This window comes from Diabrotica virgifera, chromosome 7 (assembly GCF_917563875.1).
Source record: "Diabrotica virgifera virgifera chromosome 7, PGI_DIABVI_V3a".
Lineage (NCBI taxonomy): Eukaryota > Metazoa > Arthropoda > Insecta > Coleoptera > Chrysomelidae > Diabrotica > Diabrotica virgifera.
In genome coordinates, this window is record NC_065449.1 from 144,112,641 (window position 1) to 144,400,998 (window position 288,358).

The 288,358-nt window shown below is 32.9% G+C and overlaps 5 protein-coding genes across 9 annotated transcripts in view; 2 read left to right on the forward strand and 3 right to left on the reverse strand.

Moving 5' to 3' along the window:
• Positions 1 to 26,845: 26,845 nt before the first annotated feature.
• Positions 26,846 to 213,075, forward strand: LOC114328565 (serine/arginine repetitive matrix protein 2). 4 transcript variants are annotated; one of them, XM_028277446.2, is made up of 13 exons: positions 26,846 to 27,021; positions 52,841 to 53,086; positions 57,120 to 57,224; positions 131,905 to 132,225; positions 140,448 to 140,504; positions 154,874 to 155,015; positions 163,384 to 163,439; positions 168,009 to 168,892; positions 169,693 to 169,816; positions 180,648 to 181,059; positions 192,379 to 192,833; positions 207,359 to 207,556; positions 212,961 to 213,075. In XM_028277446.2, the coding sequence occupies exons 2-13, from the start codon at positions 52,848 to 52,850 to the stop codon at positions 212,968 to 212,970; spliced, it is 3,003 nt and encodes a 1,000-aa protein (XP_028133247.2). In that variant the 5' UTR covers positions 26,846 to 27,021; positions 52,841 to 52,847; the 3' UTR covers positions 212,971 to 213,075. The 4 variants fall into 4 exon arrangements, with proteins under 4 accessions (XP_028133247.2, XP_028133248.2, XP_050511547.1 ...); XM_028277447.2 differs by lacking the exon at positions 140,448 to 140,504; XM_050655590.1 differs by lacking the exons at positions 26,846 to 27,021; positions 52,841 to 53,086; positions 57,120 to 57,224 and adding an exon at positions 102,862 to 103,289.
• On the reverse strand, positions 27,886 to 29,468 carry LOC126887783 (uncharacterized). The gene is made up of 2 exons (XM_050655593.1): positions 29,392 to 29,468; positions 27,886 to 29,293 (listed from the first exon to the last, which is right to left on the reverse strand). The coding sequence occupies exon 2, from the start codon at positions 29,279 to 29,281 to the stop codon at positions 28,169 to 28,171; it is 1,113 nt and encodes a 370-aa protein (XP_050511550.1). The 5' UTR covers positions 29,282 to 29,293; positions 29,392 to 29,468; the 3' UTR covers positions 27,886 to 28,168.
• LOC114328566 (cathepsin L-like proteinase) lies at positions 41,562 to 44,892 on the reverse strand. The gene is made up of 2 exons (XM_028277448.2): positions 44,704 to 44,892; positions 41,562 to 41,902 (listed from the first exon to the last, which is right to left on the reverse strand). Exons 1-2 carry the CDS (start codon positions 44,794 to 44,796, stop codon positions 41,690 to 41,692), a joined length of 306 nt encoding a protein of 101 aa, XP_028133249.1. The 5' UTR covers positions 44,797 to 44,892; the 3' UTR covers positions 41,562 to 41,689.
• Positions 213,076 to 255,106: 42,031 nt separating the features above from the next.
• On the forward strand, positions 255,107 to 258,226 carry LOC126888632 (uncharacterized). Its single transcript, XM_050656988.1, has 2 exons — positions 255,107 to 256,189; positions 256,262 to 258,226. The coding sequence occupies exons 1-2, from the start codon at positions 255,107 to 255,109 to the stop codon at positions 258,224 to 258,226; spliced, it is 3,048 nt and encodes a 1,015-aa protein (XP_050512945.1).
• Positions 258,227 to 281,621: 23,395 nt separating this feature from the next.
• Positions 281,622 to 288,358, reverse strand: part of LOC114328567 (zinc finger protein 664-like) — a 17,266-nt gene continuing 10,529 nt past the window's right edge. For both annotated transcript variants that reach the window (XM_050655595.1, XM_050655594.1), the window contains exon 3: positions 281,622 to 283,570. In XM_050655595.1, coding sequence (XP_050511552.1) covers positions 282,522 to 283,570 — 1,049 coding nt within the window. In that variant the 3' untranslated portion in view covers positions 281,622 to 282,521. The remainder of the gene's footprint in view (positions 283,571 to 288,358) is intronic.

A 288,358-nucleotide genomic window follows, 5' to 3' on the forward strand; every position in this document is an offset into this window, starting at 1 on the left:
GAGCTTCGAAGGAGACGACCCTTAGCGACCTGAAATAGCTGTTCCCCAGTTCCGTACAAGATCGACGATCGAATTCGATGTGTGGAGAAAAGAAAATATAAAGGCACCGACATTAGAAGTAGAAGCCTTCGAGAACCTTTGAGCACCAGAGAACCTGAGTAGCAGTCCTTAAGTCTACGGTTCCAGCGGTTTGGAGGTGAAAAATCTAGCGGCATCCAGAGATCCAGCTAACCAGTTCCAGTTGCAGTTCTAAGAAAGAGGCAGCGCTGCAGATTCCAGGCCCACCCGGTGACATACAAGTGAACATCGGAATAAAACTGTAAGTTTTTGAATATTTATTATCATTTAGGGCAGTGCATTTTTTTATATAAAGTAAAAAGTTTATTAAAGAAACTTAAGCATCGAATTTTACTAATTTTTATTGAAATATTTATTCTGTATATCTATTTACTTAAAATATTTACTGGTAATATTTTGTCTAATTCAAATCTAACAGTTGATTATTTGGATATTAAGTATATTTGGTAATTTTGATTCTTATAATTTGAAATTCTTAAAACATTTGATTTTCTAAACATATATATAAAATCCTGACATACTGACACATTTAATAAATCAAGTAATTTTTATACTACAATCTTGCGTTTATTCAACTCCACATATTTATGTCGCATATTATGCATTTTATTATATAAAGATTTTTATTTCTCTGGTTTAAAAGTGGAATTACTTCATTGTACAAATCAGCGTTTTTTGAGGTCATTGGTTTATTATTGAGAAAGGTTTTTTTTTGCTGAGACATTATTTTGAATATAGGTCAAGTTTATATTTAAAACATGAAGACATTATACGCAGAACAAGAATAACTTGGACAGGAAATTGCAAAAATCTTGACTAATATTAAAAAACTGAACAAAGAAAAGCGTACTACAGAATATTTAAACATAAGGCGGCAGACAGTTGAAGAATTGTGGAATGACTTTGCGGAACAACATAATGAAATTGTAGAAAAAGGTTCAAAAGATGATAAATATTTTACATCTAACTATTACGAACAAGTACAGAAAAAATATGAAGAAACGAAAAAGGCTTTAGAGGAGTTTATTAAAAATTCATACAAGTCTTCGATAAAAATTAGAGAAGTAAAAAATTAGAGTGGGAAAACTTCATAATTTATTGGAAGACGACGAAAACAATGAAGATATACAAGGGGATTTAAAAGAAGAGGTACAAAAAATAGATGCTTTAATAATGGAAATAACTGTGGAAAATGAACAGGATGCACTAGAAGCTGAAATAGAAAGATTTTATACGATGAAAAGAAGGGTGCGGTCGATTATAAAAGTAAATAAGAGATTGGAGGCGGAAGGATGCAAGAAAGAAAAAATAATACTACCTCAAGCGAAGTTGCCCTCTTTTGAAGGAAGATACGAGGCTTGGGGAACATTCTTTGATATTTTTAAACATGTGATACATGAGAATAATCAACTATCAAATGTGGAAAAAATGCAGTATCTGAAGACAAGCCTCCGAGGAGAAGCAAGTAGAATAATACAACATTTAAACACAACAGAAGCAAACTACAGTGCTGCGTGGAAAATGTTGCAAGATCGGTACGATAATCCGAGGATGAATCTATTTATATTAATAGACAAGATACTTCAGGCTGCGGAGATAAAAAAAGCGTCAGCAAAGGCACTTAAAAAATTACATGATACTATCCACGAATGCTTAGAAGCGATTAGTGGACTAGGTATAATGACAGAGTCTTGGAGTACTCTTATAGCAAGGATAAGCATGTTGAAGTGGGACACAGAAACCAGGAGATTATATGAAACGTCAATTCAAGACAGTAGGGAGATTCCTACATATAAGTCAACACAGGAATTCCTACAAAGAAGATTCCAGACATTGGAGATGTTGGAAAAAGAAAGGAAAAGAACAGATCACAAACAACAGGCAAAGAAGAAGATAACCTGTGTGGTATGTCATGAAGAACATAAACTGTACAAATGTCCAAAGTTTCTAAGTCTACAAGTACGTGAAAGAAACAAAATCGTAAAGGAAAAACAATGGTGCAGTAGATGCCTACTACATAAAAAGGAAGTACAGTGGAACCTCGATAACTCGGATTAATCGGGACCGCGACCGATCCGGGTTATCGAAAATCCGAAATAGCCGGAGAATATGGTAAAAATTAATGAAATACGGTATACTTACAGATAAACAAATAACATGAAATATATTTATAAATATGCACAGTACCTACTCATTAAAATTACTAAAAAAAACACCAAACCCAAACGTAAGCAAATGGAAGCGAACAATACAAGACACACAATACTAAAGACCATTGTTTATAAAAGAATTTTTTAAATAGTCTTTCCTAAACAATGCTGACAGTTTGAAATAAAAAGGAATAGATACTACAGACAGGTGGCTGTTGTTTCTGCGGCGTGTGCTATGAGTCATTTTTAATATCGTATAGTTCAAATTACACACATAAGTACACATTATCTCTCAAATATTATATTACATACATTTTTATTGTTGAAAGGTTTGTCTGATAATTAACTATTTTGATTGGAAATAAGCCACAATTAAATTGAAAATTACAAAATATTGAAAATCAAAATGTTTATCTGATGAAAATCGGTCCGGGTTAGCCGGACTTCCGGGTTATCGGGGGCCGACTTATCGGGGTTCCACTGTACCATGTTATTCCACTTATAGATGTGCAGAATGTAATGGACAGCATAGCTCATTATTACACATGTCAGAAGGTCATTATGACAACAGAAGGAATTCTGAAACCAGAAGGCCAAAAAATAGACCCAATTCTAGTGGGACCAGAGATGACAACAGTTACGACGGATCGTCAAGGAGACAAGAAAATACTGTGAGCTGTTTAAGTCATCAGAATGAAGAAGTGCTACTAGCAACGGCATTAGTACGAGTAAGAGACTCAAAAGGAAGCTCACAATTGATGAGAGCATTGATTGACCAAGGCTCGCAGTCATCATTCATTACGGAGCAGGCCGCTACAAGTCTCGGAATAAAAAGAAAGGCTGTCCACGCTCAGATATCTGGAATTGGCAATAAAGAACAAAGGACGTCGAAATGGAGCGTGACAGTAAACTTACAGGCGCATTTCAAAAATGAATTTGAGATGAAGACCGAAGCACTTGTGCTACAAAAAATAACAAAGAATCTACCGGAAAAGGAGATACAAATAAAAGAAAGGAACCCTAGGAACTTAGTCCTGGCTGATCCAAATTTTAATAAAACAGGCCCGATAGATATATTATTAGGAGCCAAAGCATATAGTTTGATATTACTGGATGGAGTAGATCGAACGAAGAATGGTTTGCTCGCCCAAAATACTAAATTGGGTTGGATAATGTCAGGGGTAGCACAGCAAGAGCACACCCCGCACATACAAGTACTCAGTATGTTCTGTAGGCGACATATGCCTAGATATTCGAAAGTACCTAAAACTAAAGCCATAGAGCAAACTATAGATATTAAAAAAGAGTTGAAATTGGTTGAAATAAATACCAATGAAATAAAATCAGCTAATAGCAAAATAGAAGCTTCTGCAGTCGAGCTTGATTTCAAGGAATTAAAGCCAACCCAAACTGCAGAAGAAACTAATTTCGATTCGGGAAGAAAGACACCCGAGGGAAAGGATTCTAAATCGTTTATACTTGAGGAAGAAAATCCCAAGACAATAAATGAAAGGGTTGATGATTTAATGACTCAATCCCATAAAGATGTTCAAAAAATTTCTGATATCGAGGGTACAGACCAAAATAAAACTAGAATGGTTGTACAAGAGACAGAAAGTATTAAAATGGACTCAAAAGAAATAGAACAGCTTAATAAAAGTATAGAAAATACAGAATGTGCGAGAGCTGTTGAAAATAAAGATGCCAAGAATCATGTAATACAGTTAGAACAAGTTAATAATAATATAGAAGATGGAAAAATTTATATAACCAGTACCGAAGAAATTGATTTGAAAGAGACAGAAGTAAATGTCTACATGTCCAGTGATGGCATGGAGAAAAATTTAAATTTTGAAAAATTAAATACAGTTTTTAGTGCACAGCAAAAGGTCTTACACACTGAGACTTTTCAGAGAAAAACTATTGTAACAGTTAAGGATACGGAATTTACCGAGAAACATAAAACTAACAAGGCTAAATTGGCAGAACAACAAATAAATACAATAATTTCAAATGCATTTTTTAATAAATGCGAATATGCTGTTAACTTACATGAACCAGGAAGGTTTCAAATAAAATTAGTTGAACAGTTAGCAGAATCTAAAAATAAAATTATAAAAATTAAGCTAGTAATGTTAAACTTGCTGAGGAAGGAATATTTTCAAAGGCTTTAAATGTAATAGAATCGTTTAGCGGAGTCATAAAAACACTTCAAAATATAAACGGAAAAATAAGAAATAGTCTGATATACAATTTAAAACAAATAGTCAGAGAGCCCAATGCACGAAAGGCAAAGAGAGGATTTAGAATGTGGGAAAAAATTATTCGTTATAAGTATAATATATTTAGTAACATTTTAAAACGGTCAAATGCAGACCTGAAAAGGAGGAAAAAGTCAGCACGTATGCATATAGTGAGAAAATTAGTCAATTTTGCCACAGCTCTTCCATTGTCGGTAAAAGATGGCGTTGGTGTCTTGTTGTTGGTCCCAAGGAATCTACTTGCAGTAGATTTTTAAAAGCCGATCAACATACCCGATCATAATGTAGCTATTCGGGGAGATTAGTTCCTCGATGAGAGTTCGAAAAAACACAGCATCACAACCAAATTTAATTAACACTTTAAAACAGTTTCATCTAGAACAGTTTCACTTAAATAGATTAGATTTGAATTAAACAGATTAGCTGAATCATAAATTCTAAATATTCACGTTATAGGTAGCACTGCTCGGGTGAGATAATAATTCAAAAACCGAGTGAATAAGTGTTAGGATTATTGTTATATTCTTATTATTTTATATTATAATGTGTTTAAACATTTTCTATTGGTCGTCTCTTTCTTTTAAGTGGCCAATATGTTCAATCTCAAATTAATCCCTTAATTTGTAATCTCACATTTTTTCTTAACTTGCTAAACTTTTATAGTTTCACCGTGTATGATTGAAACATTGGGAAACATCGAGTAATATTTTAATAATTAGAGTCCATTCAACCTGCAAACTTAATAAAATGCCAAATAATATATTTTTCAATTGAACTTTACAAGTTTTGCAATAGCTTCCTTTAAACTGTAGTTGCAATCTTTCAACATGCAAAGTCCGTAGTTCGGTTGTCAAGCAACTTATTGATGAATTGTATATTTTGACGAGATTATAAATTAACCAAAGGGATTATTTTGGGTTGCAGTCATGCCCCGCTAACTCTAATAAAAAACATGTAATCGTATTTACTTTCCTTCCGTTTAGTCAGAGGCGCTGATGTCGGCAGTGTGATTGGTGGAACATGACTTTTGACAAATCCTGCGCTATCTGTGAATCTGTAATCTGTGTTCGTGTTCGTTCGTTCGTTGTCGTTCACTTATTTTATATGGTCGGTTATGTCATGTGTTTGGTGTTTGTGTTTAGTTTGTGTCACCATAAAAAGCTGATATTCAGTCGTGTTTTTTGATATTTTTGTTATTTCATAATCGAGTACCTTTTTAAAGGTAAGTTTTTCTGATTGTAGGTACTGTTTATCCAACAGTTTTAAAATACACATTTTATTTCGCGTTTTGTTGTTGGGTCTAATGGCCGATCAGCTGTTGTGTGCAGCCGATAAATTCAACAAGTAAACATATATTTAATCGAAATTAAATACTCATATTTCTATGTAAAATGTCACATTATTGTATAAATAAATAATTAAGAAACAAAAGTTGTTTGTGTTTTACCTTTATTGTCCACTTGAATAAAATAATATTAAATATTGGAAGTACCGTATGGAGGCTATGGTATACCTAGCGTGGAGGCTAGATAACGCTACCCTTCCTATCCAATCAACAGCAAGAACGTTTAAAATTTCACACCTATCATGTCGAAGCTACAGACCACTTATGTGGAGGCCAGATTTGTAGTATCCTTCCAATTTTCCAGGTGCTGAAATACGTGACATATTTTTTGAAGGGTAAGATCGCATTCTACCAAATCACACAACACTTTTTTCTATGGTTGCAGTCTAATTGAAATAGTTACCTCGTTAACAAGTGCGTAAGTCGTTGTTAGAAGTTACGCTGAGTGTAATTATGATCAGTAGCTGTCATTAAAGGCAGTCTATCATAGAAAGTTACCTGAACATCATCTATAGTGTAATTACGTAGATGTCAATAAAACCATATTTTTTCTCCACACTCAAACATTTATTTACCATCGTCGATCGAGAAGAAGCGGACAAAGGGGCATTACAAAACAATTCGATCCTGAGATCTACGTCGAATTGTCCAACTACTATTCTCGAGTTACAGCCTTCTGAAGTTATTGGATTCGAGTGCTCGGTTTACGTTAAGTGCACTAATTTACGGTCAAGTGAACGAAAATATTTATTATTAGAAGAAGAGAAACTCATGTTCTTCATACATACTTGCGTGTTGTATATGAATTCGTGGTCAAAAATAGTTGGATCGTATTTTAGTCTTCAGAAAACTAAAGAAGTGCGGTATAAAATGTGCTGCTAGATCGATATAAGCATTATCATGTTTTCATGAATGCTTCTCAGTTATAGAATACCAGCAAAACTGCAGTTCCGCCTTATCTTTAGAAAAATACTGAACAGTGGCGGATCTAGGGGGGATGGGGGTAATTTCACTCGTAACATGTTCCAGAATAATTAAAGAAAAAATTGTTGAAACATAAAAAAATACATTAGTTGACATGAAACTTGTCCCGCATATCAGATATAAGACAGGTAGGGAACATGGACTTGATTTCAATACAAAATAAAACAAAGTACCTGGTAGTTTGTAAATGCTAAATATTAATTACAATTGTCTATGGAAAAATCGGGTTTACATCATCTTCGACTATTCGTACATTAACATTTTGCTGATTTCGGTTAGATGCATCATACGTCGTGTTAACTAACGACCTGTCAGGATACTTAATATTGGGTTGATGTCTTGCAAAGCCTAAAAACCATAACACACTGGTGACATGAGCACAAGTACCTACAGTTCTCGCACCAGATTGACAGGTACAGTTTAATCGGTTCTTCTACAGGCTCATCTTCATCATTACCTTTATCAACCGTATAGGAAATGAATACTTGGTGTTTTGTAGCTTGCCGAAACCTAGAAAATATTCGAACTCTTATGAATCCCGGTTTATCCATATTCTCATCAATTTGAAACTCTTCGTCATTTTCTCTTATTATTTTATCTTGTATGTAAGATGGTGCCAGTTTAATTTGATATATCCCAATCGTAAGGTCTTTTAGGTAGTCTAAGTCGAAAACAGGAAAGTTAGCAAAATCATGATTATGAAGCCTTCTCCATTGACCATTTCTTCTAATCAGATTATCAGTCTCAACTCTAGCTTGTACAACATTGGGAATTAGTTACCTCTGTAATAACTGTTCAGCTGCTTCAGCTGTAGCACCTTGCATGTGGATCGGTGGGTGATACTTATTTAATAGTGCACCAGCAATACGGTAAAAATCATTTTTGCATGGTGCATGTTTATAGGATTGGCAAAGAATTTAAAGACAGAGCGTAAATGACCATTTCTTCCTTCTACAATCCATCGATTTTTCGTAATAATGCGTGAGTTATTAGCATCTTCAGTTGAAAGTTGCTTTTGTCCACGTGACAAAAGGGCTGGCATCGTTCGATACCTAGTAATTGTAAAAATGGTATACAATCTCGATGTCCTCTGTCTACCAGGAGTATGTCTCCATTTTGGAACCAATCTCTTAAATAATTTCCATCTCTGTTAAATTCATGTTGAAGAATGTTGGCATCATTATTGTACGAATCAGAAAAGTATGGTCCAAAAATCGATAAAATATAGCCATTAGGTGCTACAACTAATGTTGGTTTTAAAACATGTCTACTTTTGTGCATTGAATAAGATTGTCGAAGTACTTGAAAACAGTTGCTTTTATGTAAGTAGGCATATGTTGTATCTACTAATGCAATCACCTTTTGTTCATTCGGATTCGGATTGTACAAAATATTAGAGTAAGCCGTTACATGTTGCTGAATGAATTGATTCCTTGGTATTCATTGGGGCCCAATATTTTGCACAACAAACCTTTGAATTAGTGATCTTCTAACACGTTCTACTGTTATACTAACATATTGTCTAGTATTATAACCAAACAAAACCTTGAGAAAACTGTCACTCAAACCTTGTCTCAACTTAGATGGAAACATCAGTAAATCTCTTTTATTAATATATCTGTCTTTACCGTTTTCGAAAACAGGATCACAATAAGTAAATAGTTCCTCGAATTGTTCTTTAGTTACTGCAGCCAAACATTGAAAATCTTCATTATCTCAATGATCAATATTTAGACCTTTTATTTCTTTAGCAGGACTCTAATAAAATATCAGGAACTAGGCCCTTTTCATTTAAATGCCTTACACAGAGTCTGACGTCGTAAGGTACGAAAATATTGCTTTTGATAAAAATGTTCACTCTATAAGACATTGACATTCGCTGAATATCATTAGTAGCATTACAAAATAAACATATAGCATTAGCTCTTTGTGTTAACACATTAAGTTTAAGGCAAGTTGGATCCTCTTCCAGCAACGATATTTCATTTCTAATGGAATTATTACAGTTAATGCACAGTTTTGAAGCTGCATTCAGTTCCAAGGGTGGAAGATTCAGTGATTCACGACTTGCGGCGGCTATTTCACGTTTAATATTATTTTCATCTCCGTTTATGTGAGCTAATTGTCGGGGATTAAAAATTGTCTATCGCATGCAAAACATCGCAACCTAGGCTGTCTGTGAGCCATAGTATTGTTTCCAGTCAAATATGATCTATAAATATTTATTAAAGTTTATACTAACAACTAATGAATATGAACACTACTGAACTAACTGAACTGAACTAAACTAACACTATGAACTTTATATAGATACTGATAAATACTAATAACTGAAAAAACCGCTAACAAATGGTATAGTTTAGAAATATTTTGAAATAAACTTGTGTAATATGTGTTTGATACTTGACAACTCATAGTATCAACAAACCTTTAAACTAGTTCAGAGAAATAAGGAAAAAATAGCCTGTTGGTGACACAACCCCCTCCAGGCCGAAACCAAATTTTTTGAGTAGTGTGGACATCTATAATAATAACGTATATGTTTCCTGCAGCCGATTTTGATGATATACATAGTTATAAACAAATGAAGATCAAAAAACGGTAAATTTTCGCTTTTTTCGTCTATTGCCAAAAGGCTAAGCACTTTAAAGAAATTTGGAAGTAAGAAGCTCATAAACCATATAAAAAACTTCAATATGGCGTCAGCTGAATATGTCTATTCTTATTGGTTGCTTAGAAAACTGCAAAATAATTCATAAATTTTGAGTTTTTATAAATATTCATAACTTATGTAAAAATGAACTTAGAATCTTCTTATTACACGGAATGCTGGGACTTCTGGTGCTAAAATTATACACTAAATTTTATAACAATTGGTCAAATAGTTTAAAAGTTATTTAATTTGTTTATCCCAAAATAATTTTTTTTGCAACACTATAAGTCAGAAAATGATGAAGTTAAAGTAATACTTTGGATAGTTTATGAAAGAAGAAGATTAATACTAATAACATAATTAAAAAAAATGACAAAAAATAATTCTAAGTATCGCAAAATTATTTTGCAAGAACATGTCGATTTTTTGCTTATAAACAATTAGAATAACTTTTTAACCATTGCCCGTAGAAAAATTATTTTTTCACATTTAGAAAGATTGAATTTTTATACAAATTTAAAAAAAGAAAAAATTGTCCTAGGATAATTAGGGACGAAGTTGCCGCCCCCCTTTTTTAATTCACAGTAGCTTTCTTTATAACAATTACGAAATCAAATCAGTCACATTGGAAAGAACATACTTCAGAGTTTTAATGTACCAAATATAAAAAATATATACTTTCAAACACATCGTCCACAAAGCTTCAAAATGTGACCCTTAAAATCGGCCGGCCTCGAAACTTGGGAGATCGATGAGAAGGGGGAAGGAACTGTTAGCTGTATCTCTTGGTCTAGCCTATGAATTTCGACGTTACTTTTTTTAATTTGTATGTACTTTTTGCGTACAGTACGAGTATGCATTATTTAAATAAATTAATTGTTATATACACCATCAAATTTGTTTAAACAATTTTTTTTTCAATTTTTTTTAATAATATTTGAAGTAATTTTAATCACAAAACATACATATTTATGAATAATATAATAATGCATAGTTTTTTATTAAACTTAGTAATAATCTAAAGTATGAAAAAACAAATTATCCCATTCAATTATTTCTAAAAATAGTATTGGTCTATGGAAATCAGAAAATCTCAAATAAACTAGGTTTTATTTTTTTAGTAAACCTGCTATTAGATGAATGAAAAACTGAAGTTACAGAACCACCAAACAAGAGATAAACGTAATTGATTGGTGTTGGAAATTAAGCTAAGAACCGTTAGTGCTGATCCGATCAACAGATCTTTATATCAGATATTTTATTAAAATAAACTATCTGCTCTTGCAAAACTGGTTGCACCGAGTACTTGTTAGTACAGAGATATAAATAGTTTATGGACTTCGATTATCAAAACCTCAATCTTTCTCTATTATCTATTTTGGAGTTTCTTTTTTTAATATGTATGTACTCTTTGCGTACGTTACGGATATGTTTTTTGTTAATAAAGTGGTTATTTAATTAACTATGTAAATTGTGTAAACAATTTTTGGAAATTCTTTTACGATATTTTTAGGATGACTTTGTTGGCAATCATAGGAGTGGATCATATGCACTTGACTATACAAAAACTTATAATAAATGGGTAACTGATAATTGTTACGTTTTTCATAAAAATACAAGTATTCCTAGATAAACCCTTTAATTTTATTTTAATAGTCTTGCTATCATACCAAAATGTATGAAATATCTTAATTTTTGTTTTTTTTTGCAATCTTAAAATTATAACTTTCAATGTTTGTAAGATACAATTATTACAATATTGTAGAAAATTTCTGAAAATAATTTTGTTCTTTTTATCCTCTCTCTAATTTTGTTACATTTCATTTTTCGTTTATCTAGTACCATGTATATCATGAAATAAAACCTAGTTTATTTGAGATTTTTTATTTTCAATTTAAGGTGATACAGTAACGATCAACAGGTAGCCAAAACGCGTTCCAAGATTGCGGCTGTAATTTTGAATATTTTTTCGAAATATTTGGCACACGTATTCGTAATATAATAAAGAATGGCGGTACAGAGCCCAATTTGAAAAATATATTAATATGTGGAAATTACTCTGTAATTAAATACAATATTAAAAAAAGAGCCTGTACCGCCATTAAGAAGAACAAAAAAATACACTTTCTTCAAATAAAATATTTTATCCGATGCCTAGATTTTGTGTCATTTTGGAACTACTAATGAAATAAAAAATTTTAGTAGTTCCAAAATGACACAAAATCTAGGCATCGGATAAAAAAGTTTATTTGAAGAAAGTGTATTTTTTTTTGTTTTTCTTAATGGCGGTACAGGCTCGTTTTTTTAATATTGTATTTAATTACAGAGTAATTTCCACATATTAATATATTTTTCAAATTGGGCTCTGTTCCGGCATTCTTTATTATATTACGAGTACGTGTGCCAAATATCTCGAAAAAATATTCAAAATTACTGCCGCAATCTTGGAACGCGTTTTCGCTACCTGTTGATCGCTACTGTTTCCTCTTAATATTATAAGCCAACTTTAGATTTAGGAATAATTGAATAGGATTAGTAATATAATAATTACAGGGTGTAACAAAAATACAGGTCATAAATTTAATCGCATATTCTGGGACCAAAAATAGTTCGATTGAACCTAACTTACCTTGGTATAAATATGCACATAAAAAAATTACAGCCCTTTGAAGTTACAAAATGAAAATCGATTTTGTCCAATATATAGAAGAGATTTTTTATTGAAAATAAACATGTGGTATTTTTATGGCAGGAGCATCTTACAAAAAAATTATAGTAAAATTTTGACACCCCATAAAAATTTTATGGAGGTTTTGTTCCTTTAAACCCCCCCAAACTTTTGTGTTCGTTCCAATTAAATTATTATTGTGGTACTATTAGTTAAACACAACGTTTTTAAAACTTTTTCGCCTCCTAGTACTTTTTCGAAAAGTCAGTTTTTATTGAGATATTTTAAATATTAGTCAAATCCACCACATATTTGTATAATATGGTTAAGTACGATTATGAAGACTTGGTAATCGTATGAAAATTTATTATTTATAATTTACATTTTTAGGCATATTTTGAACCATATTAAAAAAGAAGCCACATCTTGATAAAAGGTGCCTTATCGAAGAAATACTAAGAGACAAAAAAGTTTTAAAAACATTGTGTTTAACTAATGGTACCGCAGTAATAGTTTAATTGGAACGTACACAAACATTTGGGGGGTCTAAAGGAACAAACCCCCATAAAATTTTTATGTAAACATATTAAAAAGGAAGCCGCAACTCGATAAAAACTGCCTTATCCAAAAAATACTAAGAGGCAAAAAAGTTTTAAAAACAGTGAGTTTAACTAATGGTACCACAATAATAATTTAATTGGGTTGTATACAAAAGTTTGGGGGGTTTAAGGGAACAAAACCCCTATAAAATTTTTATGGGATGCAAAAATTTCACTATAATTTTTCTTTAAGATGTTCCTGTCATAAGAATGATACATGTCCATTTTCAATAAAAAATCTCTAATAGTTTTCGATATATTGGAAAAATTCGATTTTCATTTTGTAACTTCAAAGGGCTATAACTTTTTTTATGTGCACATTTGTATTAAGGTAAGTTAGGTCCAATCGATCTATTTTTGGTCCCATAATATGTGATTTAATTTATGACCTGTATTTTTGTTACGCCCTGTATAACTAATATGTACGTTTTACAATAAAAGTTACATCAAATATTATTTAAAAAATTGAAAAAAAAATTGTTTAAACAAATTTGATGGTGTATATAACAATTAGTTTATTTAAATAACGCATATTCGTAATGTACGTAAAAAGTACATACAAATTAAAAAAAGAAACAACGAAATAAATAATCGAGAACCAGAGATACAGTTAACAGCTCCTTCCCCCCTCTCATCGCTCTCCCAAGTTTCAACGCCGGCCGATTTTAAGGGCCACATTTTTAAGCTTTGTGGACGATTTCCTTGAAGGGAAATCTTTTGTATATTTGGTACGTTAAAACTTTGAAGTATGTTCTTTCAAATACGGCTAATTTTATTTCTTAATTGTTATAAACAAAGCTGCTGTGAATTAAAAAAAGAAGGGGGCTAACTTTGTCCCTAATTGTCGTAGGACAATTGTTTTTTTCTGAATGTGTATAAAAATTTAGTCTTTCTAAATATGGAAAAATAATTTTTCTACGGGTAACGGTTAAAAAGTTATTCTAATTGTTTATAAGCAAAAAATCGACATGGTTTTGCAAAATAATTTTACACTATTTATAATTATTTTTTGTCATTTTTTTTTAAATTAAGTTAATAGCATAAATCTTCTTCTTTCACAAACCGTCCGAAGTATTACTGTAACCTCACCGTTTTCTGACTTATAGTGTTGCAAAAAAAATTAATTTGGGATAAACAAATTAAATAACTTTTAAACAATTTGACCAATTGCTTTGAAATTTGGAATATAATTTAAGCACCAGAAGTCTCATCATTTTGTGGAATAAGAAAGTTCTAACTTAATTTTTACATAAGTTATGAACATTTATAAAATCTCAAAATTTATGACTTATTTTGCAATTTTCTAAGCAACAAATAAGGATAGACATATGCAGCGAACGCCATATTGAAGTTTTTTATATGATTTATCAGTTTCTTACTCTCAAATTTGTTTAAAGTGCTTCACTTTTTAGTAATAGACGAAAAAGGCGAAAATTTAGCGTTTTTTGATCTTCACTTGTTTATAACTATGTATATCATCAAAATCGGCTGCAGGAAACATATAGGTTATTAATATAGATGTCCATACTACTCAAAAAATTTGGTTTCGGCCTGGAGGGGGATGTGTCACGAGAAAATCTTATTTCTCTGGACTAAACTGTCATTGAGACAACTCAAGTGCTGAAAGCAAATATTATGGACTATCTGAAAGTTATGTGCCATCTAGTGACAAATCTGCGTAGTAGCTTTTGAATATGTGACTCTTTGCCGTACTTGGAAGGGTGTGCAAGTACTTGGAAGGGATACGTTAAACGATCGTGCGCGAATAGCGGAGAAATATTGCAACTTTATATAATAATTCATATTGTCAATTGAAATTGTCAAATTGACGTACATTTCATATCTACTGTCATTGAAAAAGAAAAATTATATGTTGCTCCACAATATTGATATGACATGCAATTATTATATAAAGGTAAATTTAATCAATTTTATTTTGCTTGCAGTACCTACTGCATTTTAATAACTAATTTTATTTACTACATACAATTGTTCACGTTTTAATAACATAACCTGAATCTTATTTTTTCTGCTTATTATTTTTTTGGGCTATGGCCTTGACAATTATCCAGTAACCAGGACTAATATAATTGGCCAATATAATTAAAAGTGCGAATAAAGTTGCAGAGCGTAGAAATAGGTGTCGCTTTGCCGACCTTGCACGGTCCCAATTGCAAATGCGTATAATATAAGTATCAGGATTATATCTAACCATTTAAGTAAAGAGACGAAATGACAAATCATATTTCATTTTTGTTTGCTTAAAAAATACAGAGAGAGAAAAGTTTATTATGATTATACCTAAGTATGAATATTATAGTTGTTATAAAAGTAACCCTACAACATTATTCTCCATAATATTTTGTATTAAAAAGCTCATCATCATTGGCTGTAGAACCCCGATGGACCTCGGCCTGTTCGAGAATCAGCTTCCATTCCTTTCTATCCTCCGCCTTGTTTTTCCAATTTCGTACTCTTAACACCCGTAACTCATCTTCTCTGGTCCTTAAATCGTACTCTGGTCCATGGGCGCTCATACCCATGGGCAGGGGGGCCGTGCCCCCCCTGCCTTTTCGGGTGCTTTGAATTATATATGGTTATTCAAAGTATACAAAATATAATGTGCAACATCTTCACGTTTGCCCCCCTCCCCCTAAAATTTTGTATATGGGCGCCCGTGCTCTGGGCTTACGTCTTTTCGTCACACTATCCGCTCTTTGGTTATAAATGTGTTTTGATGGCTGCATGTCGTTCATTTTCGTTAAATAAAGTTATTTCATTAATTCTGGACCATGTTACCGGTGGAATTACCCCTATCCCCCCTAGATCCGCCACTGTTCAGTAGTTTTCTAAAGATAAAGCCGAACTGCAGTTTTGTTGGTATTGCATAACTGAGAAGCATTCATAAAAACCTGATAATGCTTATATCGATCTAGCAACACATTTTATACCGCACTTCTTTAGTTTTCTGAAGACTTTTCGGAGGTTTTCTGAAGACTAAAATACGATCCAACTATTTTTGACCACGAATTCATATACAACACGCAAGTATGTATGAAGAACATGAGTTTCTCTTCTTCTAATAATAAATATTTTCGTTCACTTGACCGTAAATTAGTGCACTTAAAGTAAACCGTGTACTCGAATCCAATAACTTCAGAAGGCTGTAACTTAAGAATAGTAGTTATTCAGACCCAGGTGCCATGGACTTTTTTAATCTAGACTCTAGACATCAAGAAGTATCATTGACCAAACTTTCATCAAATTTGACCGGGACCACTTTTTCATAAGGAGTGTTGCCTGGTCCTTTTTTACGACCGCAATGGTAAGTACCAACCTACATCAAATGGAACGACATTGCAAGTAACTTTCTTTAATTTTGGATCATTGCTGTATTCTTATTTTGATTTATTAATGGCGCCCAATATTATCTTTTAAATATTAATGTTATTTTAAAACCCATCCCTTAAATCTCTGAAGAATGTAGCTTACCGGAGCGTCCCGAAAAGTAGCAGAATAGAACATCACGCCTATGACCTACATAATTACACTGTTGGAATATATTTTTTTTATTTTATTTAACGCTACTTAATGTTTTGCACGAATGGCGTTATGTCAAATATTTTTTTGTTTATTTCATTTAACCGTCTAGGCTTTTGTTTTCATTTACGCTACACAAATGCCGCCCACCGTTTAGGTAGGCTACACTACATGCACTAATGTTGTGCCAACTAGGTCTCTCACCTTGACGCATCCAATCCAATACTCTCTTTATTACATGGATCATCTTCTTGGGCGTCTTGTAACTGTTGGGGCTGCCATTGCTCATTAACGACGGTGGTTCATCTCACAGGACAAAGCTGTTCCTCTACTTTAAGCCGGTGATTACGACTTTCACCGCATGGCCGTATCGAGGAAGCATCTGTATTTGAACGAACTCTTCCAGCCCTCGTCACGCGTCTCTTCGGTATCGTGGTGGTATAGCAAGTGCTTCATCTAAAACTTTCGGTCTTGCTAGTGGTAAAGCTTTCTGTAGTTCACTCTCATTCAAAACATTGACAAAGGTATCTACCACAATTTCTTCTAAAACGCTGTCTGGCACCTCCGGATAAGCCAACCTCACCACACAAGCAACATCTGCTTCAAATTCTTGCAGATTCTCACTTGCTCGTTGACTTCTACTTCGCAGTTGTGCTTTGTATACTTGTTATTTGCGGTCGGTAATTCGTCACAATATTGTCAGTCAGACAGTGACAATCAGTGACAATTTTAAATATATGACATGGCATGGGGAATATTTTAAGTTGTTGATTAAATAATATCGATAGTGTATTTGATAAATAATTGATTTAAGGTGAAACAGTAGCGATCAACAGGTAGCGAAAACGCGTTCCAATATTGCGGCTGTAATTTTGAATATTTTTTCGAGAAATTACTCTGTAATTAAATACAATATTAAAAAAACGAGCCTGTACCGCCATTCAGAAGAACAAAAAAATACACTTTCTTCAAATAAACTTTTTTATCCGATGCCTAGATTTTGTGTCATTTTGGAACTACTAATGAAATAAAAAATTTTAGTAGTTCCAAAATGACACAAAATCTAGGCATCGGATAAAAAAGTTTATTTGAAGAAAGTGTATTTTTTTGTTTTTCTTAATGGCGGTACAGGCTCGTTTTTTTAATATTGTATTTAATTACAGAGTAATTTCCACGTATTAATATATTTTTCAAATTGGGCTCTGTATCGCCATTCCTTATTACATTACGAATGCGTGTGTCAAATATCTCGAAAAAATATTCAAAATTACAGCCACAATCTTGGAACGCGTTTTTGCTACCTGTTGATCGCTACTGTTTCCTCTTAAGACGTGAACTTAATAAAATGTTATTTATTGTTTATTATTTATTGAAGATCTAAAGCAGAGAATACACCAGGATATATTCAGTGATCCAAGTATTTTGTTGTTAAAGATGTTCAAAATTGTAAGCGTTTCATAGTAACAATATATTATTAAAAAGTCACTTTATCACTTTTCCTCTTTTCTCGATGGATTATTAGTTTTTTTGTACAGTAGATAAATTATTACAATCGCTGAATACATAGTTAGTGAAAAAATTATCATATTAATTAACTGAAATAATAATTAAGGCACTAATGCCTGGTTGCACCAACAGATCTTAAGCCCCAGCTTAGCTAAGCTCTACTTATAAATAGAGCCTCCTTGAGTATCACTTATGTTGCACCATAATTTTAGATTCTTGCCTTATTATCAATTATATCTATTATTATATTATGGTATTCTTATTGTAATATATTATAATTATATTATATTAATTCTTATGATATTCTCGACTTAAGCATGTAAAGACTGGATTATATGCAAAATGCATATGCATATATATGCTGCATATTTCTCATGTTTTTCATAAATGCATATGCCTTGCATATTTGGAGATTTAAGAGCATATAAATGCATATTTTGATGGGAATTTACTCTACCCCATTTAAAAATAAGGTATATATTAGTAACATCAACATCCATTAAAATAAAATGTGAAAGTAAATATTTTGCTGTTAAGCTCCTTTGTTGTTGTACCCATAAACATAATGGGCGTTATTTATAGCTGCAGGTATCATTATCCGGATATTTAAGATTTATAGACTTCTCAGAATTTACAAATTACCTAAGTAAATACCGATTATATTTTGAATAACATTACAAATATTACCTGTACTTTCTGCTGGTGTCGGCCAACTATGAATTATTCTGGGAAAACCAACCAAAACGAAATTTTAAGGCAGCGTTGCCAATTTAGCTTATTTTATGCTAGATTTGGCATATTTTTGTGTTGTTTAGCTTATTTATTTCTTGTTTAGCATATAGCATATTTTCTAGCATATTAAATAATATAAAAATTATTTAGTAAAAATCGAAAATCTTCTAATTCAGAACAAATTTTTATGTTGGCCTTACAATTACTAAAACAACTTAGGAACTCTCTCACAGGAACTTGAAACTGATATCAGTGAGTCAAATCTGATTCCTAACAAAAAATGTTTAACCATTCACACATACACACCTACATCAGCAAATCCCTTCGCCTTCAATAATGTTTATATTAGTACTTATGTCTGTGGACCATGAGATTACTATTAACTACAGGATCATGTTTCAGCATTTTTTAAAACAAATAATTTATCTGTACTGGGTTATGCTTGCTATAGGGATTTTTTATTAGTTGATAATGGAATACCTACTGTTGAACTGATCATTCCATCATTCTTGTGAGGTTTGGCAAATACTATATTGGTCGAGTTGGCAACACTGTTTTAAGGGTAGGATAGATTATTTTATTTTATGAATGGTTAGTCTTAAATCAATCGCCGATTATTCAACTTTTGTGATTGCAAGTTATTGACTATACTGTGTAAAAAAATCATTTTATTATTATTGTGAAAATGCCTAAAGTAGCAAGGGAAAAATCAAGTCTTCTCAGAAGTTGGATTGGAAGTAACAATCATCTAAAAGTTATCGACAGTGAAAGTATGTTTTGCACCATTTGTGATAAAAAGGTTTAGTTTTATTTGTCACAAAACCTGAAGTTAAAAAAATATATTAAGAAATAATAATACAATTTGGTTTAAATTCAAACCTATTTATTTATTTTTATTATTTTTTATTTATTTATGTATTTAACGTAAACCATAAAATTATTCATATAAAAATAAGTGCATATATAAATGCATATTTGCATGTTAATTGTGCATATTCAGCTTGTTTTAAAATGCATATTGCATGCATATTTTAGACATTTTTTAGTGCATATTTTCCAGTCTCTAAGCATAAGATATGTTGGTGCAACCGGGCATTAATTATACAAGTAATAGTTATCCAAGAACATTCAAAAGCCATCTTTAAAGTTAATGATGACATTGTCAAGTAAAAGTTTACATGTCCATACCAGTGAGAATTTTACTACACATAATTTGCCTTGTAAAGACAGAAAAAGTAGGGATAGCCGTAAAGTATTTGCGAATTATGTACCGATGGCCTTAATTGAGTTAATAAGTAAAGCAATTAATTATACAAGTAACAGTTATCCAAGAATATTCAAAAGCCATCTTTAAAGTTAATGATATAAATACTTACTTTCCGTGTCCGGAACACCAACAACTTTAAATTATGTATTTCCAATGGTTGGCCCATAGATGGCCCTGTCATTTGCTATAATTAAGTCTTCTTCTGTGCAGGTCTCTCTCATCTCTGTGCATGATAGTAGATGCCGGCTGGTCTGAACCGCGCCACAGCCGCAGGTATCGTCCTCCTGGTATCCCCATTTTTTCAGGTTACTAGCACAACGTGAAATGTTGGTTCTGTTTAGCGCTTTATAAGTCGGATACGGTAAATTGTGTCCAGCAGCCATTTCCTCTGAGGGAGGAAAATGTGTCGCGGTAGCTGACGCTTGCTATGGGTGTATTCGGCGCGTCTCTGGCGCTTCGGGGATGGATCTTGATGTTTTCAGGAAGCTTTTCCGAGATCTTAGTCAGCTTAGCTGAGTTTGGTGGCTGGTTTTCGGTCCGTCTCCTGCTTTTTTCGTTCTACCTCTGACGTGTCCTTCCTCCTGATATGTGGTGGAGCAATTCCAGCTATGGGGTATACCTCTTCGATATGTGTCGGTTTCAGGCAACCCGATATTATACGAACCGTTTCATTTAGAGCAACGTCGACGTTCTTTGCATGAACAGAGTTTGCCCATACTGGTGCTTCAAACTCCGCGGCCGAAAAACATAATGCCAAGGCAGAAGTGCGAAGAGTGTGTGGTTGTGCTCCCCATTTTGTTTTAGTTAGCTTATTGCGGATGATGTTTCTGGCACTTACTTTCTTCTTGACATCTTGAGAGTGGTATCGGTAAGACAGAGTTCTATCCAGACGGAGGCCAAGGTAGTTTGGCGTCTCGTTGTGTTCCAGCATCTGACCAGGCCATTCTACCTCCATTGGCCTTCGGGCATGCTTGTTTCTCACGTGGAAAGCACATACCCCGGTTTTTGTGGGATTGGGTTTCAGATGGTTTTTATCGTAGTATAGAGCTAAGTCTCCCAGGGTATCTGTCAGTTTCACTTCGACTTCATTGAATGTTCTTCCCTGAGATGCCACAGCTGTATCATCAGCGTAAATAAATTGCCTTGTTTGTTGGTGTATGGGTTGGTCGTTGGTGTATATGTTGTATAGAATCGGCGCGAGGACACTTCTTTGTGGTAGCCCATTTTTTGGTCCCTCCACCGACTGTTCTTGGACTGGAGCGTTAAGGCCGCGTCTCACCATCGAATAATTTGATTAAACAATTTGAGCAAACTCCGGAAGTACGTCAAAGTGACGTCACAATTGCAGTTTTTTTGAAATTCTAAAAATCTGTGCTCTCACTATCAGTCTAGTTTGATCAAATTTTTTGTACTGAGTTGTCTAACTTGTTTGTACTTTATTTAAAATTAAAATTTTTCATTATTATCCACAATGAACACTCAGGATGTGACGTCACTAACTGTCACTTTCAGTTTGCTCAGACCAGTTTGATCAAATTATTTGATGGTGGGACGCGGCCTTTAGTAGAAGCGTCTATTCTGGAGGAGACACTAACCTTGTTAGTCGGAAATCGTTTGTAGTTTCGTAGAGTTTTGCGAGTAGCTATAATATTTGTGTGCTTACTTACTTTTGTTTCGATTAATTGGGTAATTATAGGATGAAATAAAATTAATAAAACACATGGTTCAAATTGACATCTGAGAGGGGTGCTCCCTCCTCTTCTCTTTTTTTCACTTTATTGAATAGGCAATTTCTAGCGAATGCCAGCCATCTAAATGATGTCATCATGACATCTCCCTTCCTAAGATAATAATTCAACATTCGCTGGAAAAGAACATGTCAAGAACTTAGAAGCTATTACAATAATAAACATGTAGACCCATACACATATATACACACATATACAGATAAACAGCTTATACACTATGATTAAAGTTTAGCAGAAAGTTAATTACCAAATTATAAAATCATAAAATACATTGCTTACACATTATAAATTAGGTCGAACAGGAGGTCTAACAATTCGCCCAGATCTTGTTCTACAAGATGTATGCTCAGAGATTACAGTTGAATTATTTATTGCATGATCTGATAAATCTGTATCACATCTGGAAGAGTGATTAGAACTTACACTTGAATTTAATGAATTTTCAACAGTGTCGCGTATGTGTGTGCTATTTGCAGAAGGTGCATTATCATATTGAAACTGATTGTAACTACATGAAGCTTCACCTGAATTTACATTTTTCAACTCTACTTTTATTAGGTGAGCTCTATTTCTTACTACAACATTATTAGTTCCACATAATCTTATTTTATATGATCTCGGATTAGACAGTTTTTCAACTACTATACCATCTAGCCATTTTTCTTTGTTAGATTCATTAAAATTTTTTACTTTAACTTGATCATTAATTTTTAATACAGGCAATTCTTTAGTATTTTTATCATAGTACTTTTTATATTGATTTTGCCTTTGTGTTAATTCCTTCCGTACATTGTTTTTTACCACTTGTGGTCTCAAATTTGATTTTAATACAGGAAAAGTTGTTCTAACTTTGCGACTATATAGCAATTCAGCAGGACTTGGAACTTTATCTGATATTGGTGTATTCATTAAATCTAATATACACAAATAAGGATCTTTATTAGATTTGAATGCCTTTTTTAACATTGACTTTGCAGTTTGTACAAATCTTTCTACCTGACCATTGGATTGAGGAAAATGGGGACTAGATGTTTTATGAGAAAACCCCCATTCTGCAGCAAAACGACTGAACTCCATAGAAGAAAAGCAAGGCCCGTTATCAGAAAACACAACTGTAGGGATTCCATGTCTGCAAAAAATTTGTTTTAAGAACTGTATTACTCTATTACTAGTTTGTGACGTTAAAGCAGACATTTCCACGAATTTTGAATAATAGTCAACCACTAAAATATAATTTTGTGAATTAAAAACAAATAAATCAATTCCGACTTTATCCCAAGGGAGGTCAGGAATGGTGTGAGGCAGTAAAGGTTCTCTCTGATTACATTTTCTCTCTGATAGGCAAATATTGCAACATTTCACAACATTTTCTATATCTCTTGACATTCCTGGCCAAAAAAAATATTGCCTAGCTAATAATTTTGTTTTCTGTATTCCTTGGTGTGACATATGTAATTTATCCAGGGTTTCTTCCCTTAGATGTTTAGGTACAAGCAATTTATTATTTTTTACAATTATACCTTGAACTACACTTAGTTCATCTTTAAATGGCAAATATTTTTGAAATTCTTGATTTATGTATTTACTATCAGGGAATCCTTCTGTAATTAATTTCATGAGTTGTATTAAATGAGGGTCTTCTGCAGTTTGTTTTTGAAACTCTCTAATTTTACAATTTGAAATTGGGAAACTCTCTGTAATGCTTAGAAGCTGTGATTCAATTTCACTGAATTTATTTTCAAATGTTTCATCATATGATTTTGGAAAAGCCCTACTTAAGGCATCAGCAAAAAACATATCCTTACCTTTCTTATAAACAATAGTAAAACTATATGGTTGTAACATGACAAGCATTCTTTGAAGTCTAGCTGGAGCATCCACTAGAGGTTTGTTAAAAACTCCAACAAGAGGCTTGTGATCCGTCTCGATTGTCACATCAACACGACCAAAAATATACTGGTGAAACTTCAAACAAGCATTAACAATAGACAACATCTCTTTTTCAATTACTGCATAATTTTTCTGAGTTGGTGTAAAAGCCTTCGAGGCATATGCCACAGGTTTATTATTTTGTAGTAAAACAGAACCACATCCAAACTGACTGGCATCTGTTGAAATCACTACAGGACATTTTACTGAATAAAACTGTAGGATAGGTGCTTCAACTAACAGCTTTTTTAATTTCTGAAAAGCAGTTTCCTGTTGGTTTTCCCAATGAAAAGAAATATTTTTTCTTGTCAGAAGTCTTAATGGCTCTGTAAGCTCAGAAAAGTTAGGTATGAAACGACATAAATAATTTACAACACCTAAGAATCGTTGTACATCTTTTGCAGATCTTGGTCTTTGCATCTTAGTAACAGCTTCAATTTTTTTCTCATCTGGTTCCAGACCCTTTTTAGAAATATTATATCCCATATAATTTACAGAAGCTAACCCGAACTTGCATTTATCTCTATTAAATTTTATATTATTTTTTCTAGCAATATCTAAAACCTGTTTTAATTTTTTATTGTGACCCTCAAGAGTATCAGAATATATTAATAAATCATCAAAATATAACCCTATTTCTACATTTTCAAATAATTGCTGCATTTTCTTTTGAAAAACCTCAGGAGCTGAAGCTATGCCATTTGGCATTCTTAAAAAACGATATCGACCAAATGGGGTATTAAATGTACATAGTTTACTGCTGTTATCATCTAACTGGATATGCCAAAATCCGTTGCTAAGATCCAAGACAGAAAAATGACAAGAACCTTTTAGTCGACTAGAAATATCATCAAGTGTAGGGATATAAAAATGCTCACGCTTAATAGCATTGTTAAGATCTTTAGGATCCATACAAATTCTTATATCATTATTAGCTTTTTTATTAACTATTACAAGAGAATTTACCCAATCCGTTGGTTCTGTCACTTTTCTAATTATCTCAAGTCTTTCCAGCTCCTTCAGTTTCTCCATCAGTTTGTCATGCATTGCAAATGGTACCTTTCTAGGTGGATGGACTCTGGGGGCTACTTTCTCATCAATTTTTATGGTATGTTTACCTTTCAAACATCCTACACCCCTAAAAGCATCATCATATTCATGAATGATTTGACTAATACTCTCAATATCATTGTGTAAATTATCATTTATTACATTAATATTATTTTTCTGAATTAAATTTAACATTATACAGGCATCAAGGCCAAGTATTGCATCATTATGTGTTTTAACAATATAAAATTTCAATTTAGCTATATTTTCTTTATTTTTGCATTGCCTGACTTTTAAATATACACTTCCTACTGTATTTATTATTTTTCCATTATAATCAGTAATTTTATTGGTGCTACTAGTAAGTTCAGAAGTTTGAATATTTAATTTTTTAAAATAAGTGTATGGCAAAACACAACAGTCTGCTCCTGAGTCTAATCTAAAAGATACAATTATTTTATTATTTATAAAACAGTCTTCATACCACTTTTCTGAAGACTTTTCATTTATATTATTTAGAAAAAACTGATCTGGCGAAAAATCAGAATCTGAATCGGTATCACTTTGATGGACATTTACATTATGGACTCTGTTTCTATAACTATTAGCATTACAAACTTTTGCAAAATGGTTAAACTTATTACAAATTTTACACCGTAATCCATAAGCCGGACACTTGTTTAAACTATGATTAGAACCACACTTATAACAGTTTTTTATAAAATTGTTACTTATCTTTTGATTTCCTGACGTCTGGGGATGATTTCGGTAAGACTGACCAGGATCAGCTGTATACTGAGGAGCAGATTTCGGCTGCTGGTTTCTATTTGATTGATGTTTTTTCTGTTTTTGTATTTCTAGAACTTCTAATGATTGACTACTATTGGCCCCACTAATAACGCTCAACTGTCTTGCTGCCACCTCAGCAGCTCTGCATATTTCTAATCCTCGGCTCAGTGTTAAACCTTGTTCTCGTAACAATCTATCCTTTAACGAAACATCTGAGATTCCAAGGATTAGACGATCACGTATTAAACTGTCAGTTAGAGTGTCGAATTCACAGGTACTTGCAAGCTGTCTCAGTTCTGTTACATATGAGTCATATGTCTCTAACCCTATCTTGTCTCGAGTAAAAAATAAGTATCGCTCATATGTGACATTTTTTGAGGGTGTAAAGTACTCTTTAAACTTTTTTAGAATAGCTTTACAAGACGTTTTCTTTTCATCTGAAGACTACTCGAAATTGTTATAAATACGAAGAGCCCGATCTCCAACTCGATTCAACAGTACGCTGCCTTGCAAACTATCGGTCTCTTCATTAAGCTTGCTGGCTTCCAAAAATATATTAAATTTTTGTTCGAAAAAACTCCAATTATCTCCCATATTACCATCAAAACACAGTTCTGTTACTGGAACAATGTGGTCGTTCATTTTGGAGGTTAAGTCAAATTTACAAAGTATTATTATTTATCAATTCTCCTTAGGGTGCGAAGACAACGAAATATGACTGCGCCATATAATATTTGTGTGCTTACTTACTTTTGTTTCGATTAATTGGGTAATTATAGGATGAAATAAAATTAATAAAACACATGGTTCAAATTGACATCTGAGAGGGGTGCTCCCTCCTCTTCTCTTTTTTTCACTTTATTGAATAGGCAATTTCTAGCGAATGCCAGCCATCTAAATGATGTCATCATGACAGTAGCCGTTGATGGTTAACGTTGATAAGTTAATGATGACATATAATGAAAAATTTTAATTTTAAATAAAGTACAAACAAGTTCAATACAAAAAATTTGATCAAACTAGACTGATAGTGAGAGCACAGATTTTTAGAATTTCAAAAAAACTGCAATTGTGACGTCACTTTGATTTACTTCCGGAGTTTGCTCAAACTGTTTGATCAAATTATTTGATGGTGAGACGCGGCCTTAATAAGGGTATGTCAAATAGTTTTAAAGTACTTAGGTACTGGGCAAAAATATTTTATCCCAGCCCATTTTATCTAAGTGATTGGACACTCAATGAATCATCCTGTAAATTATAGATTTATTCGCGCAGCACATACCGAACGTCAGGGCTAAACATTTGAAAGGCAGTCCTCGATATTTTTTGCGGAATTTTAAGTTATATAAAATAACTGAGCTTTTTATTACTAAGCTCCAATTGTATACTTATAATGTTTAATTACCATAGTATTTATTACGAGTTTGGCAAATTTAAGATTTAAGTTGTTTTAAAAGGATTTAAAAGAGAAAGTGTCTCCAACTTAAACTTGTTACCCTTTGAAAACCCTAAATTCAAATGTCATATGTCATATGTCATATGTCATATGTCATTAATCATTCGTATTTTATGTACGTCTTAAAAATTGTGTTAGTAAGTAGAGGGGTTGATCTTTTTTTTTTGCAAAAACGAAAGTGTAATAAGTTTCAGTTTTATATTAAATGAATTAAATGAAGTATTTATAAAATCCAGAAGTTTCATTAAGAAACCAAGTAAAGAAACGTATGTATTACATTCAATATTATTCACCCACTTTAAAATCAATAACCCAATATGACATTTTTAACTAGAGAGCAAAACAAGTACTTTAATATTATTTTATACTCATTTAGGTCTTTTAAAATATATTAAATAATATCTTGTGAGATAGCCCGGTCTAAAGAGCAGTTGCTGTTTAAAGCATGCCTCTTAATTTTAGAATTACCTAACTGGAATCATTGAGAAAATTAATTCTATTTAAAATTTACCACAGCCTTTCTTTTGTTGATATTTTTTAGAAAGTTTTGCACAATTTACATTCAAAAGTCTAGATTTTGTCTTAAATTCGGCTTCAATAGGGAGCTTGCATTAAATTTTAAATATCAAAATAATCTTAAAAAACATAAGGTAACATGATCTTAAAACGCTTGCATGCGAAAAAAACAAATATTTTTAACCCGTACGCTAATTACGACGTTTTGAAAATGCTATAAAATTCAAATATCTTAGGAGGCTCTTGAACATTCTTCTATTCGTCTGACGTCAGAGGCCACGGTCAACGGGCTAGCTAGCAGTCAGAAACAACGCGATTAGGTATTACGGGTATATTACATTTTAATCGTATTTAAATGGAAAATACCAGCAGTTTATTTACTTTAAAGTGGAATTTATATATCTTTAGAAATTACTAATGTGTTTATAACGTATACTCACGAGGGGTTTTCAAAAGAAAGCGATTAAGTACAATAGTACATTTTAATCGTCTTTAATTGAAAATTCCTAGTATTTCGATCGCATTTTCCTTGCATTTCGATCACAAAATCATTGAGTAGATATACAAAAAAATCAATTTAAAATTACTTTCCCGATATTACTCCTGACTAAATTTATGAGTGCACAAACAATTTTTGTTATATTATCTGTATGTGATATCAATTTGCTATCAATACAGGCATGGGGGCTAAGCAAGCAAATTCTCTTAATCTACGTATAACTCATTCAATGTGAATTCTTAAACTAGCTACTCTTTTTGTTTCAAATACTTCACTTTGTTTTGTACTTGAATATACACTTGGTGGTCTAATTAATTGGCAATCTCTGCTAACTAACAAATGCTCTATGTGTTTAAAACCCCTGTCAGCCATTACCGCCACTTTCGGTGGAAGAACATTTAAAAAACCACTATGTTCAAGAATAACTGCATCCTACGTTCTTCCACCGAAAGCAGTAGATATAAAATTAATAATCCCATCAGGAGTGCAAGCATTAAATATTTTAGAGTATTGCACTTTTTGTATTCAGACCATGTTAAGGACTGTTTAACAGAATCTGATGGTTTTTCAATTTCAATTTCTAAGCAATAGATAATACAAAATTCTTTACTATAACGAGCTCGAAATGCTAAGGGTAAGTTTAATTTAACTGAACTCACTTGGGGATTAAAAATACAAGATCTTAAATATTTACTAAGTAATGGAACAGATTTTGCAAATATTCTCGATGCATTGCTTTCGCTTATGCCGAAATCATCTCCAAGAGACATAAATGTTTGTCCTGTTCTTATCTTTTTAAGAGTTAAAAATAGATGCATTGTTTGAGTCTTACAATATTTTTCCATTAATTGAAACGTGTAAAATGCATATTCTGGTAGCCCCATATACAGTCTAGGTCTGTATTGTAACTTCATCACTGTACACTTCAAAGACAAACTTTTAAATTGTTTTGCTTCCTCTTCTTTCGTATCTTCATCACAAGATAAAGAATCACTTTCATTGTACCAACAGTCGTCACTACCACTATATTCACTATACTCTTCAAATACAGAACTTCCTGATTCACTTTTTGTATCTTCAAATATTTGCAAGTCTTTTATAGGTGAAGTTCCTGCATCCTTATTATGTATTTTCAATGGCGACAACCCGACTGTAACACTCCTTTGAAATTTGAACTGAATACCTTTACTTCTTATTTTGATGTGAGTCTGTGTTGATGCATTATTCAGTTTTTGAGGTAAAGCTGATTGGTTTAATTCAGGTCCTGATTGTACTAAGTTTGTGAAACTAGGATCACATTGTCTCTTATCATCATTGTTCTCTAAAACAGACTTAGATGTAGAAGCGGCATCTTCAAGAAACTGTCGTTTAACCCTTTTAAGGGCTGCTTCCCTCACAGGCTGAGAAAAAGCTCGTTTTCTGTCTGGTTGACAATCAAATATGTGCGGGACAACACCTGACTTAATAATTTTGGGACCACCCATAATCTTGAATTTTATATAGTTATCCATATCTTGTTCCAACTGCAACAAATAAAGAAGTATAAGTAGGCACTTTTCATGAAACGATAACTAATATTTTTTTAAGTAGAAAATAGGTACCTAATTAGATAAATACTTACATCAAAATGATCCTCACAGACATAAAGACCTATGCTTTTTTGTGAAATATCCTTTTTATCTCGCCTGCATGCCTTTAGTCATTTTAATCGACATTTTGGTTCTTTTGGTAGAGTAAAAAAATGTTTGTTGGATGTTCTGACAGTTGTGATTTTGCATCCCGGCACTATACAGTACTTATATTGCGCAGATTTGTTTTCCATTTTGATAAAGTATATTACACAATAAATACACTAAACTACACTAAATAAAATAAATAACATAAATACCGAGCAAATGTCACAGTTATTCGACACACACAACTGGCAATGGCAAACTGCATTCAAATCAATAGCCCACCGAACGGCATAAACGATAAGAGTGGCCTGTGACGTCAGACCCAAGCTCGCGCTTTTGAAGTTGTTTGAAACGGAAATTTTAGGCGCAGAACTTTGATCAGATGTTGTACGTACACTATTCATTGTTAAGATGTAATATTTTGAATATAACATTTTTAAACATAAATTAACAATTTTATGCAAAAAAATTTTTTAGTGTAAGTTCCCTATTATTTCTAACCTTGTTCTTAATTGGAGGGATAGATTAAAGTGTAAAAACCAAATTCTTATGGAGTTTAATGGGAGACGTGCACTGTTAAGTGCAAGTGTATTAACCTTAAGCCTAAGCTAAGCGATAATGCCTACAGTTATACTTCAATTCTATAGTCTTTAACAAAATTCTCCAAGTTCCCTAATGCTTCTAAATCTTAATCTTAATGCATTTCTATTAATTAATGCATTTTGGCACTTTCTATTACACATATTGACAGTTTGTGTTTGTTACAAAAATATGCATTTTCAGTGATTCTTGCTAATATAAAATTTTACCAAAGCTCTTATAGGTATAGTTGTTCCATTATATCTTTGCACAAACATCATGATTCATTTGGAAACAAGTTAAATTATAGGTATATATTATTATGTATAAGTGTTTAATTAACGCTTGAGGTATATATGTTGACCGAAAGCGTCATTATCTATAATACCTGTGGTGCCTTCAACATTTAATGTCCGACTAAATTCTTCTTTATATGCAAAAAATTTGAATGAATTTTGACGTAATTAGTTTTTAAATAAGTACATTTAGCAGCAATAGTCGTAAGGTAATTGTGGTAACCATAGTTTTACTTAGGTTTTTATTTGTCAACTTAACAGTATTTAACTAGTTATTTAAATTTAACATCCAAGGGCGTTATTTTTCAAAATAACACCCTAGGGCATTATATCATATTTAACAGACTTCGAAATCATGTCATTATTTGTCAAATAATATACCAGTCGAACATTAAAACATTAACTGAAATGTATGTCGATATGTAACATCATTGATATGTACTGTCAATGTAATAATTAGGAAATGACTATTATTGGTGTACATATTTTGTAAAGTTCTATGGTACATTTATATTTAACTATCTTATAATATATTTGACACAATATAACTTTATAAAATAAACACAATATAAGTGATAAATTCCAATAAACACAACAAATGCGGATTATGTCACTGTCACTGAAAATGATAAACATCAAAATGAATAGGTATCAAAGATGCTGTATTGTTTATCCTTGATTAACCCTTTCAGTTCCCCTTTAATATTTCCAACCTACTGTGTCAGCAGAAATAATTTCCTTTAACTATTTACATGCCATGGAAGCACTTAACTTACGTGTCCACAGCACTAATCTATAGTCACTGAAAGGGTTAACTTATTGTGCGTTCTATGGACAATCAGTTTAATTTTACCTATTATAAAAAGTAATTTGTGAATAATTTCATGCTTGTGCAAAGATATAATAGAAGAACTGTAAGTCTTATTTTTAGTGTAGTTTATTAAAGAATGACTATAGTCTAGCCACTGAAAAGATGGAATGATCACGTGAACAGCAAGCACTCTTAAAACGATCCTCTTTTGATGTCACCAATTTTCCCACGTTTACACTGCTCAACAACAACGAATTTTAAGCACTGCCTAACAAAATTCAGCAGTGGAAGTGCAAAACACAAATTATGATGGTGTAAACAGTTCTTAGAAGGTCTGGCTTCGAACGACCGGTCGATGCTGGCATCGAATGATCACGCAACCTTGAATTCCACCTTTTGAATGGCTCGAGTATAATATTCTTCATAAAGACAACTAGCTTTCCTGGAAGCCTTGGACTTGTGGCCTTGAGCCATAGAAAGTCATTTCTCACATTATTAGGGAGTTTTTGTAACTGCCTAACGTAACATATCTCGCTGTATATAAAGCGTAAAGAGCTAACGTATTGTAGATGGATGAATTTAAACTTGAGAGTTAAAGTTCTGCACATAATGTAACAATGGTGTTGGCAGTGTTGCACTCATCGAAAGTTATAAACTAATAAGTTGTCAGTCCTGTCACTTAACCTTTATAAAATTTAAAAATAATTTTTTAAATCATTTTTAAATTCCGTTCATAATAGGGAACTGGCACATTTTTTTATTACATAATAATGTTCAGTTTTGTTTAATAATGAAATTTCCAAAATTTCATGCTTCAAAAACTCATAATAACTTAGAAATTCAAATTTAAAATCTTCTGTGATTTAAAATAGTTCATACCTGTGATGTCACATAGTTTTACTAGCTTGTTATGTTTATGGTTATATGTATTTAGGTATATTGTTCTTCTCCTTCTTTAGTTTATTAGACTCCATCTACTTGGGTATTTGGCCAGCTCATTGTCGCGGTATAAGGGTCGATGAATGTGATCGTATGTCATTGTAATACTATATACCAGTTTGTTGAGATTGAAGTTTGATACAGTTTTTGAAGGAAAGGAAAGAAGGTTTACTAAGGAAAATAAAATCATTTTGTAAAAGTATAAGTTTTCTATGAATAGTTCAAACGATCAAAAACACCTGTGACGTCACATAACTGTATTTTCTACTGACGTTGATAATGTCAAATTTAAAATTATATACAATTTTGTTTAATTCGTTGGTGCAGAATGTAAACATTAACCATATGACGTCACAACACGTTTTGGGCTAGCTGCTTTAATTTGCATTTAGAATTGTCTTTAGGGGCCAAACGGAACACAAAAACAACTTTTTTATTTTTGATACATGTTTTAAATGACGTTCTGTTGTGATTTATAACATTTTTTTCAAATTTAAAATTTTATGCAAGTTCTCTATTGTAGAGTCCTTTTCATGAGCATTTTTCAGTGCGTCACAAATGATAGAAAAAAAGGTAAGTCCTTGATAATACACATTTATGACATTTATTCTAACATGACATTTTAGTTGAATCTGACAGTTGTCACATTTTATTTGCAATTTGGCATAATAACAAATCAATTGTGTTTATTGCATTTATAAAATGGTATTTTCTTTTATTTGCATAGTCTTATAAATTGTACAGATTATATATATATATATATATATATATATATATATATATATATATATATATATATATATATATATATATATAATCATATCCCTTCTACCATACAATGGTGTAGGGTTACAGATTATATTCGTAGATATATTATGTAATTCGTAAATAATTTTTTCTTCGATTATAGCGCCATCTATTAACAACTAAAATAACTGGAATACATGTTATAAATGTCTGTTATCAGTTATCACAGACGTGCCTTTTTTTCGGTCACATACGATTTATATATAAATATAATGTTCTTGAACTCCTAAGTGGAGCATAGAGCTTCAGTGAAAACGCGCCATCGGGTTCTATTTTGCGCTAGGGCCTTCACCTCATTCCAAGACTTTCCTTGACTTCTTATCTCGTCCATGATAGATCTTCTCCAAGTTTGTGCTGGGCGACATACGATTTAATGTGAAAGAAATCGAAAAACTGTGACGCACTGAAAAATGCTCATGAAAAGGACTTTAGGACATACTGCAAGAGATCATCTATTTCTGTAATTTCCTCTTCAACTCCTGATCTATAAAAAAAAACAAGGAGAACCTCTGTGCTTGTGTTTAATTTTGTTTATTAAGGGGGTAGGCGCAAAACTTTGTCCAATGCTATTTAAATGTATTCATTTTTTCGAATCCTGAGAAAACTAATAAGTATTCTTGCAAAATTTAAATGCAGAATGAAAAGTTACATTACTACTAAGGGCCGAAAATACCTGAAAACTTCTATGTTTTTAATAAGTTACAGAGGTGAAAAAAAAAGAGAAAATTTAGTTTGATTTTTAATATCAAATATTTAATTCAAAAGAAACTTTTTGTTTATTCTAAGGAACTTTGGGCCCTAGATAATAATGTAATCTTTCATGCTGCATTTAAATTTTTCAAAAATATTTATTAGTTTTCTCAGGATTAAAAAAATGAATGCATTTAAATAGCGTTGGACCAAGATTTTGCGCTTACCCATTTAATAATTAACTTAAACTAAATGTTGAATGGCAACTGAGTTCAGTTGTTCAGGTTCAGTTGCCATCCAAAATTCTTAATGTAAGAGCAGTACATACTTTAACAATTTTATCCATCGTTTGGAAGTTTAATTAACAATTAATTAATAAAGCATTGATTTCTGCAAAAAAAATTGTTGCATTCATCAGCATCTCAAGCAACAGTTAACTTTGTCTTTTTTAGGTCCTACTTATTACTATGGTTTCATGAAGCTTTAGAAATATCAGCATTTAGGATATAGTTGAAGTTAACTAGTTGGTCATGGTCACTTGTTTATTTCAAGTTGGTATCTGTTACAAAATGCATTCTGCTCTGTCTTAGACAGGCCGCAAATCAAAGAAACATGAAACGTAAATCACGTTTCATGGAAATAAAACACTGCTAAACAAATAGACGTCCGGCCATTTATGAAACTTTCCGAAAATAAAAATGTGTTATGAGCATGAATCACACTCGTTTCATTGGTAGGCGGACTTCAAGATTTGTTTAGCCGTGTTTAATTTTCATGAAACGTGTTTTACGTTTCATGTTTCATGTTTTTCGTTTCATGTTTCGTTGGTGTGCGGCTTGCCTTAGACCTACAGTCAGAATCTGGGTATTAGACAACATTCCCCAAACCCTCCCACATCTCCGTCGTCTCGATATTTCAAAAACTTGAAATTTAGAGTTACATTTTTTCCTCTAGTATCATTATCTAAAGTCTAAAAAGTCACATCTTTGTAGTACCTTTGAATTATCTCAATGATTAGTGTTATTTTTCAAAAATTTGCTTTTATAGATTCAGTTTCTGTTATCTTCTTATGACTGACAGACTCTAATTAAAAACATTTATAATAACATCATATTTATTATATTCTTGTTTTATCAATACACTAGTGATTTTGCCCATCGCTATGCGGCGGGGAATACAATCAATAACTGCCTTCTACAGTTGTTGCACTCAATTGTTTGTGACATCCACCTATTTTATCGTATCTCCTTCCAATTTTTTCTAACACCCTCCAATTTTATCTGATAACCTCCATTTTTTCTGACTCTTATTTTTTTATATCTCGAGATTTTTATATCTTTTATTTTATAACTCGAGAAGGACTGGATTGCTTTGGCTACTTTTGATTTTGAAATATTTATAGAAGGCTAAGGAAGAAGATCTTTACAATATCCCATCAGATCTCAAATTGAATTACTTGTATACGAAGTGTGTAAAAAATGTGCTCCTTCCTCAAGAATATCTCTATTTTTTACAATATCGAAAATTAATATACAGAAAATGTGTATAATTAAAAATAATTTTAAAATATTGTTTACTTACAATAATAAAAACTATTTTTCAACATTTTCTTTGCGATCAAGTTGAAAATTCAAGTTTGTGCATTAATGCAATACATTATAATAATTATAAATTTAATGAAACATTTCTAAACACCATATTTAGATCAAACAAAGTGCCAAAAGCATTGATTTCACGAGAAACGTAAAAAAGTAAATAGACCCGAAGTTGCCCCGGTTTTGTGACGTAAATCTAAAGGAGTATAATATAATTGTGTGTATATGACAAGAACATTTTTTTTTAGTATTCTCTTTACATCACATTTTCTCACCTTTTAAACCTTTCTTGGACTTCTACAAATGTTTTAAAATCGAAATTAGTTAATTCAATTCAGTCATTCTGAAGAGAAAATGAGAATGAAGAGAAAAATGTAATATGGAATGGTTGATTCAGCATAAATGTTCAGCAATTTTTGTTCCCTGGTCTACTCTTATGTTATATTACCATCCTATCTGTTACCATTTTGTACTTTAGTAAAGTGTGAAAGGCACCATAACATGAAAAGTGTCCCTGTCAAATTTCTTATTTGTAAATCCAGTAAGTTGGTTAGGATCCTGAATGAAGTGTATACCCTCTGCTCACTTTAATGTTTTTTTAAGATTTCTATACTTTATATTGTAACAGTACAATCTGATAATTTTTTGGATGGATAAAATCCAATCCAAAGCAATTAAAAAAATTATAAAAATTTGGGTCCTTGAGACCTATTTGGGACAGAAACAGAATCTCTGACCAGAGTCACCTCTATTCTCTGTCCCACTACATTTTTATTTATGGGATCATGAGTTACTTATTTCTGTCTTATGTCCATTTTATTCCCACTAGTCTGTACAAGCTGTCTGGTACAGCAGTGCTCCTATACAACCTTCTTTTTTTGTGTGACGTGCTTGTTTTCAAGTATTGGCTATCGTATTAACAAGCTGATAAAATAGTTTCTGGGTCTGCAGCTATAAGAAACAATTCCTAAACTGTTCGACCTGTCCATTGTCTAATGTTACGCAGCCAGGACAGTTGTTTTTTTCTTCCAACCCAGCGTTTCCTTCGATTTTGTCAGACCGTAGTTCTTGAATTAATAATCATTAATTAATTGATATTGGGACCGTGCAAGTTCGGCAAAGCGACCTCTATTTCTACGCTCTGTACTTTTATTCGCACTTTTAATTATATTGGCCAATTATATTAGTCCTGGTTGCTGAATAATTGTCAAGGCCTTAGTCCAAAAAAATAATAAGAAGAAAAAATAAGATGCAGGTTATGTTATGCAAACGTAAACAACTGTGTGTATTAAATAAAATTAGTTATTAAAATGCAGTATTGCAAGCAAAATACAATTAATTAAATTTACCTTTATATAATAATTGCATATCATATCAATATTGTGGAGCAATATATAATTTTTCTGCTTCATTGACAGAAGGTATGAAATATACGTCAATTTGACAATTTCAATTGACAATATGAATTATTTAAGATAGTTGCAATATTTCTCCGCGACTCGCGCACGGTCGTTTCTCGTTTCCCTTTCAAGTACTTGCACACCGCGAATAGGTCGAATTTTAAAATTAAATCATTTTGGTCTGCAATACTCCATAATTTGTAGCCTCTTTTGATGGCTTTTTCGGATTATATTGTTTCAAACTACTTCGTCCTTTAAAAACAATCCACACTAAGTTTTCTTGTACCCTGATAATATGTTTAACTATTATTATGGGAAATAAGCCACAATTAAATTGAAAAAATAATTTTATTAACGTTTCGACGCTCAAATCGGGTGTCGTTGTCAAAATACAAAATACTACTAAAATAAACAAAAATGTTGTTGCTAAGTAAAATATTCTTCTAATAATTTATTTAATCATTTATTTGCATTTATATTGACTTTATATTGGCAATTCAGACATACATATATTATACATTTTAAAGTAGAAGACTTTAAAATGATATTGCCAATATTTATGAGTTGCGTTCCTGGGACGATTTTACTGAAAGATAGTTCATTCGATTACATGAAATCAACCCCAACTCAAGAATATCCGTCACAAAAAATCATAGCATGTGATCTGTCTTTAAAAAGACAACCAAGTGTAACGATGACAGTAAAATTCTCGCGTTAGAGATTCCATAGTAAATCACGAGGGAAAACTAGAAAAAAAACCTCGTGATACTATCCCGTCATCGTAAGTATTTGGTCTTACATTTAATTTACTCTCAAGAAACTAATACCAAATTCTGACTTTAATATGTTTAAATTATAAATAATATTAATAATACATATACAGCGTGTCTACTTAAGTTGGAAACATATGGGAAACTTTTTTATTATTAATTTTACGAAAAAAAGTTATTCTTTATAAAAAGTTCTGCATGCCCCAAAACCTAAGATTCAATCATCAGATATCAAATTTTCTCAATATTATACGAGGTATGTCAAAAAATATGAATTTCTGTCAAGGGTAAAGTACCTTTATTTCTCTCAATATCGAAAATTCTTATGATAAAAAGTTGTTTGGAATTAAAAACTAAGATCAAATATGCAATTACATGCTTCTAAGTGAAAAAAATTTTTTTTCTCAAATTTATGGATACCCAACATCGTTTTTAATTATTACAAATATGATAACTCGTTTATTATTCATTTTACGAAAAAAAGTTATTCTTCATAAAAAGCTTTGCATGGTCTAAAACCTAAGACACAACCATGATATATCAACTTTTATTAATTTTATACGAGGTGTGTCAAAAAATATGAAATTTGCTCAAGATTATAGTACCTTTATATTTCACAATATTTCAATTAGAAGGATGTAATTGCATATTGAAACAAAGTTTTTAATTCTAAACAACTTTTTTAATAACCGTTTTCAATATTGTGAAAAATAAAGGTACTTTACTCTTGAGTGAAATTCATATTTTTTGACATACGTCGTATAAAATTAATAAAATGTGATATCTGATGGTTGCATCTTTGGTCTTAGGACATATAGAGCTTTTTATAAAGAATACCTTTTTTCCGTAAAAGTAATAATAAAAGAGTTATCGTATGTGTAATAAATAAAAACGAAGTTAGTATCAATAAATTTGAGAACAATTTGGAAAATATCCTTTTTCAATTAGAAGCATGTAATTGCATATTTGATCTTAGTTTTTATTTCCAAACAATTTTTCATAATAAGAATTTTCGATATTGAGAGAAATAAAGGTACTTTACTCTTGAACGAAGTTCATATTTTTTGACATACCTCGTATAATATTGACAAAATTTGATACCTGATGATTGAATCTTAGGTTTTAGAGCATGCAGAACTTTTTATAAAGAATAACTTTTTTTCGTAAAATGAATAACAAAAAAGTTTCCCATATGTTTCCAACTTAAGTAGACACGCTGTATATACAATAAGTAATACTAAAATATAAAATATGAACTCGATATGTTATTGACTTACTAATCGTGGTATTTTCTTTCTATTGTCTACCTCTTTCAGTATGGGTAACCACATCCTACTGCATTCTACCGAGGAATTTGCGACACAATTGGTTTCATTTACATAATTAGAGCCGCTTCTTTGATTTTATTCTTGAGTTGGGGTTGATTTAATGTAATCGAATGAACTATCTTTCAGTAAAGTCGTCCCAGAAACGCAACTCATAAATATTGGCAATATCATTTTAAAGTATTCTACTTTAAAATGTATAATATATGTATGTCTGAATTGCCAATATAAATGAGTCAGATTAAATAAATTATTAGAAGAATATTTTACTTAGCAACAACATTTTTGTTTATTTTAGTAGTATTTTGTATTTTGACAACGACACCCGATTTGGGCGTCGAAACGTTAACAAAATTATTTTTTTCAATTTAATTGTGGCTTATTTCCCATAAAAATAGTTAATCATAAAAATGCCACAAGGAAATAGCTTCAGAACAACACTGATAATATGTAGTACATTGCTTGTTTAGTGTACCTATCATCAGTCGAATTTTAAGTGACGTATCTTTATTGTCTGTGGTAATTTGATGGCTATCATTTATACACCAGGGAAATAAGGCAAAAATATACCATGTTCGGGACACTTGAGAAGCCAGGTTGCAAATGAGTTTTTTGGGTACTATATACCTAATACATTATAAATACAGAAATGCCCGTCACAGTTTGGACGAGAAATTTAGTTATTAACAAAACAAGTATCAAAAATGGGAGTTTTTTCGTTTAAATCGCTACAGGTAAAAATTGGGTAATTAAATATCTTATTTATAATATTTTTCTTTTAGTAGATGAGCCAAGGTTTAAACTAGAGCTTTTTGAATTTTGGTCCGATCATTTGTTGCTTAGGATATTGCAACATAAAAGTAAAATTTTGAAAATAAAAAATTTGCTATAACTTTTGCGAAAATGAATTTAAGACTTTTATATTGCATGAAAAGTTGAGTCAAACAGTCCACACAATGCACAAAAATTTTTAAGACGATTCCTCAATTAGTTTAAATTTTATTCAATTTGTTTATCGCAAAGAACTTTTTTTTCGCAATGTTATTGTTCAGAAAATAATAATGATATAGCAATTCTGTGAAAAGAATATGAAAGAAGAATAATCATATTTTCAATGCATTTAAAAAAATCATTAAAAGGTCATTTTTATCACTCAGAAAATATTTTACTAAAATAGAGTCATTTTTGGCTTATAAACAATTTGAATAACTTTGTTAATATTAAATGTTCATTTTTATCACTCAGAAAATATTTTACTAAAATAGAGTCATTTTTGGCTTATAAATAATTTGAATAACTTTGTTAATATTAAATGTAGGCTAAAACTACAGTGAGATTTGAAAAACTGGTATTTTTATACGAATTTTCAAAGAAAAACTTTTCGCCTAGGTTAATTACGGTCAAAGTTAGCCACTTTTTTTATTTAATTGACGGCTACTTTGTTTATAACAATTAAGCAACCTAACTTGAGCCATTTTGAAGTTGAAGATATATAGTTTATGTGTAAAAGATTGAGTAAACTTTGAACCTCAACAGAGTGGTTAATTAAGTTTTAAAAATGGCGTCCGAACGAAATTAATTCGTGGTCGGTGGAGGGGAATTAATAAAATCCGTGCACTCAAAAAATGACACTGATTCTGCAAACATATGCTGCGATTAATATTGCCGGAGCTTGTTGATGGATTTTGATCATAATTTTTTTAATTTGTATGTACTTGTAGTCTTATAGAGTACGTTATGTACACACATCCCCACCTAACACTACAAAATGTTAGGGGGAACTCCCCTTATCACTCAGGGATATGAAAAATAGATTACGATCGATTCTAAGACCTACCGAATATACATATATAATTTCATAAAAATCGGTCAAGCGGTCTCGGAGGAGTATGGAAACTAACACTTTGGCAGGGGAATTTTATAGATGTAAATATATAGATGGCTATTAACAAATAGGGGTTGGTGATAAAAGAGTGAAAATTAAGAGTTGTATGTATTTTTTCATTCTACATCATATAAAATTAAGATAGATAATTTTGTCCAAAAAAATAAAAAAAAATGTCAGGGGGGCAGCCCCCTTATAACTTATGGGTATAAAAAATTGATTAAAACCTCTTCTCCGTCCTATAGGATATACGTGTAAAATTTCATAAAAATCGGAAAAGCCGTTTCGGAGTAGTGTGGTAACTAACACTGTTACAGGAGAATTTGATGTATATAGAAGTAACTGCGAATTAAATAATAAAAGTGGCTAACTTTGAGCCTAATTAACCTAGGCAAAAAGTTTTTTCTGAAAATTCGTGTAAAAATACCAGCTTTTGAAATTCTAAAGTAGATTTACTCGATAGTCAAATTGTTATTAAGCCAAAAATGACTCTATTTTACTAAACTTTTTTCGGAGTGATAAAAACGACTTTGTAATGATTTTTTCAAAACTGCGTTGTGCATCCTGCGAACTCTGGACTCGCTGTTCCTTTTTCTAAGTTGTAATCTTTAAGAACTTCGACATTCTTACGACAACATCTTTCTTATGCCGTTTTCGGTCAGCTTCAAGAGGGTAAATTTTTTCATTTAGTTCGTCTTCAACCACACTGTCTTCTACGTCTGATTCTTCCATCTCATCTACATCATTTTCAGCTACTTCGCTTTCTCGATAATATACAGATGGACCAACAATTTTTATTTCATTATTGTCAGATTCGCTGTCTTAATTTTCATTAAGTTTGACATCATCTGATAGGTCCAGAATTTATATTGCTAATTCTTCTAGACGATAAAAAATCACAACGATTTAAAGATTTGGGACTTCAGTGTCCCCTCGAAAAAAAAAACCATTAATAAAACTTCTATGGTTTTTGTGTTTATTTTGTGAGCCAAAATATTTTTAAAATAATACACATACAATATGTATACTATTTTATTAAAAGTATTTGGAGTACATCAATAATAAAATTGGTTTTTGGTTTAAAGTAGGAACAGAAGATTTCATTTCAAATAAGAGAATTTTTTTCATTTTTAATAACATTTTGTATTATTGATGATTTGGTCTTGGCCTATATCCATGGTTTCTATTAGCCCATTCTTCAGGAGACAAATCAGAAAATTGATTTACACCCATGGTATATGTAGTTTCACCCTTTTCATATTTTTTATTGTGCTCTTCTATTTTTCGCAAATTGTCTTGGAATATCTTAAACCTATTGTTTTCCTCGTCTGAAGATTCGTAAGCTTTCTGGAACTTTTGCTAAAAACCCATATGAATTATTAAAAAAAAATGACAGAATAGTGAAAAATGTAAGACATAGTTTCCAGCGAAAGTTGCATTAGTAATCCGCTAGTTAGCGACATCAGTGAAGCTCAGAGCGAATAGTGATCGTGTGATTTCTATTGTGAGTTTTAAGCTCCTAAGTGCGAATTAATACACACACATACAGAGTGGGTCTGTAATTTGGAATCAATTCAATAGCTCAAATACTAATTGTTTTTTTGAAAAATGCTCAGATTTGTCGATTAGGGTATTTCAAATTGAAATTTTTTACATACAATAATAATGTATACAGGGTGTCCCAATTTAGAGATATGACGTCACAGTTGATTTTCTTAAATGGCAACACTGTCATTTTGATGGCTGTTTTGATAGGGTGTGTAAAGTTAAACATAACTGCAAAATACAAATTTTTATTCCCTACCATTTACAAGATAATAAAAAATAACATTACATCTCTAAATTGGGACACCCTGTACACATTATTATTGTATGTAAAAAATTTCAATTTGAAATACTAATGGACAGGTCTGATCATTTTTCAAAAAAACAATTAGTATTTGAAATATTGAATTTATTCCAAATTACAGACATAACTTTGTTATTTTTTATTATCTTGTAAATGGTAAAGAATAAAAATTTGATATTTTACAGTTAACTTTACACGCCCTATCTAAATAGCTATCAAAATACCAGTGTTGCCATTTAAGAAAATTAACGGTGACGTCATATCGCTAAATTGGGACACCCTGTATACATTATATGTAAAAAATTTAGATTTAAAATACTAATCGACAGGTCTGAGCATTTTTCGAAAAAACAATTAGTATTTGAACTATTAAATTTATTCCAAATTACAGACTCACCCTGTATAATAAATCCGTTTTAACTTTTAGCGATAAATATTTTTCTTTACTATAAAGCGTTTCACGTTCAGGGGACAGGCGCAAAATTTCGGCTCCAATGCTATTTAAATACATTCATTTTTTCGAATCCTGAGAAAACTAATAAGTATTTTTGATAAATTTAAACGCAAAATGAGAGATTACGTTATTACCGAGGGTAGAAAGTCCCTGAAAACTTCTGTTTTTATTTTAAAAGTTACAGAGGTGAAAAAGAAGAGAAAAAGTAGTGTGATTTTTAATTTTCAATATCTCATTCAAAAGAAACTTTTTGTTTATTCTAAGGGACTTTCTTCTTCTTCTTAGGGTGCCTGTCCATTCCGAACGTTGGCGATCATTCTGGCTATGATGACTTATACGGTTGGTTGATATACGGAATAGTTGTGTTGAGGTCTTTCTATACCATGCTCTCAGGTTAGCAAGCCAGGATATTCTTCTTTGTCCTGGGGCCCTTTTTTATTCAATTTTACCTTGTAAAATGCATTGGAATAGCTCGTATCTGCCTTGATTTCTCATTATATGTCCCAAGCACTGCAGTTTATGGCCCTTCACGATGTTGACTAAATCTGCGGTTGTGTTCATCCTCCGTAGTACTTCTTCATTGGTGACTTTGCCTGTCCATGGTATCTTCAGGATCCTTATGTACAACCATAGCTCAAAAGCCTGAAGTTTCGATAGAGTTTCTGCCTTCAATGTCCACGTTTATACTCCGTATAGAAGCACTGAGTACACGTAACATTTAAAGAGCCTTATTTTTGTTTTTAGGGTGAGGTCATGGCTCTTGAACACAGAGCTCGTAGTCAACAATGCACTTTTTGCCTTACCGATGCGACATTAAATCTCTTGAGTATTGTCCCACGACTCATTGATTATAGTTCCCACTTTCTACCCTCGGTAATAATGAAGTCTTTCATTCTGCGTTTAAATTTTTCAAAAATATTTAATAGTTTTTTCAGGATTCCAAAAAAATGAACACTGTCCGTGGGGATATTTTCCAAATCGAACATTCGCTATCTTTGTCATACAATGCACTCAGTCGAACAGAATGTGGTGACAAGACAGTGACAAACAAGGTTACTAAATATTTGACATGGCTTCAGGAATATTTTGAGTTGTTTAGTAAATAATATTGATAGTGTATTTAATAAATAATTGATTTAAGACGTGAAATTAATAAAAAGTTATTTATTGTTTATTTTTTATGGAAGATCTAAGCAGAGAATACACCAGGATATATTCTGCGATCCGAGTATTTTGTTGTTAAAGATGTCAAAATTTATCCAAGGGTTACATAGTAACAATATATTATTAAAAAAATAACTTTTTCTCTTTTCTCGAGTATTAGTTTTTATTTTATAAATTATTGTAATCACTGAATACATAGTTAGTGAAAAAAATGTAACGGTTATCCAAGAACATTCAAAAGCCATCTCTAAGTTAATGATGACAATGTCATTGTCAACTAATCTCCATACTAAATTTTACTACTCGTAATTTGCCGTGGAAAGAAAGAAAAATAGGGATAGCCGTAAAATATTTACGCCTACGCTCTTGGAAACGGAACGTTGGGTAGATAGGGCTAGGGCTACATATTTCTTATGGACAATAGACGCGCGCCGTTGCCACGCCGTCTGATTAACTAATCTACTAGCAACATGTGCCTGAGAGTTTTGGCAACACTGATCTGCATAAGCCACTCAGGAAATCAAAATGTCAAATCTTTTTAGATAAACATCTAATTGTCATTACAAACTTCAACTATGGCTTCCATATAAACAAACACAATATTTAAATGAGTCAGTTTTTCACATTTACATTGCGTTATCATTTTTTTAAAAATTGTTATCGATAAATGAATACGGAATCAAAACTACTTACTTTAAACTCAGCAAACTGTTCTTGATCATTTAAAGCAATTGCGTTCGCCATTACGTAAACTGCAAAGAAAACAAGAAAATATTTATAAATCATTTTAAATTCAGCTTGAGATACACGAATAAAGTTGATAACTAAATCGGTGAAGTGTATATTTTATACCTACTGTAGCGATAAGATATTGGAACACATGAAATATCTGGCAATATCCTTTTTATCAATTTTTTTAGCGATTTTATCAGTTTTTTATTGAAATGACCTTGGGAATGTACGGGGTGCATATTTTTCAATTTATTATTCCTGAAGAGACATTATGATTGCTGAATAGGAAAAGCAATCATTCATTTTCATCCTTTATATTTGTACGCTGTGTCTAGGTACACGCTAACTTGTACTCAAATCAAAAAGTTAGATACACGCGAACGAAACGTCATCAAGCCAGTGACGTCATTATTTAGCGTACGCTGTGATATAGCCCGTCCCAAACCCTTTTTTCAGTGCGTCACAAATTATCCAATTCTCTCTAACGAATTATAGTTGAAAGTGACAGAAAAAAATACCTCTGTGATTATTATACATACATTGAACTTAGAAAATTATGTATAGGGCTTTTCATTCACAGTCATTTGTTTCGAGCTTCTGTCATGTGTCACATAATATTATATCTACGTCATACGTTATTGGTATATACCACGACACAAACCAAAGACGTATGACGTAGATATATTAATATTATGTGACATATGACAGACGCTCGAAACAAATGACAATCCATGAAAAGCCCTATTCCTTGACAGGTAATAACCAATCAATGAGGCGAGTAAAGACAATTTGACACAAATATAATCGATTATATGGTAAAATGACAATTGTAATTTCTAGGTTCGAAATTTGTCAACGACGTAAATATAAATATTTTATGTCATTGGTATATTCGGATATTGTATAGTACTCCGGTCAACTTACGCATCCGAGGCTACAAAAATGACCATCAAGCTGAAAATTGGCAGGATTGTTAAAAATACCATCATAAATGAAATCTAAAAAGTCCTCATAAATCCGACCCCTGCTAAAAGTTTTACGCGGGGTCAAAGGTCACCAAATATGGTTTTTAGCAATTTTCAGCGAAACGGTAAGTTTTATGGTAAAATTAGTGCTAACAAAAAATGTAGATTAGATAATTATCTATAAAAAATGTTTTATTACTTTTTTTCCTGGGAGCCACCGTTTTTGAGAAATAACGATTCAAAAAGTGGTAATCGTCATAATATGCGCACACGTTTCCACACCACCTTTGAGGTAGTGTACTTAGCGCGTTTTTTTAAAATGGTTTCCCCAGTAGGCCTATTCCACGGATCTGTTATGATTCTGTTTAATTTAAAGCCATTTAATAATTGATATTGACAAGGGTTAAAAATGATTAAACTTTATATAAAGCGGTATAAATTAAAAAAAGGGAAATTTATCAAACTGGTTCATAATTTTCTAATACTTCTGCTTCCCTTGTTCTTCTTCTCATTTCTCATTGTTCTTCTTCCTCTTCTTCATCTTCTAGTTCTTCTTCTTCTTCTTCTTCTTCTTTTTGTTCTTCTTCTTCTTGTTCATCCTGGGTGCAAGTAAATTGTCCCAATAATGACACATCGCATGGCTCCTCGATAGAATCAAATGAATCCTCAATTGTTGGTGATTCAACATTGGAGCACGACCGGTTTTGACAATTAGTGCATGCTACCGAACAAAACAGTCCAACTTTTTTGCAACCACATTTAGCGCTACATCCCTTTTTACAGTTGCAAAAAATTGTGTTCAGGAGTTTTTCCGGCGCAGGGGGGAGTAAAGTTTGAATTGGTTCTAATCAACTGTCGACTAATTTCCATCCACAGTCTTTTGGATCTAGCTGATAACCAAGCCACACTTGAACTTGGTAATATAACCGAAAAAGACGTTGGTGAGCAGCCGCTGAGGTTGGAGGAAGACAAGATAACTGCACTTGTTTTTTGTTTCGAGTACTTTTAAAAAAACATGCATATCGAAACTTATCTAAGCACGTAGTTTTCTTAGGCGCTCCATACATATAGAGAGAAGAGATGGCCACTTTTTTCACGCTCTTCATTACATTCCTGGCCGCAAAATAAGCATTGTTTTTTAAAACAAAAAGCTGGTTCACTTACACGTGCTCTAGTAAGAGGAGGATTTTGGTCGATGTGGCTTCTTGTTTTTCATATTGTCTTTTAATAGCTGCAGCAATAAAACACTTTCGAATATAACTTTTACGACACTCCACATGTATGGTCACAGATTTCTGCTGTTTAAGAAATTCTAAAAATCCATCAGCTCTTTCAGTACTTGCATTGATTAATGTTTTTATACCACGTTCAACGGTAACAATTTCACCTTCAGTTAAAATTTTAGCGCAAATAAAACAATGTTCTGACATTTTTGTTATAACAATGAAAATAACACGATACACGAAATACACGATAAAAAAATATAGGTTTAACACGTATTTTCACTCCGGAGTAGTACTCAAGACTAATTAATACCTCGAGGATGTCATCTACCTGAAGGATTTCGCCACCCAGGAAAATTACGATGTAATTTGCATAAGTATTTATTAGTACTTAGCAATAAACATTTTGCCTAGAAAGTTGTCTTTCATTATTATGTTCAAACCCTTCTGAGAAGAGAATAGGTAGGGTGATTAGATTAGCTGACGAACGTGTTTATTCCGACAAAACCCATCTTTGCAAATTGAACTAAGGCGCATAAATAAAAAGAATTATTATAAGTTAATACTTTGTCATTTGTTGTGTATTTTTGTTGGGATTAAGCCGTAAAATTCAAATAATTCTTATTATTTTCGCGTTACATTCACTTTGTAAAGATTTTTTTGTTGGCACTGTAATATAATACAGCTTATGGATTGCATCCCTCGGTAGACCGCAAGCTGTATAGTAGAAACATTATCATATTTATAATCTTATATTATTATGTGTAATATAAGTTAAGTTGGCCGTAGAATATTATGTTTACTTGTATTACAGCTTCAGTGATGTATATACCTGGTGTACTAATACATATATTATGACGATTAGAAGTCTTTCAATTCTTTGAATCGTTGTATCTCAAAAACAGTGCCTCTTAGGAAAAAAATTTATTAGATATCTATTAGATATTTTTTATAGATAATTATCTAATCTACATTTTTTGTTAGAGCTAATTTTACGATAAAACTTCGTTTCGCTGAAAATCGCTAAAAACCATATTTGGTGACCTTTGACCCCGCGTAAATTTTTTAGCAGGGGTCGGATTTATGAGGACTTTTTAGATTTCATTTATGATGGTATTTTGAACAATCCTGCCAATTTTCAGCTTGACGGTAATTATTGCAGCCTCACTCCTATTTTTGAGTCTAACTAGACCGGTCTATAGTGAAATTTGATACTATATTTACAATTCAATTTTACATAAAACTATTTTAAATATTAATATTTTGGCAAATATTTGTATAAATATTGATGGTTATATAAATATAAATATTCTGAAAACTGTGAGATTCAAGTAAAATGTCATTTAATGATTTGCGACATTCTTAAAATCCTATATGACGTCAAAATTAATGACGCACAAAAAAAGGGTTTAGGATACTATACACGCTAATTTTCAGATTTTTTGGTGCATTTAGTGTTTGTTTGATACACAAATATATTTGTGATTAAGGAAGCAGTGCTGTCGCCAGGGTGGCGGGGGGTACAACGTCCTCCTTTATTTAGATGGACTTACCCAAGTTTTCTTTATGTATTTTGACCCGTAGAACACGAATTTTTTGGCTAACAGTTGATTCGGATGTCGATAAGATTGTTATAAACAAATAACTTGCAGAATTATATAACAGCGATTTTTCGCAAAACAAAACATTTTTTTGTATTTTTACATCCATATTATCTAGATTTTCATCGATATACAACCCATCCCCATGATTCTACATATGACTATTCTCACTCCATCTATTCAATCTGCCATTACCAACATATAACACTCATCTATATTACAACCAAATCAAAAAGTCTTATTTTCTTACTGGGTCCCGTTCATGTTCCATTCTCATTAATTTTCTCATAGACATCTCATACCCATCCTCTCTTCCCCTACTGTCAACTTCATCTTATGACAGGTTTGGTTTTAAACCCTTAGGGATCCGGGCAGCTTGCAGGGTCCTTAGGAATTAGTCGCCTTAGTCTGAGTTTGTGTTTTTTAATGATGTATACCCCTAGATTATTTAAGACATTTGTATACTCCACACCCCCACTGTGACCTCTTTTTAAACTTACACAAATTCCAACAGCTACCAATAAGTTAAATAATTCGATAACTTCAAATCAACACAAAATTGCTTTTCTAAATCCTGGGTCTATTGACAATAGGATTTGATTACTGATTTCAGTTTTCGAATAAAAATAATGTATGTAATGTGGTTTGACTACCAACTTTATTGACAATATACGTGAATACACATTTTTAAAACTACAACATCTAGTTTATTTTAATTTTAATTGATTATTTTTCACAGTGGAAGTGAGTGTTGTTACATTTCTTAATTTAACAAGCTGTACACCATAGTCTTCAAATATGATAGGTCAAATTTTCAACTTCCTGTCGAACTGTCACTTCTGTCCTGTCATCGTTCAGAACATGCAGAAGTCCCCATTCATTTCATCGTCACTTGCCACCATACTGTCAATATGTGAACAAGTCGAATCAGAGCTCAGATGGTACCTAGAGCGTATTACATGGAATATTTTAAACATCCATGCTTAAGTTCGTATATTTCTTCAATGTTTTCTTGACGGATTACTTTTAATCTTTTAAAGGGTTTTTACCCACATAGTTTTGTAATATTATATTTTGGTGGTTAGCATGTTAGATCACGTGAGTATAACCTACAACTTTTCTTAACCGTAGTCAAAATTTTAAAACCTTTGCATCATTTTATCAGGTTATATTCATTTTAGGTAAGCACTGATGATGATTGGTCAACCAACCGAAAACTAGTTCTGTGATGTAGCCCTTTTTAGGGATTCTAAATATATACCTTTTTCTAAAGGATTTTATTCGTTTTTTTTTGTATTATAATGGTATACAGCCAACTACAGGAAAACGTTTTCCTTGTGGATTAATAAAAAAGTATTTTTATTAAAAAATTTTTATTAGAAATAATTTGCAGCAATACAAGTAATCAAAACCGGTATAATTCGACTTGATTTTTTAAATGCGGCAAGCAGAATTGCTATTTTATTTGTTGATCAAAAGTTATTCGAGTTCAAAAATTGCAATTTTTCGATTTTTTGAAAATTTAACCGCGTGTATCTCGAAAACTGTGCATCCTACGAAAAACTTATAACAACATTTTTTGCTTAGAATGACCCAAAATCGGTGTTATGTAATTCTGCAAGTTCTTTGTTTATAACAATCTTCTGGACATCTGGATCATGGTGACAAATGTAATAGACCAAGAGGCAGCGCTGAAAAATCTCTTTGAATTTACTAAAGCTAGATTTTTCACAGTTGATTACTGTGAGTGTGTAGAGAAACATACTGCGGTCGGTCAAGCGAAACGTAGAACAGGGGTTACTGAGAGGGTATCAAAGTTGCTTTCCTACAAAGGTAATTAAATCCATTTACTAAGGCTGAAAATCAGTACACACATGCTAAATTAAATATAAATAAAAGTTATTATAGTCGGTCAGCTGTATAACGGGACAGAGCCGGTCGGTCGGCTACAATAGTCGATTGAGGAAATGAAGCTTTTGGCTCGCAATTTTTTCGTCCAGCATGGATTTACTTGAAATTTTCACAGATGGTAGGGAATAGTCCAAGGATCATTTTATATATCATGCCGCTATCATACGCTAAAACCTTGGGGGTGGTTGCCACCCCATATCGGGGGTGGGAATTTTTTATTACATTTTAACCATGTAATTCGATGGAAAATGTGATTCTAAGAAAAAAATGTTTTTTACATTTTCTTCGTAAAACTAATATTTTTCGAGTTATTCGCGCTTGAAAATAACAGTTTTTCGACGAAAAAATCGACTAGAGGGTTTTTTGAGAATACCTCAAAAAATATGCATTTAATCAAAAAAACTGTAGATTACAAAATTGTATCTTTTAGTAACACAAACCAAATTCTTTTCCAATAATATCTTTAAGACCAATACAAACCGAGATACGGCATGTTAAAGGTTAGCTTTTTTCATCAAATGCATAATTTGAAATATTCAAAGCCAAATAATGGAAAAAATTTGCATTTTTCGAGGAAAACTTAAATAATATTTTTTCAAGTATACAATTATGCCTTTCAAAAAAATAATAAAAAGTTTCTGGAATGAAAATTAAGCGACTTTTAATCAAAAAAATGTCGGTACCTGCTTTTCTCTACGAAAAAATCAGTGAAAACAACCCCCTAACTACCTTCCTAATTCAAAATTGGTCTTCATCTTTCTGTAGTTCCTTTTATATTTATATTATCAATACACTTGAGGAGTTTGACCTATTTAAAATGCCTAATTTTGGAAAAATCGGAGTTTAACGAAAAGTTGATTTTTTGCAATTTGGTATTTTTCACCTTTTACTTCAAAATATCTCCGAAAATACTGAATATACGAAAAAAATTATAAACTACTAAATTGTAGCTTTTTAATGACTAAAATTACCCTGTGCATAGATTTTCATTACAGTGAATAGTTAGCCAGATATAGCTGTTTAGAACCTCTATTTACCAGCAAACACCCCCTTATTCTAGCCGTTTAAACCCTCCCCAATTAAAAACTAAGGGATCTTACGGAATTTAATTTACACAGTCTTGTAGCTCTTTAAAAATCCTACAAAATCATTTTTGAAGAAACTTTTTATAGCCAAAAATATATAGAATATTTTTCGAGGTTTTCTCAAAAAACCCTCTAAAAAAGTCGATTTTTTCGTCGAAAAACTGATATTTTCAAGCGCGAATAACTCGAAAAATATTAGTTTTACGAAGAAAATGTAAAAAACATTTTTTTCTTAGAATCACTTTTTCCATCGAATTGCATGGTTAAAATGTAATAAAAAATTCCCACCCCCGAGATGGGGTGGCAACCACCCCCAAGGTTTTAGCGTATGATAGCGGCATGATATAGAAAATGATCCTTGGACTATTCCCTACCGTCTGTGAAACTTTCAAGTAAATCCATGCTGGACGAAAAAATTGCGAGCCAAAATACTTCATTTCCTCAATCGACTATTGGGGCCGACCGACCGGCTCTGTTCCGTTATACAGCTGACCGACTATAATAACTTTTATTTATATTTAATTTAGAATGTGTGTACTGATTTTCAGCCTTAGTAAATGGTTTTATTTACATTCGTAGGAAAGCAACTTTGATACCCTCTCAGTAACTCCTGTTCTACGTTTCGCTTGACCGACCGCAGTATGTTTCTCTACACACTCACAGTAATCAACTGTGAAAAATCTAGCTTTAGTAAATTCAAAGAGATTTTTCAGCGCTGCCTCTCCGTCTATAACTGCCGTCTGCAGGCGGCAGTTAGAGTTGTCGCCATGACGAGGTCATTACTTTACACTATTAATTTGTATATTTCTTAGCAACTGACGTTCTACCGGACAGCAGTTGCTAATAAATATACAAATTAATAGTGCAAAGTAATGACGTCGTTATGGTCTATTACTCAAAGTAATAATTCACTTTGCACTATGTATTAATTTGTACGTATATGTCATGGTAACAACTGTATGTAACAATACGTATGTCATGGTAATAACTGTAACTGCCGTTTGCAGTTGCCGCCTGCCGTCGATGTCGGAATCGTGCCTTTATGGTTCCCAAATGTAATAATGTGCTACAACAAATTGTGCGATCGCGGGAGGAAGGTTGAACAAAATCTGTTTTAGATTTATTGGAAGCCAGTTTCAGACTGGCCGTCTCGTGAGCAAATCGCCGTGTTTTTAAGCTACCGAGATCACAGCACAGTTGCTAGCTCAATCAGTTTCAAACCGTAGTTTTAAAACAGTTGCGCCGGGGGTGCTGGACTTGTCTCTTTTTTTTGGTGAGTGATATGTCTATTAGTTTAATTTTTTTTTTTTAAGATAAAGAATGTATAATGGGATTGGCTTACCAACTCCGAGAGGCTCTGGAACAAATGGTCATGTGCAACGCAATTGGGCATTGGTCAGGCCTCAAGCTAAGGATAAGACATACAAATCAGAACAGGAACTAGCAGCCTTTGATGCAGCTTCAAATAAACAACCCAATAAAGATATCTTGGATCATGAGAGGAAGAGAAAAATTGAGCTGAAATGTGCAGAGTTTGCTGATCTTTTAGAAGATCAAGGGTAAGCATTTATAAAAACTAACTATTTTAGTAAACATATTTCCTTTGTTCCCATAATTCGCTTTTTGGTACTCTAACCATAATTAGCTTCTATTTAGCCTAGAGTTTTTATTTCACCCTCGATTATTCATAATAGACCCTACATGACATAGTTCGTTAAGATCAGTTTGGTTAACAGGTTTTAAAAATATAAAAATATACAGGGTGTTCCATTAAAAATAAAGGTTATGAATGTACATTTAAAGTCATGTTTAAAAAGCGCACATTTATACAGAGTCTGTAATTTGGAATAAAATCAATATCTCAAATACTAATTGTTTTTTTGAAAAATGCTCAGACCCGTCGATTAGTATTTCAAATTGTCCTTTTTGACATACAATAGTAATGTATACAGGGTGTTCCAATTTAGAGATATGACGTCATCGTTGATTTTCTTAAATGGCAACACTGTCATTTTGATAGCTATTTTGATAGGGTGTGTAAAGTTATAAATAACTGCAAAATACCAAATTTTTATTGTCTAACATTTACAAGATAATAGAAAATAACAAAGTTATGTCTGTAATTTGAAATAAATTCAATAATTAAAATACTAATTTTTTTTTTGAAAAATGCTCAGACCCGTCGATTAGTATTTCAAATTGTCATTTTTGGCATACAATAATAATGTATACAGGGTGTCCCAATTTAGAGATATGACGTCATCGTTGATTTTCTTAAATGGCAACACTGTCATTTTTATAGTTATTTTGATAGGGTGTGTAAGTTATACACAACTGCAAAATTTCAAATTTTTGTTCCCTATCATTTACAAGATAATAAAAAATAACAAAGTCATGAAAAACAAGTAATTAAATAATAATTGAATTTAATTATTTCAAATAAACAAATGCTGATAACGTTGCCCTTTGACAATGTGACAATAATTGAGGGCAACATTATGAGTATTTGCTTAATTGAAATAATTAAATTCAATTATTATTTGATTACTTGTTTTTCATAACTTTGTTATTTTTTATTATCTTGTAAATGGTAGGGAACAAAATTTGAAATTTTGCAGTTGTGTAAAACTTTACACACCCTATCAAAATAACTATCAAAATGACAGTATTGACATTTAAGAAAATCAACGACGACGTCATATCTCTAAATCGGGACACCCTGTATACGTTATTATTGTATGTCAAAAATGACAGTTTGAAATACTAATCGACGGGTCTTAGCATTTTTCAAAAAAACAATGATTATTTTAATTATTGAATTTATTCCAAATTACAGATATAACTTTGTTATTTTCTATTAACTAGTAAATGGTAGAGAATAAAAATTTGATATTTTGCAGTTGTGTATAATTTTACACACCCTATCAAAATAGCTATCAAAATGACAGTGTTGCCATTTAAGAAAATCAACGATGACGTCATATCTCTAAATTGGGACACCCTGTATACATTATAATTGTATGTCAAAAAGGACAATTTGAAATACTAATCGACGGGTCTGAGCATTTTTCAAAAAAACAATTAGTATTTGAGATATTGAATTTATTCCAAATTACAGACTCTCTCTGTATATAAAAATTGACGGTTCCCAGCGTTTTTATTAAACGCTTTTCTTTACTTCAATAGTTTGCATCAAATCTTTAGACGTTAATTTGACTGACTTTTCTTCAATGCAAATAAATGCAAATTTGCAGACATATGCATTCGCGGGAACAATACACAAATAGTCAATAATTTTTTTTATGTTTATTAATTGCTTAAATAAAAAAACGTTTTTAATGGAAAATGCTTCAATTCTCTTGTTTTTTACAATGTAGAAACTTGAAACTTTTACGGATTGTAGCTAATGATATGAACTATACATAATTTCACTTTTTACGTTAATTGTTTACGTTATGCTTCATAAATAAACAATAAAGTTTCAAATTTTGAACGCTTATATATTTGTTTATATGTATATAAATCGGCGTTCATTCGTGTCAAATTTCAATACGATACGAAACAAAACTTCAACCAAAACTCGAATTCAAAAAATTCGTGTTTTTATCGTAGTCTTAGAAAAACCACCGGTAGAGACGTTTTGTGCTACAATTAACATTAGAATTCGTTTTGTCGTAATAATTAATTAAACGCTTTTCTTTAATTCAATCGTTTGGGTCAAATCTTTGGACGTTAATTTGACAGCCTTTTCTTCAATGCAAATGAATAAAAATTTGCAGACATATGCATTTGCGGGAACAATACACGAATAGTCAATAAAAAAATTTTTATTTATTAATTGTTTAAATAAAAAACGATTGTAACGGGAAATGCTTAAATTCTCTTGTTTTTTACAATGAAGAAACTTGAAACTTTTACAGATTGTAGCTAATTATATGAACTATACATAATTTCACTTTTTACGTTAATTGTTTACGTTATGCTTCATAAATAAACAATAAAGTTTCAATTTTTTGCCGATTCCGACTACTTTTCATGTTTGTACATCATATGTTTTATACATATTTTAATAAACATGACGATATATTTTAATGTTTGAAAAGTGTAAGACTAAAAAGTATTAAAAAGAATAAAAAAAATATAAAAAAATATTTTTAAGAAACGCTTTTCTTTAGTTACGAGTGACTAATATTAAACATATTATAAAAAAATCAACTAAAAAGCAAAAAATAAAAAAATTGAAAAATCTAACACATTCGTTAAAGAAAATCGTGGTGCGAAAACCGTTTATTCGAATTATTAGATTTTTTCAAATTTTTTATTTTTTTGCTTTTTAGTTGATTTTTTTATAATATGTTTAATTTTAGTCACTTTAGTAACTAAAGAAAAGCGTTTCTTAAAAATATTTTTTTATTATAATTTTATAAAACGAGGACAGAAATAATAATTTTAAAAGTGGTTTCCATTCTACATTATCATCTGATACTTGAACTGCTAAATTATGACTCAATATTTGAGTACTAAGTTCTAATAATAAGTGCTAATATTATCAGGTATTATACTTATCTGCATTTAAAGTGGATTTAAAGCTTATCATAATCTTACGTCGACACGAAACAAGCAGAAATCACACGGAACACTTTAAAAAAGGGAAAGAAAAAATTAAAAAATAAAACTGCTATTGATTTTCAAGAACAAATTATGATGAGACATGAAATAAACATGGAATAAATGTTTTAAAAAGATTAATAAAAATAATAAAATTTTTGGGACTACAAACTTTGGAGGACAAACCCCTGAAGATGCCCTTAGAGCGAAAGTACCTGGGCAAAATGTAATAAAACTCAGTGCTCGATATCTGCTTTTTATTTGTAAAATTCATATACATATTGGAGCATTCAACCAGATAATAATTAGAAGAATTTTTTGTATTACTAAGTAACAAAACCAAAATTTGTTTAATTTAATTTACTGACGACAGTTACAGTGACATTATACTATCAAAAACAATAATTATTATACTCATAGGCGCGCTAAATGTTGCCAAGCCAGTCAAGTTCGATTTCTTGTTATAGATAATCGATTTTTCCAATGTGACACAAAATCTAGGCATGGGATAAAAAAGTGTATTATTGAAGAAAGTGTATTTTTTGTTCTTGTTAAAACTGCAAAGGTCGTTTTTGCAATATTTTATTTAATTACAGAGTAATTTCCTCATACTACTATATTTCTCAAACTGGGCTCTGTACCGCCATTCTTTACTATATTACGATAATTACGATTATGTGTGCCAAATATCTCGACAAAATATTAAAAATTAAAGCTGCCATCTTGGAACGCGTTGGCGCTTAACGCGCGTTAAGCGCTTCTCATGTGAACGGGCCCTTAATGAAATTAATAGAAATTATTACTTGCATAATTTTTTTATAAATAATCATGCGTTTGCGTACAGAAATAGTTAACTACTTGGTTTAAGTTATTAATTATCAACATCTTATGTGTTTATACCCTGTAACATGATTTTACATCTGTATAATTTTTTCCCAATGAGGTTTTTCTTTTAATTAATACATAAATTTGAATTTATTTCAGTTTTACTGAAGAAACGGTGAATATTAAAGTAAGCAACTACCGAAATATGCTGTTGGGACATGGCGAAAAAATAGAAAGACCCGTTGATGAATGGGGAAGACCAAGGTAAGCTTTTAAGTTGTGTATACAATTTCAAATTCCACATTTGACAAGTGATTTGAGGTACTCAGAGCAACAGTGAATTATCAACATTGAATATCAATAAAAGCAGCAACTTTAGAACTTGGGATTAACAGTGGTCCACACAACTTACCTCTATATTTGGCTAGATGGCGCTACATAATTTCTGGTTGTGTTAATCAAATATACTGGAAACACGAATGCAAAGATTGCATTTATCTCAAAACTTCGTTTTTGGGCTTAGACCACTGTTGCTTTGATAGCCTCATTTATAAATTATATAAAGAAGTTCGTATGTCTAATTTTCTATAAACATAGTACTAGAATCGGCTGCAAGATTAATTCCTCTATGATATGGGCCACAAACTAAAAGGAGAAAAGTAAATTTATGGGTCATAATAATTTTTTATTTAATACAATAAGATATTTTAGCTCGATCAAAGAACAATCTGACCCCAAATAAAAAATAAAGGAAGGATGAAAATTTGGGAATAGGTAGTTGAAATTGTCTATTATTATATAAGAAAAAGTTTACAATTCTACATCCCCTCCATTTTACAAAAACGGAGGGGAATACCCCCCTCTCGAATGTGAAAAATATACATTCAAAATAAGTCCGAAATTGGATAACATGACTAATTCTAAGCTATTTTTGTTCTATAGAGTTTTTTTCCCTATCAATACTTTTCGAGTTATTTGCAAGTGAATATGTTCATTTTTAACAGAAAAACATGCTTTTGGACGGTTTTTCGGAGATAACTCAAAAAGTATTTGAGCGAAAAAATGTTCTTAGCAAAAATATAGCTTATAAAAAACTGAAAAAAATTGTGTATGCTTGAGGTCTGTAGACCCAGTAAAAGCAGAGTTGTAGCTAATGAAAAGTAGGTTCTTCTTCATCAAATTCCAAATCGAATATTTCAATGTGAAATAATCAGGGCACAAAATATCCATGATATTTACATAAATATCAAAATATCGGATATATATGATATATATCCAGAATGTGATATTTATGATATTTTGGAAAACATTTCAATAGAAAAACTAAATTGACCAAAATAAGACTCTAAATGTAGAATGTAACAGTATAAAAGATATATTTTTACTTAAATAAAAAATACAAAAATATAAACGTACGCATGGTAGTATGTTATATAAACAGAAAACAAAATGATATGGGTATCCAAGTAACAACTAAGTAAAAATACTGAAAACATTAATTTAAACATATAGGTATTTCTATTTTTCCAAAATAGCTTAAAATTCTGAACATTTAAAAAATAAAATCAAAATTTAGAAAATTAATTAAGATGATGGTTTAACATCGGAAGTGTCTGAATCAAAACCAGTAAAGCACCCAAGACTTAATTCTGCCTCTTCATTTTCCCTTCTTTCAGTTTCTTGTTCAGGCCAAATCCATTCCAAATTGTCATGTTTTTGGTATGAAGAACTGTTTAAATATTTAAACTGAATACAAGTTTAGCAGTCTTTTCGGTTGCTAAATTATTTCGTAATTTAAAATGCACAAGTCCAAAGCTTGAATAGCACCTTTCAATGCCTGCCGTTAAGGCTACTGCTGTAAGTAATTGGTTAATTCGTTCGATAAATATGTTTTTATCAGGCCAAGCAGATTCAGCGATTGGAACAGACTTCCGCCATAATAATGGAGATGTTTTTTTTTGAAATTTGGACCATACATGAAAGACGGAAAAGGTTTAGACTTCGAAGTTAGGGCCATTACAAACGGAACAAAATCTGTGTTGGTTGAATTAAAATATTCATAAGATTGTTCTTTTTGTTCGGTAGTAATGTCTTTCTCTCAAAAAGCGACGGTCCAGTACGTTTGCCAAAAAATGAGGCAAACTTAGAGCCATATTCCTCCTTTTGTAATAAAAGTTCTTAATTTGAATTGGTTGATCACTCAGATCTTTTTCCAGTTGAATCCTAATTTCTAGGGCGACAGCAATTATTGTCGTTGGTTTTAACCTTCTTATGTAAAAATTAGTAAAAAAGATAAAGTACTGATATATATATATATATATATATATATATATATATATATATATATATATATATATATATATATCACGATATATATAATATAAATATCATGATATATATCACGATATATATCCTCGCGCTCTGGAAATAACCAAAAAACAGAGCACTTTTCGGGGAAAATTCATTTCAACTTGTTTTAAGTGTTTAAGAAAAGGTTTATTTTTGTTTTTTAAAAAAACTTGTAACATTAAAAGTAAGTGACTTACGCTTAAAATATTGTTGGTCCTTTTTATTTTTTGGTAAAAAAATCGCGAATATCACCCCTAATTAGCATCACAAATAAATTTTATCATTACCACTTCACAAGTTACTTTGCTTATGTATTATTTATATGATCTGTAAGTTTCATCGGTTCAAAGTGTTTATTTTTGAAAGAGCTGTAGTTAAAATGGCTTGAACGAGTAACTAATCACGAGTTTAGGCAAATTTTGAACAGGCATAGCATAACCAATTTTTGTCTAACAAGAAAACAAAAAAGCAAAAATATTCAGAAAAGCAAAAGGTACATTTTGTTACTCTTTAAGATTTTTGGTATTACATACTAATAATTTTTAAGTTAATTCCGTGAACAATTCCATTTTTTTTCAAAATTAAAAAAATGTTTTATTTTAAACCCAATTTTTTTCAAAAATAAGCACTTTGAACCAATGAAACTTAAAAATAATATAAACAATACATAAGTGAAGTAACTTGTGATGCGGTAACGATTAATTTTATTTGGGAAGCTAATTAGGGGTGATTTTCGCGATTTTTGTACCAAAAAATAAAAGGGACCAACAATATTTTGAGCGTAACTCACTTATTTTTAATGTAAGAAGTTTTTTTTAAACGAAAATATACCTTTTTTTAAACACTTTAAAAAGTTGTATTAAATTTTCACCGAAAAGTGCTCTGTTTTTTGGTTATTTCACATTGAAATATTCGATTTGGAATTTGACGAAGAAGAACCTACTTTTCATTAGCTACAACTCTGCTTCTACTGGGTCTGCAGACCTCACGCGTACACCATTTTTTTCAATTTTTTATAAGCTATATTTTTACTAGGAATATTTTTTTCGCTAGAATACTTACTTTTTGAGTTATCTGCGAAAAACCGTCCAAAAACATGTTTTTTTGTCAAAAATGAACATATTCACTCGCAAATAACTCAAAAAGTATTGACCTAGTGAAAAAACTCTAGAACAAAAGTTGCTTAGATATAGAATTAGTCATTTTATCCAATGCCGGGCCTAGCTTGAACGTATATTTTTTCACTGCCGAGAAAATATTTTTCACCCCGTATTTCCCAATTTTTGTAAAATGGAGGGAATGTAGAATTGTAAACTTCTTCTTATATAATAATAGACAATTTCAACTACTTATTTCCAAATTTTCATCCTTCCTTTATTTTTTTGGAGGTTTTCGTAAAATTTTGTGTTCCCTGATCGGGCTATTTGTATAATATCAAAATTAGATCCATGTGATGTATGAAGCTGTAGTCCAGGGCGCATCTGTTTTGAGATGGAAGTTGAGAGGTGACTCAAATTTTTTTGCAGAAATTGCTTGAAAATAAATCAAATAATAATATTTGAGTTATCCTCCCTCTCAAAAAGGTCCGGAACATTGTTTAAATAATCAAAATGTCAAAAAATGAAGGAAAAATTCGATTTTTTTCTTGGTTTTTTGATTATAACTTTAAAAGTATTCATTTCCGAGAAAAGTTTTACTGACATAAAAGTTGCGTAATTAAATATCCTACAATATAGAATTGGTAAAAAATTTAAAAAATAGTCACCCTTGTTGCAAAATAGCAATAATTGCGAAAAAACCATGCAAAAACAAGTATTCGCATTTTACGTTTTTCAACCATTTATGCTATACTTAGGACATTCATATTTCACCCAGAAAAACTTTATGATACAGTAAAACAATACTGTAAATTTCATTAAGATCGGTTCAATAGATTTTGCAAAATAAATTTTGCAATCCAACTTTCGCAAAAAAACTCATTTTTTCAAAATGTTACAGGACTGAAAATAAAGCAGATACCAAGTTGAAATTTTTTTTGCTTATAAAAGTGTACTGTGCCTTTCATTTGCAATTTGCAAAATTTAAATCGATTAATTACCACGGCGTCAAGAAATTTTTTAAATAAACATTAATTTTTGGTGCTACGCGCAGGACAGCGGTGTTCTATTCACACAAGTTGATTTCCACCAAAATTTCTTCCAATCTTTATCTAATATATTATTTTCTTACTCTATATTTTGTTATATTTTAATATTTTAATTCCACAAAAATCAAACTAATTTTATTATTGTTTGTGAAATATTGTTTAAACAATTGCATATGTTTAAAAATAATAAACTTTTATTCTCTAAGTTAAAATATATGAACAATAAAGTTTTTGCTAATAAGAGTGTTATTTCAAAGGATAGAGTATGTGTTTTTATTTTGCAATAAACAAATTTATTTATTTATATCGAAATGTAATAAAAATTAAAATGTATCAATCATTATCAAAGGTCATTGGAATGCCCAATAAGAGCAAACTATCCGCTGTCCTGCGAGTAGCACCAATAATTAATGTTTATTTAAAAAAATTCCTGACGCCGTGGTAGTTAATTGATTTTAATTTTTCAAAATTGCAAATGAAAGGTACAGTAAACTTCTATATGCAAAAAAATTTCAACGTGATATCTGCTTTATTTTCCGTCCTGTAAAATTTTGAAAAAATGAATTTTTTTTGCGAAAGCTGGATTGCAAAATTTATTTTGCAAAATCTATTGAACTGATCTCAATGAAATTTACAATATTGTTTTACTGTATCATAAAGTTTTTCTGAGTGAAATATGAAGGTCCTAAGTGTAACATAAATGGTTGAAAAACGTAAAATGCGAATACTTGTTTTTGTATGTTTTTTTCGCAATTATTGCTATTTTGCAACAAGGGTGACTATTTTTTAAATTCTTAACCAATTCTATATTATAGGAAATTTAATTTCGCAACTTTTATGTCAGTACAACTTTTCTCGGAAATTAATACTTTTAAAGTTATAAACAAAAAACGAAGAAAAACATTTAATTTTTCCTTCATTTTTTGACATTTTGATTATTTAAACAATGTTCCGGACCTTTTTGAGAGGGAGGATAACTTAAATATTATTATTTGAGTTATTTTCAAGAAATTTCTGCAAAATAATTTGAGTCACCTCTCAACGTCCAAATGTACTAATATTTTTACAGATGCGCCCTGGTCTACTGAGAGAGTTTTGATAATAATTTGTCATTACTTGACATATTTTGTAGAACTCTGATTTTGGAAAATTTAGAAATAATTGTTTGACTACTTCAGGTTTGGTTTCTTTTCTTATTTTTAAAATTCATAATTCGCCATAAAGTTTTCTGAAATTGTTCTTTCCGTACTTCTATACTCTATGCAGCGTGGAAGAGTTTATGCTGGTTGTCGAATGCAAACGGATCCTTCCCGCTCTTCTCATTACCGTGCAAATGTTAGGTATGCGGTATGCTGCATCAGTTCTTTATGTCTCTCAATTACTATGAACGTTGCTTGCGACCAGATCGCCTCTAGAACTTTCAGTTTTGCCTATTAAAATGAAACCTTTCGCTGATACAAAGTGTCGAATACTTATAAAAACAGTACTTGTAATTACTCGATACTTGAAAAGTAATCATTGCACAACATTAGGTCATAGACATGAAACAGACAAAAAAATTGCAACATACCACAAAAAACGTACCCGAGTACCGGGCCAATAAATTTGAAAATCGAAACACGAAAAAGTAAAGTAAACTTCTCTGACATAATTGATTACAACATTCAGATAATTAGGAATATATTATTTAAAGCAAATAATATGTTTCAACAAATAGGTTCTACGTGACAAAAAAAGCATCAACAAATAGTTAAATTATTATGATTCAATGTTTCGGTTAATAAATGTTCCAAGAATATAACGTACCGCTTGATCTTTTCAACAATTTTAATTTCATTTGTTTTATAATCGTTTTCATTATACTAAATATCAGGTACTTACGTGTAGTTATTTTTTTTTCATAAATTTGATTTATGAAAATGGTATGAGTAGCGTGAGAGATAAACAAATTTGGTTATTTATAGTGACTTTAGTAGAAATTTTATGTTGGAGGTTGAATAATGTTTAAAAATAATGTGACGGATTTTTTAAATTTGGGGAAAGGTCAAGAATTGGAAAACTTGTTATGGTAGGGGAGCAAAGTATGCTAAATGTGCAGTCACTCGAGCGTTATGGGGACCTATTGGGTTGTGAAGAGTAGGTCCTAAAACCAAAAAAATTTAAGTAAAATTTTCCATTTTAGTGGGCGCTTGCCATTTTTTAATTTAATTTTCCATTTCCAATAATCGTTTTTTCCGATTATAACGCCATCTATCCATAATTCGAAAAAATGTTTCGAATAAAAGTTACTTATTTTTACGTAAGGAATCCAAATCTGCAATAAAAAATGGGGGCTTCTATTTACGATTTTAAGGTAACCCCCCACCACATCTCCTTGGGGAGTCGTGTTTGGTGCCATTCGATAGATTTTTTAAAAGTATCGAATAAGTGTATTTTACTGTTTTTCGATCTGATGTTCATTTCGCGAAATATCGCGGGATTCGTATTTAAAATATTAAATTTACCCCCCACCCCTCTCCGTGGGAAGTCGTGTTTGGTATCATTCGATAGATTTTTAAAATATATTGAGCACATATTTTTTAGTTTTTCGATCTGTCATTTATTTCGCGACATATTCGCTTATTTCTTGTGAAACTTTGGGACTCACCCATTTCCTTACCCCCTGCTCAAATCGTCAGATTTTTGAAATATACACTCTTTTGCATGTACTTAACTTACCTTATCTTAATCTGACAATTTCGAGTATTTTTAAGGATAGATTTTTTTTTTCGGGCCCCCCTTAACGAACTCCCCTGTGTTAAGAGCCAATATATGGTAGAGGTTCATCTGCAGGGTACTAGGTTTCTCCCATATGCTAATCTGACGCGCTCGAGTAACTGCAAAAATCCCCGCTTGGGCTCCCCTACCATTACTTAAATGGTGCTTGAATAAAAAGAATCAAATAGTAATTCTAGGAAGGCCGGTATAAGGTCGGATTTGAACTTAAATTTACTGGCATAAAGTCAATTGGTATATTGCCAGCTCCTGCTACTTTACCATTCGTTAGATGTCTTATGCCTGATTTCATCATACGTTAAGAATTGCCTAAACCGCTTAAGCATTACCTTATCGTGTAGGATACGTTTGCGATCTCCCCTAAACTTTTTAGGTATTACCTACTAGTTGAAAGTGACGTTATATTTTTACAATTTTGACCGATGTAATTGTGACGTTTGTCAATAATCTGCTTCTTGCCTTAATTTTTGTGTTGTTATTCTATAATATTATATTAGTTATAATTTTGTATTCTTTTATTTTAATAAGTTCTGTTTTGGTACTATTCATAATATGGAAGCACTACAATTTATCTAAAATCTGGATCGGTTCTAGTCATCTGATTCTGAAGAAGACACAGAAAGAAGATCTCGAGTTATGAAGGATCGACCAAAATATTTTGAAACTGGACGATGTGGATTTTTTTTCGAAGGTTTCGAATATCCAAACTAACAATTATACAGAGAGAGTCTGTAATTTGGAATAAATTCAATATCTCAAATACCAATTGTTTTTTTGAAAAATGCTCAGACCCGTCGATTAGTATTTCAAATTGTCCTTTTTAACGTAAAAAAATAATGTATACAGGGTGTTTCAATTTAGAGATATGACGTCATCGTTGATTTTCTTAAATGACAACACTGTCATTTTGATAGCTATTTTGATAGGGTGTGTAAAGTTAAACTGCAAAATATCAAATTTTTATTCTCTACCATTTACAAGATAATAGAGAATAACCAAGTTATGTCTGTAATTTGGAATAAATTCAATAATTAAAATACTAATTGTTTTTTGAAAAATGCTCAGACCCGTCGATTAGTACCTATATCAAATTGTCATTTTTGACATACAATAATAATGTATACAGGGTGTCCCAATTTAGAGATATGACGTCATCGTTGATTTTCTTAAATGGCAACACTGTCATTTTGATATCTATTTTGATAGGGTGTGTAAAGTTATACACAACTGCAAAATTTTAAGTTTTTATGTTTTTATTCCCTAATATTTACAAGATAATAAAAAATAACAAAGTTGTGAAAAACAAGTAATCAAACAATAATTGAATTTAATTATTTCAATTAAGCAAATGCTCATAACGTTGCCCATTGGCAATTTGACAATAATTGAGGGCAAGATTATGAATGAGTATTTGCTTAATTGAAATAATTAAATTCAATTGATTACTTGTTTTTCATAACTTTGTTATTTTTTATTAACTTGTAAATGGTAGGAAACAAAAATTTGAAATTTTGCAGTTGTGTGTAACTTTACACACCCTATCAAAATAGCTATCAAAATTACGGTGTTGCTATTTAAGAAAATCAACGATGACGTCATATCTCTAAATTGGGACACCCTGTATACGTTATTATTATATGTCAAAAATGACAATTTGAAATACTAATCGACGGGTCTGAGCATTTTTCAAAAAAACAATTAGTATTTTAATTATTGAATTTATTCCAAATTACAGAAATAACTTTGTTATTTTCTAGTATCTTGTAAATAGTAGAGAGAAAAATTTGATATTTTGCAGTTGTGTATAACTTTACACACACTATCAAAATAGCTATCAGAATGACAGTGTTGCCATTTAAGAAAATCAACGATGACGTCATATCACTAAATTGGAACACCCTGTATACATTATTATTGTATGTTAAAAAGGACAATCTGAAATACTAATCGACGGGTCTGAGCATTTTTCAAAAAAACCATCAGTATTTGAGATATTGAATTTATTCCAAATTACAGACTCTCTCTGTATATGTGTCGGAACAAATAGAAAATTATTTTGATTTACTTATTACAGATCTTTTGACAAAATTATGTAGTCTACCTAACAAACTAGTGTTGTCTTTCAAAAACCAATTCATGATACCACTAAAAGTGTGTTATTAAAAATTAATAATAAAAGAAGCAATTTTCAAGATATTATTTATTTTAAAATTCTTTAGCTAATGACAATTCAACTAACTTTAATTTTTCGTCATATATGTAAAATTTACAGCTCTTTTCTTTTCCTCCATTTCACTATATATTATACAAATAACTAACTACTAAAGAAAATATTTATAACAGTACAAAACTGAATAAAATTAACTTGGCAAAAAAACAATAATGACAAATAATAGAAAAAGTAAGGTAATGTCATCTTATTCTTCTTTTTATTTATTAAAAATAGTTCAAATGTACCCAAATTAATACCTAGGAAAGAATTTCCTAGATAAGCAGTTATTTTAGTTGTGAAACGCTATTGTTCCTAAGTATCGACTTACGAAGTTCCTTTCGATAAGAATTACTTTAAGAAGGCAACTGTTTAGGTATCGTTGGTGAAATCGTAGTCTAGGGCGCATCTGTTTTGAGATGGACGTTGAGAGGTGACTCAAATTTTTTTGCAGAAATTGCTTGAAAATAACTCAAATAATAATATTTGAGTTATCCTCCCACTCAAAATGGTCCGGAACATTGTTTAAATAATCAAAATGTCAAAATATGAAGGAAAAATTCGATTTTTGAAGTTATACTTCTTTACCGGCGATAGAGGGTAAATTTTTATATGGGAAAACCTAGCGACCGGGCGCATGCGCATTATAACTTTGTTCTGATTGGATGTTCAAATGACATGTCAAAAATTATTCAATATGGCGGCTGTGGCACAGCTGTAGTTAGATTATTTATGGTTGTTGCGTTTTAAAATTTGTGTGAAAAGAAACAACAAACAAAAGTTAGTTAATAGTTATACTGCTTTTTTAAATAGTTTTCATATACCTATATTTTTGGACTTTTGGACTATTTTGGACAAGGAAAACTCATTCTAATTTGGTAAGTAGTTTTTATTATAATCATATTGTAATTATACATTTGGATTAGGTTGAAATACATACATTTATTTTCTCAAGAATGCGGATTTTAGAGAGAAATCCCAAATTAGGTTCGATTTTTATTTTTAAATTATGATTTTTGGCGTAGATTTATTTATCTAGTAGGTATGTAATGCTTTGATTTACATACTTAATTTGATTACCAAAAAAGTTCTACCAATCTTCATATAATATATTGTTTTCTTACTGTTTTGTTATATTTTTATATTTTCTTCCACAAAATTTAAACTACATAATTTAATTTTCAAAACAACTGTCAAACAGTAAAACGTTCAGTTATCGTATTTTTCCACATGATAAATAATGTGGGATTGGACGAGTGAGTCTACGCTTCGATTACGAGTCAAAGCGGCACGAAATTCACGGGTTCAATTCCCAATGCAAGTTTTATTTTTTTATTTTTTTATGCATGTTATGATTGTAAGTATATTTGTTATATAATTTTTTTTTTTTCAGAAAATGCGTATTTAAAATTTTTGCCAACAATTATTATCGTTCAGAAATCATTTTTTCTTTGTGGCATTTTTCAATGTGTTTGTGTGCGTTTTATTCTTTTATTTTTTTAAATTTTTGGTATTGTCTTAAAAAATCACATAATATGTAGTAGAAGTATAACTTCTTACGTGCGTACAAAGTACACACACATTCTTTTTTTTATTGGTTTTTTGATTATAACTTTAAAACTATTCATTTCTGAGAAAAGTTGTACTGACATAAAAGTTGCGCAATTAAATTTCCTATAATATAGAATTGGCTAAAAATTTTAAAAATAGTCACCCTTGTTGCAAAATAGCAATAATTGCGAAAAAAAACCATACAAAAACAAGTATTTGCATTTTACGTTTTTCAACCATTTATGCTACACTTGGGACCTTCATATTTTACCAAGAAAAACTTTATGATATATTTAAACAACACTGTAAATTTCATTAAGATCGTTTTAATAGATTTTGCAAAATAAATTTTGCAATACAGCTTTCGCAAAAAAAAATTCATTTTTTTTAAATGTTGCAGGACTGAAAATAAAGCAGATAGCAAGTTGAAATTTTTTTTGCATATAGAAGTGTACTGTACCTATCATTTGCAATTTGTAAAATTAAAATCGATTAACTACCACGGCGTCATGAATTTTTCTAAATAAACATTAATTATTGGTGCTACGCGCAGGACAGCGGTGTTCGAATCACACAAGTTGATTTCCACCAAAATTTCTTCCAATCTTTATCTAATATATTATTTTCTTACTCTATATTTTTGGTCCCAGTTCTGATTACTCTCTAATACTACTCACAATCAGTGAGCATATAATACTAAGAGAAAATAATCCAACATTAACCAATAAGAGAACGGACTGGTCTAGCTTTAGACAGGAGTTAAGTGACAGAATTGAGCTTAATGTACCAATCAAAACTAATGAACAACTTGATGAAGAAACAGAGACACTAACCATAAATATACAACAAGCAGCTTGGAATAATACCAAACAAATTATAAGAAAAACCAAAGGACAAAATTATCCCAAAGAAATTCGAGAACTGGTGCAAAGAAAAAGAAAAGCCAGGAAGACATGGCAAAAAAGCAGAACTGCAGAAAATAAAAATATATTAAACAACCTCACCCAACAGTTAAGAAGGGAAATAGATTTAATTAAAAATGAATCAGTAAACCAATACCTAAATGATCTGACAGATGACCAAACCACTGACTACTCGTTGTGGAAATGTACAAAAAGAATAAATAGACCAACGCAACAGATTCCGCCGATTAGAAAAGAAAATGGAACATGGGCAAGAGATGGAAAACAAAAAGCAAATCTTTTCGCTTTATACTTGGAAAATGTATTCCAAAATAACGAAATGGGAAATAATCATCAAGCCGAAAACGAAGATGATCAAAGCACTGAAATTGATTTGAACAATACTGATCAAGACATAATAAAGCCTACTACTCCTAAAGAGGTTACCAACGTAATCAAAAACAATATCAATCCCAAAAAGGCTCCAGGATTTGACTTAATAACAGGAGAAATACTACAACAATTACCTAGAAAGGCCATCGTAAAAGTCACAAACCTTATAAATGCAGTATTCAGGTTGCAATATGTACCAATAACGTGGAAAACATCTGAATTAATCATGATTCCCAAACCAGGGAAACCAACCAACAAGGTAGAATCATACAGACCAATATCTCTGCTACCAATTTTATCCAAACTATTTGAGAGGATATTGCTAGCACGAATGCAACCTATACTCGACCACAGGGAAATTGTTCCTTCCCACCAATTTGGATTTCGCAATAAACATTCAACAATAGACCAAATTCATCGAATAACAGATATTATAGAGAGATCTCTGGAGGAGAATAAAATATGCTCAGCTATTTTTCTAGACATAGCAAAAGCATTTGACAAAGTGTGGCACAAAGGCTTGTTACTAAAATTAAAAAGATATCTTCCCATCCAATTTGTACATCTAAAGGGTCGTTTAAACACAGCGATAAATCAAACAACTTATCAAGGTCAATCGAGTTGTTGCAACTTATCATTGTGTGTAAACGGCGCATCGCACAACTTATCAAAGTTGGGGTTGGGTTGAAGGTGGTATCGCATTGAATCGCAGCGTCTAAACAGCGTTTCAACTTGTCATCACAACTAGTTGCTGTGACTTATCGTTGTGTTTAAACGACGCTTAATACAATCATATTTGGAAGATAGAACTTTTAGAGTTAAACAGGAAGGCGAATATTCAGAATTACGGCCAATTAAAGCAGGAATCCCACAGGGCAGTGTTCTGGGACCCATACTATATTTATTATATACTTGTGACATACCTGTTACAGAAAATATTAAACTGGCAACATTTGCAGACGACACTGCAATACTAGCAGTCGGTGAAACATTCGAAGAAACAACTAGACACCTGCAAAATGCAGAAAACAAAATAAACACCTGGAATAATAAATGGCGCATAAAAATCAATGAAGGGAAATCTGCCCATATCGATTTCACCTACAAAAGAATAAATAGTCACCCAGTTAGAATAAACAATAAAATCGTTCCGTACAAGAAAACAGTTAAATATCTAGGGCTACATTTGGATAGCAAATTAAAGTGGCAGGAACATATCAGAAAGAAAACCGAAGAACTAAAACTGAAGTACAAGAAGTTATATTGGTTATTAGGTAGAAGCTCACAACTTACAATCAAAAACAAAGTATTAGTTTACAAACAAATGCTCCAACCAGTATGGTCCTATGGTCTACAGTTATGGGGCTGTACTAGTGAGAGTAACTATGCTTGCCTTCAAAGAGTCCAAAACCGAATACTAAGAAACATAGTCAACGCTCCATGGTATATCCGCAACAAAGACCTACATCGGGAACTTCGTATAGCAACAATCAAAGAAGAAATAAAGAAGATTGCCAAGGGTCACGAAAAACGACTCCACAACCATACAAACAGGGAAGTGTTAGAACTTTTAGATAATCAAAACCTAGTCCGCAGGCTCAAACGCACCAAACCTTTTGAACTTGTGTGATAGTGATAAATCTATAAAAATGTCAGTGTCAGTTTAAATTCGGACAGTGAACCTAGCCACAACAGTGATGTGTGCAACAATAATTATTAATTTCTAAGGTGAACCGTTGGGAATACCTAGGACAGTACAGTAGTAGATTAAGTTAAATGTAAAATGCTGGTTAGTCTTAAGATTAGGTGCATTGTTAATTTAATAAATAATAAAAAAAAAACTATATTTTGTTGTATTTTAATATTTTAATTCCACAAATATCAAACTAATTTTATTATTGTTTGTGAAATATTGTTTAAACAATTGCATATGTTTAAAAATAATAAACTTTTATTCTCTAAGTTAAAATATATGAACAAAGAAAGTTTTTGCTAACAAAAAGTGTTATTTCAAAGGATAGAGTATGTGTTTTTATTTTGCAATAAACAAATTTATTTATTTATATCGAAATGTAATAAAAATTAGAATGTATCAATCATTATCAAAGGTTATTGGAATGCCCAATCAGACCAAACTATCCTCTGTCCTGCGCGTAGCACCAATAATTATTGTTTATTTAAAAAAATTACTGACGCCGTGGTAGTTAATTGATTTTAATTTTGCAAATTGCACATGAAAGGTACAGTACACTTCTATACGCAAAAAAAATTTCAACTTGCTATCTGCTTTATTTTCAGTCCTGTAACATTTTGAAAAAATGAATTTTTTTTGCGAAAGCTGGATTGCAAAATTTATTTTGCAAAATCTATTAAACCGATCTTAATGAAATTTACAGTATTGTTTTACTGTATCATACAGTTTTTCTTGGTTAAATATGAAGGTCCTAAGTCTAGCATAAATGGTTGAGAAACGTAAAAGGCGAATAATTGTTTTTGTATGATTTTTTCGCAATTATTGCTATTTTGCAACAAGGGTGGCCATTTTTTTAATTTTTAGCCAATTCTGTATTATAGGAAATTTAATTGTTCAACTTTTATGTCAGTACAACTTTTCTCGAAAATGAATACTTTTAAAGTTATAATAAAAAAACCAAGAAAAAAATCGAATTTTTCCTTAATTTTTTGACATTTTGATTATTTAAACAATGTTCCGGACCTTTTTGAGAGGGAGGATGACTCAAATATTGATATTTGAATTATTTTCAAGCAATTTCTGCAAAAAAATTTGAGTCACCTCTCAACGTCCAAATGTACTAATATTTTTACAGATGCGCCCTGGTCTATCGGGTATTAGTGTATTTTCAATGTATTTCCTTGTAATTCCCCCATGTTCACCTTTAATATCATTAATTCTTTTTTCTGACACTTCCGTTCTTTCATGTTTTGTAATGTTGTTTTTCAAAGTTTGGATTGTCTTTTATTCATATTATATTTAATTTTTTACTTTTCTTGCTCTGTTTTTACGTCAGTCAATGGGAGCAAGAATAGGATATTACCTCCGAATTCTATCCTACCGCATGGATTTTAATTAAATTTTGGAAATAGCCTCTACTTATCTTCTCTTATTCAAAGTCTACCATATGCCGACGTGTGCTTTTATCTTGGGGGTGGTTCCCACCCCTTCTCGGGGGTGGAAAATTTTTTCGGTTAAAATAACCACGGAAATGGCTATAGAACCTAATTCTAAGCAAAAACTGTTCTATATATTTTTTTGAAAACTCAATACTTTTTGAGTTATTCGTGGTTGAAAATTTGCCATTTTCATTAAAAAATGACACCTTTTCGAACGGTTTTTTGCGAATACCTTAAAAACTGTGCATCTCACTAAAAAAACTATATAAAACATTTTTGTAGCTTATAAGAAGACAAAGAGATTCGTTTCGTCATAAGTCTTCTAGTTATAATACAAAAAGAGATATGGTAGGTGAGAAGAGTTTGTTTTTTTTTTTGGTGCATGCTCAAATCGGTGTATTCAACTTGAAATAACAGAGAAACGGTCGAGCGTAGGTGTATAATGCTACCGATATCTTTTGTAGTGCTTAAAAAGACCTTTAAAATGAACAATATTAAATGTCAATTACGTTCAAACTAAGCGAGATATGCTGCAAAAAAATTTATGACTAATGTATTTTAAGAAAAAATGAGAAGTATATTTAACCCCTCATCCACCAGAATTTAAATGCATCGTTTTCCTTCTACTATATCTCTTATTATAGTGTTATTTCTATGTTCAAAATGTTGAACGGGTTTAAAATGAATGGTTTTTGAAAAAAAAATAAGATCAAATTATAGAGTGCATTTTTAAATTTTCATAAAAAGCTTCCTTTTTCTCCCTGTAACTTGAAAACAATAAGAGATAAAGTAATGAAAAAGAAAAATAAAATTTTTATCTAAAAAAACCCTACATTTTTGTTTGGTATAATAAAGAATATTGTAGAAGGAAAACGATGTATTTAAATTCTGATGGATTAGGAGTTAAAATATACTTCCCATTTTTTCTTAAAATACATTAGTCATCAATATTTTGCAGCATATCTAGCTTATGTTGAATGTAATTGACATTTAATATTGCTCATTTTAAAGTTCTTTTCAAGCACTCTAACAGGTATTGGTAGTATTATACACCTTAAATCGACCGTTTCTCTGTTATTTCAAGTAGAATACACCGATTTGAGCATGCACCAAAAAAACAAACTCTTCTCACCTACCATATCTCTTTTTGTATTACAACTATAACATTTATGAAGGAACGAGTCTCTCTTTTTTTTATAAACTACAAAAATATTTTCAATAGTTTTTTTTGTTACATGCATAGTTTTTAAGGTATTCGCAGAAAACCATCCGAAAAGGTGTCATTTTTCAATGAAAATCGCCAATTTTCAACCACGAATAACTCAAAAAGTATTAAGTTTTCAAAAAGAAAATTAAAGAACAGTTTTTGCTTAGAATTAGGTTCTCTAGCCACTTCCGTGGTTATTTTAACCAAACAACGGGAAAATTTCCACCCCCGGGAAGGGGTGGGAACCACCCCCAAGATAAAAGCGCACATCGGCATGGGGTTGACTTTGTTTACTCCGTACTTACTCTGAAAATATCAAGTAAATCGATGCAGTAGGATGTAATTCGTAGCCAAATATCCTCAATGACTGCCCTATTTGGGTTATTATGTATTTATTAACAAAGTTCTGAAACTTCTTTCTAGTGGCATGTCTAATTTAAGTATTAGGTTTATATGGCATTGAGCCACAATTATTATTATTGGTGTAATGAAAATTACATTTTTAATTAACTAAAGTTTGATGTTTCGATTTCCATTCTGGAAATCGTTGTCAAAAAACTTCTAGGAGATTGTATCAACTAGTTTTATTAGGTTATGTGTCTTTTTCAAAAATTGGCATTCTTGGTCTAGATCTTATAGGCCACAACAAGTGTGTGGTTGAAAAAATCGTTTGAGGGTGATTATTACCCTAGCTAGGGATATCAAATTCTGACGGTTTTTGTGTGTTATTTTGTGTTGATTAGTTTGTACAATCTGTATCATAGATGAGATCGTGTAAATTAAGTTCTTAAATATTGTACATAGACGTGTGTTCGTGTATTGTGTATTGCATATGTATTGCGTATAAGACTGTCGATGATTTGTTCTTTGGCTTTCTTTACTCGTCTATTTTTGGTATGTTCTTGTTGTTGACTTCTTCTTTTAGTATTAACAACCAAAGCCTGCTGCATTGTGCTGATGGGTTTGCTATTCATTTTTCTTCATTAAGTACGATGAGGGCTGCTTCTTTTAAGTCGAAGGAAGAACATCTTTACAATATCCCATGAGATATCAAATTTTATTAGTTGTATAGGAAGTGTGTAAAAAATGTACTCTTTGCTCAAGAATATCTATTTTAGACAATATCATCGAAATAGCATATGCGAACGAGCATTTAATGATGGTCATTATGATGTGAGTATGACGGATACGAAACGAGCCGCGTAGAGACGAGTTTCGTAGAATTTTATAGAATACGAGCTTCATAATGATAGTTAAATGCAAGTTGTATACATGATTTTTTCTATGATCATTTACAACAACAAAAATATATTCAAATTTATTAATTTTGTAACGCAATCAAATTAAGTTGTTATATGGTTAAGTTAATTATTTTGTTGACACATTTATATTTTCAATATTATTGAAATATTTTTTTTAACAATTATTATTAAAATGAATTTGAGGATAAATTTTTAATATCCCTATCTAGTATGGTATAACTAGACCCAAACCCAGACATCCAAAGTGAAAGTTATCCTCCAACACCAAATTGTTCTATATAGTCCACATAATGTCGGGTTGTTGGGGAGGGGGGGGGGTTGAGAAATCGGTAAAATTGTAGTTTTTTACGTTTTTCGTCAATATTTCTAAAACTATGCGGTTTAGCATAAACAACCTTCTATACAAAAATGTTCTACGTTAAATTTTAAATAAAAAAGGCCCTATGCATAATCCTTCTAAAATGAACGGTTCCAAAGTTACGGAGGTACTATATTATAATTGGTCCAAAAAAGGCCCAACCCAAACATCCAAAGTAAAAGTTTTCCTCCAACACCAAATTATTCTATATGGTCCACATATTGTTCAGTAAAAAGTTACACCATTTTGAGCGTCCGGTTTGGGGAGGAGATGGGGGAGAAGTCGGTAAATTAGTAGTTTTTTATGTTTTTCGTAAATATTTCTAAAACTATGCTTTAACGTAAAAAATGTTCTATACGGAAACGTTCTACATAAAATTGAAAATAAAAAAAGTCCTATATATATAAAATTGTTATAAAATCAACGGTTCCAGAGTTACGATATACGTCAAAATAATTGTCAAAGTTAATTTAAATTTGGAAATCTCTCCGAAAAATATTAATTTTTGGCGGATTATTTGATTTATACCGTTCTAATTTAGTTTGTTTAGTTTTGTTAAACTTTTCCTTATTTAGTTTACATTTTGAAAGTGTTCATAAGTTAAACGTTACTTGAAAACTCCTCTATGGAGTCATCTAGTGGAGGCGAACCGCCTGATATTGAGAATTCGATGGATAGTAGCTGTGATTTACAAGATTTAAATGGATTTCTACCCAACCAGCCTCAAAATAAGATAAGTAGTAGTATTAATCTTAACAATATTAATGAAAAACAAAATACTTTAGTAAACTCAGATCAACCAGAAAAAACCAGGCCTGTTTATTTATACGAAAAAATTGATTTAGGACCTTTTTACATTTTCATTGAAAACTCCAGTTTAAATTTTACAGGAAAATTAAACGCTGTTAAAATAGGCGAGATCCTATTTACGTTACATCCAGAAATTGACAATTATATAAAAAAAATTGACTCAATCGGACGCAACCGAGTTAGGGTCTCATTTAAAAATTATAGTAGCGCAAATGCTTTAGTTACTTCCAAATTCCTTATTCAAAAAAATCTGACCGCATACATTCCAAAATTTCAATTGTTTAAACTAGGTGTAGTAAGGGATATAGATTCAGATATATCGGAAGAATATCTTAAAAATAGAATAAAGGAATTTGATCACCATTGCAAATTCTCGGTTGAGTATGTGAAACGAATAACAAGAAAAATAGTAGCAGATGACAAAGTAATATTTAATCCAACAAAATCAGTTATTGTGTCTTTTAAATGCCAGAATATACCAAAGTATGTAGTAATTAATCATGTCTTACACACTGTTGAAAAATACCAGCAAAAGGTAATTATCTGTTACCACTGCTATAGGTATGGGCACATGAGTAAGCAGTGTAAAAGTAATCCTCGCTGTTTTAAGTGTCATGAATCTCACCTTTCCGATTCTTGTCCTTTATCATCGTTTAACAAAAAATGTCTATCCTGTGAAGGTGAACACTTCACTAATGAATGGGAGATATGCCCAGAATTTGATCGCCAAAAGAAAATAAAACATTATATGTCTGAAAACAGCTTATCTTTTAAGGAAACAATTAAACTCTTTCCTAAGATAACTTATGCATCTATAGCAGCCAATAATTCCTCAATAAATTCTCATCAAACTCCAAATATGAATGCACCATCCTCTTCATATTCCTTTACTCAATTGTCCACGTCTCAAACATCTTCCAATCAGTTCGCTCTACCTTCAGTTTCAAATAGATATACAATAATAAAACCACCAAAATACAAACGACCTATCTCTTCCTCACCAGACCAAGTAACAATGGAACATCAAAAAATAATAAAGTTAAACCCCATGTCCAACAGACCTGGTGGTATTATCACCTCTTCTTCGTATCAATCTACATTTAATCCAGAACAAGGATCTAAAATACATGAACCATCAAAAGAATTAACAGAATTAATATCAAATATAGTTACAAGTATTATCTCTAATATAAATCACAAAAATTTTGAAATTCCAGAAAAATCAGTTCTAGTAAATTCAATTCAATCAGTTTTAAGTTCTCTCTTATATAATAATGAATAGATTGGTAATTTGTCAATGGAATTGTAGATCGGCTAACTCTAATAGAGAAAACCTTATCCACCTATTAGAAGACCAGAAAGTTGATATCGCATTATTGTCAGAAACTAGATTTAAACCAGAAAAGTATTATAACTTTCACGGGTACAATATTGTCAGAGACGACCGCTTTTCAGTAACTGTTGGCGGTGGCTCAGCAATTTTAATAAATTCAAACCTATATTACGAGGAAGTCACCATGAAAGTAGATTTAATAAACGTCAATAAAGTAGCAATAAAAATAAAGTTTAAGTCATATACTGTCACATTTATATCTATGTATGTTCCCCCAGGAACCAAGTTATTGTTACAACAATGGAACAATTTCATAACATCTATAGAAAGACCATTTATAATAGGAGGTGACCTTAATGCTCACCACATTGCCTGGGGCCTAGACAACCAAACAGATATGAAAGGTAAAATCTTGATGGACTGTATAGACGATAATAATTTAATATTCAAAAATGATGGCTCTCCTACTTTCTTTAGGAACTTCTCGAAATCGGCAATAGACCTGACCATTTGTACTCCTGACTTAAACCACCTGATCACTTGGAAAACACTTCAAGACCTATTTGGTTCAGACCATACACCTATAAGAGTAGAGTTAGAGGATCAACCAACTCATACATATAATCCATATTCACAAAAGTGGAATTTAAAGAATGCCGACTGGAAATTATATGAACAGTATTCGGAAGATGTATTCTCTCAATTTAAAGATATAAATTCTTATGAACAAATTTTGCACAATATAAATACAACTGCATCCTACTGCATCCCCAAATTTAAAATAAAAAAACCGACTTCCAGAGGAAAATACTGGTGGGATTTAGAATGTGAAGAAGCAGTCAGAAGAAGACAGGAAAGTTTTTGTATATTCAAAGAAAATCCAAACCATGAAAACCTACTTAAGTATAAAAAAGATGATGCACATGTCAAGAAGATCACTAAACAAACTAAAAGAAATAGCTGGAGAGATTATGTCGGATCCCTAAATAGGTCAGTCCCTATTAAAGATGTATGGTCAAAAGTTAACCGAATAAAAAATAGAAAAACAAAGAACAAAGTCCCTGTTATTCTGTCGGAAGCTTCGTGGATAGAAGAGTTCCATCAAAATATCACACCGCCGTCTGCAGAATTAGTAATTCCTGATTTACAACTAAATGCTCTGTACGACTATCCAGAACCAATCCGTTTCCTAGTCAAACCATTTTCTGCCACTGAACTAAACTTTGCGTTGAAGAAAAACTCAAATTCAGCACCAGGTGCCGATAATATCCATTACTCGATGCTATCAAATCTTTCAAGAATTGGTAAGGCTGCACTACTAAATATATATAATGAAATTTGGATGCGCCGCATAAAGATTCCTGACGATTGGCACGTTTACACTATTATCCCGGATTTAAAACCAGGAAAATCATCAAAGAATTGGGATTCTTACCGTCCAATCGGTCTGGCTTCCTGTATACTAAAAACATATGAGAGACTTATTAAAAACCGTCTGGAATTTTGGCTAGAAAAGAACGACCTATTACCAAGAAGTCAGTTTGGTTTTAGAAAAGGTAAATCCACACAAGATAGCCTCTGCCACTTTTTAATAGACATTTATAGTTCCTTTACTTATAAGAAAGCAGTTAGTGCTTTGTTCTTAGATATAAAAGGGGCTTACGACAACGTTAATCTTCACATACTATACGCGAAAATGTTGGAAATAGGAATACCCGAGATAGTAACATGGAACATCATTAACTTATACATTAATCGAGCAGTTCACGTTAGATTAAATGGAGATCAATCTAACTCCCGATACACATCTTTGGGACTACCTCAGGGTAGCATCCTAAGTCCTATATTATATATACTGTATACTGCTGACTTAGAAACTAAACTTCCTCAACACATAAAAATCCTACAGTACGCTGATGATGTTGCGATATATGCAGAAAATAAGTCAATAGATAGATGTAATAACTACCTTAAATCGACATTGAATATTATAAAAAAATGGGCTACCGATAATAACTTAACAATATCAGAGAGTAAATCAACCATTGTTACCTTCACTAAAAAACGATATGTTCCTCAAAGCCATCTACAATTTGATAATACTAGTATTCCTTATAAAACTTCAATAAAATTTCTTGGCGTATTTTTAGACTCCAAATTAAATTGGAAAGAACACACAAATTACATATTACGAAGAATGGAAAATGCAATGAATATCATGAAGACTGTAAGTGTCAGTAACTGGGGAGCTGATCCAAACATATCAATATTACTATACAGAAATTTGATAAGATCAATCTTAGACTATGGATCTATTTTTTATGGCTCAGCATCAAACTCTGTACTCCAAAAAATCGAGAGGATCAAAAATAAGGCACTTAGGTTATGCACTGGTTATCTTCGTAGCACACCTATATTGGTCATGGAATGTGAGCTTAATGAACCTCCACTTTCATTACGCAGGGAATACCTAAGTGAGAAATTTATAGTTAAAACAGCGGTAAACGATAAACTGCTATTAAATAAAATTGTTCATTTAACCACCTCATACCTAACTCATTATTACTGGGAAAAAAAGAAACTGCTTTTAGTTGTGGAAAGCTTCCTCAACGTTTCTAATTCCATTGGCGACATACACCAAATTGAACAAAGCTCGTCTCGAAAGCTAAATTATGAAGATTATTTATCTCCAGTTAACTGTCATTTAAGTAATATTCGTGCGACAGACTTCCTTACTAAAATAGACCATCTTCAGTGTGTACAAAAAAACTGGGGGAGTTATCAGAAATTATACACGGATGGTTCAAAAATGGAAGGAAAAGTTGGATATGCTATATATTACCCACAAAAAAGTATAAAAATAAACAACAGATTACCTGATAAAATGACAATTTTCACAGCTGAACTCATTGCAATCAAAGAAGCATACAAAATATGTATTAATCAAAAAGAACTCAATTATGTTATATTTACAGACTGCCAAAGCATTGTAAAGACATTGAAATATAATGTACATAATTTTGCAGAAAATTATATCATCAGTGACATCATAGCAATGAACAGTGAAGCTTTGAAATCGGGCAAAAATATAATATTGTGTTGGATAAAAGCACACATTGGTATAAAAAACAACGAAATAGTAGATGATCTGGCTAAAAAAGCAACAACGAAGGAATCCACTCTGCATACTTATCAACTTCCTATGGGAGACATAATTTCTATTATGAGATCTATCAAACGGACGAAATGGCAGGAACAATACAATAATTCAGACAAAGGAAATTATTACAAAAAAATCCAGCCTACACTTCCCATCAAGACATGGTTTAATCAAGTTTCCAACAAAGGCTTTATCAAAACTATTTGTCGAATAAGAAGTAATCACTGTCTGACTCCAGTCTACAAAAGAGAAATAGGACTTGTAGATAATGATGAATGTTTATGTGGAGAGCTAGCTGATCTACAACATATGCTATTAGAATGTCCTTTACATTTTATTGAAATATCAAACTTTTTTGCCAATCTAGTTCAAGTTAATGTACAATTTCCTTTTAATCTTATATACCTTTTACAATCAAACAATCTAGATGTTTATAAAATTTTGTACAACCATGTTAATTGTTTAAAATTAAAGCTCTGAGAAAAAAAAGAAAAAAAAAATAAAAAAAAAAATAATTAAATAAAATAAAAAGATACTAAGATCTAAACCTCCGCGAGGTTGAATCGGGTTTAGGTCTTAGCGCGATAAAAAAATATACAAAAAAAAAAACTCAAAAAAAAAAAAAAAATAAAAAATGTAATAAAAAAAATGTTAAAAAATATAATAAAAAAAATAATAAAAAAAAACAGAGTAAAAAAAACAGTAGTACTAATAGTTTTAAATTTAGATACTAAGCATATATTTTGTAAAAGAGAGAATTCAAAACACATTGACTGGCCAGTTGGTTGCTTAAACCAGTGCCAATAAAACATAAACACACACACACGGTTCCAGAGTTACGGAGGGTGAAAAGTGGAGGTTTTCGATACTTTTTATATGTTTTGGGCAATATATAATATTATTACTGATGAAAGAAATTTTCTTTAACAAGATTGTGTTTTGTAAAGAAAATTTGCTATATCAGTGGCCGATGGTATGTTAGTGATAAGCCCTTGAAGAAACGTCAACCTCACCACCCAAAATCATCATCAATTGCCCATGAAATATAAAAAGTATCGAAAACCTCCACTTTTCACCCTCCGTAACTCTGGAACCATTGATTTTATAACAATTATGCATACGACTTTTTTTTGTTTTAAATTTTATGTAGAACATTTTTGTATAGAACATTGTTTACGATAAAGCATAGTTTTAGAAATATTGACGAAAACGTAAAAAAACTACTAATTTACCGACTTCTCCCCCATCTCCCCCCACCCAAACCGGACGCTCAAAATGGTGTGACTGTTTACTGAACAGTATGTGGACCATATACAACAATTTGGTGTTGGAGGAAAACTTTTACTTTGGATGTCTGGGTTAAGCTTTTTTTTGGACCAATTATACTATACTACCTCCGTAACTTTGCAACTGTTCATTTTAGAAGGATTATGCATACGGCCTTTTTTATTTCAAATTGAATGTAGAACATTTTTGTATAGAAGGTTGTTCATGCTAAACCGCATAGTTTTGGAAATATTAACGAAAAACGTAAAAAAATACGAATTTACCGATTTTTCTTCCTCTCCCCCCACACCCAATCCCGACGCTCAAAATGGTGTGACTTTTTTCTGAACATTATGTGGACCATATAGAACAATTTGGTGTTGGAGGATAACTTTCACTTTAGATGTCTGGGTTATGCCATCTTTTGGATCAATTGTATCATACAAATCGTCTTCAGACATTTTCTTAAAAAGATTTAATCTTTAAATTAGTCAGTTTGTTTTGTTTACATATTGAGAACTGTCAAGGCGTATGTATTTGACTCAACATTTGCCACTGCGCATGTGCCACCTTCATCGCGAATGCACCTCGCGATTCTATTGGTTAAAAATCTGTATCATAATGAAAATCTGTATAAAATCTCTCATAATGAAGCACATTATGATACAGGTAGTGAATCCTAATTATTGATATATTAAAGTATCCTCCTCCTATGTGCCTTCTCTATTGAGGTTGGCGATCAATATGGCAAATTTCTCTCTGTTCTGGGCTTGCTGAATTAAGTCATTCCCTCTTGTGTGCGTCCAATCTCTGATGTTTCGGAGCCAGGATTTTTTCTTTCTTCCTATACCCCTTTTACCTTCGATTTTGCCTTCTAATATTACCTGGAGCTACTCAAATTCCCTATGGCGCATTATGTGTCCTAGATATGACGTATTTCTAATTTTGATTGTGTTGACCAGATGAGGACGTGTGTTCATTATTTCCAGTACTTCTTCATTTGTAGTTCTGCTGGTCCAGCTTATTCTTAGCATTCGGCGGTACATCCACATTTCGAATGAATTCAGTTTGTTGACGTCATACTGTTTTAATGTCCAGGTCTCACAGCCATATAGTAATAGAGACCACACATAACATTTTAGTGTTCTCAATCTTATTGTGACTGATAGCTTGGGGTTACAGAGCATTTTTCGCATGTTCATGAAGCCAGACCTTGCTATTGCAAAACAAATCGATTTTTATTTTTAAATTATGATTTTTGGCATATATATCATACTAGTGACGTTATCCACCTGGGCGTGATGACGCAATCGACGATTTTTTAAATGAGAATAGGAGTCGTGTGGTAACTCATTTGAAAGGTTATTTAATTCTCTATTCAGTAGTATAAACATTTAATACCATAATTATGTATACATTATGTTTTATTAAGTGTTTTACATTTCATAATAATAAATAGGTATATATGTACTTATTATCACTTGTCTCATGGAAATTTAAAAAAATACCTATATATTAACAAGATAATACACAAGTTGAATGTAAAATACAGTTATATATTGATTATGGGTCGAACAATAATTAAATGTTAGTAAGTACACGTCAATATATCGTTTCATTGTGTTTTATCAGTTTAATAATAAACAATACCGATTACAGATAAATAAACCGACAATATTTTTCTTAATAAATGATTAATTTTTTTTTACTTCGAGAAAATGTATCAAATTAATAGGAATAATGTCCTATATCCTAAAAGGATGTTAGTGCAAAAATAAATTCAATTTGTAACATAGTAATATAAAATGTGTATTAAATAATAAATGTATTATAAGCTGTGAAAACGCAAAAGTTAAGAGAAAAAAGCTGAAGGAGGTAAAAGAAATTACATAAATGAGAATAAAAATATTTGAGGGAGCATCACAAAATTACATTTTTAATTAAGTAATGTTTAGACGTTTGGATTGCCACTCCAGAAATCGTTCTTAAAAAAGATTATTCCAAAAATTCGCATACTTGGCCTAGATCTTATAGGTCACAGCAAGTTATAGTTGCAAAAATTTTTTAATGGTGATGTCATTGCCCTGGCCTAGGGAAATCAAATTCTGAATATTTTTGTGTATATGTATTTTTTTGTTGATTTGTTTGTGAAATCTGTATCATAGATGTAATTGTGTAAATGAAGTATTTTTAAATTTTGTACATGGATATGTGTTCGTGTATTGTGTGCTGCATATGTATTGTGTATGATATTGTCGGTGTTGTTATTGTTATTTTCTTTTTGTTGATTTTAGTATTGGCAACCAAAGCCTGCTGCATTCTGCTGATGGGTTTGCTATACATTTTTCTTCATTAAGTAGGATGAGCGCTGCTTCTTTTACTTTTCTCTTTTTCATGTCTGTTTCTGTTTCTTTCATGATTATTGATGACATGAAAAGAGAAAAGTAAAAGAAGCAGCCCTCATCGTACTTAATGAAGAAAAATGAATAGCAAACCCATCAGCACAATGCAGCAGGCTTTGGTTGTTAATACTAAAAGAAGAAGTCAACAAAAAGAAAATAGCAATAACAACATCGACAATATTATACACAATACATATGCAGCACACAATACACGAACACATATCTATGTACAAAATTTAAAAATACTTAATAACAATAGTCTCCCGTTTTATACCGCTCACGTGGCTTTGGGAGTATAGCAGGGTAGTCTGCTATATCTAGGGCCTACGGTATACAAGGAAGGTAACAGGGCCAGTGCTACGCTTCAACCGCCTATTATTACCCCTGGTTGTACCCAAGGTACTCATTTTATTCAGGCTGAGTCGACCTGGGGCCTATAAACATTTTAAAAATGTCTAGTTGTTCTTGCCGGCGGTAGGATTTGAACTCCAGACCACCGGCACGCTAGCCTAGCACACTACCACTCGGCTACGCCGGCCCAAAAATACTTCATTTACACAATTACATCTATGATACAGATTTCACAAACAAATCAACAAAAAAATACATATACACAAACATATTCAGAATTTGATTTCCCTAGGCCAGGGCAATGACATCACCATTAAAAAAATTTTGCAACCATAACTTGCTGTGACCTATAAGATCTAGGCCAAGTATGCGAATTTTTGGAATAATCTTTTTTAAGAACGATTTCTGGAGTTGCAATCCAAACGTCCAAACATTACTTAATTAAAAATGTAATTTTGTGATGCTCCCTCAGATATTTTTATTCTCATTTGTGTAATTTCTTTTACCTCCTTCAGCTTTTTTCTCTTAACTTTTGCGTTTTCACAGCTTATAGTACATTTATTATTTAATACACATTTTATATTACTATGTTACAAATTGAATTTATTTTTGCACTAACATCCTTTTAGGATATAGGACATTATTCCTATTAATTTGATACATTTTCTCGAAGTAAAAAATTATTAATCATTTATTAAGAAAAATATTGTCGGTTTATTTATCTGTAATCGGTATTGTTTATTATTAAACTGATAAAACACAAGGAAACGATATATTGACGTGTACTTACTAACATTTAATTATTGTTCGACCCATAATCAATATATAATTGTATTTTACATTCAACTTGTGTATTATCTTGTTAATATATAGGTATTTTTTTAAATTTCCATGAGACAAGTGATAATAAGTACATATATAGAGGAGAAGGTGGGAATACGGCCCCCTAATTTGTTTTTCGATTAGAGATTATAAACAATCAACATTTTTAAATTTTAATTTTCGTCCACATAACTATTAGTTTAATACTAATACAGTATTATTAAAAAAAATAAAAAAAATCAAGATCTAACGTATAAAAAAATTATTCTTGTCAATATCTAGAATACTGTGAAAAACAAAAACGTCACTCTAATATGGCCCCCAGGGGGCCATATTAAATGAATACAAAAATCTATCGGCAGAAATCGCAGATATAATGTTCAGTTTCTGCACCGGCACATTCATTGTGTGCCCACAAAAGACAGCTCTGACACTTTATCCAAGTCTCCCCTCTGCTATTACTTGAATAAGAGTCCTCGCAAAAGATGCACACGGCGTCGTCGTTATCAGGAATTGAACCCTGTGAACTTAGTTCGGAATCTGTATCCTCTTCAATATTGGAAAGATCACTTTCTTCGGTGTCAGAATCTTCGACGGTAATACGTTTCCGAACTTTCTTTTGGGCTTTTTTGCAAATTCGACCTCGTCCTCGTCCCCTTCCGCTTCCACAACTCTGTTTACGGTCTTCAGTTTTCTTAAGAGATTGTTCTAATTCAAATTTATAAGGCGATGATGTAATTACAGTGGCTTTTGTTGATTTTCTTCCTCGATTTGAGGTTTTTATTTTAGGCTTGGGTATTGGTGAAATTTGATATGGTAGTATAAGCGAAGGGTTTACAGCTGATGATGTTCCTGGTTTTGAATAGAAGACAGAAGGCTTTATAGTTAGCAGTCTTCCATGCTCGTTAGATGATTTGGGTTGAAGAGATACTGAATCTGATGTTGACGTGCTTGGAGCACATGACTTTAGTTGAATGGAGGATTCAGGAACAGTGCATGAAGTGGGTTGGCGAGACGATTCTATAGTTAATGTAGCAGTTTCGACAGACGACTCAGTTGGGTTCATCATCAAAGTAGTTGAACTCGATGATATATTTTCCTCTTCCAGTTGAAGCGATTGTGACGCTGCTAGAAAATCAGCATCCTTAAAAATTTGAGGATTGAAGGGATATATTCCAGTCACTTTAAAACCATTTACTGCGATCTCAGCTGTTGCACATTTTAAATAAGCTTTACCCAATAACTCAGCAATATCATGAGTCTTAACCATTCTGTCAGAATGTAACAGAAATTTTCTTATTTCCTCACTATAATGAGATTTAAGTGGACTCATAAATGTTTTGTCAAGCGGTTGCAGCTTGTGCGTAGTATGAGGAGGCAAGCTGATAATGGTGACATGCTTTTCACGAGCAACTTCTAGAACAGCAATATTGCGAGTGTGGCTGTAATGTCCATCAAGTATAAGAAGGACAGGAGAATCCTCTGTTGGATTGATCTTTGATACAAAATGATTAAACCATTCAGAAAATAAATTGGTTTGTATCCAACCAGAAGGGTGTACTCTTCCGATTGCTCCTGGCGGAGCCCCTTTCATTAATACATCTGAAAATTTTTTTCTTGGAAAAATTAACATTGGTGCGATAAAAGTTCCTCCTGCGCTCATTGCGCACACCAACGTCACTAAAGACCCGCGTTCTGCTGCAGTTAACGCCCCTATTTGCCTTTTACCTTTTCGTCCTATTACTTGCGGTACTTTTGATTGCACGATTGTGAGTCCAGTTTCATCTACGTTATAGACACGGTCGGGAGAATAATTTTTTCTTGTATATTCAACCTCTAACAGATCAAAAAACTCCTTAACTGCTGGGCGATTGAATCCTTGCACTCGAGCGTAAGATGTTCCCATTGGTTTTCTGAGAGATAATTGCTTTTTATGTCTATTTAAAAAATGGTCGAGCCATGCTCTACCTGCTCTTTCATTTTGAAACGCATTCTGGATGTTATTTCTGACTGCTAATTGATAAGCCATTCGCCTAACATCCAAGCGTGTAAGTCCATAAAAGGTGCGCTACATTTGCAAAAGATAATCAACTAATTGGTTCTCCAGAGTTAAAGGTAAAATAGTTTTTCTACCTAACGGTTTTCTTACTAACAGATCTAATGATAACTCAGGATCATGAACTAGCCTTCTTAACGTAGTTCTTGGTACAGCAAATGTTTTGACTGCTTTCTTAAAACCCATATGCTTATTACGAACAGCCTCTACTGCCTTCTTCATGTCGTCAGCACTCCACAATTTCCTCTTTTTTTTCTCAGATTTAGGAGAAAGATTAGTACGAGGCATCTGGAAATAATAAAGTGCAAACATGTAATATGGCCCCCTCAATGTGTATGTAATATGGACCCGGGTCCATAATACATACACATTCAGGGGGCCATATTAAATAAATAGTTACATTATAAACAAAATATCAAAAACAATTTATATCTATTGCAAAATGTTCATAGTTACCTTAAAAAGTCGATATGCAATGGTTTTCCTACACACTAATCAGAGAAAGATAATGTTTATAACTGGTTTCTTAGAAAAAACAACATAAACACAGAACGGCAAAAAGTTTTGTTAAACACGTGAATGAAGCGAGCTCTGTAAGTCGACTAAATGCTAACCGCGGTAGTTATCGGCTCCTGACAAGCTTCGATAGATAAAGATATATGTAGTATCAAGCGCAAATCAACAATGGCGTTGGTGGAAGTGACAAATTCAGTCGGGGGCCGACTTACCAGCAGGGGCCATATTCCCACCTTCTCCTCTAGCTATTTATTATTATGAAATGTAAAACACTTAATAAAAATAATGTATACATAATTATGGTAATGTTTATACTACTGAATAGAGAATTAAATAACCTTTCAAATGAGTTATCACACGACTCCTATTCTCATTTTAAAAAATCGTCGATTGCGTCATCACGCCCAGGTGGATAACGTCACTAGTATGATATATATGCCAAAAATCATAATTTAAAAATAAAAATCGATTTGTTTTGCAATAGCAAGGTCTGGCTTCATGAACATGCGAAAAATGCTCTGTAACCCCAAGCTATCAGTCACAATAAGATTGAGAACACTAAAATGTTATGTGTGGTCTCTATTACTATATGGCTGTGAGACCTGGACATTAAAACAGTATGACGTCAACAAACTGAATTCATTCGAAATGTGGATGTACCGCCGAATGCTAAGAATAAGCTGGACCAGCAGAACTACAAATGAAGAAGTACTGGAAAGAATGAACACACGTCCTCATCTGGTCAATACAATCAAAATTAGAAATACGTCATATCTAGGACACATAATGCGCCATAGGGAATTTGAGTAGCTCCAGGTAATATTAGAAGGCAAAATCGAAGGTAAAAGGGGTATAGGAAGAAAGAAAAAATCCTGGCTACCAAACATCAGAGATTGGACGCACACAAGAGGGAATGACTTAATTCAGCAAGCCCAGAACAGAGAGAAATTTGCCATATTGATCGCCAACCTCAATAGAGAAGGCACATAGGAGGAGGATACTTTAATATATCAATAATTAGGATTCACTACCTGTATCATAATGTGCTTCATTATGAGAGATTTTCATTATGATACAGATTTTTAACCAATAGAATCGCGAGGTGACATTCGCGATGAAGGTGGCACATGCGCAGTGGCAAATGTCGAGTCAAATACATACGCTTTGACAGTTCTCAATATGTAAACAAAACAAACTGACTAATTTAAAGATTAAATCTTTTTAAGAAAATGTCTGAAGACGATTAGTATGATACAATTGATCCAAAAGATGGCATAACCCAGACATCCAAAGTGAAAGTTATCCTCCAACACCAAATTGTTCTATATGGTCCACATAATGTTCAGAAAAAAGTCACACCATTTTGAGCGTCGGGTTTGGGGGTGGGGGGAGAGGGGGAGAAATCGGTAAATTCGTATTTTTTTACGTTTTTCGTCAATATTTCCAGAACTATGCGGTTTAGCATGAACAACCTTCTATACAAAAATGTTCTACATTCAATTTGAAATAAAAAAGGCCGTATGCATAATCCTTCTAAAATGAACGGTTGCAAAGTTATGGAGGTAGTATAGTATAATTGGTCCAAAAAAAAGCTTAACCCAGACATCCAAAGTAAAAGTTTTCCTCCAACACCAAATTGTTCTATATGGTCCACATACTGTTCAGTAAACAGTTACACCAATTTGAGCGTCCGGTTTGGGGGAGAGATGGGGAGAAGTCGGTAAATTAGTAGTTTTTTTACGTTTTTCGTCAATATTTCTAGAACTATGCTTTATCGTAAACAATGTTCTATACAAAAATGTTCTACATAAAATTTAAAACAAAAAAGATCGTATACATAATTGTTATAAAATCAATGGTTCCAGAGTTGCCGAGGGTCAAAAGTGGAGGTTTTCGATACTTTTTATATTTCATGGGCAATTGATGATGATTTTGGGTGGTGAGGTTGACGTTTCTTCAAGGGCTTATCACTAACATACCATCGGCCACTGATATAGCAAATTTTCTTTACAAAACACAATCTTGTTAAAGAAAATTTCTTTCATCAGTAATAATATTATATATTGCCCAAAACATATAAAAAGTATCGAAAACCTCCACTTTTCACCCTCCATAACTCTGGAACCGTTGATTTTATAACAATTTTATATATAGGACCTTTTTTCTTTTTAATTTTATGTAGAACGTTTCCGTATAGAACATTTTTTACGTTAAAGCATAGTTTTAGAAATATTTACGAAAAACATAAAAAAACTACTAATTTCCCGAATTCTCCCCCATCTCCTCCCCAAACCGGACGCTCAAAATGGTGTAACTTTTTACTGAACAATATGTGGACCATATAGAATAATTTGGTGTTGGAGGAAAACTTTTACTTTGGATGTTTGGGTTGGACCTTTTTTTGGACCAATTATAATATACTACCTCCGTAACTTTGGAACCGTTCATTTTAGAAGGTTATGCATAGGGCCTTTTTTATTTCAAATTTAACGTAGAACATTTTTGTATAGAAGGTTGTTTATGCTAAACCGCATAGTTTTAGAAATATTGACGAAAAACGTAAAAAACTACAATTTTACAGATTTCTCCCCCCCCCCCCCCAAACCCGATGCTCAAAATGGTGTGACTTTTTTCTGAACATTATGTGGATTATATAGAACAATTTGGTATTGGATGATAACTTTCACTTTTTATGTCTGGGTTTGGGTCTAGTTATACCATACTAGATAGGGATATTAAAAATTTATCCTCAAATTCATTTTAATAATAATATTGTTAAAAAAATATTTCAATAATATTGAAAATATAAATGTGTCAACAAAATAATTAACTTAACCATATAACTACTTAATTTGATTGCGTTACAAAATTAATAAATTTGATTATATTTTTGTTGTTGTAAATGATCATAGAAAAAATCATGTATACAACTTGCATTTAACTATCATTATGAAGCTCGTATTCTATAAAATTCTACGAAACTCGTCTCTACGCGGCTCGTTTCGTATCCGTCATACTCACATCATAATGACCATCATTAAATGCTCGTTCGCATATGCTATTTCGATGATATTGTCTAAAATAGATATTCTTGAGCAAAGAGTACATTTTTTACACACTTCCTATACAACTAATAAAATTTGATATCTCATGGGATATTGTAAAGATGTTCTTCCTTAGACTTCTACAAAAGTTAAAAAAAGTAGTCAAATCAATTCAGCCGTTCTCGAGTTATAAAATAAAAAAAAAATAAGAGTGAGAAAAAATGGATGGTGTCAGAAAAAAATGGATGGTGTCAGAAAAAAATGGAAGCAGATACGATAAAATAGGAGGATGTCACAAAAAATTGAGTGCAGTGGCTGTAGAACTCAATTGATTTTATTCCCGTCGCATGTCGGCGGGCAAAATCACTTGTTAATAATAAAGGCTATTGTTAATTTTCTAGTGGTTAATTTCGCATAGCTCATTATTATTTCGCTATTGTCTTTAAAATTATTTCTTCTCCAAACTCCCACTGTTCTGTCATTATGTTTTCTTCCGAATTTTCCACAAGTCCCCCCGCAATAATTATTTCGTGATTGTGATTTCTCATTGTCCATTTATTCCAGAAGTTGTCCAATAAATGGTTTTCTTTTTCTTTAATTATTGGACAGTCAGTAAAATACTGTTTTTTTTAATTCTAGTGAATTCTAGTCACTAGCTAGTCACTAGAGTATAATAGACCAGCATTTCTATGTCTGATTGACTTGAAGAAAACATTTGACAGAGTTAGGCTCAAAGATGTAATCCATCTTCTGTATAAAAGAGAAGTTCCACTAGATGTCATAAAAACTATTGAAAACATCTACCAAAACATCAAAATGGAAGTCAGAATAGATGAGTAACTTACAGAACCCATAGACATAGGCAGCGGAATAAGACAGAGGGGGACTCACTGAGCCCTATTCTCTTCAATTTAATCATGGATGAAATGAGCAAAAGCATCACCAAAGGAAGACGATACAGAATGGGAATCAAATAAGTAAAAATACTCTGTTACGCAGACGACGTAATACTGATAGCTCAAGATGAAGATAGTTTGTAAAGATTAGTCCACAGTGGAAATAAAATACCTTGGAATTACACTGTCCAGCTACGACGACGTGGACAAAGAAGTGAGAAATCAAGTACAAAAAGCAAATCGACTGACAGGATGCCTTAATAACACTATATAGCGAAACCGACATATTAACATTGAGATCAAGTCATAATGACATATGCATCAGAAACAAGTCACGATAGAGCCACAACACAAAGACTACTAGAAACGGCAGAAATGAGAGTACATACTGAGAAAAATTACAGGAAATAATCTGAGACATCGAAAGAGGAGTAAAGGCATTAGAAGAAAATTTAACGTACTATGTATAATATAAACGAATGGACACTAAACAGAAAAAAAAAAGAATGGAATATCCACAAAAGAGATAAATCAACAAGCGGTAGAAGAAGTATCGGCCGACCGTACAAAAGTTGGAGTGACAACCTTCCATAGAGGTATCAATCCGCCAATGAACTAACAGAATTGCTTATAAAAAGGAAGAAGATATTTTTAAATAAATTTTAAATTATTCTAATTTATCGGTTTCCAATTTTATATATTTTTCTTATTTGGAATTATCCGATTAACATTACTTTTACACATTAACACGTGCAGATCATAGCAATATCTTTTAAAATAATATATGTTTAATTTAATTAACCAGAAGTTTATTCCTTTTTCTCATAAGTCCTTAAAGAAAAAGCTCTAAAATAATTTTCGAGAGTTGCAACCATAACAAGTTATTGCTTTTAATAATATCGATTTCCTCACGTCCGCTGAAACTCGGAAGCTGCGCTGTGTTCCCCTCTCTTGACTTCCTTTTACTCCTGCCCCAATCCCTACTCTAATCAGGGTTGGAATAAGTCACAAATTGTGACCCTAAACTTTTAAAACGAAAAAATTTAATAAAAGTATAGTTTACTAATATTAGCTATATCTTTAGGTATGTATATCTCATAAGACAATGTTTTAGACTAACTTTTCAATCTAATAGCACATAACGCCGCTGCCTACGAAAAGTATAACTCCGAAAAATGCCGTTAAGAATAGAACTTTCAATGAACGCCGCGAAAAACATTATTTTCGATTATATGATTGTGAAAATTATAATCCATAATAAAGTGTTAGCGAAAAAATTTATTTTTTGAGGAGTATCGGCAAAAAACATCATTTCTGTTTGTGGGTCCACGAAAATTATAATTAGTAAACAGTTCTCAGAAATAATTGTTTTCGTCGGAAAACACAGAAACAGAAAGGGAAATAATTGTTTTCGTCGGCATCTATTATGAACTAAATATTTTCATTATAAATATTTTGGGAGTTATACTCTTCGCGGACACGCATATAAAAAAAATTGTAATCGCCAATACTTATCAAAGAGTTATTATTTGCACTGGACATGTATTAGGAATCACATTAATCATAGGTACCAGCTATAAAATAATACTAAAAATCTTACTCTACATCCCACCAGATTGAAAACAATAGGAAACTTCTCTGGTTACCCCTCCGAGGCTTCTAAAATTTGCAAGCCATAACGAATGCTGAGACTAAAGAAGATGAGGGAATTTTACAATTTATAATTCACGTCCCATCTGCTCAGCGCGGTAAAGTTCCAACGAGAAAGATTCCCTTCGTACTCCAATCAGAGTAAACATGTAAATCAAAAATGAATAACCATTTTCAATTTCGTTGCAACACGAAACTACAGCCGCATCATATTTTAGTTCCATCATAGAGTGCAGCAAGCACCTCTACCGGTTTCGAAACTTATTATCTCATCAGGAGGCACATATGCTGCTCTCTCTGACCCAACCAGGACAAACCCCGGCGTGTAGTTGCGGATCGCAACGAACAAAATGGCAGGGATGCCCTAGCGGCAACTGCTAGCAAAAGAAGTTTTCAATAATACTGAAAATATTATTTTATGTGCTATTAGATTGAAAACTTGGTCTTTTGCTAGCAGTTGCCGCTCGGGCATCCCTGTCATTTCGTTCCTTGCAATCCGTAACTGCACGCTGGGGTTTGTCCTGGTTGGGTCAGAGAGAGCAGCATATGTGCCTCCTGATGAGAGACTAATAAGTTTCGAAACCGGTAGAGGTGCTTGCTGCACTCTCTGATTGAACTAGAATATGATGCGGCTGTAGTTTCGTGTTGCAACGAAATTGAAAATGGTTATTCATTTTTGACAATATTTTAGCATTCATCAGTTACCGTTACCTACTCTGGGTAATTTGATATTATTTTATTCTTCTTTTTTAAGAATATTGACGCTAACATTGCTGTTTTTAATTTTGAAACATTTTACTGCTTTTTTCTGAAGTACTTAAACGACAATGGGATACCCCATTCTTTTTTATTTTAAACTATTCCCGTTCAAGCATTATTTAGGACCAGTACTCATCTTATCTATTTAGGAATATTGCCAATTTTCCCTTAACGTTGCATCTTATTTTGACAATAAAGTTCTTCTTGTTCTTCTTCCTCTTTATAAGCAATTCTGTTTGTTCATTGGCGGATTGATACTTCCATGAAAGTTTGTCACTCCATCTTTTGCGCCGTCAGCCGATACTTCTTCTACTGATTGGTGATTTATCTCTTGCTATTTTGACCACACGTGTTATTACATTCTTTTTTTTTTTTTCTATTTAGTGTCAATTCGTTTATAAACTGTACGTTACATTGTAACTCCTCTTTCGATCTGTCAGCGTATTTCCTGTAATACTTCTCTGTACTCTCATCTCTGCGGTTTCTAGTAGTTTCTAGTACAGGGGTTCCCAAACTTTTTTGTACCACGCCCCCTTTTGTTGAAATGAAAGTTTCTCGCGCCCCCCCCCTCCTTTACAATAAAGTGTATGCTCCTAAATAGGAACAAAACAAAAACAAATAAGAATTAGCTTGAAAACAAAACATTTAATTATTCTGCCATGAGATACAATAATATAAGTTTCCATAAAATCCAAAAATTATTAATAAAAGAAAAATAGATTAGGTTGGTTAGTGAGAGGGATGTGCTTGCATTTTATTTACTTGTATGCCTATTCGTGGCCGATTTTCAGTAAGTGCACAACACAAGTCACTAGCAACATCAAGTTTATTCCGATACTTTGTTTTAATTGCCACAAGTGTTGAAAATCGCACAAATAGTTAGTTGAAAAAGGCAAATATAAATGAAGAGCTTCCCGTGATACACTAAGATACATTTTGAAACATTTTAACCAAAATGAAGGTTTGTCCATTATAACAAAGTATTTGGCAGAGGAATCATACAAAAAATCATTTGGATTTATTTGCAAAGCATCTTCTTGAAGTGACTCAGGCAGGGAGTCTATGTTGACATGGAATGGATCAGTTGACATTCTGTAAATAAAATTGTCACAAGTGTTTGGGAAGTATTTCTGGAACTCTTTAATTAGGCTCTCCAAATGATTTGATATTTCGATTTTCAAACTTGATCCTTCATAAATATCCTTGAAGCGTGTTTCTTCTGAGATTGGCTCTACTTTGGAGAAATTTGAATAATTTCAGGGGTTTGCTGATATTTTACGCCTCCAAAGTTGAGTAATTAAGCCTCCATCACAATGAGTAACTACTATATTTGAGTCTCCACCCTGCAGTTTTAGGTTAAGGCTGTTCAACGAGTCAAACATGTCTGACAAATAAGCCAATATTACTTGGGTACAATGTTTTTTAAAGGCCATGTTTAGCTCATTTTGCTTTTGATGTTCCCAGGTGATTACTTCATCTCAAAGATCAAATAATCTTACCAAAATGTTTCCTTTTGAGAGCCATCGTACTTCTATATGAAGTAGTAGTGTTTTGTAATCACTTTCTAAATCTTCACAAAGAGTTTTAAACAGTCGAGTATTCAAAGCACTGTTTTTTATGTACTTCACTACTTTAATACACAACTTTAAGACAGCCATAAGTTCATTTGGAAGGGTTTTTTGCTGCCAAGGCTTGTCGATGTATAAAACAATGTATCCCAATCACATCAGCATTTTTCTCTGTTACTAATTGCAAATAGCCTGAGCGAAAGCCAAGCATTGAAGGTGCGCCATCTGTACATAAACTGATCAGTTTTTGTCAAGAGAGTTTGTGTCATGTTTGTCAAAAAACTCTCACACTGCTTTCATAACATTAATAGCTTTTGTCGTGGTCTTCAGTCTCCAACTCTGTAGAAAAAAGTAGCTCGTCTTTCATTCTTTCGTTTTGAATATACCGAACATAAACAATTAACTGATAACATTGTACTATGTCAGTACTCTAGTCTAGCTGAATAGCAAAAAATGGCGATTATTTTACTGCATCAACTACCTGGTTTTGTATGTCTTCGGTCCTATCATCAATGCGGCGTTTCACAGTGTTGTCAAAAAGAGGTATTTGAGATAACTTTGGCTTACTCTGCGTTACCAGACACAGTTTAACAACCGGTTAATTTTGAGTTTTAGAAAAATAACTAAATTTAATTTAATGTTCAACTTGTCTCGCGCCCCCCCTGATATGACCTCACGCCCCCCAAGGGGGGCGCGCCCCCCCCAGTTTGGGAACCCCTGTTCTAGTAGTAAAAAGGATTATGCGTCGGAGAATAAAGTTGACGTTGAAATATTATTATTTCATACCTTTTCAGGTCGTCTTGAGTTTATTCTCCCTTAGTCTGTTCCATTCTTACTTCCTGTTTTATCCCTCCTTACTCCAACGTTCTTTTTTACTTTTTTTTTTTTTTTTGGAGGTGAGAATCTTCAAAAGACCCTCTGGGAAGGTGTCCCAGGTGTGTCGGATTTAGTCCGGCACGCTTCACCGCGGGCCGAGGCCGCCTACCGACTAAACTCACCCCCTCTTTCTCCAGCCGACGGGTCTGGAACCGCACTTAGCGTGCATATCTGACCCGCCGACCTTACTCTTAACTCCCCTCCGGCACTCTTCGTGTGCATTCCATGAGTTTGGCGGCCTCCTAGCCTACCCCGCCCCCCACGCAAGAGCCTCAGGCCAGACCGGCCGGTGAAGCGACCGTCCAGCGCAACCCTCCAGCGCAACCCTCCCGCGGGTGGGGCCACCGGGACGCCCCCACTCACGATGGAACTAGCAAAACAGAACCAGTTGGTAATTACGAACAACGCCAAACATTCTTACTTTCATCAATTCATTCATTCAATACACACATTCATTAAAAATCTCAGACTTAAAGCAAGGAGGCAGTTGAGTAAAAGGTCCTCCCCGCCAGCTGCCCCAGGACGGACACAGGTAGAACAAGGAAAACATAAATCAAAACAGAAACAAAACGAGAAACACAAGAGGCACTCAGCCTGAGTAGAAGGTAAAAGTCCCCTACTGAATGCCTCTTGAGACATGCACCACAGTTAAATAAGATTAGAATAAAAACGGTAAAATGTTATATAAATAAAATTGATAAATAAATAAATAGATCGATAAAACATAATAAATAATATAAAATAAGGGCAGTCAGCGTAGATTGGATGTAAAGGGTCCTCCCCCGCTGACTGCCTTGCATGACACAAACACGTTAAAAAATATGAATAAAAAAATAAATAATGATTGGTCATCCCGCTTGCAGACGCCTCTCTTTTTCCTCTTTGTGCTTGATTGTCTTGGTGACAAAAGCAATGATCAGGTCGAAGTCTCTCTTGCTATCGATAGCTTTATCGATTAGCTCATGAGGCTCGCCTAGAGGGGATCCCAGACCCAGCTGCAGCTCGGTACGCCTCGCGTGATATGCAGGGCACTCAAACACAACAAGCTGCGCGTCATCCACCACTACACAGTCGGGACATAGATTGTCCCCTGTCTTCCCTATACGATAGGTAAATTTCCTAAACGATCCATATCCCGTCAAGAATTGTGTGAAGTAATAGTTGACGCGCCGATGCCGGCAATCGTACCATCTCACCACATCCGGAATCAGGGATCTCGTCCAGGCTGCCTTCTCGACTTCGGCTGTCCATTCCCTCTGCCACATCTGTAGAGTTCTCGTCTTTTCTTGTGGTCCTGAACCTATTGCCTCCTTGCCCCTTTGGTACATTCGGACTCTTTCTCCGGCCAGGATGTGCACCGGCACAGCACCAGCCACCACCTGTAAGGCAATGGTTGATACGGTTCTGTACGCGCTGCACACCCTGATCAGAGGTTTTCTCTGGGCCCTGAGAAGCATGTCTTTGTACTTCCTCATTCGAAGGACCTCGTGCCACACTGGGACCCCGTATAAAACTATAGATAGGATTGATTGTAGCATCACCGTTCTTTTCTGGGATCCTGGACCCCCTATATTTGGCATCAGCTTGTTTAGTGTGGAGGTTTTTTTTTCTGCCTTCTTTTTTACTCTACAATTTTCTCTTAGAAACAAATAACAACATATTTATTAAAATCCACGAGGAAAATAAACTTCCTGTAGCTGGCTGTATACCATAAATCACAAAAATGCCAAGTTTCTTGTAAAAGGTATATATTAAAATACCCTAAATAAGGGTCAAAATACAAAACGTTTTCGGATTAAGGAATCCATCATCAGTGTTTAAAAGCCCTAAAATTAAGTATAACCTAATTAAATGAGATAAAAGTTAAAATTGACAGAGGTTTTCAAGAACAAGAGGTCATACTTACAAAATTTGCATGCCTGAGCCACCAAAATGTATAGGGTAAAAACCCTTTAAATGTAAATAATAAAGATGTTTTACATATTTATATAAAATTCATCGGATGTAATAGATAAACCTGGATGTTACCCAGGGCAACACAGGACTCTCCCCACGTGGTTGGAACTTTTTTTGGTGAAAACCTCACATATTGGATTTCAATGGCCAACTGACAAGTGAATTAAAGAGCAACCCGAAATGACTCCAAGAACTGTCAATGTAACCTAGTTGTAATATTACTTCAGCCACAACGTTAAAGATTAATTTAAATGTTTTAAGATAAAAAACAGTATCAAATTTACAAATAGTAAAAATAAAAGATGTTCACAAAATATGAAAGATTTTTTCCTAGAAATAATGCATTAATTAAGTATTCAAAATAGGGAAATGAAATGTTTACGTTACAGGAAGTTATGCAGTCAACAATACCAATAGGTGTTGTATTAGTGGTATAAAATTGTCAATACGATTAGACAAATAATGGTAAAGGCCTTATACTAGGAACACAAAATAGTATGTAATGTGTACATATGTGTACGATTTTAAGAGTATTGATGAAATGATAATTGTTTAATGACTGATAACTTTAAAAGTTATCAGTCATTAAACAATTATCATTTCATCAATACTCTTAAAATCGTACACATATGTACACATTACATACTATTTTGTGTTCCTAGTATAAGGCCTTTACCATTATTTGTCTAATCGTATTGACAATTTTATACCACTAATACAACACCTATTGGTATTGTTGACTGCATAACTTCCTGTAACGTAAACATTTCATTTCCCTATTTTGAATACTTAATTAATGCATTATTTCTAGGAAAAAATCTTTCATATTTTGTGAACATCTTTTATTTTTACTATTTGTAAATTTGATACTGTTTTTTATCTTAAAACATTTAAATTAATCTTTAACGTTGTGGCTGAAGTAATATTACAACTAGGTTACATTGACAGTTCTTGGTGTCATTTCGGGTTGCTCTTTAATTCACTTGTCAGTTGGCCATTGAAATCCAATATGTGAGGTTTTCACCAAAAAAAGTTCCAACCACGTGGGGAGAGTCCTGTGTTGCCCTGGGTAACATCCAGGTTTATCTATTACATCCGATGAATTTTATATAAATATGTAAAACATCTTTATTATTTACATTTAAAGGGTTTTTACCCTATACATTTTGGTGGCTCAGGCATGCAAATTTTGTAAGTATGACCTCTTGTTCTTGAAAACCTCTGTCAATTTTAACTTTTATCTCATTTAATTAGGTTATACTTAATTTTAGGGCTTTTAAACACTGATGATGGATTCCTTAATCCGAAAACGTTTTATATTTTGACCCTTATTTAGGGTATTTTAATATATACCTTTTACAAGAAACTTGGCATTTTTAACATATTTATTGATTTCTCAGAATATTCGCGTTGTGCCAGTTCTAGGTCTTACTTCTGCGTTGTAGGTCATGACAAGTGGAATTACATATTTACTTATGTCTCTATATTGAGTCGTTGAGATATTCCGCTGTTATGTTTGATTTTGTCACTAGTTCCCTCATCTTTTTCACAATGTTCTTGTGTCTTGATGATTTGATTCTAAGATATAGTAAAGAGCACGTACCATGGTAGGTTTAGAATCAAGTGATGATTAGTGGGTCTCAAACAGTTGTTACTTTAAAATTTAATGACACGAATTATTTAATTTCCTATATTTTACGCCCAGGAAGAATGTTGTAATTAGAGACGAATCGAACGAAGAACCAACGATCAAACAGATTACAGAAATGAAATAGTTCAAAATGTAAAAGATAAACACTTAAGGCAGATAAATTAATCAAGAAAACTGATGGATGACAGACGAGACGAATCATAAAACGAATAGTCCAAAGAAGAAAAGCCAAAAATGACCCAAACAGATATAAAATAATACGTATAACCATAAGAAAGAAAATCAGAGAAGCGAAAGAAAGCAATGACTATACAGTCAAAGTACGATAGTCACAATGTACATATAAAAATAATTACAGCTGACTAAGATGGAGACAGAAAGGAAATCTAATTGATTTTGACGGACACATCATCTTGAACACACAGGTTAAAATAAGAACGTGGAAAGAATACCTAGAGAAACTGTTTGACGACTAAAGTGATAACACCTTTGAGCTAGAAGAAGAGGTAAATGATGGACCAAAAATATTACAGGAGGATTCTGAAATAAAACAGCTAAATGATCGCGTATCAGCAGGCCCGGATAATATACAAGTAGAACTACTCATATTAATGAACAACTACTCAATAGCAATAATCACAAAGATACTCAACAATACATATATACAACTGTGCGAAATTCCAACAGAATGGCTGAAGAGTTTATTGCACTTCCAAAAAAGCCAGGAGCCAAAAATGCGAAGAATCCCGTACAATAAGATTTAAAGATAATCCATTAAAAGAATTTACAAGCTGTGTGAAATTCAAATTTCCCCCAACCCTAACCAGCTCGAGTTTATAAATGCTGTTGGTACGAGAGAGGCTTTGTTTTCAATACAAGTCTTATTCCAGAAATGCAGAGACGTCAATTGCTGTAAGCTGTAAAGTATATGCATGTCTGGTTGATTACGAAGAGAAGCTGGAATTAAAAACCAAAATCTGAAAATAATTAGAAACCTTTTCTCAAATCTCAAGCGTTGAAGGTGAACTTTTATACGAAACTCAAAAAGGCATTCTGGTAAATGGGTACCGGCAAAAAAAAATCAGATATGCAGATGACACAATAGTATTTGCGGATAATCAAGAAGATCTACAAGTCCTTATGAGCAAAATCACGTATTACAATCTCAATAATTATGTAAAGAAGATCTCATAGTGGAGTTTAGTTGTCACCTAAACTCCGCTATTTGAGGTCTAACCTCTGAACATTACAACCAACTTGGTTAAAGCCATGTGATGCCGGGAGTTAATCCAGGAATATTTTCAACATCCCTTAAATTTTCATAATAAAATGTAAACTCTTTACAACTTTAAAACAACTTAAGGGTTATTACCCGTATATCTTGGTGGCTTAAAACATGTAACCTGCGATAACACTGATGATGGAATATTGATTCCGAAAACGTTCTGTTTGTTATGATGTAACCCCTTTCTAGGGATTTTAAATATACCTTGTACATAAAGGAATTTTATTTTTTGTAATTTTATGTTTGTTTAAATAATAAATTATTATTGTTTGAAATATTTTTTTCGACCAGCTTTATACTGAAGCCGGCCCTATTTTGAATCGCGCCACAATCATTTTTCGTCCCATCTCTCTCTCTCCGACTCAGTTCCACGCAGCAATGGGTCCTCAAAGGATCTATCCAGACGTACAGATTATCTGGAAAATCGCAAAATCCAGAAAATCTCTCATCGATATGTGAGAGATAATCTTTCGCGCAAATATCAAATCAAATGTCTTCCATGTAAAACCATAAGTTACCAAAAATAGAAACCAAGTCTTCCATATATTTAGTAAGAAATGTATTTTACATTGTAAGAGTTCTTTTTTTAAATTGTGATAGTTTTAAGTGTTTATAAATAAGCTACGAAATTATAGTGATATTAGTGAGAAGGAATATAGTTTTTACTAGCGTTACGCAAAAATAAGTGTTTTGACGAGAATATTGAAATTTTGAATTATGTAGAACAGTGAATATGCCATATAGCAAGTATCTAAAATAGTCCAGTAACAACGTTGTATTACAAATCAACAACTTTTTCGCATACGGGGAATACCTAATATCCAACCAGAAGATGCACAACATATATTATGTTGGAATTTGGAATAAAATAGACACTTTGGAATCTTCTTAAAAGACTAAACATAGTAGAAGAAGCTCTAGACCTAAACAATCCACGTTTTTGGTGATAATTTTTGAAAAGTTTACTATAAAGCTGATAATTATTATAGATTGAGTGAAAATAAACTTTTAGGTGATTCCTGCTGAAATATTTATCATAGAGTATAAATGAAACAACAATAAGAATATTTTCATGCTTTTAAATCAATTGTCTTCCACATAGATATATTGTAGATCTTTGTCTTCCATATAGTTGTAGTATTAAAAACCAGACAATATTATTTTAACAAAATAATTAATAAACAACTAGTACTTGTAAAAACATCGATAAAAGTAACCATATAAAACAACAATGTCTCAACAAGAACTAACATACTACGGTAGTGTCGTCCACAATGCTCAATCGTCTCAGAATGTGATGCCACGTAAAAAAAATGCCAAAAAGAAAGCGTGGAAAGCCAAAAGAAAAAACCGCAACTACAACGCGGCTCAGAACAAAAACAAGTTCTTCACCTATTACGATCTGTACACGCGGAAAAAACCTCAACCTCAAAATCAGAGAAACGGCCCGTTTTCCATGGAGGAAAAGGCAATATTTGAGAAGTTGTGGAAAGGCGCGATCTTACAGACGTTTCGGGGTCGAGGGGATCCCCCTCAGAAGGGGTGTTGCTGTCAGTGCCAATGTGACAACCCTAGTGGATCTGTCCATGGATCGCAGTTGCATATTGGTGGTGATGGTAGAAAAACGATGCGATCTGTTGTCAGGTATGTTGTATGTACGTATGTGTAGAGTAATTTGTTGAATATGTATATATTTTTAAGTCTTTTTTACCTAACTTTGAAATATATTCCTACTCCTACTCCAGAAATAACTTCTGTGACAAGTCCAATATATCTGTTATTATACAATATATGAAAAAAGTTGTTAATAAAAGTTATAGACACCTTTAATGTACACATTTTAAAATTAGTGAGAAATATACAGGTGCTCCATAACACGGTGTCAAACCAAAGTTATGTTTTTTTTTAAATAGAACACCCTATATTTTATTCAAAATCTGGTTTCTCTACATGTTTCTGATTAAAAAGATATAACACTTGTCTAGGGTTATACCCAGCGTTTTCAAAGTTTTATTAAAAAATCATACTGATTTGATCGCCCTGTATGTTTCTAACGGCGTAATATAAACTTATTTTTACGGCTTTTGACTGTCAATATTAAATTAGTTTTGCAATAACGTACATTTTTTTTATAACTACATAAATTGTATACAGGTTAAGTCAAAATGTAAATACAAGATTTTCTTCATATTTTTAAATGGGACACCCTGTTTTTTATATTACCATCGAAAAGTTCTATCAGTGTACTTGCATATCTTTTAAATATTCCCTATACCTAAAGTTATTAGTTTTTGAGATATTTTAGTTTTATTGTTGATAACAAAATGTCATCATCATCATCATTCTCTTTGCCTTATCCCTATGCGGGGTCGGCTTTCCTAATTGCATTTCTCCACACAAATCTATCCTGGGTCATATCAATATTAATCCCCTTTACCAACATGTCCTGCCTAATCGTCTCCCCCCACGTGTTCTTTGGTCTTCCTCTCCTACTCCTTCCAGGAATCTGCACTTCAGCTACTCTTCGTATTGGATGATTAACGTCTCGGCGTTGAACATGACCAAACCATCTCAACCTATGCTCTCTCATTTTGGCATCAATTGGTGCCACACCTAGACTTCCCCTAATATACTCATTTTTAATTTTATCCTTTCTTGTCACTCCACTCATCCATCTAAGCATTCTCATCTCGGCCACATGCATTCGTTGTTCCTCTTTCTTTTTCACTGCCCAACATTCAGTTCCGTACATCATAGCCGGTCTTATGGCTGTTTTATAGAATTTTCCTTTCAGCTTCATTGGAACTTTTCTGTCTCACAACACACCACTCGCTTCTTTCCACTTCATCCATCAAGCCCTAATTCTACTGCATGCATTTCCATCTATTTCTCCATTACTCTGTAATACCGATCCCAGGTACTTAAAACTATTGCTTTTTACAATCAGTTCACCATCCAAAGATACCATTTTATTTATAGTAACTCCATCTTTAAATGAACATTCCAAATACTCAGTCTTTGCCCTACTAAGTTTTAAACCTTTTCCCTCCAGAGCTCGTGTCCACTGTTCCAGTTTTTGTTCCAAGTCTCTTTCACTATTTCCTACTAACACGACATCATAAGCATACATTAAGCACCATGGAATGTTACCCTGTAGTTTCGCTGTTATCTGGTCCAAAACTAATGAGAATAAATACGGACTAAGCACCGAGCCTTGGTGCAATCCTACTTTCACATGAAATTTATCAGTCTCTCCCACACCTGTCCTAACACTAGTCGTTACTCCCTCATACATATCCCTCACAATCTTTACATATGCACCAGGGACTCCTTTCTTATTGAGTGCTCACCACAGAATCTCTCGAGGAACGCTATCTTTGCTTTCTCAAGATCAATGAATACAATATGAGCGGTTGTTTCTTCACTCCTGTATTTTTCCATCAACTGCCTTATAATGAAAATTGCGTCTGTTGTTGATCTACCCTGCATAAAGCCAAATTTATTCTCGGATATGTCGGTCTCTTCACGTATCCGTCTATGAATTACTCTCTCCCATATTTTCATGGTGTGGCTAAGCAGTTTTATAGCCCTGTAGTTTGTACACTGCTGTATATCTCACTTGTTTTTGTAGACAGGTACTAGTATACTGCTTCTACATTCGTCTGGCATTTGTCCAACTTCCATAATTATATTAAATAAACCTGCTAGCCACCTTGTTCCTGTCTCTCCCAATGCTTTCCATACTTCCCCAGGAATATCATCTGGTCCTACCGCTTTTCCTTTCTTTATTTTTTGAAGCGCTTGAGTCACTTCCTCGTTTGTTATTTTGGTGAACATTGCTGCTACTGTCTCCGTTGACTCCACAGGCTGTCAAATTCTTCATTTAATAAGCTGTCAAAGTACTTTCTCCATCTCTTTTTGACATCCTTTTCGTGAACTAGTATTTTATTATTTTCATCTCGGATACATCTAATCTGATTAAAATCTTTTGCTTTCTTTGCTCTCTGTTTGGATATTTTATATATCTTTGTTTCGCCTTCCCTGGTATCAAGTTGATCGTATAGGTTTGAATACGCTTTTGCTTTAGCTTTTGCTACTGCTACTTTCGCTTCCTTTTTCGCGACCATATAGTTTTGAAGATCTGTGTTGGATCTGGTTTCTTGCCATTTTTTATATAATTTTCCCTTCTCTTTTATTTTTCCTTGAACTTCGTTTGACTATTACCAAGTCTCTTTATCCTCAAACTTTTTTCCTGACGTTTTCCCCAGTATTTCAATAGCAGTCTATCTAATACTACTGGCCATTTTTCTCCAAATTGTAGTAGGGCTTCCTTTCATGTTCCAACATATTTTCTCTACTATTCTTTCCCTGAATAGACCTTCTTTCTCATCTTTTAGCATCCACCACTTGATTTTTTGTGGTCCTCTTCGATATTTTGGTTTAGTTTCACTTTTTACTTCGATGTCCAGAACAAGCAGCTTATGTTGTTGGCTTACTGTCTCACTAACTATTACCTTGCAGTCCTTGCATTCACGTATGTCTTCTTTCCTTATCATGAAATAGTCTATTTGGGATTGATGTTGTCCACTTTTGTACGTAATAAGTTGAGTTTCTCTCTTTAAAAAGAGAAAAACATTTTAAAACATTTTTAAAGAGAAAAACATTAAGAGAGAAACTTAAAGAAACTTAAAGAGAGAAACATTTTTAAAGAGAGAGTTGATAACAACATGTATTTAGTTATTAATAACATTACTTTAATTTATCAAGAAAACTAAATTAAATAAAAATATGTTTAACGTACTTCTTATATTTCTTATAAAAGGTGTTTAAAGTGACCTATAACGTCTACACAAGCCTGGAGACGAGTTTCGAAAGACCTACTGACGTTTGTAAGCATTTGTTATGTGACACTATGAAAGGCGTTTTTAATCCTTATTTCCATATCGTCAACTGTTTTAGAGGTGTCCTATACACTACGTCCTTAATATAGACAAACCAGAAAAATAAGTCAACTTTGTTCAATTCTGGTGATCTGGGTGGCCAATGAACTGGCCCATCTTTTCCTGTCCATCTTTCAGGAAACAATTCATCGAGTTCACCGTTGACAAGTGCGTTGTGGTGAGCAGGGCTCCGTCGTGAAGGTACCACATATCTTGGCGGATGTTTAATGGTACATTTTCAAGTAGAATAGGTAAATGATTCCCCAGACCATTTAAATAAACTTCACCATTTACCGATTCCTCAAAGAAAAAAGGAATTATAACGTAATTCCTATGATTCCACCCCAAGCATTTAAGGAATATCATCTCGTTTGACTATGTTTGCGAGCACAGTACGGATTGGTTGTGGAATAATAATGATTATTTCATTCATAGGAGATTCTCACCAATAGAAAGCTACAGAAATCTAAATTAAATCGATAATTTTTGATAATTTCCCGTCGTCAAGTATATTACGTCAGATGCCCTTCGTTGCTACGAAAAAATACATTCAGTGACATTAATGACAATTAATGTTTTAAAAATTATAAAAGTGATGACTTTCAACCGTCAAATTAATATTTATAACAACTGTTTGTTTAATTGTACTAATTTGTAGGTACTTACATAAATAAATTATAATAAAATTTTGGTTTTGAACAGTTTTATTCATGAAATAATCGCAACAAATTGAACTCGATCTCTAAAATTAATATAGAATTTTAGAGCTCTTGTGCAATTACTACTGAAAATTGTGTCTGTCTACAATACCATTTTTGGTGAATGTTACCTCGTCTCTAAAAAGAACTAACTCAAATGGATATCTATTTGCTGTTGTGACCATTGACAAAATTGTACTCTTCGTTCGAAATCATCCCCAACAAGTTCCTGATGTAATTGTATATGATATGGGTGCATGTTGTTTTTCTTGAGTATCTTTTGAATAGATAATAACTTTATATCTTGCTCTCTTGTAATATTTCGAATACTTGTATGAGGATTTTCTGTAACAGCCAATAGAACATTTAATTCATTTTTATCCGTAATAATGGTTTTTGTTTTTTCCTTTGGTTCATATAAAACCGAACCACTACGAATAAACCTGTCTAATAATTTGTCAAATGCTCTCTTATTTGGTTGTCGACGCTGTGGATACGCTTGCAGGTAATGAGATTTTGAAACACTCTCCTAAAATCCATATAGTTTTATTTTTTATCATTTTTATCATTTCTTTTGAAATTTTTGATTTTGAAAATTTTGAAACACTCTCCTAAAATCCATATAGTTTTATTTTTTATCCTTTTTATCATTTCTTCACGACTAAAATTCATTGTTAGGTACCAATTATAACAATATGGCAAACAATTATAATCACAAAATAACAAAAATAAAAACAAACAGCTAATCAAAAACTTAAATCTGACAGTTCTTGTGTCAATTATTTCAAAGCTACCGTAAACAAGAACTTGCAGCAATTTATAGTTTCCATTTCTTCGCAGAAAATTAATATCATTTTGTTAGTAAATATAAAAGTGTCGTTATTGTATAGAATTTGTCAGAAATTTCGAGAAAAAATGAAATGCAGTACAATTTTAATTATCACTAACAAATCCATTGAAAGGTTTCTAATATTAAGGGTAATTAATTATTGTAATAAACGCATCTATGAGTTATCAACAATAAAACTAAAATATCTCGAAAACTAATAACTTTAGGTATAGGGAATACTTAAAAGATATGTCAGTATACTGATAGAGCTTTTCGGTGATAATATAAAATACAGGGCGTTCCATTTAAAAGTATGAAGAAAATTCATACAGAAGTAAAAACTTAAACTTGTATTCTGGTATAAAATCGTTTATTTAAAAACTATCTAAAAAGTCATCCAAATGGATTGCAAAACGTTTTCGTTCTAATTCAGAACATCTTCAGTGCCTAGAATGAAGTATTTCCACGTTAGACTAAAGAAAAAGGTTAAAATTGTGACTGTTAGAATGAAAAAACTTGTGGGAATACTTACATTCTGCAGAGTAGTTTGAAACTAGCACACCATTCAAAGTGGTAACTCCATAATGTATGGTTTAAATATGTTATTTTAACAAAATATGGTGACTACAAGTCGATGTTATTAGATATAATAGAACACAAATGCTCAAAGGGCAACATGGTTCCCTGCTCGAAAATGCTAGGTACTTGCCAGTACAATGGGCGCAGACCAACTGAGAAATTAGGAAATGGACATTCAATATGACAAGAGTGACATGACATGACAAGATAAAGCCAATTTTTGGTTAAAGCTTAAAAAGTGTAGTTTGGTTTTGGATTTGTAGTAAAATGTAAAAGTTGTTATTAAATATCTGAAAATGCGATTTAAATTATTTAAATATTATAATCTATTGTAAAGTCTCAATTAGCAACTCTCTATTCCAGAAAAACTAATGGATTTTATAGATTTAATGTGGGTATAATTTCATGTTTCAAAATGTGACGTCATCGAATGTGAAATGACAAAATGAAAGTTAAATTTAGTTAAATGAAATGAAATAGACTACAAATTAAACAATTAATGTACTGACATGGAAGAATAGGAAGCTAGATAAACCAAAAATCGGAGTTTTAAGAGATCTTTAATTTGCATTTTGACTTACCCTGTATACAATTTGTGTAGTTATAAAAAAACTGTGCATTGTTGTAAAACTAATTTAATATTGACAGTCAAAAGCAGTAAAAACATAAATTTATATTACACCGTTAGAAATATACAGGGCGATCAAATCAGTATGATTTTTTAACTTTGAAACGCTCGGTATAACCCTAGACAAGTGTGATATTTTTTTGATCAGAAAGATGTAGAGAAACCAGATTTTGAATAAAATACAGGGTGTTCTATTTAAAAAACGTAACTTTGGTTTGACACCGTGTTATGGAGGACCCTGTATATGTCTCACTAATTTTAAAATGTGTACATTAAAGGTGTCTATAACTTTTATTAACAACTTTTTTTCATATATTGTATAATAACACATATATTGAACTTTGTCACAGAAATTGATCACCCTGTAGTTAATATGTACATTAATTTGCTTATATTTAGTGGAACGAGCATCGGTTCTGACTTTGGACTCCAAATTAAATTGTTCAGTGTGGTCAACAATTTTTTTATACTATGACATAGCAATATTGGTATGGATGGATCTTTCCAGATATGTTCAATGGTGTTATAGTTTGGAATACATCTTTAGTATATTTTTCTTTTGGAAGATTTAAAGTTTTTGTCTTCAAATTTGAAAAATCCTCGTTTAAAGAGTTCAATTGCAAGAATTGGACAATTTGTTGGTAGTTTATTTTATGCATCTTGCAGAATGTCTTTCCTTCCTGCATAAGCATAGAGAATTAAAATGTTACATATTTCCCTTATTTCGTATTATATCTTATTACACACTTTCCTAATTTCTAATTTATTTTAGGGAATCAAGATGAAAACAAATATTGGTGTATTACCTACTAGATTTTTCTATAAGTTTTCTGCAATTCAAAGGACCCTGTCACTTTCTTATGTAATAGCGGATTTAGTTAAATTTGCAGAGATGTAGGTTTGGTCATGCTGATCAAAAATTCTCAGTATCCCAAGACTCAGAAATCAATTGTTTCTGAGTTGTAGGGGTCCAAAGTGTCGGTTTTTAGTCCATTTGAATAATATATATTAATTTGTATAAAATCCAGCATGTTAGTAAATAAGTACAACAAACTTCAGGAAGTGACTCTGCATGAAAAAATAATGACAGTTTGCTATACAGTACAACCTCGTTAATCCGGACCTCGTTCATCCGGATGTCCGGATTATCCGGATCAATCCGGAATGAAAAAATAAAAAAAAATAATTTTTATAATTGTATGTATGTATGTACATAATCGTACATAATAATATGAAACATCACCCAAAATTAAAACAAAGGAAGATCAATGACTTTTTTGTAAATAAAAACTAATGCCCGCGTAAATCATATAGGGTGTAAATATAGTAAGTTATCATTTCACATGTAGTTTTATTAACCTTATTATATTTCCGGATTATCCGGATTTTCGATTTACCGGATCGCTTCCGGTCTCAGTTAGTCCGGTTAAACGAAGTTGTACTGTATAAGCTTATGTCCGCAAATACTTCGTTTTCCAAGATACGAGGTGTTAAAATTTTTTTACAAACTGACGATTTATTTGTTGCTCTAAAACCGGTTGAGACAAGCAAATGAAATTTGGCGAGTTTTAAGAGATATCATGCTGATCAATAGTTCTCATTGCTCCAAGACTCAGAAATCAATCATTTCTGAGTTGTAGAGCTTCAAAATGTCGGTTTTTTAGTCCATTTTTCAAAATCATGAATTTGGAAACATGCCGTCCCACAAATTCAATATACGGCATCTGAATCTCAATAAACACGAATATTGGATCTGAATGACTTTTTTTGACATAGTCCATGTGGTGAGACCGCTCCCGTCTGGAAAAATTTCTGATTCGGTTTCTTTGTGGATTCCTATTCAAAAATGTCCCCTTCAAACAAATCTGAAGGGTGCCGGCCGGAATTTTTGGACAGAAATTGTTTAAACAATTTTTTTAACAAATACAAATGATCACGTTTTTTGCTCCGGAACATATATTTTTAAGTTTTGTGGGTCATTCTAAACAAGAAAGGTATCTAGTAAATTTTCTCAAAAATTGATAGTTTTCGAGTTATAGGCGATTTAAAGTCTGAAAAATGCGAAAATACGCATTTTCGAGGCTTAAAAACTCATATTTAAATTAATATTTTTAAGGTTGCCAGGTACTTAAATTAAAGTTTAAACATTCAGCTTCAAGATTCTGAAGAGTGATCGCGTCTAACCTTAATTTAAACCGTTGTTTTGTAATTGTTAAATTATGCATGTCCATTCGATTTTTTTACCGGTGCGGCGCGCTCTATTTCAACAATCTATTTTCCTCCGAAAAATATTTTTTCTAGATTCTTTGGGACATTGTATGTAAATAAAATAAGTTTCTTGACATTTTTGCCAAAAGTTGATAGTTTTAAAGTTATAAGCGATTTAAAATACGAAAATGCGTTTTTTGGCACTTTTCGGATTTTAAATCGCTTATAACTTTAAAACTATTAACTTTTCAGAAAAATTTCAAAAAACTTATTCTATTGAGAATATCCCAAAGAATCTAGAAAAAATATTTTTCGAGGGAAATATGAGATTTTTGAAATGGAGCGCGCCGCACCGGCAAAAAAATCGGATAAACACGCATATTTAACAATTAAAAATCAACGGTATACGTTAAGGTTAGACGCGATCATTCTTCAGAATCTTGAAGCTGAATGTTTAATCTTCAATTTAAGTATCTGGCACCCTCAAAAATACTAATTTAAATATGAGTTTTTAAGCCTCGAAAATGCGTATTTTCGCATTTTTCAGATTTTAAATCACCTATAACTCGAAAACTATAAATTTTTGAGAAAAATTACAAGATACCTTTCCTGTTTAGAATGATCCAAAAAGCCTAAAAATATATGTTCCAGACCAAAAAAACGTGATCTTTTGTATTTGTTTAAAAAAATTTTTTAAACAATTTCTGCCCAAAAATTCCGCCCGGCACCCTTCGGATTTGTTTAAAGGGGACATTTTTGAATAGGAATCCACAAAGAAACCGAATCAGAAATTTTTTCAGACGGGAGCGGTCTCACCACATGGACTAACAGGAAACATTGAATGTGTGAAACTGCACGTTTCCAAATTCATGATTTTGAAAAATGAACTAAAACTGGCAATTTGAAGGTCTATAATATAGACCTTCAAATTGCCAGTTTTAGTTCATTTTTTATATATTATATACAATTATAACTAAGAATTATACATAATTATAACTACAACTATACATTATAACTAAGAAAAAATTTATTTAATTTTATATTTCTATTCTATTCTATTTCTATTATCTACAATTTTACAATTTCCAGGACGGTGTTGTTTTTGTTTTAACGCAACTTTGTATTTCAAAATGCCCTCTTCCATTTATAGGGTAGTAGATATAGAAGATTATTTTATTCACAGCGATTTTGATTAATAGAAAGCTACAAAAATAAAACTTTCAACGATTATTTCATTCATAGGAGATTCTGGCCAATAGAAAGCTACAGAAATAAAAATTAAACTGATAATTTTTGATAATATCCCGTCGTCAAGTATATTACGTCAGATGCCCTTCGTTGCTACGAAAAAATACATTCAGTGACATTAATGACATTTAATGTTTTAAAAATTATAAAAGTGATGACTTTCAAACCGTCAAATATTTATAGCAAGTAAATAAATTACAATAAAATTTTGGTTTTGAACAGTTTTATTCATGAAATAATCACAGCAAATTGCACTCGTTCTCTAAAATTATTATCGAATTTTTGCCTTCGTGACACTGACATAATTTCACTCCCCTTCGGGTCGTGAAATTAAAACTGTCAAAGTGTCACTCGGGAAAAATTCGATAATTTTAGAGCTCTTGTGCAATTACTACTGATTATATTTTAATGATTTTAATTTCCAATCGTGTAGTAAGATCTTTCATCACGTGTTTAATTTTGTCCAATCTATTATTATACTGGGAATAATCTACTTATCCAGATTTATTATTATTATACTGATTATTTCATTCATAGGAGATTCTGACCAATAGAAAGCTACAGAAATCTAAATTAAATCGATAATTTTTGATAATTTCCCGTCGTCAAGTATATTACGTCAGATGCCCTTCGTTGACAGTGACATTAATGACAATTAATGTTTTAAAAATTATAAAAGTGATGACTTTCAACCGTCAAATTAATATTTATAACAACTGTTTGTTTAATTGTAGTAATTTGTACTTACATAAATAAATTACAATAAAATTTTGGTTTTGAACAGTTTTATTCATGAAATAATCGCAACAAATTCCACTCGATCTCTAAAATTAATATAGAATTTTTGCCCTCGTGACACTTTATACATAACTTCACTCGCCTTCAGCTCGTGAAATTAAAACTGTCAAAGTGTCACTCTGGAAAAATTCAATAATTTTAGAGCTCTTGTGCAATTACTACTGATTATTTCATTCATATTCATAGGAGATTCTGACAAATAGAAAACTACAGAAATAAAAATTACAGCGATTATTTTTTAATGATTTTAACTTCTAATCGTATAGTAAGATATTTGATCACGTGTTTAATTCTGTCCAATCAGATTAAAATTATACTGAGAATTATCTACTGTAGAAAATTACCGATAGAATTTTTTTAAGTAGATTGTTTCTGTTTAATGGCAACCAGTTTCCTAGTTTTGACAACTGTCACATTTAAGAAAATATCCATAATATACTTTTAGTTCGGCATCTAATGTCAAATTGTCACGAGGAGAACACAAATAGGCAAATTTAAGCGCTCGATTTACTTCGGTAAGATTATTTCATGAATAAAACTGTATTTATAAATAAATTAACTAACATTTTATTATTATCTTCATCTAAATATTTGCTAAACTGTGCTTTTCACTTTCGACAAGTTGAAAAATGTGTGTCACATTAATAGGGATCAATAATGCTTCATTTTTTCTCAAATTTGTTGTCATTGGGCAATAGCCACTCTATTACCACTCGAGCCCTGCGGGCTCTCGTGTCTATTGCCAGACAACAAATTTTCGAAAAACTGTCGCATTATTGTCAATTTATTCTCACTCTCTTGTGATATTATACCCGATAATTTTTGATAATATCCCGTCGTCAAGCATTACGTCAGATGCCCTTCGTTACTACGGAAAAATGAACATTCAGTGACATTAATGACAATTAATGTTTTACAACTTGTCACAGAGAACATCAAAAAACAGGTTTAGCAAATATTCAGGTGAAGATATCAATAAAATATTAAAAATCCACTAGGAAGAATTTCCTGTAGCTGGCTGTATACCATTAATTACAAGTAAAATTTAATAAAAAATTTTGGTCTTGGTAAAAGGTATATTATTTTAAAAAGCCCTATAGGGCTACAAACATCGAACAGAACGTTTTCGCTCTAAAAAGAGCATCATCAGTGTTGCAAGAACATGGTGAGCCAACCAAAAAATACGAAGGTCAAAGCCTTTCAAAAATGGACTAAAAGTCACATCAAAATGCTAACATAGCAAATTCCAAAGGATGGATATAATCCCTAAGGATATGGCCCTAAGATAACATATGACTCCCACACGTTGTAAGTGGGTCAAAGGTAACAAATTAGGTCATTATGTTACAAGAGCTGACAGGCAACTGAGTTGTCAGTTGCCTGTCAGCTCTTGTAACATAATGACCTAATTTGTTACCTTTGACCCACTTACAACGTGTGGGAGTCATATGTTATCCTAGGGCCATATCCTTAGGGATTATATCCATCCTTTGGAATTTGCTATGTTAGCATTTTGATGTGACTTTTAGTCCATTTTTGAAAGGCTTTGACCTTCGTATTTTTTGGTTGGCTCACCATGTTCTTGCAACACTGATGATGCTCTTTTTAGAGCGAAAACGTTCTGTTCGATGTTTGTAGCCCTATAGGGCTTTTTAAAATAATATACCTTTTACCAAGACCAAAATTTTTTATTAAATTTTACTAATAAAATATTAGTTAAAATAATTTAAAAAGACAGTTTTATTCCTGAAATAATCTCAGCGAATTACACTCGATCTCTAAAATTGTTATCGACTTGTTGCCCTCTTGACACTTTGACATAATTAAAACTGTCAAAGTGTCACTCGGGAAACAAATTAATAATTTTAGAACTCTCGTGCAATTACTACTGAGAATAAATTTACGTATTGTGTTTCTGTTTAATTACAACTAGTTTTCTAGATTTGACAACTGCCACATTTAAGGAAATTAACCATTAGAAACTTTTAGTTTTGCATCTAATAACAAATTGTCACGAGTGCAATAAAAATCGGCAATTTTAAGAGCTCGAGTGTAATTCGGTAAGATTATCTCATGAACAAAACTGCATTTTTAAATAATTTTAACTAATATTTATTGATATAGTTGTAAAATATTAATTGTGATAAATGTCACTAAACTTTTATTTACAAAAACTTGAATTGTGTATGTGAGTATTAAAAAGTAATCTTTCGTGTATCACATGATAGTAAGAATAAATAAGAAAATATTGCTCCAGTTTATTTCTCAAAGTTGTTTCCATTCGGCAATAGTCACTCAGAATTTTGGCATTATTTTCAGTTTATTCTCACTATCTTGTGATTTTAATACCGATAATTTTTTTGATTATTTCATTCATAGGAGATTCTGACCATTAGAAAGCTACAGACATGCAAATTAAGGTGATAATTTTTGATAATCTCCCGTCGTTAAGCATATTACGTCAGATGCCCTCCGTTGCTACGAAAAAATACATTCAGTGACATTAATGACAAATGTTTTAAAAATTATAAAAGTGATGACTTTCAACCGTCAAATACATATTTATAACAACTGTGTGTTTGATATCACTAATTGGTACTTACATATATAAATTACAATAAAATTTTGGTTTTGAACAGTTTTATTCATGAAATAATCGCAACAAATTGCACTCGAACTCTAAAATTAATATAGAATTTTTGCCCTCGTGACACTTTGACATAATTAAATTAAATTAATAAAATTAAAACTGCCAAAGTGAAACGCCAAAAATTCAATAATTTTAGAGCTCTTGTGCAATTACTACTGATAATTTCCCGTCGTCAAGTAGCGAGACAGATGTCATTCGTTGCTACGCAAAAATAAACATTTAGTGACATTAATGACAATTAATGTTTTACAACATGTCAAATAGAACACCAAAGAGAACACTGAGCACGTTTAACAAACATTCAGGCAAAGATATCAATAGAATATTAGTTAAAATAATTTAAAAATACAGTTTTATTCATGAAATAATTTTACCGAATTACGCTCGAGCTCTTAAAAATTACCGATTTGTATTGCCCACGTGACAATTTGAAACAATTTCCATTTCCTTTGGTAAGGAAAATTAAAATTGTCAAATTACAAGTGATAATAATCATTGAGAATTATTTTGACGCTTTTTGATTACAAATATCAAATCATTCATATTAATTTTTTGTAGGCTTATTTTTCTGGTTTGTTCCTGCAATAAAGTGATATTAAAATTGTGCCGTGTACTTCTCCATTGAGCATTTTTGGAGCTACGAATTAAATTCCCTGAGTCCCGGACGATAAATAATCCAAACTAAGCCGATTTAAAGTTGGCGTTTCCGTTCGACAGAAAATTGGCTTCAAAGTGCCGGGAATTACAGATACGAATTTAGCATCAACTATTCATGAATTTAATTTAGTCTAATCTGAATTAGGAAAAGGAATAATTAAATTGACGAAACGTTCGTCACTTCCAATCAAGTTTGGAAAATAGTGAAAACTAAACTATAAGTAATAATTTCTTACAGTAGACTCCCTCTATAACGAGAACTGAAATGGCGGAATAATTACCTCATTATAAGCGGATCTCGTTATATCAGACAACAATAATATTATGCATACCACCACTACTGAAATGTTTTGATGCATCTTACATAGTTTATTAGGTGTCTATGGTCAACTTCAATAATAAAACTTAGCCATCGTAAATTGTTACATTCAATATCGGTCGATAGATAAATAGACAGGAAGAAGTTTATTGCAGGCGGTGGAATTTATTACAGCACTGGCCTCGGTAAGCACACATATGTTGGGCATTCCTGTATACAGGCAGTGTGGTATTTATTTATAGCCACCACCACGCCAAAAACAGGTAAAGAAACATATTCTTCGATTTAATTTTTCCTCGTTATAACCAAATATGCCTCGTTATAGAGATGTTATAGTTCAATAAGAATTTCATGGGACATCTAGTGTACCTCGTTATAAGCGAAACCTCTTAATACCCGTGTTCGTTATAGAGAGAGTCTACTGTATTTCATCTCATTCGCCTATTTTCCATAAATATGGATTCAAAAATATATAGGGTTTTTATCGGTGACCGCACTTGATACTTATCTCTAAAAATAATTGTATATTCTTTTATTATCTTCTTCTTATTGCGCCGTCTTATTTGGATAGGGTGGCGTTAGGAATAAGGATGGCGATACAAACGTTAATTGTAGTTTTGGAAACTCCTGCACGAAAGATTTCTGCGGTTGAGCGCTCAGAACCATCCCAGGTCCTTCAGCCATGAATTATGTAGTCTTCCTACTAATATTTTGCTTTGTACTTTACCTTCTAATAGAATAAGTAATAATTCAAATTTTTCACCTCTCAGTACATGACCCAAGTATTGTATTTCCTCCCTTTGATTTTATTCTTAGTTGATCTGACGAAGGCGTTTGACAGAGTTCGCCTAGGAGAAATTCTAAATATATTAATAGAAAATAAAACACCGACCAGCATAACAAAGACAGTCCATAACCTAAATAACAACAACGTAACCAAAGTTAGAGCAGGAGGCCAATTCACTGAAAATATTTCAACACCGGGAGGAATTAGACAAGGCGACAGTTTAAACCCCTTCTTGTTTAACCTACTAATGGGCAAAATTATAAACAAAGTAACATCTCTTAATCTCGGACATCGAATGGGCAACAAAAGAATTGGTATGGTGTGTTACGCAGATGATGTAGCAATTATTGCCGAATCAGAAGATGATTTTCAGAGACAGCTCTTTCAGTTCTTTCAAATAAGCCGCCAACTAAATACATTTCTACCAACAAAACTAAATGTATGACAATAGCAAAAGATCCGCTCAGATGTAAGTTGATGCAATTCAGATATCTGGGCATAGATATATCAAGCACCCTTCTTCTTGCAGTACCGTCTCCTATCGGAGGTTGGCTACCATCACAGCTATCTTAACTTTGTTGGCTGCAGCTCTGAACAACTGTATTGAACTGCACCCACACCACTCCCTTAAATTTCGCAACCAGGAAATCCTCCTACGTCCCACATTTCTCTTTCCCGAGATTTTTCCTTGGATTATGAGTCTTAGCAGAGAGTACTTTTCTCCTCTCATTATGTGGAATAGATACTCCAGTTTTTTCGTTTGTATGGTTTTTATGACTTCGCATTCCTTCCCCATCTTCAGCAAAACATCTTGATTTGTTACTCTTTCTGTCATGGTATTTTCCACATTCTTCTGTAACACCACATCTCGAATGCCTCAATGTTTTTGATGTTTATCTTTTTCAGTGTCCAAGCTTCCATGCCGTACAGCAGAACGGAGAAAACATAGCACCTTAACATTCTCGTTCTTAAGTTTATATTTATGTCCCGACTGCATAGGAACTTTTTCATTTTGACAAACGATTGTCTCGCTATTTCAATTCGCCTCTTGATTTCTCTTGTCTGGTCATTAGTATCAGTGAAGCAAACCCCTAAATATTTGTAGGACGTAACTCTTTCAACTGGCTGATTATGGTTAAATTCACATTGGTGTATAGCTTCTTTGTTACAATCATGAATTTAGTCTTTTTGATGTTCAGTTTTAGACCATACTTATTGGTATGAGTGTTTATGTTTTCCATCAAATACTGTAAATTTGCTAGGTTATCTGTTACTATTAGCGTGTCATCAGCGTATCGTATATTGTTAATTAACTCTCCGCTAATGTTCATACCAATGTATTTGCTCTAGGAGCGCTTCCTGACATATTGTTTCGCTATATACATTGAATAGTAGTGGAGAAAGCACACAACCCTGACGCACACTTCGACGAATCTCAATTTCTTCGGTTAACTCATTACCAACCTTGATTTTTGCTGTTTGTCCCCAGTACAACCTGGATATGATGTTAATGTCGCGACTGTCGATGTTTTTGCTTCTTAGGATTTCATACAGCTTTTGGTGTCTGACTTTATCGAAGGCCTTCCCAAAATCTATGAAATCTACGTAGAGGTCTTGGTTTACATTAAAACATCTTTGCATTAACACACTCAGACCAAACAAAGCTTCCCGTGTTCCTAGTCCACTTCTGAATCCAAACTGTGTGGCGCTTATGTTCTCTTCTAATTTATTAAATATTCTTTTGTGAATTATTTTTAAAAATACTTTTAGTGTGTGGCTCATCAATGCTATAGTTCTGTGGTCTGAACACTCTCTGGCGTTATTCCTCTTCGGGATTGTGACAAAAGTAGAGGAGAGCCGTTTCTTTGGTATGATGCCTGTTCTATAAATTGTGTTAAAGAGGTTCACCATTATTTCAAGTGTGTCGTCTATAAGTTTCAACAATTCTACAGGAATTTCATCTGGTCCTGCAGCTTTACCCACTTTTGTGTTCCTTATAGCATATTCTATCTCGCTTTTTAGGATTCCAGGCCCTGTTGTGTCGTCTGTAGGTTCTGCCACTGCTATTTCTGGTCTTTCGCCTGCAAAAGTTCTTCAATATATTCTGTCCATTTTGCCAGTTTTTCATTTAAATCTGTAATTATTTTACCTTTTTTGTCCTTTACGATGGATGCTTGTTTCACTTTTTTACCTGTTATTTCCTTGATCTTTTTATGCATGTTAAAGCTATCGTACTTTCTTTCATATTCTTCTATTTCCTTGCAGTTTTCCAGAACCCACTTCTCTTTGGCTTTTCTAATTTTTCTCTTAATCTCACGGTTCACTTCTTTGTATTTTGTCTTGTTGGTTTTATTTCTTCGCCTTTCCTCCATGCGGTACAAAATTGTCATCCATTCCTTTTTCTTAATTTTGCTTGGAGCTAATAAGCCTTCACCAGCTGTCATAAGGGCCTTTTCTATCTCCATCCATTTGTCCTCTACATTTCCTGTGTTCCTATTTTTTGCAGCGAGGTTTTTAAGATTGTTGTTTACCTGTTCTCTTGTCCTTTCCAGTATAGTTGCGTCTTTCAGTTACTTAACGTCTATCTTTTGTTTAGCTGCATTAAGTAGTTTCTTGAATCTTATGTTTACTACAGCCACCACCGGATTGTGATCCGATTCTATATCAGTGCCTGGAAAGGTTTTTGTAGACTTGATGGAGTTTTTAAATCGGCTTCTGATTAGTATATAATCGATTTGATTCCTGACGATGTTGTCTGCATTATCCCTTGGTGATGTCCACGTGTACAATCTACGGTTTGGTAATCTGAACATTGTGTTCATTACTACAAATTCTTTTTCTTGGCAAAATTGTACGAGACGTTCACCTCGGTCGTTTCGTTGTCCAAGTCCAAATTCACCAGTGCATCCATCAGTTTTCACCTTACCAACTTTAGCGTTGAAATCGCCCATGATTACGGTGACCTCTTCGTTTTTGGTCGATTCCAGAATGTATTCTAGTTGCTTGTAGAATTCTTCTATTTCCTCATCCTCTTTCTCTGCTGTCGGTGCATAGACTTGAATAATGTTAATTTTTCCTTTGTTCGACTTTAGTTGGATTGCTATGATTCGTTCTGAATATGGGGTAAAACTTAGTACCGATTTGTTGACTTCCCTTTCGACTATTATTCCGACGCCATAACGGTGGTTTGGATCATCAGTTCCCGAATAGTAGAACATGCCGTTTCTAGTTGGACATTTGCCGGATCCTTTCCACTGTACGTCGCTGATACCAAGTATTTTCACAAGCACCCACAACCCAGTAAAGAACCTTAGGAGTCAAATCAACAAAGCATCTGCATTGTGAGGATGTCTGCGGGAGATAGTCTGGTCAAATCCGTATATACGCACAGATAGTAAAATTAGAATCTATAAGACTTGCATACGACCGATCATGACATATGGCACAGAAGTGCGCGAAGACACTAACAAAACGAAACAGATGCTAAGGGTTGCCGAAACGAAAACTCTAAGAACAATAGTGGGGAAAACAAGAAGAGACATGGTGAGAAGTGCAAGCATTAGAGAGCAATGCAAAATTCAAGATATTGTAAGATGGGGAAGGCAGCGCAAGAGGATGTGGTACTACCATGTAACACGAATGGGTGAGAATAGACTCCAAAAAATTGCTCTAGAAAACAACCCGTCCGGTTCAAGACCCCCCGGAAGACCACGTAAAAGATGGAGGGATAGTTGGCAATCTACTTCCCAGGAAATTAACCAGAAGCAGCTTCAGAATCAAACAGATCGAAAGATCTCCAAGAAGTAAAAGAAGAAGAAGAAGATTATTCTTAATAATTTTTTTTGTTTACTCTTTCGCCGAAGTACCCCATCGTTGGTAACTTTTTATTTTACCATACATTGCCCAGAGGTCACGGCGGCGTTTTTAATTTTTTAATTTTTTATTATTCCATCCATGATCAGGTTGAACAATATAAAACTCAGGGAGTCTTATCCCATTGCCAGCTTCAATTGAGTCAGTTAGTTCTTCTTCTACTTTTACTTTTATTGTATTGTATCCTTTTATTTTATATAACGTATTTTAATTTGACCCTGTGAAATGCCCTCTTAAGGCACACGAAATATAAATATGTCGGTTTGTTGTATTCTAACGATTTTTATTGCACTAGCCTCAAATATATGATAGCTTCGGTACATGATTTTGCCGACCTAAAACCTGGTTGTTCTTATGCTAAGCGCTGTTTCACATTATAAGAATTTAAACGTGCGAGGGTTAGAACGCACGACGACATTCCAATGGTGGCTCATGTAATCATATTTATTTATTTATTTATTTATTTATAGTACTATACAAATGACCTGGCCTCTTGTGACTAATCCAGGTCGTTTCCTGATGGGATTACAGTAGTTTATCTTTACATTATTATTATTTTAAGAATTTTCTATATTTAACTAATTAACAATAGCCCTAATCTACTACTAATTATGAAAACTACAAATTGTAAACAATTCTAATAAATAATTCTAATGAACAAATAATAACAAATAAACAAAAACCAATAAACAAAATATAAATTATTAATTTTTTTTTTTTTTTGAACATATAATTTTTATAAAAGTGCTCCCATTTCTCATTCTCAGATGAGAAATGCCAGCATTCTTCATCTAAAAATAGTCACGAATAATTTTAAGTGCAGGTCCAATCGACTTTATGATATTCTTAATGGTATTTCGGTGAGCCTCAGACCATTGAGTTTTAAAATTTCAGGCTTTTAGTTTATTTTTTTTTTGTTTGATTAATAATTTTTTTATTTTTGATTTATTTTATTTTATATTTGATATTAATTTTTAATTTTTTATTATATAAATATTTATTTAATTATTCCAATATTTTATTTTATATTTTTATAGGTAATTTTAATTTTTTTTTGTATAATTTCTTATTTAAATTCAAAGAGGTTGGATATTATTTACTTGATTTCTTCTTCGTCTAATATTATATAATTCTAATTGTTTCTTTGATATTATGTCCGCTAAATTGTTTAATGTATTAAATAATTCTTCATTTTGTATTATATTTTTTATATTTATGCCAAGAAGGTCTCTTCTCATTCTTTGTAGTTCTTGTGTATTTGTTTGTCTTTCGCAAATAAATACTATGTGTTCTGGTGTGCCTATTTCTCCACATTCACAATATTCATTGTCTTTTAAGTTAAATCTATGTAGGTATGTAGGGTACGGACCGTGCCCTGTAAGAAAATGTATTAATCCTTTTTTTGGGTTAAAATAATTTGGTATATTATTTAAATTTGGAATGAAATTATAGAGACGTCTTGCTTTAGGTGAATTATTCCATTCGTTTTGCCATTTTCTATTTAATATTTCTTCTAATTGTCTTTTTGTTCTGATTTCTATTCCCATTAATTGCATTATTTTTTCATAATTTTCTTTTCTTTGCCAATATCTACATGCACGTTTTTGTGCTTCCAAGTGCATGGGCATTACACCAGTCAAGACTGTTAAAGCTGATGTTGCTGTAGTACTGAAGGCTCCTGTCATTCTAACAAGGAAACCTCTTTGTGCTTTATTCAGTTTTTCAATATTTGTATTATTTGTTAGTCTGTGTGCCCATACACTTGCACCGTACCCTACAATTGAGGCAAGTATCGTACTCAGGTATACGCGCATATGCTGGAATTATATATATATTACATATATATATAATTACCATATATTACATATATGTAATCATATGGAGCCTTTCTCACTAGACGGTGGTTGGAACGTTCGGTGAAGTCGCCGTGTTTATGCCGTCCCTCGCTTACAACAACAGACGACAGCCGTGCCGTCTTTACGCACCCAGTAGGGACTTAATGCATCCTTTCATATGATACTGTCGTTCAGTCGCACGAAGGTAGTTTCTTTGGTTGTTTGGTACATTATTTTCATTTACACTTTATGGCTGTTTGAAGTAGATGCATATATTTTATATTATGATGTCTCAGTTTGATAGTGAAATATTAATAACATTAATTGAAGCGAGACCTGTTCTTTGGGACAAAATAGAAATATATAAAGATAGAAACTTGACGAGAAATGATTGGAATGGTGTATGCCGTGCACTTAACATTGAATTTGATGAATTAGGTGATAAAGAAAAAAATGTTACTGATAACAACAGTAATTAAAACTGCACTACTAAAGTAATTAAAAAGTATATTATAATAAACGTTATTGTACATAGTTGCAATTAACGTTGAGTATAGAGGGTGTTCCATCAACATGTGTGAATATTAACATATATAAATCGTATCTTTTTGCGTTCATAGGATGGACCCAATGAATTCGGTTCCTCTTATTTCTCTTTCTTCGACGATAAAGTGACCACAACGCTATAATTTGATTTCGCTCCATATAATATATACCTTTTATTCTACGAAATTATATTTAGTTTTATAGGGTAAACGACTCGGTGAAGACTGAAATAGGGCGGCCGTCACGTCTTGTGTGAAATTATCTAAAAACAACATTTAAAACGAGGGGAACGACATTTAAAAACGAGTGGATGACGGATGGTCTTTTAAATTCTGTACATGAAAAACATAGATTGTAATGTTATGCTGAAGCTATTTTCTTGTGGCATTTTTGTAATAAACTATTCTAAATGGGACATGAGCCACAATTTAACTAAAAAAATGATTTTATTAACGTTTCGACGCCCAAATCGGATGTCGAAACGTTAATAAAATCATTTTTTAGTTAAATTGTGGCTTATTTCCCATTTAGAATAGCTTATTACATAGATTGCATGAGTCGATTAGATGAGCTAATCCAAGATCCCACAAATAACTTAGTAGAACAACGATTATAAAAATAAATTAAGATTTTTAATTTAAAACATAAGAAATAATAATTGACAAAATAGAAATTGCAAATGAATTAAATACGCATTACAGTACATTAGGACACAAGTATGGACAAAAAATATCCATTTGTAATAATACATCGTAATGATACATATCAGACATCGTATCATGTACAGCTGGTTCCAAAAAACTGATACGACTCTTAAAGCGTATTTTGTAGAAAATTGAGCAGTGTATTTTGAAGGATAAATACCTATTATTTACATGCTGTCACTGTCACTGTCAAATCTTAAAATTTGTCACATAACTTATTCTGTTCAACGCAATGAACTGTCAATACGGATGGAATGGCCCCGTCTCATTCAAATAGTGAAGCGAGATTGCCACCAAAATATAAGAGAGAGGTCCTAGAGAGAGACAGAGAATGGGCAGGAAAATTTTACAGACCATGTAATTTGAGTTGCCTATATAAACTTAAATCGGGGAAATGGACCATATATTTTTTTAACTTGGTATATATTATTTAACTAGGGCTGATAGGCAGTATTTAAAAATTAAGTTAATAAAATTTAAAAAATATACCTCATATTTTTTAAATTTTATTAACTTAACTTAATTTTTAAATACTGCCTATCAGCCCTAGTTAAATAATATATACCAAGTTAAAAAAATATATGGTCCATTTCCCCGATTTAAGTTTATATAGGCAACTCAAATTACACGGCCTGTCAAATTTTCCTGCCCATTCTCTGTCTCTCTCTAGGACCTCTCTCTTGTATCGTGGCCGAATTAATTTTCTTCATGTCTATTCTATCCGTATTGAGAGTTCATTGGTTCAACGTCAAAAAATGGCTGTTTGTTTGTTTATTTTATTATTTGTCTGTCATAATAAATATAATATAATCTCAGATCAAACATACACTGCTCAAAATGATCAAATCTTACTAAGAGTCCTATTAGTTTTTTTAGAAACCAGCTGTACCTACCTCAGCCACAAAATGTAAATAAAAATAATATACCAAACAACACAGCAAAATATCTTCGTGCGACTCAACACTTATTGTGTGAAAAGGAAAAGTGCGTCAAAACTACCGCACGAGAAAACCCTCGCACGTTCAAAATTCTTATAATGTGAAACAGCCCTAACGTTATAATTTCATTCAGTTTGTTTCTTAATTTTAATGTTCTGTTTAATAAATTAATGCCTCTGTAATTCTCCAGGTCCGATTTGTCTCCCTTTATATATCACACAATTGTTTTTTGTTTTTAAATTACATTCATATACCATATCCAAATTTATTATGGAAACTTGCAAACTGAAATTAAATAAACATAATAAAACTATGTATCAACATTTTTCTTAGTGTACGTAACCCTGACTCACTGATTTATATAAGGGGTAGCATGATAATTATCGATTTCCCTTGTCTAGTGTAGGATCGCGTGACTATTTTTTAAGGGGTCGTGTGACCATTTAGGAATATATTCGCGTGGCGTACGGTAGATGCATTCTCTCTGTTACTATACAAACTGTACTTTTAGTTGAGGTTTTAATCGATGGGAGTGATAATGCGGAATTAGTGCAGTTTGCAATAATATTGTGGATTGCTCAACCATGGTTTGTTTTAATGATGTAAAAGAGTAAGCAATTTATTTTGAATTAGTGAGTCGTACTTATTAGTGAATATATTGGATTATTTCATTCATAGAGATTCTGACCAATAGAATGCTGCAAGAATAAAAATTACAGCGACTATTTTTTAATGATTTTAACTTCCAATCGTGTAGTAAGATTTTTCATCACGTGTTTAATTCTGTCCAATCAGATTGTTATTACAGCGGTAATTTTCTACTGTACCCTCTGTAATAAATTAAAAGATACCCTCCATAACTCCCAGAATTTAATTTTTTTTATTTTTTAAGTTCTATGTGATTCAAAAATAAGACTCGGCGTAATTTTAACCCACCACCCCCTTCCCCCACCATCAAAAACTTCATTTTTCGTTTTTATTTTTTTTAGGTGGGAGCCAATCAATCTTAAAGTTTCAAAAAATTCATAGGCGTGGTTGACGCTTTTACAAAACATGTCTATTTTTTATAGATCCGTAGGTTGAGTGTACACAACCTCAAAAAAATTATATATTTTTGGAAAAAAGCCATATAATTTTTTTTGGAGTGGGCTGGAGGTCTAATTTTTTTTGGAGTGGGCTGGAGGTCTAATTTTTTTTTCTATTTTGTGTATTTTATCAAACACTTTGTTTTTAATTTTTTTTTCAGAATTTTCCGAAAGGTTCGCGACCTTCAAACTTCCAAAAAACTTTTTTTATGGGGTTTTTCGGGGTTTGGACGTGTTTCTTCCATGTTTAAATGTTCTAAAGGACTCAGTTAGTTTAATTTACATATAAGTAACATATAAAAAAACATTGATTTGATCTATTTTGAAGTCTATAAACTAAGGAAAATCCTCAAAAACCATAAAAAAACAGTTTTTTAGATTTTTGAAAGTGACGAACCTTTCGGAAAATTCTGAAAAAAATTAAAAACATAGTGTTTGATAAAATACAAAAAATAGAAAAAAAATAAGACCTCCAGCCCCCTCCAAAAAAATTACACTATTTTCTAAAAAAAAAAAATTTAAATTTTTTGTGGTCATGTACCTACACTCAACCTACGGATATATAAAAAATAGACATGTTTTGTAAAAGCGTCAACTACGCCTATGAATTTTTTGAAATTATATTAAAATTGATTGGATCCCACCTAAAAAAAAATAAAAACGAAAAATGAAGTTTTTGATGGTGGGTGAAGGGGGAAGGGGGTGGTGGGTTAAAATTTTTAATCACATAGAACTTTAAAAATGAAAAAAAAATTGAATTCTGGGAGTGATGGAGCCTGCCTTTTAATTTATTTATCCCGTCCATAAGTGGAAAGTATTTTTGAAAAATTTAAACGCCGAATGAAAGATTACATTCATTCCCTGAAAGCTTCTATAATGTTTATTTTAATAAGTTACAGGGGTGAAAAACTAAGAGAAAATGTAGTGTGATTTTTAATTTCAAATATTTCATTCAAAAGAAACTTTTTATTTATTATAAGGGACTTTCGGCCCTCGATAATAATTTAGTCTTTCTATCTGCGTTTAAATTTTTTAAAAATATTAATTAGTTTTTTCAGGATTTGAAAAAATTTACACCATGTCTGTGGTGATATTTTCCAAATCGAACATTCGCTATCTTTGTTGTCATACAACGCACTGGGTCAAATAGAATATGATGACAAGACAGTGACAATTTTGGCATCGGGAATATTTTGAGTTGTTCATTAAATAATATTGATAGTGTATTTGATAAATAATTGATTTAAGACGTGAACTTAATAAAAAGTTATTTATTGTTTATTATTTATGGAAGGTCCAAGCAGAGAATACATCAAGATATATTCTGTGATCCAAGTATTTTGTTGTTAAAGATGTTTAAAATTGTAAGCGTTCCATAGTAACCATATATTATTAAAAAATCACTTTTTCCTCTTTTCTCGATTGAGTATTAGTTTTTGTTGTACAGTATATAAATTATTACAATCACTGAATACATAGTTAGTGAAAAAATTATCAGTAGTAATTGCACAAGAGCTCTAAAATCATCGAATTTTTCCCGAGTGACACTTTGACAGTTTTAATTTCACGACCCGAAGGGGAGTGAAATTAGGGCAAAAATTCGATAATAATTTTAGACATTGAGTGCAATTTGTTGCAATTATTTCATGAATAAAACTGTTCAAAACCAAAATTTTATTGTAATTTATTTATGTTAGTACAAATTAGTACAATTAAACACACAGTTGTTATAAATATTCGACGGTTGAAAGTCATCACTTTTATAATTTTTAAAACATTAATTGTCAGTAATGTCACTGAATGTATTTTTTCGTAGCAACGAAGGGCATCTGACGTAATATACATACTTGACGACGGGATATTATCAAAAATTATCGGGTATAATATCACAAGAGAGTGAGAATAAATTGAAAATAATGCGACAGTTTTTGGAAAATTTGTTGTCTGGCAATAGACACGAGAGCCCGCAGGGCTCGAGTGGCCATTGCCCAATGACAACAAATTTGAGTAAAAATGAAGCATTATTTTCTTATTTATTCTTACTGTCGTGTGATATTCGTGAGATTATTTTTTAATACGTATATTACGGATATTTTCTTAAATGTGACAGTTGTCAAAACTAGGAAACTGGTTGCCATTAAACAGAAACAATCTACTTAAAAAAATATATCGGTAATTTTCTACAGTAGATAATTCTCAGTATAATTTTAATCTGATTGGACAGAATTAAACACGTGGTCAAATATCTTACTATACGATTGGAAGTTAAAATAATCAAAAAATAATCAGTTAAATTTTTATTTCTGTAGCTTTCTATTGGTCAGAATCTCCTATGAATGAAATAATCATATTAATTAACTGAATTAATAATTTGCACTTATACAAGTAACAGTTATCCAAGAACATTTAAAAGCCATCTCTTTAAAGTTCATGATGACATTGTCAAGTAGTAATGTTTACATATCCATACCAGTGAGAATTTTACTACACGTAATTTGCCGTGTAAAGACAGAAAAAGTAGGGATAGCCGTAAAATTTTTGCGAATTATGTACCGATGGCCTTATGCAATTTACTATTATCATTGTGAATAAACCACAATTTTACATTAAAATGTATTTGACGTTTCATATTTAAATGTTATTTATTTATTTACTTTTATTTGACGTTTCCATTTGCACTTCTGAAATTGTTCTCAAAATACCTTTCGATTTCCTAAGGGGCAATCGAAACGTCAAATAAACTTATTTTATAGTAAAATTGTGGCTTATTCGCAATAAAAATAGTAAACTGCATTAAAGTTTAAAAAAGAAATTAAGGTGCAATAATCTCCCGATCTCGTTGTAAGTCTCACTGCTCATAGGAAATGTTCCAAAAAATTGACATACATGACAATAAAATATATTTACAAACTTTTGAAAAAAAATGATATTTGGACTTCTATTAAGATTTTAAAAATATCAAGAAAATTTTAAAAATAATTTAACCCCTTAATGCACAGTTTTTTTGAAAAAGACCGACAAAAAAATCAATTTGTTTTTAATGAAAAAAGTGAACTTAGTGTGAACTTCCAACGATCATCTTTTTGTTGGAACGTATTTTGTTTACTAACTGCGCAGGAGCGTGATTGTTACATGACTGTTTTTCGTTATGTTGGAACAAACCTATTATATTATATTTTACATTATATTTTAGTAAATATAAAACAAAAATACAGGTCATAAATTAAATCACATATTTTGGGGCCAAAAATAGTTCGAATGAACCTAACTTACCTTAGTACAAATATGCACATAAAAAAAGTTACAGCCCTTTGAAATTACAAAGTTAAAATCGATTTTTCGAATATATCGAAAACTATTAGAGAAGAAAATGGACATGTGGCATTCTTATGGCAGGAACATCTTAAAGAAAAAATATAGTAAAATTTGTGCACCCCATAAAAATTTTACGGGGGTTTTGTTCCCTTTAACCCCCCAATTAAATTATTATTGTGGTACCATTAGTTAAACTCAGTATTTTTAAAACTTTTTTGCATCTTAGTATTTTTTCGATAAGGCAGTTTTTATCCAGTTGCGGCTTCTTTTTTAATATGTTTACATAAAAAATTTACGGGGGTTTTGTTCCTTTAAACCCTCCAAATGTTTGTGTACGTTCCAATTAAACTATTACTGCGGTACCATTAGTTAAACACAGTGTTTTTAAAACTTTTCTCCTTCTTTGTATTTTTTTGATAAGTACCTTTTATCGAGATGTTGCTTCTTTTTTAATATGGTTCAAAATATACCTAAAAATATAAATCATAAATGAATTTTCATATTATTACCTAGTCTCCATAATCGTACTTACCGTATACAAATATGTGGTGGATTTAACAAATATTCAAAATATCTCGATAAAAACTGACTTTTCGAAAAAGTACTAAGAGGCAAAACAGTTTTAAAAACATTGTGTTTAACTAATGGTACCACAATAATAATTTAATTGGAACGTACACAGAAGTTTATGGGGTGTCCAAATTTCACTATAATTTTTTTTAATATGCTACTGCCATACAAATGCTACATGTCCATCTTCAATAAAAAAATATGTTATAGTTTTCGATATATTGGAAAAAATCGATTTTCATTTTGTAACTTCAAAGGGCTTGTAACTTTTTTTCTGTGCACATTTGTACTAAGGTAAGTTAGGTTCAAACGAACTATTTTTGGTCCCAAAATATGTGAATAAATTTATGACCTGTATTTTTGTGACACCCTATATATTGAAAAATGAGCGAATCAGAATATGAATATGCACATCCATATTTGTCGGAAAGTGGCTCACAAGGAAGAGATCAGTCGTAAGTGATAAGTAGGAAAGCGATATATTTTCTTGCTTTCACATTCATATTTTCAATTATCGATTGCATTCGAGTGTACAAAATTAGAGCAACATAAAATACAACGCCGCTCGAATTATCTCGAGCGTGCACAGTTTGGCCAGTTTAGCGTTCTCTAGTTAACTCGAACAGTTAAAAGTGACTTTATTTATTAAAAAGGATTTAAGAGAATTTTTAAATTTTGTAGAAAATAAACTGAAATAATAATAATATTTGGATCGTAAAATATTTCTATTGAGTCTAAACTGAAACCGCCATCGTGAACATTTAGAAGATATCTTTTCTGGTTGAACTAGTATATTACCGGTTATATAAATATTCATTGATTATTCTTGATTACTTCTTTTACATTTCCTACAATTGGTTGCGAAATAAATGTACTCTTATTGTGTACACTCTCTGCATTCATAAAAATACATCTTCAGTATACAACAATTGTATATGCGATTTGTAATACTGCATTACGCGATTATAATTATTATAAAGGCCTATCTAATTAAGGCCTGTATAATTATGTACATACTTTGGTATAAGTAATCCACGAACTAATTTTTTTAGTGTGACGGAAACTCACCAGGTGGCCGAAGCACAGCAAGAGAAAAATGCACGTCTTCGCGAAGCCTTCGGGATCTCAGAGTACTTCGTGGATGGCAGCAGCTTCGACCCCGGTCGCCAAGCCAAAGAAAAAATCGCGAAAAGTGTCGCTATACAGGAACGAGAAAGACTGAAAGCTCTGGAAAGGGACAAACAGAACGAGGCAGAAAAAGCGGACGTTCGAAAATACCAGCTAGTACACACACCTAGTCCGGAACCGGGAGCTGATGATGATGTAGAAAAGGAGAAGGATGGGAAAAAGAAGAAGAAAAAGTCCAGAGAAAGGTAGGTTGCGACTAGGGATAATTTTTAGCTGTGTAGTATTTTGTGTGCATGCTATTTTTTAGATAATAAGACGCCAAAAATATTTTTTTGAGCTCTAGTAAAAATTTCGATATTAAATGGTAGCAACAATCTATAAACTTTTTAAAAATACTTCCTTATATTTTTTTATTAAGTCACACTATTTAGCAATCAAAACACAAATAAGGCTCTTATTGGCTTGGTGTTAATCTGCTGGCTGCGGAGAAAATGGCTCCTATTGGCTTGGTGAGGTCTTCTCCAGTGACAAGACCACTTTAACCGTTTTTAGGTCAGCTTGCCAGATTCTTTTGAGTTTCCTATTGACATGATGATCTATTAGAGGTTTGAAGTAGGGGTTACTGTGTGATTCCAATCCTTCATGGTGCTTTGTGCTATATTTAGTGATCACATCCTGTATGGACGGGATTGTTAGGTCTTAGGTTTGATCCATACCAAGGCGCATCAGTTATCGTTTGCAGTATTTTCGATTAGCTTCTTTGAATTATGGCTGTATTTGATTTGCTTGCACATCCCCAGCTTCCGTACGTCCAGATAGGTGTTATGATAGAAGGATTTTATTTTCTAGGGTCATTTTCGATTTCCTACCTACTAGCCAGTTTAGGTCTGTCTTTCTTAGGTCCATTTGTTTTCGCTTCTTAAGAATATGTTCTTTAAAATTGAGTTGTGAGTCAAGATGTATTCCTAGGTATTTGGTGCTAGAGGATTGAGGAAGTTGAATACAACTTCCTCAGTCCTCAAAAGAACACTGCCCTGTGGGACATCAGATTTTTAAGAAAATTATTGGAATTACTTTCATTCACTCTTATTCGGAATTCTCTCCCATTTAGATATGATTTTAACAGTTTCAGGTAGGTGATGGGAAGATATTTCTTGATGTTGAAAATCAGGCCTGTGTGCCAAACCTTCTCAAAGACTTGACTAACATCTAGAAAGGCAGTTGTGCAGTACTGTTTGGTTTCCATTGCAGAATTTATGGTGTGTACTATTCTATGAACCTGTTGTATCGTTCAATGCTCTTTTCGAACTTTCTTATGTTGATAACTCATAAATATTTTTAGTGTTTCCTACTTGTCTGAGCATATCCCAACAAACAATTATTTTAAGTTTCTAGATCTTTTAAACTAGGGGGTAGACCAAGTAAGAAGTTATCTTCTCCATCAACATATTAATTATTGGCGTATTGTTGACCATTATGTTTTTTCTCACATTAGTATAATCTAGTACACATTTATGACTAAACCGACAAAACGAAAGTCAAATACAGTCGGAAAAATGAAAGAATACCCATGAACGATCACATCAATCACTTATTTTGTATTTGCTATCTTTTTCTATAACAAACGTTTGTCATTTATAGAAAATGACAGCAAATACAAAATAAGTGATTGATGTGATCGTTCATGGGTATTCTTTCATTTTTCCGACTGTATTTGGTCTGCAGTTACACATATCAAAGACAAAGATCATGATAGTAGATAGACTACATAACAACTATCCACACAAAACTACGATTGACCGGATTGAGTTTGTGAGCTCATATTTATATGTGGGATCATTGATCACAAACGCAGGGCCACTACAGGAAGAAATAAAACGAACCTAACGTGATCTAGCAAAAGTTGCCGTAGGAAAGATGGCCAGAAAATAAAAGCTCTCACATTTCACAAACTCTAAAAATAAAAAAAAAAGACTAAGTTTTGAATCTAATAGCACATAAAACAATATTAAAAATATTACTCCAATCCCACCAGATTGAAAACAATGGGAACCTTTTCTGGTTACACCTCCGAGGCTTCTAAAATTTGCAAGCCATAACGGATGCTGAGACTAAAGAAGATGAGGGTATTTTTCAATTTATAATTCACGTTCCATCTGCTCAGCACGGTAAAGTTCCAACGAGAATGGTTCTCTTCGTACTCCACTCGGAGTAAACATCTAAATTAAAAATGAATAACCATTTTCAATTTCGTTGCAACACAATACTACAGCCACATCATATTTTAGTTCAATCAGAGAGTGTAGCAAGCACCTCTACCGGTTTCGAACTTATTAGTCTCTCATCAGGAGGCACATATGCTGCTCTCTCTCTGACCCAACCAGGACAAACCCTGGCGTGTAGTTGCGGATTGCAACGAACGAAATGGCAGGGATGCTCTAGCGGCAACTGCTAGTAAAAGACTAAGTTTTCAATCTAATAGCACATAAAACAATATTAAAAATATTACTCCACATCCCACCAGATTGAAAAAAAAAAACAATGGGAACCTTCTCTGGTTACACCTCTGAGGCTTCTAAAATTTGCAAGCCATAACGGATGCTGAGACTAAAGAAGATGAGGGAATTTTACAATTTATAATTGACAATTATAATTACAATTTATAATAATCTAAAAATGAGCTTAAAATTGACTGCTTAATATTCTTAGGCTATCTTAAAATGAAATTTTGTATATCGTCACATGCTTTAAAAGACAAAAAAGCAATAATTGATTTTAAATGCTGTTTTAGTTTAGCGTTTTAGCTTCAACGCGTTTTAATTTTGCTTGTTCTTTTTCTGTTTTAATACTCCTATTTAATTTTTTAATTTAATTTGCAGTAAAATTAATATTCGCATAAATTATAAGGATTGTTTGATAAATACCTGAAACAGTGTAATATATTTTGAACATTATCTTCATAATTTGTTACAAAAGTTGCGTATATCCGAGATGATTCCATACGCAATTAATGAGATAATGGCATGGTAAACCCAATCGTTACTTCGGATCTAATAGACCTGGATCCCGCGTACCAAAAAAAAGTTGATTAATAGCAAGCTGAAAAATTGTTAATAGCGTAACGGTGTCTAGTCGGACAATCTTTGATGTATGGAAACACTGGAACAGGGGAAGTTTTAATTGTGGAACAGGATAAAAATTTGGAACGTCAGACTACGAAAACGTTCCATGTATTTTGTCGGACAGAACTTCCAATTGATTTGTTGCCATTTCATTAAACTCTCATGCAAAAATCAGACTGGTATTTTATCACCAACTGGACATTTTAATGAGTGGAATACGAAGAGCATGTCAAATGACAGGAATCATGTTGGTTAGTAATAGTAGTCTGATTTTTGCATGAGAGTTTAATGAAAGGGTAACAAATCAATTGGATGTTCTGTCCGACAAAATACATGGGACGTTTTCGTAATCTGACGTTCCAAATTTTTAAACTGTTCCACAATTAAAACTTCTCCTGTTCCAGTGTTCCCGTGCATCAAAGTTTGTCCGACTAGACACCGTTAAGCTATTATCAAATTTTCAGCTTGCTATTAATCAACTTTTTTTGGTACGCGGGATCCAGGCCTATAAATCCAACTCGTTCAAATCTAAAATTCACTATACAGTGATGGAAAAGATATACAAAGTAACGCAAAAGATGGAATACATAATAATAAAAAGACATGAAATTAGTAGAGGAGGGAAAAGATCATTAGAATCCTATAATTTAATCTAAATTACATTACCACTATCGAGAGTTTCCACCTTTAGACCTTGGCTTAAGAGCTAGTTGACTTCAGTCATAATTGTACGTATGACGTTCTCCCTAACCTAGTTTTATTATGTTATGTATACCTTCTTCTTCTTTAGTTTACTTCCCTCCACCTACAGGTAGAGTTAACAAAAACCCTCAAGGTCACTTGCACCGCATAAACGAACGTCTGTCATCTTAGGCGAGCGGCAGCAACCCCTAAAATTACGTTATACCGACCACGAAAACCAACTTTAAGGTGAATGGCCAATTTTGGTCATTCTTTACCGAGGTCACTGAATCTGAATATGAAGTTTGTTTTTATGTAGAATTGGTGGAACATGTTCAAAAATTAAATTTTATGCAAAAATGCGAAATTTTGATGATTTTTCAACTTTACCTCGCTGTATCTTTGGTCGCTGTAAATATTTCCTTTTGAAACAACGAGCTTTATCCAAAATATTTAAACAAATTAAAATTAATTTTGTCGTCAGTTTTCGTAAGTTTCATGTTTACTTAAAAAAGTTGAGTGACAAACTTTTTAGTTTATAATTTTAACCAACACAACACAGGAATAAAATATAATTCATAAAGAAGACTTTTGGAAAATTTTAAGTCAAAATATGCAATACAAAAAAAAGTTATGTGACTTTATAGACGAGCGGCACACCCCAAAAAATGCTTATTTCTCGATACTGTGTGATAGATACTGTGTGGTGTGATGACCACGGTGTGGTGAATGGCTAATTTTGGTCATACTGTATGTTTTTGATGGTGCTGATAACGAAAATTAGGTTTATCTTGAATTCTTCGTGGGGGAACATTAGCATAATCGCAATTTTACCCTAAAAATTAAAAAAAAATGAAATCACATTTTTTGCGTTTAACTCGCTACAACTCTGTTTCATTTTAATATTTTTTTCTGAAATTTTTATAGTATATATTTCTACCTTTCTGAAGACAATGGTACCTGTTTCAATCTTTCTGTCTTATTACAATAATAGTTATGAGTTGCTTTAAAGTAAAAGGTGCAGATTCCTGAATTGCAAAATTTAATCGCAAAAGTTGAGTGACAAAATTTGAAATTGAGCTTCTTAATCAAGTTTATGTTAAAATATAGGGTACAAATAATTTTAAGAAAATCGTGATTTCATTTTTTTTTTGTTTTTAGGGTAAAATTGCGATTTTGACAATGTTCCCCTATCTAAAATTCAAAATAAACCTCATTTTCGTTTTCAGCACCACCAAAAACATTAAGTAAGACCAAAATTAGCCACTCACCAAACCGTGGTCAGTATCTCGAAAAATAAGCGTTTTTTTGGGGGGAGTGCCACTCGTATATAAAGTCACATAACTTTTTTCGTATTGCATATTTTGACTTAAAATCTTCCACAAAATTTCTTCATGAATTATATTTTATTGCTCGTTGTTATCTAAATACATACTTTAAAGATGACACAGTAGAATTTTCAAAGGGAAATATTTACAGCGACCAAAGATACAGCGAGGTAAATATGAAAAATCATCAAAATTGATTTTTCGCATTTTTGCATAAAATATGATTTTTGAACATGTTACACCAATTCTAGATAAAAATAAACTTCATATTCGAATTTAGTGACCTCGAAGATATAAAGAATGACCAAAGTTTGCCATTCACCTATCATGGTCACTTTTTCGATTTCTAAAGGAAGAATCATATTATCATGCCCGCACCGTTCCGGCACGTAGCGTAGTCTCCGAAAAACCTGATTTTACAAAGAGTTGTCTGATACTATACGCTCCGGACAGTATGAATTGTTCATATTTAAAACCATTAAAATCAATATTTTTCGGAAACGAAACGCTACGTGCCGGAACGGATAATATGATTCTTGCTTAAGCCTCAAATTAGGGGTGTGCCGCTCGCCTATCTCTTCTCCTCGCGGTTGCAGACAACTTAGTTTTACTGTACTTGGGTATTTGGCCAGCTCATCCTCTCGGAATAAAGGAAAAACCCCTTATTCTCCTACAATTTGGAGTTGATATGGGACAAATACAACAAAGGTAAATACTTTTTCCACGGCATCCCTTACTTTTGTTTTGTTTCGGGTTGCTTCGTTTATTTGCCTCACTCATAGATCGGCAAGCAAACGAAGCAACCCGAAACAAAACAAAAGTAAGGGATGCCGTGGAACAAGCGGCTAAATTAAACGGGCTGGACACAACGAACTTCTCGAAAATGGTAGATGGAGCAAAGAAGTTGGAAACTGGCGACCGTACGAAGCGAAGAGACCCAGAGGAAGACCTCAAATGCGCTGGAGCGATGACATCAGAAGAGTCGCAGGACCAATGTGGAAACGCCTCACGCACAACAGGGATGAATGGCGAGAAATGGGAGAGGCCTTTATTCGACAATTCGAATAGAAAAAAAAGGCTATAAAAAAATACTTTTCTCGTCCAGGAATAACTGCCGACCATTATTACACAAGCTGCTTTAATAAGCCAAATTTTAGTTTGAAATGAAGTTTATTTGACGTTTATTTGTGTCAGCCGAAACGAATAACATGGGACATTAAAATAAAATCTCTTTTAACGTCATACGTATAGTTATGACTGAAGTCAACTAGCCACGTATAAGAACTAGCTTTATCTCATACTATCTCACAACTTAAAATGATTTCTATATTTTGCGTTATTTTGGCACTCATCACTGTATATACCCAATCACTGAATGCTCGGTATTAAAATTATATTAGATATAATGCTTTTGGATTCAAGTATTTTTGTGTTAAATATAATACTTGAAAAAAGTCTGATAAGTATTACCTTGTTTCATTTAGGTATTTTGCCCGTTTATCTTCATCGTTGCCTAATATTATGTTTATAATATTTCATTTAATCTCTTTCTAGGTCGACCTGTACCTCTTTTTCCGATTGGTCATTTGTCTCGTAGATTTAACTTTACTATTTTCTGCCATTCTATCAATTTCCTTCTTTCCTAAAGTAGAAGCCACAGTTAGAATGTAGTGTTGGTCTTACGACGCGCAGCGCTGCCGCTGATGTCGGCACAGTGGTAGGTGCGTGGTAGTTTGGCGATAGACTGAGAAATCACCGGTCCTGATGCCACGCTCGGGGCAAACCGGCAACGTGGTTGGCCGTTCTCGCGTAAGAAACACATGCTCTATGCCACCTACACTGCATTCTCACTGTGGCTTTTAGTACATATATCTTTGCACCTTATTTGCATCTTATTGCACCCACTTTTTTATGTTATACACGGTGTCCCGAAAAGATTTGGTCATAAATTATACCACAGATTCTGTGGTCAAAAATAGGTTGACTGAACCTCACTTACCTATATACAATAATGCACACAAAAAAAGTTACAGCCCTTTGAAGTTACAAAATGAAAATCGATTTTTTTTTCATATACCGAAAACTTTTAGAGATTTTTTATTGAAAATGGACATGTGGCATTCTCATGGCAACAGCATCTTAAAAAAAAATTAAAGTGAAATTTGTGCAACCTATAAAAATTTTATGGGGGTTTTGTTCACTTAAACCCCCCCCCCAAACTTTTGTGTACGTTCCAATTAAATTATTATTGTGGCACCATTAGTTAAATACAATGTTTTTAAAACTTTTTTGCCTCTTAGTACTTTTTCAATAAGCCAGTGTTTATCGAGATATTTTGAATATTTGTCGAATCCACCACATATGTGTATATGGTTAAGTACGATTATAGAGGCCTGTTAATAATCTGAAAATTTATTTGTAATTTACATTTTCAGGTATATTTTAAAAAAGAAGCCACATCTCGATAAAAGGTGACTTATCAAAAAAATACCATGAGGCAAAAAGTTTTAAAAACACTGTGTTTAACTAATGGTACCACAATAAAAGTTTAATTGGAACGTACACAAACATTTGGGGGGTTTAAAGGAACAAAACCCCGATAAAATTTTTATGTAAATATATTAAAAAAGAAGCCGCAATTCGATAAAAACTGGCTTATCGAAAAAATACTGAGAGGCAAAAAAGTTTTAAAAACGTTGTGTTTAACTGACGGTACTACAATAATAAATTACTTGGAACATACACAAAAGTTTGGGGGGGTTTAATTGAACAAAACCCCCATAAAATTTTTATATGGTGGACAAATTTCACTATAATTTTGTTTTAAGATGTTCCTGCCATAAGAATGATACGTGTCCATTTTCAATAAAAAAAACTTTAATAGTTTTCGATGTATTGAAAAAAATCGATTTTCATTTTGTAATTTCAAAGGGCCGTAACTTTTTTATGAACACATTTGTACTAAGGTAAGTTAGGTTCAATCGAACTATTTTTGACCCCAGAATGTGTGGTATAATTTATGACCAATCTTTTCGGGACACCCTGTATATTATTCTGCACATATTTCTGATATGTGTTACCTGTTACTCTTCTTAGGATTCTGATTTTATTTGTTTCTAAGGATCCTTATATTGTGCTAGTTTCATGTCTTGTTTCTGTGATGGACGTAATGACAGGCCTGATTACAGATTTGTACAAGCGCGAACTATTACTACTGTCTCAATATATATGGATCTAGGTTTGAATTATTGTCATTTTATAGTTCCATTGACTTTCAGGTACTTATTAAACAGTCGTAATTGTGTTTAAATGTAAAACATGATTACTTTTTTCTAGTTTATCAAGCGAGGATGTTAAAAAGAAAAAGAGGAGAAAAAGCAAAAAACTAGAGAGGTAAATAGATTTGTAATACAGCATTTATTGGAAAAAATTACATCACACAAAAATATATATTATTCTTTTCTAATCTAAGAGAGATTATTTTTATTTCGTGTAAATTTAAGGGTCAAATTTTATCGAAGTTTATTTTAATCCTTTTAACACCAGATGTACATGCTTGTTAACTTCTTAAAGTGACGTCTCCTCAATGGAGGTTAGCTACTACAATTGCAACTCTTCTCTGTCTTCAGCTGTTCTTATTAGCTGTTCAAAATTTAGCCCTGTCCATTGTCGAGTGTTTCTAAGCCACGACAGTATTTTCCTTCCTAGTTCTCTCTTTTCCTCGATCTTTCCTTTCACTATAAGTTGAGCATATTGGTACTTATTATTTCTCAGTATGTGGCATAGGTATGATGTTTTTCTAACTTTCACTGTGTTAAAAAGTTCTCTTTCCTTGCCTATTCTATGCAGCACTTCTTCGTTTGAGGTATGCGATGTCCATGAAATTTTGAGGATTCTCCGGTAGATCCACATTTCAAAGGCCTCCATTTATTTATGGTTGATGTTTTAAGGGTCCATGTCTCAACTGAATAGAGAAGAGTCGACCAGATGTAGCATTGGGATAAACGTAGTCGAATTTCGAGTTTTATTCGAGAATCACAAAGCAGTTTTTGATTTTCTCGAAAGATTTTCTGGCCTGTTCTATTCTCGATCTTATTTCTAGATCAGGATGTAGGCTGCTATCGATCTAACATCCCAGGTACTTAAATCTATTAACCTGTTCTAAAATGTGTCCATTTATTGTGCAAGGTTGAGATACGTTTTGGTTTTTCGGATTGACATCACTTTGGTTTTTTTAATGTTTATTTTCATACCAAATTACTCACAGGTCGAGTCTTGTCGATGAGTCGTTGTAGACCCAAGTAGGGAATCCGCAATCAACACCGTATCATCGGAGCATCTGATGCTGTTGATATTTACGCCATTCACCTTGACTCCATCCTTGGAATCCTCCAGTGTCTCTTTAAATAGAAACTCGGAGTAAAGATTAAACAGCAGAGGCGACAGAACACATCGTTGTTTAACTTCCCTCCTAATTTCTACTTCTGCGGATGTGTACTTCGATCCTAACTCTGGCGTTTTGGTTCCAGTAAAAGTTTATTAGTAATTTGATATCTTTTCCGTCTAAACCGACTTCTTGCAAACGCTCTAATAGAAGGTCGTGTCTTACTCTATCAAATGCTTTTTCGAAGTCTATAAAGCATATACATATTTCTTTCTGTTGGTCGTAGAATTTTTGGGCGAGGGCTAGAAAATTGAAGAGGGCGTCTCTCGTCCCCATGCCGGCTCTGAATCCAAACTGATCGTCTTCGATGATTGTTTCGCACTTTCTATAGATAGGATTATGTAATGTACGACTTTTAATAGGACTTTTACTGCATGACTCTTAAGGCTTATCAGACGGAACTCATTGCAGTGTTGTGGGTTTGGCTTTTTTGTTAGTGGGACGAATATTGACTCTAGCCAGTCATGGGGTGTCTAATCTTCGGGCTCAGTGGAGGATGATCGGCTTATTGGAACACCAATAGCACTTAGAAAATTTATTGATAGCGACTGACACCAGGGTAGTAGAACCAAACCCGGGAGAACGTAGTTGTACTGATATGTGGCTCGTACGTGAATTAGTTTTAGTCTGTTATGATGCTACAAATTAACTCGTTGAAGTTACTCGAAGGAATTAAGTTAAAGGCACATCTTGCCTGGTTGAGTTGATTCTAATAAATTTTCTAAATGTATATTCTCTCTTGTTGGCAACATGAATTGGGTCATAGCCCACACGACAAAAGAACAAAGGTTTTTACTTAGTCAGCTAAATTAATGTCCATTGCCAAAATATTATTTATGAATTGCAACAATTAAACAAATGAAATAGCACGCACATGGTTAAATATAATAACAAATTATTTCATGTGATCTACGGGGTGATAAAAATATATTGTTTAATATCGGATATGAATTATGAATATTTGATATTTAACATGGGGTATTTTACCTGTATCATAAATGCGATCGAATAAAAGGACAAATATTTCCATATTTTCTTCGCTGATTGATTTAAACGTTTCTAGGTATATTCCATGTGGACCTGGACTTTTATTTGTTTTGAGTTGATTAATTGCATTTATAATGTCAGATTTCAGAATTGCTGGCCCTTCATTGTTATTTTCCAATCTCGGTTCTTCTCTTATGTTAACTAGAATTACATAATCGCAGATATCAATATTCTCGATCTTATAGTTATGGTATAGAGTTCTAATTTGATTTTATTAAGAAAAAAGGACATGTGCCCGTGCCCAATCGTTTTAGCTTATTAAACATATTTTCGTTATACAACTCTTCGGTATTCAAATATTAATTTACCTCGTTTTGAAGTTATATAAAAAATTTTACTTATCTTGAATCAACTCCAGCCATCTTAAATCTGGATGTCTTATTCGCTTTTCGCCATTTTGACCCACTGGAATTAATAGCAATGACTCATTCAACCATTCGAAAGCCAAATGTGTTTTTTCGCACATGAATTTAAGGCCCCTTGAAGTGAAACCTTGATACCGATTTAAGAGTTCTTAATATTTTCGAGTAATTGAGGAGAAATTCTTCTTCTTCACGTGCCATATCAGAATTATCCGACCTTGGCGATCACCATTGCGAAGGCTTCTCGATCTTCCGCAATATGGAATAATTGTCCTGCATTTGATATCTGAATCCATTCACGAATGTTTTTTAACCAAGAAGCTTGTATTCTTCCCACACCTCTTCTTCTTCTTCTTTACGTTCTATCTCCGCGACGGAGGTTGGCAATCATCATGGCTATTTTGATTTTAGATGCTGCTGCTCTGAATAGTTCGATTGATGTGCATCCGTACCATTCCCTCAAGTTACGCAACCATGAAATTCTTCTCCTTCCTACACTTCGCTTGCCCTCAATTTTCCCTTGCATAATTAATTGAAGTAAATTGTATCTCTCATTATGCATAACATGCCCCCGGTATTGCAGCTTTCGTGCCTTGGTGGTTTCCAATATTTCTATTCTTTTGTTGACTCTTCTCATGACTTCGTTGTTTGTTACATGCTCGGTCCATGATATCTTCAGGATTCTTCTATACACCCACAGTTCAAATGCTTCCAACTTTTTACCAGTCGACGCGTCAAGTGTCCATGCTTCTATCCTGTAAAGCAGAGTCGAGAAAATATGACACCTTGCCAGCCTAACTCTCAAGTCTAATTACACTTCTCTTGCACAAAGTACCTTTCTAATTTTATTGAAGTTTGTTCGTGCTTTCTCTATTCGAACTTTGATTTCTTTGGTGTAATCGTTTGTGTGATTAATTATTGTGCCAAGATAGTTGTAGTTTTCAACTTGTTCTAAAGTTTTACCATTAATTGTCAGGCTTTCATCATTATTTTGGGTTTTTGATGTCTTCATAAATTTAGTTTTCTTGATGTTTATTGATACTCCATATTCTTCTCCACATTCAACTAAGTATCTTGTTCATTAGCTTTTGGAGGTCTTGGAGGTTGTCCGCTATTATGATAGTATCGTCCGCGTATCTAATGTTGTTAATTGGCGTTCCATTGACACCGCTTCGGCCCTCTATTTTGCCTTTAACCCGGCAGTGGTCGCTATATGAGATTTTCTCTCACGGTTTCAGAAAATTGCGCACAACGCGCTGGGGCTCCTTCTTGTCTCCTATCTATCCTTTCTCGATAATCTAATAGACTCGCCCGCTCAGATAGTGACTCAGTTTAAGTAGTATCACCATATTGCTGAGTAAATTCGCTTTATGTGAGAGATTCTCTCATCGTGCGACAACCGTCAGCACCAACTATGTATAAAAATTAATTTTATTTTCTCACTTAAAACCTGAAATAATGTAAAAAAATTGTAATTATTGTCATCAACCAATTTGTCCAGAGGATTCTTGTTATACTTGTGTGCTGTGCCGTAAATTGTGAAGATACGGAGATTGATTCATATTGGTTTTAATTCCTATTATTTTTTTGTATTTTATCATATTATTATCTACATTATGTTATATTATTATATTCTTATTATTAGTTAATAAAAAAAGTTTAAAATCTGTTTTAAAAATTTTACTTTGTAAAAAAATGCAAAATTTGGATATGTGAGAGAAAATCTCACGAGCGACCACTCGCGTAGTAATCTACCTAGCGACCAATGCCGGGTTAAGCATTACTAGTGCAGTCACTGAAGGTGGATATGAGCTATTGCCTCCGATTTCGTTGAATCTCCATCGATTTGCATGAGAATTGGTGAGTGGTTAGAGGATATCTCAAGGAACAAAGGTGACATGGTGCCAACTTGCGCTTTTACTCTGGGGGTGGATGCCACCCCTCCTCGGGGGTGAAAATTATTTTAATAAAAATAGCCCCACAATTCGGTAGAGGGAAAATTATAAGCAAAATTTGTTATATAAATTTATTAAAATAAATCAAAACTTTTTGAGTTATTAAAGATCAAAGATTTTAATTTTGCGTGAGAAAAATGTATGTTTTTAACCGATTTTTCATAAATAACTCAAAAACTGTAAGTTTTTGCAAAAAAGTTATTATTATCGAAATTGAGGCTAATAAAAAATCAAATAAATTCCTTACTAGAAAAACCTTTTAATGTTAACTAAAAGTGAGTTATAGGTAAATGAATGTATATTTCTTTCGTCGAGTACCCAAATCTAAGTATTCAAGCTTAAATACCGGGAAAATGATGCATTTTATAACATAAAATTATTAAAAATTTGTCAAAGTTCATAGACATATCTATCAAATAAGCATTAAAAGTTGAAGAAATTGATAGCATTAAAATTTATGCACCAAAAATGTTTTAAAATGTATCTTTTAAAAAATTTTTCAAAAAATGTTATTGTTTTTTTGTAAATAACTCCGTTAACTTTTAAGATATAAGGTTCACCTAAAAACTAATTAAAATTTGATTCTAAGAGCTATTAAAAAATTCAAAATTAGTCTTTTAAACCTCTTACTTTTTTAAAAATAAAAGGTTAAATGGCCCCGATTACATAGTTCTCGCAGCAAAATTGAAATATTAAACGTTTCTATCTCGGTTATTTTTTACTCTACGGAAATAGTAAAATGGATAAAGTATTTGGAACAGAAAAAACTAAAATTTAGTTATATATGATTTTTTACGTATATTGAGTATTTTTGGAGTTGTTATCAAAAGAAGAGTAGATAGCTGTGGAAGAGTTTGCTAAGGAACTCTAAGGACCTCATTGCCTTCTTTATGTATGAATAGAAAACAAAAAGTTGTGACTGGCTAATTGACACCCAAGTCTATGCCATAAAAGAAAAAAAAATTATCAAAAGAAAATGAAAAGTACGATAATTTTAAAAATTCTGATTTTTTTAAATTATATCTTTTTTTCCAAAAATATGCATTCTAAACCGGTCAAAATTATTGAAATCACTAACTATGTTAACCTAAAGAAATTCTTGTGAGGATTACTACAAATTTTAATTTTTGTGGAAATGGCGTATGTTTTATTTTTCACTTTTTCCTAAAACATCGAAAGGGTTCTCTTATTTTTCATCATACCTTGCTTAATTTTGATGCTATTAACTTCTACTGGAGTTCATTTGATAGGTATTCCGAAGTACTTTTTTAAGTGCTTAACAAGTATATCATATAAAATGCATCGTTTTCCCGTTATGTAAGCTTGAATATTTAGATTTGAGAACTCGTCGAAAAAAATATACATTCAATTACCCACAACTCAATTCAATTTTTTATTATCTTTAATTTTGGTAATAATAGCTTTTTTACAAAAGGTTATAGTTTTTGAGTAATACGTGAAAAACAGCTTTAAAACATGCATTTTTTTTAAGAAAAAATAAAATATTTGATATTTAATAACTCAAAAAGTATTGATTTATGTTAATAACTTTATATAACAAATTTTGCTTAGAAGTTGCCCCTCTATCGATTTCTGGTATTATTTTTAATATATAAAATTTCACCCCCGAGAAGGGGTGGCATCCACCCCCAGGGTAAAAACGCAAGTTGGCATCATCTTCTAACTACTCAACAATTTTCATGAAAATCGATGAAGGTTCAACGAAATCGGAGGTGAAAACCTTCAGTGACTCCACTATACTTGTAATATTTTACATCGATTTCCCCTTACTGTAGTCTCAAATAAGACATTTTCCGGTGTTTAACATTCTTTGGCAGTTCTCTATCTTTGTTAGCCCTCCTTAGTACTTCTTGATTAGTTTTTCTTGCCGTTTAAGGTATCTTCAGCATACCTCTATGAAACCACATTTCCAATGTTTCAATTCTGTTCATGATCGATATTTTTAGCGTCCTCACTTCTGCACCATACAAAAATACAGACCAAACATAGCACTTAACCATTCTTTGTCTTAGTTCTAAACTGAGATGATTATTGCAAACAAATGACTTCATTTTCATAAAAGTAGTTTTAGTCATTACTATTCTACGTTTTACTGCATCTCTCATGTAGATATTTTTCTTTATTTTTGATTTTATTATACCCAATAAATTATTAAATAATATATCATTCATTCGTAAATAAATTTTATAATCATTTGGATGATAAGTGTATCGCAACTTGTCACGATACATGTATCGATACCGATCTCAACGTGAATGGGACCCTTTAAGCTCTTGTTCTCCTTAAATTTACATGCAATAAAAAATCACTTACAAGTCTAGAATAAAAAGTTGAAGTGGAGGATGATACATTCCAATATGTCTGTTTTGTGAGATGTAGTACAAAAATATTTTACCATTTAAAACAAAAATACATATTTTGTTGTGTTTACTATTTAGAGATTGTTTTTTTCAATTCTATACTAATATATTGGTGGTATATTTTTTTGCCGTACATTATAAAGAGAAGGCTCTGTAATATGATCAGGTAATGGTATGGATTCCAATTATAATTTTCCATTTCTCTCACGAAAAAACTTTTTTTACTTGTTTCTACTTGCATATGTTTAGCCGATCCTCGAACCCGAACAATGGAACAGTGGAAGGTGCGTTCATGCAATAGAATCTCACTAAAAATACATATTGTTTTATAGTATTTTTTAAATAAACACTGTGGTTTTGTTGTTTTTATTTTGTATTTTTAAGGGTTTTGTCTCAGGAGCATACCAGTTATACTAAAGGTAGATTTAAAAGTTATTTCTCTATATAAAGAAATAATGAAATATTATCTTTATAATGCACCTATTGTTTTTGTTTTATTTCATTTTTCGTAATCAAAACAAAAAACCAATTGACATAAGTATTTTCACCCCTAACAGTAAAGTAATAGAAATAAGGTAAAGGCTCAAAGCAAACGGAATAAATAAGTTTAACACAATTTAAATCTGAATCAGACTCAAAATATCAATATCAGATTCAATTAAATCATCACAATATCGTCAATTTTCCACATATTCACGTCTTCGATATCACTCTCGATAAATATCTTCCAATTGTCTTTCTGGTCAACTTCTCACTTAACTAGAGCTCAAAGCAATTCTATTGTGTTAAGCTCACAGTAGTCGAGGCAATGGGGAAAGCGAAATCGAAGACGAAAATCTACATTTTTTGTAAGATACCTTTGTGACTCTTAGCAATATCGTCAAGCTCTTGTCTTAGAAAATATGTTATGTTTGTATACACTTGCGAGCAAAAAAATCGGGTCACTCGATGAATTATACACGTTAGACGTCTCGAATTTCCTAAACCTGTTGTTCGATTTGAGTGATTTTTTCAGTATTTTATAGCCTTATTATTTAAAAAAAAAATCGATGTAATAATATTGTTGCTAGACAGGTAAATGTCATTTTATATCGGGTGTTATAATCATACTGTGTTTTTTCCTTAAAGTTCGAACACACTGTGCAATATTCTAGCATATATAAAATATTTAAATTAGAACTCAATTGTAGTCTTAGGCTTTCTTAACATTTTGTTTTTTGATTCATTCGCTTATACTCTATAATAAAAGAGATATGTACTTTTATATTACAAATGAGGTAGTTATTTGGTCTCGACCAATATCATTCCAAATCTCGAGAGCTACTGTTTCTATCTCTTGTACGGTTCTAGGAGGTGGCAAACGCTGTCGTAGTCTTCTGCCAATTATGTCCCACAAAAATGTTCTATCCGGTTAAGATCTGGACTGTGCGATGGTCAAATTCAAAGTCCGAAGATTTACCTGTTGTAAATATTCGGTTACAGTCCGTGAACGTGAGGTCTGGCATTATCGTGCATTCCCAAAAAAGTGTTACCAATCGGGCTTTTCATCGATTGTCATTTGTTTCGAGCTTCTGTCATAAGTTGTATAATCTGTGTATAATATTAATATATACGGATTATACGACATGTGACAGAAGCTCGAAACAAATGACTGTGAATGAAAAGTCCTATATAAGGAGCCGATAGAATGGTAGTTAAGTTCTTCGCTATGTAAGATCACTGCTTAACGACGTTCGACACCTTCGTTGCGGGGTATGCCTCTCAGAGGAAAGGGGGGAAACTTATATGCAAGCGAAAGTTGGTAACAATGCATTTATAGCAGAATACTCAAATCATATGTTTCAGTATTAAATACTTTATAAAAATAAATTATAATAAATTACGGAAATTACGAAATAAATTACGGAATTAAATATAATAATTAAAAATAAATGGTACGGTAAACAATCCTCATTTTTTAATATGTTATTCCTTACAAAAAAAAACCTTTAATTTAAGCACAAATAATTAAAAATCGTAAATTTGGGTCAAAAGTTATTAACTTTCTAAAAATTCCCATAAGAGCCCATGTTAAAACTTAACTTTGACCCTTAATAGTAATTAAACGGCACGGTAAAACAATTTTTTAAAAATCAAGTCTTAGTTTTTTGAAGTAAACTATAACATACTAACATTTCATGCAAATCCTTAATTCTTTGCCGAAGGTGTAGAACGTCGTTAAGCACACTCGTCGCGGGTCAAATTTCTTGTAGCGCTTTCCATTTCCACCAAAAAACAAAAAGAAAATATGGACTTAATTGAAACTTTAAATAATAAATCTTCACAACAAACTAGACAGTTTTTGACTGTTAACAATTTGACATCCATTAGATTGTTAATTTCTCATAGCCTACTTTTATTAAACTAAGCAGAAAATGAGGATTCATTGCTGAGAAAATGAGGATTTATTGATGAAAACATGGCTAGATGTTAACGTACCTAACTTTTTTATTATCCAACATAAGCCAATGAATCAAAAAACAAAATGTTAATAAAGCCTAAGGCTACAATTGAATTTTAATTTTAATATTTTATATATGCTAGAATATTCCACAGGGTGTTCCAAACTTTAAGGAAAAACACTGTTTGATTGGTATAAAATGACATTTACCGGTATAAAATGACATTTACCTGTCTAGCAACAATATTATTACATCGATTTTCTTAAATAAAAAGACTATAAAATACTGAAAAAATAACTTAAATCGAACAACAGGTTTAGTAAATCTCTGGTACAAAAAATACATGACACACACCGAAATCCACGACATCCTTATCACTATCATATGGATTCCCTCTCACATCGGGATAAGTGGTAACGAAATCGCCGATCGCTTTGCCAAAGAAGCTGCTGTATCCAATAGCACACCACATAATATACAAATCGCCAGTGACCTAAAAACAAGTATAAACAAGCTCATACGTAATTACTTGTAGAATAATCCACTACATTTTTATATAAAATAGACCAGACGACTGAGCAGTTCGACATCCCTGGTTTACCCAGAAATGAGATGGTTGTTGCTAGATGATTGCGTATCGGTCATTCCAAACTTACACATGGTCACCTAATGGATTCTTCACCTCAGCCAACCTGCCACTATTGCCAATCCCCACTAAGTATTCTACACATCCTTGTGGACTGCCATCATTATGCTAAACGACGACGTCAAGACCATAGAATGAAGAACGACATCACAGATATATTATCGAACCAGAGCCAAGTCATCACAGCGATCCAGTTCCTGAAGCTAGAAAATTTACTAAATAAAATGTAACTATTGTATATATAATGTAATTGTATCTATATAAATGTATTCACTGTACACTGTACCTCGTGCTAATGGACAAGGCTGTCACAAGCACGTTAAATTAAATAAAAAAATAAATAGATTAAACTATTCATCTTGCCATTATTTAGAAACAGTGTATTCTGCATTAATCTGTGTTGTCTAGGTAATATATTAGTCTAGTTTCTCCTACAAACGTGTTACTCATCAGTATGTATAAACTATAAGCTTTGTGCGCTCTTTGTTTTAATGGTTCATCGATTTGAATTTATCAAGCGGCACCGACAAACTGCGACCGTAACACTGCGATGAATGACGTCAGATTACAGTGAAAATAAGGTTCTTCACTGCGGCAATGAAATGTGTAAACTCAGCAAGCGGTGGCTTCCAACGCATCCTTGGAAGCCATTGCTATTATTTTGCGTGGTACAGTTTTTTATGACGTCATTCATCGCAGTGTCGCTTTCGAGGAAACCAAGGCTTTAGAGAAGTCTACTTAAAAAATTGGCTTATTGCACATCTTTCATTTATTAGTGATACTCGTTCCAGACTTCTGGAACCCTGCACCAGCTTGTATACTTGTATAGGTCTAGTGGATCAGTACCATACGTGTTTAGAGTCACTTGGCACTGTCCAAAAACTGTTCGGACAGAACGGTTTACTGTTTCAGGTTCTCTGCTACTGAGTATATACCTTAAGTCTCCATGAAACTCGCTAATTCTATAGTATCATTTACAATTTATTGTACCCGGATTACACAATTAATATAATATCTAGGCTTTAAATAATGTAAGAATATTTTTAACAATAATTACATATGAACTTTATTCACTGCTTGTGAGTTTATCGCCTGAAATCGGTAATACTGATGAGATATTTGTGGTTGGGATCTCTGCTGCAAATGGTAAATGACAACATAAGCTTCATAATGGCCGTAGAGTTGGTAACGTTGGCACCGTATGATCGACGTCTTTTTATGGGAGGTTCGATGCTTACTTTCATACAACAGATATACACCAGTCATTAGATCTTGATTGCTTTATTTCAGTACGTGATGCACAAAGAACATTTCCAATGGTATTTTATTGTCCCTTTTTCTAGTATTAATGATGTTCCAGACAGGAATTCTCTGTTTAGCTCATTCACTGGCTATTTCCTGAACTGACATGATGTGGTATACGTATTTCATATAATTACTTTATAAGTCGTATCTTGTTTCTCTTAATATTATTTGGTTGTTTAAATGCCTGTAAGTTTCCTGTATGCTGTAATAGTTTTGGTGTTTATTTTGATTGCGTCGTTTGGTACAGCTTTAAGTGGTAATTTTGTATGGCATCTGTTAGATCAGGGGTCACAAATTAGTTTCCCTGAGGGTCCGTTTCGAAAACCTATGACACTTCCTGGGTCCGGATTTATGCTGTCTGTATTTGACTTTTCTGATTCGGTTTCTTTGTGGATTCTTGTTAAAAAATATCCTCTATAAACAAATCAGAAGGGTGCCGGGCGAAATTTTTGGGCAGACATTGTTTAATATATTTTTTAATAAATTCAAAACGTCACCTTTTTTACCCGCATCTTAAATAAGAAAGATCTTTCATTTTATTAAAACCTAAGAGTTTTCAAGCATCGCAAATGCATATTTTCGCGTTTTTCAGATTTTAAATCGCTTATAACTCGAAAACTATCAACTTTTCAGAAATATGACAAGAAACCTTTATTGTTTATAATTACCCAAGAAACCTAAAAATACATTTTTTGAAGCAAAAAAGTAATTTTGAATTTGCTTAAAAAATTGTTTCACCCGGCACCCTTCTGATTTGTTTAAAGGGGACATTTTTGAACAGGAATCCGCAAAGAAATCGAGTCGGAAGCATTTTTCATACGAAAGTGGCCTCACACATGGACTAATGTGGAAAGGAAAACTAATAATATCTAATTGTTTTTTGGTTACTGTATACTTTTCTGTAAGTTTTCCTGGTACAATAAATAAAACATAAATTCATTGTGTATTGTTTTGATGTTATTATCAGTATATTTTGAAAACAGCAGTATTGTAAATTGTTACTGAGAATATTTTGAAAATTAGGAATTTATATTTTGAATTCTAATGAAGTTTTTAGACATCTTCAATTTTGTAGAAAGGAAACTGATGAATTTAAAATAAATAATAATAGTACAAAATGCTAATTAACATGTTCTTTTCTACATTAGTTTGTGTTTGTTGCAAACTTATTAAATCAGAAAATTATTTTAACTAAATGCACATCTGAAAAGTACTCCTACTTAATATATAGTAGAGAGGAAATAATATAAAAAATGCACATGGCAATTACAATTACAGCTTACTTAATTTCAAAATTAATGATTAGTAAGTATAACAATAAGAGGGAAAACTCTTTACAAAATTAAATTATTAGAGAGAAAAATGACATTTTTTATGTACAACCTGTCTGAAGTTTGGAGTGAGACTGAGTCTCATTACGGAGTTGAGATATTCATCTGTTAAGTGAGATCTCTACCGATTTTTAATAAAGTTCATTCTTGATAAAGCGGCTTCGCACACATAAGTTCAGCCAAACATAGTACACAATTTCATGGACAAACATTTTCAAAATTGCCAAACACTAGGTATATTCTGAATTTATTGACGGTCCGCACAAAACTAGCTCACGGTCCAGATGCGGTCCGCTAATTGGTGACTCCTGTGTTAGATTTAAATATAGGTGTGGAGGTTTAGTTGTCACGGGTGTGGTGTCGCTGATGTGGATGTTATCATTATCGGTTAGTTTTTATAAAGGTTCATATCTTTGTTGGTACTCGCTTGTGTTGTCGTATTTTCCTTTGTGGCGATAATATACTATCATCGTCTAGAGTACGCCTATGTATTCAACAAAACATTTTCTTATACCGTCTCTGACAATATAAAAGACCGAACAAAAATCCATTAGTGGTCATTTTCGGTGCGTTGAACGGAGAATAACTACCTAGCCATCGAAACAGGTGAGCTGAACGTGTTCCGAAGGCAGTCGATTTAGTGCGTTAACGAAATCAATAAACCCCCATCCTATCCAACGACTACGTGTGTTGAACGTGGTTATCATTCTTTACCGTCTGATGTATTGAATTGGACACTTCCGTATGTATTTATTTTGCGTTAAGGAATAAACTTGGCTCCTGATTATTTCCCCCGGTCGTCCGTTTATTATTCATATATCAAATTTAATATCAACTAAACTTCTAAAGTCTACGAAAGCCATATACGTAGAACGTATATTTTAATATTGGAGTAATTTTCCATTTTTTGTCTGTTTAGATCAAAATAAATGTCTTAACAAAGACGAATTCTGCCTAAGACTATTATTTACTACCCGCGGCTATCATAACTTTTGCGCATTACACCATAAAATGGGGATGATATTGTAGGAAGTTTTTATGTGTATAAATTTGAGGTATATTATACGACTGCGCATTTTGATCTTGATTTTGTAGATTGTGGTAGTCCATTTTTTTTATAGGACGCTACTGGGTTATTGTGTTGTGTTACACTAGAACTGAGGAACGCTTCTATTTCACTTAATAATTATTAATACCGTGATTATTCATGTATTTATCTTAATAATTAATTACTTATTAGTCACGTTTTCAATTCACTAGTTATCAGGTACAATATTTGTTATTGTTTGTTTGTTGGTCTGAAATCTCGACAGCGATATGAACAGGTGCTTACTCATCGATCTCCAAATGGGAACTGTATCACTAAGGGCCGGTTGTTCGAAAGCTAATCAACAATGATCACTATCAAATATTTAATTACTGTCACCAAAACTGTCAATGTCAACTTTTATTGGGTTGCTGCAAACATAATTGATTAAAATTATGAGATTAGTTAATCAATTAACATAACAATTATTAACATAATTGATTAAGTAATTTCATATTATGTTTTCAGCAACCCAAACAAAGTTGACATTGACAGTTGGTGACAGTAATTAAATATTTGATAATGATCATTGTTGATTAGCTTTCGAACAACCGGCCCTAAAGTAAATATAAATGTTTTAAATTATTTTAAACAAATTGTGTTAGATACCATAATAGTGTATTCTAGATACAACGTATTTCCCCAATTTCCATTCAATTAATTTCTTTTAAACATAGAAATACTTGTATGTTCCTGACAAAACCATGTTTGTTTACTGATCCAACTAATGTGTACAAATCTCATGGTTTTATTTTTTTCTTAGATCCAGCGGCAAATCTAAAGACAAATTGAAGAAAAAGAAGAATAAGAAAGATGAAGCTTCTTCTGGCTCTAATTCAGATGAAGATTCTGATGATGGTTCAAGCAGTGATGACGACAGAAAGAAGAAAAACAAGAAAAAGGAGGTTAGTTTTACCGAAACAACGTGAGTAATTGGTCTTGTCAATTCCAGATTCTGCCAGATCTAGTGGTAACTCTTGTTTTTAGACTGCTTTTATTTATTTTGATTAAATGTCTTTATGTTTGATCACCATCATGTCATTTTTATTTCGTAGGGTGAGATTTAATGTTTATCATTCGAAATACGTTTTCTTACCCTAAAATATCAAAGTATTTGAACTGAAAGAAATTATTGTCCTAGGTATTTTATTAATTTGTAAATCCTTATTATTTTATGTATCTCCACCTGGGCATAAGCGAATTTGTATTCTTGACAAGGGAGATGTAAATGCTCACTGTATTTACTACCTATGTAGTTTCATTAGTTTTTGTATTCGTTGCTTCCCGTTTTTATCTTCTAAACAGTGTAATTTCTATTGTCTCTATAACCCTATACCTGGGCAGCTGGATCCAGTTGCCCAGCTGGATCTTCACCAGCAAAATTAAGATACAATATTGTGAAGCGCTACATAAAATCCACACTGTTATATGAAGTTGAAGCGTGGGCGCTAAATGAGAATTTGAACACACTTGAAGCAGTTGAAACCTGGTTATAAAGACGAATACCACGACTATCTTGGACTTCTCACACCACCGACTTGAAAGTTCTCCACCCAATGAGCAAAGAACATGAGTTAATTGACCTCATAAAAACGGAAAGCTGCTATCTCGGACATGTAATGGTAAACAACAGATACGATTTTCTACGCTAAATGTGGACCAGAACGAAAACATGCTCCTGGTTTAAAAGCATTCGAGATTAGACATGCTTGAGCTCGAACGATCTGCTGAGAAAAACCAAAACAGAGAAGCATTTGCCAAATTGTTGCCAATATTCGATAAAAGAAGTGATTTCAAAAGTATATGGTACCATTTACTCGACCTGTACACTGTACATGCTGGTACAGTATTCCAGAAATCTGCAATGGGTGTCATGAATAAGTGGAAGATGTGCAGTAAGCCAATCGGTTGCGGTACTACCGGTTTATAACACACTGCATCCGAAAAACCTCCTCTATTCCTAGAACCCTGCGTGTAAAGCTTACCTTCTTCGAAACAATACTGGAAGTCATCATCGGTCAGCTGTTTCATCACGCTTGCTGTTTTCTCTTTAACAGCTTCAACGGACTCAAATTTCGTTCCTTTTAATGCAAATTTCACCTTAGGCTCATTTCGCACCAAGCTAGTCCAATCGAGGCCAGTCTTATCGAGTCAAGTGCAGTCAAATCAAGTCAGTCATTAACTTTCACACTGAAAGTCTTGTGGAATCATCAGTGTAGAGACCCATGTATTTAAAAATGCTTGTAGTTGTTCAAATAGTAATATTACTTCGTCTTCTAGTGTTCATCCCATAAACACTAGATCTGCTTTTGGTTGATTCAGTCATATGTTTCCTGATTTACTAGATGAACCTAAAATGTTTTACAACTTATTGTCAAATGATCATAGATTTATTTTTTAATTAAAAAATGCTATATTTTCAATATCTATTTTTAAATATGAAAACCGTGGAGTGACTGTCGAGTTGACTCGATGCGATTCAACTCGACTGGATGTGATTGGGTCAGTGTGAAACCAAACAGACGCATTTGCTTTACTTTCGTGCAGCTGGACGAATTTTCGAGCGTCTGACTGGATTGGACGTGACTGTAACGGTTTCGAGTCGAGAATTCAATGAGCGGATTCGAATGAGCCTTGGGGTCATTTCACACCCAGCGAGCATTATGTCCCTTTTGTCCTCTATATTATCTATTTTAATACATTCTTATGAACGACAATATTCCAGATGTTCGATTTCATTTCTCTTTAATGTTAATATATCTCCTGGTTTATGGTATAATCTAAAATAAACTTTCTCATTTTAATTTGACCGATTAGTTACTTCCATTAAAGTAACACCCTGTATTTCTGATTTAGTATACCACTCACAGTCGCAATAAAAAAAAGACAATTTTAGTGATCTGTTTCGTTACTATATTTTTTTTTTCATTGCATGTTTGCTATTTTCGTTACGAAAGTAAAAAATTGTTCTTTTTGAACCTACGCATCATTACTAGGACCTACCCGATGAGGGTCATTTTCAACTTCTTAGTAAGTATCAATATTTGAGGAAATCAAAATAGAAAAATGTCTGCATGCCAAGCATTTTAAAATAAACAAATGTGAAAACAATTTTTATTGTTGGTAAATGTTTTTATAAATCCCTTATTAACTAGATAATCAAAAATCAACAATATATGTTTAAACTAGGAATAGATCTAGGAATTATCTTTATAATGCATTAGGTCAAACATACAAATTGCATTTCTTTTTTTTAGAAGAAAAATATTACAGTTTCTTTTCATTGTACTTTCTTTTTCTTATTTTTACTTAGAAATTAATTAAATTTAACCCAACAAAAATACATTTGGTATCAAGCCAAGTCTTTTTAATGAAATTAATTACATAAACACCATAACATCATACGTAAACATCATTAAAAATGACAAACGGGTGTCATTTTATAAGATACTTTTACATGTTATATGGCAAGTGATAATATAAAAGCTCTGATGTCACTCAATATGTTCCTGAGTTTTTTTTCTATACACAACCATGTGAAAACGATGAAATCTAGACTAGGATATCGTAAAGATTTGGTAAATATGCAAAACGCTCTCTACGTGACATGTGATTCATGTAGGCGCGTTCTAAACATATTCCTATATCTTTAGAAATGCTAAAAGCAAAGGCAATCTTAAAACTAAATTTTATAAAAAAATTACAAATTGAAAGTTGCAAATTGGAAAGTAATTATTACTTTCGTACCTGTGTTGGGCGTCTGGATGAACGTAAAAGCTCGCTTTACGAAGACCCTCGAACGGGGTCTTCTTCCTGACCAAATCTATAGTGCAAACGAGAATAGTCTGTTTTTGGAGACTGTTGTCCAACATCTTATCCTCTAAAGAAACGAGCGCATCAAGTGATAGAATCACATTATTTATGCAATGTTCAAATGCTACTGGAACACACAAATTCGATTTGTTAGTAATTGGTAAAGCTAAAAATCTCAGAGCTTTCAAAAATATTTGTCTGCCAGTCTCTTACAAGAACCAATTTGAAAGCCGAGTCACGGGGGAGCTATTTAGTAAATGGTTCCATTAAGTATTTGTCCCAGAAATGAAGAAGTTTATGAAAAGATTTAACTTGCCCATAAAAGCTTTACTCCTACTTGACAATACTGCAGGCCACCCAAGTGAACAAGAACTTCAAGAAAATTAAGTGATCCCAACAATATTTCTTAAACCGCCATGAACGCTTGGTCGCCACCAGCTAGTTATCCCTGTAAGTAACTTGTCTGACACCTTGTTTTCGCAGTCCCATACACATTGAATATCAGCATCGAGCCAGCTGTTGCTCTTTTGCTCTATGCTCGGTTTCTCGCCTCGATAAACTGACCTTGGGATCCCTGCGTTATTCTTTGGACAAATGTATCGCCCCCAGCCAAACTGCTTTCCTAGTGGTGTACTCGTATCGAATCAGGCTTGAGGTTAGTTGACGCTCTAAACGAATCATGCGAACGCTAGTTAGCCGTATATCCGAAAGGCAAGTCTTATCGAAACCAAGAAACTGACTTACGAAACATCACTCCGTACTAGGGCTTACAATACCTGGATCCCGAATACCGGAATCCCGGACGATTTTTGTCCGGTATTAAAAACCGGTATTTATCTAAAAATACCGGTATTTTGGTATTATGTACATCAGTTGATAAAAATTGAATTTATACACAATATAAATCTAATTTAAAATAATATTAATTAATTACAAGAATTTTTTTTTTTAAGATAAAGAATCAATTTCGTTGTATTAAAATCTATATCAGGCATATTTATTACACATATTTATACCGAGCCAAGTATGGCACCATTGAGAAGCGGCGGTGTCGGCAATATAAAGCAATTGTTTATGTTATACGTCTACTACCCAATGCCACATTTTCTTTCGAAATGCCACATTTTGCAAGAAAAATTAACCCGGTGGAATTTTGGAAAAATGCAAATCCATTTTCCCTGAGCTTTATTATTTGGTTATAAAATATTATTTGTCAATACCTGCCACATCAGTACCTTCCGAAAGAGTATTTTCAAAGTCTGAGCAGTTAAAAAACCTAAGTATTTTTTAGAAATTAGACTAGGCATAAGAATATCGGTTTTAATACCGGTATCCCGATATTTCAAATATCAAATACCGGTATTCAGATTTTAGTTCGGTATTGTAAGCCCTACTCCGTACTCTTGACTCAAGAATGCCGTTACAATCGCCGCCTCGTTAGTAAACGAAGCACACGTTTTGCCTTACCGAGTAAGTTAAGAAACGATGAAAGTCCTTGGAACACCGAGAATAAATCAAAATGTGAAATAGCTATAAAACTCATTAGAGCAGTTCACAATTCAAAAAATCATCTAGTAGTATCTAAATCATATATGTAGACAGTTACATCTTTTAAACATCAACAGCAATTTTGTGGACCTTTATAGTTTTTTTATTTATATAATTGAAACGTGAAGTCCCAATTTTTTACTGTTACCAGTATATGAATAGTAATACTAAAGAATTTTTGGTATATCTAGTTAATTTACGGATATGTGATTTTCTGTTCTTATTGATCTTTTTTATACATCATTTTAAAGAGTAAATAAACCCATAAAACATTTTTATAAAAATATATATTTGGCAATAGTTCAGTATATCTGGTATAAGTATAGATGTGTTATTTAGAGTGTAAAGTTATTTGAGCGGTGTCATTCGAACTAAATAAATATACACGCGTTGGTTTAAAATTTCTTTACAATTCCATTTTCCTACAGAACTTGACTGGTCTTTTCCTTTGGCTTTTCATTTTTCTTCTATGTGCATATTTTATATTTCGAATGCTTATATGTGTTTTTCATTCAAAGAAGGTTCTTGCTCTGATTTCAATTCTTGAGTCGTTCTGTTGGTTAATCGGGAACCAGTGCATTTTGTGGAAGGGAACGAACAGACTGACGTGACAAGACGGAGCACAACCACTCTGCCTGTGGGACCCGAACCTGTGATTAAGGTGCCCTTCAGTAGTGGTTGGAGTAGTCTCAAGGAGTTTCTTTTGTGGAGGTTCCAGTACTCCTGGGCTAGTTGTGGAGGTATGAGAGAGGCTATTCTCCACATAGTGGGGCCACTTAAAACAGCCCAATTTTTTCTAGACCGTAGAAGATACTCTCTGGTGGTCAGTATGCTTACCGGCACGTTCAACAGCTTGGACTGGCGAATGGCCCACGATGCCGTCTATGTGATGAGATGGAGGAAACCTTCACCTGGAGTGTCCGGCACTAGCCCACCAGAGATGACAGATCCTGGGTTTGGCCTTTATGCAGCCGAGCCAAGTGCGGAAGTTACCCCTAAAGATACTTGTGGCTTTCTGTGAGACCATAAGGTTGCTAAAGGATTAGGCGTTCGGAACGGCAGAAGGAGCTCAGATTTGCAGTCCCTGCTGATTCTAGTAGATATGGGAGCCTGGAGTAACCTAGGCACCAAAAACGCCGAAGAACAGGTGCTTATGGACCTAGCCCGTATGATATAGGTGATCAAAGGACTCGCTTCAAGAGGTTTAAGTGTCAAAAGGGCTCAAAAGTGAGCCCTACCCCGATGTACCATAACCAGCGCATTTAAGGCTTTTAAAGATGGAACCCATTTTTCGGAACTTTGGATCGTTATGTGTTTTGGTTTTTGAATATAGTACCAACTTAGTCTTGCCTGCCTCCATAAAGTCTTTTTTTAATCCCCATTCAAAATTTTTATTTATTATTCTTAATTTTGTACAAATTGCCTGTTTCATCTTTGTATACCTACCTGTTATGTGCTTAGGTAATCGCTCCATGCTCCATCTCATATTATGTTGTGTGAAGTATTGTCTTCATAGCATAACATGTTAATCTTTTCTCTAATTTTATATATTTTTATTTTACGCAATATTTTTATCGTCGATGGTGAAGTACGCAAGTAGAAGTAGGCTCAATGCGTCCCTCTAGCAGATCCTATTTCCAGCCAGTATTGGTTGATTAGGTTCCTCGTTTTTCTTCAATTGAGTTTGATTTGCTTTATATATTTTTTCTATAGTCTTGATAAGTTTATACGCTATAATATTATGTCTATTGTAGAAAAACTTGATTTTGTGAGCTGGGATCTTAGATTTTAGAGCACAGCCAAATGATTTACCGTATTATTATTATTAATACACCGGTTTATTATACTTATTTTATTTTCTATTATTATTTGTCTGATCATAAACACGGCATCCGCACAGGGCCTGCCTCGCCTGATCCCTTCCTGTTTCCTTTCTAGGGAAGCAAGAATTTTGACTTTATTTCTTATAACTTTTTGGTAAGTTTTATTGTGGTTTTTAGAGTGTTTCCTGAACTCGTCCGTCATTCATTTGAAAAAATTTTTGGTGATTAGTTAGAATTCCATCTTTTCCACGACTTTTTCTACTGTTTGACTTCTATAGACCTTGTTTTTCATTGGACAGTTCGTCAAACGTAATCAACGTAAATGTATTATTGTTATAATGAATTAATGAGTTGTATTTTTGCTTTTATGAAGAATCTTTGACTTCTGACATTTGGAGCCACTGATGATAGTTCGTTCGTGATGGATCTTCTTCTATTTCTGAGCTTAGGCGGAATACTATTCTTTACGTAACGTGATTGTACGATCTTTTTTCATTCAAACTTTATTAGATTCCCCGGACGGACTCACAATTCGAGAATTGCAATATATCTTGCAGTGATTGAACTCTAAGTTATATCTTTCAAGACTAGTCATCACACAGCAATTCTAATAGATACTTAATATGCTTTATATTGTTTGTGAAATAAAAGTTTTCAGCGTGATTATTCGATTGACTTTCTCTCAGTTTGTGCGCGTCTAGTACAGATTTAAACTTCAGCAAGAGGTGCTCCAGTTAAAAGGCATCAACTTTCTTATGGGGATGGATGTTCAGGTTATTGCCTCTATGACGTTTCTTCTGTCTCTTTGGATTCCTCTTTGGTCTGTTTTCGGTAAGTGGTTATCGTAGGCTTTGTTTCATTCTGGTGCAGCTTGTTCAGTTCTACCTCTCACTCCTTGTCGACCCGGAAACACATGTAGTCTTCCATGGTAGGATTTGAGCACTTTTGGTTTCTGGTTATATATCAACTGGAAATATGTCCATGAGTCAGTTTCCGTCTATTAGAGCAGTTCTGAAAGTTCCATCACCACAGAGAAGTTGCAATTCTGCTTTATTTTCGGGAGTACTTCTGGTAGACTTAATACTGATTTTTGTCCCGATATTGTGGGACTTGTAGCTCTTCATTAGTCTGATTAGCATACTTTTTGGAAGTAGTTTTGTTAATTTCTTATGACTTATTAGAGTCCCAGTTTTTATTTGTACTATTGATTTGGCCCATTTTGTTTCCACTACTATGGGAGAAATAAGGGTTCGTATCTGCACAACTCTCAATGCAAAGATTTGAATTTAAAGAGGTGCGCTTAATGCCTTTTGTAGACAGTTCGTTACAGTTATTTTTGGACACGCAACTGACATTCAGTTGTGGCCCGATGTAATACCCCTTTACTTTGCGTGGTGATGGGTCTTGAGTCTACGTAGCTCAAGCTCCTTCATCATGCCAGTCAAAGTGGAATAGTGCCATGAGAATGAACCATGGAGATTTATCATGGATGAGCTTAATTGTGAATAGAGTAACAGTTTAGATTTTAGATACTAAGATTTTGATAACAGTAACATTTTTGGAATATAAGGTTGCAATAATCCGCATTTGGAAGTGAAAATAACATTAAAAAGTATTTTAATAAATAAATTAACCAGTTAAAAGTATTGTCTTCTATTGTTTGTCAATTTTTAATGTATAAAAAATATCAAAAGGACCTACTATTAATATGAAAAACATTGTAGTTCTTCAAAGTTACAAAACTTTTCATATAGTGATGGCTCTCTGTCTTTAGAAAAATTCTATACTGGGTTTATCGCTGTTAGTTTTTTTTACTCTATTTAAAAAAACTGAGCCATTGTCTATATTTGATAATTATTTGTTTATTTAATTTTTATTAGCAAGTTTTGTAACATTTTATACAACCACTAATTGAATGACAGAATGGGTAAAATTCTTTAAAAAAACACAATAAATAGAAACAAATTTCAATAATAATTTGAGAACCACTTTTCAATCCTTTTAGTAGTATATTCATAGAGCACTTGTTTTTTCTGCCTTTTCCTAGTTTTACACAATATAATTAAATTGGTATATTTTCTTTTCACAGAAAAAACGATCATCAAAAAAGAGAAAGTATTCATCTGATGAAAGCTCCTCAGATAGGTAAGTGAACTTGTATTTATCGTTTGTAAGTGTTTCTTAATATTAGTAACATACAGTAAGCGCTACGCTACTAGATACATGGGTACGTACCTAATTGCTATGCCTATGGGCTAATCCGGTCCGTTCTTAAGGTACGATTCCGACATCGACGGCAGACGGCAACTGCAAACGGCAGTTGCAGTTGTCGCCGTGACAGACGTCACTACTTTGCACTAAAGTATGGTTGATTCCGACATCTAACTGCAATTGCTGTCCTGCAGAACGTCAGTTGCTAATAAATGTACAAATTAATAGTGCAAAGTAAATACGTATGTCATTGTAACAATTGTAACTGCCGTCTGCAGTTGCCGCCTGCCGTCGATGTCGGAATCGTACCTTTAGATGTGACTTTCATCCCTGACATGTTACTGTCAAGATACTATTCAAAATATCTAATTGTTTTTCCATACAAAAAATACATTAATTAATAGTATTGTTGCTCTTCTTTAAAATAACTTTATTCAAACACCAAGAATATTACAATACTTTAAAACTTTCACAACTTTGACAAAATGACAACTTTAAAAGTCAAATACAATTCATCTATTATTTGTCAACTTTACAACTTTCTATGTTAATATTCAGTTTCTATACATTTTCTGAAAAATGTTCAACGCCGTCTTCCGAGCCCTAATTGCCGTGGTCCTCTATTCACTGTCCTCTGTCCACCGCTATTCTTATCCGGGGTAAAAAGAACGCCCAATAATTAAATAAACAAGAAGATATTTTCGCGAGTAAATAGTTATAAGAGCGTGCATTATGAAATTAATTTGATGAAAATTTTATAAAGTAATTAACATTTTTCTTTTCATATCAGATAATTCACTAATTGCCTCTGGTACTTGATCATGAGTGATACCAAATAATCTGTCATTACACTCCACCAAAAAATCTTGTGTCTTTCATAAAAGCGAGCAACCTTATGGATAGTTTAGGGATTTCTTCTAGCTCAATATTTGTTTTGTCGGTGTACATCTGACTCGTGTAATTAAGCAATTCACATCTACAGAGGACGTAGTATGACAATGATTTACTATGATTTACTCACCTTATTATGTTTCAAATGGCAGTGTCCCGTCCTTATGTCTCCCGACCGTGACCGTGACCCGTCAGAATAGCCCGATCAAAACAGCCCCGTCAAAATAGCCCGAACACAAAATAGCCTTGACAAAATAGCCCGCAAACAAAATAGCCCCGACAGAATAGATCGCACACAAAATAGCCCTGGTCAAAACAGCCCCGGCTAAAATAGCCCCGGCTAAAACAGCCTCTTATAAACAATTACATAATTATTTATACAAGGTGTCCAAAAACTTTTTTTTAATTTAAATTATTTGACAAAAAGGAAGAATGTATTTAATTTAAAATGCATTTTACTGTTGCCCGAAAACAGAAAAAAATGTTTATATCATAAATTAACATTGATTTTCGCTTAACTTAAATGTTCAAACTTCCAAGAGGCAGGAAAGACAGGACTCGAGTTCTCTGAAAAGACAATTTTTATTTAATGTGGTTAAGATAAACATCTGAATAGAGGATAATTACCATTTCCGAAAAAATGTATTTTTAAGGAATTATTTCATGATGAATTCTGAAGGGAGCTTTTTTTCGGGGCTATTTTGTCGGCGGGCTATTATTCCGCGGCTATTTTGTCTGCAGGCTATTTTGTCGGAGCTATTTTGTGTGCGGGATATTATGTCGGGGCTATTTTGTCGGAGCTTTTTTGACGGGGCTATTTTGACGGGGTACCATCCAAGACACTAGCCAAAAGCCTCCTTTCAATATTTTAATCATATTCGTTAATATGGGTTTGCTTTTGCTCTGCACTCCATTTATTTTGATTAATTTTTCGAGCAACTCTTTTATTTTACTTCTAATGTTTCGAGATGCCGGAGAATAGTTCTGGATCTTCAATGATTCATCTAGAATCTTGTTCTTAGAGCGAGTTTTCTAGTTCTTTCCTTTGCACTACTCTCTACCCAGCTCCCTTAGAGATACTTCATTATCTCGTGCCAGTTTATTAAGAAGATCTGTATTCACCCAAGTATCATTTGTTGACTTGTGGTTGACTGTCCAAAGATTCTGATCAGCTACTATGAAGAATTATTGACATAAGTAAACTATATTTAAAAATACCAAGTTTCTTGTAAAAGGTATATATTAAAATACCCTAAATAAGGGTCACAATACAAAACGTTTTCGGATTAAGGAATCCATCATCAGTGTTTAAAAGCCCTAAAATTAAGTATAACCTAATTAAATGAGATAAAAGTTAAAATTGACAGAGGTTTTCAAGAACAAGAGGTCATACTTACAAAATTTGCATGCCTGAGCCACCAAAATGTATCGGGTAAAAACCCTTTAAATGTAAATAATAAGGATATTTTACATATTTATATAAAATTCATTGGATGATATAGATAAACCTGGATGTTACCCAGGGCAACACAGGACTCCCCACGTGGTTGGAACTTTTTTTGGAGAAAACCTCACATATTGGATTTCAATGGCCAACTGACAAGTGAATTCAAGAGCAACCCAAAATGACATCAAGAACTGTCAATGTAACCTAGTTGTAATATTACTTCAGCCACAACATTAAAGATTAATTTAAATGTTTTAAGATAAAATAACAGTATCAAATTTACAAATAATAAAATAAAAGATGTTCACAAAATATGAAAGATTTTTTTCCCTAAAAATAATGCATTAATTAAGTATTCAAAATAGGGAAATGAAATGTTTACGTTACAGGAAGTTATGCAGTCAACAATACCAATAGGTGTTGTATTAGTGGTATGAAATTGTCAATACGATTAGACAAATAATGGTAAAGGTCTTATACTAGGAACACAAAATAGTATGTAATGTGTACATATGTGTACGATTTTAAGAGTATTGATGAAATGATAATTGTTTAATGACTGATAACTTTCTTGGTAGTCGACCCCACATTAATTGTATAATGATAAAAAAGTGATATGATAATTGTAAAAATACTGTTTTGTTTTTATCTGATTTTTATCTGAAAATGAGACTAAAGTAACTTGATGAAACTGAGTCCTCCAGAGACCTGACATCAAATTGGTTAAAAATGAAATGGTTGTAAAATATGGGGGGGAGTAGGACGGTATGAGAAGTCTGACAGAGTATGTTGTGATATTGGACCATGGAAGATGTGTAGTGTGTTGTTATGAAATAAGAGTTATCTAATCTATAAGCTATGAGATGAGGCTAAGAAGACAGGTGGCTGGAATGAGACTCAATTCTGATGGATGTGGTTGTATATGTGATGTAGGAGCTAAATTTTGGAAAATTAAAGCTGGTGTGAAATAATGAGGATGTAAGAGGATGAGGTACAAATGAATATTAAAGAGTTAAAGTAAGATGTTGCTTATCGACAATTGGGAGTGAAATAGATGTATGTGGTAGTCATGAATGGTGTAGCAGAGAAGAGGAAATTGTATCTGATGTGGTTTATGAAAAAAGTTGACGGTGTAAGGGTTGAAAATCTCGGTTAAATGACACATGGCGATTGACACAATTAGGACTTCTCTGCTTCTCTTTAACTATTTCTAAGTCTTCATACAGGTCCAATTTTAGGAAGTTTTTTTGTGAAATATTATGTAATAACGAGACATCTTCTGGGATATTAAGGGTATGTTTGTTTTTTACAAGATGTTGAGAGAAAGTAGAAGTGTTTTCTCTTTTGGTGTGCTCTAAGGAGCGTGAAGATAAGGATCTACAGGTCCTACCTATATATGTAGCGTCACAATCAGAACATTGTAATCTATACACACCACTACGATCCATGTAGTTGATAGGGTCTTTGGAATTGGTAAGACACTGTCCCAGATTGTTGGGCACTTTGAAAAAAATATGAGTATTATCAACTGCTCTTTTAAGAATATATCTAATGTCTCCAGAAAGACGTTCATGAAGATATGGTAAGGAAGCATATGAGGGTTTGAGTTCTATTGTCTACAAACTTATTCAAAAGAGACACCTTAGAGTCTTGAGAGAGACTGCTTTCCCTAGAGACTTGACCATCAAACCCTCATATGCTTCCTTACCATATCTTCATGAACGTCTTTCTGGAGACATTAGATATATTCTTAAAAGAGCAGTTGATAATACTCATATTTCTTTCAAAGTGCCCAACAATCTGGGACAGTGTCTTACCAATTCCAAAGACCCTATCAACTACATGGATCGTAGTGGTGTGTATAGATTACAATGTTCTGATTGTGACGCTACATATATAGGTAGGACCTGTAGATCCTTATCTTCACGCTCCTTAGAGCACACCAAAAGAGAAAACACTTCTACTTTCTCTCAACATCTTGTAAAAAACAAACATACCCTTAATATCCCAGAAGATGTCTCGTTATTACATAATATTTCTAAAAGGGCTAAAATTTCTTTCCTTGTGCCCTTATTTATATTATTTTTGTAAGATTTCTTTCACATATAGTATTATAATACAATTTTATACCTTTGATTATATCATGAAATAATAATATTTTTTAGCTCTTCTGAAAACGACAAGAAGACAAGGGCAGAAAAATCAAAAAATGGTCATAAACATCGTTCTCGCAGTAAAGATAGAAAAAACAAATCAGAAAAAATGTCTAGTTCAAAAACAAACAGATCTATTACTCCAAAATCCCCCAAGCAGTCCTCGAGATCTCAGAAAAACGTTAAAGATAATAAATACGAAAAATTTAACAAATATGAAAGAAAGAGGTCGCCAGAAAGAAGAAGAAAATCTAGATCTCGTTCAAATGGAAGACGAGGTCGGTCCAGATCTATAGAAAATCGTAGGAGCTCCAGATCTATAGAAAAGCATAGGAGCTCCAGATCTACTGAACGATCCAAATGGTCCCTACCTACGGCAAAGAAAAAATCGAGTTCGGTCGATCAAAGAAAAAGATCTAGGTCAAAATCGCAAGAATCCAAGTATAAGTCAAAGAGACCTGGAGGGAAACAACAACGTTCCAGATCTAGGTCGAAAAGATCTCGCCATAATGATAGATCTAGAAGCAGATCTTTATCTATTTCCACTAAACGAAAACTCAAACATGATAATGTGAAGAGATCCAGAAGCAAATCCACATCTGTATCTAGTACAAGAAAATCCCGTTCACCTTCAGTAGACAAGGAACGCAAACGAAAATCTAGCACGGATTTTAATAAGAAGAAAAGAAGGGACAGGTCTGCATCTGTTGACAAAAGAAAGATACTTCGATCGAAAACTCCAGATAAAGAAAGAAAAAAGTCAAGGTCTGATTCAAGAGAAAAAGTTAGAAAAAGGCCGAAGTCCGAATCTGAGGACGAGGAACTAGCTGAAATTAGAAGAAGAAAGCAAAGGTATGAAGAGGAGTATGCTGAAATAGCTAGGAAATTGAGATTAGGTAAGTTGATTATTAAAAATAAACTGTAAACTTAAATAAATAGAAAGATAAAGAAAATTGCATCTAGTTAGACAAAATTAATCTTTTGCTATATTTATCCTCTCTAGTGACATAACACATTAAGTTTTAAAAATAAAAAATTCATGGTTTGTGTAAAATTATACTCGACGCTACTTTTGTAGTCGTCCTATGAAATATTTAGGTCTTACACCCCTTTGGGCGACAAGGGTTCGAAAAGATAAAAATGCCGATTTGCTCAATGGCACATACTTTTAAATAGGTGTGTTTACACGATTCGATCGTATATCGCACTCGGAAATTTTACCGGATACGTCAAAATATATATTCGATTTTGTCACTATAAACCGTATGCCGTAACGCGATACAAAATTCGAATCGAACGTCAGTGACGCTTGTAGCTAGGTAAGCTCCTCCACAATACAAGCCGTCCTGCAAGGAAAATTATTTGGAAAACGAGATCCACGAAGAAGACATTACACCTAGAAACTTACATAGAGTATGGGTTCTTCACATGTATCAAGAATTCGATTAGATGATTATCTTAGTCATGCAAATTTCCCTCAATTACGTAAGATACTATCGCCCAGCGGGTGGTAATTATATTTAACTGGTACAAAAATAGTTAAAACGCCCTTTTAACTCAATGTAATCCTTGAATTCTCACACATTTTAGACGAAACTACTTCCTTTGTTATCGAAATGTATATCTTCGTTATGTAATGCTCTAATTGACTCCTCTTGTAAGCATAAAAAAGTTATTAGTTTTTCTTTAATTTTAGCTGAAGAAGAAGAAAAAAGAAGAAGGGAACGGTCACTTTCCAAAGATAGGAAAAGGAGAAATAGGTCAAATTCTCGCGAAAAGAGATCAAGATCATTAGATAGGAGATCAAAAAAGACTGATAGGTATGCTTTTTTCAGGTATTCATTATGTTCCCACATCTAATTGTTTTTTTAAATTTTTTGTCAATTGTTCTCATTTTTAATGTATCTCTTTATTTAGATCATGGTCTGTGAATGTTTTGTTTTGGAATTGTTCATAAGCTACTGCATTCTTGTTTTTTTTTACACAAAGTATTTGACTTGTGTTTTTCTGCACAATATCCGGGGAGCACAGAAAATGAATTTTATGGTCTCTACTTTCTTAAAAATAGGAACGAAAATCGATTTTCGTAGATTCTTGCCTACAGGCTGCTGTATGCACTGATATACATAATCAATGTTTAAGTTCATTCCTATACCGTTTACACATTTTCAATGATTTCAAACAGCGGGAGTTTTCTGACTGTTTAATACACTTCTCCAAGAAATTAACCAAGAGCTAATTAACCAAGAGCTGCACAAAATAGTGGCCTTAAAATCAATCAGAACAAAACAAAATATATGCAGGTAAGTAAAAACGCAGAAATAAGGCAGCCACAAAATATAACAATAGGAGAACACAACATTGAGGGGGTAAAAAACTTTACATACTTGGGATCCCTAGTCACGTCTGATAATAACGTTGCGGAGGAAGTGAAGAGGCGAATATCTATTGCCAATAAAGTTTACCATGGCTTAATTCGGCAACTAAGATCAGATAACGTCACTAGAAAAACAAAATGCCAAATATACAAAACCTTAATAAGACCGGTACTCACATACGGCTCAGAAACCTGGACACTCACTAAAAGAGAGGAAACATTTCTAACCACATTTGAAAGAAAAATCTTATGACACATATATAAGGGCACAAAAGAAAACGGAATTTGGCGAAGAAGGTACAACTTTGAACTATACAAAATATACCAGGATCCGGATATCATAACATTCATTAAAATAGGACGGCTGCGTTGGATGGGACATGTAGAAAGAATGGAAGAAGGCGAAATACCAAACAAAATATTCAAACAGATGCCAGTAGGAAAAAGAACAAGAGGAAGACCGAAGCTGAGATATTTAGAACAAATAGAAAATGATATAACAGATATAATAACCTTAAAAATAAAAAAACTGGAGAAAAAAAGCACGAAACAGATCAGAATGGAGAAGAATCCTGGAACAGGCCAAGACCCAGAAAGGGTTGTCGAGCCAGTGATGATGATGATGATGATGATGATGATGATGATGATGATGAAATTAACGACCACCTTAGAAATAGATCATTTTTGATGTCTCGAATTTCCTAAACCTGTTGTCCGTTTTAGTTGTTTTTATAATATATTATAGCCTTATTCTTTAACAATATCGCTGTAATAATATTGTTGCTAGACACGTAAATTGTCATTGTATACCAAGTGTGCCAATCAAACTGTGATTTTTTTGTCAAAGTTAGCGTGACCCGGTGGATTATTCTAGCATTTATAAAATACTGAAATTAAAACCCAACTACAGCCTCATGTTTTCTTAACATTCTGTTTTCTGATTCATGTGCTTATGTTGGATAATAAGAAAGTTAGGTTACTTTGACAACTATCCTTGTTTTTCGTCAATACAGAGTGTTTTCAAATAAGTATGGCAAACTTTAAGAGGTAAATTTTCATGAAAAAATGATGACAGTTGCTTTATAAATGTATGTCCGCAATTGCTTCGTTTTCGAGATAGGGGAAGTTTTTCTTACAAACTGACGATTTATTTATTGCTCTAAAACCGGTTAAGATAATATGTCAATGAAATTTGGTGGGTTTTAAGAGGTAGTTATTGCGCATTTTTTGATATAAAATTAGGAATTTAATATTCACCACTTGCGCGCATACATACACCATATTTCATTTGCATATCTCAACCAGTTTTAGAGCAATAAATAAATCGTCAGTTTGTAAGAAAAATTTTAACACCCTCTATCCCAGGCAACCAAACAACGTTTCTATACCGTCATAAAAATGACCAATTGACGTGTTTCTATGACGTAGTACTGACGTTGAAAATCGCGTGTATTTGTCTCATCGATTGGACGTCATAATTGTGACGATTTTAAAACGTCATCGTACCTACGTTTTTTCACGTCGAGATTGTGACGATTTTCAAACGTCAAAAAGATGACGGCTTGTACACGTCGCCGTCGGTAAGATCACATCTTTAATACTTTCAAAAAGTGACCTCTTTCAGATGTTTCAAAATAATATAAAAAATAGGTAACATGAAAATGTAGGCTAAAAATTAATTTAATTAAACTCCATAACACATAATTAGTTCATTAACAGAAAATATATATCAAAAACAAAGAAACATAACCTCAAATAGTTGACAAGAAGAATTACTGCATTAAACTAACTCACTTTGCAAAAACGAATAAAAATCTCTTAGGTAATTAACACGTATCTTCAACTAAATATCTAAATGAAAAGTCTTATCACACAAGACACAAACCACGTAAACAATAAATGAGAAATTTCTTATGAACAACGTTATAAACGAAATTGTTTGCAATTTAATTGCAAACAAGCTTTAATCTCCTCCTAATTTTGTGACGTCAGACTGAGGCTGTCTGACATGAAAACGTTTTTTAAACGAATTTTAACGTCATTAATCTTACGTATTTAACATGACCTATAAGAGACGTCTATATGACGTAATGTTCAAACACGTGTATATATTCAACCATAATTGACGTTTCCTCGACGTTATATGACGTCACTTGGTTGCCTGGGATATTGGAAACGAAGCATTTGCGGACATACGTTTATAAAGCAAACTGTCATTATTTTTTCGTGCCGTATTACCCCTTAAAGTTTGCCATACTTATTTAAAAACACTCTATATTGATGAAAAACAAGTGTAGTTTTAAAGTACGTAACTTTTTTATTTTCCATCATAAGCGAATGAATCAAAAAACAGAATGTTAAGAAAACATGAGGCTATAGTTGGGTTTTAATTTCAGTATTTTATTAAGGCTAGAATATTCCACAGGGTGACGCGAACTTTAAGAAAAAATCATAGTTTGATTGGTACACCCGATATACAATGACAATTTACCTGTCTAGCAACAATATTATTACAGCGGTATTGTTAAAGAATAAGGCAATAACATCTTAGAAAAATCACAAATCAGACAACTGTTGCCTGTTACAGGTTTAGAAAATTTGAGACATTAAAAATGACCAATTTTTGAGTTGGCGCGTTAACTTCTTGGAGAAGTGTATTTGAATGTTTTTACTTTCTACTTGTTTTTACCATGTACATACTTCCTTCTTCTGTTATCGTCTCATCTACAAGCCATGCTTTAATCTATAGTGGGTCCCACCTTGACTTTAGTGTACAGGTTCTTATGACCAACAGTGATGCCAAATTTTATCAGAAACAGGTTTGAAGCAAATATACTTTTTTCTATAGGATAACTATAAATAACTTAGGAATTAATATTATTGACATTTTGTGGCTATCAGGGATTCTGAAACTTTTTTTTTCGAAAAATACCTTTATAAATAATTTTTAATATAATAATGTATTTAAGCACATAAATATGTTAAACCTTAATAAATACGTAGGTACCTACATAAATAATTATTAAAATGTATTTAAACTATGTATTTTAGATTCCTTGTATACTCCCGTCTTCTTCACTTTCACTGCCACTGTCGTCATTAAGGTTTATTATAACTTGGTCCATATTGTCCAGTAAATTATCGATATTCCACATCTGTTTTGTTGCACGTAATTATTCCATTTTTGTGGAGTTACTTGAGAGTACGCTTCATGTATTAGATTTTCTACTTGTTCCTTCTTAAAGTTTGTGTTATACCTTGCCACGAATCTTTTTATTTCACTCCATACCAGCTCTATCGGATTTAGTTCACAGTAATATGGAGGTAATCTTAGCAACTTAACATTCTTACTTTTTGCAATTTCATCTACGATACGCTCATCATACTGCGATTTAAAATGAACTACAACGTCCAACAATTCGGATTTTAGGTAATCTTCTTCGAAATAAATATCCTTTGAACGCAACCACTCCTGTATTTCTTCCTTATTGTCAGAATTGTTTGGAATTCCTTCCAACTTCCTGGAGTGAGACGACGCATTATCCATTACTATTACAGTTTTATCGGGAATATTTGGAAGAAGTTTAGTTTTAAACCAATTTTCGAAAAGAGGTCCATCCATTTCGTCATAATAGTCTGCTGTATTTTTCTTTGCTAAAAAAGTTAGTTCGGCTCCATTATTAAAACCATCTTTACTTCCTGCATGCAGTAAAACGAAGCCACGAGGCCACGTGCAGTAGGGGGTTTCAAGCCTGTAGTGAGTCCACGAACAAATGGATCCCTATGTGACGATACGGAAGTGTCCTTCCATTCCTAATTGACACTGTTACCAATATTTACCGATGATTCGTCCAAATATACAATGTTGTAGTTTTGTTCCCGAAATGTACGAATTTCTCGCAAATATCGATGGCGCCAAGAAATAATTTCGGGTTTTTCTATCAACATTGACTTTCTGTCCCGTTTTGTGTACACAAATCCCATGTCCTTAATTATTCTATGCAGTGTAGTTCTAGAAAAATTAGGTAGATGTTCGTCTTTATTTACTACTGCTAATAGAGAATTTAATGTTGGGGGTGTATTCTTACGAAAAAATCATGCATTATTCGACGAATGCTACTCTTTGTTCCTTCATCGTAAGTTTTATCACGCGATAATGAAGTTAGCTTGTTCTTGGATCATCTCTTTGCTGGTTGTAATTCAAGTGCCGAGGAATTGTCTTTTCTTACAGAGTAAATTGTTTTTTCGGAAATGCCGGTTTCTACTGCCACTGTTTGTATTATTTTTTAAAGTGGATCATGTCCTTGATTTACACGATAATTCACCATGTTGACTAAGATTTTTTTCTCCCCTAATAACAATACCTTCCCCTGGGGATGTTTCAGAATACCGTTCTCCATTAATAAATTCAATCGTTATTACACAAAAAACCACAATAATAACTATAGTCGATATGAACTTCAACGAATCAAATGAACTAACTAATAAAATGAACTAACTAACAATTGATAAACTACAACAAATTAACTAACTAAAATTAATTTCAAGTTTAGAATTTATATTAAATTTTAATGAGTGTGTAAACACATTAATAGTATATTATGCAACGAGCATTTAATGATGGTCATTATGAAGCGAGTATGAGGGATACGAAACGAGCCGCCTAGCTGCGAGTTTAATATAGAGTACGACCTTCATAATGATAATTAAATGCAAGTTGTATACACGATTTTTTCTATGATCATTCACAACAAAAAATATATTCAAATTTATTAATTTTGTAACGCAAACAAATTTTGACAAAGTAGTTTGTCAGTTTGTTTACATATTGAGAACTGTCAAAGCGTATGTATTTGACTCGCCATTGGTCACTGCGCGTGTGCCGCCTTCATCGCGAATGTCATATCGCGATTCTATTGGTTAAAAATTTGTATCCTAATGAAAATCTGTATCATAATGAAGTTCATTATGATACAGATAGTGAAATCATAATTGATATATTAACCCGGTCTATATAGACATTTCAAATAACAAAAATTGCCGGAGAGCCAAATTTTGGTGGAGAGCTAGGGTATACCATAACAAATAAAGTTTAAAAAGTCCCCATCGATCCCATGTGTGCGTCAAAAGTTATTCGGGGTCAAAGGCCAAAATTTGAGATTTTTTGGATTTTTTTCGAAAACGGTAAGTTTTATCAAAAAAAAAACCTTAAACCAAAGTTGTAGATCTTAAAATTCTCTACAAAAATAGTCGTTACTATTTTTTTCCTAAGAGTTGCCATTCCTGAGATATCGCGATTCAAAGAGTCACATTATACATGATATGCACACGTTTCCACACCACCTGTGAGGTAGTGTACTCGGCGCGTTTTTTTTACCATGGTTTCCCCTGTAGGCCTACTCCACTAACTGTTTTGACAATTTTAGGATAATTTAAGGAAACAATACCGGTCAAGTTCTAGATATTACCTTATTATTGATATTGATATTGCTATTGATTATTAGGTTAACTATTGTTTTGATTTCTTTAGATATTTTAATCAGATTCATATTCTTGAAAGTCTACTTCAACAGTCAAGTCTTCTTAGATTTCATCTTCTTCCTCTTCCTCTTGCTGGATGTTCAAAAATTGTTCAAATGTGACTGAGTCATTGGTCTCTTCATTAAAATCACAGGAGTCTTCCTCTGTTGTACTAAACTGGACATTTGAGCAAGACTGACCTTGGCAGTTGGTACACACTAGAGAACACGGCAACCCGACTTTACATCCACATTTGGCACTACAACCTTTTTTGCAATTGCAAAAAATAGTGTTAAGGAGTTTTTCTGGAGCAGGTGGGAGTAAGGTTTTAATCGGTTCCAGAGTATTATCTATTAATTTCCAACCCCAGTCTTCTGGATTCAGTTCATTGCCTAGCCATGTTTGAACTTGATAATATACTCGATACAAATGTTGAAAAGCAGATGCTGATGTTGGAGGAAGACATGATAGTTGTACTTGTTTCTTGTTTCGCGTATTTTTAACAAAAGTTAAGTATCGGTATTTATCAAGACAAATAATTTTTTTTGGAGCTCCATAAACCGCAAGAAGAAAGCGAATTCCTTCCATAATTATTGTTTGCGGTGTAGAATCAAGTTCTGTAAAAACTTTACAGCAGTCAGTCAAATCTTTTTTTTTTTTTTTTTCTAATAATTTAAGTACTGACGTTTTGCCCCTTCTGTACATTGCGGACGTAGTGTCGCAGCCGGTTATCGCATGTAAAAATAAAATGTACTTTTGGCATTTGGGATAAGCCGATAAACTATTCGAAGAATATATCTCTGTTCGCTGTTGAGCGCTTCCAGGTTTCAGAAAATAAATAACTTTATCTACTGGAGTCCTTGCAGTAATTAGTACCAACAAATCAACATCTTCACCAACTACAATTGTTGTGTTTGTTTCCTTAAATTTTTCAATTGCTATCCCAATTATAAGGACATCTGCGTCATTTTTAGCTTGTTTCACTTCAATATTCGCAGCTGTTAATTTGTCAGTTAACATGGAAATGAAACGAGATTTATTATTAATGTTGGCAAAAAATTGTTGTCGATTCGCTGGAACTGTTATATTTTCATCAAAGATAATCTCGGAACCCGATGATGTTTTTGTAGTTCGACGACGTTGTTCTGCAGCTTTAATATTCTTTGTCGAGTCATTGTAGCCGTCAAATACCACTGTCACTGTAAGCCCGTAATGTCTGCGTAGATACTGAACATATTTATCAAAAATAACGCTAAAGGTTTCTTCTCGATCTCACACAACGTGATGTAGTAGGTACCCTCCATCAATAATGTAAGTAGCGTTTCTACGATCAACCTCAGTATTGACTGATTCAAAGTAATCATAAATTGCTGACTTTGTTGTTTTACGCATTCCAGCTGCATCGAAAAGTGATAAGGGGTAAGGAGCTAATTCATACTCAAAAAATGTTTCAATCTCATCCTCAGAAGCTTCAGTGATACTCATGCGTTGAAATAATAATACATGATCTATAGCTACTTCTTCTTCGTGAACTTTCACGGTGCTACTCGCAGCTAAAAGAGGGAGTACTTTTTCAGAGCGTTTTAATTTTATATTATTAAATGTTTCACCTGTCATTTTAGCCATTGAAGCAATCTCAACTTCACGAGCTTTATGGCAATTAATCTTATCATCACCAACAACTCCAGAAGCAATAGATATGATTTTATTAATTTTAGGAAAAGGATCATGTGATGAAAACCAGTCTAGAAGTTTTTTAATATCTTTAGCATCTTTTATGAGCAGTGAGTCACTTGCATCTACATGCTGATCTGTTGTGTCCATTCGAACATTAGCAAGAACTTACAACCCCTCACACACAGTATTCATTGCATGCATTCCGTAAACCCATTTACTTATCACACTTTCTTTCGTACTTCTTCCTCGAGAAATGCCCCCATGTGTTTTCATAGATTTCATCATCGATTGTTCAATAATCATATCTGTTGAAGTTCCACAACAAAGTTTATCAGAACGTCGAACAGTAAAAAATCCTTCTGTAAACATTTGATAAATACTAGAATCCATTACCTCGTTCAATTGAAGCATGTCTTGTAAGTACAAGTGCGCAGACTTAGCATAAGGTAAATGTCCAGATGCATGGAAATAAGGCAGCATTTCTTTAGCTCAGTTCAAATGTGCTTGCCAATCTCCCATACGTTCTGCTCTTATAAACTCCTTTGCGATGGATACCATCCGAAAGTATTGTACCCATAATTGTGCGGTTGGCCCTCGTTTCTGATATTCAATTAATTTGTCATTAAACTGATCAAGTAATTTTCCACATATTTTATCATCTTCGATGTCATAGTATGAAAGAATGTTATTTAAAATATTTTCAACGGTAATAATAAGATTTGTATCCATTTCATCATCAATAGTGAGTTCTTTTAATATTCTTAATGCTAAAGTGAGTTGAAGTATTGTATGAGATCGAACTGCTCTCGCGTAAGCATGGCCATTAAGCATTTTCTCTAAAGATTTCAGTGCATAAATTTGAGCATAAAGAAACAGATAATATTATGAACCAGACCCACGGACAATACTGTAGCCATTGCCTATAATAGACAATCTGTTCTTTTTTAAACAATGGTATAGTCAAATGTTTTTGAAGGCCACGTGGATAGAGGAAATTCAGTTTGGGACTGATTACCTTTTGAAGAAATATTTTCAGAATAGTATAATATACTATATAAAAGAGACACAAATAGGCATTTATACTTGTCTTAAGGGCCACATATGTATATACATACGTGGCTTATACAGTGAGCACGTAAAGGTTGGAATAAATTCATTTTCTCGAGAGTGAACAACTTTGGAAAAAAATTCCGAAACAGGTCAATTTTTATTTTTAAATTACGACTTTTTGGCATATATATCATACTAGTGACGTCACCGTCTGGTCGTAATGACGTCATCGATGATTTTTTTAAATGAGAATAGGGGTTGAGTGATAGCTCATTTGAAAGGTAATTCAATTCTCTATTTAGCAGTATAAACATTAATATAATTATTTATACAGGGTGTCCAAAAAAATTTTTTTTAATTAAATTTATTTATATAAAAAGAAGAATGTGTGTAATTTATTTAATTCAAAATACATTTTACTGCTATCAGAAAACAGGAAAAAATGTTTATTTGATAAATAAATATTGTTTTTTGCTTAAATTCAATATTAAAGCATCCATCCACCTGCCTCTTGACAGTTTGAACATTTAATTTAAACGAAAAGCAATGATTATTTTTCAAATAAACATTTTTTCTGTTTTCTGAGAGCAGTAAAATGTATTTTGAATTAAATAAATTACATACTTTCTTCTTTTTATGTCAATAAATTTAATTCAAAAATTTTTTTCTGGACACCCTGTATAAATAATTATGTCAATGCTTATATTACTGAATAGATAATTGAATTACCTTTCAAATGAGCTATCACAGGACCCCTATTTTCATTTAAAAAAGTCATCGATGACTTCATCACGCCCAAATGGCTGACGTCACTAGTATGATATATATGCCAAAAAGTCGTAATTTAAAAATAAAAATTGACCTGTTTCGGGATTTTTTTGCAAAGTCGTCCATTCTCGAGAAAATGAATTTATTCCAACCTTTACGTGCTCACTGTATGTGCATATAATGTATAAAGTAACTTTTAAAATCGCGTTATCTCAGGAATGGTAACTCTTAGGAAAAAAATTGTAAGGACAATTTTTGTAGAGGATGATACAACTTTGGTTTGAGGTTTTTTTTTGATAAAACTTACCGTTTTCGAAAAAATCCAAAAAATCTCAAATTTTGACCTTTGATCCCGCATAACTTTTGACGCACACATGGGATCGATGGGGACTTTTTAAACTTTATTTGTTATGGTATACCCTAGCTCTATACCAAAATTTGGCTCTCCGGCAATTTTTGTTATTTGCCAAGCATTTTGATGTCTAAGTTGACCGGATTATATTATAGTATGAGAATAGAAAAAATGACATTAATTTCAGGTTGTAAATCAGTCGTTAAGAATAACAGTAAACTGCAATTAGGATCCAAATTTTCCAAATAAGCAGTTAGTTACTCAATACAATGTTATCAGTAATAATTATAAGCTTATTTGATATTCTTTATTATAATTTAATATAGGTGAACTGAACGTCAACAAATATAATTTATTTATTCTCAACTTTAGGACAAATAAAACTTTACTTAAACTTGACTGACAATATATTTTATATATTTATTGAGATTACTTCAGAACTGTCTATACTGTCAATACATAAATTAACAACCATAGAACAACATCCACTTTTAATGTTGGATATTCTAACATTCTTTGCCAAAAAAAGTTATTACGCATATCGATTATAAAATTGCTGATTACTTTTCTAAAATGACTATCACTCACAAAAGACAATGAAAAATATTGTTTTACTACAATGCTATTGACTGTAACGGGTTAGTTTTAATTTAACATTTTTAGGACCCTGAATGTTCGATTGATAATTCTTTTGAAGAAAATCGGCATCGCCGCGCTAAAAACTCCCATAAGGATTGCACTGCCGTATGTTCGTGTACTGTTAAGTCAAGGAGGGAAAGACTATAGATAATTTGTAATAGTAGTTATTTACCTATTTCAGCAATTCCGTCTCTCATCTGTGTCTGAGACAGTATCACCTTTTCGTTTGTTTCGTATTAAGTTTATTTTAATAACATATATATTTTAGGCGTGAAATAAGAACTTCACGAAGTAGATCACCAATCCATGGTCGAAGCAGATCGAGAAAAAGTCATAGTCCTAAACGACGTAGTTGTTCTCCGGAAACAAGACATTCTCCCAAAGAAAAATCTAGAAACATCGAATCAGAAGATAAGATGAAAAGCCAAATTAAAACCTTAGTCAAGAGCATTTCGAGTAAGGAACGAGTTTCATCATCCTTTGCAGATAAATCTGATATTAAAACATCACAGAAATACTCAAAGGACAGGTCTACGACACCAATGACAAAAAAGGACTCAAGGAGTAGGAGTAGGGATAGAAATGAGAGCGTTACCAGAAAGGAGAGTCAAACCAAGAAATGTTATTCCCCCAAAAGTCCAACCAAGAGATCATTAACACCCGATATTGCAAAAGAAAAGGTTAGTAACAATTAAGTTATCTCTTATTTTAATGTAGTTGCTTTAACCTTGTCAAGACGGACTTTTGTTTTTATTAAAAAACTAAAAAAAAAGTTAGTGATTTATGTTTTATTTTGAACAAATATTAATTATAATGAGAACAAAAACTAGAAATCATTTTATGTGAAATTGCATATTGCATGTAATGCATAAGCCAACGTTGCATTTAGAGCATATATAGTTCTCACGATATATTTACAGGTTTTATTGGCACATTTTTTTTATTATCTGGAGTAGATATTAGAAAAATTTTCACATTATCATATTTAATATCATCACTAACTCTACTATTAGTGCTGGACGATATGCTTAATGATGGTTGACCTAAAGTTTTAGGTGGATCTCATAACTTAGTAGAACCTACTTTTACAATATCACGTCTAAGTTGTAACTGTGTACAGTTGTCGCCAGACTGCTTGTAATTAATCCACGAATTTTGTATTGATACATCGATAAGCCAAGAAAAAATGCACCACCACCATTTTTTACCCCATATACTTATTCTATATCTGGCTATATTTTCGTCCATGAGATCCGTCCCTCCCATTGCTAAATTATATTTACCGATAGCATAATATGGTCTAGGAATTAAGAGCACACAGCAGCGATCAACAGGTAGCAACAAACGCGGTCCAAGAGTGCGAAAGTTCTGCGAACTTTCAAAAGTGAGGCAACAGTGCGTCGGTAATTCGACACTGACAGTGACGTTTATACTATCAAAAACAGTAATTTTTATACACATAGGCGCGAAATGTTGCCAAGTCAGTGACGTTAGATTTCTTGTTATAAAAAAATCGATTTTTAGTAGTTCCAATGTGACACAAAATCAAGGCACGGGATAAAAAAGTTTATTTGAAGAAAGTGTATTTGTTTGTCTTTCTTAATGGCGGTACAGGCTCCTTTTTTCGATATTTTATTTAGTTATAGTGTAATTTCCACATACTAACATATTTCTGAAATTGGGCTCTGTACCGCCATTATTTATTATATTACGAATATGTGTGCCAAATAACACGACAAAATATTCAAAATTAGAGCCGCAATCTTGGAACGCATTTGTTGCTACCTGTTGATCGCTACTGTTTGCTCTTAAAATATTTTTCTTTTTTGGAAAATCTTTTTGCTTTCTGTAGCGGCAAAATTCTATGACGTGTTGATGCAACTGTGGCCTGTGGCTACATTATTGTCAGCCCAACGAACAACAATTATTATTATTCCATTTTCTTTGTCAGGAGCAGAGTCATATCTGTCACTCTATCCACTTTTTTCGTCTGGGTTTTATTTTTCAGGGGACAGTTTCTTGGGATACGATTTTCCCTTATTGTTCCAGTCTTGTCGTAACTTTTATCTTTTAAAAATTTTGGTAAATACAAACTAGTGAATAAATCATCAAAATACACTAAGTAACGGACGTTTCTTCTGTGGGAGTAAGTCAATTAGCATCGATACAAGTGGTGCGGCCGCCTTACCAGCTACTTTATAAATACTTTTTATATCTTCATTGGAGTTCGGATCATTCTCTTGGTATATATTGAAATTGACAAATATCATACAAATACAAAATCAATAAAATAATTTTGTATTTTTATACACCAGATTTTGTACCCAAAGCGGATGGGTTTTCCCCTTATAAATTGCTTGCCGATTGTTTACCGAAATATATTATCTTCTACTCATCGTAATTTAGCTCCTTTTCTGGAATAAAGTGGTCTAAGAAAATTTTTCGCAGTTTTTCTGTTATAGGTCGCCACTTGACAACTTATCTGTTTTCTCAAGCTTACTAATATCAGCGAAGTGAAGAAAACGAAAAAATCTGTCTCGTCCCATCATTTCTGAAACACATTTATTTATCATGTCAGATTCCACGTCCCAATAGTAATTTTTTGCCAGGTAATTCGTTATGTCCCGTTATAATCAAAATTATTATAATACGTTCATTTCGTTGATCGTAATTTGGGAATCTGCAAATTTTTTAAAATGTAGATTCTGCTCGTAGATTCTGTAACCAGTAGTTCAATTAATTCTTCATTAAAATTTTTTTCGAAAAGTTCAAAGGACGTGCAGTTACTGTATACTTAGTAGCTGGATGCTGGAAATGCCCTAACAGTTGCTTCTAAATCTACCTCTTTCTCCCAATTTACCTAAAAATAATTAAAACTTCATCACCTATCTTTTTCGTAAAAATACCAAATACACCTTGGTAGCGTCCATTTGTCCATTGCAAAATCCTTCTGGTTCGAATTGCGGACCTGAATCTCGGCTGGAGTTCGTAATTGGCTTGCTGGTAAATTATCTACCATACCACCATTATCCTCATCGGCAGAATCTTCATCGGTCAATTAATTTGTGTCTGGTGGTTCAATGTAGATTCCCTTCACATCTAAATCGTCCGTGTACGTATTAGTAACGCCTCTTCACAAGAGCCAAGCCTCCTCTAAAATAAAATAAAAACATTCGATAATCGGTACTGAAAGAGACTCTGGTTGCCATATGGCAATTTCAGTTTTTCGTACCCTAAAATAATTATACACTAAAAGAAAAGGAAGAACTAATGTAACACTTTTAAAAACTTATCTATTTTTATAAATAAAATCGTATACTACACAAAAAATAATTTATATTATTTATCAAAAAGTTATTTACACAAATCTGATGTGCATTTTCTTGCATAGAAAAACTCGCGTATATACACAACGGTGTTAATCAAAGAAGCAACTTGGGACTGAACTTTCAGTACTACGTTAAAATATACTTATTTTACCATGCAGAACAACATGCGCCATCTGCTAATTAATAGAAAAATCTACTGAAAAAATTATTTAGATCACTGCTTACAATGGTTGCCATATGGCAACCATGGTCTTTAAAGGGTTTATTGAAGTGATTATTGATACTTTTTATAAAGAAGTAAGAGTAATTCTTTTATTTAACTTGTTAATAAAGAAGTTGTGCATTTTTTCAGTAAAATATTTCGACAATTCCTTTGTGAAGGGAAATACAGGAAATTGCATAACTTTATATTTGAAGTTTCAAATACACCAGTTAGGGGAGTGCATATAGATTTTCACTTCGGAAAAATCAAACAAGATAGAACTTTTTGTAATTTCAATAAGAACTGTTTAATAAACAACATATCAAAAAGTTCTACTCGAGAAGTGGGTGCTTCATTTTTTATGAAACAAATGCACTACGAAATTAGATGTTTTTTTAAATAACTCCGAAAATATAAATTTTAGAAAAAACTGACTTGACCATTGAAAAATTCAGAAAATTTTACAAAAAAAACCTTATATAAAGAATTTTCTAAAATTAAATCTGTATCTTCTATAATTTTTTATTTATAACGCTAAAGTCACCCTTCTCACAAATATTGGCGCACTGTAAACTAACGTACGGCGAAGTGCACGGTTGAGTTATTTTGAAACATGAAACACGGTTGAACATGAAAGAAGAATAATTAAGCTATCTTATTGAAATTGAGCCTCAGCGCCGGACTCCACTTGCGATTTGTAGTCGCGCGATTGTTTTGTCGCGAAGATTGAAAACATTGTTTCAAATACAAGTCAATCCATTTGCGACTAAATAATCGTGGATTGACTTGTATTTGAAACAATGTATTCAATCTTCGCGACAAAACAATCGCGCGACTAGAAAATCGCTAGTGGAGTCCGGCGCTTACATGAATTTTGTTTAAAAATGATTTAAAAATGTGTAACTAATACAATTTTTCTTATAAAACTCTCAATTTTGCACAACTTACCTTTCAGGCATCTTACTAAATGATGTTACATTCAACAAAAATCTCAAAAATTTAATTCAAACAATATGGCGTCTCAAAAAATAATTTTTGAAATCTTCGTAGTTTTAGAGAATTACTACCACTTTAAGAAGGTATTACTCAAATTTGAACAAATCTATTACAGTTTTATAAGTGTTGTTTTAAAACTTAGGATGTAATCTTTAATCATTATCATTCTCTTTGCCTTATCCCTATGCGGGGTCGACTTCCCTAATTTCATTTCTCCATACAAATCTATCCTGGGTCATATCAATATTAATCCCCTTTACCAACATGTCCTGACTAATCGTCTCCCCCCACGTCTTCTTTGGTCTTCCTCTCCTACTACTTCCAGGAATCTGCACTTCAGCTATTCTTCGTATTGGGTGATTAGCGTCTCGACGTTGAACATGACCAAACCATCTCAACCTATGCTCTCTCATTTTGGCATCAATTGGTGCCACACCTAGACTTCCCCTAATATACTCATTTTTAATTTTATCCTTTTTTGTCACTCCACTCATCCATCTAAGCATTCTCATTTCCGCCACATGCATTCGTTGTTCCTCTTTCTTTTTCACTGCCCAACATTCAGTTCCGTACATCATAGCCGGTCTTATGGCTGTTTTATAGAATTTTCCCTTCAACTTCATTGGAATTTTCCTGTCACACAGCACACCACTCGCTTCCTTCCACTTCATCCATCCAGCCCTAATTCTACTGCATGCATCTCCATCTATTTCTCCATTATTCTGTAATACCGATCCCAGGTACTTAAAACTATTGCTTTTTACAATCAGTTCACCATCCAAAGATACCATGTTATTTGTAGTAACTCCATCTTTAAATGAACATTGCAAATACTCTGTCTTTGCCCTACTAAGTTTTAAACCTTTTTCCTCCAGAGCTTTTCTCCACTGTTCCAGTTTTTGTTCTAAGTCTCTTTCACTATTTCCTACTAACACGACATCATCAGCATACATTAACCACCATGGAATGTTACCATGTAGTTTCGCTGTTATCTGGTCCAAAACTAATGAGAATAAATACGGACTAAGCACCGAGCCCTGGTGCAATCCTACTTTCACATGAAATTTATCAGTCTCTCCCACACCTGTCCTAACACTAGTCGTTACTCCCTCATACATATCCCTCACAATCTTTACATATTCATCAGGGACTCCTTTCTTATTGAGTGCCCACCACAGAATCTCTCGAGGAACTCTATCATATGCTTTCTCAAGATCATTGAATACCATATGAGCGTTTGTTTCTTTACTCCTGTATTTTTCTATCAACTGCCTTATAATGAAAATTGCATCTGTTGTTGATCTGCCCTGCATAAAGCCTAACTGATTCTCGGATATTTAGGTCTTTTCACGTATCCGTCTATCAATTACTCTTTCTCATATTTTCATGGTGTGGCTAAGTAGTTTTATAGCCCTGTAGTTTGTACATTGTTGTATATCTCCCTTGTTTTTGTAGACAGGTACTAGTATACTGCTTCTCCATTCGTCTGGCATTTGTCCAACTTCCATAATTCTATTAAATAAACCTGCTAGCCACCTTGTTCCTGTCTCTCCCAATGCTCTCCATACTTACCTAGGAATATCATCTGGTCCTTAGGATGTAATCTTTAAAATGCACTAAATTATTTTACTTTAGGAATGAAATAAACTATTTCTTTTTGAGAAAATTAAGAAAGATAACAAAAATGTAATACAAAAACCGAAAATTACCAGCTAAAAAAATGTTTATACAAAGTGATCAAAACTTTTTTCTGTAAAACTTACCTAAAATACATTTAATAATAAGCTTCAACAATAATAAATGTTCAGCAAAAAATTTTTTTTAGCTCTTACACAGGATGTCTGCGTAATTTGGAACCTATTGATAACTTTTTTATTATCAGTTTTACGAAAAAAAGTTATTCTTTATAAAATACTCTGCATCGTATATAATCGGACATCTTGGATTTTAAAGCACCCTAATAATGGGGGCTATGCTGTATCATTTACGTAAACCGATTACGTACGGTAAACTCGAATTACAGGCTGTAATCTTGTGTGTAAAATCGGTATGCTGTATCAATGATATCCAAGGGGTTGCCTACCTTCGTATGTAATTTCTTTTAGGTAAACGCACGCGTAAACGTAATTTTAAACTTTTCTAAACAAAAATTACTTGCCGTTTAGTTTGGTTATGTGAAAATGTTTATGTTATATTAATAAATATTGTTATTTTTATTTGTGAAACAAAGTTGTTTGTGTGATAGACTTGTATTTGATATTTAGTTTAATTGGTTTAGTGTTTAATTTTTAAGTGATTTTATAGTTGTTTAGTACTTCAATGTAAAGTTCAATGTAAATGTAAAGTTTTGCTCACAACGAGGCGCCGACCCTCGCTCCCTGGTATCCCTCGTACCATATCATGGATCGCCCGATGCATTATGTTAAATGCGATGAGATCGTTCACGAAAATGAAGAGTAGTAGAATACTCTGTTCTAGGCGAGGATACCATCCTTTGGTCTCCTTAGTGAGTGCACCCTTACCCTGCTAGGCCTGGATCCCACGTACCAAAAAAAAGTTGATTAATAGCAAGCTGAAAATTTGCTAATAGGGCTTTTCATCAATTGTCATTTGTTTCGAGTTCCTGTCATATGTTATATAATATTAATATAGGGCTTTTCATTCAGTCATTTGTTTCGAGCTTCTGTCATGTGTCACATAATATTAATATATCTATGTCATACGTTATTGGCATATACCAATGATACAAAGACGTAGATATATTAATATAATATGACACATGACAGAAGCTCGAAACAAATGACAATCGATGAAAAGCCCTATACACGGATTATACGGCATATGACAGAAGCTCGAAACAAATGACTGTGAATGAAAAGCCCTATAGCTTAACAAACTTTGATGTACGCAAACACTGGAAGTTTTAATTGTGGAACAGTTTAAAAATTTGGAACGTAGATTACTAAAACTCCCGTGTATTTTGTCAGACAGAACATCCAATTGATTTGTTACCCTTTCATTAAACTCTCATGCAAAAATCAGACTGATATTACTAACCAACATGATTCCTGTCATTTGACATGTTCTTCTTGTTCCACTCATTAAAATGCCCAGTTGGTGATAAACACCAGTCCGATTTTTGCATGAGAGTAATGAAATGGAAATAAATCAATTGGAAGTTCTGTCCGACAAAATACATGGAACGTTTTCAAAGTCTGACGTTCCAAATTTTTAACTTATTCCACAATTAATACTTCCCCTGTTCCCATACATCAAAGTTTGTCTGACTAGACACTGGTAATCTATTAACAAATAATTTTCAGCTAGCTATTAATCAACTTTTTTTTGGTACGCATTATCCAGGTCTATGCAGTTCCCTTGTTTACTGATCCAAAACTAATGAGTATAAATAAGAACTGAGTACTTACTGTGCCTCTCCCATATTTTCATGAAGTGTCTAAGTAGTTTTATGACTCTGTAGTTTGTTCATTATTGTATTTTTTTTTGTTTTTATAAACGGGTACAAATATACTGCTTCTCCATTCGTTTAGCATTTGTCCAACTTCCATAATTCTATTAAATAAACGTATTAGCCAACTTATTCCTGCCTCTCCTAATGGCTTCCACATTTCCCCAGGAATATCCTCTGATTCCTTTATTTTTTGAAGTGCTTGAACCACTTCCTCATGGTCAGTGTGAGTTGACAGTAAAATCAAGTAGGAAGTATATATCAGCACGTCTCGCAACAAGGATGGAAAAAATACAGTATGTTTAAGATATACTATGTGAAGACAGACACATGTCTCTGACTCATTAGCTATCATCAGTACAGTATAGCCAAGTTAGAATAGGTCTGCGTTAACCTTTCCTTGTTTGAAAAACTCTAAACATTGATTGTTTGAAACATTCCGCATTCCTTTCCTCGGGTAGCTGTAGCTTCCTCCTTGGATGTGTTAGTTGTTGCTCTGGAATCGTTAGGATCTTCTAACATTATTGTCACAAATTGGTTGCATTGCTTCTGTAATGATCTTTTCCCAAGCTAGCATACACCTCTAGTAAATATAGCGGTATAGCATAGAGAAATGTAGATAAACTGATAATGTTGATTTGTAAACAAAACATCTTCACTAAATGGGTGAAAAAGCTGAATTCTTAGTGTCTGTTATCTGTATTTTGATGTTGCAGTCATTAAGTTAAGGGGCAGAATAAAAAAAAACTCTGTAGACACATTAACAGACACACTTCACATGTAGTCACATCTTCTTAAGGAGTGACTTCATATGCAGTTGTGTCAGTGAATGTATTAATATCAAGCTTTCGCAAAATTTATTTGTTTCATCAAGTCTAAAATAAATTTATAATTCTTTTCTCAGTAAATACAATGAAATTAAGACAAAAAAGCATTGTATTAAAGAAGCATAAAAACTTACAACATGAGCTTAGTCCATTAAATTTTAAACATTATCACTAAACATAAAAAATATAAGATTGTTAATCTAGTAATAATTACAATGTTTTATTTAATTTTATATCACAGTAATAGTTTTTGGCACTGAAATATCTCATAAAAACGGATTACTGGTTGTCTCGTAATCCATCTCGTAACTGAAGTCACTCTAGATTTAAATTATGTCTTTCTGCCACAGCATTTAAGTACATAAATAACCGATTTACAAAATTCATCTTTTCAAAATATAAACATTAAACTTAAAAACAAGCAAAAAGTTGGGTTAACATGAATTAACTGACAGTCAGGACATGACAGAACCCTAAATAACATGATACGTAATTTTTTTGATACATCATACCACTTTATACACTTATGTTTTGACGACTGTAATCTGATGTACGTAATTCTGAACTTTACACATGTACGTAATCACTTTACGTAAAGGATACAGCATAGCCCCCAATGTCTGTGTAGATATTGGCATTGAATCCGACCCGGGCCGACCGTCACATGTAACACCGTTGCCGTATCCTCTATTTTTTCATACTATCACGTTACAATTTTTTGTGATATTATATTTGTGTGTGAAATGTATCATTTTTGTGCATTTTAGGTATGTTCTAATATGTTATGTATATATAGGTTTTTACTTGATTATTTTAAATCATTGTGACGTTTAACTTGCTAGAAACCTTGTAATATTGTGTACCTAATGTGTTAAAAGTAAGTAGTTTTGAAACACCAATTAAGTAAAGTTTATTATGTTGTTGTTTTCACCAATTTTGAAAAAATGTGAAAACATTGAATTGTCCACGTCCGTCTGTCCGTCCGTCCGTCTTGTCTGTCTGTTTGCAAACTCAACTCCTTCGTCATTATACCAGGTAGAATGACAAATGAGGTGTCAAATGAAAGCTTATCCAAGGATGGTACTAAAGGTGAGAAATTTAACCTAGGCCGTCTGTCTGTCCGACCGCGTATATGATTCCTTCGTCACTGTACCAGGTGGAATGACAAATGAGGTGTCAAATGAAAGCTTATAATCCAAGGATGGTACTAAAGATGAGAAGTTTGACATAGGCTGTCTGTTCGCCTGTCCGTCCGACCTGGTATAGTGACGGAGGAGTTATATTCGCGGACAGACAGACAGACGGACAGACAACCTAGATCTAATTTCTCACCTTTACTACTATCCTTGGATTATAAACTTTCAGTTGACACCTCATTTGTCATTCTACCTGGTATAGTGACGGATGAGTTATACTCGCGGTCGGACGGACAGACGGACAGACAGCCTATGTCAAATTTCTCACCTTAAGTACGATCCTTGTATTATAAGCTTTCATTTGACACCTCATTTGTCATTCTACCTGCTATAGTGACGGATGAGTTATATTCGTGGTTGGACGGACAGGCGGACAGACAGCCTATGTCAAATTTCTCACCTTTAGTACCATCCTTGTATTATAAGCTTTCATTTGACACCTCATTTGTCATTCTACCTGCTATAGTGACGGATGAGTTATATTCGTGGTTGGACGGACAGACAACCTATGTCAAATTTATCACCTTCAGTACCATCCTTGGATTATAAGCTTTCATTTGACACCTCATTTGTCATTCTACCTGGTATAGTAACGGAGGAGTTATATTCGCGGTCAGACAGACAGACGGACAGACAACCTAGGTCTAATTTCTTACCTTTAGTACTATCCTTGGATTATAAGCTTTAATTTGACACCTCATTTATCATTATACCTAGTATAATGACGGAGAAGTAAATGTTATTATTCTATTATTCTTGTAGGTATATTTAACATTGATTGAAATTATGAAAGAAATATATAGAAAACAGCATGGCAACACTGTGATGCACAAACATAAAAATGCAGCCACATTCAGCTGTGCCAGCTGTGCGTTACGTAGGGTGCTTTAAAATCCAAGATGTCCATATAATCTAAGATGCAATCATCAAATATCAAATTTAATTAATGTTATACGAGGTATTTCAAAAAATATGAATTTCACTCAAGAGTAAAGTACCTTTACATTTCACAATATCGAAAATTGTTATTATGAAAAGTTGTTTGGAATTAAAAAATTTGTTTTAGTGTTCAATTACATCCTTCTGATTAAAATATTGTGAATAATAAAGGCACTTAACTCTTAAGAAAAATTCATATTTTTTACATACCTCGTATAAAATTTAAAAAGTTTGATATCTGATGGTTGTATCTTAGATTCTAGACCAGGGAGAGCATTTTATGAAGAATATCTTTTTTTCGTAAAAGTTATAAAATAGTTATCATAATAAAATTGTAATAAAATAATGATGAGTATCCGTAATTTGAGAAAAAATTGAAAATTTTCTTTTCGATTAGAATGATGTAATTGTATATTTAAACATAGTTTCCAATTTCAAACAACTTTTCATAATAGCATATTTTGATATTCTGGAATATAAAGGTACTTTACTCTTTAACGAAATTCATATTTTTGACATAACTCGTATAAAATTGATAAAATTTGATATCTGATGGTTGAGTTTTAGGTTTTTGACTATCCAGAGCATTTTATGAAGAATAATTTTTTTTTCGTAAAATTGATAATAAAAAAGTTTTCCATGGGGTTCCTAGCTACGCAGACACACTGTATAAGAGCTTCTGTGTAAGAATTTTCAAATTGCAATACCATATTCGGATTCAGCATAATCAAAAACAAAATAGAAACATATTTGATCAAAGTAAAATGATGAATTTATCGATATTTTTAAAATTATTTATACAAAACAATTGTTATTGTTTAAACAATTAATAAACAATTAGCGGCGAAATCTGCAAGTAGAACTTTTTACTTTAACATGTATATAAACTAACAAAAAAGTTTTAGAAAAAATAAGCTTGTTTGAATGTTTCCGAAACAATGCATGTTTTCGTTCTAATTGCACTCCCCTAAGTGTTCAGTCTAGTTCTGCTTACAAACTGAACAATTAAGATTTAACTCTTTAATTATGTTTTAATTTTAGGCTAAAAAGAAATCCACAGAAAAGCCAAAAACGAAAAAACCATTACCAGTAGTCCGACTACGGTCTTCCTCCAGCGAAGGTGATGTATCAGGACCGGAGGTAGAAAAAGAGAAAGAGAAAGAAGATGAGAAAGACGACAAAGAACTTCGATATCTGCGACTGTTAAAATCTGATCTAGCAGCGAAGGCAAAAGAAAGTCTGGAACGGAAGAAAGAGAAACCTCCCAGTCCGAAACCTATTGTTAAAAGGCACATAGAACCAGATTTCTTTGATATTAAGGTTTTACCTTTAAGGAATGGTAAGGATCCGAGCCCTTCAGTAGCTGGTAAAGACAATGTCGATATCCACATGAAGATTAGTAAATCGAGGTCAAGATCCAAAAGTCGTTCTAAAGAAAAAGGTAGAAAAAGTAAAAGTAAATCGAAATCGAGGAGTTCATCCAGATCTTCTGTAAGGTTAGTAATGAATTATTTCTTTTAAGAAATTGTTGGATTTGGTTACTAAAATCTTTTATATTGGGATTGTGCAAGTTCGGAAAAGCGATACCTGGTTTCATAGCTCGGCAACATTTTTAGCACTTTTAATTATATTGGCCAATTATATTAGTCATGGTTACTAAATAATTGTCAAGGCCATAACCCAAAAAAGAATAAGAAGAAAAAGTAAGATTGAGGTTAGGTTCTACAAGCAACATACCATTAATTAAATTCCCTTTAATAATTGCATATCATATCAATATTGTGGAGCAACATATAATTTTTACAATTTATGACACATCATTTGCGAAATCTCATTTTCTTAAATGACAGTATGTATGAAAGATACTACGTCAATTTGACAATTTCAATTAACAATATGAATTATTTAAGAAATATATGTTAAAGAAAGTTGCAAGATTTGTCCGCTATACACGCACGATCGTTTCTCGTATCCCCTTTTAAGTACTTGCACACAGCGAATACACTTAGGTACATAAAAAACGATAGTTAAGAAACACGTTTAACACGTTTTGATAACTTTTTTATTTATTTCCCAATTTTGAAAAATGTTTGCATACGTAGAAAGAAAATCGTCACATTAATTTATATACTCGGTTCACTAATCCCAGCCCCAGTTGGTTTGATGGACTAAAGTTTGATCGGCTTTTAGATTCGTCAGAAGTGGCTATTAGATGTAGTCGAGATTACTACACAACCAAGCACACATGCTCATAGCCAATAATTGCAACTTAAAAACAAAACAAAAAATACTTATATGCAGTTGATTAAAAATTATTTTTGAAATTTATTAGTCGCTGATAGATCATTATTTAACAAAGGAAAAAGTTTTTAATGCAAATTAATGAATCCCGTTATTTATCATTATCCTTCTTTTTTTCAATGACTGAAGCAATGTTGTTTTTTGTCTCCACTATCTTCAATCCCTACCCTAAAAGAATATTATCGAAGCTTTGCAGAAAACTGAAAAAGGTATTCTACTGAACAACATCAGGTATGCAGATGGCAGACCATAGTAGTTGCGGCCAGCCTTTTTTTTGGGAGGTGAGAATCTTCTAGACTTCTGGGAAGGTGTCCCAGGCGTGTTGGATTCAACTCCCTACGCCTAATCGTAGCGAGCCACCTACCAACTAAAGTCACCCCCTCTTTTTCCAACCGGCGGGCCAGGAACCGACCTTAAATGTCATAGCTCTGACCCACCTGCTTTGCTCGTCACCCTCATCCAGCACTCTCTGCGTGGGCTCTGTGACTGTCATGACAACCCGGTCTCGCCACCCCGCCCACGCATGCAGCCAGCCAGGATCCGTAAGACAACCGACTTATCTGCATAATAATGGGTGAGGGAGCGCGACCACGTCACCATCCCACCCACCGTAAACTGGCAAAGAATTACTTGACAGTTGGTAAGAACAACTAAACTTTCATTCTCCACCCCCAGTAGGAGTGGCCCATTCATCTATACACTCGCAACAGAGGATATAAATACATGAAAAACAAAACATCTAACATTTACTAACACTAGGATTACAATTTTTTTATGTTAAAACACTCTGCCCCGGCAGAAGTGGGAGCTGTATATTGGCTACCCACCCCAGTCGGCGCAGCACGACACATGTTCAAAAGAAATACAAACGGATTATCTTTGTTGAAGTCTCCTCTCTTTCTTCCTTATAGTCCAAGCTGTGGGTGAAAAATAGGTCGATTTCAGGATATAATTCAGGAATTTTTGAAACCTATCAGGTGTTGTAAAGGACGATGTCAGGAATAACTTATACTAAAATGTAACCAAAAATTGTGCGGTTTTTTATTTATGACGATTTTCATTTGTTAAATTTGCAATTTTTAAAGATTTTTAATTTTGCAGCATAGGATATTCATTTTAGAGAAAAACTTTTAAATAGAAAATTGTAGTAAATTAAAAAACCTACAATTTGAGCTATAGCAAGTTTAATTTCGTTAATACGTTATTGCAAAACAGCCTGCGAAAGGTCCAAAATAACCGTTTTTTGCAATTGCCTTATTTATTGTAAAAATAGCTTTTATGTATTTTTTTAAGGCTTTAAAATGAAGATCTTTCAACAATAAACATGAAAAAAATATGTAGTGCCCGATTGGTGAACTTGCTGCTTAGATATTATAATTTGTTTATCCCAAGAGGTCAAATGTCCAAGGCTACAACTTTAAAAAAAAATCGTACAGAGTTAATCCAAGATCCACTCTCCTTCTAAAGACTAAGGGCCGGTTGTTCGAACGCTAATCAACAATGATCATTATTAAATATTTAATTACTGTCACCAAAACTGTCAATGTCAACTTTGTTTGGGTTGCTGAAAACATAATTAATTACAATTATGAGATTTATTATTAATGATGTTAATAATTATTGTTATATTAATTGATTATAGTCTCAGAATTGTAATTAATTATGTTTTAACAATTGACATTGAGAGTAATTAATTATTTGATAATGATCATTGTTGATTAGCGTTCGAACAACCGGCCCTTATACTTTCATATTCTGATGTAAATAAATGCGTATAACATTTTTCGACCTCTTATTTCGGGTTTGAAAATATGGGGGCAAATTTCGTTATAAACATTTAGAACAGAAGCCGCCACTGTACATCCTATGAGTTTCTAACTTGCAGGTTATTGTTGCTGAAGACAAAATAAAGATTCAAAACCAAATAAAAATTTTCTACGACCAACTGAAGCCGAAATAATTGTTTTTGTTTTCTTAAATCGTAGTGACTTTATTTATAACAATTAAGAAAGTATTTCACAGTCATTTACTAAAGAAAGACTTATATTATCTTAAAATAAAAATTATTTTAACCGAAAATTACATTGAATTATTAAAAATTATTTTTAAAATGTAGTGGAGATTTATTTTTCGTTACGACCGTGATTTATTGTGTAGGTTGCCCTTATCAACGGCTAGCAACTTATAATACATTGAATCACGGTTTTTGCTTTAAATTTTAAAGCACCGCTTGGATTGACATGAAATTTGGCAAACACATAGATAACATGTCAAAGAATAAAAATGATATTGGGCCTCTGTGTGCTTTTTTCCTGGGGGTGTTCAAAATATATATGTTGAAAATAAGTTCGGAAATGGATAAAACGTCTAATTCTAAGCACCTTTTGTTATATAGCATTTTTTCACCAAGTTAATACCTTTCGAGTTATTTTAGAGTAAATACCTTCATTTTTCAACAAAAAAAAACACGTTTTTAGGAGGTTTTTGACAAATAACTCAAAAAGTAAGTATTTTATTGAAAAAAATGTATGCACGAAATCTCTAGACCCAGTAGAAACAAAGATCTAGCTAAAGTAAAATAGGTTTATATCCGTTAAATTTCAAAGTGAATTATTTCAACGTGAAATAACCAAAAAATCATGCACTTTTTGGAGAAAAATCATTACAACTTTTTAAAAGTGTTTAAAAAATATGTATATCTGTTTTAAAAAAAAGTTTATAGCATCAAAAGTAAGCAAGTTACGCTGAAAATAAAGTTGATCTCGTTTTTTTTTTGTCAAAAAACTCGGTAAAATCGCCCCCTAATTACCATCTTAAATCAAATTAATCATTACCGCTTCACAAGTTACTTTGCTCATGTATTATTTATATGATCTGTAAATATCATCGGTTCAAAGGGCTTATTTAAAAAAAAATTTAAAGTAAATCTGTTTTAATTTTTAATTTTTAATTTTGAAAAAAATGTTTTTTTAAATAACTTAAAATTTATTAGTGTGACCAAAAATCACAAAGAGTAAAAAAATGAAGTTTTTGCTGTTACGAATATTTTGGATTTTTTGCTTTTTTTGGAAGGCAAAAATTTGTTAAGATATGGCTGTTCTAAATTTGCATACACTCGTGATTATTGACTAGTTCAAGTCCTTTTAACTACAGCCCTTTCAAAAATAAGCACTTTGAAACGATGAAACTTACAGACATAAACGACACATACACTAGTAAAACAACAAAAAGTGCATGATTTTTTAGTTATTTCACGTTAAAATAATTCACTTTGAAATTTGAGGGATATAAACCTATTTTACTTTAGCTAGATCTTTGTTTCTACTGGGTCTAGAGATTTCATGCATACATCATTTTTTTCAATTTTTAATTTGCTATATTTTTGTTAAAACTCTTTTTTTCAATAAAATACTTACTGTTTGAGTTATTTGTCAAAAACCGCCTAAGAACGTGTTTTTTTTTGTTGAAAAATTAAGGTATTTACTCGAAAATAACTCGAAAGGCATTAACTTGGTGAAAAAGTGCTATAGAACAAAAGGTGCTTAGAATTAGACGTTTTATCCATTTCCGAACTTATTTGGAACATATATTTTTCACCCCTTATAAGGGGTGAAACTCAACCCCAGGACAAAAGCACACAGAGGCCCAATATCATTTTCATTCTTTAACATGTTATCTATGTGTTTGTCAAATTTCATGTCAATCCAAGCGGTGCTTTAAAATTTAAAGCAAACACCGTGATTCAATGTATTATAAGTTGCTAGCCGTTGCTAATGGCAACGGACACAATAAATCACAGTCGTAACCAAAAATAAATCTCCACTACATTTTAAAAATCATTTTTAATAATTAAATGTAATTTTCGGTTAAAATAATTTTGATTTTAAGATAACATAAGTTTTTCTTTAGTCTGTTACTTTGAAATAATTTCTTAATTGTTATAAATAAAGTCACTACGATTTAAGAAAACAAAAACAATTATCTCGGCTTCAGTTGGTCGTAGAAAATTGTTATTTGGTTTTGAATCTTTATTTTGTCTTCAGCAACAATAACCTGCAAGTTAGAAACTCATAGGATGTACAGGGGCGGCTTCAGTTCTAAATGTTTATAACGAAATTTGCCCCCTTATTTTCAAACCCGAAATAAGAGGTTGGAAAATGGTATACGCATTTATTTACATTAGAATATGAAAATACAAGTCTTTAGAAGGAGAGTGGATCTTAGATTAACTCTGTACGATTTTTTTTTCAAAAAGTTATAGCTTTGGACATTTGAACTCTTGGGATAAACAAATTATAATATCTAAGCAACAAGTTCACCAATCGGGCACTACAATTTTTTTTATGTTTAGTATTGAAAGATCTTCATTTAAAAGCCTTAAAAATACATAAAAGTTATTTTTACAATAAATAAGGCAGTTGCAAAAAACGGCCATTTTGGACTTTTCGCAGGTTGTTTTGCAATAACGTATTAACGAAATTAAACTTGCCATAGCTCAAATTGTAGGTTTTTTAATTTACTACAATTTTCTATTTAAAAGTTTTTCTCTAAAATGAATATCCTAAGCTGCAAAATTAAAAATCTTGAAAAATTGCAAATTTAACAAATGAAAATCGTCATAAATAAAAAACCGCACAAAATTTTTGGTTACATTTTAGTATAAGTTATTCCTGGGATCGTCCTTTACAACACCTGATAGGTTTCAAACATTTCTGAATTATATCACGTTTTTTCACCCACAACCTGGGGTATTATGCTTCATCGTTTCGGTGACAAATCCAATGATCAAGTCAAACATTTTTTCATTTGTAATGGCTTTGTGCAAATTCTTGGGGCTCACCCAGAGGGGACCCCATTCTCAGCTGTAGCGAGATTCGCCCTGCATGATATACAGGGCATACGAATATCACATGGTGCGCGTCATCCACCACTCCACACTCGGTACACAGATCGTCCTCGGTCTTTCTTATACGATATGTATATGACCGAAAGGATCCATGTCCCGTCAAAAATTGCGTGAAATAGTAGTTGACGCGCCTGTGGCTGCATTCATACCACCTCACTACATCAGGGATAAGAGCCCTAGTCCAGGCGGCTTTGCCTGTTTCTCTTGACAACTGATCCTGCCGACTTTCCAGACTTCTTCTTTCTTCTAGTCCTGAACCTATGGCTCCGTTACCTGTTCAATGCATTCGTACCCTCTCACGATACACTTAACTAGATATAGGATGGAGCGCAGTCGTGGGCGGATCCTCCTTGGCGCGAACTACGTCACTCACAAAATTGTTTTAAAAGTTAGTGTGCAGTAATGTGCAGTAAACATACGTTTTTGCTTATAAGTTCGTTAAAGGACATCGCACACATCTTATGGAAAATATAATGTCACTCAAATTCAATAAAATTTATACCAATAGATTCGTTTTAAATTAACGATCAAATCTTATCATTGCGCCAACTCTCTATTTTAAAAAATAAGAGCAGAAATTGATATAAATAAATCTGAAATCAAATGTAGGTACATAAGTTAGAGAGAGAAAAAATATTTTAAAATACCCAGATTTTCGGTACTCCATAAATCAGCGGATTAGTTTCACTAATCCGCTTAGGCCCAGCGGGATTTAAGCTGTTATGAATAGCACTCAGAGCAATAATGATTGTAAACTAACATTTTGTGGACTCCAAAAATGTGATTTCGATAAACTTTAATTGCAATTTGCGCCGTAATTAATCATAATTAAGAGTTGGCGCAATGATAAGAATTGATCGTTATATTAAAACGAATCTAATCGTATAAATTTTATTGAAATTGAGTGACATTATATTTTCCATAAGATGTGTGCGATGTCCTTTGTGTTTATTTGAGCTTTTGTGGCTTCTTTTTGAATCCACATTATGAAATGAGAAGCCTTGAAAAGTAATAATTATCTCTGCTTATAATTTTAAAGTACATATTCCACTTTAAATATTTCTTTTTTAATTATATAACCATCCAATTTTGGCGTTAAATCAGAATGTACCATATCGGTCAGCATAAACATTCTATTGTTTATGCAACCCATCTGATTCATTTTGAAGCGTCCAGAATTATAAGGTAAATATTTATTTTGAATCAAATTTATGTTTATGAAGAGTTATAAACGGTCATTAAAAAAGAGGTCGCGTTGTACGACAATTCAAATCAGCTGACCGGACATTAAAAAAATTACTCACTGCACTAAAAAGCATCAGACCTTCTGACCTTCATCCACAGAAAGCGAATGTGTGTTTATAACTTCAGGAAATTTCTGTACAAAAAAAAAGAAAGATCAAACAAAGCTAGCCGGAAAGATCAAACACTGAACAATTTATTATTTTCTTAAAACTTATTTCAATAATAAAAGCAACAAAACTTCAGATTAAACACAAATTTATAATTTTCCTATTTTTCAAATTTCCTTTAGTTTTGAATTTTCTTTTAAATTGTTGAATTTTGATGAAAATATTTAATTTTTAATCAATTTTGTACTTTTTTATACTAATTGCATTGAAAAATAATAATGAATAAAAAAAACAATTTCTTCTCTTTATTTGTAAATTTCCATACTCCCGGGAAATCAAAAGGGGCCGGGAAAATGGAGCTGTAACTGTAAGAGATAAAATATGAAAATATTGTAAATATTTTTGTAGACGAACTGGATACTACTTTCTTATTAGTTAATTATATATTGTCCGTCCGCTCTAACTGACGTCCCATGCGTCACGACTTATTTTCAAACACATTAAGTCAAAACCTAAAGTGAAACGAACGTCGATGTGTATACAGAGAGAGTCTGTAATTTGGAATAAATTCAATATCTCAAATACTAATTGTTTTTTTGAAACATGCTTAGACCCGTCGATTAGTATTTCAAATTGTTCTTTTTGACATGCAATAATAATGTATACAGGGTGTCCCAATTTAGAGATATGACGTCATCGTTGATTTTCTTAAATGGCAACACTGTCATTTTAATAGCTATTTTGATAGGGTGTGTAAAGTTATATACAACTGCAAAATATTAAATTTTTATTCTTTACCATTTACAAGATAATAAAAAATAACAAAGTTATGTATGTAATTTGGAATAAATTCAATAATTAAAATACTAATTGTTTTTTTGAAAAATGCTCAGACCCGTCGATTAGTATTTTAAAGTGTCATTATTCACATAAAATAATAATGTATACAGGGTGTCCCAAGTTAGAGATAAATCAAATAATAATTTAATTTAATTATTTCAATTAAGCAAATACTCATAATGATGCCCTCGATTATTGTTAAATTGTCAATGGGCAACGTTATGAGCATTTGTTTGTTCGAAATAATTAAATTCAATTATTATTTGATTACTTGTTTTTCATAACTTTGTTATTTTTTATTATCTTGTAAATGGTAGGGAAAAAATTTTAAAATTTTGCAGTTGTGTATAACTTTACACACCCTATCAAAATAGCTATCAAAATGACAGTGTTGCCATTTATGAAAATCAACGATGACGTCATATCTCTAAATTGGGACACAATGTATACATTATTATTGTATGTCAAAACTGACAATTTGAAATACTAATCGACTGGTCTAAGCATTTTTCAAAAAAACAATTAGTATTATAATTATTGAATTTATTCCAAATTACAGACATAACTTTGTTATTTACTATTATCTTGTAAATGGTTGAGAATAAAAATTTGATATTCGTCAGTTGTGTATAACTTGATACACCCTATCAAAATAGCTATCAAAATGACAGTGTTGCCATTTAAGAAAATTAACGATGACGTCATATCTCTAAATTGGGACACCCTGTATATACATTATTATTGTATGTCAAAAAGGACAATTTGAAATACTAATCGACGGGTCTGAGCATTTTTCAAAAAAACAATTAGTATTTGAGATATTGAATTTATTCCAAATTACAGACTCTCTCTGTATACATTTTGTATACTGTATACTATATACTACACACATCGACGTTCGTTTCACTTTAGGTTTTGACTTAATTTGTTTAAAAATAAGTCGTGACGCATGGGAAAAGTTAGAGCGGACGCACTATATATAGTTTATGATTATATATAGAATAGTTCTAAGTTATTTATATTTTTTTATTATTAGGTACATGCATATTTTCTAGATAAACAACTAATTGGACTTCGTAAGTCCTAGATTTTCACCCAAAGTGATCGAAAGTAGAACCGCAAGTCGACATTTGAAATTTTGGTGAAAGTTTGCGTCGATTAATATACGATTTCACTAATTTTGAGTCATTTTTACTAAACTTTCGGTTATAATTGTTTAAACGGAAATGACTTCAAAACCGGAACTAAAGATTCAAGCTCGACTCTTCAATACGATTTTATTGATATGTCACATGTATTATTTCTGCGACTATAATATACGGCACTTCCGGTTAGAACTTTTTAACCGGAAATTATATAAAGATCAAAAGTATCTGTACATCTGTTCTCGGCTTGCTAAGGCAAGTCGAATAATATATCGCTTATACTATTCGGCAGGGCCTTATATATTCGGCATTAATTTTTTTAAGGGCTACTTTCCTCCGCTTTCCGACATGCTTCCTGTATATGTGGGCCGAATGACCTTCTGTCGTCGAAGATTATTCCCAAATATTTAACTGTTTTCTGGTGTTTTAGTTCGGAGCCTCTGAACCGAAAATTAATGTCTTTTCGATCCCGCCGTCCGGTCCCCTCAAGATAAGTATCTCAGTCATTTTTACTGCCAATTTTAAATCGTTGTTCTCTATCCATTGCTGTGTTTACTTTATATATGATACCCCGATTCGTGGGGCTCGGTCGTCTGCGTATGCTATTGCCCTTACTCCTTGTGTTCTATTTACCTCTAGTACCCCATTGTATAATATGTTCCATAGTGTGGGTCCCAGGACTGACCCTTGGGGTACTCCAGCAGTCATATTCATCTTATTCTTCTTCTTTATGCATACGCTTCTTTCCGATAGGTAGTGCTTTATTATAGACATGTAATCCGGGGCTCCCAGCTCGACAATCCTGTCGATGATGAGGCCCCAGTTCGCCGAGTTGAAGGCATTTTTAATGTTCAATAGAACAAGTCCACCCACCTCTGTCTACTTGTTTGTGCCGCGTCTCTAATCCAGATCGCTGCGTCTACTGCTGATCGACCTTTTAGAAATCCGAATTGTTGGCTGGATAGAGCTCTCACTTGCCAATACCCCCTCCAGCCTCTTCTTCACAAGAATTTCGTAAAACTTGCCAAGACAGTCTAGAAGGCATATTGGCCTGTAAGAGGATGCTGGGTCGGGGGGTTTCCCAGGCTTGAATAGCAATACCAGATTTGCGGACAACCTGGAAGAACTTCAAGTCCTTATGAACAAAATCACGTATTAGAGGGAAGAGTGTGGACTAAACATAAACGTAAAGAAGACAAAGCTTATATGATCATTAGCATGAAAAAGATAACATAAGGTTAACTCTACGTCAACTAAACTAGTGATGTTGATTATAGTTACTTTCGAGTATTCGTTACAAATCGTTACTTTGATTACTATGATTACTTTTGTTACTTTTGTATTTGAGTAGCGGTAATCATATCGAGAATCGTATTTCTCACTAGGTAGGTATTTTGTATAGGTATTCCGATATAGCAACGATATTCACCGATCTGTTTAAGGGATAAAAATGATTTGATTACTATAATTACTTTTGTTACTTTTGCATTTGAGTACCGGTAATCATATCGAGAACGTATTTCTCAGTAGGTAGGTATTTTGTATAGCTATTCCGATATAATAACGACCTTCACGAAGTACGAAGTAATCAGAGTAATCAAAGTAGATAGAATAGTTGTTACTCGCTCTGATACGATTGGTACGAATTAACGAAGTAATCCGAGTAATCAAAGTAACGATTTGTCTTCCTGCATAGTAATCGTTACTTTCGGTATTCGTAAGTAACGAGTACTTTGTAACGAATAGTTACTTTTTCAACATCACTAAACTAAACCCCTGTAAAAGGAGTGACGCACTACGACTACCTCGGCGCCATAATAAATGAAGATTTGACCAAAAACCAAGAGATAAGAGCGCGTATCGGAAAAGCTACATCCAGCTTCAACCGGATTGGTGCCTTCTTCAAAAGCCACAACCTCTCTCTTTGCATAAAAGTAAGAATGCTGCGATGCTACATCTTCTCTGTCCTTTTGTATGTTCTTGAATGGTTTGGTTCGGTTATATCGGAGAATACTTAAAATCCCGTATTCGCGGTGTGCAAGTACTTGGAAGGGAAACGAGAAACGACCGTGCGCGAGTCGCGGAGAAATATTGCAACTATCTTAAATAATTCATATTGTCAATTGAAATTGTCAAATTGACGTATATTTCATACCTTCTGTCATTGAAGCAGAAAAATTATATAGGGTGTCCCAAAAGTAGTGGAACGGTCGAATATTTCGCGAACTAAACATCGGATCGAAAAACTGAAAAATACGTGTTCAATCATTTTTAAAAATCTATCCAATGACACCAAACACCAACCCCCACTACACCCCGTGGAGGTGGGGTGGAGGGTAACTTTAAAATCTCAAATGGAAATCCCTAGTTTTTCTTGTAGATTTGGATTCGTTACATAAAAGTAAGTAACTTTTATTCAAGACATTTTTTCGAACTGTGGATAGATGGCGCTATAATCATAAAAAACGATTTATCCTGAAACCATAGGTAAATTATAGAAACGGTCTAATATCTCGAGAAATACACTTCCAAATGAGAAACCAAAAAACAGGTTTTTAATATTTTTCGAAAACCTATCGATAAACACCAAAAATTACCCTCCAACCCACCCCCTGGAGACGGGGTGGGGGGTAAATTTAAAATCTTAAATAGCAACCCCCACTTTTTATTGCAGATTCGAATTCGTCATGAAAAATTAAGCAACATTTATTCGAAACATTTTTTAAAATTACTGATAGATGGCGCTAATAAATCGTATTTTTCCAATTAAAGCGCCATCTATCAACAATTCTAAAAAATGTTTCGAATAAATGTTACTTAATTTTTCATGACGAATTCGAATCTGTAATAAAAAGTGGGGGTTGCTATTTAAAATTTTAAAGTTACCCCCCACCCCACCTCTAGGGGGTGGGTTGGAGGGTCATGTTTAGTGTTATTCGATAGGTTTTTGAAAAGTATTAAAAACCTTTTTTTTGGTTTCTCATTTGGAAATGTATTTCTCGAGATATTAGACCGTTTCTATAATTTACCTATGGTATCAGGATAAATCGTTTTTCTCAATTATAGCGCCATCTATCCACAGTTCGAAAAAATGTCTTGAATAAAAGTTGCTTACTTTTACGTAATGAATCCAAATCTGCAAGAAAAACTAGGGGTTTCCATTTGAGATTTTAAAGTTACCCTCCACCCCACCTCCAGGGGGTGTAGTGGGGGTTGGTGTTTGGTGTCATTGGATAGATTTTTGAAAACGATTAAACACGTATTTTCCAGTTTTTCGATCCGATGTTTAATTCGCGAAATATTCGACCGTTCCACTACTTTTGGGACACTCTGTATATTGCTCCACAATATTGATATGATATGCGATTATTATAGAAAGGTAAATTTAATTAATTGTATTTTGCTTGCAGTACTGCATTTTAATAACTAATTTTATTTACTACATACAATTGTTTAACTTTGCATAACATAACCTGCATCTTATTTTTTCTTCTTATTATTTTTTGGACTATGGCCTTGACAATAATCCAGCAACCAGGACTAATATAATTGGCCAATATAATTAAAAGTGCGAATAAAAGTACAGAGCGTAGAAATAGAGGTCGCTTTGCCGAACTTGCACGGTCCCAATAGTGACCGGGTCATAAATGAGGAGGTTCTCAGAAGAATGAAGAACCAACAGGTACTGCCACATCAAATCTCCAAAGTTGCAATACTTCAGACACATTATGCAAAATGAATCCAGATGTGAACTCCTACAAGCCATACTGCAAGGAAAATATTGGAAAGCGGGTCCAGGAAGAAGAAGAACATCCTGGTTAAAGAACCTCGGAACCTGATTTAGAACTAGAAGGTGTGGTCACCTTCATATGCCTACGCTCTCTGTTGACTAAAGATAACGACGTCAGCGAAAAAATTAAGAATAATACTTGCCAGTAAGTGTTGCTATGGTTTGAGAAGACAGATGGTCTCATCACTATCCAGAAAAAATAAAGTGACTGTTATAAAACACTAATACGAACAGTGGTAACATATGGAGCAGAAACTTGGTTCTTACACAGAATGGCCAAGAACTGCTTAAATGTTTCGAGCGAAAATCCTAAGAAGAATACATGGAGGAATTAAAGAGCAAGGTTTGTAGCGCAACTTTAAGTTGTGCAGAAGTTTTCGGGAACCTGACGTTGTAAAATTCACTAACATAGCACGCTTTAGTTGGATGTATAAGGCGATGGGAAGATGCAACATTCAAGAAAGTTGTTGACCGAAAAGAGCCGATGGGACGAAGATGGAGACTTAGGTATCAAGACAACCTAAAGTATGATTTAATATATATTGGAGTTAGAGCATCGAAAAGAGTTGTCAGAGATAGGGCGAATGGAATATTGTTCTGAAGAAGGCTTTGGCTCGTAACGGGATGTTAGCCCATGGATGATGATGATTTAAATATTCAAAAGTAAGAAAATTATCACGAAAGTAATGGTCTTGTAAATTGTTAGTCATGGAGAATATCATAAATAGCATAAAATATCGCAATAAGATTTTATTAACCATTTTAACACCAAAAGTTTGTATGACCGTAGGAGATTAACACAAAAAATTGAGTTTTAATACAAATAGTATGTTAACGGACATGTGACTTTGACATAAAGTCCTTACTTAACATTATGTTGCAATAATCTTTTTTGTAACGTTGAAAATAAATCAGAAACTTTTTGTTTTGTTTCAATAATTGGGTAAGCAATAAATACAGAATCTATATATTCTCTCCCCTCAACATATTTCCGTAACGACAAAACTTAAACCAATAAATTTTTGAATAACTGAGCCCTTCGTTATTTATTTTGATGAAATTTCAGTAACGTAATCATTAAAACGGGCGCCATTTTGTAAGATATTTTAAACAGGATTCGTTTCAATAATCATTGGCGACGACCACCTTACTTCAAATGACACCTACACAAGTAAACATTCTACTTCTGTGTTTCAACCCAAAATCGTGAAACTATTAAAACAGTTTAACTGATTGTACTCTATACATCATAAAACAATCAACACGTAACTTAGCTCAATTTCCCAAAGACATTTGGACTTATGGACTACTCGTTATCGTTAGAGTACTTAAAACGAGGTATCACATCATGTATTACATGCGATATGATCCCGTTTAAATTATCTTTAAACTGACATTCGTTTGCCATTTTTAATTATTAAGAAGTTACTGATACTTCGTAAAAATAATAAACTGCCGTTCACGCGCCAGCGAGTGATATGGTTACCTACTTCAGTCAGGTGCCGTTCAACAAAATGGCTCTTAGCTGAGTTTCATCCCTTTCGATAGGCAGCGAATGGGTTAAGTTTTATGGTTCATGAAATCTGTTGAGGTATGCTGTATAATAATTGTTTCATATATTTAACTTAATCATGTAACTATCCCTATGTAAAATTTGTATTGTTAATCATGTGTTGTATTTTATTAGTTCGAAGCATGGAAGAAGCAGGTCCTTGTCGTCGAGCTCCAGCAAATCCTGTTCTAGGTCGAGATCATACTCGAGATCGAGAAGTCGGTCTGCTTCATCAAGCTCTAGCTCAAGTTCTAGTTCAGCTAGATCTAGATCACCGTCTATTCCTAGAAGACATGGTTCGCCTAGTTTCTTAGACAGGCGAAGAATTACCAGGTAGATTCGAATATTTATTCATAGACACACCATGCACAACCTTACAGAATTCTTCAAAGTTGGTTATATATTGGTATATTTTGGGTTAAGCCATATGCATTATTAGTCCAGAAGGCCACTGCGCATCCGCTAGGAAAAATGTTCTAATTCGGATTTTTTGCACAATCTTACTCAAAAAGGACCCCTTTTAACAAATTTGCATGTTGCCAGGACCAAAAGTTGGTCAAAAATTTTTTAAACGTTTTTTTTTGTTTTTTTCCTAAAATTATTTTTTTGGCATGGAACAAAATTTTTTTAGGTTTTTTGGATCATTCCAAACCGAAAAGGTCTTTAGTGACTTTTCTCTAAAGTTGATAGTTTTTGACATATAAGCGATTAAAAATTGAAAAATTTCGAAATCGGCCATTTTTAACCCTCAAAAACTATGTGAAAAACTGAAAATTTGAATGCTTCCAAGCTAGGTAGATATTCTTTAAACATCGATTGATGAAATCCCGAAGAGTTTTTTGCAATAACAATATCAAAAACCCCTTTGTTTTCTAATTGCCCATCAAGCGTGCGCGACACTATTTTCCACCGTTGCATGTGTATGCAGTATGGTGCAAATGAAAGGAATAAATTCGTTATTTCGTAAACCGGCGACTTTAAGGAAAAATCCCGAAACAAGTCGATCTTTATTTTTAAGTTATGATATTGTGACATATATGGTATACTAGTGACGTCATCCATCTGGGCATGATGACGTAATCGATGATTTTTTTAAATGAGAATACGGGTCGTGTGCTGGCTCATTTGAAAGGTTCTCCATATCTCTATTCAGTAATATAAACATGTACATAATTGTTTACACAGGGTGTCCAAAAAATTTTTATTAAATTAAATCATTTGGCAAATTGAAAAAAAAATTAAATTATTGGACACCCTGTATAAATAATTATGTAAATGTTTATATTACTGAATAGAGAATTGAAGATCCTTTCAAATGAGCTAGCACACGACCCCTATTCTCATTTAAAAAAAATCATCGATTACGTCATCACGCCCAGATGGATGACGTCACTAGTATGCCATATATGTCACAATATCTTAACTTAAAAATAAAAATCGACCTGTTTCGGGATTTTTCCTTAACGTCGCCTGTTTACGAAATAACGAATTTATTCCTTTCATTTGCACCATACTGCATACACATGCAACGGTGGAAAATAGTGTCGCGAACGCTTGATTGGCAATTAGAAAACAAAGGGGTTTTTGATACTGTATTGCAAAAAACTCTTCGGGATTTCATCAATCGATGTTTAAAGAATATCTACCTAGCTTGGCAGCATTCAAATTTTCAGTTTTTCACATGGTTTTTGAGGGTTAAAAATGGCCGATTTCGCAATTTTTCAATTTTTAATCGCTTATATGTCAAAAACTATCAACTTTAGAGAAAAGTCACTAAAGACCTTTTCGGCTTGGAATGATCCAAAAAACCTAAAAAAAATTGTTCCATGCCAAAAAAATAATTTTAGGAAAAAAAAAACAAAAAAAAACGTTTAAAAAATTTTTGACCAACTTTTGGTGCTGGCAACATGCAAATTTGTTAAAAGGGGTCCTTTTTGAGTAAGATTGTGCAAAAAATCCGAATTAGAACATTTTTTCTAGCGGATGCGCAGTGGCTTTCTGGACTATATTGCTGAAAAATATAAATATGTTACATTTTTTGTGATATTTTTATTTAGTATTGTCATAAACCAATTCAAAATACATTCGCATCAAAATAAAAAATGGGAGATCCCTAGGTCATGGCAACATGCTCGTGTAGACTTGTAAACTTGTGTACAAGCACAAAAATACTTGGCAACATACTATACAGTGCTAGTCAAAAGTCCGGTCCCCCCTCGTATCTTTTGAACGGTTATACTTTGCATATTGAAATTTGGAGGGAGGAAATAAACGCTCGTAGGCTTGTCAACTAGTCATGACAGATGACGTTATAGCGCCACTGCGACCGATAATTTTAAATGGGACCTTATGGCAAGTGATACCTCGTTTGAAAGGTATTGAAAGTACCTACTCATTCATACTAATTTTATTTTAGTTAAACCTCCTTTTGATGAATAAATTAAATAAATACTAAAACTGTAGTTTTGCATTTAATTAATGAATATTCAAACGTCCGCCTATGGTTATTTGTCAAAAAAGTTGATGTTTTTTCAATTCACTTGTTGTATTTACGTCAACGTCAACTTTTTTGACAAATAACCATAGTCGGACGTTTGAATTTTTATTAATTATTTGTGAAATTACATTTTTATATTTATTTAATTTATTCGTCAAAATTAACCTAAACCCAAACAAAATTGATATAATTGGATAGGTATTTGCAATACCTTTCAAACGAAGTATCACTTGCCATAAGGTCCTATTTAAAATTATCTGTCACAGATAATTTTAAATCTGTTTTTGTCCTCCCTCCAAATTTCACTATTCCTAGGGCCGGTTGTTCGAACGCTAATCAAAAATGGAATCCACTGATCATTATCAAATATTTAATTACAATAATTATATTTGATTACGCGTACTTCTGACCAGAGCCGTGCGGTACATCTTTTCAATATGATGCAAGTCTTCGAAATGCCGCCCCTTAAATATTATTGAAACTTAACTTTTATTTTTATTAAGGGGGTAGACGCAAAATCTTTTTTGCGCCTAAGGGGGTCTAAGGGAATCCAATGCTATTTAAATGCATTCATTTTTTTTTTCGAATCCTGAGAAAAATAATTAATATTTTGAAAAATTTAAATGCAGAATAAGAGAAAACATTACTACCGAGGGCCGAAAGTCCCTTAGAATAAACCAAATGTTTTTTTAATGAAATATTTGAAATTAAAAATCGCACTAAATTTTCTCTTTTTTTCACCTCTGTAGCTATCGACCCTCGGTAATGATGTAATCTTTCATTCTGCGTTTAAATTTTCCAAAAATAGTTATTAGTTTTCTTAGGATTCGAAAAGAATGAATCAATTTAAATAGCATTAGACCAAGATTTTGCACCTACCCCCTTAAATGAAACTACACAAAATGAACGAAAACTTATTTTAAAAACAAAACATAGGTACTTTAAATTAAATGAAATACATAGTATGTACCCTTCTGACTTTAATTTTGAAAAACTTGTCAATCAGATTGGTTTAGTTTAATGGGCATAGATAGGTGTAGCAGCTAGTGAGAAGTCTATTGAAATAAGTGCTAAATTGTTTGGTTTTGTTTCTCTTATGGAGCTTCGTAAATAGTTTTTAATAATTTTTAATTTTGAAAAATTACTTACTTCCTTCCCTAACTACCCAGACAGGGAGTGTTAATAAAATTCTTAGTGATACAACTACATTCGGGTATAAAGAAATTAGGTCATTTTAGAAGATATAGTTCAAAACCTCTAAACTAAAGGTACCATTTGGGATATATCACGCAATTCTTCTAGAAGATCGTTTGTCTCGATATCAGATTCCTTTTCCTTGTCTATTGAAAGTATTAAATGAAGATTCATACTATATTTTTCTAGTGTTTTATCATCAATTTCCCACAATTTGAAAATATATAAAAATTTAAAATTTTTATTGTGAGTTTCTAGAAGCGAAAATCGATCAATCAAAGAATTAACGGCAATGTCTAAAATATAGATGAACAAAAAGAGTTCGTCCACAGATTTTTCGTAATCAAATAAACGCTTTGTTCTCCTGGCTCGAATTTCATTTTTACCTGGAAATTCGGAACTTATAGATATTAAGATTTTCTCCAATTTCTTTAAATTTTTATTTGGTGATTAGCCATATTGTCTGTAACTTTTCATTTTTTCTATAGTTTCTGACATTTTTACACAATCTGAAATTTTTTTTTATTTTACTGATTATGCCGCCCCCTTGTGATGCCGCCTGATGCGACTGCCTCTCCGCATCATAGCACGGCACGGCCCTGCTTCTGACAGATGTCACATTTTGAGGAAATGTTGACTTATTTATTTTATTATTTTGGTTTTAATTTAAAATAAACCATAATTAAACTCTTTCTGATGTTAATTTCTTGTTTTTACTTACAAATCAATAATAATAAGCAATTTTTAATAATTTAAGAGCTGTGGCTATATTTTAATTACTGCTTTACCTACAATCAATGAATGATTAGTGTTTTACATGTTTTTTTGATGTCTCGATTTGATTCCTATCAAGAAAATTAATTACAATAAACTGATTGATTATAACCAACTTCGTAATTAGCGTTCGAACAACCGGCCCTAAGTATAATATCCGTTCAAAAGATACGAGGGGGGCCAGAATATATAATATAAAGATCCAAATGATGTCAAGCTTTAAAGAATTTAAATAATACATGATTGTCTAAAATTGATTAGGGAAACTGAAAGCTACATTAAAATGAAAAAAAAAACATTTCAAAATATAATTATCAGTTTGTTTTTAAATATACATGACTTTCCTACCATTAGGTAGGTTATTTGGTGTATCAAGAAGATATCTAGATATTGTTCTGAAGCTATTTTCTTTTGGCATTTTACTTTGGAAATAATGTATAATGGACATTGACCACAACTAGAGCTACTTTGTTTGACGGTTTCAACTTAAAAGGTAAAACGTCAAATAAAGTAGGTAGTTTAAATGTTAAGTGTACTTCATTTCCTTTATACAGTGATGAGTGAACTAAGAACCGGCAAAAGACGGAAATTATCAATAGAAACCAATAAATTTATAGTTTCCCACCTTTAGACGTATCGGAGGAGTACGTCAACTAAAATTGTCACTGTCACAGTGTTAGTTGCCAAACTCCTCCGGTACGTCTAAAGGTGGGAAACTATCAATATATTGTAAATTTATAGGTTTCTTTGATAATATCCCACCTCTACTAGTGTTATCTCTTTTTATTTCACAACGTATTATGTTTTCCGTCTTTTATTTTATTTTGTCGGCTATTAGCGTACGCATCACTGTATATTAATTAAAAGAAGATTATCTTGTGTACGGAAACGCCTGTTGCGATACAAGTATTGTTATACTGATCGACTGATATATTAACACATTCATTGAACCGTCTAAGTTTTTCAGCTGATCTCAAATGGCCCGTAAATCTTTTTCACATTTATTACACCATTTACAATTTATAAGACAGTTTATAAGAAAAAAAGCACCGCTGGTAACGAATTTTGTATCACAAAAAGATTATAGTTTCAGTTCATATTTATATTTGTGTACGATATCAAGTCTGCAATGATTGAAATGACCAATATATAAATTAAACATAAATATTTTATTACGTAAAAATAATTTGAAGAATTCTGAATTCAGTTTTTATTATTTCATTTTTAGTAGACCTTATTATTTTGCTTATATTTTATTTTCTTTTATTTCAGACACAGGTAGTTTGGAAGTGTTAAGACGATTTTGTTTTAAAAAAGGCGTATTTCTATTATAATTGTGTTTTTAATATACATGCATACGTATATGAAATAAATATTGTTAATTTCTTTTCGTTTTACTTTTTTGCTTCTAGTTTCCGTTAATATTATTATTGCATTTTGTTTCTTAGTGCTAAGTAGATCCACAGGTAAGTTGCATGATATCATTTTTAGTTTTGTTTCTTAGACTAAAACAGTTTTTTCAAGAAATATATTAGATGATATTTTTGTATTATATTCCTTGTTCAGTATAAGGCAGTGAACTAATTGACTTGTTCATATTATCGTATACAAACAGGCCACCAGGATCAATCCTGGAAATTTCATTAGTAGATAATTTGAACTAATAATATCTACACCTACTTCTAAAACTATAATCCAAATTTCACAAATATTGGTATACTCGAGATTCCACAAATAAAAAAATATGCACCAACCAATAATATTTAGAACAAAAAATAATTGTATGCTAAGATTTTGAAAACGATTTTAATTTGACAATTCGAAGTTTTATTTCCGTAGAAATAAAACATCTAATAATGGGGCCAAGTTTTTGGTTACGCCTATTCGTCGATTCCATCGTCCGAAGACATGGGGAGGTCTCAAAATTGCACCTCACTTCTTGTCTATTCTGTCGTCCTTAGGAAAAACGCCGTATCTGCAGGGAGATCACATTTGTGTAAGATCGGTTTTTGTTTAAATATCTAGCCGTTGAAAACTATTTAGAATTTTTTTTGTTTTCTTCTTTATGTACATAATAAATATCATTGAATTCATATTTATACATAAGATTGGCAAAATATATCTTATTCACTCTAAAAACTCATGTTACTGCGTTCTTTCTAAGTATACTACATAAATTAACTTCTTCCTCCTTAGGAAGAATGCACTTCTTCCTCCTTAGGAAGAATGCAGTAGTGCGTTTGCGCTTAGCATTTTCTTATTTTATAATACAGTAGACTCTCTCTATAACGAACATGGTTATTACGAGGTATCGCTTATAACGAGGTACACTAAATGTCCCATAAAATTCCTATTAAACTGAACACCTCTGCAACGAGGCATATTTGAATAAAACGAGGAAAAATGAAATCGTAAAATATGTATCTTTATTATTCTTTATCTATTTTTAGCGCTGTAATGGCTATAAGTAAATACTCCAACTAGGTGCCTGTATACATAAATTCCCAACATCTGTGCGGTTATCGAGGGAAGTGCTGTAATAAAATCCACCACCTACCTATAATAAACTTCTTCCTGTTCTGTTTATCTATTGGCCAAATGGCCGATACTGAATATTGTAAAAAAATTATAATTTATGATGGCGAAGCCTTATTGTGGAGGAAACAATATTTAGCATCTTATATTGCTCCGAATGGCATCACTATAGAAAGTTAATATTTTAGACAACTATATATGTATACACAATAATATTGTTGTCTGATATAACGAGATCCGCGTATAACGAGGTAATTAGTCAGCCATTTCAGTTCTCGTTATAGAGGGAGTCTACTGTATAATAAATACAATATAACGATGAAAAAGGAGAATAAAAAACATTTTTTATAAAAGTTTGTCATCAAAATGGACAAAAAAAGTTCTGGAAATAATTGTGGAATTAATAAGTTTGCCGGTAAGGGGCGTTTCTTGCATTTTAAAATTAAAAACATTCCAGAAACGATTAACATTTACAATCAAGTTTATTTTAATTATTAATTATTAGACATTGATTTAACTATATACTTTTATACCACATTTTTTATTATTTGGAAATTCTACGACCTACGGCGACCAAAATACTTCGTACCAAAATTCGTATTTCGAACAAACTTTATTTGCGCTGTTTAAAATGCCTGATGAAATAATAATACAATGTCACATCAACAACAATATACATACACATAGGAAACTCCGCTATACCTCAGGAAACTTCACATTTAGTGGAAGTATTTGTCTCACTTAGTAGTACCGTATTGTTTTTAGAACCACACATTATTTCTTGATCACCAACAACTCAAACATAATATGTGTTTAGATTTTCTGTTGATAAAGAAAAAATAGCCTTCTGCACTATTAACTTTGTTCTATTTGACATATTTAAAAAAATATATCAAACAACCGTTCTCGTTGAAAAATAGCAACAAACTAACCTTATTAAAAATGTTACACATGCTGTAAAAATCTGTCAAATGCTTAGGCAGAACGCCGCATCTAGTGCCTGCTTAGGATAAACGCGGCAAGTGACTTTAAATACGGCGTTCTAAGTATTTTTCAGATGACGCAATTATTCTAAGTATCCATGCACATTTTTGCAGACACGGCATAAAATGCGTTGTGTTTAATGTATTTTGGCTTATTTGCGTCATTTTTAGTAAGCAAATAAGATAAATATGCACATTTGGGTTAGAAAAATGTATAAACCTAATTTGTTTAGATTTTTGCAGATACGGCGTTTTCGCTAAGCACGGCAGTACATGGCCAAATTCCAACGAAAACTTGGTTCCAATACTCAGTTAGGAATAAAACTAATATAAAATAATTCGCTGTAAAACGAAATTAAGAGGCATTTTATAGTTCAGTATTTCCGCAGAAACGTCCTTACGTACGTATGTAGGCTCCGGCAATTCGTTGGCTTGCAAATTTTAGAAGCCACGAATGGTGTAACGAGAAGATTAGTTCTAATAAAGTTTTATTTTCAATATTGTTAATATTGACAAGTAAAACTTTCGTTCCTATTTAGGAGATACCGGCACGGCATCCATGTCTAAAAATAATTGGACCTTTCATCTTTCAAAAAAAAAATATATATGAATCGTAGTGGTGTTTATAGATTATCTTGTTCTGATTGTGAGGCCTCTTATGTAGGAAGAACCTATAGATCACTATCTACTAGAGCAGCAGAACACACTAAACGTGACAACACGTCTGCTTTCTCTCACCATCTCAAAGTCAACAAACACCACCTTAACATCCCAGATGGTGTGACTTTGATTCATAACATCCAAGATAAAAATACCCTTCGTTTAGATCTATATGAAGATTTAGAGATTGTCAGCGACAAACCTTACATTACCACCACAAACCTAAACTAAATAAAAATCCAAACAATATACTCAATCAAATAATCTTTTAGTTTCTTTCACTCTATGCTTCTTACAATACTCTATCTCTTTCATCTCATTCTCTAATTATTTTCACTTAACATAATCATTTTCTCATTATATCAAAATCACACCCTTTATCTTTTCGGATATGACATTCTAATATAGGCAATAACCAAAAAAATTTTGTTGAATTTCCAACATTTTTCACTGATTCACTCTGCTTTTCATTTATATTAAAATTAAAATAAATCTCAGCTATCAACATTTAATAAATTTACTTAATCTCAACATTGGTCAATACAATATTCAAATCTAGAATTTCAATAGTTCAACATGTGACATACTTTTTTACATTTACAGCTTACAATCAAAAGTAATTTTCTTTTTTGATTGAAACATGTACATTTCTTTCAGCACAATTTTTCCTAATTTAATATCGGTCTTAATTCATTTAATACTTCACACAATTTATATTTTTAATAGTATTCCTATTTTATTTATTAGTCCACTGAAACATATGCAACTAACCTTATCATCCATTTTCAAAATTTAAATTTTCAATAGTTCAATATGTAGCAAACTTTTTACATTCAGACATAACAAAATTTTTAAAAAATTGTTCAATTAAGATGTGTACATTTTTCAATTCCACTTCCTTCATTTAATATCAGCTCTTTTTCTTTTAATACCTCCCATAATTTACATTATAGAATTTTGGTATTTTCTTATTATATTCGTTAGTTCCCCGGAAACATATGCAACCAACCATTCCTTAGTTGCAATTTTTTCAAATTCTACAGATGTTACTCCATTAAAATACCATGTGTTTTAAAATTTTTCCAAATATTTCTTGATAATTTCAGTAATATTCATTCATCACAACTCTACTTAACTAAATATAATTATTTTCAGTCGGTTACATTTGAAAAACAGTCTATGACGTCACAGCATATGAGTAGATTTTTGCCTTTGATTTCGGTCCACTAATGAATATATTACAGCTCATTAACCTTTATTTACAACTTAGAATTCACAACAAACATTTTTAATAGTTGCATATTTCCAATCTAACAATTAAAGTTAAATATAAATTCACTTTGTCAAAAAATTTTTCGGGTGACATTTGAAAAATCCACCTATCTTCCTTGACATCTTGTCATAAATTTTCAGGCACCAATCTGTCTAATCAGTTGGTTGTTAACCTCTCACCTGATCACAACAACCTTGTGCAATTTCCGAGCAAGGATGACATACATCCACATGTGATATTTAGAATCTTAAGACATCGACTTATTGTCGATTATTATATAGCTCATAATGTAGCAGTAATGTTATTTAGAGGTTTTTACACCTATTGAAGTGGCTAGTTTCAATAACTTGTACACTGGACGTAAGTAACCACATTTTCTTTTTTTAAATGTCAAAATTTCACCCTTTTGCATTTCAATCTAAGTGGTTCACTTATTTCCAGGTTTACACTGATGATGGTCAGTTTGACCGAAAACGTTTTGTACTTCCACTCCCTTGTGGATAAATTTTAAGAATTTTAATAAATTCATATACCTATATACATCAGAAGTGTTTACTTCATTCTACGTTGTCTTTCATCTTTCATGATCTTTCGTTTGTGGACCGAAGCTGGCAACCTGAATTTTAGTTGTTCAGAGAGAATCAAACATGCGCTCTCTGAGGAAACCCTAATAAGGGTAGAAACTAGTTAGAGTGTTTTTGGCGCTCTCTGGATTAACTAAAGTAAGACGGCTCTTGTTTCGGTTCACAACGAAATGATTATTTATGATTTTTATTAGTTCTACTTCTATTCTGAGTATTGGGAACTAATCGTTGGAATTTTATAGTGCTGGACAGGCGGGTAGTGAGATGCAACCTCACAGATCTGCCTCGGCCTTTTTAGCTCCGGCAATTGTTGGCTTGCAAATTTTAGAAGCCATGAATGGTGTAACCAGAAGGTTTTATTTTAAATATTGTTAATATTGAAAGTAAAACTTTAGTTCTTATTTAGCAGATCCCGCCACGTCATCCATGTCTTCATGATCTTTCGTTTGCGGACCGAAGCTGGCGACCTGAATTTTAGTTGTTCAGAGAAAATCAAATATGGCTCTCTGAGGAAACGCTAATAAGGGTAGAAACTAGTTACGAGTGCTTTTGTCGCTCTCTGGATTAACTAAAGTAAGACGGCTCTTGTTCGGTTCACAAAAAAAATATTATTTATTACAAAAAATAAAATTTTTCAATTGATATTTTGCATCTGGTGCTTTAATTCGGGAGCAGTTTCCCAGTACCAGTCGAAGAAAATACTTCAACCCATCTTATGTGTGTGAGATTACAACAAGATCCGCACAGTTATGTTTACTAACGTATTGTTTGAAATATCACTAAGTACCGATCCGGTGCTCCAGATTGTAAAAAAAATTTTCTAAGGACAATAATAAGTTTTTTAAAGAGTCTTATCTTTAAACCGAAATTCACAATAATCTGCTTAGGGAATTGTACCATGAATTATATCAGCAATTAGAAGGTTTTAAGCACTTAGGTTTTCTTTGTTATTTTCGGTCAGGTGACTGCCAATTAAATATTAACTTCGGTACGCGATGGTCTGTCACTCTCATTTGTCTTTATATACGTCCGTACCAAATAAGCTTTTTTGGTGTATTTTTTCTATGATGGTAGTTGTTCTGCCGATGATTTGTCTTTAAAGGCAGAATTTACAAAACAGTCATTAGACCAATAATGACATACGCGGCAAAAACATGACCTTATACAGAAAGAACAAGAACAATGCTACAAACAGCAGAGATGGAAACCCTTCGAAAAATCGATGGTAAGATACTATGGGATAGAGCTAGAAGTGAAGATATACGACGGAGATGCAAGGTGGGCTTCATTAATAATTGGGCAAAAAAACAGAAGAGTAGTAAGGACGGCGAGAGACTGTTCCATAATAGGAAGACGATCGGTGGGAAGACCATGAAAATAATAGAATGACAACTCACTGGAGGACATTGAAAAAACAGAATCATGTGTACCTACACAAAAAGAAGAAGATGATTCTTATTCTTTCATTTGTTGCATACATCAATCTGAATTTACCTTCTGATCTGGGCCAAAAATCCATTTCCAGAATAAGAAGTTCTTGTTCCGTTCTCTTAGTGGGCGTTGCCAGGTTTCACATCTGTGAAATACAACGCTTTTAAAAATACTGTTAATCCTTTTCTCATAAGCATCTTTCAGTGCGTCACAGTTTTTCGATTTTTTTCTAACGCATTAAATTGTATTTGACAGAAAAAAAAGCACGTCCGTGATTACAGACGTTTATAACATTTATTCTAGCTGTCGATAGATGGCGCTTTAATCGAAAAAAAAAATTATTCACGAATTATATAATATATCTACGAATATAATCTGTACAATTTATAAGACTATACAAATTACAGAAAATACCATTTTATAAATGCAATAAACACAATTGATTTGTTTTTATGCCAAATTGCAAATAAAATGTGACAACTGTCAGATTTAACTAAAATGTCATGTTAGAATAAATGTGTATTATCACGGACTTACCTTTTTTTCTATCATTTTCTATCATTTGTGACGTACTGAAAAATGCCTATGAAAAGGACCATACATACAGTTGAGTCCCTGAATCTTTACCCGTGCGTCATCATTTAAAGCATACGAAATAAGTCGATGATAAGTCTGAAATTGAAATTTACTAAACGCTACAGCAAGTGACAGTAAGTGACTTGCTGTTGCGTTTGGTAAATTTCAATTTTCGACTTATCATCGACTTATTTCGTACGCTTTAAATGATGGCGCACGGGTAAAGATTCAGGGACTCAACTGTAGCTGTATAATTTTCTGTTTAGAGATAATTTTTGACTAGAGTAATTTTCAGTGCGCCTATTATTTTTTTAAATATCTTAATGATCCTGTCAGATATTATTATGATCAATAGCTAAACCTCCTTTTACAGGAAAATATATTACAGAATTAAAAAGAACATACCCATATGTTTTTAATAATTTTGTTCATATCAATATTTTTTAAGCCCTTTTTATCGTTATAATATTTTAGAAGATATTAAATGTGATAGCTCTAATGGATAGTCTTAGGCCAAAACCAATGATTTAGATTTAGAAAGTTAGACAGGTATACAGGGTGTCCAGAAACTCTCCCGACAGGTGTTCCTCAGATAATTTTAAGACAATTTAATCCAATTCACCTAGTCCGAAAATGCTTCCTAAGGGAGCTAGAGCTATTTGAATATGGCGTCTGGTAATTAGTTTTTCTTAAATACCTCCATAACGCTTCTATTTAGAAAAACGAAAACTGGTACGCTTATTTATCTTCCAGAGATAAATCGATTCCATTAATTATGAATTTCTAGTACCGGTCATAGGCGCCCGTTTTGGGTAGGGCAACTGGTATTTTATCGCATAACTTTTTTGTCTTTAACTTCTAAGCATTTTTGACACTGGATTATTAAATTGTGAGGTATTCTAGTACTAAAAGTTACTCTTACTTTAAGGCGGTAGAATACACCGTTTTCTAGAAAAATCGATTTAAAAATTTTTCGTTTATTGAATTTGAAAAAATTTTGAAATTTTTTTTCAAAAAAAGACTGTATTTTACCGACTTAAAGCAAGAGTAACTTTTAGTACTAAAATACCTCATAATTTAATCATCAAGTGTCAAAAATGCTTAAAAATTAAAGACAAAAAAGTTATGGTATAAAATAACCATTGACCTACCCAAAACGGACGCATATGAGCGGTACTAGAATGTCGCAACTAAGGAAATCGATGTATCTCTGGAAGATAAATAAACGTACCAATTTTCAAATACGAATATAAATATATATATTGCGAATACGAATATAAATATATATATATTGCAGCCGAATATATAAAAATGGTACACACATTTTTATTGTACCAATTTTCGTTTTTCAAAATGTTTTTTTTTTTGAAAATTTATTTTCAAAATCTACAGACGAAAAATTTTCAAATCGATTTTTATAGAAAACGGTTTTAGAACTAGAATACCTTGCAATTTAATAATCCAGTATAACAAATGCTTAGAAGTTAACGATAAAAGAGTTATACGATGAAATAAACGTTGCCCTACCCAGAACGGGCGCCTATGACATGTACTAGAAATTCGCAATGCATGAAATCGATTTATCTCTGGAAGATAAATATGTGTACCAATTTTCGTTTTTCTCGATAGAAGCGTTCTGGAGTTATTTAAGAAAATCTAAGTATAAGACGCCATCTTCAAAGAGCTCTAGCTCCCTTAGGAAGAATTTTCGGACTAGGTGAATTGGGTTAAATTGCCTTAAAACTATCTTAAGAATCTCGTTTGTCGGGAGAGTTTCTGGACACCCTGTATAAGGCACTTTAAAAATACACCTTTCGTTTACCTCCGCAAGTACCTACATGCGAAAGTATATCGTTGACTTCCTTAATTACCTTCTGTAATAATATCAATTGAAATATTATATAAGAACGTAATTTTTTTCTATGTTTATTTACAAGCCTGTTTCGTAATTATTTTTCTTGAAAAAACTTAAATATCTTTTCTATAATATTATAAAACAATATAATGTAGTTTTGATATTTCTGATAGTAGCTACTTACAAGCAACTGGTATAATGAGTTCATTACATATTATGGATATCGAAAGCCAGAAGAAGTTAATGCATAAGGGAATATGTTCTCGTTATTATTAAATATGTGTCGCATAATTAATTGGACATCAGTTAAATAATGATACGAAAGGAGAAACTCCATTGTTTGTACTCTTTTCCCAATTATTGCTATTTTTCAAACAATAAACATTGAATTTTCAATTTCCAGCCAGTCAAATAATATGTAAAATTAAAAAAAAAACTTTGAAACTTTTACCTTGTGTAATTTTTTCGTGGAAACAATATCTCCAGGCTAAAGGTTGATTTATAGGCAAAAATTTTCAATTTTTTTCAGATTTTTTTAAATAATAAATTAAGCACAAGATTTTTTACTGACGCATATCGTGATTATGTCTTGAAGTCATAAAAACTGGGTCATATAATGAGGGGCGAGAAGTACGTATTACTTAGGTTAATTATGCAAGGGAAGAGAAACCCAGGACGACGCAATATATATCCTGGTTGAGAAATTTGAGAGAGTGGTTCGGTTGCAGCTCATTAGAATTATTCAGAAGTGCGGCCAATAAAATTAAAATAGCGATGATGATTTCCAACCTCCGATAGGGGAAGGAACCTGAAGAAGAAGATCGTGATTATAGATACAAGGTGCATCCTGAAGTGGTTCCAGCAAAAAATTGAATGCTATGAAAATTGTCCAAATAATGTTGTTCTGAAGCTATTTCCTTGTGGCATTTTTATAATCAACTATGTATTTACAATGGGAAATAAGCCACAATTTTATCAAAAAAAAAGATTTTATTAACGTTTCGACGCCTAAGTCGGGTGTCGTTGTCAAAATACAAAATAATATCGTTAATAAAATCATTTTTTTTTTGGTAAAATTGTGGCTTATTTCCCATTGAAAATAGTTGATTGTCCAAATAAGTTACAGGGGTGAAAAAGATGAAGAAAATTGAGTGTGACTTTTTAATTTCAAATATCTCATTCAAAAGAAACTTTTTATTTATTCTAAGGGACTTTCTGCCCTCGGTAGTAATTTAGTCTTTCATTTTACGTTTAAATTTTTCAGAAATATGTATTAGTTTTTTCAGGATTCGAAAAAAAATGAGCACCATGTCCGTGGTGATATTTTCCAAATCGAACATTCGCTATCTTTGTCATGCAACGCACTCAGACGAACATAATGTGTTGACAAGACAGTGACAATTTTAAATATTTAACACGGCTTCAGGAATATTTTGAGTTGTTTATTAAATAATATTGATAGTGTATTTCATAATTAATTGATTTAACACGTGAAATTAATAAAAAGTTATTTATTGTTTATTGTTTATGGAAGATCCAAGCAGAGAATTGGTTTAACACGTGAAATTAATAAAAGTTATTTATTGTTTATTATTTATGGAAGCTCCAAGCAGAGAATTCACCAGGATATATTCTGTGATCAAAGTATTTTGTTGTTAAAGATGTTCAAAATTTATACAGGGTGTCCCGAAAAGATGGGTCATAAATTATACCACAGATTCTGGGGTTAAAATAGGTTGATTGAACCTCACTTACCTATATACAATAGTGCACACAAAAAAAGTTACAGCCCTTTGAAGTTACAAAATGAAAATAGATTTTTTTTCATATACTTATCGAAAACTCTCAGAGATTTTTTATTGAAAATGGACATATGGCATTTTTATGGCAGCAACATCTTAAAAAAAAATTAAAGTGAAATTTGTGCACAACATAAAAATTTTATGGGGATTTTGTTCCCTTAAACCCCCCCAAACTTTTGTGTACGTTCCAATTAAATTATTATTGTGGCACCATTAGTTAAACACAATGTTTTTAAAACTTTTTTGCCTCTTGTTACTTTTTCGATAAGCCAGTGTTTATCGAGATATTTTGAATATTTGTCGAATCCACCACATATTTGTATATGGTTAAGTACGATTATAGAGACCTGTTAGTAATCTGAAAATTTATTTATAATTTACATTTTTAGGTATATTTTGAAAAAGAAGCTACATCTCGATAAAAGGTTACTTATGAAAAAAACATTAAGACGCAAAAGTTTTAAAAACACTGTGTTTAACTAATGGTACCGCAATAATAGTTTAATTGGAACGTACACAAACATTTGGGGGGTTTAAAGGAACAAAACCCCCATTAAATTTTTACGTAAATATATTAAAAAAGAAGCCGCATCTCGATAAAAAATGGCTTATCGGAAAAATACTAGGAGGCAAAAAAGTTTTAAAAACCTTGTGTTTAACTAATGGTACCACAATTGGAAAGTACACAAAAGTTTGGGGGGATTTAAGGGAACAAAATCCCCATAAATTTTTTACGGGGTGGACAAATTTCACTATAATTTTGTTTTAAGATGTTCCTGCCATAAAAGCGATACATGTCCATTTTCAATAAAAAATCTCAAATAGTTTTCGATATATTGAAAAAAATCGATTTTTATTTTTTAACTTCAAAGGGCTGTAACTTTTTTTATAAGCACATTTGTACTAAGGTAAGTTAGGTTCAATCGAACCATTTTTAACCCCAGAATGTGTGGTATAATTTATGACCAATCTTTTCGGGACACCCTGTATAAGCGTTCCATAGTTAACAATATATTATTAAAAAAATCACTTTTCCTCTTTTCTCGATTAACTATTAGTTTTTATTGTATAGTATAAATTATTGTAATCACTAAATACATAGTGAAAAAATAATCCTATAATTTAAGCGATTACACAAAAAACGGTTATCACATTGGCAACTACTAATGTTTACATCTGCAGTTTCCATACCAGTGATAATTTTACTACACGTAATTTGCCGTGTAAAGAAAGAAAAAGTAGGGATAGCTCCGTAAAACATTTGCGCCTACACTCTTAATCGTCTATTTAATAATTTATTTTTATTTAGTTCAATATCATCTGTTTTTAGACAAACTCCATTATTGATATGAGTAGTTAATGAGTAATAAACTACAAAGAAATGTATAGTCTTTACCCTGTGTATAGCTTATATACAATAGGCAATAACTATTAATTTTCAGTTTTACCAGTAATACCTTTCTTTAATATCAAAACTACATAAAGTTGTTATCTGTTAGATGTCTTAATCAGTTTTTCAATTAACCCACTAACAATTAACCATCTAACCATACTAATAGTGCAAGAAAAAGACCAATTCCTTATACACGAGCCTCGCCATCATCTCCATCTTCCGGCAGTAGTTGTAGCAGTAGAAGTTCGTACTACAGAGACAGATCGACCAGTAGGTCACCGAGTAGAAGGTCGTCTAGAACCAAGTCCAGAACTAAATCCCCGGAGAAGTTTGGGACTACTCCCTAACAGTTACATGAATGCATCGACGAGATTATTTAACAAGTGCAATAATTTTTTTTTATTTTGGTATTATATTAATGATATTTTGAGAAGAAAACAATACAGGTATTTGTATAAACCATAATATCATGACTGTTAGTACCTTAACGATACTCTAAAAATATGCGATTCGAACATTTATATTTTTCTCCAATTCAACAAAATGTTTATTTTGCAAACGCATTAGTTTAATGTACTACTACTACTAGTTTAATAAACTGCTCGTCAAAAGTTAGGGATATAGAAAATTCTGTTGATTTTCATAGTTGATTTTTTCGCGAACAGACGGATTCCGCTATTTTTTTTATTCAAGCCTTTTCTTTAGTATTTACACAGTTGTGCAAAGGTTTACCCAAACTTATTTTTTGTACTTATACCGGGTGGAAGAAAAAAATATGTTTTTCTTGTGTTAAGTTTGAGACACCCTGTAGGGAGAACGAGGTAAAAATGTGAGTATACATCAGAATAATATTGTAGTCTTATGTTTTGTGAACATGCTGTTGTTTGAATGTCCCTGATATCTTTAGAAACAAAAAAAATAGACGGTTTTGTAATTTAACATGTGTTTTAACCGAAACAAAAGTTTGAGACACCTTGTAGGGAGAAAAAGGCACAAAGGTGAGTATACCCCGATATAATGTTGTAGTCTCATATTTTTTGAGTATTTTATTTTTTTAATTTCTCTGATATCTTTAATAACAAAGAAACTAGACGGTATTACTCTTTAATATGTTTTTCTATGTTTCACATGTGTGATGTGACGCATGTCGTTAGTTAAAACACACATTAAAGAGTAATATCGTCTAGTTTCTTTGTTATTAAAGATATCAGAGAAATTAAAAAAACAAAATATTCACAAAGTATGAGACTACTACAAAATATCGAGGTATACTTACCTTTGTGCCTTTTTCTCCCTACAAGCTGTCTCAAACTTTTGTTTCGGTTAAAACACATGTTAAATTACAAAACCGTCTATTTTTTTTATTTCTAAAGATATCAACATTCAAAAACCAAAATGTTCACAAAACATTAGACTACAATACGATTTTGATATATACTCCCATTTGTACCTCTTCCTCCCTACAGGGCGTCTCAAACTTAACATAAGAAAAACATGTCTTTTCTTCCACCCGGTATAAGTACAAAAAAAAGTTTGAGTAAACCTTTGCATAACTGTGTAAATACTAAAGAAAAGTCTAAAATAATAAAAAAAATTTAGCGGAATCCGTTAATCTGTTCACGAAAAAATCTACTATAAAAATTCAGCAGAATTTTCTATATCCCTAACTTTTGACGTTTATTAAAGTTTAAGTGAATATTGAAGTCTTTAAAACACGCGCGATTTTGAGCTCAAAATAGAGCAAGCGTTTTAAAGACCAGTTATCCACGAATACTTTACGCTTTTTTTTTCATTAGTACACTTTGAAATCATGTACACACTGGGTCAAAATTAACCGCCCACTTTTTATCCGTCATTTTTGATGTCTCAAATTTCCTAAACTTGTTGTCGGAATTAAGAGATTTTTTAATATGTTACAGCCTTATTCTTTAACAATATCGTTGTGATAATATTGTTGCTAAACAGGTAAATTTTTATTGTATTCCAGCTTTCTCAAGCTCGCATCACCCTGTGGAATATTCGGGAATTTGTAAAATACTGAAATTAAAACCCACTTATATGGCCTCTTGATTTCTCAACATTATGTGGTTTGATTAATTCACTTATGTTGTACCATAAAAACTAGGTACTTTAACAACTAGCCATGTTTTTCATCAATACACGGTGTTTTTAAATAAGTATGGCAAATTTTAAGGGATAATTCTGCATAAAAAATTATGACAGTTTGCTTTATAAACGTATGTCCGCAAAAGATTCGTTTCCGAGATAGGGGGTGTTGAAATGTTTCTTACAAACTCACGATTTATTTATTGCTTTAAAACTGGTTAAAATATACAAATGAAATTAGGTGGGTTTTAAGACGTAGTTATTGTATATTTTTTGACATAGGAGACAAGGACCAATACAAGAAAGACGAAACAAGAAATCACCAATATCGAAATGAAAGTATTAAGATCAATAGCGGGCATATCATTAGGAGACAGACAAAGCAACAGAAGTATATGCGAACAATGTTAAATTCAAAATATTAACAGGTGGATAAAAAAAAAGAAAAAAACTGGAACGAACATGTAAACCGAATGGGACCAGATAGATTAGCAAACATCTGTAAAATCAACAAACCGTATATATCGTCTATTAAAATAGTTAAAGACGTATTTACGAGAATATATTTATTTTAATACCCAAACACGTTTACAATGGTCAAAATCAATCACACACCAAATTATGTTACTTTTCGCCACGAACTTAGGATACCAATTGCTTATCTACCGAATTCAGCTGTGTCTGTGTGCCATCACCGAACTACCAGTATCCCCGTATCGAGTCGGTCCCAAGCTGATGACCATATAAGAAAATTAGTGACTCAAGCAGACCACCGTATTAGGAATTGAGTGTGACTGCATATAGCAGAAGACTCGTTGGAAGGCCGCCAAAAAGGTGGAAAGACAATGTAGTCAACAACTGAAACAGAATAAGGGACAGACAACAGGAGTAACCCTAGTCGCACGAAGAAGAATAAGACGTCGGATGTACATTCATGGCTCCCTTCTCCTGTCGTATACCGTCGTAATAAGCAAAGGCCCCCTCCCTTTTTATATAACGTAGTTTATGGATGTTCCCTAATAACGATAAAATATTAACTACCTATTAGCCTAAAAATGTGTTCTGCAGCTGTAAAAAAATAAAAAATATTTTAATTTATTACCTATACGATATTTCCTTAAAATTGCTAAAATCATGTACAGTAGGAAAAATGGAAAAATACCCATGAACGAACATATAAAACACGCTGTATTTTCCTGTCATCGTGTCATACAAAAAATTGGCCAGCGCAAGTACATGTAATAATTATTATTTTTACATGTAATATGTAATAATTATTATTACATGTACTTGCGCTGGGCAATTTTTTGTATGACACGGTTACAGAAAAATACAGCGTGTTTTATATGTTCATTCATGGGTATTCTTTCATTTTTCCGACTGTATTTCATGTTTAGACACGAAAATACAGTGCTCTACAATTGATAAGGATCACCTTAAAAATTGGTCATTTTTAATGTCTCGAATTTTCTAAACCTGTTGTCTGATTTAAGTGATTTCTTTAACATGTTATAGCCTTATTCTTTAACAATATCGCTGTAATTAGACAGGTAAATTGTCATTGTATACCGAGTTTACCAATCAAACTGTGATTTTTTCTCAAAGTTCACCACCCTGTGAAATATTTTAGCATTTATAAAATACTAAATTTTTTTATTTCATTAGTAGTTCCAAAATGACACAAAATCTAGGCATCGGATAAAAAAGTTTATTTGAAGAAAGTGTATTTTTTTGTTCTTCTTAATGGCGGTACAGGCTCGTTTTTTAATATTGTATTTAATTACAGAGTAATTTCCACATATTAATATATTTTTCAAATTGGGCTCTGTACCGCCATTCTTTATTATATTACGAATACGTGTGCCAAATATCTCAAAAAATATTCAAAATTACAGCCGCAATCTTGGAACGCGTTTTGGCTACCTGTTGATCGCTACTGTATCACCTTAAGAGGTAGTTATTGCCCATTTTTTAATTACAATTAGGAATTTAATATTTACCATTGGCGCGCAAACGCGTTATATGACCCTTATGTCAAATTAGAGACATTAAAAATGACATTTTTAAGGTGATCCTTATCAATTGTTGAGCACTGTATAGATATTATGAAAAATAATAAAACTTTAATAAAAACATAATTCAAAATTGGAGAAAAATTTTTCGTTCGACTCAAGTACAACGTAGATTTAATGGTTTGGCTGTATTTCTAGCCTCTATGAAATAAAAACCTTGACCATAACTCTACTACTGTGCTACCTAGTTAAATTCAATTTGTTATAATTTTCTGTTATAAACTAAGTACTTATATTAATTTGAATTCAATTGATGTGCATATTCCGACGAACGGCTATTTTCTAAGACCTGTAAATTATAATCATATGAAGATATTCGAAAATATTTGGATTTGAAATTAAAGTACAGTAATGTTCTCTGTGGGTGTATTGAAAGCCGGCCACTCACGATACTGCAGCGTCGTTCAATTTTGTCGAATTCAACTAAAATAGCCCGTTCACGTGAGAGGCGCTTAACGCGCGATTAAAACTACGTACATTTTACTCGAGACCATTCACATGCTATCGCGCGTTTTAAGTCATTAAAACGCGTGTTAGCGTGTGAACGGTGTCAAGTAAAATGTAGGTATGTAGTTTTAATCGCGGGTCATAAAAACGCGCGTTAAGAGCCTGCCATGTGAACGGGATCTAAAAAAAAATTGATCGTTGTGACCGTGCATCCAACAAAATCGTTATAATTTTACCACAGAGAAACTGGTGTCTATGCTGCAGTACAGCAGAATTGATATTATCGATGATTTTATCGAACGACACCGCAGTATCGTGTGTGGCCGGCTTTATACATTTCAGATTGTTACTATAAGGTATGTTTAAAACGTGATATACATTTTTTACGTCTGTATTTTAGTAAAAATATAAAATTATTACTGAATGATTTGTAGAAAATATGTTCGATATTTCAAAATCAGTTTAATCTTGATTTAAATATACCGAATTGTGCGAATGAATGTGAATGTAAGTGATAATTTGAAGTATAAACATTTATTAATAGAGACGAAGAAAAAAGGGAACGGAATACAATTTATTTAAATCGTTTTAATAGAAATATACCCTGCTCCCTTTGGTTTTATAACTTCTTCAGCACAATTGCAGGTTTTCTTTTTAGTTTTTACAATTCTCTATTGGTAATATCAAATTGTCAGTCGGATTGAGATCCGATAAGTTTCTTGGTCATTCCTGAATGATATACCTACTTTTGTCCTTGGAATATTGACACGTGACTTTTGAAATATATTCATTTAATGTACACGGGGTTTAGAACGTTACCACTTACTACTTGTGGCCACTTTAATGAGGCTAAATATTAACATAAGCTTGCCTTCATATACATCAGCGCTGTCCAGTTTTGGTACACACAGCATTTAAAGTGTTAACTGCTTTCTTGCATATTACACGAACTCTGTGTTCATTTAAATACTAATTTCGATTTTCTAGTAGTATTTATTATAATTCTCTTGAAAATTGTGTTTCCATGGTTGTATTATACAACATGAGAGGAAATGTGGCCTTCTAACGCCTGGCTGGCCAAACGTTTTGGTGAGTTTGTATTCAACCGCCCATTCTGGATACCAACGCTGTTTGCATCCGCCCATTCCTCATCAGACATCAGACACACCTATTATCTATGCCATTGTCCAAACTCTTATTCATCCGCCTTTAGGGTAAATTTCTGAATCCTATAGAACAAAAGAATGTCCTGAAATGAAAATGAAAGGTCACGTGACTCGAATGACATATAACAGATTGACAAGACGGATACCTTGTCGCCCATTAACATGATGGACTGACAATCTAAAATGTTATCAGAATAACTGGATGGTTAAGAAACAAAGTCGTACAAAATCGAAACATACGTAAAATTATGAGGGAGTTGACGATGGAGTCTAGTGGACAACGAAAGATGGATAATGATTGTATGATTGAACATGATACAAATGCCTTTACTTTGTGAAACACATCATCATAACTGTAGATGTCTTTGCTGCCTTCTATACTTCTGTTATCGCTAATCTCTTATTGATATCGCCCGTTGTGTTAACTTCCTTTATTAACCCACTTTTTACGTACTTACCCTTTCTTCTTCCATTTTTCATGACATGGTCTATTTTTTGTTAACTTAAAATGTTTTTATTTTTTTTTATCTTTTATTTAGAAACAATTTGTACACAAAAGAAAGTAACCTTAAAAAACAGTAACACATAATATGTCCCTTTCTTCAGAAAAAAAAATGTCAACAAATCTCATGTGCCACGGATTCAGCCTATCAATGTTACTGGTATGTTAAACCCCAGAATTTTTGGGGCAAAGATCTCCCTTCGTGTATATCATCAATTGTTTAGGGATGGTTTAATATGCATAGCCTGAAATTTGCATTCCATTTAAAATAATTATAATGATCTCTTATTTTTAACTAAATCTTATTCTTTATGATTAATTCTATAGAATTTAATATTTTACTTCATATTATGATGATGATATTTGTGACGTAAATGATGCATGTCTTGTGATATTTAAGAAAAATTGTATTTATTATAACTTTATTTTGTATATATCTTATTTAAAACTTTTTATAGGTTATTGATGTATTCGGATATTACGGTATTTATTTATTTATTTATTTAATTATCTATTTATTACTGTATGTATATTATTTTACTAATGTAATAACTATATTATTTATAAAATTATTACTACCTACTTACTAAAATGCTGAAGCTTATTGCACCAATTCCACTAAATATTCTTCTAGTCAATTAAGATTTTTTTATGTGGTTATCTTAATGCGCTGCTTTAGTTCATACAAACTTGTTACAAGCTTAACCATTTTACGAAAATCCTTAGTTGACCTTAACGACAATCTGTTAAAGATATCGTCTTGTATATCATCAATCAATAAACAGATATAAACAGGCTTTAGTCTAATAACTATGTACCGGGTGTCCCAATAAGAATGGCTCTCGGCCATATCTCAGGAACCGTTTATAGTAGAGCTTTGAAATAAAAAATTTTATAACAAAAGTTGCCTCAGGAAAAGCCTGGAAATTATTTTCATAATTGTGGGTCCACCGCTAGAGGGCGTAATTGAATATCAAAAATAAAAAAATCTAAATTTTACAAAATTTTCCTAATGAAGGGGCACTGGAAATCCGATTATTGTATTCTTCATCAAATTCTGCGCATATTTGATTTAACAAGTTTAACTCTACCTTTGCCAATAAGAGGTGGGGGTGAGTGGGAACCTTGTTATGAAAAAATGGCTGTAAGTCCGGTTCTGCTAAATCAAATTTTGAAAACTTTGTCTTGTTGAAGACAGATCTTTTTCTTCAATGTAAGCGTGATAATTTTGAACCATCCTAATAAGTAATAAGCCAGCTGGGAGGCGTTATTTATTTTTTTTCAGAAATCTAGTTTTCTTTGGAAAATATTAAATACAAGTATGCATTTTTAATCATACTTTATAAAATTAGATTAAATTAGCAATAGAATAGCGAAAACCGCATGTCGATACCTTTTTTCTATCTCAAGATATCTCGAGAAACGTGTAAATTTTATACATAACTGTTACTATCACCGGTAAACTAAGTTAATGAAAAGTAGTGTGCTGTGGAAAAAACACAATAACATTTTCCAGATGTCAACGTATAAAAATATAATTAATTAAAACAACAATATAAAGAGAAACAATACTATTAAAATTAAATATAACACAGAACAAAAAGAACTACTTAGTGACGACCTAAATATTCAAATTGTTGCCCATCATACACTACTCTAGAATACATTATCCAGAGAATACTAAACGCCATTCAAAGCATATCGAGAGCAGAAATTGAGACTGCTGTTCAATCTACTCTTGAAAGAGTAAATGTTTGCAACGAAAATGATGGGCAAAAATTTGAACGTTTATGTCATCACTAAATAGTTGTTTTTATTTCTTTGTAATAGGGCTTTTCAACGCTTCTCATTTGTTTCGAGCCTCTGTCATATGCCGTATAATCCGTGTATAATATTAATATACGAGATATGAACGAGGCTCGAAACAAATGAGAAGCGTTGAAAAGACCTAATATACGTTGACAGCTGGAAAATGTTTCTTTGTTGTTTCCATAGCACACTACTTTTAATGAATTTCGTTTACCGGTGACAGTAACAGTTATGTTTTTAAATTTACACGTTTTGTAAGATATCTCGAGATAGAAGAAAGGTATTAACATGCGGTTTTCGCTATTCTGTTGCTAATTTTGTCTAATTTTGTAATATGGTATTAAAAATGCATGTTTGTATTTAATATTTTCCAAGGAACACTAGATTTCTGAAAAAAATTAAATAACGCCTTCTAGCTGGCATATTACTCAGTAAGTTAGTTCGAAATCATAACTTTTACATTGACGAAAAAGATCTGTCTTCAACAAGACCAAGTTTGCAAAATTTGATTAAGCAGAACCGGACTCACAGCCAGTTTTTCATAACAAGGTTCCCACTCACCCCCACCTCTTATTTCCAAAGGTAGACCTAAACTTGTCAAATCAAATATGCGTATAATTTTATGAAGAATACGACGATCGGATTTCCAGTGCCCCTTCATTAGGAAAATTTTGTAAAATTTAGATTTTTTAATTTTTGATATTCAATTACGCCCTCTAGCGGTGGTCCCACAATTATGAAAATAATTTCCAGGCTTTTCCTGAGGCAACTTTTGTTATAAATTTTTTTATTTCAAAGCTCTACTATAAACGGTTCCTGAGATATGGCCGAGAGCCATTCTTATTGGGACACCCGGTACTTTAAGATTTGGTATATTTCACAATATGTTCAAAATGGGAATATTTATTGAAGATCAGACAAGATTATCCAAAGAAAGTTACTGAAACTTACTTAAATTCATTCATCCAAAACAAATACTTTTCATTTGATACTATACCTTTTACTATCAAAGTCATCGTATTTTTTGTATTCATCATTACAAGATGAATTTTTAACTACAAAGAAGAAACTATTGTCATTTGTAAGAAACTGTTTCTTCTACTTTTATTCATATTCATATTATTTTCTTATTCTTTGTAAATCAGCCAAGTCACAACTTGTCTCTGGCAGTTGATCGTGAAATCTGATTTGTATTGAAATAAAGTTATTGTTATTATAAATAATAAAGGCAGTTTTTGTTTTTATTCGATTCAGAGTTGGACCACCATCTCCATATATATATTTTCAGCATCCCATGCAGTCACAACTCCGAAGCGAATATTAACAACCCTGCCTATTTAAGGGAAACCATCGCGATACAATGATTCCACCTTTTGAGACGATCTAGCGACATCTCTCGCAAAACGAGGAAAACAACGAAAAGCCCTAGATACTACTTTTTAAATTATTTTAAATTTTATTGTTATTAATTAATGTAAGTGCTCCTGTACTTGTATTTACCTATAAACACGCTCAATGATTTTATTGGTGACTATGATTTGCACGTAATTGGTTGTATTTTTAGTGAAAACAAGAAATTTAGTTTTGTTCAGATTCATATTAAGACCATAGTGGGAGCAAACTTATACCTTTTGGACAATTCTTTGTAAATCGTTACTGGTTTCTGCCATTAATACCATGCCGTCGCATGTCATTAATTGGAATCTCAATTAAGATCATTCCAGATGTTCCAATTTTTTTATCACTTTCCGGGATTCTTAGCATTCCTTACTATTGAAGATCGGACGGGAACTTCCTTTTTGGTGTATTTATCATGATGATTTTGGTGGTTACTGTTTCACCATGTACAGTCTGATCCACAACCTTTTATCGTTTCTAAAATTTTGATTGTGATAATTTCTGAAAGTGGCAACTCCTGTCGTTCAGTACTACTTTTGGTCCATCCTGGGTATTTCATTTCTCCAGTATAACGCTTATTTGGGTGACAGTCCTCTCTCCGCTACTTAGGGAGGCGTCCGATGGAGGAGTGTTCCAGACGGGTTTGTCTGTTCAAGAATCTCTGAGCTGAGTACATGCACAGTTTTTGACATTTTCACCTGAATGAATAACATTTAAACTTCGTTAATATAGGATGTCAATTTTTTCAATGAATCAATAAATGTAAGTTGTGATATCATTATTACTAAGCTCATTTAAAAAAATGAGTTTTTCAAGTATCATCTTCAACAGCTATTCCATCCGTCGTCAGATTTAAGCCTCGCTTAGGTGTGCCCATTCAAATCTGTTCGTTCTTTTTGCATCCATTTGTGGCCAGCCATTCACTTGATGTCATCAGTCCATCCGGTTTGAGGTTTGCTTCTACTTCTCTTACTTGCTATTAGACGTCATTCAAGAATTCGTTTCGTCTAACCGTTGTCTTCAATTTTTTCTATGTGTCCTGCCCACTTCCATTGTAACATGGCAATCTTTTGGAACACATATATTACTTTTGATCGTCTTCAAAGAGCTCTGAAGGTCTTGAAAAAGTTGGCGGACAAGATCTACTCGGTCTGTAATAAGGACTGTGTCGTCTGCAAACCTCAAGTTATTCAGAAACTTCCCATTTATTTTAACTAAAATATTTTCCCAGCTCAGCTCTACCCAGCTTTCTCAGCTCTACCCGTCTGTTTTGTGCGGCTTGCATCTAGTTACCGATAACATGCTTCAGAACGTCCGTCCATCTGGTTGGTGGGCGTCCTCTGCTCCGTAGTGCTTCTTCCCGTGGCCTCCACTCGACAATACGTGTGTCCATCGGTTATCTGACAATCTGGCGACGCCGACGTGTTCTGCCCAATTCTACTTTAGCGACGCGATTTTTGCGACAGCGTTTTTTGTTTTTGTTCTACGACCTATTTCTTCGTTTGGGATTCGGTCTCTCAGAGAGACACCCAACATCTGGCGCTCCATAGCCTTAGTTACTCAAATGTTATTCACTATCTTTTTTGTAAATACACACTTGTTTTACGAATACGTTTTATGAATAAGTATTACTTACTTACTTTGATGATAGTTGCTTACTTTGATGTAATTTCATTTTATGAATATTGTATTATTAATCCAGATCGGAAAACGTTGATTCAGGTTGAGATCCGTATGTTCGTGACTATGATTTAAAGCCAGAATTATCGTAATTCTAAGTTAAACATTTGTGGAAATCTTTGACAATAAATCTTACAAGTTATCTATTATAAAATATCTTAATTAATTTATATTTTCCGAATCTGACTTATTACTTCGTAAGAATTAGAAAGTTGGCAGTCACTTTAACTAATTAATAATGTATTATTTTTCTTCTTCTTTAAGAAGTGATTTGAATAAGATATTATACCTACTAAACAGAATTTATTATAATCATCCGATTTGGACGTGATCCGGAAAAGAAATCCTTTTTTGAATGTTATATCCGGATCCTTATCCAAATGGGTTTGAGGTTATTGTCGGTTACTTGATTGATTTTATGCAAGAGGATATCGATATTAAAAAAACTATATGTTAATAGTTTCTACAACTTATCCTTGTTTAACTTTTTAGAAACAAAAATTCAACCTTTCTATAGAAAATAATGAAATTAAAGGGTTGTTTAAATTTTCATCGTTAATGCTTGCGAATTAAATTAATAAAAAAAAGAATGTGTGTGTGTACTTTGTATACGCACGTAAGAATTATATGATTTCAACGAAATTAATATACTTTAAACAGTTTATTTTTTTATTTAAATATTAAACTAATTTTAATACTTACTACTTTCCAAAAATTTTTATTAAAACAATACCAAAAATTAAAAAAAATAAAAGAATAAAACACACGGAAACACATTGAAAAATGAAACAAAGAAATTATTTCTAAACAATAATTGTTGACAAAAATTATAACTAAATACGTATTTTCTGAAAAAAATATAATAAATATACAGTAAAACCTCTGTTAACCGAAACCTTTTTAACCGAAACATCGTTTAACCGAAATGGCTAACAGTTTCAATAATTTCGTCAATAAAAAGTGAATTTAAAAAAAAAGCTATACAATTAAGGAAAATTAACATGTTTAGAGTGTTTTTTTTAAGAAATCTTCTATTTTCTTTTGCGTTTTCTTTTGACAGCGATGTTTTGCAGCTACTATATCTCTCCAATTCCATGTAATTTGATACAAAAAGAATACAAAAAACAATGTTATTTTTAACCGAAATTTTTGTTATCCGAAACGGCCTTCCACATAATTGTTTCGGTCAACGGAGGTTTTACTGTACTTACAATCATAAAATGTATAAAAATATTAAAAATTTGCATTGGGGATTGAAACTGCCTCTATCAGGTTGTTAGATTTTGAATTTCCCGCAACGCAGAATTTAGCTACCGAGACATATGAATGATGTGGGAAGATATAGCAACTAAACTATAGCGTTTTAAACTTTTTTGACAATTGCTTATTATCTTAGTTTAATCAAATACGTTTGATTCTTGTGGAATTAAAATATTAAAATACAACAAAATATAGACTGAAAAAGCAATATATTAAATGAAGATTGATAGAAATTTTGTTGGTTATCAAATTATGTAAATCAAAGCATTACCTACTAGCTAGAGGGGTACATTTTCCAAATAGATATGTAATGTTTTATTGCAATACTGAAACATTTACAATAATTACGTACCTGTTGCTTTTAAAAACTATTTAAAAAGTCACAACATATAAACTTGCTTTTTGTCTCTGTCCTCACAACAATAAAAACTAATATACACACAATTTGTTTACCCATAACCCTTGACGTATTAATAAAATAACCGACATATTGAACAATTGTTGACAGGTCATTGTAATTACCCAATCAGAGGACGTATAACGTTTAAGCTGCGCCCAGGACCAAGACTTTTGAAGAATTCGCGCACATATAAATTTATTCCCAACACGCCTAAAGAAGTATAACTTCAAAAAGTTTATATAAACCAAGGTAGTAGTCCAAAATATTCTGTGTAAAATTCTGAAAGATATATATCCTCACAAATACTTTTTTCGACAGAATATAAATTTTCCTTATACTGTATATCCCAGAAAAATGGGATCCGCTGTATCTTAAAAATAACTAAATATTTTGTTTTAAAATTGTATTTTGACACCGAATTTCGGTCTGGAACTGGGATTAATAAATAGTTTTATTTGCCTTTGTGTGATGTTTTGCAAGTGATTTTGCCTTGCCATTTATTATTGAATGAAAATAGCTTTTTGGCTTTGCCCTAGCCCATAATACCTACTACCTCTATCACACAGTTTTGTCTTACTCACCGGTAACTCTCTTTTCTTGTTTTATAATGGGCACTGTCCAATGCACACTATAAAACCTTCCATTATCTTGCTATGCAGTTGTCAGAACCTATAAGAATTTATACATTGTATATAGATATTAACAGTAGGATAGGAAGAATAAACAGGCATGATATATTAGGAAAATAAGGAGAAATCACGAACAAGAAATGGTAAAAGATTCATAGACTTATGCAAACAGAATCTAAGAGTACCAAGAGTACAACATGTAAGAGTTCAGAGAAGCGCGAGATGCGGTAAAGATCACTATTTATTACGTTCAAAAATAGACTTCCCAAGACATGAGAGAAACACGTACATATAGGCATAAAGTTTATGCCATAAACAAGAGAAAAGCTAAACGAACGAAGATACAAAAAACGCCTAGATGGAGAATGTATTCAAGAATTATTCAAAAATAGATTGAACGAGAAAATAAAATTCCCTACCCTAAAACATCTAAAAGACTGTTTACACGAAGCAGTATTTGAAGCACTGGGATACTATGTAAAAAGCGAAAATAAACAAACCATCCTGGTGGGACAGCGAAGTACAGAAGGCGCTGAAATCTTTTGGCGCAGATTTATTAACTAGGTTAGATACTTCTCGAAAGGAGGTCGTAGCTTCTGTTTTAGATTTTGCATATGTTAATTTCATTTATATTTTGGTAGCCTCATTACTATTTTTCTTTATTGCTATTCTTACTTCGTTTTCACATATCTTTACTCCAATTCACTTTTTTTCTCTTTTATTTCGATTTCTTTCGGTTTTGGTACCTACTTATAATTGGGGCAAATTTCGGCAATACATATAATGCAATATTTTTGAAACAATTTAGGCAAGTTAGACGAATGAATTACATAATATTACATTAAGTTTGATTTCATTATTTTTTAATATGTACCTACTTCTTTGTCTATAACTGTTTCTTCTTCTTCGTCTAGCCATTTACGTCCACATCTGAACATAAGCCTCTTTAAGTCTTCCTTTCATCCATTCCATTGTTTTTTGTTGTACGCTACTTGTAGTCAATTTTTCCCGGCAGTTCGTTTCAGATCATCTGTCAATGTCACAGGAGGTCTGCCTGTGGGTCTTTTGTGTTATTGTGGTCTCCAGGTTAGAATTGTTCTGTGCCATTTTTTGTACCACATCGGTGACTTTGGTTTTTCTGTCTTATCCACGTGTTTGTTTTCCTGTCCTTAAGTGATATGCCAAGCATTGCTCTTTCCATCGAGCACTATAACTGCTAGTTTCTTAAAATTATATTTTAAACAACCCTTAGTCACTACTTAATTTTTAATCAATTGATTTTAATTTTACTTTCCTACCTACATATTTAGAGAGCTACTATTTTATTAATTATGATGATCTATTTCAGTACTATATTCTTTTAACTGCAGCTAAAATTATCAAGAAAAAAAAAAACAATCTCTAAAAAAACATATATTCTTTTTTTAATTAACGTGCAATTTTATGTCCAAAGAGATGTTCCATTAAAATAACGAATTGAACAATTTTATACCTTTTTAAATTGGGACATCCTACTATGTTTATACATTCTAGTCAAGCCTTTAATGTGATCAGTTTTATTTATGTATTATTTATTTTTTAAACTTATTTAGATACTACGAATAAAAATTATTAATGTTTATTGTGTTTGTCTTGTTTCACTTTTTCACAAATAATTTGAGTAACGCTCAAATACTGTGAGGACGTTTAGGTTGGAATAAATTCATTTTCTCGTAAATGGGCAATTTTGGAGATAAATCCCAAAAGAGGTAGTTTTTTATTTTTAAATTTTAATTTTTTGGCATATATATCATACTAGTGACGTCATCTACCTGGGTATGATGACGTAATCAATGATTTTTTAAATGAGAATAGGGGTCGTGTGATAGCTCATTTGAAAGTTTATTCAATTCTGTATTCAGTAATATAAACATTAACATACCTAATCATTTATACAGAGTGTCCAAAAACTGTTTTTTGTATTAAATTAAATGAGACAAAAGAAGAAGGTACGTAATTTATTTAATGCAAAATGCATTCTACTGCTGTCAGAAAACAGAAGAAAATGTTTATTTGAAAAATAAACATTGCTTTTCGCTTACATTAAATGTTCAAATTGCCAAGAGACAGGTGGGTGGCACCTTTAAGAGTAAACAGTAGCGCGTCATCAATATTTTTGTTTTTCTAAAGTTCTGCGAACTTTCAACAGTGAGGCAACAGTACGTCGGAAATACGACAGTGACATCATACTACCAAAAACAATAATTATTATACTCATAGGCGCGCTAAATTTTGCCAAATCAGTAACTTTCGATTTTTTGTTATAGAAAATCGATTTTTATTACTTCCAATGTGACACAAACTCTAGGCATGGGATAAAAAAGTTTATTTAAAGCCAGTGATTTTTTTTTGTTCTTCTTTAATGGCGGTATACAGGCTCTTTTTGCAATATTTTAATTAGTTATAGAGTAATTTCCACACACTATCATATTTCTCAAATTGGGCTCCGTACCGCCATTCTTTATTACAATACGAATATGTGTGCCAAATATGGCGACAAAATTATCAACATTACAGCCGCAATCTTGGACCGCGTTTTCCGCGCGCGCTACTGTTGCCTCTTAATATTGAATTTAAGCGAAAAAGAATATTTATTTGTCAAATAAACATTTTTTTTCTGTTTTCTGACAACAATAAAATGTATTTCGAATTAAATAAATTACCTACATTCTTCTTTTTGGCTCAATTAATTTAATTCAAAAAAATTTTTTGGGCACCCTGTATAAATATTGTTTATATTTCTAAATAGAGAATTGAATAACCTTCTAAATGAGCTATCACACGACCACTATTCTCCTTTAAAAATCATCGATTACGTCATCACGCCCAGATAGATGACGGCACTAGTATGATAAATATGCCAAAAAATTATAATTTAAAAATGAAAATCGACTTATTTCAGGATAATCGCCCATTCTCGACAAAATGAATTTATTGCAACCTAAACGTCCTCACTGTATAATGGAATATATGGGATCCCCCATATCACAATTTGGAACCGACATTGAGAAATGATAATAAACGATTTTCTATCAACATACCCTGCAATTTTTAGGAAAAATAGCAGTTGCGGTGAAGGAAATTATGATAAAGCTAAGAATCACCTGTAAAGCGCCTATATAAGAAGGTATGCAGAACAAAATAGGTGAGGAATACCAATACTATTTCTGCAGGCAAAAGTCGACAATAAATCAAATATTTGCACTGGCGAATCCTAGAAAAAACTGGGTGAATTTGATCGTGACCAGACGTCTCGTAACCACACAAACGGTAACGGAAAATTCGTAGCAAACAGTTCGTAACTATACCTACATATTCGTAACATTAAAATTGAATTATTCTGTTTATTTTTGTTACAGTTACCATTATTGAAATTACGTTTATCAATTTAACGAATGAGCATCAGGATAAACATTTTCAACACATTTCATGTTTCAAGGAGAAATAATTTTTTTAAATTGTCTTAAAATAAATGTAATCTAGTAGTGTAAATTGTATTAATAATTATAGTAAATACATTATTATTAAACTGTTTTTATTTGTTTCATTATTTTTCACACTTAGTCTTACAACTTTAAAGAGATAATAGGTACAAGATAAATTTTGTTTTTTTAAGTTCTTTAGTTGTCATATTCACAAGAATATATGCAAAAATACCTAAGTGTGAAATATATCGAAAATGAAGTGGTCTTAAAAAGAGTATCATTATTTTTAGTATAGGAATGTATGCAAAATGCATTTTTTAATAAATTCAGTAATACTAAATTCGCCACAAAAAATTATGTTGGCATTACGAATTGTACCGTTACGAATATGTACAGTTACGAACTGTCGCCGTTACCATTTGCCGGGTTACGAACTGTCGCGTTACGAGGTGTCATGGAACCGAATTTGATATATACACGCATCACCTCTCATTCTCATTGACTTTGAGAGTTCCTGTGATAATATAAATCGAAAATTCCCGATATAAACACTAAAAAGATAGCAACGCTGCTGATTACACGATTATCAATAAACTATTTGCAGTGCAAAATCAGAATTCAAAATGAATTAACAGATACAACCGAAGATAGATAAAATTGAAGAGGTGCTAATATTTTTTGTTTGGAATTTTTGCTAAACAAGTAAGTATTTAAAAAATCCACAAGGAAAAGAAAAGGTTTTCCTGTAGTTGGCTGTATACCATCAATCACAAAATTGGAAAGAAATCCTTTGTAAAAGGTATAAAAATTTTTTTTATTAAAAATCCCTTAAAAGGGCTACATCACAACAAAACGTTTTTGATTTTTATAAAAAATCATCATCAGTGTTCGATAAACTGGATGCTAGCTGAGCCACAAAAGAAAAATATCTGGGTAAAAACCCTTTACATATAATATAGATGCCTTAAAAGTGCATACTTCGATAAAAAGGCCTGTGATGGTCACATGGCAAACAGGATAATGCCCTAAGGTAAGGTATACAGGTTTCCCAACACGTGGGATCCAAATTGAGTTGATCACATTTCAATGACTTAATGGCAACTGTTGCCATTAAGTCATTGAAATGTGATCAACTCAATTTGGATCCCACGTGTTGGGAAACCTGTATACCTTACCTTAGGGCATTATCCTGTTTGCCATGTGACCATCACAGGCCTTTTTATCGAAGTATGCACTTTTAAGGCATCTATATTATATGTAAAGGGTTTTTACCCAGATATTTTTCTTTTGTGGCTCAGCTAGCATCCAGTTTATCGAACACCGATGATGATTTTTTATAAAAATCAAAAACGTTTTGTTGTGATGTAGCCCTTTTAAGGGATTTTTAATAAAAAAAAAATTTATACCTTTTACAAAGGATTTCTTTCCAAGTAAGTATTTGTCTTTATATTAATTAGATTTGGAATCATGATTTAGGCACAATTTATTAAAAATAGATAAAAATATTTATGACCTTAATTTCTAAGATCGATTTCCTCAAACAATATATTACGTTTAAACGGTTTTTCTCGTTCTTCTGAAAAGCGTTTTAGTGAATATATCTTCTTATTTCAACAGTCCTTTGTTATCCATTCCTGAACGTAAGCTTCTCCTTAGTATTTCCATTTTAATTTGTCTCTGGTGCCTTGTCTTTCCGGCTTTCCTTTCACATCGCCCTTCCATGTTTTTGGAGGTCGACCCATACCGCTCTTATGTAACCTAGACCTCCACTGTACGATGTCTTTAGTCCACCTGGTATGGTATCATATTCTCTGCCAACGAGTCTTACCCAAGACCAAGTTTCAATGAAGCAGTAGAAGTACAGGTAAACAGAGTTAAGAAAAACCCTCAAAGTCACTTGCACCGCATAAACGAACGTGTCTGTCATCTCTTCTCACGGCTGCAGACCAATTGGTTTTACTGTACATTGTATTACGTCCTCTACTCTTGTTCTTATACGTATTTTTTGTTTAAAGTTGTTTAAATATTTAAAGGTTTTAAGAAATCTGAGTAGTTACAAATATTACAGTGATAAGCGCGATTCTTCTTTAAGTGCCATCTCCGCGACGGAGGTCGGCAATCATCATAGCTATTCGGACTTTAAAGACGGCTGCTCTGAAAAGTTCATTTGATGTACATCCGTATCATTCTCTCAGGTTGCGCAGCCACGATATTCTGCGTCTCCCTACGCTTCTTTTTCATTGAATCTTTCCCTGCATAATTTATATCTCTCCACGGATAAAATGTCCGAGATATTCTAATTTTATTGTTTTGATGGTATTTAAGATTTCCATTTCTTTATTCATCTTTCTCAGAACCTCTTTGTGACGTGTTCTGTCCACGATATTTTCATAATTTTTCTGTACACCCATAGCTCGAACGATTCTAGTTTTTTGATTGATGCCGCATTCAAGGTCCAAGCTTCCATTCCATAAAACAAAGTCGAGAAAACGTAGCACCTAGCCAATCTAACTCTTAGCTCCAACTTCAAATCTCTTGTGCAGATCACTTTTCTCATTTTGTTAAAATTTGCTCTAGCCTTTTCTATTCTGATTTTGATTTCCTGGAAGTAATCACCTGTGGAGTTGATCATTGTTCCAAGATATGCATATTGGTCGACTCGTTCTACATTGGATCCGTTTATGAAGAGATTCTCCTTATTTCTTTGAGTTTTCGATATTCTCATAAATCGCGCTAATCTCATAAGCGCGCTAATAACCGGAAAAATAATGTAAAAGATGGAAAACATAACACATTGTGAAGTAAAAAGATGAAACTAGTAGAGGTGGAAATTATCGATATAAACGTATAAATTAACATTACATTATATATAGTTTCCCACCTTTATACGTATTGGGCAAGTATGACAACTGTCACTGTGACAGGAGATTTTTTTAAAGTAAGTACTCCTGTCACAGACGTCTAATAGTTATTTATGAAACAGTTCGTGAAGTATGCTTTTTGCGAACGCACGCGATGTTTAGAGCACGAGCTACAGCGTAGCGAGTGCTATATATCGTGTAAGTTCGCAAAAGTACTTCACGCACAATTTCATACAATATTTTATCTACGATAAACAAATAAAAAAGCTGTAACTCTTCGTCACTGTAATTCATTTCTATTCTACAATTTTTAGACCAAATAATACATAATAATACATTTCAAAATTCTAACTTCTTTCAAACCACAAAACTATCAAAACTTTTGTTGTAATTTATTGCTCAAATGTCATCACCATGATAACGCGAGGATATTTGATTATACCCATGAACGAACATATAAAACACGCTGTATTTTCCTGTCACCGTGTCATACAAAAAATTGCCCAGCGCATGTACATGTAATAATTATTATTACATGTACTTGCGCTGGGCAATTTTCTTTGTGACACAGTGACAGGAAAATACAGCGTGTTTTATATGTTCGTTCATGGGTATTCTTTCATTTTTCCGACTGTAGAGATGTTGGTGGTGGACGTATACAGCATATTGTTTGATTTTATTTATTATTATTACTTATAATTTTGTTAACTCTTTTTATTTTTGATTAAAGTTCTGTGTTACAGGTTTTGACTGATTTTTTATGTTTTATAGTGTTAATCAAAATTAATTTATAAACCAATGATATAAATTCAGCTTAAAACAAGACATACGTAATTTTTTGCACGGCTAGCTTTGATCCCAATAATTGTGGATCGCTCGTTATGAAAGTGTGCCAAAAAACAGTGCGAAAAAGTAAACCAAATTTAAAATAGGTACATTGTTACTTCACGCACTGCTATCTATAATGACAGTTTTCACAAACTAAAAACTTATGCATAATATGAGATAGAGTAGATAAAGGTATTTTTTATTTATTTATTAAAGCTAATTTACAATCTACTCAGTAGTAGGTATAAGAGTATTTAGTAAATATATATGATGAGTGATATGTGGCTTGTACTAGGTACCGCCCATTGTAGTGTAGGAAATCGAGGCTGAACTTCGCAAACTCGACACAAGTCCGGTTTTATTTTTTTTTCTGGTATATCAAGTGGTGCTTGATTGGTATTATTATGAGACTAACTTTTTTTTTTAAATTTCGCCCCGAAACACCCATTTTCATCCATTTAAAAAGGGTAATTTGTGGTTTTTGCGAAACGTAGCCTTATCCTGTACGTTTTTGCAAAAAATTCCTTAATAGAAATATGAAGAGGACTATATTTCATACAATTTTTTTCGCCACAGCATATGTCTATTACCCACCGTTTAGCGGGGGTGGCGCCCCACAGTTGATAAGTTTTTAAAAAATATGTTTTTAAAAATGAATAATAATAATAATAAAATGGCTAAATACCCCAGGTGGGGTTTAGCCGCTAAATAGCTATTTAGATCCATCTTTCACAGTCAGACTGCGACTATCAGTCCCAGTCTGCTATTGTCGATACTATTGACTATGCTTCTCCATTTCTTTCTATCCCCTGTCTTTCTCTGCCAGTCTCTAATTCCTGACCTAATCTTCTTTTACTTCCTGTAACCATTTTGTTCTAGGTCTTCCGCGTCTTCTTCTAACTCCGGGTTCTCATTGTAAAATTGAGTGGATAGTTTTGTTGCAATACCCGCTGTTCTTGGATGCCCCATCCATCTAACTCTGTGCTGTCTAATTTTTTAATTATATCTCCATCTTTCAGCTCTTGTTTTATTTCGTTGTTAGTCTTAATCCTATATTCTGTTTCAGACAATCTAACAGGTCCCAGTATAGCTCTCATCACTTTCCTCTCCAATATTCTCAAGTCCTCCTCCTCTCGTTTTGTCCTAGTGAGTGTTTCCGCAACATACAATAAAATAATATAGGCCTAAGTTATTATTGTATTATCTATAAATGGTAATTTTGGACTTTTTCGTAATTATTTTGCTTTTGAGTAATTTTTTGTTGGCATGGAAAGCCCTGTTAGCTGTAATAATCTTCTCTTCGATTTCAACTTTTCTATCTCCCGTTTTGGAAATCCTTATCCCAAAGTATTTAAATTTTTCTACTTCAAATTTATTTATCCAGATTGTGATGACATCCCTTTTCGGTTTATTTCCAAATCTCATTATTTTTGTCTTTTCTTCATTTAGATTTAATCCTAGTTTTTCTCCTTGTTCTATTATTTCATTCAGCATGCTTTTCATTATTTTTCTTGTTTTTGTGATTAGTACTATGTCATCCGCATATGCAATAACTTGACCACCACCTATCCTTAGATTTCCTTTATTTACTTTTCTCATAGTATGTTCTAATGCTAAGTTAAATTAAATAAAGTACCTAGTTTTTTATTTACAACTATTTCTTCCGTTTCCCCTTTTTGTGTTCTTAAACTGACCGTATAAAATAAAATGAATAGGTGACGAAAAAAAACAAACACTGGAGCTCGCCAAAGTATTTCTGAGGTTTACGGCGCCACTGTGCCGCAATGGTTGCTTATACGAAAAAAATGCATAGAGCCTTATTTGTAGTAGTAGGGGCGGAAAGTATGCTAAATATGTAATTAATTACTCGAGCGTTATGGGGACCTATTGGGTTGTGAAGATTAGGTCCTAAAACCAAAAAAAGTTGAAAGTAAATTTTTCCATTTAAGTGGGGATTTTCCATTTTTAATTTAATTTTCCATTTCCAACAATCGTTTTTTCCGATTATAGCGCCATCTATCAATAATTCAAAAAAATGTCTCGAATAAAAGTTACTTATTTTTACGTAAGGAACCCACCCCACCTCCGTGTGGGTTGTGTTTGGTGTCATTCAATAGATTTTTCAAAAATATCGAATACGTGTATTCTTCAGTTTTTCGATTTATTTAAAATTTTAAATTCACCCCAATCCCTCTCGGTGGGGGGGGGGGGGTTTGGTATCATTCAATAGATTTTTAAAAAATATTGAACAAGTACTTTTTATCTTTCGATATGACGTTTATTTCTAGAAATATTCGCTTTTTTCTTATGAAACTTTGTGACTCACCCATTTCCATACGCCCCGCTCAAATTGTCAGATTTTTGAAACATACACTTTTCTGATATATGTACTTATACCTTATCTCGAAATCTGGCAATTTCGAGTTTTTCCAAGGATAGATTTTTTTCGGGCCCCCCTTAACTAACTCCCCTGTATTAAGATCCAATATATGGAAAGGGTACATTTACAGGGTACAAAGTTTCTCCCCTTGTCATAATCTGACGCGCTCGAGTAACTGCACAAATCCCCCGCTTGGGCTTCCCTACCATAGAGCCAAATAGTGATCTTTAATTCTGTATAAGTTTGGTTCAAGAAAGTGCATGTACCTAGTGAGAAAATCGTAAAAACATGCTCGCCAAACTTATTTTCAGGGATAGGGGTAGTTTCCGCAGGGATGTTAAAATATCCATATATAGATATATATTAAATATTTAAAAATATTCATAAATTTTATGAAAATCCCTATTGATGGAGTTACAATATGGGTAAAAAAGGGAAACAAATTTTTTCTTTTTCAACCCCCCATTTTATTTTTTTTTGCTACAGCGGTTGCTCCAGTAAATCGCGTTTGGTGTCCATGACTGGGTAATAAGAACGTGCACAAAATGATATTTGAAGCATTTTAATAATTAAATGGCATGGTGTGTGAAGATTCCAAGAAAACCACTTTCTTTATTAATGTTCCTTTTTTAGGTGGTTCCGGGGAAAAATGGGGGTGCATTATACAAATTTGTAAATAACACCAACACATGTGTAATCGCTGAAAATTTTTTTACGCTAGCGTAAGCAGTTCAGATGGTATAAAAAGGGTTTTTTTAATGTAACACCCTGTAATTAAAAAATGCGCAATTGCCCTTAAATGAAACCTATACCAAAAAATCAGCCACTTAGCTGTGATTAATTGCCGCAGGGTTTCTTCTTGATTTCCATTACAGTTAGGGAAAAATATTTTTTTAACATCTTGTTTAAAAACTTGTCAACTTTGGGGCGCCACCCCCGCTAAACTGTGGGTGACAGACATATGCTGTCGCGAAATAAATTGTAGGAAATATAGCCCTCTTCATATTATTTCTATTAAAGAATTTTTTGCAAAAACGAACAGAAAGGACTACGTTCCGCAAAAACCATAAATTAGGTACCTCCTTACAAGGGATGAAAATGAGTGTTCCGGGGCGAAATATTTTAAGAAAAAGTTAGTCTCATAATTAGCACCCCTTGATATACCAGAAAAAAATAAAACCGGCCTTGTGTCGAGTTTGCGAAGTTCAACCTCTGTTTCCTACACTATATAACGGTTCTCCAAGTCTTCACCTAATCTCCCACATCTTCAGGCCAGGTTCTGTTTAGGCATCTAGTAGGTAGTGGTGGTTGGTAGAATTCTCTTATAATTTCGCAATCATTTGTGGAATATCTTTCTTTGGCTGTTTGCCTGAAGGTCAATGATATCTCTTATGAATGGAATACCAAGATCGTTGTGTATTGTAGGGTTGGAAACGTACCATGGAGCATCGTCTATTGTTCGAAGGGTTTTTGACTGAAAAGTTTGTAGAATCTTGGTGTTAAAAGGTTTACTGCAAACCCAGAGTTCAATTCCGTAAGACCAAATAGGTTTGAGGATGATCTTTTAAATCAGTATTTTATTCTCGAGTGAGAGTTGCGACTTATTCCAAGTAGCCAGTACATTATCTGTCTAACTTTTATGTTTAGTTGTGTCCGTTTGGCTTTAATATGGGTTTACCAAGAAAGCTTGTGATCTAGATGCAGTCCTAAATAATTTCACTTCAGATTTTTGTGGAATTGGAATATTATTGATGTGTACTTGGGGGACTGTTTGTCTTCTTGTTGTGAAAGTAACTGCTGTCGATTTTCGGTTTTAACTTTAATTTTCCATAGTTCAAGCCAGGTTTGTAGCACTTGTAAGTAATCTTGTAGTTTGTTGGCAGCACTTTCAGGATCTGTGTCTGAAGTTAGTATTTGCTGTATCATCAGCAAAAGTAGCCATTAGGATATCATTATTGGTAGGTGTCTCTGCTGTATAAATAGGAATGGGCCAAGAACTACTACCTTGGGGGACTCCAGAATGGAGGTTTGATTGTTGAGGCGTTAACTTGTCGTAAATAATTTTATTGTATATAATTTTTATATTCACCCCTGCCCGCCACCCCTTTGTCCTTCACGCAGTGAGACCCCTCACCAATTTGCTTAGTTATGTCATGATCTACTTATTCTCAAATTTTGGTGCACTATCTCGATAACGAGCGTCACAAAAAAACCCTTATAATTTTTATATTCACCACTGCTCGCCACCCCTTTGTCCCCCACGGAACTGTCTGTCCCTGAAAATTCTGCTTAGTTACGTCATGACCTACTTATTACCAAATTTTAGTGCACTATCTCGATCATAAAGGTACCAAAAAAAAATAAAAACCGCGATTTTGACCCCTTATAACAACCCTCGTCCCCTACTCTAGTTTCCACCCGTAGGAAAAAGTCCATGTACTCAACTGATTCAGCATAACCCCATATAGTTTGTCCATATTACTTATCACGAGCAAAATCCGCTTCTGTCTCTCCGACTATAATTGTACACAAATTACACTGTATGTGTATATACAATATGTATACACTGAAAAACAAAATTTTGGAACCGAAACGTCTTATGAACCAGATCATGATTTGTATATGTATTTGGGGTCGTAAAACACACAAATTCGGTCCGAAGTCCTATACGTCAGGATTTTTTTTAAATCGCCAGAAATTCATTTAAAAAAATCATAATAAATAGTAATCTCCCGTTCGTTTTATACAGCTGACGCGGCTTTGGGATTATAGCAGTGTAGTTTTTTCATCTTTATAGATGGGGGTCTGGAATCTTCATCATTCCAGAACGCCGGACTGACCTTAATGCAGGATTTATTCTTCGTAGTCCCAGTGGTACTTTAAAACACCCTCTCGTTGCCGAGGTTACGCCGAATGCCTATACCTGCTAAACCAAACCCTCTTCTGTCATCCAGCGCTCCGAAAGAGGAATGGTCGCTGTAAGACCGACATCGCTTCCGAAGCACTCGAAGTAGAAGAACAAGGCGGATTCCCGCGCACCGTGGGAAAAAAGTGGCCCAGAATCGGCATACCGATTCTCGCGCACCGTGGGAAAATTCTGGTCCAGAATCGGCATACTGATTCTCGGCCATCGTGATCCATCGTGACCTATCCATCAGGGTCCTTGGCTCGTTGAATGTAGAAGAAGTAAAAGACCAACAATGACCAGAGGATCGTAAGATTGTTGATTTTGAAAAGGCAACATGTAAAGTACATGACAATGGCCCATGCTGAACATGTATAAAAATGCTATATAATCATCATCTTGACAATGGCCCATTCTGAACATGTATAAAAATGCTATATAATCATCATCATGACAATGGCCCATTCTGAACATGTATAAAAATGCTATATAATCATCATCATGACAATGGCCCATTCTGAACATGTATAAAAATGTGAAATGCTATACGATTATCATATATAGGGCTGAAAATATAATATTTGTACAAAATTACGAAAAATCAAATATTTTGAATTATTTACAAAAATATTTTTTAAATAATAAGTTGTTGTTTATCAACATTCCGGATGTGGATGGTTGATAAGGAAAGAGTGCAGACGATATTTTTGCAACAACAGGAAACTGCTAAAGATATGACAAACCACAATGCTAAAAGTCCGGATGTAGTCAGATGATAACATGTAACCACAGATATTAGTATTATAAACTGTTATCAGTTTCCGGTAACCACAATAACATATTTTTACAGGAAATGTGTTATCGTGGTTAGCAGAAAAATATGTTATTGTACGGAAAAAATATGTTATTGTGGTTAACGGAAACTATTTTGCAAAAACAAATCCTTGACATGTAATCACGCTCTGCCTGCGTGGGGGGTTTCGCCTATAAATATAGAACCAAACAAGCATACAACACAGTCGACATCTGAAAGTCTTACCGTAAGTCATAAGTTCACAGTGCAGTGAAAATAGTGAAGCAAGGTAAGCTATTTGTGTTGTTTATTTTTTAAATACGTATTTCTGAATGTATTGTGTACCTGTTTTCATTGTTAAATATTTTTATGTATTTATTATATCCTTTTCCATCCTCCAAAAACATTTCTCTGCCGCTATTTTTTATAAGCATTGTTTTCCTCTTTTCATATTTTGATTTTACGTAGTATAGTGTTCCTCTCTTTTCATATTCTGATTTCATTGAGTATTTTATTTAAACAATGCTTACTTTTTCGCCTTCATATAGCGTCTAACATAATTCACAGCTTTTCTCTCTCATCCTAATCGTTTAATGCATCTCCACATTTTCGTTTAAAAAAAAAATAGAGAAAAATAGAAAGTTTTCGTATTGTTGCAGATGGATCTAACCAAAATAAACAAATTCTCGCTTATTGCAGAGAGAAAGCCAGTCCAAAATTTGAGGGATCTACCTGTCGACACTCCATTTATAATTTACTCAGCGAAAATAGTAAAAAGCAAGTTTGGGGAGGTTGTATTGCTTGAACTAGAAGAAAGCGTGGTTTTCCTACCGGACAGAGTGACAGAAGACTATAAGCCATTTGTACAAGAATTTTCTAGCCAAAAATATTCCCTAGTCTACAAAGGCGCCATCAATATTGGAAAGCAACATCCTGCATCATCTTTTGAAGTTATTGAAAAGTAGAAGCAGTACACCATCCGGAAAACAGTCTAGCTTTAGAGGTATGTACTTTTCCTTCTCTTGTGCTAAATATTTTTGCTAATTATTTTCCAATTCCGTTTTGTAATGTATTTCATGCTATCTTGCAAAATAGCTTACTTTCCCATTCTCTTTTTGTCAATTATCTTCTCTCCATCTCAGACGGATCTTGTCAATTTATTTATTTTTCCATTCTATTTTTGACAATTATTATTTTTCATTTCAATTTTGCCATGTATTTTTTCTCTTGTGCTAATTATTTTTGCGAAATATGTGTGCTATTAATTTTATTCTTACAATTCTGTTATGTTATATAGAGTATTCTTCAATTATCTTCTTCTATTTAATTTTTAATTATTTTATAAAAAAAAAATTCTATTTTATAAAAAAAAAAAAAAAAAAATTAAACAACTTTTCAATATCTGCCTTTACAACGCCAATATTCCAACAGACTGGAACAACGCTACTATGATTCTATTGCACAAAGCAGGAGACAAAGCCAATTTAGAGAATTACAGACCGATTAGCCTCCTCAGCCATTTATATAAGTTATTTACGCGAATAATAGTTAAGAGAATGGAAAGAAAGTTAGAGACTTATCAACCAAGAGAACAGGCAGGATTCCGAAAAAATTACGGAACAAATGACCATCTACAAAGTATAAAAACCCTGATAGAGAAAGTAGTGGAATACAATAAACCCCTAGTTCTAGTTTTTATCGATTTTCATAAAGCCTTTGATACAGTTGAACTTAGCAAAATATTACAGGCGCTTAAAGAATGCAGGCTAGATTATAGGTATACAAAATTATTACACAAAATATACTTACAGGCAACAACCACTGTCAAATTACATACTAACAGTAATCGCATAAAAATAGAACGGGGGTTAGACAAGGAGACCCAATGTCACCTAAACTTTTTAATACGGTCTTAGAACATGCTTTCAAGAGTTTGGATTGGATGACAAAGGGAATAAAAATAGATGGAGAATACCTAAACAACTTACGTTTCGCCGATGATATAGTCATAGTAGCTGAGGATCTAGGTATGGCAAGAGAGATGGTACAAGAACTCGTTGTAGCTACAGAAAATGTTGGTTTAAATATAAACATCTCAAAAACAAAAATAATGACAAATTTGGTACCCAACCAGAACATCAGTATTGGTGGGAAGGAAATAGAACTCGTAGATAGATATAAATACCTGGGACATGAAATTACGATTGGCAGGGATAACCAGACTCATGAGCTGAAGAGAAGAATCGGTCTTGGGTGGGCAGCATTTGGAAAACTGAGAGAAACTTTTAAAAGTGAGTTACCCACATGTCTAAAGAGAAAGGTATTCGATCAGTGCGTCCTCCCAGTCTTGACGTACGGATCAGAAACACTTACCTTAACTAAAGCCTCGGCTACCAAACTAAGAGTCACGCAGAGAAGAATGGAGCGGTCAATGTTAGGAATAACTCTGCGAGACAAAATCAGAAACGAAGAAATCAGGAGAAGAACAAAGGTGACTGACGTCATCGAGAGGATAGCCAGGTTGAAGTGGAGATGGGCAGGACACGTAGCCAGAATGACAGATGGGCGATGGACGAAGAGGTTATTGGAATGGAGGCCAAGAGAAGACAAGAGAAGCGTCGGTCGACCGCCTACAAGATGGACTGACGACTTAAGAAAGGTAAATAAAAACTGGATGAGGGCGGCGCAGGATAGATGGGGTTGGAAACGAGGGGAGGAGGCCTATGTTCAGCAGTGGACTTTTGAGGCTGGATGATGATGATGATTTAATTTTTGTCAAGTATTTTATTCTGTGCTGGCAATTATTTCATGTTGAATGCATTAGACTAAAACAAATGTTATTGTAGGTACATCCGCTGTAAACTAACCCTCAGCAAAAACTTCAAGCTAGCAACAATCATCTGGAACAACATCATAGCATCTCTCTGAACCAACTTCAAGCTAGCAACAATCATCTGGAACAACATCATAGCATCTCTCTGAATCAACCTCAAGCTAGTAACAAAAATTGGTGAGGTTTCATTATTAAACTTTATTCAATAATTATGAGTGACATAGGTGATCTTAGTAGCGACATTGTACAAAATTTAATTAAAGCGCGAGACATTCTGTTTCAAAATTATACACCGCGAGAAGCAAATATTTGGCTAAAACATATTAAGAGGCATTTAACATTGTTTAATAAAGCTATTCGGTATGGAGACTTGGACGTACCAAAATTACGGCAATTGCAAACAAACGTTGGACAATTAAAAACAATTAAAGTGGAAATTCAAAATTTTTCTCAACACGTGGGTGGGAGCCTTAATAAACATAACAAAGTTAAATGGGAGGAGGTAACTTCATCATTTGCAAGTCGGGTTAGAACGGGAATAATTATTAATTTGGCTCATAAGGATGTAATGCAATTTTTCGGTGATTGTTTTAAGCTTTTTAAAATTAGAATTAAAAATATTTGAAAAAAATTTAATGTAATAAAATGTAATACCGCATTTTGTGGTCAGTTTATAAGAAAAGCAAATCAGGGGGAAAATAGCGAATTTAAATATTTTAACACAAAAAATGAAATCATAGACGCAGGAACAGACTTGATGTTGTGGTTCCACTCTAACGTAATTGATAAAATTATGGCGAAACTATCAGAGTTTGAGGAAAAGGGTTCAGGGTGGGCTTTTGAAAAAATAATATCGTTGGAGGTTAATATTAACAAATATGAAATCGGGAATGGGGCTTCATCCTTCATTAAGCTACCGGATCAAATCCGAAATAAAAACGCGTGTATCAATGTAAAAAACAATGATGAAGCTTGCTTTTTTTGGAGTATAGTTTCAGCGCTGTATCCTGCAAAAGCGAGTTCTGATCGGACTAGTTCGTATCCACATTACACAACTGTCTTAAATGTTGATGGTTTGGAAACACCAATGACTATTGGAGGCATTTCGAAATTTGAGAAACAAAATGGTATCTCTGTAAACGTTTATGGACTGGAAATGAATGTCGCTAAAGAAAAAACATTTTACGTAACAATACCGTTAAGGTTGTGTAAAATTAAATTAGCTAGACATGTAAATTTGCTGATGGTACAAGATAAATATTTTCCAAAATTAAACGATTATGAGGCGCCTATTGAGGATGATGAAATTGTAGATATCAAATACCATTATTGCATGATAAAGAATCTGTCTCGGCTTTTATCTAGTCAAACAAGCAATCATAAACGTAAAATATTTGTATGCGATAGATGTCTAAATTATTTTAGAAGTTTTGACAGACTAAATGATCATGCAAAATATTGTGAGAGAATCAACGACTGCAAAGTTTCATTTCCACCATATCAACATGTTGAATTTAAAAATCATGTGTATATGCAGACAACGCCTTTTGTTGTCTATGCAGACTTTGAAGCAATGCTACAAAAAATTAAAAATGGACCGCTTAAAAGTAAAACAATTAAACATCAGGAGCATAAAGCCTTTAGCGCCGGGTATTATGTCAAATGTTCTTATCGAAGCTACGCAGGTACGGACTGTCTAGACTGGTTTGCCAAGGAAATGTCTGATTTGGCAATGTTTGTACATGGAAAGATAAAGCATATTGAGCCCATGAATATTAAACCAAACACTAATGGAGCAACTGATTGTCATATTTGTGAGAAGCGCTTTACACCCACAGATACAATTGTGGTTGATCATGACCATTTTAACGGGCAAGTACGCGGATTTGCACACCAAGTGTGTAATCTTAATTTTAAGAAAACAGTTTGTTGTTCCGATTTTTTTTAGGGGTATTTTTTAAGTATCAGCCTACTCCCAATAAACAAGGAAAGGTATATTTCCTTTACTCTGAACGAAACCGAATCCAAAGTTAAGTTGAGATTCGTTGATTCATTGAGATTTTTGAATTCCTCACTAGATAAACTGGCAACCACATTAAATACAGAAGATTTAAGGTACTTGGCTCGAGAATTTCCAAATGCCGCTCCTGAACAAATAGAGCTATTGAGAAGAAAAGGCGTTTTCCCATATGAATACATTGATTCTATGGATAGGTTAAAGGAAACTCAACTCCCATCTATTGATAAATTTTATAGTTCGCTAACAGATGAAAACATCTCTAAAGATATGTACCACCATGCGCAAAACGTTTGGCAATCATTTGATATTAAAAATATTTTGGAATCTAGCTTGTTATACATGAAGACCGATATAATGTTGTTAACCTGCATCTTTGAAAATTTCCGACAAAAATGCCGAGGTACATACGGTCTTGATCCTGCCTGGTACTACACTATGCCAGGTTTTTCGTGGGATGCCATGCTTAAATATACAGGTTGCAAATTTGAGTTGCTGCAGGATATCGATAAAATCATGTTTATCGAAAAATCTATTCGAGGTGGAATTAGTCAAGTGAGTAATCGATACTCGGAAGCTAATAACAAATATATGCCATCTTACGACTCCTCAAAGCCCAGCAAGTATGTGGTCTATTTAGATGTCAATAATCTTTACGGCTGGGCAATGTCCCAGTGTTTACCATATGCAAAGTTTGAGTGGGTGGACACTAACATCGATGTTCTTAGTATTCTTGACGATGGTTATACAGGGTACATACTACAGGTTGACTTGGAGTACCCCGAACACTTGCATGATTTACACAAAGATTTTCCATTTTGTTGCGAACATCAAGTTCCACCGGGATCTAATTTTAAGAAGCTTATGACTACGCTCCATAATAAAACGGAGTACACTTTGCATTACCGTAACCTCAAACAAGCTCTCAATGCAGGGCTGAAACTAACAAAAATTCATAAAGTTTTGAAATTCCAACAAAGCGCCTGGCTCAAACCATATATCGATCTTAATACAAAATTACGAACTGCAGCAACAACGGCATTTGAGAAAGACTTATACAAATTAGCTAACAATGCTATATTCGGTAAAACAATGGAGAACATACGCAAACACCGCATAGTAAAGCTTGTTTCTAAGTGGGAGGGGAGATATGGAGCCAAAAATTTAATTTCCAGCCCTCGATTTCACAACAGAACAATTTTTGATGAAAATCTAATGGCAATCGAGCTAAATAAAACAAATCTAACATTCAACAAACCATTGTACATCGGAATGTCTATTCTAGACATATCTAAAGTCTGCATGTATGATTTTCATTATAATTTCATGCTACCAACTATTGGAATTGAAAATTTAAAGCTGATGTATGGGGATACAGATAGTTTTGTCTATGAAGTAACATGTGATGACGTTTACAGGGATGTCATTCAAACAAATCTATCTAAATTCGACACATCGGACTATGCCGAGGATAACCCCTATAACATGTTACAAGTCCATAAAAAAGTGCTTGGCTTAATGAAGGATGAGGCTAATGGGCGCATCATTACTCATTTTGTAGGACTTAGATCGAAAATGTACTCGTTTAAACTGCAATACACAAACGAGGAGCGGCAGACCGTGTGGCAAAAATACAAGAATACCATGGATGATGCTGCTATTGAAAAAATTGTAAATAACTTGGGTGTTACGAAAAAATCTAAAGGAGTTAAGTATTCGGTAGTAAAAAATGCTATTACGTTTGAGGATTACGTGGAGTGTCTAAAAGAATTTACCACAAAAAGCGTTACACAATCAACATTTCGTTCCTACGCACACAACATGTTTACAATTACACAAAAAAATTGCATTAAGTCCACACGACGACAAACGGTGTTTGCAAAAAGACTCATATGACACTTTACCTTGGGGTCACTATGCCACTACAATGATTGAATAAACTGATAATAAATGGAAAACTTGCTTATTATCCGTATATAATTTTTGTATATTGTTCAATTATTATCAATTGTATACCTTATGTAATAAAACTTTGTACACATATATGTTTTGGTTTTATTTAATAAAAATAAAAGACAACATGTTTAATAATACCATTTATTTTTACATACAATCTGTTAAATCATTTACAAGTCTAATTTTATAATAAAATACATATTCTCTTAAAGCTAAACTTAACAAAGTATTTGGACAAATAGCGCAATATGCGTTAAAGGCTTCAACTGGTCCATACAAAGAGTCTTTGACACACAAATTTTTCTTAATGAAAGTTGAAATGTTTATATAGTATTCGCGAAATTGTAAACTCTTCAACAGCATCACTTTATGGGATATCATGCTCTGGTCCGCTTCTATGAATTGAATGACATCGTCTTTCCATAAATAATATTCGACTCCAAATTTCTCAATGGCTACTAACTTTACATTCTCCATCACCAATTGTCGTAGTGTGTAGAAATCGCCGCACTTTAATTCGATTGGATCATACTCATCGGCAAAAGTAGGCAGGTCTGCTTGGAAAAAATCAACCAGTCTTTCTTTAAACCACTCAATTATGGTTGCCCACTCGTTTGTGTGTAAACTGATTTTGTTACAAGTACCATGACGACACAGCATGATGGATGGTGAAAAATCTCGAGCTGGGGATAATCCAATTTTGATGTTGAAAGAGCTCATTGGATAGGTAGATTCTAATAAATAATATGGCTCATTTGTGGCAGCTTCTTCAAATTTTGCCAATACTCGATCTAATTCAGCGTCAGGACTGAATGGCTGACTGTCATCATCATCATATTCTACGCTAAATGATTGACTGTTGTAGCCGCTATCTTGAGAACACATGCTGTTGTAACTGAATACGCCGCTGTCTTGAGAACTCATCGGGTCTGTTGGAACTACGTATGTCGGTTCGTTGTTTAGAGAATTTATACTGTTCCCTTCCCCCACCCTTTGCGGTTAATTGTCATCTTTTTCAAAAAATGTATTGCTACGCGGCGGATTAAAAGGTAGATTCTTAAACTACATCTGAACTATTGATCCAACTGTTGTGTTTGCTATCCAGTCCTAACCATTTAACATACATCTTGGTGCCTTTTCGTCTAAGTAGGGTCTAAGTGCGGCTGGGACAGGTTTTTTTGAGCTCGCGTCAAATGTTTTTCGTCCGTTGTCGATTTTAAAAATGCGGTAGTGATTTGTTATGCGGTTTGGTCACTTATTGTAACGTTTCCTGAATTATTTTTGTATCGATGTTGCATGTATATTTTTTATAATTATTTATCGCTATTTAAGTAGATATTAGATTTTTGGTACAAATTATCTCTCATTGTATTTAAAAACTTGTATTATTTTTCTCACGTTTTCAAAATGACTGATGTTGAAATAACTGATGTTGCAAAAATTATAAAATTGAGGGGGCACACGAAAGCTTCCATTACTAGAATTCAAACATTTGTTTCAAAAAATAAAAATGCAGTCTTAGAGTGTGGTCAATACATTGCACGAAAAAACGTATTAAACGAAAATTATCGCGAATATCTCGTCCTACAAAAGGAACTCGAATTAGAAGATTTCGAAAAATACAGTTCAGATAGGGATGTAGTTGAAGAGCAGTATTATAATTTAGATTCATATTTGCACGAGAGAATCACACAATCATCTGCGAAACCGTTTCAGACTCCACCCATTGTAACTAATGTAACACCCTCTGTCAGCACAAGTCAAAATGTAAAGCTTCCGGAGCTAAGAATCCCGTTTTTCTCCGGTGAAATATCCGAATGGACCAGTTTCTTCGAGGTTTTCACAAAATTAATAACAGATGATAAGCAACTATCCAACGCGCAAAAACTTATTTATCTCAAATCAGTCTAAAAAATGAACCGCTAAAATTAATTGACAATCTTGAAATAATCGACTCCAATTTTGAAATCGCAGTAAAAAACTTATGTGATTCGAAAATAAATACTTAATAGTAAATATCCATTTGAATAGCTTATTAAGTGCTCCTCTCGTTACAAAACCAAATGCACACACTCTTAGGGATTTTTTAACTCAAATTAAAAGTCATCTCGCTGCTTTAGCAAATCTAGACGTCTCAAGTCAACTCGCTGACTTAATCCTCATTAATCTCTTTACTCAAAAATTAGACTATAACACAAAAAGATCATTTGAAACCGAGCGTGATATCAAAAAACTCCCAAAATTAACTGAATTCCTCGAATTTATCGAAAGAAAATGTAAAGTTCTCGAAAATCTCGTTCCTGAGCGTCCTCACTCTCCTAAGCAAAAACAATCCTCTCGTTTTACTTCCCTCAACACAGTTAGCAATAATATGCGTATAGTAACAATAATCAGTACTTTAAATGTGTTTTATGTCAAAATAACTCGCACAAGATATACACTTGTCAGGAATTTTTAAATATGGCTGAAGATGAGCGTTATCAAACAGTCAAGGTAAAGAAAGCGTGTCTCAACTGCTTGGCTAGTGGTCACTCGGTAAGTACATGTACCTCTACGTCAAATTGCGCTAAATGTGGCAGAAGACATCACTCATTGATCCACTTATCTAACGTTTCTACTCGCAACTCAAATAATTCTCGTTTTATCCCAAGAAATAATCAAGAATCTCGTAGTCTATCTAACAGAAACACTGATTTTCAAAATACTCGTCACTCTCAAGATTCACAAGGAAATCATAACTCTCAAAATACTCGCCAGTCTCACAATGTTCATCCAAACTCTCGTACTCACGGTAATGCATCTTGTGATCCCGATACTCAAATCGAAACTCCATGCTCTTCTGCAAACTCACGAAAGGCAAACAAATCTGACTCTAATGATGTCTACCAAGCATCATCTCTCTCTACATTCTCAGGCAAAAAGGAGGTTCTACTCCAAACAGCATGTGTTACAATTTATGACTCTCATAATAATCCTGTTAAGGTACGCTACCTCACAGACTCAGCTAGCCAGCTGTCGTTTATCACTGAAGAATTAGCAAGTCGCTTGAAGTGTATTCCTTACACAAAAAGTCTTAAAATTTCTGGTATATCCGAAATCTGTTCGACGTCGAATAAAATGGTGGATTTAAATATTTTCTCAAACGTTACTCCCACGAAACAATTTACACTCTCCTGTGCCATTCGCCCAACCATCACGTGTAAGCATCCTCAAATGACATTGGATTTTAATGCTCTCAAAATTCCACCAAACATTCATCTAGCTGATCCAGAATTTTGTGCTCCTGCCGAAGTTCAAATGTTGCTTGGAGTAGATATTTATTTCGACTTACTCACTTATGGTTTAATAAAGATAGGCCCTAATCTTCCCACTTTAACAAATATTCACCTCGGATATCTTGTAGGTGGAATTGTACCTCATCCCTCTGGATCAATTGATTCATATTCCACACTCAACATCCAAGAAAATACCCAACCTCGAAATGAAGTATCTTTGTTCGTTCAAGCTCAAAATACCGATTCACTCGTACGGTCGTTTTGGGAAATTGAAGAAGTCTCGTCTCCTACTTGTACTTAAAAAATCCTAACTCCTTCGGAGCAACAGGCCGAAGACAATTTTAAATCGTCACTTAAAATATTATCCTTTGGTAGATTCCAAGTAGATCTCCCTTTCAAATCTCCAAACGAGCATAAAAAATTGGGCGAATTACTTTTTCTTGCAAAGAAGCGATTTCTAAATCTCGAAAAGAAGTTGATCAAGTCGGATCAATTGTACTCACAGTATAAACAATTTATTCACGAATATATTGCACTTGGACACTGCAGATATGTTCCTCTCTCCACTAGAACTATTCACTCTGATTTAAAATATTTTATTCCTCACCATTGTGTTTTGAAAGATAGCGTAACAAATAAGTTGCGTGTTGTCTTTGATGGTAGTATGAAGACTACTTCAAATCTAAGTCTCAATGATATAATGCTTCCTGGTTATACAGTACAACGCGAACTGTTCGACATTTTGATAAATTTCAGATTGTTTAAATACTGTATTGTAGCAGATTTACGTCACATGTATAGACAAATTCGAGTGAATCCCGAACAGGTTTTTCTGTTGAATATATTATGGCGTGATTCCCCTCAAGAGGACTTGAAATGTCTTCAACTCGATACTATCACTTACGGATTAAATAACTCTAGGTTTCTCAGCACTAGATGTCTTAAGGAGTTAGCTCAAAGAAATGCTGACCAATTCCCCTTGGCTAGTGATGCTCTTTTAAATTGCTGTTACATCGATGATGTGTTGTACGGCTGCAATGATTTCGAAACACTCTTCGAGATTCATCGTCAATTAACCGAATGTTTAAAACTCGCTTGTTTCTCACTTCATAAATGGTGTGCAAACTCTCCTGAATTTCTCGCAAGTATTTTTCATATCTCTGATGAAGCTAGTTATGTAATTAATCCCGACAATTACACGAATAAAATTCTTGGTTTATGTTGGAATTCTCACTCTGATCATTTTTCAGTCCTTGTGCCAAAGGTTACCGTCAAGGATACCTATACAAAAAGAGAAGTTCTCTCTTTAGTCGCTTCAATTTACGACCCTATCGGATTGGTTAACCCCGTAGTGGTAACTGCCAAGTTAATTATGAGAAGGATTTGGTTGGAAAAATCGAATTGGGATGACTGTCTCAGTTCAAAATTGCTCTTAGAATGGAATTTATTTTTAGAAACACTTCCTCACCTCTCTAATCTCAAGATTCCCAGGTTGCTGCTAAATTCTAGCAATGTAATAAGTATTCAAATACATGGGTTTTCAGATGCAAGTCTTAACGCATACTTGAGAACTTCAAATGAAAATGGCTTTATCTCTTGCCATCTAATTTCCTCAAAGAGTCGTGTTAGTCCTGTAAGGGTTGTTACTCTTCCTCGATTAGAACTTCTAGGAGCATTATTACTCTCTAATCTTGTTTCAAAGATTCTCTCTGTTTTGATTCCATCACTCTCTCAAATAAATTCTGTCAATTTATGGACAGACTCAGAAATCGTTCTCGCATGGATTAACTCACACCCTTCTCGTTGGTCTACCTTTGTAGCCAACAGAGTAACTCAAATACAAGAACTCACCTCCAACCATACATGGAGACATGTACGATCGAAAGACAATCCTGCGGACATATTATCTCGCGGTGCTGCTCCCTCGCAGTTGCTTGATTGTGATTTTTGGTTTAATGGTCCTCAATTTTTGTCAGATCCACACGTTGATTTCAACACTTGTGTATCTAATGGTCCTTCGAGTATTAATGTTGATGAATTGCCTGAACTCAAAAAGGTTACTCATCTGATCAGAAAACCAGATTCGCAAATGTATGATACTCTCTGCAAATTCTCGTGCTTCACTCGACTTCAGAGAATTTTTGGATATTGTCTTCGTTTTATTCACAATGTAAAGGCTAAGTCTCATAGACGTATCGGTCCGCTTACTCTAAATGAACTCTCTAGTTCTGAGTTAATGATTATCAAATTGACCCAGTCTCATTTCTTCAGTTTGGAAATCCAACTTTTAATGGATAATCGTCTGATTAATGATAAGTTTTTTTTTTTTTTTTTTTTTTTTTTTTTTTTTTTATTAACATCCAAGTTTTTTTACAATCTGTTTTACAATGAAAACAATAAGTAAAATTGTTTGTCTTTACAATGGCAGAGAGATGTAAGGTCCAGTGACCAAAGCATCGCGACACACACACATTACCTTGTTTACCGGTGAGATGCGCACATACACTGATACGCGAGCACGAAAACTAAAACTAAAACTGGCACAGAACACAATGGCTGGACGCTGTTGAAGGCGTAGCTTCCTCTGCTGTAGGCTCTGTCAGGATCGGTTAGGTAGGTCCAAGGGATCATATCGCTTCAATCTCTTCGCTTGTTGGTTGTTGAGAAGATTGTGTGCCAGGGTGTTTGGATGTACCCGCAACCTATTTTGATATTGTTCAGAAGATTTTTTGCACTCTTCGGAGACTGATAGTACCTGAAGATCTCTATGTATTGCGTCATTATGGATGTACCAAGGGGCATTAGCGATTGTTCTTAGAGTTTTGGATTGAAATCTTTGTATTTTCATAATATTAGATTTGCTAGCTGATCCCCAGAGCTGCAAACCATATGTCCAAATGGGTTTTATTATTGTTTTGTATATAAGCAGCTTGTTATCGATCGATAGGTGAGAGTTTTTTCCCAACATCCAGTAAAGTTTTCTGTATACAATTCCCAGTTGAAGTCTTTTCGTCCATATATGTTTGGTCCAAGTTAGTCGTTTGTCAAGGTGAATACCTAGATATTTTACGTCATCCTTTTGAGGTAAAGGATGTCCATCGAGATTAAGTTCTGGACATGTACCTCTTCTTAGAGTGAATGTGATGTGTGTGGATTTTGAGGGGTTTACTCTAATTCTCCAGAGTTTAAGCCATTCATTTGTTTTGTTCAGATGTAGTTGCAGTCTCTCTGATGCTATTATTGGATTACCATGAGAGGCCAGGAAAGCAGTATCATCTGCGAATGTTGCAAGTGTTAGGTCGTTGCTTGTTGGCAAGTCAGCCGTATATATTAGGTATAGGATCGGTCCGAGCACACTACCTTGAGGTACACCAGATAGGATGGGGTAGAGTTTTGTATACGCTTCACTATATTTTACCAGATATCTCCTTTCTGTAAGGTATGATTGAAGCAGTTTGAAGTAAGTGTAAGGTAGGTTTTTCTTTAATTTGTACAGAAGTCCTGTGTGCCACACCTTGTCAAAAGCTTGAGAGGCGTCTAAAAAGGCTGCAGTGCAGTATTGCTTGTTTTCGAGACTAGTTCTTATTGTTGTGTACAGTCTGTGAACTTGTTCTATTGTACTATGTTGATTACGAAATCCGAATTGATGGTCAGGTATGAGACTCTTCTCTTCTAATATTGGTTTTATTTTTCTTAACAGAAGTTTTTCAAACACCTTAGAGATGACTGGGAGCAGACTTATCGGTCGGTATGAGTTGACATCTTTTGGATCTTTTTGGATTAATGATAAGTCCATTCGTAAATTGAATCCCTTTCTAGATTCCTCTCAAATGATACGAGTAGGTGGTCGTCTTCTCCTTTCGGATGTTCCTTATGATCAAAAATTCCCTCTGCTGTTACCTTCGAAATCACATATTGTCAATTTATTGCTTACCCGAGAGCATCGAAGACTTCTACACTCCGGCCCTCAAAATACACTCTCCAATGTTAGATTGAAATTTTGGCCTCTGGATGGTCTTCGACAAATCAAACGTATAATACAAAATTGTCTCACTTGTTATCGTTTTAACGCACAAGTCGCTTCTCAAATCATGGCTAATCTCCCAAAGGAAAGAGTTCAAGTTTCGCGCCCATTCATAAACGTTGGAGTCGATTTTGGTGGTCCATTTCCAATTAAGACTTCTAAAGTCAAAAGAGCTCCCCTTACTAAGGCCTATATGGCAGTTTTTGTATGTTTAGCTACTCGTGCTGTGCATGTGGAATTAATTTCCAGTCTCTCTACTGAAGCGTTTTTATTAACTTTGAAAAGGTTTATCGCCCGAAGGGGCAATCCTAGTGTCATTTTCAGTGATAATGGCACGAACTTTCTCGGTGCAAAAAACCAATTGAAGGAACTATATGAGTTGCTTCTCAAAGGTGATACCTCTGAATCTATTCGTTCGTTCGCTACTTCATGTCAAATTCAGTGGAAGTTTATCCCTCCTCGCTCTCCACACCACGGTGGTATTTGGGAAGCTGCCATAAAGAGCTTCAAGTATCATCTTGTAAGAGTAATGGGTAACTCCAATTTCACCTTCGAAGAACTATCTACTGTACTTTCACAGATTGAAGCAGTACTTAATTCACGCCCTATTTGTGCGCTCTCAGATGACCCGTCCGATTTTTCTTTTCTCACTCCCGGACACTTCCTTATTGGATCTAACTTAACCTCATATCCTGAATCAGATTTCTCTCATATTCAAGAAAATAAGTTGTCCTTGTGGAATAAATGCTCCAGGATTCAGCAGCATATGTGGAAGGTTTGGACACGCGATTATCTTAATAGGCTTCAAAATAGACCTAAATGATTTACTCCTCAGGAAGGCATAAAGCCTGATGACCTCGTTTTGTTCAAGGATGAAAAATCGCCTTCTCTTAAATGGCCTATAGCTCGGGTAGTTGAGATATATCCGGGAAAGGATAATAGAGTAAGAGTTGTAAAGGTTAAAACTCCTGAAGGGTTATACGTTCTATTGCTAAACTGTGTCCTCTTCCTATGACTCACCTTCAAGAATTTTGATAATTTTTTAGTTTAGTTATACCCTTTTTCGAATTATACTCAATTATTTCTCCTTTTTGTTTTTTTTTGATGCGTTCCCATCAAGGCGGGGACTATGTTGCGGTTGCAACTTATGGTGCAACTGACACTCGCCTTTTTCTTTCCACCGACATAATAATTTGGATAGGTGTAAAAAAGCAGGTTTCCTTGCATGCTTCAAAAAGGTGCGTTGAGTCTGAAGCCGGTTTTTTGTGTAATCGCAGGGACTGTGGCTCTCTCCCGCCTTTTTTAGCAGTATTCGTGTGCCGCCACTCAAACAGTCAACATGCAGTGTAATACTTAAATCGCTGGATGCGAAATAGTTTTGTAAAAGTTAGTAAGTAGTGAGTTAGTTTGTTTTTGTGAAAATGATTCTCCAAATAAAGAAGGTAAATTCGTTTATATTAGCTTAATCCCTGTAGAGTTTTAATTTTACCCGAACCACCACATCGAAGGAAACCGCCCCAACAGGTGGCTTGTACGAAGTAGAGGGGATAATCAACTCCCCCCACTCCGTTCAAATGCTTTGTACATTGCTTTGTGCAGTTTGTATTTTCTTTTTTCATCCATTAAATCCAATATTTCCTCTGTCATCCATCTTTGCTTCCGTGGTCGCTGTTTTGTGAGCATTTCAGTTGCCGTTGCAAGGGCGTGTCTGATTTCCCCCCGAAGGCGAAAGTTAAGGATGTTTAATTATATGAAAGTGTGCTAAAAAACAGTGCGAAAAAGTAAAACCCATTTAAAATACACTGTTACTTCAGACACACTTTAAACTCTTGTACTGCTATCTATATTTACAATTTTCACAGAATAAAACCTTTAAATTTTACATAATATGAGATAGAGTAGATAAAAATTATTTTTGTGAATTTGGTTAAAAAAAATTGGTTAAACAATTTTTCGACCGCGGTACCGCGTGACACACATACAGACTATACTAATAAGTAATTGAAACAGTCAAAACAAAGAAACGCACACTCATCAAAAATGCATTTGAGATTCTCGTATAATCAACATTTACTGAATCGATCCAGGAACAGTCAACTCCAACTAGTAAAAGTTGATTTAAATTTTTAAAATCAACTTTTACTGCTCGTTTCAGTTGGAGTTGACTCCAACTAGTTGGAGTCAACTCTAACTGAGAATCAACTTGAACTGTAACATATCTATCAAATCATATAAGACTGTTTTTCTAATATCGCCCATTTAAACATCGGGAATTGGAAAAGATTATATAAAATGTGAAATGCCGGGTCGACGATGTATCGCCGCCGGTTAGATAACGATTTCCTGTTTTTGTTAAACCAATTTGCGATCAGCTTATGGCGATAAATTCTACTGTTACAGGGGTGATAATAAAAGTTACATAATGGAAATATTTTGTTATTTATTCAGAGAAAAAATATAATCTACAAGGGTTCATTAAGTAAATTATGGGTTATGAGAGTTAGAAGGTTAATGAAAAGGTGGTTTGTTTTATCAATATATTTTAAAATAAGTGCTATTTTACAATTTACTTCGTTTAGTGTATCGATATCCGAAAGGTGTAGAAGTGAAATCCTCAAAAACTTCCTTTTTAAAGAATTTGGTTGAGCTTCGTTGTATTAACCTCATGCTGATCTGTTCTTCTTATTTGACTACCGGGAATGGGTATAGGTCCAGTCCGCAAAATTGAGCGAGTTAGTATTTGCTGGAGATCAAACTGCGATAAGAGATTTTTCTATGCCAATGGTTTTAACGTCAATAACAATAAATAAGCATTTACAGTTCAACCAAGTTATCGCAACGACCATTATGGCAATGTACCATGTATCTTTGGAACGGATAAGCGGAAATCAATGTATGACCCATCAAATTAAAGGATTTTGAATGACGAATTACGTTGTGATGTCTGTTTTAACACAATGTTATGTATAAGGCGTCTTTGGTATCATATAAGTACATTTTATATAAATATAGTACATTGAGAATTTGTCGTTTTTTGTTGTTTTCAGCCATAAATAATGATCTTATCACACTTGGTCAGCCATTGTCGTAATATACATGAAAATACCTTTCTAATGATATATTGCACGGAGCACTTGGTGCAAAATTGAGCGAATTAGGATTTGCTAGAGATCAAACTGCGATAAGAGATTTTTCTATGCCAATGGTTTTGTTTTAACGTCAATAACAATAAATAAGCATTTACAGTTCAACCAAGTTATCGCAAAGGCCGTTATGGCAATGTGCCATGTATCTTTGGAACGGATAAGCGGAAATCAATGTATGACCCATCAAATTAAAGGATTTTGAATGACTAATTACGTTGTGATGTCTGTTTTAACACAATGTTATGGCAACGGCCGTTATGGCAATGTACCATGTATCTTTGGAACGGATAATCAGAAATCGGTGTGTGACCCATCAAATTAAAGGATTTTGAATGACGAATTACGTTGTGATGTCTGTTTTAACACAATGTTATGTATAAGGCCTCTTTGGCATTCTATCTTATATTATTCGCATTATATGTCAAATCTTATCATATAACACCTCAAATTACAGGATTTTGAATGACGAATTCCGTTGTAATGACTATTTTAAGAAAATGCTATGCATAAGCCCTCTTTGGCACCCTATCATATACTTTTTATTTGATTATACATATTTAAATTGATGTTTGTACAAGTGTTTGCATCATTTTTTATACATCGCTTTACACACATTCCATCGCTTAGATACATCACTTTATTACCGTGTTCTGATACATATTATGTTGAACCATTACTTACTGCATGACTGTCCTTGCTAACATTTTTTATTTTCTAGGTAGCTATACACTCTACATTCATTTATGGGCATAGGTAGCACATGTATTTCAATAATACTGCTTATTACACTATGTTAAATGTCTGTTATATGTCAACATATACATCATATTGATAAATATTGTTAAACGATTTTTCTAATACAACATATATTTCCATTTTTTTGCCCGAGACCTGAAGTACAATTCCAACCTACATAATATTACCCGACTTGCCGTAGATAAAATAATGTATGCAACTCGCAATACCATTTATATTCAACGATTTTCATAATATTACCCGACTTGCCGTAGATAAAATATTGCATGCAACTCACAATACATCTGTATATAGTAATTTACTTAAAAATGATATGCATTTTCCCGAAAAGACTTGTACATGAGATGGTTGCTGGTTTGGCCACAGCGTAAGAATGGTATATGTTCTTTGTAAAGAACATGTGTATGATTGGAGGGGGATCCGTGTACAGTAGTACTCAAGCAGAGAAGATCGAGGATGTTTGTTGGTTTGGTCATACTGAAAGTTTACTTTGCGACAGGAAGTGTCACATAAATAAGGGTAAGAGGTATTGCTAGATCTCTCAATTATTGAGTTCTAAAAACTAACGGGATAGTATGAGTCAGGCATTCCGTGAGAACTTAGGAATCTTGTTATTGCAAAGATAGCGAGCTCGTAATTGGTCGAAAGAAAAATTGATTCATTTTGTGGGATGTCCTGAGTAAGTTTTTCTAACCACCCGATTGGTAAAGAAATGTTTTGTATGGTCACTATTGGTCAAAGTAGGAGGTGATACTGTCAAAGTAGGAGGTAACTTCTTTTTTTTTTGGGAGAAGGAACCCAAGTTTGGAAGGATCAGGGTAGAGCTTAGAGAAGTCAGTTCCACCAGGGCCATCATTAAGTTAAGTTGTGTTGAATCCGTCCAAGTAAAGTTCCATGAGGGCCATCATGATGTTCAGTTAAGTTCCTGTAGTGCAGCCATTGAGTTAAGTTTAGTTCTGAGTTCCAGTCAGTTTTTTTAAGATGTAGTTTCCAGTTCCCAGCCGGCCGAGTTGATTAAGCCCGGCATATATGATGGTGTATCGTGAGCTCCGGCGATTTTCTCGCTGTTTTTAAGCGAGTCGTCGATATAATTTCATACCACTTTTGGTATCAACAAATTTCTTTTATGCAGTCAGAACCAGAAATGATGTATAATTTTTATATTTTTTTTTGTTACTAGTTTCAACCCCCTAGTTGAATACTAAGCTGGCTAGTAAATTTTATTCCAGTTTATTGAACTTATTTTGTTCAAGTTGAATGCTGAATTTTTCTATAATTTTTTTTTAAACAATTGATAACCTTATGTACTGTTTGCTGTAACTATTAACAGTGAATATTTAATAAATAATTATTTTATAATTATGTAATAAAAAATTATTAAAAAATAATTAGTGTTTTTTTCGCGTAGTGAAATAGCGTTTTGGACTTACCAACCAACCAACAGAAGAAAACAGGACATTCATTGTAAAGGTATCATTTTTATGCTTGTAAAACTTTTTCGTTTCATCTTTGTTTATTTGATAATCTAGATCTCTAATTGTAACACAGAGAGATCAGAGATTAATTTTTTTTGTTTTTTAATAAATGTTTGATTTTCAACATATAAATTTATTATTTCTTTCCTTCTCTCTTGAATCGTAAGAACAATAAAAAATTGACTGAGTATATAATTTTGAGTATAAAGTAAAGGAGGTAAGTTACATTATAATATGTTGTATATTATGTATATTTTTTTATTTGACTATGTTTTCCGTTTTATTTTGATTTATTTTATTTCTATTTTTTTTGTATAAAGTTTGGTTTCCCTTAGGTAACCAATGGCGCCCAATATTTTATTTTTTGTATTTCTTTTATCTTTTTATTTTACATCCTTATTTCGATGTTTCTATCTTTTTAATTTTTCTAAGCTAATAAGAGTATATCATTAACATCTATTAAAGAATCCACTTCCTTAAATCTCTGAGACTAGAGCTTCCGAGGTAATAGCACGAATTTTGTCAAATCTAAGTATATCTTTATGTTTATCTAATTTATCGTGTATCAAATTTACGGAAAAAATACTTTATATTTAGCTTGACCTCCTCTGGCATTTAGCAAAATTAGAAGCGTTCGAGTTGTAGTGTTACCGTCGCATGCTCAGAATCCCATGGACAGCGCACATATCCAACGAACGTGTGCTGGAGATCATGCACAAAGAGCGAGAATTTATCAACGTCATCAAAATGAGAAATGTTCAATACTTCGGTCATATAATGAGAGGACCTAAATATCTCTTACTCCGGTTGATCATTCAGGACAAAATCGAAGGAAAACGCTGGATCGGAAGAAAACAACTGTTTTGGCTGCGTAACATGAGACAAGGGACAAGTCAAACGGTCGAGGAATTGTTTCATATAGCCGCCGACCGAGAAACATTTTATCAGCTTGTTAATACGATTATAGCCAACGCTTGATCAAACCACACAAAGAAGAAGCAGGTTGGTCTCCAGTGTATGTTCTCAGATGTTTTTCAAATCACTTCCAGTAGTAAAGTGCTTAAAACAAGTTTCACACTTGTAAGTGTGAAAGTAAGGCTTATCTCCAGTGTGTGATCTCAAATGTCTTTTTAAAGTACTTGACACAGTAAACTGCTTTAACATGGGAGCAGTCGCGCCGTTAGAAAAAATCTAACATTTTTTCCTTTTTGATAACTCGATGAAAAATTTTGCATAACTTTCCATTCGTAAGTGCTTCGAGGAAGGGTGTAGTAATGCGTATGTTTATTTTTTTTATCTTCTCCTTTTTTTGGAATTTATGGCTTTGGTGAGTACCAATTAGCTTCAATAATTGTTAGAAATAATATTTCTAACAACAAGTAAATAAAAATACTATAAACTAAAAATATGTTGTAAATTAGTTTTGTTAGATAAAATCTAACACGCAACCGATTGCGTGACAGAAAAGAGCGCGACTGTTCCCGTGTTAAACAAAGTTCATATTTGTGCGGTTTTTCTCCAGTGTGACTAATCATATTTAATTTCAATGTATGTGCTTCATTAAATATCATACTTTTAAGGCTTTTCTCCAGTATGTGGGTTGTTCTTATCAAATACGAAGAAAGTAGGTCACAACTACTTTTTATTATTATAAAAATTGTTTTTGCTTTTAATTTTTTTTGTATTGGTAAGTTTACCCTGTAACCAAGTAGCAGGTAAGCACACAATACACGAAAAAACTAATGACAATGGTCAACGAACGATTATGTAACCTAGCAGCTAGTACCAATATGATTATCGTTAGTACAAAATTCGAACATCCTAAATACCATAAAGTGACGTGGATTTCCTCAGACCAAAAAACATTGTCACAAATAGACCATATACTGATTACAAGAAGGAAGCAAACATCGGTAACAGACGTGAGAACCTACAGAGGTGCACATGCAGACACAGACCATTTTATGGTGACTGCAAAGGTAAGACAAAAAGTCAAAAGAACTCTAAAAAACACGACAACAAAAAATAAATGGCATGTAGAAAAACTTAATGCTCCAGACATAAGGATTGAGTATGCTGATGACATGAACAAAAAACTGAAGGAACAATCTAAACCTACAAATGATATAGAAACAGATTGGAGAAATATAAAAAAATTTATAAATGAAACAGCGGATGTACACATAGGGATAAAAAGAAACAAAAAAAGACAAGAATGGTATAACGAAGAATGCCATAACATGCTAAAAAAGAAGGTAGAAATGAGACAAAAGTGGATAAGAACAAATAGACAGGATTATAGGGAAGAATACAATAGAATAATACATGAATGTAAGAAAAAAATAAGGAAAATTAGACGTGGCTGGTTGGATGATAAGATAAAAGAAATAGAAAAAGAAAGTAAGAACAGAAACACAAAAGAATTCTATAAGAAAATTAGTGAGCAGAACAAAATCTTTAAAGGAAAGATAAAAGGCATAAAAGATAAAAATGGAAAAGTATTAGAAAACGATGAAGAGCATAAAGAAATTTGGACTAACTATTTTAAAGCATTATTAACAGAACAAGAAGATCAAGACCTAAATGAAAACATAGAAGAAGAGACAATGATGTTAGGAAACCAGCTAGAAATACCAACAAAAGAGGAAGTTAAGGAAATTATTAATAGCAGCCGTAATGGTAAAGCCTCAGGATCGGACTGTATCAATATGGAGCTTATAAAATATGGTGGTGAAGAATTAAAAGATAAATTATAGAATTTAATAAAAGACATATGGAACGAAGAAAAAATGCCGGAAGAATGGTACAAAGGAATAATTATCACGATTCATAAAAAAGAAGATCAACAGATGTGTAATAACTACAGAGGACTGACGCTATTAAACACAGCATATAAAATCATGTCCGCCTTAATACAACGAAGACTGACCGAAGCTACCACGAATATCATAGGACACTATCAATGCGGATTTGTTAAGGGAAAGTCTACAACAGATGCCATACATACGGTTAAACAAATGATGGAAAAAGCTCATGGATATAAAATAGAAATTGAACTGCTTTTTATACTGAATTCGCTCTATCGAGATTCACTTTGACACTGACGTTAGTAATTTCTTTTTTGAAAAGTTCAGTTGTCAGAAGTAACTGGAAATTACTACAAAACCAACGCACCTGCTCATACCCAATATTATTAATAGTAAACAGACATAAAAATAACATACACCTTACGCCAATCAATAATTATTTATTTGCACCATTATAATGTATTGATAACAAATGAGAAAATTATTTATTGTACAAAATAAAAATATTTTGTAGAAATAAACTTCACAAAATTTTATGAGATTAGTAGACACTCCCACTATTTCTAATAAATTCTTCTTTTTTTAATGAAAGATCAAGTTGATTTTAGCAGTTAATAGTGTGAGGTAGGAATTTTTGTGTTGTATGTTTCCTATTCCGAATGTGTCAAAAAAAAAATCTCGCGAGAGCGAATGTAGTATATAGATTTTCAGCAAGCATTTGATACAATAAAAAGATCAAAATTAATGGTAGCTCTGAAAGAAATGGGAATACAAAATAAATTACGAAGATTAGTACAAATGACAATGAGTAGAACTGTAGTTAGTATAAAAACCCAAGTAGGCGACACAGAAGAATTTGTCATCAATAAAGGCGTGAGACAAGGAGATTCATTATCAGCAACTCTGTTTAATCTTGCCCTAGAATACATCGTCAGGAAGATCAACAAAGGCACCCTCCGAACGAGAGAAGGACAAATAATAACATACGCTGATGATATTGTGCTAATAACAAAAAATAGAAAAACAATGGAACGAATGTTAAACGAAACGGTAACAGAAAGAAAAGTAATGGGATTAAAAATAAACCAAGAAAAAACCAAAATAATGAGACTTGACAAAAACTTTGAAAAGACATAGGTTAGAGTAAGAGAATACACTTTTGAACAAGTCGAAAAATTTAAATATTTAGGAATATTAAAAACAAACAATGGTAGAAAGAGAAACCGAAATCAAAGAAAGGATTATTACAGCAAATAAGAGCTTCCATGCAAATAAAAAATTACTTAAAAATAAGTTATTGAGTAAGAAATCAAAAATGAAGTATACAAAACAATAATTCGACCGACGATGATGTATGCAGCCGAAACTCTTAGCATGACAAAAAACAAGAGGAAAATCTTAGAATACAAGAAATAAAAATACTAAGAGCAATATTAGGACCAATAAAAATAAGTGACAATGAATTTAGACAAAGAACGAACCTTGAGCTACTGGAAGAAATTAAGGAGGATATAGTGTGTAAAATAAAACAACAAAGAGCAAAATGGCTAGGACACATATGGAGATCCGGATCAACTACGACGATATTCTCAATATTGGAATGGACACCAGCTGGCAAAAGAAGACGTGGAAGACCAAGATCTACATGGTTACAAGAAGTAGTAAGTGATCTCAACAAGACGGGCATACGACATTGGAAATAAAAAACCAGAGCCAGGAAAGAGTGGAGAAAAATAACCGAGAAAATTAAATAACGAACGTGAAGACTGATCTACCTCAAACCATAGATCTAGAGAGCGTAAGCGGCGTAACCCCTAAAGCGGTGTTTAGCCACTACCTATCTAAGTTTACCCTGTTTTAAAAGCGTTATAATCCATATATTTTTTAAAAGTTTCATTTTTTTCGTTTTTATCTTGTCCACAGAACCTGAGTTATCACGTTCGTGGCCAGTCACCTCTGTAGTGAATAGTATTGAAACTGTTTTTAAACAGCATAATAGATATAACAAAACAAATTGTAGATAATCGATTTGTTTTTATGTTCTATTATCTGCCTTAGATATAAAATTATATAGGTTTAAAGCTTGTAACCAAAATTTTCGTCATGCCGAGGGCCCACTTATTACATTTAAAAATTCGCACACATATTAAATTACCACAAATGTTTATCAGATGACGAGGCAAGCATACAACCAAAGAAAAGGTTAAACACATCGGTAAGTTATTTTATCAGCAATTTTGCGTATAAAGGCGGAGATACATATCCGCGCCGTGTGAGCGCCGCGCGGTTAATGTTCGTTAAAATTTTTCATTTTGACGAACCTTCCGCGATCCAGAGGAAACTTACGAACATTTAGTAATTGTAGATAATTAGTATTAAATGTGGGTGCCTACATTGGATCCGTTTTTTTCCGATCAGATCAGATCCGATATCGGCCAACGCACGTCGGGAGTAGCTTCTCCCATTGATTCCCATCGAGAAGTGTTTGGTTTCATTCCGATTGGTTGTAAGTTGGTTGCAACATGATTGCAAGTTGGGGGTTGCAAGCTAACATGTTTAAATATATTCAATGTCATCATCTCCTTAACACATCTTCATCGGAACTCGGACAGCCTAAGTCTTGACGTCACAAAATTGGGAGGAGCTTATATTTGGCTCCAAACAATTCTGTTTATAATGTTAAACACTCATAAGGAATTTTTAATTTATTGTTTACATGGTTTGTGTGACAAAATAAGACTTTTCATTTAGGTATTTAGTTAAAGAAACGTGCCAATTAAGAGATTTTTATTCGTTTTTGCCCAGGTGAGTTAATTTAATGCAATGATTAGAATGTAAACAGTTTTGAGGTTATGTTTATTTTCAATCACTAAGGAATAAAAACCACCTGAGCAAAAACGAATAAAAATCTCTTAATTAACACGTTTCTTTAACGAAATACCTAAATGAAGTCTTATTTTGCCACACAAAGCACATAAATGAAAAATTCCTTATGACCATTTAAGGTTACAAACAAAATTGTTTGGAGCCAATATAAGCTCCTCCCAATTTTGTGACATTTGTGACGTCAGACTTAGGCTGTCCATTGTCGGTGGTCGGAAGTTAACGGAACCAATGTAGGCACCCTCGCCGGAAAATCGGTCTATATCGGATCTGATCCGATCGGAGAAATACGGATCCAATAGGGCTTTTCATCGATTGTCATTTGTTTCGAGCTTCTGTCATATGTTGTATAATCTGTGCATAATATTAATATACACGGATTATACGACATATGACAGAAGCTGGAAAAAATGACTGTGAATGAAAAGCCCTATGTAGGTGCCGCCTATCGGATCGGATCGAATCTGATCGGAGAATAACGGATCCAATGTAGGTGCGGCCTAAGACCAAATTTTTACCTTGTCAAAATCGTAAAAATTCTCGAATTTTAAGGGATTGTTTCAGTCTTGAAAATTTTAGGGACTACCTTTTTCGCTTTCCGGTGACACAATTATAATATATCTGCTTGCTCCAACTGCGTTGCTTCACCAGAAACAAAGTTAAATTTTTAATTTATGAATGTTTTTCTTATATTGATAACGATTTCCAAAGTGAAAGTCGAAACGTCAAGTAAGCTTGATTTCAAACTCGAATTGTGGCTTATGCCCAAATAAAATAGTAAATCTAATTTTGTATTTCTCACGCCGATAAGAAGACAACAATGAAATGACCTTTTTTTTACGTTGGTCCGCATGTAATTTTCTATTTCAGCTTCTATTTCCCTTCAGATATCGGCTTTAAGTTGTTTTTTAAATGGTCCTGTGTTGAGGATCCCACAATAATGATTTTCCACGGTAAACATCAATAAGTTTGATATTTCCTTCCGACCACTCCATTACTAACAAATATTCAACTCCCGCCCCAAAACCAACAAACCACTCGCAAACCCGTCCAAATACGTATTGCGAACCATCAAAGCATTTGTTGAAAAGCCGACAGAAGTTAGATCGTGGTGCGCCGTTTGTGTGCCACTTGAAAACACGTACTAATCTAACAAATATGATGCGCGCGAGCGGCTCGCACACCGAGCAGAGCGTATATGTATACCCGCCTTAAGGAGTAATCTGTTTGGTGAAATCTGTTTCGTCAAGACCTTTAGTCACATCTGTGGACCCTTAAAAAGTAAGTGTAATTTTAGATTTAGATTTGAGGACCACACTGTCACTAAAATAATATGAAAGGATGATTATAATATAACACAGTAAAAACATTTTCCTAATCTCAAAAATGTGATGTGTGGAGTGTTAGTAACGTGTTTTTCGTCACGTCCGTGGATTCTTGTTTTCCACGAACGTGGCAGAATATCGACAGGCGTAATTTATTTTACAAGTAACATTATATTGTATTTTAAAACAGACAAAGCCGATTATATTCCAATCAAAACATTTTCACTCAAAACTGTGATGTGCAGATTGGTAGTAACGTGTTTTTCGTTAAGTCCGTGCATTCTTGTTAGCAGAATATCCACGGACGTGATTACCTTTACAAGTAACATTATATTTTATTAAAACAAAATAAAAAAGGAAAGGTTTAACTTAGTTTATTGCTAACTTAATATAAAATTAAATATTTCACAATACGTACATATTATCAGAAATAAAAATACTTTTATCTACTCTATGTCATATTATGTATAAGTTTTTAGTTTGTGAAAACTGTCATTATAGATAGCCGTGCGTGAAGGGTTTAAAGTGTGCGTGAAGTAACAATGTGTTTTAAATGGGATTTACTTTTTCGCACTGTTTTTGACACACTTTCATATAATTAAATATCCTTAACTTTCGCGTTGTCATGGTGATGACAATATGAGCAATAAATTACAACAAAACTTTTGACAGTTTTGTGGTTTGAACGTAGTCAGAATTTTTAGATGTCAAAATTCTAAAAATTGTAGAATAGAAATGAATTCCAGCGACGAAGAGTTAGTTTTTTTATTTGTTTATCGTAGATAAAATATTGTATGAAACTGTGCGTGAAGTACTTTTTGCGAACTGGCGCGATGTATAGCACTCGCTCCGTTGTCGCTCGTGCTCTAAACATCGCGTGCGTTCGCAAAAAGCTTACTTCACGAACTGTTTCATAAAGAACTATTTTAAGTCAGTGGTCACATCATGTTCGTGGACCATACAATTTTATTTTAATCTACGGAAAAAATACTTTATAGCATTTTTTTAATAAGTGGCTGCTATATCTGAATCAAGTTACGAAAAAAACATATTTAATGAATCTTAATTATTTTAAAACTTAGTGGTTGGTTCGTCCACACCACTAGGAATAACAATTTTAATTTTCTTGTTTTTGTTAAGAATATTTTAATTCATTTTCTTTTCAATATTATAATTAATTATTAGTGAAAGAATTTTTTATTTCCATTGTTTCTAATTATTTATTAGTTTTTGGGACACACTTTATATACGAGTAGGCTAATACCTAATTCAGTGAGTATTAATTTTTATGTTTTTTCAATCAAAAACCTTAAAGTTTTTTGTATATATGTATTACCTACCTACTCGTATTATTTTTAAAAACAAAGACATTCGCCAACCAACTCTCTTGGTACGCAGTCACATTTCGAAAAAGTGTATTGAAAATAAATATAGTCCTCGCTAGTGATTTCTACAACTCAACAATAGCAGTACGAAGAATAGAAGGCCTGCTCCAGCTTGGTGAACGAGAAGTTACAAGGTAGGAAATCTTTCCATTGCAATTTACTTTAAGGTCCAGTTTTTTTTACTGTTATTTTTTTTATTTTAAATTCACCCTATGCTAAACAGTCCACTAATAAAGCTCACCGAGTTAGTAGTCTCCTCCAAGATTTATTGGTCCTTCGAGCCGGATTTGAATCAGCGACCTATGGATACCGCCCACTACAATACGCACTATTGTTACGGCTCAAAAGACGAAGGACATAATTTTACTATAGAGCGTTTATACAGAGAGAGTCTGTAATTTGGAATAAATTCAAAATCTCAAATACTCATTGTTTTTTTGAAAAATGCTCAGACCCGTTGATTCGTATTTCAAATTATCCTTTTTGACATACAACAATAATGTATACAGGGTGTCCCAATTTAGAGATATGACGTCATCGTTGATTTTCTTAAATGGCAACACTGTCATTTTGATAGCTATTTTGATAAGGTGTGTAAAGTTATACACAACTGCAAAATATCAAATTTTTATTCTCTACCATTTACAAGATAATAGAAAATAGCAAAGATATGTCTGTAATTTGGAATAAATTCAATAATTAAAATACTAATCGTGTTTTTGAAAAATGCTCAGACCCTTCTATTAGTGTTTTAAATTGTCATTTTTGACATACAATAATAATGTATACAGGGTGTCCCAATTTAGAGATATGACGTCATCGTTGATTTTTTTAAATGGCAACACTATCATTTTGATAGGGTGTGTAAAGTTATAGACAACTGCAAAATTTCAAATTTTTATTCCGTACCATTTACAAGATAACAAAAAATAACAAAGTTATGAAAAACAAGTAATCAAATAATAATTGAATTTAATTATTTCAATTAAGCAAATACTCATCATGTTGCCCTCAATTATTGTCAAATTGTCAATGGGCAACGTTATGAGCATTTGCTTAATTGAAATAATTAAATTCATTTATTATTTGATTACTTGTTTTTCATAACTTTGTTATTTTTTATTATCTTGTAAATGGTAGGGAATAAAAATTTGAAATTTTGCAGTTGTGTATAACTTTACACACCCTATCAAAATAGCTATCAAAGTGACAGTGTTGCCGTTAAAGAAAATCAACGATGACGTCATATCTCTAAATTGGGATACCCTGTATACATTATTATTGTATGTCAAAAATGACAATTAGAAATACTAATCGTCGGGTCGGAGCATTTTTCAAAAAAACAATCAGTATTTTAATTATTGAATTTATTCCAAATTACAGACATAACTTTGTTATTTTCTATTATCTTGTAAATGGTACAAAACAAAAATTTGATATTTTGCAGTTGTGTATAACTTTACACACCCTATCAAAATAGCTATCAAAATGACAGTGTTGCCATTTAAGAAATTCAACGTTGACGTCATATCTCTAAATTGGGACACCCTGTATACATTATTATTGTATGTAAAAAAGGACAATTTGAAATACTATTCGACGGGTCTGAGCATTTTTCAAAAAAGCAATTAGTATTTGAGATATTGAATATATTCCAAATTACAGACTCTCTCTGTATATACCACTATTAGTTTTCACTGTGGCCACTCTAACTATACCATCAGATCCAGGATGAACCTCAATTATACGGCCCAAAGGCCATTGTAACGGGGGACATTATTTTGACGGATTACCACTAAGGTACCTAGTTGGACGTTTGGAAACGGAGAATTCCAAATCAACCCTTACTCCATGACAAATTATTCACTGGTCCTAAGCTTCAGACTGACATCTGTACAATTTTGATGAATTTTCGATTGCATGGTTATGTAATTACGGCCGATATTTCTAAAATGTATAGGCAAATTTTAATTAATCTTACTCAAACAGATTATCAAAGAGTACTTTGGCGTTATAATAATTCTGAACCTGTTCGAGATCTTCGTATCAACAGAGTTGCTTAGATGTCTTGCTATTAGATGTCTACATCAGTTGGATAATGATGACGGGGATTCGCTTCCTCTAGCAGCCGAGGCATTTAAAACTGAAACCTACGTTGATGATATCGTTTCTTCTTGTCCTAGTTTCGAAAATGCCTTAGCACTAAGAGACGAACTTATTGCTTTACTTGCCAAAGGAGGTTTTGAGTTGAAAAAATGGTCCAGTAATGTACCTGATTTATTGAAAGGATTAGCTGTATCAGATTTAGCCATAAAACCTCTTACATTTAATGATGATATTTCGTCCCAAACACTTAAAGTATTAGGGTTGGAATGGGACGCTTCTTCGGATACATTTGGTTTTAAAGTTCAAGTTTTAGACTCTTCTTGTACAAAACGTCATCTTTTGTCCAATTTAACAAAAATATTTGATCCTCTTGGCTTTTAATCTCCAATGACGTTTCTAATTAAACACCTTATTCAAAGAATATGGACCCAAAAGATTGGTTGGGATGATGCTCCATCAAAAGAAATTATCCGTTTGTGGAAAAAATACCTTGACGATGTACCATATTTGAGTAAATTATTTACCTCGTCGTTTATTAATTGACGATATTTCACGCTTAGAAGTTCACTGTTTTGGTGAAGCTAGCGAGAAAGGTTACTTTAAAGGTTCTTCTGTTGTTAAAGATAAAGTAGAAATCAATGAAATATACCGTTAATCCTATTCTGCTCTTACAACGTTGGTTACAATCTTCCCCTCATCGGTGGAAAACCTTTGTGAGCAATAGAGCTTATGTGCAGGAACGAGTAGCTTCTTCATGTTGGCATTATGTTCCTTCTGAAGAAAATCCTGCTGACATTAGTTCAAGAGGTTGCTTACCCTCTGAGTTAGTTAACTGTTCCAAATGGTGGGCGGGGCCAACCTTCTTACATTCTGATCCACTAACGTTCTTTGAACTTGATTCAAATGAGTCTACTAATGTAAATTTGGAAGTGCGGACTGTCACATTGATTGCTGAAATTCCCAATAATTTTTTAGATAGTTTACTGGATCGACATTTGTCTTTAAATAGGTGTGTTCGATGTTTGTGTTACAGTGGTAAAATCTGCCAATTTATTAAGAATGACCCATGTGCGTAAGTGAGAACACATGTGTTCTCAAATGGGATTTCAAATTATCAGCTCGAGTAAACGGTTTAAAGCAAATATCACACTTGTAAGGCTTTTCGCCAGTGTGTGTTTTCAGATGTTTTTTCAAATCACTTCCAGTAGTAAAGCGCTTTAAACAAATTTCACACTTATAAGGCTTTTCTCCTGTGTGAGTTCTCAAATGTATTTTCAAAGAAGTAAACTGTTTCGAACAAATTTCACACTTGTGAGGTTTTTCTCCAGTGTGAGTCATCATATGTAATTTCAAATTCTCAGCTTGAGTAAACGGTTTAAAGCAAATATCACACTTGTAAGGCTTTTCGCCAGTGTGTGTTCTCAGATGTTTTTTCAAATCACTTCCAGTAGTAAAGCACTTTAAACAAATTTCACACTTATGAGGCTTTTCTCCTGTGTGAGTTCTCAAATGTATTTTCAAAGAACTTGACGCAGTAAACTGTTTCGAACAAATTTCACACTTGTAAGATTTTTCTCCAGTGTGCACTCTCAAATGTATTTTCAAAGTTCCTTTTGCGCTAAATTGTTTAAAACAAATTTCACACTTATAAGGCTTTTCTCCAGAGTGCACCCTCAAATGTCGTTTCAAATAACTCGCTTTAGCAAACGGTTTAAAGCAAATATCACACTTGTAAGATTTTTCTCCAGTGTGCACTCTCAAATGTGTGTTCAAATTACTTGATTGAGAAAACTGCTTGAAACAAATTTCACATTTGTGAGGTTTTTCTCCAGTGTGAGTCAGCATATGTAATTTCAAACTACCAGCTTGAGTAAATTGTTTAAAGCAAATATCACACTTATAAGGTTTTTCTCCAGTGTGCACTCTCAAATGTGTGTTCAAAAGACTTGTTTGAGAAAACTGCTTGAAACAAATTTCACATTTGTAAGACCCTTTTCCAATCTTGATTTTTATATTTTTATTGACAATTGTTTTTCCAGAATGTCTATACATATCGTCTTCATTGTGAGATGAACGAATGTTGTTGTTTTTCTGCAGGCGACCTAAAATATAAACAAAATGTACACATTTTAGTATAAAGACATTCATTCATTTAAAATAGGTATTCAATATTAAAATTCAGTACCAAAATTTTCAGAAATGAAGCAGCTAAGAAAAATAGCTGGGAAGTGGAAGCTGGACAGGGAAAGGAATGAAAACATCAGAAACGTGCTAAGACAGGAACCAATAAAGAAAAAAGAAATCTGAATTGGTTTGGACATATAACTAGAATTAACGAGAACAAACTAGTAAAGAAAGTGACAGATGCCAAAAGACAGGGGAAAAGAAGAAGGAGCAGAACTAGAAAGGGGTGGATGGAACAAATCCAGGAAATCGGGATCAAGAGAGAAAAACAGAGCAACAGATGAAGGAAATGGCAGAAGACCAGAAGGCGTGGAAGAAATGGGTAAAAGATGGATAGGTGACAGCAAAGTCCGACGCCCTAATAGAGCATAAGGACAGCAAGAAAACGTAACATACTGGATATTGAAAGTTGTTTACCATCCTTTGGTAGAATCACGTATACAGTTGAGTCCGCGAGTCTTTACCCGTGCGTCATCATTTAAAGCATACGAAATAAGTCGGAAATCTATTTCACGCAATAACAAGTGACAGAAAGTGGCTGCTGTTCCGATTACGGGTTTTATTATAAAATTTGACGTTATCAAATATATAGAATGTCAAATGTAAGTTTTGCTTCAAAATTTTTGTGCAGAATTACAGCTATGTTTGAAGTAGCTTAATAAAGTTTTTATTATTATTGAGTAATAAATAAATAAACAATTTATAAAAAAATTCAATAACATATTTTATTTTTGTTATTTTATTCACTTTGACGGAAATCTAAACACAATCATTTCTTTACTGACGTTAGCTTTGTATGTTTTAAATATTAATTGCCAAAATATAATTACATATTTACCTTAAAAGTTCAAAGCCCAATATAAAATTAGTTGTGAAAACAACTGTTTGTGTAATATAAAGAAACTTCAAAACGCAAAAATTCGACAAAAACCGCAAAAAATTCAACTGATTGACAGCCACAAAAGTAAACAAAGCAGAAACGTCAAACAAATTGTGCTTAAAATATGAAAACATACCGAATCGTCTTTTTGTGTACCTATCTCTTCTCAATGCACTGAGTCTAGATGGTTCATAAAAATAACATGTGTTGTGGCATACTTATAATTTGTAATACATAAAATTCTACGTTTTGGATTGTACAATACGACTATGTAACTTGCTTTGCTATACTCTGAAGTTTTAGTAACTAAAAAATCTTATAAACAAATTATAAGCCTTTTCTAATACAACATTCGTTTATAAGTGATATATCTTTGTTATAAATAATATTTCAATTATAATTGAGGTTTATTTTTAAAGCTGATAGGTTTTCCTTTAACAATAAAACACTGAAAACTTTTGTTTTCATTATTTCCACAAAATTATTCAAAATGCGGCCAAATTACAAGTGAAAAATCACCTAAGTGCCGTAATTTTGCAATATCTCTGATTTTAATTATTGGTTCATGGTTTACCAAACCTAATTTGTAGGTTTTTTTAACAACTTAATGCACATATTTTTTTAAAAGCCGGCAAATTTTTTTTAATGTACAAAACACGATTCTTGTGCGCAAGTCAGCCCAACAAGTACTTGCATTTATCCAATTACTGAAATGATCGTCACGAAACTGTAAATATTGAGAAATTCACACCGAGAATGCAGTACGGCTAAGATAGGGCAATACATTTCTTATGGAGAAGAAACGCACAGGGTTGTCGGTCTTCCTTCACCAGTTGTTGATTGCTCTCTCAATAGCGTCGCACAGGAACTGTGGCAACATTGAATGTGCATTCATATCTTAACCGTACTGCAATCAGAGTGTGAATTTCACGTTAGACGATCACAATTTTTGTTGGAATAATCGGAAGGACAATGTGATGGTCAATCATTTTTTTATAAAGACTAAGTTTTCAATCTAACAGCACATAAAACAACACTAAAAATGTTGCTCTACATCCCACCAGATTGAAAACAATGGGAACCTTCTCTGGTTACACCTCCGAGGCTTCTAAAATTTGCAAGCCATAACGGATGCTGAGAATAAGGAAGATGAGGGAATTTTACAATTTATAATTCACGTCCCATCTGCTCAGCGCGGTAAAGTTCCATCGAAAATGGTTGGAACAATTCTCGTTGGAACTTTACCGCGCTGAGCAGATGTGACGTGAATTATAAATTGTAAAATTCCCTCATCTTCCTTAGTCTCAGCATCCGTTAGGGCTTGCAAATTTTAGAAGCCTCGGAGGTGTAACCAGAGAAGGTTCCCATTGTTTTCAATCTGGTGGGATGTAGAGCAACATTTTTAGTGTTGTTTTATGTGCTGTTAGATTGAATACTTAGTCTTTTGCTAGCAGTTGCCGCTAGGACATCCCTACCATTTCGTTCGTTGCAATTCGTGACTGCACGTCGGGGTTTGTCCTTGTTGGGTCAGAGAGAGCAGCATATGCGCCTTTCGAAACTGGTAGAGGTGCTTGCGTCACTCTCTGATTGGACCGGGATATGCCGCGGCTGTAGTTTCGTGTTGCAACGAAATTTAAAATGGTTATTTATTTTTGAATCATTTTTTTATTGGCACATACTTTGTAAAAATATTTTAAGGAAAAATAGAGAAATTTTGAATAGAAAAATACAACAAATTACAGATATATACAGAAAAATACATATAACAAATTACAGATTACATAGTATGGGTATTCACGGGCAACTCTGAAAGTGGTTATCTTCTTATCTAACAGAAAGAATACAAATAGTGCGTATTCAAGGCTTCCAATCAAACGAGATTGAGGTACCATCTGGTGTACCTCAAGGTTCGCACCTAGGTCTTCTTCTCTTTAATATCTATGTGAATGATATTATTATCTCCTGTTTTGTCCATTCAAACTCTCTCATGTTCGTGGATGATTTAAAGCTTTATAAAAAGATCATGAATATCTATGATCACCACAACCTACAAGCGGATTTGAACCGTTTGAGCCACTGGTGTGAAATAAATGGTATGGAACTCAACGTTAAGTGTCAGGTAATGGTCTTTAGTCGTAACAGAAACCCACCAACCAGATCTATACTATAAAGGGTTGTCCTTTAGAGTCTGTAATCCAAGTTAAAGATTTAGGTGTTGTCCTTGATTCCACTTTATCATTCATACCACACATATAGGTAACTATTTCAAAGTCACTTCAAATGCTGAACTTTATCAAATGCTGTGTTAAAATTTTTATTAATATCCCTTCCATTAAATTGTTATACTCTTCACTAGTGAGGCCTCACTTAGATTACTGTTCATGTGTCACTGGTCCCCCCACCACAATGGTCATATTCAAGCCATTGAGAGGGTTCAACATAAATTCCTAAGATGAAGATAAACATCACAACTCTTCAGATCAGACGCATGCTCAAGGATCTAACTATGCTGTACAATCTGCCATGTCCTTCTAGGCAAACCAGGCTTATCAAATCTTTCTAAATTACCCACCATCGAACAAACTATGGATATAATTCTTATTTATCTAGGTCTGCTAGGTTTGCAAATCAGTATACTGATAGGTTGGATTACTTTGAAAGGCAAAGTATTTTTATAGTGCTTTTTAAAACTTAATATCTTGCACATGATTTATTGATGCTACTGGCTACATAGTCCTGTCGCCAGGTGGGATATAACGGCCTCCTTTATTCAGATGGACTTACCCAACTTTTTTATGTATTTTGACCCGTAGAACACGAATTTTTTGGGTAACAGTTGATCCGGATGTCGATAAGATTGTTATAAACAAAGAACTTGAGGAATTACATAACAGCGATTTCTCGCAAAACAAAACACTTTTTTGTATATTTTGGGTTATTCTAAGCAAAAAATGTTCTTACAAGTTTTTTCGTAAGATGCATAGTTTTCGAGATAAACGCGGTTGAACTTTAAAAAAATCGAAAAATTGCAATTTTTGAACCCGAATAACTTTTAAAAATTAAAAAAGAAAATAGCAATTCTGCTATTTATTTATTTTTATTTATCGTATGGCATAGATACAATAAGAACATATAATTTAAAAAAAGTATATAAAACATTACATGAAGTATCACAAACGAACATCTAATGTATTAATATAATGTAAAACATTTTCGGTCGCATTCAGGAACTCATCGAAAACTCCAGGGTACCGCCTTCGGGGGCATTCCTCAATAATGTGGCGGACGGTCTGCCGTTGCGCACCACAGTCACTCAGGAGTAAGGGCCTTTCCCCATCTATGCAAGCTGTCAGCATATCTACCGGTACCCGTTCTTATTCTGTTCAGCGCCGTCCATGTATTGCGGGGCAGTTCAAAGCCTGGCGGTTTCTGATCGATACAGGCCATTTGATGTGATTCCTGTGGTGAGTCGCTCTCCCATTGCCTTTTCCAAGCGTTGGTGAGGTCGAAATGTTCCTGATGTAGGGAGGTGGCCCTTAACAATGGGGGATATCTGGAGCGCAGTCTGTTCATTTCGATATCAAGCTTATCATGGTGGATGGGTAGTTGATGGTTAGCCTCGATTTTTCGATATTCTCTGAGAAGAGAATGACTTCTTCTTAGTTTCGGCGGTGGAATGTGACTCAGAATGGGAAGCCAATAGTTCGGTGTTGGTCGAATTGTACCTGAGATCATTCGCACTGTCTGGTTTAATTGGGTGTCAATGATCTTCGTGTGTTTGCTATTGAGCCATACGGGCGAAGCATATTCAGCCGCCGAGTATACG

Excerpts from the sequence above, each read along its gene's own strand:
- LOC126887783 (XM_050655593.1), bottom strand. The coding sequence starts at position 29,281 with ATGGATAACTATATAAAATTCAAGATTATGGGTGGTCCCAAAATTATT.
- LOC114328565 (XM_050655590.1), top strand. The coding sequence starts at position 102,877 with ATGTCTCAACAAGAACTAACATACTACGGTAGTGTCGTCCACAATGCT. Across the intron at positions 132,226-140,447 it reads AAGAAAAAGTCCAGAGAAAG|TTTATCAAGCGAGGATGTTA; the intron begins GTAGGTTGCGAC and ends ACTTTTTTCTAG. Across the intron at positions 168,893-169,692 it reads AGCTAGGAAATTGAGATTAG|CTGAAGAAGAAGAAAAAAGA; the intron begins GTAAGTTGATTA and ends CTTTAATTTTAG.
- LOC114328566 (XM_028277448.2), bottom strand. The coding sequence starts at position 44,796 with ATGATTTATAAATATTTTCTTGTTTTCTTTGCAGTTTACGTAATGGCG. Across the intron at positions 41,903-44,703 it reads AACAGTTTGCTGAGTTTAAA|CAAAAGTTCCAGAAAGCTTA; the intron begins GTAAGTAGTTTT and ends ATGGGTTTTTAG.
- LOC126888632 (XM_050656988.1), top strand. The coding sequence starts at position 255,107 with ATGGCGAAACTATCAGAGTTTGAGGAAAAGGGTTCAGGGTGGGCTTTT. Across the intron at positions 256,190-256,261 it reads ATGACCATTTTAACGGGCAA|GGGTATTTTTTAAGTATCAG; the intron begins GTACGCGGATTT and ends GATTTTTTTTAG.